This window comes from Mauremys mutica, chromosome 11, assembly GCF_020497125.1.
Source record: "Mauremys mutica isolate MM-2020 ecotype Southern chromosome 11, ASM2049712v1, whole genome shotgun sequence".
NCBI lineage: Eukaryota > Metazoa > Chordata > Testudines > Geoemydidae > Mauremys > Mauremys mutica.
The window spans coordinates 2,352,559-2,598,823 of NC_059082.1; the positions used below are offsets into that span (position 1 = coordinate 2,352,559).

Consider the following 246,265-nt stretch of genomic DNA (forward strand, 5'->3'; position numbering starts at 1 on the left):
ATGCTTTTGATTATATTTGAAAAAAAAAATGAAAAAACTTCAATGGAACAAAATTTTCCATAAATATTTTGTATAGCTTGAAAAGCCTTTTTTTGTTGTTGACAAAACTTTATGATGAATAAATTTCAACTAGCTCTAATTGTGAGTCATTTATTTCTGATCCATGTATTTATCTGAACATATTTACTCAAACCTCTGCATGGCAGATAATAAAATTCTGCTTTTTTTATTTGAAAAGGTGGCTTCATTTAAATTGATGCATTTCTGTCATTACCATACAAATATTATTCACTTGAAAATAAAATTAAAAGTTTGCTCCACAAGCATGAATGGCCTGGATCATATGGAGAGTTTACTGTACATTTCTGCAAAACTCTTAGTATGAATCCAGATCTTATCCCCTGTTCAGAACAGTGCATTGTTTGAATAACTTACTATCACCTCTACATACTCAGTGCTGCTGACACAGCCTACACATGACTAACTAAGAACCATGTCTTTAAGGAAAAAATTTTAAACCTTTATTTTAGAATCAAATGATTACAGAGCCCAATTATTCTCTGGAATAAATTGTATTTGTTATTAGTTCTTTATAAAAGATGCCATGGAACCATAAATATGAAGGCATTTCTCTTGTGTCTTTAATGCCGTCCTTAATTACTGGTAGTCTGGTTGTGTACATCTGCTAGGTTGGGGGTAACTGTGGGAAAGGGTCTTGGAATGCATATTGGCATTGTGAAATATGCATTGTGTGCGGCTCTTACACCAAGCTTCTTTTGCCTACAAGGAAACTTGTTGCATTCTGAAGGTAACAAAGAGAATATAAACTGCCCAATCTGATCCATTCCAACTCTGAGTCTAAAGCTACCTCCTGGAGGGATTTCTCAATAGATCAGTACATAGATAACAATAGTTCCACGCAAAAAAACCCACTGTACCATGACAACTTTTCCTTGTCCAAAAAAGCCTGTCTTTAGTTTATAATGTGTTACTCCAAAAATGGCATGTTAAGCTTCTGTGTAAATCTTTCCACGTTTGGTAATTAGCTGCCATAAGCCACTGCCAAAACACAGTAGCACAATGGATTTTAGGAAACTTTGCTGACACACAGTTAAAAAACCATTTTGTTTGCTTTGTTTCCTCTGTGGGAAATATAGGAAAAGCCCACTTATGAATATTTCAAAACTTAATGCTCAGCCTATGTAAATAGCCTTAAGGTCAGAGAGTTATCATATGGGATAGTGCACTGAAGAAGTTTAAAAAAAAAAGATTGTTTAAATATGCTCATGTTTTTATGTTTATCAAGGAGGACTACAGTGCACAGATTTTTGGCTCTGATCTTTGAAGAAGCTGGGATGTGGATACAAGCTCTCACAGTGTTTGGAGGGGAGTCCAAGGAGATATTAGGTGCCAGAGTTTTATGGCAGGCAAAATTACAATATTTTGGGGTGCTGGGTTGTTTTGATGGTGGGGTACAATGGGAGGTGAGATGAGTAATGTAATTCTCTAAAATGGAGAATGTAAGTGTACTTTTGGCTGACATTTTACAAGGAATGTGAAGGTTGGAATGTCAGCATCTTGCAGTTTCTTGTTGAATGAACTAAGATTCTTCCTCATTTTTGGATATTTTTGGTTGATTTTGATTTTTTACTCTTTTATCTAGATGTGCAATCACTCTCCTGTTTGAAAGGAACTTCCCCAAAACCAGCCATTTGAAACATTTCCTATTGTTTTTAACAATTAAAAATGTGAGAAGGCAAATTTTGGAAATCATAGCAGTACAGTGTTGAGTATTAAATCTTTTCCCCACAGACCGGAACTGCCATAGTGTTATTTAGGATTATATGATGCATCTACATAATCATGAGTAAATTTCAAATGTACATGGAAACAAAGAAGAGGCCTATGAAATCCTTAATTAACATTTTGCTGTTTTCAATTCAACTGAATCGATTTGTGAACCTTGAAAAGATTTGCCATTAAGTTCCAGCTAGATGCATGCAGACGCCTTGCTGTTTCTATTTGCATTTGATTCATGGACTAGGAAAAAAGAACCTTCTGTTTGCAAGTGTTCAGTTCTTTCAGCCACGGATGTTGTTTGTGGGCTAAATCTGATGCAGTAATTTTTTAGGTAACATTTTTTGAGCAGAAATCAGAGCAGTTATATAATCAGAGCCCACTACTTCATTATATCAAGTGATGCCCAGAAAGATCAGACCGGCTACTTCACAATAAAAACTTGAAGTTTTACTTTCCAAACCATGTTGTTTAAAGCACCTGCACCCCTCCCCCAAACAAAACAACCTCTCCTCCCCACAAATAACAGGAGAAGCTCACTCTACATGGAGTGCTGTCCAATACACAAACTAAAGTAACTGGCAAAACAAACAAATGGGGCTAGATCTCCATTTTCTCTAGCAAGCTCCTGAGCACATGACAACCTGGCTGCTCAAGTTGTGTGCTGGGATTTTGGGTTAACAATCAAAATAGCCAACGTACAACTACAAGGAGTTTTAATGAGTTCAAGAATCACTGAATTTTATTACAAAGCTATTCCAACTCATTTGTCAATGAAACAATGTATCCACTATAAAACACAGTGCATGAGAATGTTGCAGCGTTCAGTAGCTTGAGGATTTACTTATTTTGATTTCCTGAGTCTCCGGCGCCCACTTTGCAGTTTAAAAGATGGTGTGTTCTTTTCTGATCTCTAGTTCGGTGCAGTGGGGTTGTTTTGGGATCACTACCCAGTCTGGAGCCCATCGGTCCGGACAGAACTGTATTCATGAGAACAATGATTTGTTTATTACAGGACTGACCCCTGGAAAGGCCAATGAGTTTCAAATCAGGGCCCAATCACAGCTGCTGAGGGTTGGGCTGCATTGATCTCCTCATTCCAGCTCTGATCAGTGCAGTGATAACTACTGCCTTAAAGTGAAAACTCCCGAGCTTTTGGACAAAAAAGGTGTGACTTGCTCAGTCAGAGGCTATGTTTGCGGCTGGAATTGAATTTCTAGGGCTCGCTGCAGTGGCATCATCAAACTCAATGAAAACTGAGCACAGTTGAAATTCCCTGATAGGAAAAGTTGGGTCTGCATTTACCTCTCGATCACCCACACGTCTGATCTCAGAGATTTTCTAACAGGCAGCTCTTGAGATGACTGTCCAGGGAAATACTGAGCCCAGCTTTGCCTCGTGAGCACTTACCAATGTATCAGTACAATATTTGCATTCACATTTAGTGAGGCTAATCTGAGGGCACATTTAAAAGATTTGCTCTGTGCTTTTGTCTCTGTATTTACCATACGTTCTGTTTCCTGAACCAGCCATGTGTGTTTTGAACTTCTTCAAAGCCTCTTCCAGCTCTTAGTTTCCATTTCATTTACAGTTTCCTTCATGGCAACCTGCCCAATTATTTGTCCTTCCGTGGTTCATAGGCACAGCAGCAAAAGGAGATGGGGAAATACCCACAGGACCTGATCCAAGGCCCTCTGAAGCCAGTGGTGGTCTTTCCATTTGGCTTTGGCTCAGGCCCTGTGTGAGTAATGAGTTGTTTTTTGCTACCTAGGGACATTCTGGCACATTGCTAATAATATAACAATGCAGCACCACAACTGGGCTGTGAACAATAGTAACAGTTTACAGAGAGCAGAGGAGGGAAGAGCTGGTCCCTTAAGACATAATAGGAAGCCTAAATTTAAACCTAAAAAGAACTCAGAATGTCTCAATGGCCCTGGACATTTGCTGTTGGATTTCCTCTGGTCTATGGGAAACTGAAGGGTGGTGCTTGTACAATTAGGTTACGAATGCTATGTGAACATACTAGCTACATAATTACTTGTTTTTTCATCCCCACCCACTACGGTACGTTCTTTTATTACTATGTCTCTGTTTGCCAGGCAGGTTTTGTTTTCCTCCAGTGGTCTAGTCTAACTCCTTTGTAATGTCAGTGGAGACATACCCATTGCTTTCAGTGGAGAGTGGCTCAGGTGCTAAACATTTTGGGTGAAATGCCCTTGACTTCAATGGGGCCGGGATTTCACTCTTTAATGCTCTGTACAGTGTTAAGCATCCAAGGTGCACCAAACTGGTGGTTGAAAAGACCCCAGAGAATCAGTTTACCTTGGTTATTGGTTTGACAATACAGAAATATGAGCGCCGAAGCAGGAGAGACATACTGAGTGCCCATGCAGAGGGGGTATGCTGAAATAACTAATCTGGAATAATTATTCTGGAATGGCTATTTTAGTAAATTTCCAAGTGTAGACAAGCCCCTTAATATCCTAAACATTGTTTGTGACTCTCCTAAGAGAAAGCTGAGAGTTTGACAGTGTGTCTTCTTTTAGTCAAGTCTTTTGGAGATATTTGTATCCTTTTTTCATATATTTTTTCACCAGACTCTGAAACGAGACATTACAACAGGTCCTCCAGCAACTTGGTCTACCAAGAACATTTTGTTGAGGACATGTTCTTCCAGTTGTAAGAAATAATGTCTAGAAACTCCATCCACTGGGGTGAAATGCCCTTGATTATTCTGTAAAACAGGCATGGAATCAAATGGAGGCTAGGGTGACCAGACAGCCAAATCAGGATGGGGGTGGGGGGTAATAGGAGCCTATATAAGAAAAAACCCAAAAACCATGACTTTCCCTATAAAAGCGGGACATCTGGTCACCCTAATGGAGGCAAAGTGACAAAACTATATAGGAAAAACATGAATTCCCACCTATGTCTCTAGCAAGACTAGAATCTGTGCAGCATCATGCAGTAAGCATCCCTTTAACTACACCCATCTTCTTCTCAGAGCAAGCGTTCTTGTGCAGTAATTCAGGGTTCTTATTGTCACTAAACCACAACAGAGCAGAACCAATGGGCTTGGCTATATCAAAGCGTTGGCGTATGGAAGAGATTTAAAGAGCTGTCTTACAGCGAAGCAATGAGCTGGATAACATGTTCCCAAGAGAGGCTGGAGTCAGATAGTATTAGGATATTTCATCAAAAGGTGGATGACCTGGGGTTTAAAATTAAAAGGGAAATATTGTGCTTGGAGCCTAGGCTAGCTGGCCAGCATGACTGCCTTTACAGGAGGCTGGGAGGGGATTTTACAATGATATTGATATTGCTGGCTATAAGATTTTATTTGTGCAGGAGTTGTCTTCTGACACCACTTTTTTTTGTAGGTTTTATAACAAGAGGCTGGAGACAGCAGAGCTGTCATCATACTATTCCGGACAGGATGGGTCCCTGGGCTGCCTCTGTTCCTGCCCTATTATGTAAGGGTCACACGATCCATTTCCAATCAGGAAGCAAAAATGTGTCCCATCCCTTCCCTGTCCAAGCCCTTTATATAATAGCCACTGGCTCCCAGTACACTGCAAAATTCCTGCCTTAGACGAGAGAGAGAGGTTACTTTCCATTCATGTACAGTGGAAAATGTCAGTGAAACGTAACCCCAGCTAGAATACCCCAAAGATGTTCACAGTATTTTCAAGTGACACTTGTGTAGGTACTAAGACAGATCCTCCACCCTCATCCCATATTACAGCCTAAACTCAGCTGCTGCAAATGAAATATTGCACTTCAGGAGAGGAAGGTTGGAAGGAAAAGCAAAGAACTGGGAACTTCTTAGTGCCAGTTAGACTATTGATTCAGATGGAGGCAGGATCAAGCCCATTATTGCAGCCGGGATTATGCAACCAAATATTTTCACGATTGCTAACTAAAACGGAGTGGCCAGAAGACCTGCAGAATGGGCTTCTTAGATTCTTGCTGAGGTGAATTAGCTGACTCTCAATTGTGGGATTCATCCCCCACTCTGTTATAAATGATGCGTACATGGTTTGCAGAGTTGGCCTTCAAAAGAACCTTTCTGAAGTAATCAACCAAAAGCATCTTTTAGTGACAAATTGGTTGTGTCTTGTAGCCCATGAAAGCTTATGCTCAAATAAATTTGTTAGTCTCTAAGGTTCCACAAGTCCTCCTGTTCTTATTGCATATCTAGCCTGAATCTTTGTTTTATTAAAGTGCTACCTTGGTCTTTATTCTTTATATGCTATTAATAGCACATGTCCTTTCGGAAGCGCTGAGTAAGAACAGTTGCTATCAAGGTGAGAGACCAGGAAGAGCTTTGCTCAAAAATAACAACCCCAAGAGAACCCCAAGAGATCCTGGTGTTGGACCAGGATCTAATAGCAGTGGGCAGATGAACCATTTAAGAAACCCTGGGGAAGAATGAAAAATTCAGATATTGTTGAAATAATTTCTGCTCTGTTCTAACTACTTTGAAAATGTCTCACACTTCCTGTTCGTCCCTCATTCATTCATCATCCTGGGAAGCGGGGCCTCCTGTCACCCATGAAGGGGAGTGCTGGGAGGCACCAGTGTTCGTGGCTGAGGGCGTTATCCAACAGCTCCCAGTCAGACTGTAGGTGAGATGTATTTTCACTCTACACTCATGAAGACATCCATCCATCACTAGTAACAGAAACTGTCTCTTTGTGCAGAACATAGTAAAGAACTGCACATTGTGTGAACGTGCACAGCTTGTAAACCATTGTCTATGTCGTGTGCATGTATGTAACCACTGATATGGGGATACCAATACCATGCTAAAATACCCTTTTTACAGTATGTTTGGAATAGTCAGTTTCCACCTTGTTTGCAGTTATGGCCTTGGCTACGTTGAGTAGGGACCATGTATCCATATTCTGGTAATCTGTGAGCCATTGTAATTTTCACAGAAACTAAGCAGAGCTGCAATTTCACCTTTCCCCATCGTACAAACAACATGAATATGGCCAAGGAAGTGAGATGAGACTGCTAAGAATTGTGGCAAAATAATTAGTAATTAGTTGTTCGCCAAATCATTGAGAAGAAACTCTATATTCAGTGCAGTCGTACTCAAGGATCATGACCTATAAACATCCTAGCAGCACAGGACTGTAGGATGAAGACAAAAATAGTAATGCAAACAATTTCATTTTAACATTCATCTCAGTGAACAAAATTAATTTTACAATTAATTACAATTAATTAATTAAAACTTTTGTTTTTCTGTCCCTGTTTTTCTATTGTAATTCTTTTTTTTAATAAATAAAGGTAAATTGGCTTTTTTTAAAGTTGCCCTTAAACACTTTTTGAGAGACCATCTTTGTTATTACTGAGACGTTTTCAGTGTATAATTATTTTCATGCATTTTCAGACTCCCGTTGGCAATTCTCATTCTAGTAATGCCCTTGCAGTGCCTGTATACTGATAAAAGAAGGTCAGAAAATAAGAGAAATTTAATACAGTTGTTTGGCTACAAGGGTCTAGACCGAATGTTGCTATTTAACTGAGCAAAGCAAGTTAATCCATTTATAAAGTTTGCTCCCAGTAAACACTTGGCTTCTCTTCAACAGGAAATGATGAACTCTGAACTCATAATGCATGGAAATATTTACATTTCAATTTATTTTTTATTCTTGTTTAGCTAGAAAAGCCCCCTTCATTGCAATAGAAACTTAAGACCTGATTTCAGCAAAACACTTAACATTTACTGGAGAAAATCTCTTCCTTAAAATCTTCATTAGAATTAAATTACCAAAAAATCCATGGTGCACCTGCTGGGGCTCGGGGCTTCATAGGAGTGGGGCTGAAACCCCAAGTCCCAGCTGGCGCCTCCTGCAGGGCTGAAGCCCCGACCCAGCAAGTGTGACCCGGCTCTCGAGCTTCTGAAGATTGTCATATGCAGCTTGCAGGGTCAGTAAGCTTGGCCACCTCTGGTGTATAACATCAGCCCTGAGAATGGTGCTTACTAGAATAGTATCAGGAGTAGCCATGTTAGTCTGTATCCATTAAAACAATGAGGAGCCTGGTGCCACCTTAAAGACTAACAGATTTGTTTGGGCATAAGCTTTCGTGGTTAAAAAAAACCTGGTTCATCAGATGTATGCATCTGAAGACGTGGCTGAAGAAGTGGGGTTTTTACCCATGAGAGCTTATGCCCAAATAAATCTGTTAGTCTTTAAGGTGCCACTGGCCTCCTCGTTACTTACTAGAATGACTGACTTGAGCTGTGAGGTCATTCTAAGGAATCCCACCAGCCCCTTGAATATGTCGTGAAAAAAGCTCCCTTTCATTTTGACATCACTCAGTTGGCTGTCAAAGCTCACAGAGGGAAAGAATCTGTCCTGCAAGCTTCACTGAGCCACATACTGAGTGTCTGAATTTGTTTCAATTTAATGACAAATTAAAGTGGCATGATCTACTGGCTTTTTAAAAAACTAAAACAATGATTGCGTAATTGAGCGTCTACAGGAATCCTTGGGGGAATATATTGAAGCGAGGCTAGAATTTCACTAAACAAGCTAATAATAATAATAATGATAAAAATTCCTGCTATTGATCCTCAATGTACAGTGCTAATTTTTTTCATGTGTGCCAGTTGAGATTTTATTTGACAATTGTATTTAGTAAAAGACATTAATGTACAGTTCTGCTCTGAAAAATTGACTCTATAAGCAGGATCATGGAGCTGTGTGTCAGTGACACGAGTTCTGATATGGTAGGTTTACAATAAAGAAGATGGCTTTTCTATCTATCATCTCTGTAAACTCATCCTGAGCTCCTGTCTTGATAACCTGGGAAAAAAAAAAAGGTTCTGGGGGCAAAAAATGTACTTTTATTCTCCCTTGTGCAGCCACATTCCCCAGTGACACCTGTGCACTGAAAAGCTTTGCACAGATGTTATTGATTTGCCCTGCAGTCTAACTCAGTAAACAATTCTGTTGCTGTTGCACAAAAGCAGCTTATTCTTTCAGCTGTGTTTGTTCTGCAGAGCTCACACGGGTAAAAAGTAGTAGAAAACAGTTGATCTCACACTGCACACAGGGAACAGGTCTGTCAACTATAAAGGTGCCATTTTCAGTCACTTTTCAGAGTAGGGATGATAACTCTTGTCATGGTAGATTGGAGAAAAAACTTTTCATGTTAGGCTCTGGACCATCATGTGGAATGGGGCTGCTGGTGATGGCAGACCTAGGCTTAAAAGGGTAGAGCTGTTTCAGTAAATTACAGTCCTCTTATGTTATACAAAGACTGCAAGGTACACATTTATTAAGGATTGTCAGTCTCATGCAGGTTATTTCCACGTGCAGACTAAAATGAAATTTCTGCATGTGGAAATGTCTGCATCTATGGTGTATTGTAAGCCAATGACGTCTCATGATCACAATGGAGATAGAACATTGCAAACCCCTCCCTTGTAATAGATTTTTATGAATGGCCATGCAGCTTTGACATCATGTGGGGAAAGAAGGGTATAGTAGCAAAGATTCAGAAATGTAATGGCTAGCAGTCTCTGCTAAAGACTTATGAATGGAAATGTATTGGTAGTTGGAACTCAGAACCAAGTATTTATTTATAACCAATCTATTGTAATTTTGGTATCATAAAAAATCAAAAGGAATAATTAGGAAAGTGGATTCTTTGATTGTTTTGTTACATTAAAGATAACGCTTGTTAATTAGGAGGCAAACAATTTTGTGATACGCTGATTAGCTTTCAAAGCAAAATATGCCACCAAAGAGAGACACTTCTTTTGATCTTCTTGGACATTTGAATAACTTTTGCTGTTTTCCAGAGAGTCTTTAATATGCTCCCGAGAATGCATGAGTTAGGCTCCAATCCAGCTCTCACTGAAGGTAACTGAAAGACTCCTGTCTACTTCAATGGAATGTGAATCAGACCCATATAGTAATTAGGGCCTTGCTTCAGCAAAGCACTCAAGCATGTGAGTAAGCAGGGAACCTCAGAGGTGCTGGAACAATTTGTATAGTTGAGGTGCTGAGCATTTGAACCAAACTATAAACCCTGAATATGATGGAAACCACTTCAAGCCAGCACCTTTCATTCCAGCACCTATGGGAAGGTGTCATTCTTCAGTTAGTATCACCCGTTTCTAAAATTGGATACTGATATTAGACATTGCCAGAGTTCGGGAGGACAGGCTTTTAAGAGACAGGTTCTGAATAAATTACGTATTGTGTTTTCCCTTCCTGAGTTGCAGTTATCTCAGTTTACCAGCTATTTCAGATCACTACAAAATATCTTAAATTATTACTTGTGTTACCATACATTTTTATTTGAATCCTCCTGGGATGTCTACCTTGTCATGTATTTGGAAATCAAATGGAAAGCCTGCATATTATGGATCCCCGTAGAGTAGTTTAAAGCAGATAAACTCTCTTGCAGCATTTTAAGTAACCACTAAGAATGTCTACTGGGTTTCTGGCATGGATTTGATCTGTGAAGCTTTGCTTTTGGTTTAAATTAGTTCCAACTGCTCACAATTTGAGTGCTTGGAATTTGCTTTCACCAGTTTTTTTTTCCCCAAAGCCATGCGGTGTTCTCCAAGTGGAGTATTGTGACAGCTGGAACTAGTTGTATTTCTAAGGAGCACAGCTCCGATCCGGATATACTGATCCTCTAAGACATTTTGTGGTTTACAGTTCTTGAAATATTCAATTAAATTAACTTGGACCAGGTCCCCACAGGAGGGCACTGGCTCTACTCTTTTGCGCTAGGCAGGAGTAAGGTTTGATTTACATGGTTGGTGCTTCTGGGAGGGTTTGTATGGAGCAGAGGCCAGAGGCTAACAGCCTTGTAGAGAGAGAAGGTGGGTGAGGTAATTTCGTTTATTGGACAACTTCTTTTTACATTCATTTCTCCTCTCATGCCTGTTGAATGTAGAAACTGGACCTGTGGCGGGAAGGATTAACCCCCCGCAGTACCAGCGTGGGGCCCGTCACAGTACCCCTCTAAGGGGAGGCTGTTGCTGGTTGCTTTAGGCTGACTGCTTGGCTCTCTCAATCGTTAGCGAGACCCCAACATCACTGAGGCCTGGTCTACACTGGGGGGCGGAGGTGTCGATGTAAGATATGCAACTTCAGCTACGGGAATACCATAGCTGAAGTCGAAGTATCTTATTTCAACTTACCGCCTGTCCTCACCGCATGGGAACGACGTCCGCGGCTCCCCCGCCGACTCTGCTACCGCTGCTCGCTCCGGTGGAGTTCCGGAGTCGACGGGAGCACGTTCGGGGATTGATATATCGCGTCTAGATGAGACACGATATATCGATCCCCAATAAATCGATTGCTACCCGCCGATCCGGCGGGTAGTCTGGACGTAGCCTAAGTATTGCCATGATGCCATGTCTGTAAGGCTGCAGTGCAGGGTCAGGTTTGTGAGAGGGAAGGCTCTAAGTGAGTGGGAGGTCATATTTATTCAGTGGTGCTCTGATTCCAGTCTCGCCTCACTCCCACTGGCCGCTGGGAAGGAGCAGCATGTTTCTTCTCCTGGCCCCTACTTCGGACTGCTCAGGAGGGAGTGTTTCCCCTCCTGCTCACCTCCTCCACTTCCTGGATGTTTGGAATCCCCATGATCCTTCCCCCTCCTTCCAGTCTGTTTTCCCACTCTCGTCTCGTGTGCAGCTTGGCTGCCTGAGTTCCCAAGTGTCTGCACTGGGTCACTGCCAGCAGTAGCGGCCGTGCATGTCTGAGTGAGGCAGGGCTGCGGCCCTGCCCCCCTTAACTCCTGATGGCACCTGAAGAGCTGTGTAGGGCCGGCGCTGGAGTTCCCATTAGGCACAGTAGGCACGTGCCTCCAGGCACAGCATTCTAAGGGCGTCTGAAAGTGAAAAGGGGGTTAAAAGTTCCCTTTTTTAGGGCAAACACAAAGGTGAGCTGCAGGCAGGGGAGGGGCGCTGAAGGTGCTGTGCCTATGGGCGCGTAAGGTGTAAATCTGGCCTTGGCTAGGGCGGGGTGCATGGTGCAGCATTTTCTAAACTGAAGTATCACAAGGGCCACTGTTCACCTTCTCCACCTTGCCTGGTGGCATCCTACCAGCCCATTGCTTTCACAGGCATGGTGCCTCCTGCCAGCATCGCGTGGGCAGTGCGCCAGGATTGCTCCAGCCCACCTCACGCCACCAGCCTGAAGAGGCGTAATTTGGACCATAGTATGCAACTGGAAATCTAAAACAATATTGCTTCCAGGTGCACATTCATACCTCCTCCCTCACGTCCCCAGGCAGCTTTAGCTGGTGAAGGGGCTGAAAAGGGAGTGTTCACCCTTACAGCTAGTAAGCAGCATCCCAGGGGCGGTGCTAGCCCATTCGAGGCCCTACGGAGGATTATTTCGGGGCCCTTCCCCCACAATATGGAATATAAAGTGACTATAGGGCCCCCTGGAGCTGCTCAGAGCCCTAAGCAATTGCTTACTTTGCTTATACTTAGCACTGGCTCTGCGGCACCCCTGTTTTCTAGCTGCCCTCACTGAGGTAACACTAGTCTAATTGTTTGGCGGGTTCTCTCTGGAAAGGCAAACTGAGGCTTGTGTCGGATAACCAAGGGACACCTGATTTCCCCCCACATTGACCGGGAGAGCAGGGCTAGTTAGAGGTTTGCTACATTAACAGCTTTGGGAAATTCTGCCAGGATGTTATCGCACTGGTGCACAAAGCTCTCACGTGTAACCTGTGGCTTCTGCTGTTGGGGGTATATTTCATCACTGTAGCCCTCACAGGCTTAAACTCCCCAAGAACGAAGCATTTGTATGACTTTACATCAACACCTCGCATGTTTCTCTAGTGCCTGCTATATCACCGTCCAGCCAGTTCCCAGGTCTGCCTGGTTTCCATGAACAAAAAATTCATCCATATCTGTATAGCAAACGTGCCTGGCAATGCAGAGTGTTAATGACAGCAAAGTCTTTAGAGAGGCTTTTGAGTCTTTTCCACTGTTCTTTGCTTTTACAGGACCGGGTGAAAGAGGCATTGGTTTCACGAGAGCTGGATCTGTGGTTGCCTTTGTGCACAGCACAAATGTTTCCAGTATAAAGGAACTATGATCTTTGTAATGCTTGGGCCATAGGAACATCCATTATGTTCTTTGTAGCCAGGACAATAACAGGGTTTAAAAGAGAACTAGATAAATTCATGGTGGTGAAGTCCATAAAAAGGTAATAACTGGAGATATACCAATCTCCTAGAACTGGAAGGGACCTTGAAAGGTCATTAAGTCCAGCCCCCTGCCTTCACTAGCAGGACCAATTTTTGTCCCAGATCCCTAAGCGGCCTCCTCAAGGATTGAACTCATAACCTTGGGTTTAGCAGATCAATGCTCAAACCACTGAGCTAGCCCTCCATAAATGGCTATTAGCTAGGATGGGTAAGAATGGTGTCCCCAGCCTCTGTCTGTCAGAGGGTGGAGATGGATGGCAGGAGAGAGATCACTTGATCATTACCTGTTAGGTTCACTCCCTCTGGGGCACCTGGCATTGGCCACTGTTGGCAGATAGGATACTGGGCTGGATGGACCTTTGGTCTGACCCAGTCTGGCTGTTCTTATGTTCTTATGACAACCAGCTCCCACTATCTCACTAAAGGGGTTCCCAGTGGCAGTGCTGTAACAAGGGCGAGGCGAGCGAGGCACTTGCCTCAGGCGCACAAAGTCGAGGGGCGCAGAAGTAATGGACATGTTTGGCACATGTAGTTAGTACACTAAGCATCGTTTTGTGGTGAAAAGGTTATTCTTGGCACAGGCTATTCTCAGGCATTTGAATCCTTCTGGATAGCTACAGGATAGCCCCTGAGTTCTTGGGCTAAGTTAAGCACACAGATACTGCTGTCTCTTTTGACAGAGGTGTTGAATGGTTGAGGCTATGTAAGGAAAGGTATATACAGCTGTGCATGCTACAGAGGCGCCACCTGTATGGACTAAGAGACACCAAATTGCTCTAGAATTCTGCTCTGCTTTGTCATGAATGCAAACTGACCTCCAAAAGGCAACAAAGAAGGGCAAATAATTAAGGCATATGTACACCATGCCAGTGAGTCTATGATTCGCCAGAGAGCTCCAAACTGTCCTCACACAAACAGAATACCTACAGCAGAATACATCACCCAGAGTTGGAAACATTCTTTATTCTGTTGGTTTCACTCTGAATTAGAGGATGTAGCAAAACCCAGTGGTGTTTTTCCTACCCTGATGTTGAATTGGAAAGTGCTGTAGGAATATTTTTGTAGCAGGTATACAGTTGCTTGGTGTGCAGCTGTTGATTGGTTTGATACTATGCTTGAATGAAATGTACTTGAATGAATACTTCTGTTGCAATATTTGCTTGTACAATGTCCATCCTTGTCAATTCAGTAGCTCAGAGTTTCAGTAGCTCAGAAGGCTGCCATGTTTTCTTGATGAAATGTGACTAGTGCCACTAGATCTGGTCCAATGCTCATTTAACGGAGGGTCACATGTTGAAAGGCAAGTTTTATAACTTGCATGTTAGGGAAGATCACTGCAGCTATATGAGAATTCTCCATGATAAGTAAAAACAAAATGACTGGGAAGAAGCCATTATGACTAGTTCCTTCTAGAGGCATGGGATGTATGCACCATTGAAAACAATTCTTTTTTTACTTTAGATTTCTCTTCCTCATCAGCAACTTATAAATATCAGTTTCACAGCATCTTGATTACCTGAACCAGTCATATCAGTTATCAAAACTTCCTTTCCTCATAAAATATATGGAAATACATATATTTTAAAGGAGAATTGCAATAATTCTGTTGGAGCGTGACCATCTACATTTCCAAGTAAGATACCTATGTTCATCAAAGTGTCAAAATTAGCAAATTGGCCAAACACAAGTCACCTGTGTTTTGGACATCCTGGGTCACTTGAAAATGTGGACTATCATTGAAAATAACCTGTCTGGCACAGGGGTAAAATTTGCAAAAGCACCTAAGTGACTTTGAAGTAAAAAAGAGTCCTAAGCCACCTAGGCACTTTCACATTTTTACCCCAAATCTGCATATATCTACATGCTTTATATTTTAATCACAAAATTAATAATAATTTCCATCAGCAGCCTCAAAGGATTTTCAGAAGCATCCTGATTGTTGGTTTCTGCTATAGATAAGAGGAAAGTTGTCAGGCAGCCAGTGCTATCATGGTGCATAAATTTTCTCTATGGGATTTTAATGAAAAATTATTTGAACAGCGAGAGAACAGAGAAACCTGCAGACATTAAATTTCCTTTTGTAACAGTTTAATTTAACACACTTGTGAGCTACAGGCATTTAAAAAACAACAAACTTAGAAACTATTTCTCAGTTAAGTCTTAGAGCCCTGATGAATGCAACCAAATGATGCATAGGACGGCACCATTGCTGGGAAATACAACAGGAACGTACACAATCTCTTTAAATATAAAAAATTTACATCAGCTTGGAAAGAAACAGTGATGGGCTGCAGTTTACATACAAATTAGACACAGGAATTTCCCTTGTCATCTTGGCGCTTGTACTGAAAATGGCTTGATACAGTACAAATCAGGGTGGCACTAAAAAAGATTCACTTATTCTGAACTGTACAATTGTATTGCACAAGATCATTTAACTGATACTGGGCTCGCTCCTACTTCAATTAAAATCAGTGGCAAAATCCCATTTACTTCAGTGCAAGTAGGAATTTATTCACTGTCTACAATTATTTGGTCTTTTTTTTTTGTATCCTGAAGAGTAACATACAAATGAAGTTTTATCAAAATGTTTTGGACCTTCTTCCAGGGACCAATATAATACGTCCTTGGTAATACACTGCGGGAGTAACATACAGTCACTGTTGGACCCCGGACAGATAAGAACAATGCCTGCCTTGATAATTATGTACCCTTTCCTTGTACAATATTGGACAGTCTAATTAAAAGAATCAACTAACTTTAACAAAAGTAAAGCTATAAGCAGAAAGAAGCTTTTTAAATTTGTAGAAACAAAGACAAAACCTTAATTAACCACCAAACTTATACAAAGTGTTGTAATCACATGCGGAAATCCAGTTATGCCATTAACAATCCAATTTGTCATTCGTGCCTTCCAGAGGAATAATGTGAAGAAGGTAAAATAGCAGTAGATGCAGTTTTAATACATTGTTCATGAATTAGACTAGGATAGCACTCTGGACTCTTTACAAATATATGCCAGGGACAATGTAATTTTTCCTCCAACCTAAATTTGTCTCTTCAGTCATGGTTTGATGTCCTCACCCCTTTACCTTCCATCAAAACACACTCATGTACACTCACTTTTACACAGAAAACCAGCAGCAGCATTAAAAGGGTAAGGAATACTCAGACATACTGGATGATCTGCAAGCCTAATACTCTTGGTGAAAATGACAAGTGCAGGTATTTTTCTTCCTTGCTCACTCTGATCTGTCTCTGTTTCTTAAATTATGGTGAGCTAACTTCAATTTGTAAACATTCTTAAGTACATTACAAAAGTGAGTTGCCAGCTTTGAGTCCCTCGAGGAAAAAAAGGAAAAGGGAAAAAAAAGGCCAAAACTACACTGTTTGGAATGATAGATGCTCACTTATATATAATAATAATTAATAATAATAAAGAGTCACTTGGTCAGAGTTTTGTGCTGGCCTGCCAACACCAACCAAAAGCTGAAAATGTCAGATGATAGCACCATACATCTTTTAGAGAGAGCTCCCCAAAATGTTTGCTATTCTGTTTTAAGTTTGTTTCCTAAAATGTTCTCTTGTAGATTGTCTAACATTAGGCATGACATGAAATATGGAAAATTGTATCTGTTTTCAGCTACTTGCTAGGAAACAGTACATTTCTCCATGGTAACTAGCAGTGCTTTGAGTGCTGTCTAGTGAGAGCTAGGCTCTGTTTTTCAGACTGATCATTTGAGCACCATGTACTGTAGTTAAAAAAAAAAAATCTTCCCTGTGTTTTTAAAGAGCACCATACAAAATCCTCAGTGAGGAACTTGTAGCAACATTCTGCATTGCTGTATGAACAGACCATGTGGCAAAACCTAGTTTTAAGGAGTTCCTTTTGTTCACTGCATAATGTATGTTCTCTTGAAGCTTCTACAGCTCTGTTTTTCCCCTCCCCATAAAGGGTCCTTCTACCTAAATGGTTTCACCTCCTGGAGACACGTTCATTCCCACGATCCCGAGCACTGTGACCATGCTGGCGGCAGGTTCGGCAGCACTGCACATTGACAGTTGGAAGATGGCATCTTCCCAGAATCCTTAGGGTTTGACAAAAACTGAAGGTGAGGCGGTCCCGCTCACAGATGAAGGCTGAAGGAGAGAGAATGAAGAGACAGAAATAACATTACCATGAATACAAGGTTTGATGCAAAAGTCTGTATTTGGCTGACAGTATAGTAAATATAGGAACAAAGACCAGTGCAGCCCTGGAAAGCAGAGTCCTCTTTTCCCCTAGGGCTGAATGTTCATATTTGTTCCCATCTAATCTAAGTGCCAATGGAAACTCACCCATCGCAGATAAGACCTGTGACATCACCTTTAGCAAAATCAAGCAATTAGAATTATTGTATTTATTCATTATTTATCAGTCATGGGACCACAAAGCTTGAGTAGCAGGATTTGCATAGATGGGAACAGGGCTCTGTGCTGACATCAAAGGGACAGAATCCTCCCCCACAGCGACTTCATGGGATAACGCTGCCTGTCTTTGGGATGCTGAAAGGCACTGGGGTGGCTAAGTTTTGTCACGTGTCAATTTCACAGCAGGCTCTTTAATCAGACATGTACTGCTGCGATTCCCACTGAAGTCACTTGGAGTGGATGTCATTCAGCTCCTTGAAGAGATTAATTAGTTAATGTCTGGAAATGGATTTGAAGTCTTAAGTGCTGTATAAATGCAAAGTATTATTATTAGTGGGACTCATGGCAGGTCTGTACCAATGATTTTATCTGCCTGGATCTGTCCCTTAACTGTTCTCCTATTTTTATTTCCAAATCAGTGAATTATACGACAAAGGTCGATCATATCGTAAGTATGTGGCACAGTGCAGCACTGTGGATGCCAATCATTCACCTTACTATTGGAATTCAGAGGAATGCTTCCAGGTGACTTCTGGGTATGAATGCTCCATCCCCAGAGTCTTTATGGCACATAATTTTCACAGGAGTGCTGAGTTCTTTTACATTCTTACAAGAGCACCATGAACTAACTGGATGGCTTTTAATCAGAACAACATCAGCTTTTTGGCTATGGTTTAAGATACTGTCCATTATGGATTACCGCATCACAACAGCATTCCTTGACAATATAGTCACAAAACCCCGCTGGTCTAACTATGAACTGCCTCTAATCCTCCCATCTTCAAACCCTGATTTAAAACCATCAGTGTTCCCCAAATCTTGTTTGAGTCACCGGTCAGCTGTTAATAAATGCAAACAATGTCCCCTCTTGAGTTTGTATCCTAATACTCTTTCTGCCTCAGTGGGAACATTAGATTTATGCTGCACAGGAATCAATCAGCTCAGTGAGCAAGGTAATCTGTGAGTTCACGTCAGACTCACCAGATTAATGCTCCTCTCGGTGGAACTGAAATATTCCGAGCTGCCATGAAACTTTAACTAGCAATGGGCAAACCTCAACTGGCTCAGCGCTCTGGTGTTTCACTCCCGCTCACGCTTTTCCCTCATGGCCCTACCCACGCTCCCCCCTGAGGCCCCCCTGCTCTTCCTGCAAGGATCCCCCACACCTCTCTGCCCCCTCCCCTGAGGCGCTCCCAACCCGCCGAGGAGTGGCAGGTGGAGGGGGCCTCCAGGGAGGGGGCCGAGCAGCGCGAGCAGCAGGGGACCTGGGGGAGTGGAATGGGGATAGAGTGTGGGCAGGGCCGCAGGGGAGGAGGCCGAGCAGGGGGCAATGCCACAGTCTGGGCGCCAGTGGGCTGCCCCACTTCTAGGGAGCTTCTGGCACTCACACCCAACCTCCCCATGTACACGGCTACGTTAAACACCATTAAATCACATCACCTCTGTCGAGTTCGACTCCCCCCTGTAATCGATAGGAATGATTACAGTAAAGTGTGACCCCTTCCCAAAGTCTAACTCTGACGAGTGGTGGTGGTAATCTGCTAATTCGCTCTGTATTGTCTACTCCTGGGCAACACCCTCTCATAGACTCATAGACTTGGAGGTCAGAAGGGACCATCATGATCATCTAGCCTGACCTCCTGCACATCACAGGCCACAGAACTTCACCCACCCACTCCAACGGAGACTAGAATTGTACACACTATTCCAGGTGAGGTCTCACCAGTTCCTTGTATACTGGTACTAATACTTCCCTGTCGCTACTGGAACTACCTCGACTGATGCATCCTAGGATTGCATTAGCCTTTTTCACAGACACATCACATTGGCAGCTCATGTGATCAACCAATACACCCAGGTCTTTCTTCTCCTCTGTCACTTCCAACTGATACATCCCCAGCTTATAGCAAAATTCTTGTTGTTAGTCCCTAAATGCACAACTTTTCACTTTTCACTAGTAAATATCCCATTTTTATTACTCAAGTTTACAAGGTCTGCCAGATCTTCTTGTAGGATATTCCGGTCCTCCTCCATATTGGCAATACCACCCAACTTTGTATCATCGACCAATTTTATTAGCACACTCCTACTTTTTGAGCCAAGGCCAGTAATAAAAATGTTAAATGAGATTGTTCCCGAGACCGATTCCCTGAGGAACTCCACTAGTAACTGCCCTCCATCCTGCAGAATTAAACACTTGGCCAAGTCTCAGAGACTCAGAAGAGGTATGATTACTAAACACAAATCTACGGTTGTTTACATTGTTCGCGATAGTAAATGTAGGCTATTTGGTACTGAGCTGGAGGGACACTGGTCATTGACCATCACTTCATGTTGCCTCAGCTCAAGGGACAAAAGGTTTTGTTTAGGGAAAGGCCAATGCCTTGCTCCCAGGAGACAGAATTTGATCATCAGTTGTTAACGGAACAAATGTTGTGCAATGTGGAATGCAGAGATTGTCGCGTCCATTTCAGATTCCACACTTGGCCTCGCAGCTGCTCACTAACAAAGCCAATCTGCTTTTTAAACGAATTTCCTATTTCAGTGGAGATCCTTCCTCTCTCTCTCTCGCTCTCCCTCAGCTATTCCTGCTTGGCAATCACTCTTTGGGGCTTGAAAAACTTGTTTACAATAGACTAAGCCCCTAAATGCCAGCCATTATCCACTAATTCATTTTGCTGGCTCACTGGTGAAAAGCTGTTTAAACACCCTACCTCTCCTATCCTTCCCCTTAGGGCATCTACTTAAAGGGAGCCCCCACTAGCTAGAAGCTGGCTGCTTTGCATGGTTACAATTTCCAGCCCAGTCAGCAGAGTTGCGGAATCCATTCAAACTCCTTGAAAGCTGAGCTGTACTCAAATCACTGGCTGCTGGGGGGGGGGGGGGGGTTGAAAGCCCAGGCTGGGGTTTTCAGGAACTCTGCATCAATGTGTGAACTGGCTCAAGATCTTAATGAGAAATCTGCTCCCTAGCTCGTTTCTATACGCAAAGGGCCAGGTTGTGAGTGGCTCTTGCCTAGGTTTACAGGATACCCAGAGCTGTCCACTGCCCCCGTTCCAATCCCCACGCAAAGGCTAGCACTATAATCCTGGTGGACCTGAGGGGCTGCTTTCCGCCTGTCCCCTGAAGTTGCCTGCACCTCGCTACAGGACCAGATGTCCGAGTGCGATGGCATTCGGCACCTGCCCATGCGCCCAGAGATTCTGTATCCCCTGTCTGGCCCCTGAGCCATGGAGTGCCGTATCTGGCCTCTCCCCCCTCAGTTTTATGGGTATAAAGCAGATCCTTAGCATTGCTTTAATGGGTTTGTTCAGTACGTAACTTAAAATCGCCGCAGACATTGTAAGTGCAGCAGAATTGGTACTTCAGGAGCCACCACAGGACACTTTCATACTGGCTCAATAGTCAGTAAGTGGTTTTATAGTAGACATCAGGTATTTTCATAGAGAACTACAGACATTTAAGAAAGTGGAGTAACTTCATTGTGCTTCTTCCGTGTTTATAGCTTCACAGATTTTATGGCCAGAAAGGACCATTATGACCATCTAGTCTGACCCCCAGCCCAGCACAGGCCGGAGAATTCCATCCTGTAAATTATGCATCAAGGCCTAACCTCCACTTGAGCTACAGCAAATCCTTTAGAAAGCTATCTAGTCCGGATTTAAAGGCTTCAAGTCACGGAGTCTTCACCATGTCCCTCAGTAAGTTGTTCCAATGGCTAATTACCCTCACTTAAACATAATAATAATAATAATTAATAATAAAATTCCACCTTATTTCCCTTCTGAATTTGTCTAGCTTCAAATCCCAGGCATTAGAGCTTGGCTTCCCATTCCTAAACATGTCCATGTCACTAGGCGTTGAATTCTGAAAGCTCCGCTTGCAAAATGAGCTCCCTGGGAATTAGGGTCTCAGTCTATCTCCTCACCTCACAGCACTTATCCCTGTGCAGCAGCAGCCCAGCTTTGGCGTAAAGGCCCCATGGGGAGGTGGTTCCTTTAGCACATTTGCTGCTCTCTGCCAATGTCAGGCCATAAGTCATACACCTCTGCCCTGATATACACCACTACCCCAATAGAACGCTGTCCTCGGGAGCCAAAAAATCTTACTGTGTTATAGGTGAAACCACATTATATCGAACTTGCTTTGATTCACCGGAGTGTCCCCTCGCCCCCCGGAGCGCTGCTTTACCGCGTTATATCCGAATTGGTGTTATATCGGGACGCATTATATCGAGTTAGAGGTGTACTTGTGCCTGGAGCGGTTTGTGCCCTACTCCTGGACGCTGCAGGGCATGGGTCTATTGTGAGGTAACCCGAATATCTCCAAAGCCTCTGAGGAAAAACAAAAGCTTTGCAAAAACACTAAAAATCATGGACTGAAGAGAGACGCTGGATTGAAGGCTCATTACAACAATCTGTGACCCACTAACCCGCCCCCCACAGCTGCTTCCCCCCTCCCTTTTCCTCCCTATGACTGGAGGGAGGTTAACTGGCCACTTCACCTTGAATGGTCTCTCGAAATAGGTATTAACTACTTGCAGGGCCGCCCAGAGGATTCCGGGGGCCCAGGGTCTTCGGCGGCGGGGGTCCCTTCCGTTCCTGGACCCGCCGCCGAAGTGCCCCGAAGACCCGCGGCGGGGGCCCCCCCCGCCGCCGAATTACCACCGAAGACCGGGCTGAACTCGGCGGCGGGTCCCGCTCCGTCTTCGGCGGTAATTCGCCAGCGGGGGGTCCTTCCGCTCCGGGGTGGAAGGACCCCCCGCTGGCGAAGACCGGGAGCGGCAGAAGCTCCTGCGCCCGGCCCCGCAAGAGTTTGCCGGGCACCCCGGAGCGAGTGAAGGACCCCGCTCCAGGGGCCCCGAAAAACTCTGGTGGGGGCCCCCATGGGGCTCGGGGCCTGGGGCAAATTGCCCCTCTTGCCCCCCCCTCTGGGCGGCCCTGACTACTTGTGCTAAACAATCTGCTCCAGCTTGTATTTAGCAGTGACCCGAGTTAGGGCTTGTCTTCACCTACAGTGCTGCACCGGCGTGGCCGCTCTGCTGTAGCGCTTTAGTGAAGATGCTACTAAATCAACAGGAGGCGCTCTCCTGTCTGCGTATTTAATCCACATGCCCGAGAGGTGATAGCTAAGGCGAGAAGTGTTTTTCACACCCCCGAGTGACGTAATTATACCAATATGTTTGTAATGTAGACCTGGCCTTCATCTCCCAGACCTGAGGAAGAGCTCTGTGAAAGCTTGAAAGCTTGTCTCTCTCACCAACAGAAACTGGTCCAATAAAAGATATTACCTCACCCACTTTGTCCCGCTAAAAATGTTGCCACATTTCAGCCTGGAGCAACCCCCTTGAAAGTAAAGGTGTGTGAAGGAAATGTTAACAGATCATTGACCGGCAGGGTTATAAAACTGGTTAAAACTGAATGCAGAAACTTACAATCACAATCTTATGCCATTATCTCAATCACTTAGGCAAGTGAAACCATTTCACCTCTACAGGATTCAGTAATCATTTACTCTTCAACAAGAGGAATGACCTCAGGTTAACCCAAACCTGCTGAATTTCAGGTTCCTGTGGAATTTCTCAGCTTTGCCTCTAAAATCTCTGCACTTACAGAGCTTCCGCTTTGAAAGTAACATTGAATAGAAGAGAGAAGGAGCAGAAGATGTGTCCTCTGAAGGGATGCTGCAAAGATGACAGTTCTTGAGCTCTCCATAATTTTCATTAAGCATTGAAGTTAAATAGGTGGAAATGAAAAGACAAAAATATCCCAAAGAGGTTTAAACAGCTTGCCTAAAAAATACCCTGTGCTGTAGCCAAGCAGCGCTCTAGCTAGCCAGAATTCCCGTAAGGTTTGTATTGCAGCCCTGGGTAACTGGCACTAAAGCACCGAGGGGACATACTGAGACTGACGTCCATTGGGCACTGTGTATTTTTTCCAATGTTTCAATTATTTATAGATTCATAGAATTTCAAGGCCAGAAAGAACCATCATGATCATAGTCTGACTTCCTGTATAATACAGGCCAGATAATTTCACCAACTGATTCCTGTATCACGTCCTTAACTTCTAACTGTGCTAGGCTACAGCTTTTAGACAGCCTTCCAGTCTTGCTTATAAGACTTCAAATGAAGGCGATGCTACCACATCCCTTGACAAGCTGTTCCAGTGATTAATTACCGTTACTGTTAGAATGTTGGATCTTGTTTCTAGTCTGAATTTCTCTTGCTTCCAGCCACTGGATCTCATTATGCCTATGTCTGTTTTTAAAGAGCCATCTGCTATTGGAAATCTTCTCCCCATGTAGGTACTTGTAGGTTACAGTCCAGTCACTTCTAATCTTCTTTACTAAGCAAAATAGCTTGAGCTTCTTTAGTCTTCCACTATGCGATCGCTAATCATTCTTCCAGCTCTTTTTTTAACCCTTTCCAATTTGTCAGTATCCTTTTTAAACTGCAGACTCCAGAACTGGACACAATATTCCAGTAATGGTCTCCCTAATGCCATGTTCAAGGTAACACCAGATTCTTATTCATATTTGATATTCCACTGTTTATACATTGATAAAAACCACACCTTTGTGGCTAACACAACAACAACAAAAAAGATTTATTCCAGATGGTTTACCTGAAGGTGGTGTTTGGCCACGTGTTACACACACTGTCACAATAACTCTTCTGCCTACCTTACTTTTCACTTGGCTTTAATTTTTGTGTGTGAGCCAAGCAGTGAGCCCTCTATTGCATTTATTGTCCCTGTACACTGATGGGATAACTCGCAAGGGCTCTGTCTACTCCTCTTGTCCTCAAGAAGATTAGATGTCATCACAGAGACCAGCTATTGTTTATATTAAATTAAATCATCAGAGATTGAGAGGTGAAAAGACTGTTGCATAGCACACTGATGGTAGGAGACTCCATCCCACCTGGTGGACGATGACCTGGCCTTGGTTATGCACACCTTTGTCACCTCCTGGCTGGACTACAGCAAAGCGATAGATCTGGGCAGGAAATCACCTGCCCTATGGAAACTCCAACTAGTACAAGAACATGGCAGTGCATCTTCTCAGCAATGGCTACCATGAGCACATCAAACCTGCTCTCTGCACCGGCTTCCGATAGAATTGAGAGTCAGACATGTTCTTGGTTCTTATCCTCATGGCTCTCAGTGGCCTGGGCCCAGGATATTTAAAAGAGCCTAAAGTGCCGTGATGAAGATTGTGGTTGGCAACTCTGTTCCTCAGGCAAAATGGAGCTTTCTACCATCGGGCTAAACCTGGTATGTGCAGCAGATTGAGCATTCTCAAGGGCTGGCCTCAGGCCGTGGAACAACCAACCACAGGAATTAAGGACCATTACAAACCTACCCCTATTTGTTATCCTTACTTAATAGTCATGGAAAGAGAGATGCGTGTTCTTGTGCTGGGAAAAAAAAATCTGCTTTTCCAGATCTCTAGACTAGAGGAATTGCTTTTAAAAAAAAAAAAAAGGCTGGCTAAAGCCAGGGCTCTGCTGACACATTAGGAACTGAAAACTTGTTTTGTTTTTTCAAGTTGGCATGAAAGTCACTTTAAATTTCATTTAAACTGCTGCCATTCAGACATAGGCATTTACTTTTATGCTGGAGGGGGCAAAAAACTTCCTGGTACAGGTTTTGTAATAACAAGGAAAAGTTTAGCTTGGAGCTGAGTTGACATAACCAGAGAATTAAGCTTCTGACCTCTGGCCTTTGTGATTTTCTGAGTACCCGTTCTGACTTGAAAAGGCATTCTCCCAGTCTACTGCCTCTTCTAGGGCTGCCCAACTATCTTCATATTGAAATAAATTGTGCGAACATTATCACAGAAAATTGTATATACACCTCTATCCCGCTATAACGCCACCCGATATAACACGAATTCGGCTATAACGGGGTAAAGCAGCGTTCTGGGGGGGGCAGGGTTGCGCATGAAAGCAAGTTCGATATAAAGCGGTTTCACCTATAACGCGGTAAGATTTTTTGGCTCCCGAGGACAGCATTATATCAGGGTAGAGGTGTATGTATGAACCTGTGTGTGTGTGTTTATGTGTACACAAATAAATTTTATCTCTCTCTATATGGAGATATATATATATCCCTCTCATGTAACACATTTTCTCACCTATGTGATGGTAAAGTTGTGACTGGATTTTTCTAATGCTGAAACAATCCCATCTCAGAATGTCAGTCTAGCAGCACTGGGCCTTCTAGCCAGTGACCAGAAGGCATTTTTTTGTTTTTAAAAACTAACTTCCCATCTCTTTTCAGGCATGTATCCAGTGTGCGATGCATTGGCATTAGCACAACACATCCAGCCTTGGGGTTCCCTCTTGTGGCACTGAAAAGCTTGTCTATGCTACAGTGATTAGCCCATTAATCAGGTTTTAGGTATGGATCCTGTGCTTAATTTGTGCCCAGGCCTGGCAGTTCAGAGCCCCGGCCCCTCTGGGCCTGGCGGTTCAGAGCCCCGGCCCCTCTGGGCCTGGCGGTTCAGAGCCCTGCTGCATCAGTTATGAATGAAAAAAATTGCTTGAGCCCCGGCACCTTGTTCATTACAAATTAAGCACTGGCTAGATTTTACCCCCACTGAGCTTAATGTCGAAACTCCTGTTGACTTCAGTGGGAGCAGGATCATTCCCTTGTTAGAGCTTGACTAGTTGAGCATTTACAAGCCTTGTTTTCACTCTGTTGGCTAAAGTGCTCGTACCAGTAATTAGAAGCAGGCATCTATGAGTGACCCTGGGAATTCAGAGTCTTGTAGATTACAAAGCTTTAAAATAGCTCATAGCAATGAATTTCGATTTTCACTATGGGGTCCAATCCTGCAAAGGATGAGCATCCGATGAGAGGTACTGAGTGCTCTCAACACCCATAGACTCCACCTTGTAAAAGCAAACCGCAGTTGGACGGGGTTTCCAGTCTACTTGAATGTGCATGAGGATTGGGGGGGGGGGGGACCTTTGTGATTCAGAGAGAGGCCGGCTCACCCGAACAGAGTTCAATGGGATGATCTTTGTGCCCTAACCATGTGATGTGCGTGGCTACTGTGGCTGTCATCTTTGGTTACCAAGGTGGTGAATTTAGGATAGCCAGTGTAACAGTGAGATGTCAAATGGACCAACTTTCCTCTGTAATTAGGCTAACCTGTTGACGTAGGTTGTCGCAGGGAAGTCCATTTGTGATTGTTATGTCACAGAGACATAACACAGATGCAGCTTTTTCCCCAGGGCTCCTTGCTTGGTGACTTCCTGGTCTCTTAACTCCCTTAGTCCAGGATTGTCATGTTACAGAGGAACTTTTTTCCCAGCATGCCTTTCTGGGGACTGGCCCTTTACATTTGGCAGATGCCTAATGTGGCCATTTTCTCTCTTTTACAATACTCTGAACCCTTTCACATTTCCTCCAGTTTTCCCTTTCTTCTTCCGGAGGAGGGAACGCATTCTCAGCATGGTCCTTTGACCTACTGAATTGTACAAAACTCAGAGCACTGGGTGAGCAATTCCTAAACGTAAATAAACTAACAATCCTAACCTACCCTGTTTATTATGGGGCACATTCTTCTGGGTGCAGCACTCCCACAGAAATCTATTGTATTTTCCATAGGAAGATGGCAAGATATGGCCCCATGTTTGTAATATTTCTTATAAAGGCACAGGCTAATCCATGACTGTATTGCTCCCTCTGATGGACCACTGAGATTAGAAACCAATGACTATTTCTTAAAGAGAGTTGTTAAAAGATATTTAAGGTACATCAGCTAATGTTTTATTTTTTTCAAGGAGAATTCAACAGTTTAAATTTGATTACTCTAAAGAAAATAATTCAAAGATGAATAGATATGATTAAGAAGCAGTAGAGGTGGTATATTTTGACTTTAGTATGGCTTTGGATACTGTCTTGCATGACCTACTCATAAACAAACTAGGAAAATACGACCTAGATGGAGCTACAGTAAGGTGGGTGTATAACTGGTTAGAAAACCGTTCACAGAGAGTAGTTATCAGTGGTTGACAGTCAAGCTGGAAGGAATTATTGAGTGGGGTCCCGCAGCAATCAGTTCTGGGTCAATATCTTCATCAATGACTTAGATAATGACATAGAGTACACTTTAAAAGTTTCTGGATGATACCAAGCTGGGAAGGGTTGCAAGTGCTTTGGAGGATAGGATTAAAATTCAAAATGATCTGGACAAACTGGAGAAATGATCTGAAGTAAATAGGATGAAATTCAATAAGGACCAATGCAAAGTACTCCACTTAGGAAGGAACAATCAGTTGCACACATACAAAATGGGAAATGACTGCCTAAGAAGGAGTACTGCGGAAAGGGATCTGGGGGTCATAGTGTATCACAGGCTAAATATGAGTGAACAGTGTAACACTGTTGCAAAAAAGAGCAAACATCATTCTGGGATGTATTATCAGGAGTGTTGTAAGCAAGACACGAGAAATAATTCTGCTCTGCTCTGCACTGATTAGGCCTCAACTGGAGTATAATGTCCAGTTTTGGGTGCCAAATTTCAGGAAAGACAGAAGTCCAGAATTGACAGAAGTCCAGAGAAGAGCAATAAAAATGATTAAAAGTCTAGAAAACATGAGCTATGAGGGAAGATTGAAAAAGTTGGGTTTGCTTAGTTTGGAGAAGAGAAGAGAAGACTGAGAGGGCACATGATAACTGTTTGCAAGTACATAAAAGGTTGTTACAAGGAGTAGGGGAAAAAATTGTTCACCTTAACCTTTGAGGACAGGACAAGAAGCAATGGGCTTAAATTGCAGCAAGGGGAGTTTAGGTTGGACGTTAGGAAAACTTCCTCGCTGTCAGGGTGGTTAAGTACTGGAATAAATTGCCTAGGGAGGTTATGGAATCTCCATCATGGAGATTTTTTAGGAGCAGGTTGGACAAACACCTGTCAGGGATGGTCTAGATAATAATTAGTCCTGCCATGAGTGCAGGGGACTGGACTAGATGACCTCTCAATATCCTTTCCAGTCCTACAATTCTAATTCTATTGGAATGATAACTAGAGAGTATAGGACAGATTCATTACTGAGAGGACTTGTGGATATTTTCCCTCTAGGTTTGAGCTTGTACAGAATAAAGTCCTGATCCTGCAATTTTCTCTGGATGGGCAGAGCTCCATGGAGCTCCGTTGACTTCAGAGCTGCCACGTATGGGATCAGCTGCAGAATTGGGGCCTACTGTTTCCAGTCATAGCTCCACTCCACTCAAGCATTAGTGAAATGCTCCAGCTGTAACAGCTGTTGTTTTAAAAATACATTTATTAGAGAGCAAGTAAGCATGTAGCAATATGTTGGCTTAATTGTGCTGAAGTCCATGTAGGCTCTTTATAGCTGATAGGCTGTAGATCACACAGATTGGCAGAACTCCACTGAAAATTCCACCCCCCCTCCAAAATATCATCCCATTATGTCCTTCTTTAATCTAGCCTTTGATAGCCTTTTTAGCTGAATATATACCTATTGTTCAGCTTGGCAAATGTATATTTGTGTGTGAGACTGAGAAAGAGAGAAAATATGCCCTTCTATTTATAGTTTTCTGGCCTTTTAAAATAAGCTCTGTCCTTGGTCACCGTATTAAGAGAGAGAAGATAACATAACTTGGAGCATGCACAGCCACCAAAAGAACGGTATAAATTAAGTGATATAAGCTTCCTGCACTGTTACCCCCCTTTTAGATTTTTGTCCTTGTTCTATAGTGGCTAAGTCCAATGAACTACTACATTCCAAAGTCTGATAAGGACCCCCCCCCCCGAGTAAATACAGGGTTTAGTGCAGAGGTCAGGGTGCACATTGTATGCATGCAACCAGGAAACTAGACTCTCTTGTGGGCTGTCATTAAAGAAAATGGTTTAACACTTTTGTTGTTGATTACTTTCCATCACAACTGATATCACAGTCCCCCATGTCTGCATTTCTAAAGGGACTATCCCCATAGCATTAGGCAGGATCTCATGCATGGACTGTGGCAGGCTGAGACGATGGAGAATAAATACAATTCATGTCTATGTGCTAGTCACATCAGAGCCCTGGAAGTGATAGGGAGAAAAATAAAGACACAACTTCCATTTCTTTAGATTCTGTTCCTTGTTTTGGAGCCTGTTGCTATTCTCCTTGGGGGGGAGGGGGGATTCTTTCTAGATGAGGGAATTTCAGGTGGTAGGGACTGAAAAGAGTTTACATCTGTCCCTTATGGTGTCTGTACAGCACCCAGCACACTGGAGCTCAGGTGTTGGTTGGAACCTCTAGCTCAGTGGGTCTCAAGCTTTTGTACTGGTGACCCCTTTCACATTGCAAGCTTCTGAGTGCAACCCCCCCCAAATAAATTAAACGCCCTTTTTAATATATTTAACACCACTATAAATGCTGGAGGCAAGCGGGCTTCGGGGTGGAGGCTGACAACTCATGACCCCCCATGTAATGACCTTGCGACCCCCTGAGTGGTCCTGACCCCCAGTTTGAGAACCCCTGCTCTAGCTGCTAACTGGAATACAAATAATAATATCAGATTTATTTTCAGTGGCCTAAATCCAACACTGAGGAGAGATGTGTGGGGAAACTTGCATTACTGTTGACTCTTTCAGTCATTCATCAGCACTAAATTACCTTTAAAAAAAGCTGCTTACCACAGATTATCTTGCAATGTGTTTAACGTTTTTGCAGGAACAGGAATAGCCACAATGCTACTATAATAATTCCTTTTCTTATTTTGGTGGCTGTCCTCATGCAAGGGTTTGTTGGCCAGACTTATAAACTGGAAAGCCCATTAATCTAAGCCATAAAGAGACCTGTCTTCCCTCATGCTTTTTACAAGCACCTTGGGCTGCACGCTGCATATAGGCAGAGGTGTTGGGACAATTTGTATAGTGGCGGTGCTGAGAGCCATTGAACCAAACTGTAAACCCTGGATATGATGAAAACAACTTCAAACAAGGGGGTGCAGCAACACCCCCAGCACTCCTAGTTCCAGCACCTATGCAGACAGGAATCCAAAACCTGACACATTCATAGGAGCTACAGCCCAGTGAATATACTAGGATTCCAATTTTTTGCCTCTTTAAGATGTGCACCATTTCCTGCATGGGAAGCACATGCAATACTTTGCTTGTAAATGCAAAAAGGGTGGTTTGCAACTAACCGTGGGGATCTGTGCATTTCTTGCAAGGAACTGTAAAATGTGAATTGTTTAAAGCGCTGCCGCGGCAGCGCTTTGAAGCGCTAAGTGTAGTCAAAGCGCCAGCGCTGGGAGAAAGCTCTCCCAGCGTTGTCCGTACTCCACCTCCCTGTGGGGAATAACGTACAGCGCTGGGAGCCGCGCTCCCAGCGCTGGCGCTTTGACCACACTGGCGCTTTGCAGCGCCGCAATTTGCAGCGCTAGAGAGGGTGTGTTTTCACACCCTGCTGCAGCGCTGCAAATTTGTAAGTGTAGCCAAGCCCAGAGAGACAGCAGAATCTCATGAAGACTTTGTGGATTAAATATATTTCTGATAATAACCAGGAGAGTTTTACTCATGGAAACATGGGCCAAGATTTTCAATACAGGGTGTCTACTAGAGTTAGATTCCAGAGGCACCCAAACTAGTGGGCTGATTTTCATAACAGTCAACTCAACGGTGCTCAGCACTTTTGAAAATCAGGCCAGTTATTCTAAATATGGAATTCGGAGCCTAGGGTTAGTGGTTTTCTTCTGGAAATCTTGGCATGATGTTCTTATGTTCTTATGTTCTACAGCTCTGTAGAAGATCTGGCTTTTGTTAGTCCATGCTGCATTCTTGCTCCTCGCAACTTACCATGTAACATTTTTATTTTATTTTGTAATATAGCCATTTACACAGCTTTACCTTTCCTTTCTGGAGATGATTATTTTGGAGGAGAAATGATGGCTGTAAAATTGCAGACAGCTCATAGCTGTGAGAGGCTACTCCATCAAATGGTTAAAGAAAAACATATTCTAGAGGTGCCATTGTTAACAGAGATCACTAAAACTGCTTTTAAACTGGGTTACACATTAAAAGAAACAGCCCCTTTAAACCATGGCTTCTTCACTGGCAGCAGCAGCATTGTTGTTTTCTCCCTTCAGCCTAGAAATAACAGAGTGATGGGCGGGGAAGATGTCACACATTCGGACCCCAAGGAGAATAGTGTTTTCATTCTGAATGCAAGTGCTCTGTTCCCATCCAGAGCAAGTAATGACATCACCGGGTCAGAGGTGACACCAGTCCCATTCTACAGCTAGCCCTGAACTAAAGCACAGTCCAATTACGTAGCCTACATCTAACACTTCCTAAGTGTCTGACTTAGAGAATTGTAGACAAAGGGAAAAAATGCCTGTGCCTTTTGAGAGGTTAAGAGGGATTATCCATTTTTCAGTCTGTGGATCTAATGACAGAGAGAAATTCTCCTTTCCCAAGAGCTGAGGCAGAGCCAGAACTGAAGGACTTTTCTTAAACTCATGAAAAATGAATGCGCTTTCTTTCATTTCATTCTCTATGAACAATACGGGGAGAAAGAGCCAACTGTGTCTAAATGGGTCACTTAACGCGACCCTGTGACTTCCTAGCCAAAATATGAAACCAATTTCAATACATGTGCTAAAGGAGTCTCAAAACTCCTGCAAGTTGCATTAGCTCCAAAATGAGAAAATAATCAAATTCTTATTGCAGCAAATAAATCTTCATGGGCAGCTATTTTGCATAAGCAACATTTTTTACAAGACAAAGGTAAAAGGGATAGTGATGCAGTCTTTAGGCCTTCCTTACTGGTGGCATGTACTGATCTCTCCCAGGAGTTGCACACACAGCCGGACTGCAGGAAGCAGGGTTGCTTTAGAGGAGGGGGAAGTGTTAGTTAAAGTTGGCTGAGTTAAAACATGGGTAAAACATGATTTCTTAAAATGGGGGGAGGGGAGAAGTGCTTTAAGGAGCATGCCGATGTATCCCAGTTAAATGAAATGTTCAGTGATCGGGAGATTTGTTCTATGTCACATTACTGGCCAATCTTTTGTTTTTTTTCCTTTTATCTTTTGAAGGCTACTTTAACAGATAATTACCCACCAGAGTAGCTCTGAACACAGATTTGATAAGTGGCACTTTGGGGGTGCAATACATATTTTTATTCTCTGCTACAGACCTGAGCTTGGGCTCCTTCATCACAAAAAACCCTCTACTGTTCCCCAAATTTTCTAGAATCAAGTTGCGTACAGAAAATCTGGGCAGTGGATTAGCCAGAAGCTGTAGCAACCCCTGTCCCTATAGCATCAGCTCTTCTCTTCTCTCCTGTACGTCTCCTAAAAAGGCCACAAAATGGAGCAAGAAAAATGCCTTTGATATGTTTTGGAATGTTTTCAAAATAGTTAAGTAAGGGTTAATATTTTGCTGCTCAGATTAGGTCTCACTTCCTCATTGAAAGGCCTCCTTATCAAAGGCTTTCAAGAGAGGCTCCTTTACAGAGCTATTTAAATAGCCAGCAAAGGAGCTCTATCATTGTGAGATTCTTTTTAGGATGAGACTCCAGAACACTAAAGCTGCTTATGCATTCATACTGATGTAAGACAAAGCATACGATAAACAGAGAGATTCTTTCAGCCTTCTAATTGGTTGCACTAGGCAGTAATGCCTACTGGGATTTAGTTTTTAAAAAGTTATCTGGACAGAGATTGTTTGTGGGGAGGGTGGGGCAGGAATCTTCTGGATGAGTTGATCAAAAAGCATGATCACTTCAATAAAAACTGCACAAGACATTAACCCTGTGATATGAAAAATCTACTGTTTTAATTAGGGAATGAAATACCTCTTTGTAGTTGCATCTGAATGATCATTATTAGATTTATTATTATTTATCCAGTTGTGCTATTTGATGTTAGAGTTGGCAATTTCCTGGGAAAAACGAATTTAGGACAGGACACTGGTAAATATCAGCTTAAACCTGGTTAAACCAGGAAACTGGGAAAAATAATTGCATCAGTGTCCAGCAAGTTCAGCAAGCACAGAACTAATCTATTCAAACTTTGGATACAGCCATTCAAAACTGAGGAATAGGCTCGGTCTAGCCACTATATCAAAGTTGGTCTTCTGCTACAGAATGCTGCATGGCTAAATGACCTGGACTGGTATCTGCAACTCTGCTTCCTTCTGATTGCTTAATGCTGCAAGCCAACCACAATGCATTATTGGTGTTTTCATATAATCGACTGTTTTTGACTTTTGTTTATATAATATTGAAAACGGAAATATGAGTCATGACACGTATAATGTGCTGTGTATTGATTAAACTGTTCTTAAAATAGAAAAATGTCTTGAACTGGGCCTGCCTATTGTTTCCTGGGCAGTAAAAACCAAGTTTTTACCAGCTGAAAACCACCTCTGGTAAACACCCTGCCATCCCTGCTCACTGCACAAATACAGAAGACAACAAAGTCACAGCCTTGAGGATGTGCTGTGGTTGAAAGGACGTGTGTGTATTTTAAACAAAAAATGTAGAAGCAGTAGGTGTCCATGAAAGATGCTGGATTGATTGCCATGCTGAGTGAAGTCCACCCACCTACAGCCATTCTCCTATGCCCCTCCCTCAATACACCTCACCTCAGCAGAAACAACCAGTATTCCCAGCGTCAGAGCATGCTAGTTCAGCTACCATGCTCCTCATGTTGCTGAGTGCATTGAGAAATAATTCTAAAATGTCCAAGGAGCACTCCTACATTAAATCAGTGACCAAGTATCATTTGAGAATATCAATTCTTGACTGCATATTATTGGTATTTCGCAAGAAATAAAGGAAACTCAATGGCACATTTATTGCTGTTTCCCCATCCATGGAATAGGACACAGACTTATATGCACAAATTATTCTGAAAATCAGAATGTGATGCAGTGATTTCTAATACGCCTTTTTTGAGGCCAGCTCAAACACTATATTAATTCTCACCTTACTTGCTAACTAGTACCAAGTTCGACAAGGCATTGCATAGTGTAAACAGCCTTATGGAGAGGAAGGAACTAAAATCAGAAAACAATGCAGCTGTTGTGATTTCATCAGCCCTGTTTTTAGAGTAACAACAGAAGTACCAGGAGTGCATATACTGTGTTACACGCTTCGGCAGAAGATAGACCCAAACCAACCAACACTCCCACCCCACAATCCAAACACACACAAACTCTGGAGAAATTCAGAGTTGAATCCCAACCCCCCCAGACTATGGGCAAATCTAGATCTAAAAGCCACCAAACTAAAGCAGTAAATTGCACAACTATTGTGCATTTGCTTTGCACCAAGATACATAGCTACACAAGGTACAGGCCAGTGGAGAATCAAGCCCTTTAAAACATCTGTAAAGTGTGGATAATAATACTTGCTTTCTATTTACACTGTACAGGGCCGGCTCCAGCTTTTTTGCTGCCTCAAGCGGCGAAGAAAAAAGAAAAGAAAAGAAAGAAAAACAAGAAAAACCCGACTGAGCTGCCACTGAAGTGCCGCCGAAGAGGAAGAGACGGAGTGAAGGACCCACCACCGAATTGCCGCCGAAGACTAAAGCAGCGCGCTTGAGCTGCCGCCGAAGTGCTGCCCCTTTCTATTGGCCGCCCCAGGCACCTGCTTCCTTCGCTGGTGCCTGGAGCCAGCCCTGCCACTATAAATTCTTCAGGGTGGGGACTATCTCCGTGTGTTTGTCCAGCACCTAGCAGAGCGGGGTGGGGCCTTTTGGCCCTGCTGCAGTCAATAACAGTCATCTTTGGCTGTTCTAAAGGCATGTCAGAGATACTATCGGAAACAAACATCATGGGGAAAAATGAAACAAAAACGGCGTGAAAATAATAACAGAGTAAAAACACTGCGCCGAAGGCTGTTTCCCATGTGTGACCCGTTTCTGGGGGCAGAACTGACCCACTGCACTCACAAACACCAGCAAGGGTTTCCAAGAATTCTACCCCTCAAAGAGACGACAAGGGACAGAAAACATTCCCTTTGCAACTGGAACTCCAGTACTGGCTGCCTGGGAGAGCCATAGGAATCCCCGAGCTTGAGCAAGGGTTGGCGAAAGTGCAGCACAAGCAGAGGGAGGAACATTTGAGAGACTATAATAAAACACATACAGACTGCCGGCCACGGGCGTCCCCACTGTAAGCATACGTTTCCCTTTAAAGAACATTCCAGGACCAGGCTTTATGGTGAGAGATGGGGCCAAAACTAAACGGTGACGGTTGGATTTGAATTCCTTGATCTGATTCTGCCCACGTGTTTTTCAGAGGAGGGCTGTTCCAAAAGCACAAGGTGTCTATTTCCGGTTCCAAACTCTCCTGCTAAAAAGCTGGTTTCACAAGATGTATTCTTTAGAAAGCCCTTGAAATGTGCCAGACAAAACGGAAGAGAAGATTCCTGTCCCAATTTCTGCCATTTGGGGCTGAAATCCTTGCTCTGATTGGAGCTAGAATCCCAGCTCTGATTCAGTCTTAAACCCCAAATGAGATCCGAGCATGCTTCCCTAGCTCCTTTCTAATTCGGAAAGCTATTCTCAGTGCTCAGCACGCTCTAAAGAAAACCTTTCCTTGCCATTTCATTTGAGTGCAGTATCTCAGGAATAGGCATGGCTGATCATCCCCATCAGCTCCAGGGGGGCTGATGCATAGGTCTTCAACACACCTGAATTAAATTAACTCCAGCAAGTGACATTTATTAGCTAAGAAAAGGCAAGTGGCGGTGGTGGGGAGAATCAGGGGAAGGAACACAAGTTGATGACAACCTATAAGGAATGAAGTGTTTGGTTTTAATGACACAACAATCGACAAAGTATTTTAATGGCACTCTGTATGTATACACTGCTCATTATCCAACATGTTTAGACTGCTGAACAGGGTAATAATGCTGACAGATCCCAGCTGCCTTGCTTAACCCTGGGGCAACAGCAGATCTTTCCCTCCTGATGCTATTTGTTAATACATTTTTCACTAGATCCAAATTAGCCTTCTGGCTCCAAAGGAGAAATGGTTTCACTAATAGGTCCCCTGAGCAGAAAATCCACCACAGAGTTACATGTAATATGTAGCTGTACTTTGAACCAGACATTTAAAAAGTGTGTTCTTAGGCCCAGTGTGCTGGCTAAAATGGGGAAATCAGCGTCTCAACAAGGTAAGACGGACTTTTCATTATTAATCATGGGAGATGATGGAATTGTTGTTCTGTTAGGAAGGAACTCTGCCTAGTGATTTTGTTTCTTTTCATACTTCTGAAAGAGTTTTGATAGTCTTTGCTGAGTGGCCCGTGTAATGCATTAGCTTCTTTTTAGGGCTACTCCTTAAGTTTAAGAACTTTTGGGATCTGCGTAGAAATAATATAACTCCCACAAAGTGAAAATTTAGCTAAAAACACATTAAAGCCACTTACAGGGGACACCTATCCACACAAACCCTTAAAGCAAGGAAGTGCCTAGGTGCAGGATCCTTCTTTAACACGCCTCAAAACCCCACAAAGCACATGTACTCACTCTGTCCCTCTATAAATAAATCTCACGTACAATGACACTCCCCACTCCTCAGGATTCCACTATAATGCAGTCCTTAACTCAGCCCACAGCACATCAATGTATTTGTCAGTCTGGCATCCAGGAACTGGGAAACTAAATGGTAGGCTCTTTTTCAGTGGGGATATATGAAAGCCGAGTTATGGGATTAGAGACAGCCAAACACAATTTAGAGCAGCCCTGAGGCTGCCCTAAATTGTGGCATGGCCAAAATGGCCCCAGGTCAGCTGCAGGATGGGGGTGGGAATAACACAAACATGGTATAAAGCCACCTTTGTACTCACTTCCCCATTGGGTTCTGTGTGAATGGGACCCCTCCTTTTTAAAAATTGGGTTAATGCTGCACAGGTCTTGGCTGGGGCACATTTCCATACAGTTCAGGATCAAACACAGGTTCACACTGAAGTTTCACAGTGGTATTAAAAAAAAATTAGGACCCCTGCAGCTCAGGCTCATCATTGAATGACCTATAATAATTTCAGGTCATGTGCTAAACTAAAGCATTCTTGGCAGAGAACAGAATGCAGACGGTACAGTAAATCCTAGCTAAGCGGGATTGTCCTCTCAATATTTCTGGTCTGCAGATTTAATCAGCAAAGAATTATTTTGTTATTCTCTCTTTTAAAAAAAAACCCTCAAGACCTTGTTTCTGCAGCAGCACGTTAACGACTCAGATAAGTTCTTAAGTTATGGTGGATTGTGTCATTTTCCTTTGTGTGATATGAGCACATGTACATACGTGCCAAGCATCATAGCTCAGCGTAGTTATTTAAACATGGTGAATTAATTGAGGTCAGTAGAGTTACTCTGGATTTACATCACTGTATCTGAGCAGACTACTGACCTCAGCTGCAGTCGTAACTATAACAGACAGGACCTGCTCCAACTCTCCATGAAGTCAATGGGAATCTTTCCGTAGAAGTTAATGGGAGTTGGATCAGTTCCTGACTGCAGAAAAAATCATTTTAGCTCTCAGCTTTCAGACTAAAGAGAAGGCAATGAACCCAATGGTGTCACCAGTTGGGATAGACTTGGCTGTGATATAATACCCCTGGGGTGGGGTTAGGAACAACATCACTGACTTCCCTATACTGCCCCACCAGTATGCCTCATCTCTGACTCGCAAGGTGCCCCTAGTCACCACACAGAGTCAGCGCTTGGCATCTCTGCTGGTCTCAGCGGTAGTGATGCAATCAGTACCAGTTTTGACAGTGGTTTCAGTGATATGGACACCAGCATGTTATGAACTGGACTGACACTCATAGGTGCCAACTTCGTGGGTGCTCTGGGGCTGAAGCACCCATGAAAAAAAAATAGTGAGTGCTCAGCACCTACCGGTGGCCCTGCCAATCAGCTCCCCCCGCCGAGCCTCCTGCCCACCATAATCAGCTGTTCAGCACCTCCTGGATGTGCTGGATGTGCTGGTGGGAAGGAGGCAGGAAGAGGCGAGGAAGAGGTGGGGCTTGGAGGAAGGGGTGGAGTGGGGGCAGGGTCTGGGGCAGAGCGGGGATCAAGCACCCTCCCAGGGACTTGTGAAGTTGGCACCTCTGCTGACACTTCCACCTTCCTTCATCTAAGGCCTGGCCTAGGCTACAGAGTTAGGGTGATGTAAGCTGCCTTACATCAACCTAACTCTGTCAGCGTCTACACTAAGATGTAGCTCCCTGCGACACTGCCCCCCATATGCTTCATGCTTGTATGATTACGAGATGATTATGGCATAATTATGATGCATTTTGTACAAGATGAGTCAGGTGAGGTATCATTGGAAAAGTTATGATTTGCTGAATACGATTCTCCTATTTGTATGCATGACTCATTTTTGTATCAAAAGTTATGAAAATTGACTATGGATCTGTATTTCAAATGGGTTACTCTGGAAAACACCCACAGCCAGCCATTCAGGTACAACAATGAAGAAGCCAGACGGTGCTAATGGCTCATCAGCAAAGACAATGGGCTGTGGAATAGCTCAGCCTTCCTGGGGACATTTCAGCCAGCCTGTAAGTAATGGCTGCTCTGACTCTGTGAGGGCATGTGACAGAACCACATGACTCTGGATTCCATTCTGGGTACCTGTATTTTTCCACAAATTGGGCTGGGAGCTGTTTTTGGCACAAAGGGTTCCCACCAGATGCTAATGCTATATAAGGCAGGTAGTGACCTCATCTGTGGTCCTTCACTCCCCCACATCTCAACGCCTGAAAGAAGTTCTGAAAGAAAAGGATTTGGAACAGGGGTGAGGCTCCCAAGTTACAAAGCAAGTGCAGCTTGTGCCTTGAGTATCTGCAAGCCTGTTTGTATCATCAGTCAGGGCGAGAAATTGCTAATTCATATCCAATCTTTCTAGTATTTTAGGCTTAGTTTGCAGTTTTGTTTATTTACTAGGTAATCTGCTTTGATCTGTTTGCCATCACTTATAATCACTTAAAATCTACCTTTTTGTAGTTAATAACTTTGTTTTTTGTTTTAATTTAAATCAGTGTGCCTTTGACTGAAGTGTCTGGGAAAAATCTCAGCTTTGTTTAACACGAGCGTATTGTGCATATTCCTCTCCACATTGAGGGAGAGGTGAACTTTATTAATGAGCTTACACTGTACAGTGGCTGCAGCCCATAATGTCCCTTTGTTCTCCACTTTTAACACTGAACCCTTCACTCAAATCTGTGACCATTCTGGCAGCATCACTTGTGCCACTAGAGTTCAGGGTCTGTGACTCTTTATTGGAAACCACATTTTTCCATGGTTTAGAACCTGTGTGTATAGATTCAGTTTGGAGAGGCACTGTGCGGACAGCTATGGACATGGGTGAGGAGGTTTAAAAAAAAAGCAATCCCCCAAAAGACCTAACTGAATGTAAATGCAAGTAATCTGGATCAGTTTAAAATGCTGACACATCCTGACTTCTCAGTGGCAAAACCCACTGAGTGAACCTCTGAGTGACACCATCTGCAATACTGATCTCAGCCACAAATTCTGCCCTCTCTTCTTTGAGTGTCCCTGAGAAATCATAGCATGGCAGTTCGGGTAGCTGAGGGTCAGGAGTGACCAGTACGACACCTCTGCCCAGCTGTCTGTACTGAGCAAGCCTAGGCCCCGGTCCTGCACCCAGGGAGGCCAATGGGACTCTGCACTAGCCCAGAGGGCTGTGCTAGCACACCTGTTTGCACGATCAGGGTCACAGCAATGTACCATATGCATTGAGTTGATACTGAACTGAAACCTGTGTCCAGAACAGATGTTCACTGGTAGGAGTGAATGAGTTAATCAACAATGTCACTATTATCTGTGCAATATTCTTACTGCTCTGAAAAATCATAGCAAAGGGTCATTTTATCCTGGACAGATGAGGTATGAACAAAAGGAATCACACACACAATGACTATGCATCTCCTGGCATTCACTGTGGCATGAGGACACGCTCCTCTGTTTATCCCTGGTCATTTTGCTTGAATATAAAGTAGCTGTTGCCTTTGTGTTTCAATCAGCTTTGCCTTCTAGATAAAAGGGCTCCTCTTACTTGGGATTCCTGCCATGGGATCTGTTTCCTAGTTTGCTTCCAAGGCTGTAATAAAACTAGATGCACTGCATAGCTCTTTTCCAATTTTCTGCCTAAGTGTTTGGAGAAATTCTTATCTGATGATAGAGTGGTTAATGTGGCTGAGCTGACCCTCTGCATTGCTCCAGGGCTCAAAAGGGAAGGGCAGAGACACAGCAACCAGCTTTACCGAGGCATTTGCTGGCTCTCTTATCCTGATGGCAGCCTTGTCTATATTCCAAAATCTGCTCCTGCTCTTATCTTCTAGGACCTGTGGTCAGAGAGTGGGACATCCAGATAATAGTTCTGAAAGTCAACAAGAAATTGTGGGGTTTTCATATGAAGACAATGCTCATAGCTGAATGGAAGTTCCCATCCAGCAAAGCAACTGGAAAAGATGAACATCTCTGCACACCCACAGACAGGAATTTTTTGGGCGAGGGGGAGGAATGGATTTTGTGACTGGAAACTGAAAATGCTTCCAGCATTTGCAAACTGAAATTTTCCATTTACCCACGGACAGCTGCACTGTGGGTGTTTTTCTACCGCCCTCTCCAAAAATTTAGCTCAATCTAGGGGTGAAAGGCGATTCATTTTTCATGCTGCTGCAGTTCCAAGCATTCTTACAGCAGACACTGCTAGTTACGAGATTACACACAACCTGTGTGTTTTGCCGAACAGTAATACAACTGTAAGTGGACAATGTGCTTAGCCACACAGCTCCTGAACTAGACTTTGACTTGAAAGCGTTTTGAAACAGGTTGGGTAATGACCCATGAACAACCTCTCATGCGTCTCTACTAGCTTTTCCATTGCTTCTTTGGAAGAGAAGCTACCCAGTGTGCACAGCACACAATACCGTAACTGAGTGGAAATCTGGGGATCCTGTCCCAGTGATGGGTGAAGCTCAGAAGGCTTTAGTGACTTGGTGCAGTTGCGGGAGGGAGCTGAACATTCAGATACTTCTTGGAAGCTTTGGACACTTTGGAGGTTTGTTTTCCCTACTTCACTTCCTATAAGTCTCCAACTGGCTCCAGTTGTGAGGTGGGTTTGTGCTGCCATGGAGCAGAACATCGGCCCAGCAATCCTGAGGTAGCATCAGTTCCCACAGAATTTGAACTTTCATTTAAAAATAAATGTAACTTCTAGCCCTTACGGTCATATGAAAACGTTCTGAGTGGATCTGATGCAGAGCTGTTAGACCAACGTAGTGCTTTATGGACGACATTTTATCACCAGAAGCATTTACACTGAGCCCACCATTGCAATATGCTGCCTCTCAACATCACCGAGGGTTGTGGGGAGAAACGAAGGGTATTCTCGTGAAGGCAATGGATTGAGACTCAAAAAATCTTGGTTGAGCTCCTAGCTCTGCCACACATTTCCTGTTTGACTTTGGACCAGTCACTTAATTTCTCTGCACCTCAGGTCCCTACCTGTAAAATGGGGTATTAAATCGTTACTGCCTTGGCGGGGTGCTGTGAGGATAACTCTGTGAAAGTGTGTGTGGTTCTCCAATATGTCAGCTCTGTGGGCCATGTAAGGACACAGATAGATACGATCATCTTTGCCCACAGCTGGATGGGGATTTAAAATTAGAAGCTGTGTTAAAAATAACTTATGCAATCATTAATTAATTTATACCATGGAGACCGAACAGGATTCTGGCTTTAATTAGTTCTGACTTTCTTTAATTAGAGATAATTAAAAGTGAGATGTTTGTTTATTTTTGATCTCTTTGCTGCCTATTTTAAAAATTAGAATTATGATGTTTTTAACCTTTAAACTCTGTTGAATTTATTTGCATTTTTATGGCCAACATAAACATAGTCACTTAAAGAGAAATAAATGATTTTGCTGATATCATGGGAGCTTATTTTACAGAAACATTCTCTATGTTCTTCTAACAGACACAGAAATGTTGCAGCCTTTATGACTCCTGTTCTGTAAAAGCTCCTTAAAGTCAAAAAGGAGAATACAAGTTTATGTTCATGCCTTCTACCTGTGGATTTACACAGCTCTCACTTCCTGCCACGTGAAGGTTTTGTTACTCATCATAGTTTGGCAGGAAATGTTTGTGTTTCCCATTGATGTTTCCTGCCCTGAGCTATATTAAACATTCATATCGTTTTTAACGAAGAACTTTAGGGTTTTTTTTTTTAAATAGACATTTGTGTGTTGAAGATGTACCCAAATGGTTATTCTGGTAAATCCATGGCTATATAGTTCAGTATTTATATGGCCCTCACCATAGTAGTCCAGCCAGTCTCACTTTCTCTTTGTTTGTTCAAATAACACAAACATTTTCTTACTACTATTACTAATTGAATGTAACTGAACATTCCTTAAGTGTTAAAGTACCTTATAGCACTACAGACTGTACAGACAGGGATCACCTGTCACTAACATGCAGCCACCTGTGAGGTGGAACGTGCCAGTGATTATAACCCTGCCAGCAACACTACATGACAATCAAGGGACAGGAAGTAAAGAATAATTCTTTGTGATTGTGTTTAATTGAAGCAACATGGGACTTTCAGAAAACAGAATGGCATTGTTATCCCTATGGAATCTGGACAGAAAACCTCTGCTATTGGTTTTAATTACAAGAAATCATCAGGCCCATTGGTTTGTTTCATATGAAAGATCTGATTCAAATCCCATTAGTCAACAGAAAGACTCCCATTAACTTCACTGGGTTTAGGATCAGGACCTCAGAGGAAGACTGCCAGCTAATTACATCACAAACACCACTTAGAATCATAGAAGATTAGGGTTGGAAGAGACCGCTGCCAACTTGCTGAGGGTGCAAACCATCCCATCATCCAGATAATTAATGTTTAACAAAACCTGCCCGAGGACCAACCTTTGGCACACTCCGCTTGATACTGGCTGCCAACTAGACATCGAGCTGTTGATCACTACCCGTTGAGCCCGATGATCTAGCCAGCTTTCTATCCACCTTATAGTCCATTCATCCAATCCATACTTTTTTAACTTGCTGGCAAAAATACTGTGGGAGACCATATCAAAAGCTTTGCTAAAATCAAGGTATATCACAAATATAGATCTCCGTATCTTCTTTTTCTTTGGACTCCTCCAATCCAATACAGTATTAATCAGGTCCAAAGGTACTTATCTAATGAGATTAAGCCTGAGGTAGCATACCGGCCCTGACTTAATGACAAAACTAACCTTAAAAGTATGACGCTACTCTAGTAGCACTTCTCTAGTCTACATTGCATCTACGATGTAAACATGAATTTGAACTTATAATTACATGCAGCAGTAGTGAAACATCATTAGAGTTTCTAAATATATAGAAGTTAATTTTCTAATACAAAAGTTATTGCATCCAACATGAAATAACTTTACTTTGGACCTCTGGAGGTTGCCTAGGGAGCAGGGATCATGACCTGATTACATTCAATATGGACAAGGAGAAGACAGTCCCAACTAGTAATATATATACTTGGTGCTTCAAAGGGGCTAATTTCCCAAAGGTGAAGAAAATTATAAGTGAAATTGACTGGGAGGTAAAATGCAGACAGAAAGATGTGAATGAACATTAGGAGCTCTTTAAGAAGAGTTTATTAGATGGCCAAAAAGCCGTGAGTAAACCATCAAGAAAAAGGGCACCTTTGGCTAAAAGCGTATCCTGATTCAGTGGTGAAGTGAAGATAGCAATTAACAATAAAAAAGCCATATATAACAATTGATAATTGAAATAAAGGGGAAGAGATAGGAATCATTATAAATTTAGAAGTTTATTAAGTCTAGAAAATTGATAAGGGAAGCAAAAGACACCAGGAAAAAATCCAAGGCTAGCAGGATTAAGGACAATAAAAAGGAGGGTTTTTTTTAAAGTATATTAGGAACAAAAGAAATTCTAGCAATGTTATAGGCCAATTACTAGATGGAGATGGTAAAATTATTAATAATGATGCAGAAAAGGCAGAATTGTTCAATAAATATTTCTGTTCTGTTACTGGAAGAAAGCAGGATTATGTGCCTGTATCACATGAAGATAATGAAGTACTTTCCAGTCCATTAGTAACTAAGGAAGATGTTAAACTGTATCTAGTAAGGATAAAGATTTTTAAATGCAACAGGCCTGTATAACTTGCACCTCAGTCCTAAAAGAGCTGGCGGAGGTGATCTCTGGCTCTCTGATGTTCATTTTTTATAAATCTTAGAATATCAGGAAATTCCAGAAAATTGGAAGAGTGCTAAAGTTGTGCCAATATTTACAAAGGGCAAGCAGGCTGGTTACCCTGACATCAATCAGTGGGAAAGATGATCAATTAATAAAGAATTAAAGGATAGGAATATAATTAATGCCAGTCAACATGGTTTTATGGAAAATAGGTCTTATCAAAAAACCTGATTTCATTCTTTGATGAGATTACAAGTTTGGTTGCTAAAGGTCACAGAGCAGAAGTAATATATTGAGACATTTGTACGGCATTTGAACAAGTACCACACAACATCCAGATTTAAAAAAATTAGCACTATACAATATCAATAAAGGACTGGCTAAGAATAAGAACTGGCTAACGGAGAGATCTTAAAGTAGAAGTCGGTGGGGATCATTGCCGCATGGGAGTCTTTCTAGTGGGGTTCCACAGGGATTGATACTAGGTCCAATGCTCTTCAATGGTTCCATCACTGCTAACATTTGCAGTGACACAAAAATTGGCAGAGAGGTAATTAAGGACGACAGGCTACTCATGCAGAATGATCTAGATCGCTTGGTCAGCAGGGCAAGTTCAAACAAAATGTGTTTTAATTGCACAGCTAATTGCAGTGTTATCCATCTAAGAAGAAGGAATGCAGGCCTGGCCTACAGAATGGGGGCGGGGGCGCTGTTTCCTGGAAAGCAGTGACTCTGACAAGGATTTAGGGGGTCATAGTGGACAAACAGCTCAACATGGGCTCCCAGTGCGATGCTGTGACAGAAAGGGATAATGCGATCCTTGGATGTCTAAGCAGGGGAGTAGTGAGTAGCAGTATAGAGGTGACTATCTCTGCATAGGGCGTTGGTGAGAGACTACAATACTGCATATGGTTCTGGTGTCCACATTTTTAAAAGGATGTTGAAAAATTGGAGGGGCTGCAGGAAAAAGCCATAAACGTGATTGGAAGGCTGGAGAAAATGGCGGACAGTGAGAGACTTAAAGAGCTCAATCTATTTAGCTTATCAAACAGAAGACTGAGAGGAAATACGATTGCAGGGTATAAGTACCTTCACAGGGAGAAACTTAATGGGTACTAAAGAGTCTTTAACGTAGTTGAGAAAGGCATAAAAAGAACTCATGGCTGGAAGCTGAAGCCAGACAATTCAATTTGGAAATAAGACACATAATTTTACCAGTGAGGGTGATAAACCACTGGAACAAACTAGGAAGGGCAGTGGTGAATTCTCCATCTCTTGATATCTTCAGATCAAGACTGGATGCCTTTCTGGAAGGATACGCTTTAGCCAAACAGCAGTTATTTGTGTCAATACAAGGGCAACAGGTGAAATTTAAAAGTCTTTGATACACAGCAGGTCAGACTAGATGATCTAATGGTCTCTTGTAGCCTTAACTCTATGAATATGAGTTAAGGTTGCAACTAACTCTGATCTCAGCAAATTAAATGAGTGGTTCACATTGCTTTGATTGCTTTTTCTGGATTGCATGATCTGGAGAAAGGGGTAAACAGTGAGGTGGCAAAGTTTGCAGATGATACTAAACTGCTCAAGATAGTTAAGACCAAAGCAGACTGTGAAGAACTTCAAAAAGATCTCACAAAACTAAGTGATTGGGCAACAAAATGTCAAATGAAATTTAATGTGGATAAATGTAAAGTAATGCACATTGGAAAAAATAACCCCAACTATACATACAATATGCTGGGGGCTAATTTAGCTACAACGAGTCAGGAAAAAGATCTTGGAGTCATCGTGGATAGTTCTCTGAAGATGTCCACGCAGTGTGCAGAGGCGGTCAAAAAAGCAAACAGGATGTTAGGAATCATTAAAAAGGGGATAGAGAATAAGACTGAGCATATATTATTGCCCTTATATAAATCGATGGTACACCCACATCTTGAATACTGCATACAGATGTGGTCTCATCTCAGAAAAGATATACTGGCACTAGAAAAGGTTCAGAAAAGGGCTACTAAAATGATTAGGGGTTTGGAGAGGGTCCCATATGAGGAAAGATTAAAGAGGCTAGAACTCTTCAGCTTGGAAAAGAGGAGACTAAGGGGGGATATGATAGAGGTATATAAAATCATGAGTGATGTGGAGAAAGTGGATAAGGAAAAGTTATTTACTTATTCCCATAATACAAGAACTAGGGGTCACCAAATGAAATTAATAGGCAGCAGGTTTAAAACAAATAAAAGGAAGTTCTTCTTTGTGCAGCGCACAGTCAGCTTGTGGAACTCCTTGCCTGAGGAGGTTGTGAAGGCTAGGACTATAACAGCATTTAAAAGGGAACTGGATAAATTCATGGTGGTTAAGTCCATAAATGGCTATTAGCCAGGATGGGTAAGGAATGGTGTCCCTAGCCTCTGCTTGTCAGAGGATGGAGATGGATGGCAGGAGAGAGATCACTTGATCATTGCCTGTTAGGTTCACTCCCTCTGGGGCATCAGGCATTGGCCACTGTCGGTAGACAGATACTGGGCTAGATGGACCTTTGGTCTGACCCGGTACGGCCGTTCTTATGTTCTTATGTTCTTATGCATGTAAGCAACTCCACCAACTACTGAAAATGTAAAAATGGGCGAGGTTACTTCTCGGGTTGTCTAGTTTCACCAGGGATTTTCTTTGCTGAAGAGACGATAAATACGGGTCTAGTGGAGGCTGAGACTCTTTGTGTCTTTTGTTTGCTATTTCTAATGTTTTTTGGTTTTTGTTTGTTTTGCAGTCCCTTCTGCATCCCCAGAGATAGCAGCAGCCTGTGAGCAGTCATTTGGACTGCAGTGTAGCCTCCCATTTACAACATAGACCGAATGCACCCTTCAGCTGAACTTCTCAACTCTAGTCACAAGTAGCAGCTATCACTACTACAGCTTGCACTGGATCTAGCTTTTAATACATTCTTTGTTAAACAAAACTCTGAAGGGTTTAATGTTTCTTTCTGGGCAGACAAAAAACTCTTTTCCAGACACATTAAAGTGATAAGAATGACTAATATTTAACATGCGATTATCAGTGACATCTAATCCTCTTGTTATGTTGCTTTTGCTTTTCAGCAACGTTAACCCTCGCAGCCCCAGAGAGATTTCCAGCAGATAGGAGATTGTCTGGTACCAAGGCACATGTATATGTTTCTCTGACAGAAGGTGAAAGGAGCAAGGAATAAACAAAATGCCTGTTACATAAAAGGGCATTATGCCTGCAGCCAAGGTAAGTAAATAAAGCCAATAAATAGTCTGCATTGTTCAGGTTAGAGACAGAAATGTCCAGGGCTAGTCCAACATCTCCAGGGATCAGTGCAGGATTGTGCTTGACAGGACATTTTCTAGTGCTTAGTCCAGGTTTGTTTTAGCCATTTCAAGTGATGGGACATCACCGCTAAATTGAGTGTCTGTTTCACCATCTAACAGATCTTCAGCAAGTTTTCTTTTGATATTCAGTTCCAACTTCCCTTCTCATCCTATGACTTCTAGTTCTATCTCTTTGTACCACACTAAACAGTTTCCCTCCATCCTTGGGGCTACTTTCAAACCAGTTTTACCCTGGTGAAACACTAGTGCCTTCAGTGGAGTTACTCCAGATTTGCATTGCTGAGAGGACAATCTGCCTGTTGCTGTTTGCACTCATCAGACATTTGTAGCTGGTTTTCACGTTCCCACTTAGTTGTTACTGTTTAGCTCTTGTGCAAAGCACTCCTTCCAGCCTCCTAATAATGTTTAATGATCTTTGAACTCCTTCCAATTTCTCTACATCTATTTACCCGGAACCGAATGCAATAGTCCATGTGCTGGCTGTCTCCCAGATTATCCTAGAAAGAACTTATCTCTATCCTGCTTTATGCCATTGATACCTGTATGCTGTAGCCACTATCCAGTTGGTCTCTCTTCTCACCATACTGCATTGTAAACCTGTAGCTAATTTACGGCCCACTATCACACTTAGATCTCTTTCTGCATTACTGCTTTTCAGATTTCTGGCTCCCACTGATTGTCTGCATTGCAGCTGATATTTCTCCAGCTATTACTAAGCCGACTATCATACTGTTATTTCCTGTCTTTCTTTCTATTCACTTTATTACATCTCTGTCCTCGCTTCTATTTGTATCACCTCCTGATTAACTTCCATGAATTTCATTAACACTCTGCTAGTCCCTAGAGCTGTAAGGTTTTCTGTTTATCATTACCTTTGTATGTGGCACATCAGCCAGTTTGAAATCCATGTGACAGTGCTCCTTTCCGAGCCAAATTGATTTAATGTTGCAAATAAGATTTCATGAGACATCGGATCAAATGTTTTCCTTGGTTTCTGTATATAACATCTAATGAATTCCCTTCATTTACTAACTTTGAATTTTTATCAGAAAAGCAATTAAATTTGTCTGGTCTGATTAGGTCTTGATAAACTCATGCTGCTCACTCCAGTGTTTCTATTATCCTCTAATAAACGCACACATCTTAATAGTTTGATGAGGAGTTAAAATGAGTTGTAGTTGACAAGATAATTTCTTTCCTTTTCCTCAACATCAAAACCACATTTGTCTTTTTCCAATCACCTCGTACATCCCAAGTGTTTACAAATAATTATTTTGTATTACTCATATTGCTGTGGTGCCCAGAAGGCTCCAATCAGTATCAAGATGCTATTGTACAACACAGATCTAAGGGGTAGAATCTGATGCTGTTGCTTAGAGCAATGGCCTTCAACCTTCCCAGACCACTGGACCCCTTTCAGGAGGCTGATTTGTCCTGCGTACCCAAGTTTCACCTCGCTTAAAAATGACTTGCGTACAAAATCAAACATAAAAATACAAAAGCATCACAGCACACTCTTACTCAAAAATTGCTGACTTTCTCATTTTTAACCATATAATTATAAAATAAATCAACTGGAATATAAATATTGTCCTTACATTTCAGTGTATAGTATATAGAGCAGTATAAACAAGTCATTGTCTGTATGAAATTTTAGTTTGTACTGACTTGGCTAGTGCTTTTTATGTAGCCTGTTGTAAATCTAGGCAAATATCTAGCTGAGTTGATGTATCCCCTGGAAGACCTCTGTGTACCCCCAGGGTATGCGTACCCCTGGTTGAGAACCACTGGTTTAGAGTGCATAGCACTTTATTCCACGAGTAATCCCACCATGGCTGGCTCCAGGGTTTTTGCCACCCCAAGCAGGGGAGAAAAAAAAAGGGCCCTATTGTGATCTGCAGCTCTACCGCTGCCGTTTCAGTCTTTGGCAGCAATTCGGCGGCTGGTCCTTCGCTCCGAGAGGGAGTGAGGGACCTGCCGCCGAAGACTCAGACATGCCGCCCCTCACCGTCGGCCACCCCAAGCAGCTGCTTGCTGGGCTGGTGCCTGGAGCTGGCCCTGAATCCCACTAAGTGAACTGTGTTGCTTCACTGGGTCTGGCCCTAAGACGACAAGTGACAGGGAAAGAAAACACTAAAATATGCGCAATGTGTATGCACAATTTTTATGTGCAAATATACTCAGTGGTATAAACCAATGCAGCTTCGTCGAAGCCACTAGAGCTACATTGATTCCCACCAGCTGAGGATCTGACCCATACATTTCTCCTGGTGTTGCCTGCAGCCTAGCCATCACTTGTTGGCTGATTTCTTGCCGCCATTGCAGCAGAACTCCTGAGAAGGTTTTAAAGGAGGAGAGAGCCCTGCTGCCCTTTGCATGGTTCCATGCACAAGGGGTGGTGTGGAAGAAGGCACAAGGCAGTTGGGACAGTGGGCAGGAGGGTGTTTGAGGCTGGGACTGTTGGCAGTGTGGAGAAAAGAGAGGTAAGGTCACAAGACAGTAGTGAGAGGGAGAGCCGCCAAGGGCCTCAATGGTGAGGAAAGAAGCCTAAACTTGAAATGGCAGCCGTGAAGGGAGGGTTCACTGACTCAGAAATGACTTCTCAGTCTATCCTGAGATTGTGCTCAGCTTTGAGAATCATCCTACTTGGTGCCAGTTACACCCACGACAGATCACGGTCGTCATTGTTGAGAGTGGGGGACATTGTGATTTACAAGGCAGTAAAGGTTATAATGTGGTCATGTGTGATCAACCACTGCAAGAACAGCATGTGAGATTCCTCCGAGCCTGTCAGGGACATAAGCAAAGAGGGCTCCCAACTCACTGTATCAGTGACGCAGCAATATTTAAACTGGCCTAAGTGGGGTCAGAGGGTTTGCAGCCACTTCTCCCCTCCTCTGCATAGTCCATTTCCTTTCACTCATGGTAACTGCATGTCCTCAATGGCAATAATATATGTGACTTAGAGCAAGCGGGCGTTTTGGACTTTGCAAAGCTGCTGCAGAGCCAGCTGTCAGATGCTACCTAAGCACAGTGAGCAAGGGGCATTGTCCCTTCACACCGTCACAGCTTCAGCAGGTTTTGAAGGGCACGAGCATCAAGGTATCTCTGACCAGAGTGCGTCACACAACACAATGCTACACTGCCTGCTGAGCTGCCCCCAGGACACTTTGCAAGCTTCTTCTGAGTCCAGTCACTTAACTCTGCCTGCAAACTCCATCAGAGTCTGTTAGGAACCTAGCCATGGCCATGAAATGCCATGGCTCTGAACCACTGCTGCATGAGGGAGTGACGGCTGTTTACGAACGGTGGATGTTCTCTTACTGAACCAAAATGAAAAGAAAATGTGCATCAAAAGAGTCTAGGGAAGAAATGACTTCTTTAGGGCTCTCTCACGTCAGCGTGTCTGTATTTGGACAGGCTGTTTTCACAAATAGGTTAGGTGACTGCCCTGTTCTCAGAATCTGCAGCATGGATTCTTGATTTTGTGTGGGAAGCACAGTCTCAATAAGTTACAGTTGTTTGCACTACTGGATTGAAATAAAGTTCGGAGTCTGTGCAATGGATCACAGAAAAATAATTGCCTACTGCCTCCTATTTAACTCGGGCAGGTGGATTAACATGGTTGGATTGCTTTCAATTTTTGACCTACTTTAAAATGATGAAAGTTTAAGGATTTTTCTTGTTTGCGTCTTGGGGAAGGATGGGCGCCCGCAGGCACGCCTGTGGGAGATCCTCCGCAGGCAAGCCGCCGGAGGCAGCCTGCCAGCTGCGCTTGGGGCAGCAAAATCCCTAGAGCTGCCCCCGCCCGTCGAAATGCCTGTATTGTAACCACGACCACTGAAACCTCATTAGCCAGCTTTGCACTCCACCCAGTTTCCTAGTTGCATCCCTAATCAGTGTGATCTGGGTCTAAATTCCAGACTGTTTATTAACCCTTTTGTGGTTTAAATTCAGTCTGGGTGAAGGGAGAATGTGAAGGGCATGAAAGAGCGATGCCACCAGCCTGGCCCAAGGACCCCATGCAGCCCATAGGCTTGGCACAGCTGTAACCCATGCCAGTTAAAGGTTCTTTTAAATGGTTTATCGTACCACTGACACTGGTTACCAGATCCACTGCTGGCTGGATGCGATGGGCTAGATTATGGCATTGACACTCCCACTGTCCTAGGAAAGGAGCATTGTGGAGATCCCCCGAAGCATGAGAAATTTCCCCACCTTGTGTGCATGAATTTGAACCATGAAAGGGTTAATAAGTCCTTCTTGTGCAGCCTTCACCCTGCAAGGATCATTGTGACCTGTCCTTTAATCAAGGAAACACGTGTAGCAGGGGGCCATTTGTTAAAGGGCCCTTACACCGCTGTGGCCCTTTGGCACACATTTCTCACTCTATGCCTCTGGCATGAGGCTTTCCTAGGCTTACAGAAATACAATCCTATTACCACGGGGAAGCTACTCATCCAAATATGTATCAGTGCAGAGATATTTTGAGCCTATTTATCACTGCTATTCATCATGAGAACAAAGGGAGGAAAAGGAAGAGAACAATCATTGTATATTGCCATATGATTTTCCATCCACAAGGACTATCAATTGCCTGAGGTTTCATATTGGCAACATGTCTCTCTCTGCTGTTTTCCTTTTTAATGACGTGAAACCTCTGAATACCCTGATTTGGACCTATGTGCATGTCAGCTGCTTGCCTTGCCTTCCCCACGGTAGATATTGCTTGGTGCCATTATAAAACAAGTCCAGTCGAGGACCCTGCAGACCTACACCCCCATCGGCTAGGCTATTCAGACGTAGAGAGCTGAAAAACACATGTTATCCACACACACTGTTTAAAAATGTGCCAAATCTATGGCCATGCAATTTCACAGCGAAAGGACTAAAACTTAGCTGAAAACTCTTTGTATTAAAAACCTGCCTTGAGTCAAGGGTGGTGAACCAGGCGAAAGGGATGTTCCAGCTGCCCCAGGCTTGCTGAGGAGGTGTGAGCGATCTGCTATCAATGCTCTGCATTGTATTATTTTAAAGGCAAGACTGTCATCTCCTATTGCGTTAGCATCCTTCAGAAAGTTATGTTAATTTCACAGATGACAGCCCCCCCACCCCTGCAAACTGGGCAAAACTCCTCCATGCACAACCTTTTCCTGGCCAGTGCAGGGATCTGAAAGGGGACTAAACATTTCCCCCTAACATGAAATGGTTCAAGTGTCACACTATGAGGAAGGGGACAGGGAAAGAGAATAAAATATCAGGGGTTAATGAAGGTCCTAAAATACATTAAAGCCATGCGTAAAACGAGTTAGAGCTGCTCCTTATCAATGTAATAAAGGAATATAGCTTGGAAAGGCCCCAGTTCTCAGCCCATCAACCTGCCAGAGTAGCTGGGCTGGCTTCTGGGTAGCACTGAAGGGCTGGGGGAAAGAAACAACCCCCTTCCCTTCCCTATCTCACTGCTGGTCTGCAGCTCTGATGCTGCAGCAGCATGCCCCCTCGGCAGGGCAGGAAGGTCTATGCAGCATCTGAGCCAATAGCACGGCCCCATGTACATTGCTACCTGGCAGCCGCTGCTCTGCGGATGTCCATGCCACAGGGATGCATACACCTCCCTCTTTATATCACTCCCATCCCAGGTAGCAGAACTGTGTTGACTCCACTTTGCCAGGCAACACTCTGCATAGCCATGGTGGAGACAGGGCAGGATTTCCCCCTAAAAGATTAGGTTTGCCCACTGTCTTTCAGCTTACCACCCATGATCTGCTCCCTCCAGTTAGTTACCTTGAGGGGTTCACGAGTGAAATGTGAGGTTGGGATAACACAAAAAATGGGAGGCTTTAAGTTCTGTTAGAAACAATATTTACATTGACTGAACCCAGAAAACGCAGCGTGTTCCGATGCGGTTTGCAGTCCTCTTCAGAGCTTAGTAAGGGGCAAAGGGACCATAAATCCAAGGACGTGCATGCCATTTAAACAGTATTTACCAACAGTGTGAAATGATGCAGCACTGTATTTCCCTGTAGTTATGATAGGAAATAGCTGTGGGATCTCAGATCCTGTGGGCAAATGTTGAGTTTTTATCTAGTTACTGGTTTGTTCAATTTAGCTGGCTGGTACAGTATGAGCTCTGGGATGTTTCCAATCTCTACGGGAGATATGGTAATTGCATTATTGCACAGATGTGCCAAGTCCCGCACTGTAAACCTGGAACTTACTTCACTCCTTCATAAACTCAGTATTGAGGGGACTTCTCCTGTATGGCAGGACAATTATGTAAATCAATACGGCAAGTTCACTGCACAGATGTTTAGGAGGCCTGAGAACCTGAAAGTTCATTCTGTCTTTTCAGACGACACCCTGCGCATTGTGCATGATTCATATCTGAAGTGGCATAATAAATCTTCGCCATGCAATGCTTGGCTCCTCACTGAGTGGGTGGAACTGCAGGCTGACAAATGTTTATAACATATGAACTAGTTGTGTTTATTTTACACACTAGCCAGCCCCAATGAGAGGATGAGGAAAGCGAATGAGACGGCTGGGTGGGGGCATGGATGTTCAGATCAAAAGCTTCAATCTGTTTTTTTCCCCCCAAGTAAATTCAAATTTCTTTGCTACATTTGCTCAGAATTAAATACTCCATCTCAGAAACAGAGAATAAGGGGCCTGATCCAAGATCCATTAAAGTCAATAAGGGGCTTTTAATTGGTGCTGTCCTAACTGCTCTTACTGACGTCCCTGGTAAATCTCATTTTGACTTCAATCAGAGCAGAGTTAGTCCAGTGCTGAGCACTGTTGAAAATCCCACCTGTACAGTATAGTACAATGTCTATCCTGCTATTTAATAAGGCTGAGATGAAAATGTGATAACCTCATGCAACATCTGCTCTGCAGCTAGCCAGACATTTTCAAGTCCAGTAAAACCATGTTTTCTTGTAAAGCTATTTCTAAATTCCGACGTGTGTTGGACATTGTGTAAAGCACAATGCTGCATCACAAGGGCAACCTTGCAAAGGCAGGGCCGCCCAGAGGATTCAGGGGGCCCGGGGCAAAGCAATTTCAGGGGCCCCTTCCATAAAAAAAAGTTGCAATACTATAGAATCCTGTATTCTCGTGGGGGCCCCTGTGGGGGGCCCGGGGCCTGGGGCAAATTGCCCCACTTGCCCCCGCCCCCATGGGCGGCCCTGTGCAAAGGGCTCATAGAAATACCATTGGCTCTAAGGCTGAACAGCGGCACTGACATTATCTATGCTTAACTGGAAAGGCCAGATCTGCAGTTGGTGTAAATCAGCATAGCTCCATTGAAGGCAAGGAAGCTACTGATTTATACAAGCTGAAGATATGGCCCAGCTTCTGTGTATTGTGGCTGCTACGATATCTTTATTTACCCCAGGTGAACCCACTGGTACAAGTCTGAGTATGGTTAAATTTAATCTACTGTCAACCTTTAGACAGGTTCTAATAATAATTCTAAGTCGTGATGACAAAATATGTTTTATTGCAACTTTCCTAAATGGGCTCCACACTGTGTGTGATTCCAATTGGTTTTAGCTGTGGCATCATTACAGGGTTTGCATTAGAATACAGAAGTGATTTAATGCAAATATTTATTCTGAATGCAATCCTCCACTTTAGAGTTTCTTAACTGAAAGCAAAGTTCAATTGTCTACAGTTCCCTTAGATCAGAACCAAACCTCAGCAGAGTTCATGAAATGCAGAATTTCTACACTGGAAAGCCTTGCACAAGCCCTTGTGCAGCTCGACTCACTCAAAGAGACAAATATGTAATGTTAATTTCACTGGAAAGACGTAGCCCTGAATTCTGTGCTAAGTTTTTGAAGCCATATGACCTTGCATTAGTTATTAAACACTTACTTGACTCGCTATTGTCACAGTCCTGGGGATTGCACTTCTGGGTGTTTTCTGGCCACTGTTCGTGGTCACACAGGCTACTGTCTTCTTCAGCTTCACCAGTTTTTGTGTTCATGCACTTCACCTGTCGCCGCTGGATGCCACCACCACAGGTAGCTGTGCACTGCAGAAAGTTAATTAGCTGGGATATAATCAACTGCATCCAGAATTAAGGTTTATTTTTTATATGTTGCTGCTAGAGTTGAGACTTCACTTAAATATCTACACTCTACATCGCTAGTCACATGTTTAAAGTGGCACCCGAGCAAAATTCCTACCCTGTCATTGTAGAACTTATTTCTCTTTTATCCTCTGCTCCAGTTAGTTCTGTTTCTATGGGATACAAAGGCATTTCTATTGTACATAACCCACAGTTTATCTGGTGCTGCTGCGCTCATTAGCTTCCGCTAAGTGAACAGACCGCTATTAATTCTGCTGACTGAGGAGGTGGGAGGCTTCTTGTTTGGCTGAACATGAGGCACGGTTAGCAACATACGTCCATTAACCTTCATTGTCTTCAGAGCTGGCCTGGCTTGTCCAGTTTTTATAATGTATCTGGTCAAAACAGGACTTCTTTAGAAACAGAGTCTCCCGCCCCGCCCCCAGCATGCCTTTTCTCAGCACAGCTAGTCAATGAGAAACTCTGTAGTGTGGTTTATTTTTGTCAATATTCTGTACAATTTATTGAAACTGAGTCACTCACAATACGTCTCCATTCACGCCTCAGATATATGGACATGGAATGGGACATTGGTCTGCACTGAAAAGTTTTACCATCATAACTATGTCAGTTAGGGGGGTGATTTTTTTTGCCGACATCGTTATATTGGGAAAAGCCCTAGTATAGACACAGTTATAGTGGTGTAAGGTGATTTATACCAGCATCATTTATTTCATTTTGCCAAACCAAAATAAGCTAGACTGGTAGAAGCACTTTTATACAGCTACACTAGGGGTTTTTGCTGCTTTAACTATGCCAGGATAGTTAAAGCGGCAAAATGTTTGTGTAGACAAGGCCTTATAAACTCTACTATCAATTGTGTGGGCTTGATTGCAGAAACCCATGTTATAGACCAGGTAGTATAGCAGGTGTAGGCTTATCTGAGTCACAGTTAAGTCCCTGGAAAACTGCTGTTCAAAAATAATACACGTGATTAATTCCCAAGAGAAATTCAGCTGCAGGAGACATTTATTTCCCTTAAACATTTGCTCACCTCTCCCCATGACCCCACTACCCATTTGGTACATGGGTGAGTGTTGCAGGGTCTCGTGTTATTTGGCCTTAGCATTTCATCACACCGTCCGAATTCTGGACACGTAACTAAACGCTCCTGCTCACCGCTGCCGCATGACTCAGAGCACTAAGGAGAAACAAACAAACCATCAAATTGGAATCAGTCTGGAGTAACAGAAAGGGAAAAACACCCCACTTACTTGTTTCTTATGGAATTACAGTGTGAAGTGGCCCTAAGAAAAATTTGCCTCCAGTGTTGAATGCCCATTTTTCTGATTATAACTATTGACTGCGGGTGGTTTCAGTTGTGGAAGTGAGGATACTAAACTGATTTGAAGTTTAACTCTTAGGCACACACAGCTTTGTAAGAATACAGCAGATTTCAGCTAATAGACATTTACTACTTCCTCGATCCAAATACTTAGAGGGTCAGATTCTGCCCACAGCAAAGGTCACACAATACTCCCACTGACTTCTCATCAACGAGAGTCGCACAAGCCGAACTGAGTGTGGAATGTGGCCTACCAGCTGTCTAGTACTACTGTGTACTTCTTAAATAATAGCCAGTATACGCTGCACTATGAGGCTAAGCAAAAGTAAAAGCCAGCGAAATGTATTTGCAGGGAAGGGAATGAAAAATAAGTGCTGATGTGAAACACCACATCACAAACCAGACAAAAAAATATATTTACTGGATATACAGATAAGAAAATGAATGGGGCGTCTAGTGATAAATGGATCCAAGTTAGGAAGATATTTGACTGGGAGAGTGTAGAGTAAACAATAGATTTCAAGGCCTTCAGATTCCTTTATTTAGCTGACAGGCTACTTTTAAAGCTGAAGGCAAAAATGAACACGGAATAAAAGATAATGGGCTAATCCCATGCTGCAGTGTAAGCATGGGGGTTACGAAAGCAGGACTGTGCCAAGCTCAGACTGGCAGGGAAGGAGAAAATCGGTGAAGAAATAACATTTAATTAACCATTTAAACACTTTTCTGTGAAATCTTCCAACTGAAGATACCCTGGGATGCATCATTTTGTGGCTTCACAAATACCAGAAGTCCCCTTGTAATCCCAGAATGCCTCTCCCCAACGATATCCCAGAATGCCTCATTCAGTGACATCTCCGGTAAACAAAGGAAAAACAGGAAAGGAAAACAGATAAGTCCCAAGCTATTTTGGGGCTGAGCGCCTTCACCAGCCTGTGCAGGGGACCCTCTGGTGGGCACCGCAGATGGCTGGCTTCAGCTGGATTCTCCTACGTCCAACAGGGGTTTGGAACACAGCACCAGCTTTATTAGTCTCCTAGTTTGTGGGGCTATTGATCTGCCTGTGGAAACTTATGGGGGCAAGTGGAAGAGAACATAGACCAGCAGTTGCCTACTGGAATTTCCATTAAAACATTCAACCCGCGTCTGAGATTAACCCAATTTTCATCACAGTTTGGCAGTTCATCATTGAATAGACACTTGATAGTGTTGGGTTATTCGCAAACAGCTGTTAAAACATATTGAAAAGAACTTGGTCCATCTGTGCCTTCATGTATTCCTTACACAGAGGCCTGCTGCATCAGGACCCTCTGAACTCTAGTGACGTTTGGGCCAGGCCCATCTCCGATGATGTACTGCGTGCACCTTCTCTCTCTAGAAATCCCCCTCACCTCTCTCCAGGACGAGATATACCAGTCCAGACAAGGCTTGGTTTGGCAGGGAGTCTGCATTGGGGGCTTGTAGAAAACAGCTTGACAATGAAAGGGCCGCAGAAGCCTCTGTTCTCTGGTGTCAACGCAGTGCACGTCCCGAACCTTCAGTCCCCCTCCGCAGTTCTTGGAGCACTGGGTAAACAATACAATGAGTCATGCCGGTGGAGCGGAGGCAGTAACAGTGTCCAGACATGAATCTCTCTGGCAAAGTGGAGTTTACCCAGATATTAAATAAATGAATTGTCAAGCTCTGTCCTTCATTAACTCTTTCAGTTTTTGCTTTTGGGTCTCTCCGTGATTGTACCTGGCCCAAGCTGGAGAGGGTCCTAAGCACGGCTACCACCACCAGGACTTTCCACTCTCAGAGGATTCTGTTTGCATTTTTAATGGTGACAGCTTTTTGAGGTCATGTCCCCACACCCACAGATCTCGAAAGTTGAGGCCTATTAAAATCATCCCTAGTAATCCTGCCGTTCCAGGAGCGGTCCCTACCATTTATTCTCAATGGGATTGTCCAGTCTAGTTTCAAAAGTCTCACGCTATGAGGGATTCTTGTGAAACTTTCTGAGAGTCTAACACGGCCAAGGTATTTCCCCAATATCCTCCCACAACTCTCCTTATTAGCTTTAGCCCAGGCCTCTTTCGACCACCCTAAGGGATTTCACTCCTACTTTTCCTCACTCCCTTCCAGTCAGAGCTATTATGTTCTCACTTAGTTACTCTTCGCACTCACTGGGTTTCCTAGTTTGGGCTTCAGCCCCAACAGGAATGTTTACACTGCTATTCTTAGCTGCGTGGCCTGAGCCCAGCGTCTCTGAGTCAATTGACCCTGGCTCTGAGACTTGATGGTGTGGATTTTTCTTTGCAGTACAGACGTGCCCAGAGACACCAGTAAAGGGCAAGGAGAAGGGAAGTATATTTATGTTTACCTTACTCCAGTTTCCAATACGCCACGAGGAACATGGTCTCAGGTAACACCTTCGAGCAGGGACAGGTTTATTTGCAGCAACACAATCTTCGTCTTTGCCTGTGCTACAATGCACTGTCCTCCAGCTAGCTCCTAAGCCACAGGTTGTGGAGCACTGGAACACAGTCAGTAACAGAGCAAAAATTAACCCCTGCCTCCACCCACCCCCAGAAACCAAACTCAGCAATCAGGGAGCTACACAGGCAGCAAAGCAAACAACTTGTCTTCATGGGAAAATCCTATGGAATTCGACAGGGGTGAAACCACAAGGATGCAATAAAAATTAAATGGGATTCTGCAGAAATGTGTCTTAAAACCTGCAGGGCCCAATTCACCACTGGATTACTGCAGGTCAGTGGCGTTGCATCACTGTCAATGGAACAGTGAATCACAACCACAGAATGTAACAGAGACTGAAAGCCTTTCTATAGAACATTTAAACCATCCTGAAGAAGGGAATAGAGAACTTTATCCCTGCTAGAGAAGTCTTTGTGCTAGTTTACAATTCCCCAGCGAGATTCTCATTCTTTAATCAATTCCTAGAGGACTTCAGGCTTCCTTGTGTTTTGGGAGGAAGAAGAGTAGGAAAGGAGATCCCCTAGAATAACTTTAGTTGTGTGTGCTCTGGCTAGGAGACTGTGTCCTTTCTTCTCCACTCCAGCTTTGCCTTTTGAAATGCTTTACAGATTTGTGCATTTGACTGTTACTTGGCATTACCCACCACGAGTTTCTAACTGATTAAGAAGTAGCTGCACCTACTGGGCCATGAAGCCACAGGGTAAGTGGGTGCAGCTCCAGGGTCTTTAGTTCACCAGGGGTGGATTTAGTCTGGTTAAGTTTAGAGCTTCATTTAATTAGCATTGCTGGCTTCGTTTGTTTAACTGCTCTCTGCAAAGAAACTCCTCCTCATTTCCTTTAAGGCCAAGCATTCCTTGTTTTGTAGTTCACGGCTCAAGTCTTTTTATGTGATACAAGTTCTGATAAACTTCTCTCTCCTATCAGTCCCCTTCCGAAGTGTAGAGCCTGCATCTTGTTCTCCTCTCTAGGCTCATCTCTAGCATCTTACTTCCCAGAGCACACATTATTCTCATGGTTAGGCAGCACTAAAGACTAATTACGAGGAGACTCTTGAGAAGTTTGCGTACAGAACTTAAGAATTTGGGGACAATCCTTAATATCAGTATAAGACAATCGAGCACACAAGATGTATAAAAAGGGCATTGAACATGAGCATTATTCGAGCCCTGCATCAGGAACTGACGAGCCAGGTTCAGAATATGTGACTAAATTGTGCTCTCAGTTAAACCAGTGTAATTCTGTTTCATTGCTGTGACGTAGCTGTCCTTGAGCAGCATACGACCCACTGCACATTGTGAACTCTGTAACAGACGTTCTCGATAGAGAAAGTGCAGTGGAGGGCAATTCGGATTATACTGGGGAAGCAGACAGGCACACTAACGTATTCTCTCTTTGTGCTTTTTTGACTCCCACTTTATTACCATGCAATGAATTGCATCAGCCATTTGTCTGTCATTGCAAAGTCTATCCAAAGAATAGTCATAGGAAGCTATCACCGTGTAATAAAGGGACACGAATAATTAGTGACAGTAGCTCAGTCAGCAGACTTGGTGCTGTATGATTTTTCTGATCAGTTGTAGTTGTGATGCGAATAGAGTCCCTGTGATTTTCCCATGTTTTAAGGCTCTCTCAGACAAAGGTGTAACTGAGCTTTCCGGGGCAGGGCCTCGTACTCCGGTGTGTCTGTACAGAGCCTCGCACAACAGGGCCCTGACCTGCCAGGCCCCCAGGCCCTCCAGCAACACAGATAGTGGAAGGGAGTTGGAAGCCAGTTTGTGGCCTGGAGCTGGCGCACTGCCAGTGCTATATATTTAGCTGCTGGGCCACCCTCCCACTAGAGAACTGGGGGGACCCTTCCCCGTGAGGCTTAGTGCACAATGGGACTGTGCAGGCTGCTCCATGCTTCACCAAGTTAGGGCTAAGTTAGGGGTAGGGCTCCAGTGGCTGCACAGCGTGTGGGAGGGACTCTGGCGCCTTCTCCCTGCTCTCCCGCTTGCGAGGCCAACGTAAGGGCTGCTCTAACCACAGGCTCTGTGCTTGGGGGGCACAGGCTGCTTCAGTGGGAGGATAAGGCCGCAAAGGGGGCGGGTATAACTGCACCCCCCCCCCCCCGTTGCACCAGCCAGCAGAGCTAGAGCGTGTGCAGGGGAGGCAGGCCGCGTCCCTTAGGAGCGTAACAGTGGGTGTGCTCACCCATGCACTGGGAAGCTCTGGCCAGCTTCCTGCTCTTGGTCTCCACCCCCAGCCAGGGCACCTCTGTGCCCCACCCCATACTGCTGACTAAATGCCCCCAGCACCACCTTGCACTTAATTCCTTCCGCTAATGCATGGAAATGGAGCTTGGCCAAGGAAAAGAACGGATCTGTGAAACAAGTACCTTTTCTGTAAGCCCTACACGACAAAGCCCTGCCAAAGGGCCGGGCCCATTTGCCAGACAATGCCAGGGCTACTCTTTTCATAGGTGTCAGATGTACTTGCCTCACTCCAGCGCCCAACTTCCCAGCTGGTCGTTACTGTGGCTGCTCTGGTAGCAGGGAGCAATAGGAAAGAATCCTCCTTTGTTTCTGCCTCCTGCTGCTGCTGCTCGGGAAGGCTGGGCGTGGGGAGAGACGTTCTGCGTTCTCCATCCCTGTTAGCAAATATCCTCTGGGTGCCCCCTGGGGAGCTTTCATCCGGGCCCTCACTTTCGGTTGGGCTTGCGTGGGTGGCCCTGGGCACGTCAGAAAACACCTCCCTTCTATAATGAGTCGTCTCTATTTCATGTGCTTCCCTCTCAGCCCACCATGCTGTGGTGAACTCGGCTGGCAAAGCAGAGAGCGTCCCTTCTGGACCAGCTGTGGGGTTTGGATCTGAGGATACTGGCACGGCTGGTGCTTGGGCACCCTGGGGGGCTAGACTGTTTGATGTAAGTGTCCTGCTTTCTTGTGTGGATGGCTCATGCACATGGGGAGGCATGGACCTCGGCAGGGGAAGAGCTGTCATGGCGGCTGCTCGTGTATCATGCGTCTGTGAAGCAGCATTGAAATCATCTAGCTGCTTCGGTACATCCTCTGCACGGGATGTATGGTCATCCGGTTCCTTGTTATCTGACTTATATGAACCCATAGTGGGGTGAGTGTCTTCACTAGTGCCTCCTGTTTCCTGCTTAGATCTGTGTTCAGTGGAGAGGAAAGGGGTGTCTTTAGCTGCAGGATGCAGTGGCTCGTTTGTCGTTGGCTGGGGAGGGAGGTTATGTGGGGGCCTGTTCATGTCTGCACTCTCTGCTGTTGCGGTTATACCGGCCTGTGCTTTTTCATCTTCGGTTTTGGAGCCAGTGTCACCATCATCGATGATGATCAAATCCATTTCATTGGTATCTTCCTGGCCTGGCTGGGTAATACCAGCCAAGCCATCATCTTCGCTGTCATTGTTAGCAGGAACCTCTGTGCTTTTACCATCTTCTTCTCTGCTTCCAGGCTCTCCTGTACTTCCCCAAATGTCATACATCTCTTCTCCACCAGCACTGCCCTTGTCAACAGGCAGTGGTGGAGTGGGGATAGCCAGATAAGGATAACTGACAGAGGGGATGGTGACTGTCGCATCCTCTTCAGAAATGGTCCTTGTCAGCAGGACTCCTCGGGTTTTATCAGTGGGCAGATTATCCTGGCTGTTTATAGAATAAAGGCTTGTTCCATTTTCAGTGGATGGATGATCTTCGGAAAGTGGCGTCTGCATTTCCTCCTCCTCATCTCCAATGTAAGAGGGGGTTATGTAGTGGGCAGTAGCTGTCCCAATATCCTCATGTTCTTCAGTTATACCGAAGAGAGTTTTATTGTCTCCAACGCCAGCTTTTTCCTTTTCTTCATTATGCACATCTGCAGAAGTATTTGTCTCACTTCTTGCTGAGTTTCCTTCATTGGGTTCTCCTTCTGGTTTTACATTATACGGAATGTTAGGAGACATTTCATTAGAAGCCTCGCCCTCAGCATCTGGTTTAAACCCCTCACTCTTGATGTCTTTCTCACCCAGGGGATCATAGGACAGATCTTCATGGAAATTGATAAAATTATAATCATAGTAAAAATCATCCACAAACACATTTCCCTTTTTGTTACTGCTGCTTGAAAAATCTTCCTCTGTTATGACATTCTCATCTTTGGATTTTGGAGTATTTGGAATTGAGGGGCTGAAGTGGGAAATGTGATGATTGGGAATGTAATTTATTTCATTAAATAGTTCTCTGCTTGAAGACCCGCTGCCAGACCAGTCAGTGTTGGCATTTTCTATTTTCTTCTGGCATTGCTTCAGGGAGCAAGTAGTTTCTGACAGTGGTCTCTGTGTAAGATCACAAGTTGTCCTAGTATTGTTACTGCAATAAACAAGGCGTCTTTGTGTTCCGTTTCCACATGTTACTGAGCACTAGAGAAGAAAAAGAAATGAAAATATCAGAAACGAGAGCATGAGAAGCAGTAGTCAGTAAACGATAGTAAGGATGTGTATTATCATACATCCATGGGAATGGCTATGCAGATGAGATGCTTTAATATTCGCATGGGAGTGACTATGGTATATCAGTGCTAGCTCTCTGAGCCTGTAAAGCCAGAAGCCAGAAAACACTTGAACTGAGCAGCCTGTTCATGCAATTAATAAAAATTCTGTACCTTCTTCAACCAACTTGACTCAGGAGTGCTTTACTAAATATTATGGCACTTCATTCTGCTGGGTAGATATACAGTACCGAGAAATCTATATATTACAAAAAAAAAGTCCGGTAGTGAGTCTGTAATAAAGGGTCATTCATATTTCTGTTACAAACCACTTTTCTGGTGTATTTATATCTTGGCCTATGTTGCTTCAGGCTGAAACTTGGCCTACATGCCGGCCAGAAAGTTTTCTTGGAGTTGAGGTTTGTGGAGAGGACTGGCTAAGATGATCTAATAGCCCCAACTGCAGTTGCCATGAATTCTGGCCCTTCTCATGACAGAGATTGTTAAATAAAGGGGTGATAACATGGGTGTGGGCCTGGGAAATGGAAAACCAAGGATTAATAAGACATTTTGTTGAGGAAAAGCACATAATGGACCCATTGACATTATTCAGTATAAAAGAGACCCACAAACTGGAAATAAGGTCAGTGAAATTATCCTACCTAATATGTGAGTCATAATTTCATTAACATCACACTTGCTCTAATGAGCCACAGATCGTTATGCTTAATTATAACTGATTTATGTAGCATTACTCATGTATTACAAAGTCCCTTACATAATCAAACTAGAAAGGCAAACCTAAGCACAGGGGCTTTCAATAGAAATACCATTTATTTGGGTTGACAATATATCAGTTTGGGCAAAAGGTTAATTTACAGTGACCAAAGCAAGGCAATCAGAATTCAAGGTGAATTGCACAGATTAAGTTCTCAGACTATTTGCAGAGTTTATGTGGGGTCTGGCCAAGCTGTGCTTGGGGGAAGACCCACGTGAACGTGTGTGTGTGTGGATGGGGGTGGGTACGTTACATATGTGCAAAGGTCATTAGGTGCCAACTTTGTGCTTCTGCAGTTCTCCATGCTGCTAGCTAGCCCTTGGCACATGTTAATGGCTCTCTGAGGGACCAATAAGGCAGCTGGGGAGTGAAGTGAGTGGAGTGGAGGTCACATCCTCTCCCGAGGGCATGCAGTGCGGGAGTTGGTTAGGAGGATGTGCTCACTGGCCGTCTATCCTGGGTGCTCGCCCACACTGGAGAAATCCTAGTTGCCCAGTGAGGGCTGTGATTTGGACCATTCATGTCATTGGCCCATATACTAAAAAGGACAAATGTATTAATATCTTCAATCAAAATATGGGGAAAGCAGGCCCGTTCTCACGAACATACTAAGGCAGAGTTCAAGACTGTGTTTCTACTGCAGTGGTTGAGAAGAGAGGAAGGTTGGCCCAATGATTAGGGCACAAGCCTTACTTAATTCCCTGCTCTGTCCCAGACTGCCAGTGTGACCCTGGGTAAGTCATTTAGTCTCTCGGTGCCTCAGTTTCCCATCTGTACAATGGGGATAACAGCACTGCCTTACCTCATAGGAGCGTTGTGAGGATAAATACATTGCAAATTGTGAGGTGCCCAGATATTGCGGTGAAGGGGGGCAGGGTGAATAACTTGGATGGATGGATGGACAAGTAGCGGTGACATTGTGGTGGGGGATCTTCATTCCGGCTTTATGTGCATATCATGCTCAATACTTTGGGGAAAACACTGGTTTCTTGAACTCTGTTCTCAGGATGTCAGTGAAGGATTTTCAAATACCTTTTTGGTTGTAAATGTAAATCAATTCACGATTTTCTAGTTTTGCTCTCCCCATTGGGGAACCGAGGGCCAGGCCTGGACTAGCGAACAGCTTATGGTCCCCACTATGATTCCAGCTGGATCCTGTGTGGGAGGACAGACCCAGGGAAGCATCTTCCCCATCCTTGGTCAGCCCCAAGGTTCCCTGCATTTATCAATTGCTGACTCAGCAGCTTACAGCCTCTGCCTGAGTATCGAAGGGCAGGACTGAGCCTTCATTTACCGTAGGTTACAGGCTCTTTGGAAATGTAAAATCTGAATGAATCTGGGGTAAGGAACGTGCTTGGCACAAGGAGCAGTTTATTTAGAACAAGTGTCCATTACCAGACATTTATACCAGTTACAAAATAGCACTGAAATAACCTGTTATGCCGTACTAACATCCCTTAGCAGGATCCAAGCCCATTTCACACCACCCTGCTGCCACCATAAAAACACAACCAGACCAAGGAGCAATGTCTACAGCCCATTCCTTATTACGTACGCCAAAGCCTGAGAAAACAGGTGGCCCCAGAAGGTCAACAAGCCCAGGCAGCTAAGGCACAAGGCAACTGAGTCCCAGAGTAGAAAACCTCCACTGAGAATGCTCTGGCCTCAGTCTCCTGATGTTTGAATCTAGGGGATCTCAGCAGGCTGATCTCAACTATCAGGACGGCACAAGGAGGGAGAGATTAGGAACTTTAGCCTTTTGACCACGGCATTGAACTGGGAGCTCATGTTCTGCTGATTATCTACCATGACCCCCAAGTCTATTTCAGAGTAAGTTCTTCCTGGGCTAGCAGTTCCTATCCTGTAACTATGGCTTGCGTTCTTTGTTTCTAGCTGCATGAGGTTGCGTTTGGCTATATTGCAATGAATATTGTTTGCTTGCATTCAGTTTACAAAGCGATCTGGATTGTTTTGGATCACTGACCTGTCTTCTTCATTATTTACCACTCCCCCAGTCTCTGTGTCATCTGCAAATGTTATCAGGAATGATTTTATGTTTTCTTCCAGATCGCTGATAAAAATGTGAAATAGCGAAGGGCCAAGAACTGTTCCCTGTGGGACCCACTGCAAACACACCCACTCAGTGATGATTCCCTGTTTACAATTACATTCTGAGACTTATCACTAGCCTGTTTTTATCCATTTAATGTATCCACAGAGATTTTGGATCATTCTAGTTTCTTAATCAAAATGTCATGTGGTAACTTGTTAAATGCCTTACAGAAGTCTACGTAATATTACAACACTATTACCATTATCAGCCAAACTTGTAATTTCATCAAAAAAAGATATCAAACATACACCCATATTTGGCATAGATAATATTACCCTCATTTAATTCTTTATTAATTGAGTGCCATATCAGCTGTTGCATTATTTTGCCCAGGATCAGTGTTAGGTTGGCAGGTCTATAAATACCCAGTTCTTCCAACTGACCCTTTTAAAATATTGGCACAACTTTGGCCCTCTTCCTGCCTTCTGGAACTTCCACAGTGTTCCAAGACTTATTGAAAATCACCATAACTGGTCCAGAAGGCTCCTCAGCCAGCCCCTTTTAAACTTTGGCCGCTCCGGGCCAATGGGGGAGGCGGGAAGCGGCGGCCAGCACATCCCTCGGCCCGTGGTGCTTCCCGCAGCCCCCATTGGCCTGGGACTGCGAACCGCGGCCAGTGGGAGCCGCGATTGGCCAAAGCTACAGATGCGGCAGGTAAACAAACCGGCCCGGCCCGCCAGGGGCTTTCCCTACACAAGCGGCGTCCCACGTTTGGGAAACACTGCCTTAGTGTGTACATACATACAAACTCTCATGACTTCCCTAAAACGCCATGTTGCAGTGGGCTGAAAACATTTGCAGGATTCTGCCAAAGTTTAGGGTGGAAACTCGTGGTGCTGCAAAATATTTAAAAGGCTTTAAAAGCTTTTATTTCTGTCAATCTAATTCTTTGCACCAAGCACTGAGTATTTACTAGTCCCTGATGGAGGAAACAGCCAAATCTGAAGAAGGAAAAAAGATTATAACAGCCTCGTGGTGATTCTTTATTTTAAGATCTGTCTGGGTCACAAACCTGCTTTTCACTTGATCTGTTTTTTATAATTGCAGCTCCTCAAAAAAAGAGAGAATTAAAATGAATGTTAATGTTTAAATTGTCAGGACTCCAACTATTTCCAGGAATGTCTGACAGGTGGAGTCTGAATGAGAGCTAGACACCTCCTGCCCCTCCCCCAACCTGAGTTTTCTGTCTGAATTCCTCTCCTTCCCCCCTCTTTAAAATGGTTTAATCTGAGCCAGCCCCTGTGTAAAGTGTTTCACTGCTGAGATTGTTCTAGGATGTAGTGATTCCCCAGAGGGCCCTGTGCTTTGCATGTGAGTGCGGTAATGAACAAGCCACCTGAATCAAGGATTAGTTCTCTAAGCCGGTGGGTCTCAACTTTTTTTCATTTTCAAATGGAGGTGCGGACCCCTTTGGAAATCTTAGACATACTCTGAGGGCCCCCAAGGGTCCATGGACCACAGGTTGAAAACCATGGTTCTATGGTAACGACCACCTTTCGCAGACCCCTTAGCCATAGTCTGCAGATCCCCAAGGGTTGAGAACCACTGGACCCCGGCTGAGAACCACTGCTCTAAAATTCACTGTAGTTCCAGCAGAGCCCAGTGTTCCCTGAGCCTGTTTATCTAAGTGACCCTTCAAGCTTCCCAAGGAAACTGAGACTAGTGTGCTCTTTACCCTCTGACTTTCTCACCTCAGACCAGTTGCCCACGGCCCATTGAGCAGGACAGAGGATATCCCTATTACAGGGCGCAGTGGCATTTGGCTTGGAGAGATTCTGACATTCTGTGTGCTGCAAAGCCCGCTGTTCGTCCAGCCACACACTTTGAATGCAAAGGACCGTCCTCTTCATGAGCCCAGCTTCACCACAAGTGGCAGAGCATTTCTGCCACTCGCCAACCCACCACCTAGGAAAATGAAAGGGGAAAAGGTGGGAGCTGAAGTGAGCATTCATATTAGCAGGTTTGTTGCTAGCCACAATGCAATATTTATCCTCCTTTGTAAGACGAAACACTCAGCGTTACAGAGACGTTCACATCTCCAAGTTCTGAGTTGATTTTCAAACACTCCAATCTGCACAGGCATTGGGAGCCTGGAGTGTGGTTTAGGTGTAAAGACAGAAGCTGTTTGCAAAGCAGAGGCTAGTTGGGACTGCTCTCCTGCCTAGAGGTCAGAGGGGTGGGGGTCGCTACGGAAACTTGGCTCCTGATCAGGGTTTTGGATTTCAACCTTCCCAAAAGTTCAGGGCATTGGGATTCAGGATCTGCAGTACTGTGTGGCATGAGTTGTCATCTACAGGGCAGCATGTGAGTTCATGGTCCTTTCCAGCAAGGTCTGAACCCAGAGGAGCTCCGACCCAGCTCCTCTTAACTTCCATTGATTTCAATAGGAATTAGGCACCTAAATACCTTGGAGGATCTGTCTACAGGCCCAAGCTGCAAATGCCTATTCACATGGGCATCAGTGAGGCTCTGCATAGGAGCAAAAGGTCTCTTGTATGGATCCAGTTGCAGGATTGGGGCCATAGTTGTTACCAGATGCCAGGGTGGAGGGAGTCAGATGCAGAATCATGGAGTCCAGTGGTCACTTTTATACAGACAGGCCAGCGCTCAGGCTGCTGTGGGTCAGCGCAGCTCTGCTGACTTCAGATGCTAATTTGCACCAGTTGAGGCTCTGCCCTCCTGCAGCCACTCTGCTAAAGTAGTGAGAGCATCCAGGGCTGGATGAGAATGAGGAGATGAAAAAGCAAAGGAAAGCAAACCTGGCTGGGCAGGGCTCTTCGCTACACGTCCTCTGCTTGTCGTCGGGTCGGGTCAATGAGTCACAGTACCGCTCCTCCACTATCCCAGCCGTCTTTTCAACACAGTGCACAATCTGCCTCTGAACACCTGGCGACAGAGAGAGGCAGCAAACACGGGTTCAGTTTGGCAAGCAGGGCCCCCACTGAAAATGGCTTTGGCGTGTCAAGAGCTGAGTGTTTGAGCTGCACACCTGCAGGTAGCTGTTACAATCAGCCCCCTTTATAAGGGGCTTGAGGCATGGAATGTTATAATTAAGTGGCCTCGGAATGAAATGATTTGGGCCTCAGGTCAGCAGATGTCAGGTTTAGATTGCAGCGCTCCGAGACACACATGCACAGCACTTATCATAAAGTATGAACAACCAGCGCCTTTGTCTGAGCTTTCCCTTTGTTAGCCCGTCTGCCGGCAGCTCCCTCCCTCCCTATTTTAAATCAACCAAAAAAGTAGCCTATAAAAATAAAAAATTAAAGATAATAATGCTGACTATGTAGGAGGAATAAAATGAACTCCCCACAATAGATCCTTTAAAATGGTAAGCTACAAAAACATCAGTCGGGCACTGGCGTAGTGTGGTTTTTATTCTCTTGTTTCATTAACCTCAAGGTGTTTGGCCATTAAAAATCCATTGCTAACATGTTACAGGAGGCCCTCATATAACCTGACTTACTAAGAAGAAAAGAAAAAATCCTTAAAAATTAAATGACTTGAAAAGTCTGTTTCTGCAGTTTGTCCGTGATGCCTGCCCAGAATCTTTTATACCGTTCATGAAACTCACAAACTATCAACTTTCTGATCAGCAGCCACTTCATTTTGCTCCCTCTCTCACTCATCTGCACTGGCCCAGCCTGTCGGTGGAACAATGCTTGCATTGTCCATGGATGTGAAACGGGCAGGAGGAAACCCAATACATGATATGTTATCATGAACAGATTTCTGGAACTGCACAGTGCTGGAAAAGAATCCTGGATACACATCTCCCACTGGTCGGTGCATCGTGGAGGTGAAGGGTTAGAAACAGTACCAATCCACCCAGGGCACCGAGTCTCTAAAATAAAAAACACAGCAGGCAATGTAAGATTTTCCCCAGGGAAGCAGGATGTGTTATCTGTTTGGCCGGAATGAGATAAATTCTTAGATTCTGACTTTAGATCCAATCTAGGGCACTCCAAGCAGAAACCTATAGATCAATGGTAGAAAGATCTTGTAAATGTCAAAAAAAGAAAAGAAAAGAAAAGAAATGAAAAGAAAAAGAAAGAAAGAAAGAAAGAAAGAAACGTGTCAGATTATATCTTGCCAACTCACTTTCAAAGCTCAGGGTGGTCGGGAAATAACACCGAATAAGCAAGGACATTTAAGTTCCCTGGTCCCTTGAATACAGTCGGTATTTAAACAAATCAAAGTTTGCTCAATAATGTAAAATGAATGTAATTTGCCTCGTTACACTTTAACCTTCACTCTGAGTGAAACTTCACATTCCAGTGCTCTGTTAATCCATTCCGGAAGAGTGACGCGTACATTTCTCAGTCTAGCTGACTTTTCATAGAAGTGTAGGAGTGGAAGGGACCCCAACAGGTCATCTAGTCCAGTCCCCTGCACTCAAGGCAGGCCAACGTATTGTATTTCAGTTTAAGGAAAACAAGGAAGAAAGAGCAAATATCAAGTCTCCAGGAGAGAATGAATACCTGTACTGTGGCTCACTCTGTTACAGTCTGTATCTGCATGCAGCCCATGTGGTAGCTGCCTCACAGGTCCCTCTGCAGCAGTCAGAGAGGCCGTTCTATGTGAAAGTTCCAGCACACAAAGAAGTGGACTGCTACTCTCTTCTTTTAACTGCACAATGTGCAGGTTTCGCTAATGGAAAAGCTCTCTGCAATATGGTTTAGCAATCAGGTAAATTACACACAGCTTCTTCTGGCTGGGGGTACATAAACTGACTCTCTCAATGCAGAGCATTTCTGAACAGAAGAGACTCAGAAACAATGTAGGTAGCATGATCTATACCTGCCACCATCTCCATTGGACCCCCCGGGGATAGGCTCCCCATGTCATGCGTCTGGTGCAGTAATAAGGGTATTTCTGTAACATAGTGTAATTATGATAATAACTCCAATGGGGGAGTGCAAGTTTCCCTACATGAAGTCCTGGCCCCACTGAAGTCAATGGGAGTTTTGCTTAATTTTTCAGACCCTCCAGCTTATTTTAACACAATTGTTTGCACGAACAAACATGTATCTATCCACTTACTCATAACCTTGACTAGCTAGAATAGGAAGCATCTGGTAAAAGGATAAGAAAGATCCCCTGCTGACTTTTCCTGCAATGGGCATGTTGTTCATTATTACCTATGACAACATTGTGTATGACAAACTTCATTTCCTTTCGATTATAAACAAGTTGAAACATTAAAAAAAACACCAGCTGTGAACCAATCTCTCTGCAGGTGGAGGGAGCTCACCATTCAAGGAGCTGGAGGGTTTCTCAACTTGCAATCATTGATAATATGTACAAAGGATCAAAACCTACTTAATTGCCAATTGTAAGCAAGGCTTGAGAAGTAATTCTTCCGCTCTACTCCACGTTGATTAGGCCTCAGCTGGAGTATTGTGTCCAGTTTTGGATGCCACATTTCAGGAAAGATGTGGACAAATTGGAGAACGAGCAGAGAAGAGCAACAAAATGATTAAAGGTCTAGAAAACATGACCTATGAGGTAAGATTGAAAAAATTGGGTTTGTTTAGTCTGGAGGAGAGAAGACTGAGAGGGGCCATGGTAACAGTTTTCAAGTACATAAAGGTTGTTATAAGGAGGAGGGAGAAAAATGGTTCTCCTTAACCTCTGAGGATAGGCCAAGAAGCAATGGGCTTAAATTGCAGCCAGGGTGGGTTAGGTTGGACATTAGGAAAAACTTCCTGTCAGGGTGGTTAAGCAGCGGAATAAATTGCCTAGGGAGGTCGTGGAATCTCCATCATTGGAGATTTTAAAGAGCAGGTTGGACACACCCCTGTCAGGGATGGTTCTGCCATGAGTGTAGGGGACTGGACTAGATGAGCTCTCGAGGTCCCTTCCAGACCTATAATTCTATGAACATCTGCCTTTGTATACACAACCCAAAACGGCACCAGCCTTTCCTCCATCCATATTCTATTTCAACCTTATCTCTGGTTTGTTGCCCACTGTCACCTCTAACTATCTCAGCATCTTGACTTTCTAGGTGTCTCCCTTCTATCAAGTATAAGAGTTTGGGGTTATTTCCCCCTAACGGTATAGTTTGGATGTTTCCTAGTTGAGTTTCAATTGATTATTTTTCTGCCCGTGCGTCTAATTCCTCTAAACTGGCTCACAATCATTTCGCTGCTTCTATTTGTTTATGCAGAACTAGCACACCCAAGAACATTGACTAGTTGGGTGGTTTTTTCCCCTGACGAAAAATCTTTGTGTTCAAAACTAGTTAAGCACCCCAGTATGTGGCAGGTGAGCAGAGAGCTCATCTTATCATGGGAGCTGTGTGCCAGCCCCCGTGTATTGACGGATTTGCTAATCTCACCAATAAGCATCTATATACGGCAGTGTGAGACCGCAAAGTGACCGGTGCTTGGCTGAGTTACACCAGTTGAGCACCCCTCCCTCAGTCACCTACACTAGATTCTTCACGCAGCCTTGATCACCTCTGAATGACAAAGGCCATGGCTCCCACCGTAAACGCTCGTTAGGCCCAGACCACAACTCCATAAACTGCAGGTTACAATAAAAATAAAAATCCCCAGTTCAACACCTGCTTGCTTTGTCCCCCTGGAGATAACAAAACCTGGCCTGACATGCAGATTTCATTTCCTCGAGGGGGTGACCTTTGCCCTACAGAGCAGGACCGGCAAATTTAATAGGATCACAAGATGGTGTCACACTGTTTGCACAAGCAGTCCCATTAACAGCCTGGCCGGCTTAGCCTCTAACCGTAACCTCTTTCCTTAGCTGGGAAAGGGAGTAATTCATTACTACATGTGAACCAAACCAGAATGTACTGCAAGGTACAAGGGTCTGAAATTACGAGCAGGGGAGGATACTATTTCAGAAAGGTGACTGTATATCAATGTATGTGTTCCTTTCAGCCCCCTTTCCCAGAAGCTACTGGAACCAGAAAGAAAGAACATGCTTTCTGACATGGAGACACTTCCTTGGTGCAAAAGAATAAATTAATCAGCAGTTCACTGTGCTCAGTAAGACCAACGGGGGGTTTGGAGTCTTCCTTAGAAAGGCCTAGAGTGCAGAACAGCCAGGTGGGCAGGACAAAACACTGGTAAAAGTTGAAATGATCAATACCCATTGCGGGGAACGTTGTCATGCCCTTGTAGTGGTTGATCGTTTTCTGCTTGGTAAGCTCAGGGTGTGGAAATGGACCCAGGACGCTCATGTTTGAATTAGTGCAGCCTGGGTTGGTGATGGAAGCAAGGGATCTGGGAAGCACAAGGAGAGATCCACCTGCACTGGGCTGATAGGAAGAGGGTTAGATGTTCTGCGGGGGTAGCTATAGGGTGGACAGTTAAGAAGATGACGGGTTTTTAGTGATCACAGGTGAGAACAACAGACCAGTAAATAACTCCTCTGTGTTTCTATAGCATTTCCATTTGAGGAGCTCAAAGCACTTTACAAACACTAATCAATGGAGTCTCCCAAGACCTTTTAGTGCATGTGCTCCATTATTAGCTCCATCCTCCAGACAGGGAACCTGAGGTTCAAGGAGGTTAAGTGATTTGTTCCAGAGCTGGGAACAGACACCAGGTCTCTTGACTCCCACTTCTGCCCTTGAACCACAGCCTCATCCTGCCTCTCTTCCTGTCTACTCTGAGAGTAGAAACGATGTCAAAAGCACTAGCTCGTCCAACCACTGAACTGCAAGGTAGAGATTAAACCACGTCATGAACCCTTGCTAGACTCCAATAAACTTTGGCAAGGCTAGGTTACCTTCATCTCAACTAACTGCAATGAACCTCGTGGGCTTTCTCTGTTCCACAATGGCTGATGATCTATCTCTGTGTTTAAACAGTTCAGAGCAACAAGCCTGGTATAAAACAGACGTGTTCTCTTTGCTAGCAAGTTGCAGCCATTGCCACATTCACTCGGTGATGCCTCTGTGCTGGTATTTCTGGCATCTGACTTGTGCCTTTCATCTCACACATACTGGCCTGTGGCATCGCTAGATGAATTAGGCAGGGAGGAGAGGCAGAGAATAGCTCCTTTGGACAGACAGATGTTTTATACTCAACAGTGACAGAAAAGAAAATTATCTCCCTCAGTGAAGAGTCCAGTGGAATTTACTAGGGACGAACCCAACAGGGATCTCTAGAAATGATGCTAAGTACATACAGGGCTAGGTCCTCAGTGTGTGTAAATAGGTGTAGCTCCACCGACCGACAATGAAGTGCTGCTGATTTACATCAGTGGGTGGGCCACAGACTTTTAATAGAGAATTATACTGTGTCCTTTCGATCAGTTTTTGAACCATCCTAAAAGAGAGTGAAATAATAATAATAACCCCCAGCTCTTAGCTAGCACTTTTCAGCAGCAGAGCTCAAAGCATTTTATAAAGTATCAGGTCAGCATCATTATCATGATCCACGTGTGACAGATGGGGAAACTGAGGCACAGAGCAGGGCCGTGACTTGGCCAAGGTCACCCAGCAGGCCAGCAGCAGAACCAAAAAGAAACCCAGGTCTTAATAAATTCTATAGGGTGGTTCAGAGAACCTACAGAAAGGCTGTTGTTTTCTGCTGCATTTTCTAGAGGTTTTCCACGCATGTGGGATGAGAGCTTAGTGGGGTGTTAGAAGATGCTGTGGGCTAGATTTTGCTCTGGAGGCCTGAAGGGTTAAAATCCATGTGCATTTTATATAACAACCTGGTATATGGATTGTGCCAGCTCTTTTCCAGACCCAAAGTCCAGAGTTTGGTCTGGAGACCAGAGGCCTAGCAAATAGTGATCAGCTAAGAGAAAGCTGGGTAAACAGATCAGCTTGTTTTGCTAAAATAGGCCTGGTCAGCAAATTTCCAGGTGTTGGAGCTAAGAACTAAATAATTGTGTCTTATTCAGAGTTGCAAATTGAACAAAGGATCCCTGTTGTTATTGTGTTAGTCTCTTCTGTAGGGAGACGTTCTTCCCACAAACCTTGAGTTTATGAAAAGTTAGCACATGTCAGTATAAAAATATGGCATCCTTCCACCTCCCTTCCCAGGGACCAATGCCTGCCTTAAGACATAAAGGAGACAATCTGTATTGTCATATACTTTCACTGTTTCTTTGCTTTAACCCCTAGGAATGTACTTGTTGGACAATCAAAGGAGTTGCTCCATTCTTATGGACCCCAAATCAGAATTCAACATATATATTTTATACTAATAACATTTTATCACAGTATTAATTAAAGGTTAACTTGCTAACTTAAGACCGTGGGCGGAGACATTATGTAACCTTTTAACCATTGGCTAATGTGCTATCTTGTCTTGCTGCAAAACCTATTCCGGGGTGTGGAACTGCCTACCCCGTCACTTTCCCCCGCCCATGGAAAATCTATATATTCTATTGTAATCAATTGATTGACAGTGTCTCTGAGCCTAATAAGCCAGGTGACACTCCGCCAGCGCTGTGTGTAACAAGCTCCTATGCTTGGCCTCTACATGGTGTGGATTTATCTCCTTCAAGGCCCATCCACCTGTAGGGGCATTTCATACACCATGCCTCCAGGAGAGCCAGGAGAAGCTGGTTTCTGGCTTGTTGTTTGAGAGGGTGCAGCTATGCTCTCCCTGGGAGGGGCCAGCTCTACGAACCTTAGCTGGGCAGAGCTAATCACCTTGCTTTAAGCTCCCTCTGTTCCTTGGGGCGGGGGGGATTTAGAGCTAGCAGTGGTATTAGACTCATGTCATTGTGCTGCCAGAATGCAAAGGCTGGCATGGCCCCTGGCCCCAGCTCATGGCAGGGGCTGGAGAAAGCAGAAGGTGCCTCTGCTATACAGGTCTGCACAGAGGTGAGGTACAAGTGAGCCCTAGCTATTCGTATGAGTTATCGTTAATCACGGTTACTACAGTAGTGCCTACAGGTTAACCAGGAACGGGGCCCTGCTGTGCGGAAATGGCAGTGATTCTCAAAGCAGCGCTTTCAAGCCTATAGCCTACCTCGGGGTCTCCGAATAAACCCTCCCAGCGTAGGACGCCTACCACACGCCTACCGTAAGCAGCGGACTTTACCACTGTCCGAGTGAGCAGTGGAAGATCTCACCCACGTGTCTGCTGTGAAACACTAACCCCTCTGGTAGTAGTACTGAGTGGAAACCGTCAGTACCCCACACTCCCTTAGTCTGGTGAGCTGCTGCAGAGCTCGCGCTTCGGTTCTGCTGGGGCTAGTGCCCGTCTACAAGCTGTCAAAAGCATCCAAGAGTCCCTGCAAATAAGGAAGGGATGTGGAGGCTCATTTAATGTTCGAATGACAACCATACTCCAGGGACCCACTGGCATGCAGCCCTGACAACTCCCAGTTGGCGGGCTGGTAGCCTGCGTCTGTGATTGGATATCGGTTTTTACAGCTGCACTTTGGCAACAGTCTCAAAAAAAAAAAGCTTGACTGGCAAGAAGCCAGCTCTTGCTTTGTTGGCACTCTCAGTGAATGGCTAAATCATCTGATCGAGCTTCCTGTGTCCACTCGGCAGCGCTGGTGGGGAGAAGCAGCTAAGGTCAGCTCACGTTCCACAAGCTGCTGAGATACCTTTTTTTTTAAATTCTTGCAGCACACACTTCTGCCGTGACTGTGGAGAGCTGTACCTAAGGATCAGACCGAGTCGCTGTGAAGTAAGGAGGCAGAGGGAATTCCTGGACTCTGCTGAAAAGAGGAAACTCCCAGACCACTTGGCTCAGCTTTGTCAGTGAGGATTTTCGGAGGGTATTTGGCGCTTGTGAAATGTGTGAGGTTGGCAGCCCCGGGGCCTGAAGTCCTGTTTATTTACAGAACCAGTAAAGCACGAGTTCTCCCTCACCACTGGCCTTCGAACCTGAGCTGCAGGGGCCTCGGCCAGGCGAGGGGAAGTTTGCACAAACCGCTGCTCTCGGCCCCCTTACTGTGTGGCATGATGCTTCCAGCCTGACAGTGGGCAGAGGAGAGCGCGGCTGCCATCAGACTGCTGTTCCCTCTCCTGTGCAGGTGGTGGAGGTGTGGTGGGCAGGGGAGCAGCTGCCGTGCACAAGCCGAGTGGGAAATAAGCTGTGCTGGGTGCACGACGGATGCAGCTTCCCCCGTGCCGCAAGGGAAAGGGAGGGAGAGAACTGTGACTCCTGCTCTGCTCCTGGACAGCACAACCAGGTGCTGCCCCTTCCTTAGGGCAGACGGTGACACTGCAGCCTAGCCCTATGGCATTACATGGTGGTAACAAATACCCTCTCAGACACCCCCGCACCTACCACGGAAATCAATGGGCCTGATGCCGAATTCACACCACTTTTACATCTCCATTGACTTCAACAGAGTGACTCCGATTGACTCTGGGGTAAATAGGATCAGGATCAACTCAGTGGGGCAGGTTGGGTAGCTGTGCCTCTATATGACAACCTTATTTCCTCTTCCATCTCTTCTGAAACATGATTCATTAAAACAAACAAGCAAATCCCAAAGTGAAACGGATTAGAAATAAAAATGCGTGAGCGAAGTTCTCTCTCTCGCATCTCGGTCCTTTATCACACAGCAGTGTGCTATGCGGGGACGAGTCCCAACCAAGTGGAGAGCCAGTGTAAAAACCTCGGCGTTTGAGACGTGCCAGGAACCCGCATGTTTCAGGGCATACGCCAACCTCTAACCGTTGGGGGCTAGGCAGAAATGTTCTCTGGGGATAAGTTAGTATGGATCTACTCAGTGCAGAGTTTCTTTGGCTGCAGCAGCTGGCACAGGCCACTAGCAGGGCCAGCTCCAGGCACGAGCGAAGGAAGCAGGTGCTTGGGGCGGCCAATTCAAAGGGTCGGCACGGCCGGGTCTACAGTGGGAATTCAGTGGCGGGTCCCTCAGTCCCTCTCTTCCTCTTTGAGCTGCCACTGAAGAGGAAGAGAGGGAGTGAAGGACCCGCCGCCGAACTGCTGCTGAAGAATGGAGCAGCGTGATTGAGCTGCTGCCGATCGGCTTTCTTTTCCCACCGCCACTTGGAGTGGCAGAAAACCTGGAGCCGGCCCTGGCCACTAGGTTACATTAAGAATTAGGAGTTGTAGGGATAAAGTTTTCTCAGACGGCAAAAGCATCTTTGGACTGTTGGAAAGGTAATCTGCTTTATGGCTGTGTGTGTGTGTGTGTGCGTGCGTGTGTGTGTGTGTGTGTGCGTGTGCGCGCGCACACATATATTATCCACCAACCCTGCTCCAGTTAAAGATAATGGCAAAAATCTCCCGGGAACTTCAGTGGGAGCAAGGATTGGGCCCCCTTATCTTTACATACTTGGGTCAGATACTTTTATTTTTGACATTTATTTAAAAAGAGAAATAACCACTTGGAAGTTCCAAAAATGTGTGCCTCGTGCCCAATGAAATTACTGTCCATACATCTCAAGGTACCAGTCTCAGGGGAGTTTTTAGAGATGGCTATGCAGACTTTTTAAACATTCTCAACTTATCACAAGAACAATTCAGTTAGAAACAGATTTCTTAGAACCCACTGCAGGACAGGAAAAAATGTTTCTTTGGAGAACGAAGGTGCCTTGGCGCGTAAAACATAAAATTCAGTTAAAAGAATGGAAATGGGTGAGCTCCCTGACAGAGCTGGTCATTAAGGTGGGTTTAAATATGTCCTTTCAAAATAAAGACCATGTGCTAGGCAGCGTTTCAGCTTCTAATGACTTTCCATGGGGATTAGTGGACACACAAATGCTTTGTGTGTGAAGGACAAAGAGGAAAATCATGCAAGATTTTCCACAAACTTTCCATGTACCCAGGTCACTGAATATCTCTCTCTCTCTCTCTCTCTCTCTCTCTCTCTCTCAGAGCAGCGGGAAATGCTGACTATAATAATAATATAATATAATCCAGAATGGCTTCTGAATAAGGCCATCAGCAGTGCAGCGGAGGCTCCTATATTTGTAAACTGTGCACTCAAGTGTGAGCCTCTTTGGTTTTGTGTAGCTGCCTTGAAAAGTTTTATGTTCAGCTGCTAGACCACAGTTCTCATAATAGCCCCATGCTATGTCACTGCTCACCCTCAAAACTAATGAGAAAAGAAGATAATATGTCATTATAAAGCCAAAACCAAAACAAGAGGCAGATTCTTCCCATTTCTGTTTATGGAGTAAAATCAAAACAAAGTGTTCTGTTGCCTCTGAGAAGCTGGCGAGGAGATAGAGGACCACACACACACATACACACCTCAAAAGCTTCAACCTCCCAAGGGAGCCATGGGATCATAGGAAAGAAATCTAAAGTTCAAAGTATCAGAGGGGTAGCCATGTTAGTCTGGATCTGTAAAAGCAGCAAAGAGTCTTGTGGCACCTGATAGACTAACAGACGTTTTGGAGCATGAGCTTTCGTGGGTGAATACCCACTTTGTCGGATGACATGCATCCGACGAAGTGGGTATTCACCCACAAAAGCTCATGCTCCAAAACGTCTGTTAGTCTATCAGGTGCCACAAATGCTGCTTCTAAAGTTCAAAGACATGTAGCAATGTATATGCCTCTCTGCTGTATCTCTGTAACAAACACTTTAAAGTTTAACCTTCCTCATTTTGGACAAGTAGTTCTGTAAAACTCACAGACAGCTGGACACCCCTTAGCCTCCCACTCTTCTAACTGTGGGATAAATTGTCTCCATTATGCTGCCAGTTTGGAAACTCACTGCGACTTGTAGTTTACACGCAGCCTGACCAAGTGTCATTAATTAACACTGCAAAATGTACATTGGCGGTGCTGGAGCGGTGTTTGTCCCAGGATATGAGAGAGACGAAGTAGGAGAGGTAATAGTTTTTACTGGACCAACTTCTGTTGGTAGAAGGGACAAATTTTAGAGCTTCAAAGAGCTCCTCTTCAGGTCTAGGGAAGGAAAACAGAGTGTCAGAGCTAAATACAAGGTGGGGCAGATTGTCAAGCTTAAGGGGTTTACACATGCTATAGGAGACCATTTACATTTAAAATGAAGCGGGCAATTAAGGGTGAGCAGACAGTGGGGTGTGTTACAGAGTTGTGATGAGCCATAAAATCAGAGTCGCTGCTGAGACCATGGTTTACAGCATGAGCCTACCAGAGTTGCGAATTTAAGTTCCCAGGCTTGTCTTTTGAACCTACAAGGGTGGTGGAGCCCAGCAGGCTGAGCAGAAGCCTGGCTGAGGAAAAGCCCCAGAAAGGGTGGAAGGATTTTTGTTTCCGTTAGAGACATTTTTAGACTTTTAGTTCAGGACGACTGGGGGCCGGAAAGGGTGCACGAAAGAGGGTGTCCCGGCTGCAGGGCTGAGTTCGTAGGCAGAGACACAGTCCCGGTGCTGGCGTGACCCCTGGCAGGGGGCGCTAGCCCAGCGAGAGAGCTGTGAGGGGGTATCTCGTGGTGAGTAGCCCATTACACACATCCTGAAACAGGCAGACTGATCACCAGAGCCAAGGAGGAGAGCATAGGAGGGAATGGAAGGCAACCTGAGGGACAAGGGCAGGGGGAAGTGACTGATGACCTGGTGTGTTGACTTTGGGGAGGGGACAGGCGAATCATGGATATAGATCAAGGAACAGCATGAGCCCTGCCTTGCACGCTTCAGGGATCTGCTGGATGAGGCATTTCCATGAATCTCTCAAGTCTGATCCTCTGCGAGTTGCTTGAAATTGTTTTTTTAAAATAGTGTTGTGCAAACTCAAATACAGGCAATTTTATGTTTATTCAACTTCTTTAAAACTCTTTTGTCTGAATCAACCAGAAGGCCCTGAAACCTCCAGGCAACCAGCATGGTAACAGGACACCAAGTTAAGAGGAAAAAGCTTATAAAGTGCAGACTCCAAGCTCCTGAGCTCCGCAGGGGGTCTGGTCTGGATATTTATGACCCCAGCAGCTGTTTCTATGTTACAAACCCACTGAAACCTAAGGCCAAAGAGTTTCTAAGACAAATGTCAGCAAACTGTTCTGATGTGTATTTCCTAGGTTGTGATGTAAAATGTGGCACAAATGAATTATTTTGTGTTGTTCCCTTTAAACATGATGTTTATAGAGATTTGGCCAGAACCGGCATGTTTCAGACCTATTTATTGGGGAGGTCACACTGTTCCCATGAGAACTGGACCTATTCTGGTACCTTAACTGTGGTGGTAACCCCCAATGATTATGCAAATATTTTAGCGTGAGACAGATCTGATCAAACTGATTTCCGATGGGATGTGCTGTACCAGAACTTGTTGGTTTCTATGTGTATGGAATACTTTACAAAAAATCACCTCTACTCCCCTTACTATAGTAAAGCAGCGTGCAAGGGCAAAGCTGCTGATTGTAATTGTAACACTGCATTAAAAGGTCGACAGACTTACCTGCCCCACAGGTGGCAGTGCACTTAGTCCAGGAGCCGTATCGCCAGGAAAACTCTGCGGGCTGAATCTCATTCTCATGCTCAGGCTCCCTTCGGATCGTGTACTGGTATCGAACCCCTGGGTTCGTCTCCTGGAACAATAGCTGTGAGGAGACAAAGTCACAGCTCATTCAGCAACGTGGCATTGATTGGGCTTTTTGGCATCTATTATAGGTCAAGACATTGCTATGCAGCAGCATAATATACACAAACACACTTGCGTGCAACACAGGGATCTGGAGAAGATTGGAGAGAGTCCTGTTCAATACACAAGGCCCTTGGGGTTGTCTACACAGCAAAGACAAACATGCGGCTCGATGTGCCGGCTGACTTGGGCTCGTGGGGGCTGCCGGGCTGTTTCCTTGCCGCGTAAACTTCTGGGCTCGGGCTGAAGCACGAGCTCTAGGCTCCTGCAACGTGGGAGGGTCTTTAAATGCTGAAAAGCTCAACCAGAACACACCAATTCTGGGCCAATTTCAGTGCCAATACTTTGAGCGGAGCTACTTCATTGACAATGCTGTACATGAACTAGAGTGACCAGATGTCCCAATATTATTGGGACCATCCTGCCATTAGGGGCTTTGTCTTATGCCTCCCTCCCCCCCAAAAAAGTGTCCCGATTTTTCCCACTTGCTATCTGGTAACCCTAAAATGAACTCAGAATCTGGCCTGTTGCCTCTTGTTCACGGGATCACTGGCAACAAATCTGCCATAACTATAGAGACGTCATTCCCTGGCTGATTCAACTGCAGCAGTAAAGGAAATGAGGAGGTGGGCCTGGATAATTCATAGGTTCGAAGGCCAGGAGGAACCATTGTGATTATCTAGTCTGGCCTCCATACAATTTACCCAGCTGGCCAAGTGTAGCAAACTTATTGTACATTGATTCACACAGAACCTATTGCAAGCAACAAAGTGCTTTCGAAAGTACAAAAATAAAGTGTTTATAAAGATCACTTCTCCTCCCCCACCACTGAGCTGCAGCCATCACAATTACCCCAGCAACGCTGCCCAGTAGCTTTAGAACAGGGGGAGAAAACTGGCAAATCCAAGTGAAGCAACAAGGAAGTTGCGGTAGGTGCAATGTAATGAATCCAGTGGAGACCTACTCACATCCAGGGGGCTCACACCTCTAGTTTGTCTTCCCTCCTCCCGCATAGAAGTGCCAGGGGACCTTTGATAACCAGACTGTCAGGACTTTGGTTTTATGTTTTATCTGACAGACCTCAGCCCTCCGAAGCACAGTGCCTCCTAGCACCACATCAGCTTAGTGAAGGTTAGTGGTGTTAAAATTAGCCATTGCAAGGGTATTATGGTTAGGAAATAGTTAAAAACTTTCCCTTCTAATTAGAGATGAGGCCAAGTGCAGGCCAGATCAGGACTTAAAATAATAATAATATATGGAGATATACCTATCTCCTAGAACTGGAAGGGAGCCTGAAGGGTCATTGAGTCCAGCCCCCTGCTTTCACTAGCAGGACCAAGTAGTGATTGTGCCCCAGATCCCTAAATGCCCCCCGGACTGAACTCACAACCCTGGGTTTAGCAGGCCAGTGCTCAAACCACTGAGCTATCCCTCCCCCTCTTTCAAAAGTGCTTTGTTGTCTGATTCAGTTACTTATATAAAGGGCAGGGCCAAGCTTTTCCAAAGGGGAGAAGGGTTTTGGCCCCAGAGTGCAGCTGAACTACATCTTTAGTTCTAAGGGGATGAAAGGAGAATGGGAACAGGCTGTGTTAACTGCAGACTCAGTAGATGACCTCTTCCTCACTCTGTGGAATATACCAAACTTTTGCGTGGACCAGAGGGGAACCATTGGATGGCTGCGTGATTACCTGGCTCTGAGCTGCCTGAAGGCTAGTTTGTGTAAATTGCTTTTCCTGAGATCTCCACTGAGGAATTTTATAAGTGATGGGAATTTCTGAGCTTCTCGCTTTTCCTGGCTCTGTAGGCGAGACTGGCTGTTGTCACCCCAGAGAAAGACAGAGAAGAAATGCTGATGCAGCAGAACATCAGGAAAAACACTGTTATGTGTGAACCATTAAAACTGACCTGTCTTAAGACAGTGTGAGAAGGAAGCAGGAAGGGAATGCAATTAAAGTTTGTATTTTAATAGGCGATGCGAGAGAGACAGAGAGTGGGAACAAAAATCTTCTGGCAGCAGCATGTTCTAGAAGTCATTGCTGTGAAGCATTTGAGCTGGTCAATCATAAAATGAGGCCTTTGGTTAAATCTTTGTTAGAGGAGGTAAAATACATTTGTTTTTAAAATAAGTCTCTGGGCTCACGTCATTTCCCTGTTGTCATAAACATCTGAATAAAGTGGGTGGCTCAGACTACTGACTTGGAGACAAAAGTGCCACTGACTAACACCATTTCCTGAAGGTTTTCCCTGGAGGTCTCCCAACCAAATACTGCCCATGCCCAACTCTGGTTAGCAAACAGAATCTGTTGAGACCATTGCCCCTGGTGATATGGCATCAAGCAAAGAATCAGCATGGTGTCACACCGACTTGCAATGGTCTAAGAATTGCTAGCACAGAGAGACGGAAAGTAGCGGAGATGAAATAAGTACCCAGAACAATCTTCAGTTAGCAAAAACACACTTGAAAAAATGTTATGCATTCCTCCCATGTGAAATGTGGGGCTCTTTCTCCGCATGACTGAAATGGATTCACTGGTTAATATAAATTCAATCCAAGCTGCCTCACATACCAATAAGCAGGGCCACAGCACTCATGAAAGCTTGTGGGCTTAGCCTTGTTTTCTTAGCCTAAGTGCTTCCATTATCGCCAAAGCTCTGTTGTTCTTGGAACTTTGGCGCAGCAGAGGGCCTCCTTCCAAGAACCTCCTGATGAATAGTGAAACCTCATTGTCAGAAGGGTTTAATTAGGTTACAAATCCCAGGAAGCTTTCCAGAGATTTTCTGGTGTACGGCATTCTGAATGGTTAACATTAACAAGGGAAAATGATACTGACAATATTAGGACAAGAAAACTTCACCATTTCTCTTACTTCTTTCTAAAAATGTATTAACATATCTGCTTACTTGATATTTATCAAACTACCCTTTGCATCAAAGCAGAGAATATGGCCAAAGTACCATAGGTTGCTGCTTACTTAACCACCACTTCTAACCCATCATGGTAGACTGGTAGCTCCAACATGCAGGAAGAGACACCTAAAGGGAGCATGAGGTGCCACCAAGGGAGTGAAAATACGGTATTAAGAGGTCTTGAACCACTTAGCCAAACTCTGTAAGGGACTGGGAGGGTCCCATAACATGGCAGCAGTATCAGGCACTTCTTATAGTTAATATTTAATTAAATATAAGCTAAATAAATAAAAGCCACTGGCTGGATTGCCAGGGTTACGCTGCCTGAGAGTTTGGCCAATTATGCAAAACTTCTTTTGTGCCATGAAGCATAGCATAGACCCTTTGGCCAGTTAGGCTTGGGAATGCATGACTTGCTCTACAATTAGCTTCTGCAAGGAAAGGCTTGGGTTCGCAAGAGCATGAGGAAGGGTGTCCCAGGTCGGGCTGAGATACTTTGCCTACAGGTGTTTGTTTACAAGTAGAGACAGAAACTAGAATTTACCTCCTGGAAAAGGACTGTCAAAAACTGGTGGTGGCATGATGGGAAATATATTCATTGTAAATAGAAGATCCCTGACATAACACACAAATAATACAGGGTCAATAAGAATATGGGGCCTGATAGTCCACTGCTTTGCACCTTCTGCTGCCATGTGCACCTGTACAAAGTGGGCATGAAACAGTATCCAATCAGAATTCCCCACTTATTTACACCAGTGGTAATTTCAAACACTCCCACGGCGCTGAGTGCATGATCCTGCACCACTGACTTCAGCAGGCAGAGGCAAGCCCTCCCCTTCCACAAGCGTAAATGACAACACAGAGTTCAAGGAAGCAGAGGATTAGGCCCCAGGATCTCCCGTCTCCCTCCCACCCCACTCGTGGACGGGAATGTCATAAGGCTGTGGATGCTGGGGGCTGGGGTTCCATTTGACATATACAGCAAAACTCTGCATCCCAGGGAAAGGATACAGGCAGGCTTCTCATGTCAGCTGTTGCTGTCATTACCTTTTACCCAGGCAGCCTGCAAAGGACGGGAATGCAAACACAAGGGGAAATAATTAAGTAGGGAAATCTGTGGTCTAAGATTCTATCTGCAAAATTACAAAGCCAAGAACTCCTAGGGAGCCCCTTCCTCCCCTTCAGGTATTTGAGAACAACTTGCCTTGCACCGAGGGAGTCTCTTATTTCCTTTTTCCTTTGCTTTTCCCCCTTGAATTAACACAGCTCACAAAGCAGATGCAATCTGTCTTTCCATGTATTAAGGGGCAGTAGAACGGAATAATGCAGTTAAATCAATAAATAAACCCAAATGCCCACGTGTGATTTCCTCTGGCTGTATTTCAAAGAGGCATCATCGTATGCTGCATTTTGTGTGAACCTTTGGGCAACTGATGGTTCAGATGTGGAACTGCAGTTGTTAGAAATGAACAGACTATGAACCACAAGGGAGTAGAGGCTGGTTCTACTGACACGAAAGTCAGTGCAAAGTGCCCATTGACTTTAATAGAAGCGACAGGCTCATAGTCCTAAAGAGAACAGTTCTCAGGTAACTCCCATTCAAAAGCTTCAAGAGGTTCCATCAACTGGGAGACTTTGTGTAAACCAACCAGGGCTGGCGTCTGCAGCAGTGAGTATGTGCATTTGCACAGCCAGATCCATAGCTGAAAACTGGGATGAGAATTGGCTTCTGTGAAATCCACATAGAAATAATTGCTTTAAAATCATTCGATTTCCTTGTTACTTTTCAGACCATCTCTTCATATAGATTGATAGCCCCCCACAACCAGTCACAGCTAACTAAAATAGAAAGCAGCTCTGAAAAATACCACTTCCAGCAATGCTTTTACACGGAGTAGGGTGACAAGTAAAATGGTAGGATCTGTTTGCAGAACAGGACAATTTTCAAATAAGCACCAGACCTTCTGTAACTGTCATTGAGCAGGGATTTAATGGGATTCAAGTCTTGCTCTTATTCAGAGTGTTCCTCGGATGCCTCAAACGTACATATTTGTGAAAAGGCTTCCTGGGGAACTGACAACAGAAGTGAGTTCAGGCTGCCCAGCCCCCTCACAGGAGAGCCCAGGAACTTTGGGGTTAGAACTCCTGAGGAACCTACCAGCTGGAGTAAACCTAATACACATTCTCATCATTTGGGAAAAGGAAATGGGGTGGGGGGGGAGGAGAGGCGAAGGAGGGGAATGTTAAAGTAAACAGCTCACCATTGGCATAAATAAACTCTGAAATTCATTAACTGCTCCCTCTGCTCCCTGGGTTGTTTGCTCTAGTCTAAGCAAAGAGAAGAGCCTGTTGAAATTAACATTTGCAATAACCAGGGCAAAGGACCTATACCCACCCCTCCCCCATCCCTGCTGCCCAGCAGACGTGTTGTGCAGTGGATTTCTTAAAATGTACACTGACTTTTTAGGAACATGCACAAATAATAATAACTTCTGCTTCCTAGGCTGAGGTCCCCCTAGCTGATCCCCAGAACTAGGGCTTCATCTTCTGTCACGTGCAGCGATGTCAAACACACAAGTACAAAATGGGGAATGATGGTAGGTGGGCCGTACTGCTCACAAGGGTCTGGGGGAGTTACAGCGGGTCACAAATCGAATATGAGCCAACAATGTGATGCAGCTGCGAAAAAGGCGAATGTCATTCTGGGGGGTATTAACAGGATTGTCGCATGTGAGACATGAGAAATAATTGCCTTGGTCTCTCAACACCGGTGAGGCCTCAGCTGGAGTATTGTGTCCAGTTCCAGGTGCCGTACTTTAAGAAAGATGTGGATAAACTGGAGAGAATCCAGAAGAGAGTAACAAAAATGATAAAAGGTTTAGAAAAGCTGAGCTGTGAGGAAAGGCTAAAAGGGCTGAGCATGTTTAAGGAGACTGAGTGGGGACCTGATAACAGTCTTCAAATGTGTTAAGGGCTGTTCTAAAGAGGACAGGGATCAATTGTTCTCCATGGCCACTGAAGGTAGAACAAGAAGTAATGGGCTTAATCTGCAGCCAGGGAAATTTAGGTCAGACAGTAGAAAACCCTTTTTAACTCTAAGGATAGATAAGCTCTGGAACAGGGAGGTCCAGGGAAGTTGTGGAATCCCTGTCACGGGAGGTTTTTAAGAACAGGTTAGACAAACACCTATCCGGGATGCTCTCAGCTGACCTGGTCCTGCCTCAGAGCGAAGCGATAGACTAGATGACCTCACAAGGTCCCTTCCACGCCTACATTTCTATGATTCAATGATTTCTGATGTTCTCCCCCCGCTCCCACCTCCCAAACTCAAGAGCTGGCAAAAGCCAACAAAAATTCATGACCGTGGTAGAGCACTGTCCTTAGCTCCTGCCACGGCGAGATCGGCCGATGACTGGACAGGATGTGGGCAAAGGGGAAGCTCAGGCTTCGTTCTGAATGTCCTGGGGTCTGACTGGTTTGCGTTGGAGCTTGAAGGCCAAATTCCACATAAGCCCGTCCCCACAGCCTGTCCCCAGGAGACCATTGCACAGTCACTCTGTGTATGGACTCCTTTTCTCTCAGGGAGCTGTCTCTAGGCAGCATTTTATGGGCCTTCTCCGCGATCGTAGCTCCACTGAAGTCAAACAGTGACGCTGGTGTAAAGTGGTGTAAAATGAGAGGAGAAGTCAGCCCCCTCTATTCTTAAATCTTAAAGACTCACTCCTGGGCTGGAAGTTAAGTTGGCAGAGATCCAGCTGGAATGAAATTTTGAGCCTGCCTAATCAGAAACCTCTGACAATTGAGTTATTTAATGTAAATAGTGACACGGGCCCGGCCTTTACTGCAAGGTAGTGCTGTTTGGAAAGGTATTTAAACATGAGGGAGAGGGGCTGGCTGGCTACTCCTAGAAGAGCTCGTGTTTTAAAAGGAAAAATGATCAAAACTTCATTAGTGAAGTGAGTCTGGCTACCTGAAAGACACAAACCTACATGCTAGTTAGTATGAGGCAGATTCACACTGAGCGGAAGTTTGGGCAGGAGACAGAAACTTTGTTCCCTTTGCTAAAAGTAAGTAATTAGATTAATAGATAAAGGGAATGGGAAGCTGTGAAGAGGACCCTCCCTCCCTACAAACAAGAGCCTGCTGAATTACACAGACAGAACTCCAAATCCTTTGGGGGGGGGGGGGGAGGGAATCTGATGACCTGTGAACCACAGGAGCAAAACCTGAATGGGTGGCAAATAATAATCTTTTCTCTAGTGCTTTTCCTTGGTAGATCTCAAAGCACTTCACGCGTTTTAATGCATTTATCCTCGCAATAGCCCTGGGAGGGGAGAAGCAGTGTTAGCCCCATTGCGCAGACAGGGAACTGAGGCACACAGAAGCTGAGTGACCTGCCTGATATCTCGCAGGAAGTCTGTGGCCGAGGAGGGAAATGAACTGGGGTCTCCAAAGTCCTGGACGAGACTTTTTTGGAATCCCCAAATGGAAATTTAGATTCATATTTCAAGCTGCAGCTGATCCCTGTGTAATGTTACATTGGAAGGTGCTGATGGCTGCCAGCAAGGGGTCTGGGATCCAAAGCCATCACAGACCTCGTTAAAGCCAATGGGGCAGGCACTCTCTTTCAGGCTCAATGGAAGGACAATCAAGCCCTGTAGTAAAACCAGCTGGGGTCTTTGGGGCTAGCACCCGTACTAGGCTGCATGGTAGGTCATAGCAAAACCATGGGCTGAGGGGTTTCCCTGGGGACAGGCGCTGGGCAGGGCCGGCTCCAGGCCCCAGCACGCCAAGCGTGTGCTTGGGGCGGCATGCCGCGGGGGGCGCTCGGCCGGTGCCGCGAGGGCGGCAGGCGGCTCCGGTGGACCTCCCGCAGGCGTGGAGCCACGGGACCAGCAGACCCTCCACAGGCACGTCTGCAGGAGGTCCACCGGAGCCGCGGGACCGGCGACCGCCAGAGCGCCCCCCGCGGCGTGCCGCCGTGCTTGGGGCGGTGAAATTGCTAGAGCCACCCCTGGCATTGAGAATATACCTGATGCACATCATCAATGTATTATTCTAACAAAAGCAACCCTGCAAGGCCCCGAACTTCGGCTTATCTCCTCGGGAACAATAACTTAAAATAAGAGTGGGGCAAAATCTTTGTCTCCGTTTGCCTCGGAAAGTTTCTTGGTGCTTCCCTATTGCTGCTATTACAGAGCTGTGTTCATGAGAAAGGCCTCTTTATAGCCTAGAAACATGACTCTTGGGGGCTGGGGGGAACAGAGGGTCTGGATTTTGCCTTGAGTAAGAGATTCTCATAGTTTGTGGTTCTGCCCTCACTCCCGTGAGCATCCGGAGCTGACACTACACCCACGAAGTAGGCTGATTTGCAGAGCCTTTAACACTGCAAACCAAATGTTATATTTGTATATATATCCATCAACCCCGCCCCACCGCCATAGTTAGTGCCCTAGTGCAGGTCATGGGCTGACCCTCATGCCAAGACTCTTGGCTACAGGACGGTTGAGGGGCTGGCGAGATGCCACCAGGTCACAATACTGCATTGTAATGGGATAATGGCATTGTCATGGCGTTGCATTGCAACCCAACCCAACACTGCTGCTGTATTCAGCAAGGGGCATCTAGGCCAAGGGGTCTTATGTCAAAGCACCTTAAGGGCTCTGTTAACCCTGTTAAAAATGTTGTCATCTCTTTCCCCTTTCCCCATGAGATAAGAAAAAGGATTCAGGAAACAGACATTTCTTTTAGTCTTCTCTCTCCTGTGTAAATGTTTTGAGGAATGCTGCTCTTTGGATTAGTTTCAGCTGGAAAGAACATGGGCTGGATCCACCCACTAATTTGGAAATATGCACGTCAGATCAAGCGAATACTTCTGGCTGCTAATTACAGTTGTTCCCAAAGAAACGTGCACGATTACTAGTTGCCGTCAAAGCACCAGTTTGCGCTGAAATTCTGACTGCCCCGTGAGCAGAGAGAGCGAGGCATACTGTGCTCTTCTACAGAGAAATCCCACTGGCAGCAGTGAGCTCTGATGGGAAAGGGAAGAGCAGAAGGGATTTCCAGAGTCTAAGGTGTGTCTGACTGCCAGCACAGTACAGCCGAGTTCCCCTACAGGGATTACAGCGTTTGAGGTTTGGCTCCGCAGACCGTGAATGCAAGTGCTCCTGTTCCTCAGCTCAAGCAGCAGTGAGATGGTGTGATAACCAGTCCAACGTTTTCCTTGCGTGAGACTTTTAACAGTCGGTTGCTCTGAGCTCCACCAAATGCACACTTCATTTCGGAAGGATCTGGCGGTAGGTTTGCCAGGTTCTGTTATGCATAGCTGTAGATGTGCTGTCTAACCAGAGCAACTGTTTAAATTGGACTCAGCAAGGAAAATCAAAATTATTCCACTGGCTGCAATTACCATGAATTGAAAATATTTTGATAGGCTCAGCTGGGCTTTGCTGATTTGAAATCATACTGGGAGAGAAATTACACCCAGTTTGGAATGATAAGGCATTTGCTCTGCTTTAAAGCTTAATGCTTCCCTAATCAAGGGGAAGGATGGTCTTATGGATAAGGCCTTGGCAGCTCTGGGATCAAATCTCAGCTCTGCCATAGAATTCCGGTGTGACCTGGAGGAAGTCACTTAATTCTCTGTGTATCTGTTCCCCCTCTGTAAAAGGAAGATAATTCCTTTGTCCATTGTGTCTATTTAGATTGTAAGCTCTCTGGAGCAAGGACTTAAGTGAATGTACAGTCCCTAGCCCAATGAGGCCTAGATTTTGGTTGCTGTCTCTAGACAATATCATACTACTACTACTGCTAATCAGAGCTATGTTATCAGCGAATGAGGACCAAGTGCCCTTCCTAGCTGCCGCTAGCATTTTTCTAAGTTTATGTTTGTGAAGAGCTTTGCTGCCTGTTGATCGGCCCCACACAGATCTCTGCACCTGTCACATGTGGCTACATGGCAAAATAAAACATCATGCAAGTACCTGGATCCAGACAGGCTCCCCCGTGGGCCCAGGGGATGTGAGGTTCTCCCAGTTTCCAGTCCTCTCGTAGGTGAAGGTTGTCCCAGCCACTTTGTAATCTCCGTTCCATTGGATGGTCCACCCGCCATTCAGAAAGTATTTCTCTGGATCTTCACTCCTCAAGGCCAAGAAATTTCCTGCTTCTGCCACTTCCTCAATTCTAATCTCCCGGGCTCCAGCTGGGATCATCCCAATGTCAACGTAACCTGGGAATTTCATTGACTGTCAATCTCAGGCAGTCGAACAAACAGAAGAACCCCAATGCCAGATAAATCAACCACTTCCAGTCAAACCGCTAGAGCAATGAGAGCCGCCAAGCTGATTAAACAGAGCATTTTGTCTTTTAGCTGCTGATTTCAGCATCAGCGAGTACCTGGGGCCTCAGATAAAATAGCTCTTTCTTTCCAGGTTTCAGGGGTAGCCGTGTTAGTCTGTATCAGCAAAAAAACCGAGGAGTCCTTGTGGCACCTTAGAGACTAACAAATTTATTTGGGCATAAGCTTTCATGGGCTAAAACCCACTTCATCGGACGTATGAAGTGAAAAATACAGGAGCAGGTATAATACATGAAAGGATGGGGGTTGCTTTACCAAGTGTGAGGTCAGTCCAACGAGATAAATCAACTAACAGCAGAATACCAAGGGAGGAAAAATAACTTTTGAAGTGGTAAGAGAGTGGCCCATTACAGACAGTTGACAAGAAGGTGTGAGTAACAATAGGGAGAAATTAGTATTGGGGAAATTAAGTTTAGCTTTTGTAATGACCCAACCGCTCCCAGTCTTTATTCAGGGTCATTACAAAACCTAAACTTAATTTCCCCAATACTAATTTCTCCCTATTGTTACTCACACCTTCTTGTCCAGTGGTTCTCAAACTGGGGCCGCCACTTCCAGCAGCTCCCATTGGCCTGGAGCAGTGAACTGCAGCCAGTGGGAGCCCCGATCAGCCGGACCTGCGGATGTGGCAGGTAAACAAACCAGCCCGGCCCGCCAGGGGCTTTCCCTACACAAGCGGCAGCCCCAGTTTGAGAACCACTGTTCTTGTCACCTGTCTGTAATGGGCCACTCTCTTACCACTTCAGAAGTTATTTTTCCTCCCTTGGTATCCTGCTGTTAGTTGATTTATCTCGTTAGACTGACCTCACACTTGGTAAAGCAACCCCCATCTTTTCATGTATTTATACCTGCTCCTGTATTTTTCACATCTTTCTTTCCAGTGAGCCACATGCAGAATCTTACATGGAGCCAGGCTGTGTTCTCTGCTGGTCCATTCCATTGCAGAACTAAAAATGTCCTCACTGAGCCTTGACCAATGCATTTAACATGCTTTTACCTTGTCCACATTGACCATCCAAACCCTCGTAAACCTTCTGTTAAGCTGAACCCAGAGGTCCAGCTAACTCAGACTTCTTTTTAGAGTGCAGACTCTAGCAGCAAAGGTATGTAAATGGATATTTTTCCTCCGAGCGGTAAACACTGGAATGATAATCAATTTAACATGTCTCTGTTCCAAAGGCTAAATCTTTGCCCCCTGAAAGTCAACTGCAAAAGTACCAGTGATTTTAAAAGGAGCAAGATTAAATAGTAAAGGATGATTTCAAGTTTTTGGTCTCTAACAAATATAAATCAGAATGAAATGAATGATATTGATGGAATCACTCCCTTAGCTTCCTACATGTCATAGCCAATGCCTTTCAGAACAATTGCACTGCCAATAATTTACCTTCTCTTTATTGCTGACCCTACTTTCCCCTGTGGAATTTCCTAACAGTTGCGTTATTGAAGAGTTCCTGTTTGCAAACCAGTCCTGCCCCTCCCCCGACACTGCTGATAAAGGGAAAAACTGGATCTACAGATTAAGGGTGTTTGTATTAAGAAAATCATTTAAAACAACAAGTCGGAATCTTTTTCTCGCTCTCTTATTCAAATAGGCGAGATCTTTGACCTAACCTCATTCTGTCCACTTGCTCAGTTTTCAGGGCCATGTTTAGTTATTAAGGGAGCTTAGTTATACTTTACAAAGTTCCAGTCATGTTTCTTTAATGAAAAGAAGTGCTGTCTCTATCTATCTGTACAAAAACCATCTTGGCATTTTAATATATAAAGCATGGAACAGAAACAGAGCTTTCCTATTTTAAAAAAAAGTTGTGAGGGAATTTGGTGCTCACAAACATAATGATAAATAGTAATAACGGTACGCTGCACTTTTACAGCACCTTCTGCCAAAGGATCTCAAAGCCCTTTATAAACTGTGATGAACTACAGTCTCCTTGTGAGGTTGGAGTTTTCCCTGTTTCACCGACAGGGAAAACTGACGCACAAAGATGCTAAGTGACTCGCTCTAGGTAACCGTGTTGTCCTGAGTCAAGCACAGTACCTTGAAGGGTACCCAAGGACCCTGAAAAACCGGGACCATCCACATGCACTGTGTCCCCTAAGCAGCATGGTGATCTGCCAAGTAGAGGCTTATCTATTCCCCAGAAAGTTACTACAAATGCTGCCACCACTGGCATGAACTGGCCAGGAGTACATGCTGCTCACGCGTGCATTCCACAGCACATCCCCTGCCTGCCAGTCCAGCAGCCTCCGGCCTTAGCTTGTAGGGTTCCTGGAGAAAAGGATCTGTGTGGTGGATTTGTCCCTTCTACCTGCAAAACCTCTGAGCACCTTTTCTTGCTATATCTTATTAGTATTTGTTTAACCTTTAATGATCCACTTCCCTTCCTAAATGAGCCCGTCATGGAACATGGCAGGTGCTGTGCATTCTCACCAATTCATGCTGCTCACAAATGTTCCCTGTCAGAACAGGAACCAGCAAAAGTTCAGGGACAGGCTGGCAGATGGTTGTGACAGACAGCCTTACCCAGCCCCTCGCTCTCCTCGAACATCTTTTTCACAGTCTGGCAGGTGGATCCATCCCCATGGCACACCCCGCACCGATCCTCGACAGCGTTGGAGTCAATTTCATAGTCACAGCCCACGTTCTGAAACACAAGAACTCCCGTAGCTCACACTCAGTAGTGAAAATCTCTTCACAAGGCTCTGGTTTTAAATGACGAGAGGAGTGCAATTTCTGTTGGCTCCAACAGCTGCATTATACACTTCCAGAGGCGCAGAAAGTGCATGGGAGCCTGCTGTAATAATGTCAATGGGTCTGTTTCTCCATCACACAGCACGCAGGTGTCTCTCAGTGCCAGCAAGCTGTGCCCGAGTCACAGAGAGTCATGATGGGATCACCAGTCCTCACAGGAAATAATGAATGTGACCAGGACCAGGCTCACTGAGCAGCCTGCCTGGCAGTGTACCATTTGTCATTGGTAGGATGTGAACTAAGGAAGACAGATACATGGGTTACCCAGGGAGATTAAGGGCCAGATTCCGGCATGGGGGAAATCTTGAATTTACATACAGCCAGTTCCTCCTGCTTCCCTGGTGCATGGGGTAGGCTGGGGCTCTGGCTAGGGGCAGGGAAAGGCCATGGACAGCACCTAGCACCGTGGTGTCCTGGTCCGTGGCTGGGGCTCCTTGGACTCTACAATACTATTAATTCCAAATGATAATAATAATGTCCGGGGCTGGAGTGTGCTGTGTTCTGCCAAGACCCGGCCAACACAATAGCCCAGAGGGGACTGCTTTTGCCAGTGTAAGTGAGAGCAGCTTTGCTGATCCGGGGGTCTAGGTCAGGCCCCTGCCTGTCCCAGGAGCATGGGGTGGGGGATGTTTAGGTGACATGAATTTGGTGATTGTGCCCTGAACTGTTTTGGCCGTGGCCATCGCTGAAGAATCATGTATTGTTATTCCATTTCTATTACTGCTTTCTATTTTGTTTCACTTCACCATCCCAGGGTGTAGCTGTAGTATCCAAGCGCTTGTTCCATCTCTTGTCTTACAAAGAGTGCGGTCTCAGCTAACGGCTTTGAAGTTCGGTTCATCTTAATCTAGGGATCAGGGCATAAGTAGCTGCAGCTCATTCAGTGAAGTTGCAAACACTTACACAGGGTTGAAGCCAGCCGGATGTTCCTTATGCTGAGGCACATGGCGTCAGATTTCTAACTGTGCACTTCCTCATGACAACTTTTCCTGCCATCTGTCCTGCTCAGAAGGGGTGAAGGAGTCAGGTCTGGCAGTTCACTAAAGAGTCACCAAAGCCAGCTTGTGTTGGTAAGTTATTAAATTGCTGCATATACAGCACCTGGGTTTCTTTTTGAAGTCAGGCACTCAAATACCTTGACAAGAATGCAGTGCAGTCCATATACCTGTTTCCATCTTCTCCTGGGCCTGTCTGTGAGCAGCTAGCATTTGTTTGCACCCTTTCAATTTTACACAGATTGTGATGTAAAGTTGGATGCAATACTATTTGTAAACGCCCAACCTTTTACCTTTCTGCTCATTTCTTTCATAGAACCTAAGAGTAGGCAGTCCGTCAGGTCGGAGAAGAGAATTGTTGGACTTTGTTAGTGCTAAATCCTGTGCTTTAGTTGGGAGACGGCAGCCTCCTGATTGGTAGATCTGCCAGTGCAGTTTCTCTGCAGTGCCAGGGAGATTTTTTATATTCTGCTAACGTACTGTGCGCACTCACATGCAGGTGGCAGTGCCCAGTGTCTCGCCTCGTCAGTACCAGAGGTATCCATTTGATTTTAGTTCAGTAAAAGCCCCGGAGTGAATGCCTAAAGGGTCCTTTTAGTATGTGTGTGTGACAGGGTGTACCAGGCCTTCGTGTCCCCTGCTGGAGGCCCCGCTGCTCTGCTACACTCCGTCCCAAGAAACCGCAAGGTGGGCGGGAAAAAAGCCGCAAAGCTGCATCCTCTAGGCTTGCTTAGAGAGGCCTCACTGGAGCGGCCATCTTGGAAGGAAGAGAGACCTGGTCCTTCAAAGGCTAGAAGGGCTAGCGATGACCCATCAGAGCTCAGCAGGCTCAAATAAAAGAGCCCGAGGGGCCTTAGCAGGTCAGTTCCCAGCGGGGAGCAGAGGGGTGAAGGAGGGTGCTCCTCTTTAGCCAAAGGCCGACAAGTAGACAGCACCATGGCTGGCTGAACTTACACTGCGACTGCAGAGGGAGAAGGACCTGGGGACACCGGCCCGCAGTTAGGGCTGGAGATCAAAGGGCCCAGTAGCAAGGGGCCCAGGGAAGCAGCAGCGACAGATTGAATAAACAGTACCTGGCTGCTGTGTATAGGGTCCCTGGATTGAAACCCGGAGTAGAGGTTGGGCCAGCCCTATCAGCCACAGGTAAAGTGCCGTGACGCCCAAGAAGGGGACATTTGGGCCTCATTTGGGAGCCTGGACAAAAAGGCCAAATCTAAAGGGCCCAGAGCCAGGGATGAAGGCCCCAGCAGGGGCAAAGAGACTGTTAGTTACTGGACTCTTTAATACTCCGGGTTCATCTGGACTTTGTGATATGGCCAGAGGGCCATGCCACTGAAGACCCGCTAAGGTTGGCTGGCAGCCTGTACCGGGCGCCAGGGGTGAGAAAAAGTCGGCAGTACCGCACCCAGACACTTGAAGGCACTCAAGAGGTAAGTGCCCCTTCTCACTGTGTCCCATTTGGGTGCAGTAGTGTCCAGGAAAAGAGTTTTATTTGTGTGATGGGGAAAGAACATTGTTACTTTTTCCTACCGTAAGAGCCTGTTCTGAGCCAAGGAGTTAGTTTTAATTTTGGTGTCGGAGACTAAGACAGCGCCAGCTTTTGTGTGTGCAGCAAGCTCTGGCTGACTAACCTGTCGTTTGCACAAAGCTGCTAAATCTCATTTTTCACTTGTACGTGCCACATGAAGATTGCGACCCTTTGGGCTTAGACTAAAAGTGGACCCAGCTCTGTGAGTACTGCTCAGCAGAGCAACTGCCACTGGGCTTTGGACTCTGGCTCTGTTGGCAACAAAATCTGAGTAGCTGTTTCTAAGGAAGAGTGAGATTTTTCCATGAATGGTTTTGACATAAGCAGCTGCAAAGAAAATTGCTTATTGATTATTTCCCCATCTCCTCTCTGTGCCATATGGAGTGCAAAGGCCCAGCAGCCCACACAGATCTGGGAAAGTCTTGTAGTGCTGGTGTTGTTCTGCAATACCAACAAAGGGGAACAGGCAGCACTGTGTTTCCTCTTTTGAGTCCGGTAATTTCTCTCTCCGATTGGCAGCAGCCAAGACTTGAGTATGTTCAAACATGTTGCTGCTCAGCTTTTAGCTGCCTTTCTGCTCTGAGTGATGTTGGTGAGCACATAGCAACCCACATGAGCAGGAAGATAAGGACTTATCTTTTCCCTTTGTCCAGTGACTGTTTCTTTTTTATCCATTCACTCTATGTCAAGCTCACTGCTGGCACGCATGGGTGGCTTCCCAGCCTCCTCCCCGTGCAGTCAACACATGATGTACAGAGCCAGAAATCACCCTCCTCCTTCAGGCTTGTTTGTATTAACAGGCTAATACCAAATAAACACTATCAACCCCAGCCCAAGCCTTTTCCCAGGCTCCTAGGAACAGGTCAGTGCCAGACGCTGCGTTCCTGTCTGCAGATCCACTTCCCCTACAGCCAGAGCGGGGTAAATGACCCACCTGGAACACTGCATGAGCAGGCTCAACAGGGCAGGTGCACAGAAGGAGTGTCCTGATAGGGCATAACTCCCTCCAAGCACAAGGAAGCTGTTGGTGAATTTAGCCTGTGTTGTGCTTGTAGTCGGCGGGTTTGTTTTCATTAATTATGTTGGGGAATATCTGGCGGCGAAAGCCGTCTGGGAATGAGAGAGCTCTTGGCAAGTCACTGAAGGAGCACGCTGCTGACACAGAAGCCTGAGCATTGCACTAGGCCAGCTACTGTTTCTCTATGCACGCCACTATTCCACCCAGCTAACCCAGGCGGTGAAACTCCCAGCCATGGAGCACAAGTGCAATGGTTGTAATCCCTGTATGGTTCATTGTACTCGATGGAATGGAAAATCTGCTCCTGTGTGGTCTGCAGGCTGATACAGCTGGCTGCAAATGAAACCATGTGCTGCAACTGTGAGAGGGGCTGGACAATGGACCCATAAAAAAACAGCATCTCTGGCCAAGGACTTAGGGAGCAAATCTCCTCTGTGCAGAGCAGAGGGTGATTTAAGTGGAGGCGAGGACTTGTGCTGGTCATCTGCACGGGGGGGAATTTCACCCTTACATTGTACACATTCCCATCTTCATGGCAGTCCTTCAAAGTACATTTTTACCTAAGAGCTGCTGCAGGTACCATGCACCTGCCACGGATGGAACTCTGACCGAACAGCTGAATCCCAATCATGTGCTGTCCGGGTCACTCTTCCTCTGCTTGCTCTGGGCAGTATTGGTGATGTCAATTGCAAGAGGAGGGAAGTGACTCACATGTAATTGCCTGGAAACCACCATCACTCTTCAGAGAGTGGGCAGCCCTGTCAATGCAAGTCCATGTTGTTGCAGCTGCTTAAGATAGCAATACATTTGGTCCATGGACTGCAAAACTGAGATGCCTCCAATTGCCTTCTACGTGTCTGATCCAGTGAGCACTGAAGACTTCGGGGCGCTCTCCGTTAACGTCATTGGGCAATGGATAAGACCCTATTTTAATAAGTAAAAATGGAGCTTAGCTATAAAATATAAAATAGAGGGTTTTCTTTGTGAAAACATTTTCTGATAAAACCTGAGGCATATTCGTTATATCCCAAATCTTGGGACTACTCACCTGAGTAAGGGCTATGAATGTGAGTAAGATTTTGCAAGACTGCATCCCTCTGTCCCCTGGAAAAGTCTTCACAGAAATCTAAAGAAGACTCCTACGGGATTCCAAGGCAGGCATGATTCGACAGTCCTGAGGTGGGTTTTAGTAGCAAGACAGCCTGCAAAACTTGTACACTCTGCTCTTCATCAGCGACACCTTGTAGATGGTATTGCCGAAGGGTGTTTCTGCCAAAGGAATTGCTTCCTGAGGCTGGCTGTCATGCCTCCTTATCTGCCTCCCAGTTGGCTTTGGCAGCACTTTGTTCTAGGTATCGTGAGTTTGGGAAATGTCCTTCCCAGGTGTCGGTCAACAGAGCTCGGCCTGACGCCAGCGTTAGTTTTTATAGCGTTTCAAAGAAAGAAAATAAAAATTTTAAAAATCAGAAACCCACAGGGTCTGGGTTCTATATTAAGATTAAAATGTTCTTTTGTTCAGATGTGTCCATTGTTTAACTTCCATTCCTGAAGGCCAAATCCCATCCACAACATGGGTCCAAATATAGCCATGTCTTATCTTCATGCAACCCCATCCACATGAGTCAGGAAGAGACACCATCATTACCACACATGAAAATAACATCAAAGTTTGTCAATAAAACATTTGTTTTGGTGCGAGCAGGCAAAGCCCTAATACCATTCCTTCACATGCTCAACACACACAATAGGGCAAACAGTAACACCAGTCCTGGGTTTGCCTTTATTTAACAAATCTCTAAGATCAGCCTTGTGCTTACAAACATAACTGGGCTTTTCTCAGCTAGATTCCTGTCTCTCCCTCTAAGTCTCTCTTCCTGAGAGAGCCACTTGGAGTTGAAACTAAGGGGATTCATCTGGCCTGGATTCTAGGGTGAGTCAGCAAAATAGCTCTGCACCTCTGCACAGGTTCTCAAAGATATGTTTCACAAAGAGAGACTACACCCAAAGCATACCTTACAGATCCCATTGATACAGAGATCCCGGCTTGCGTTCCCCTCGTAACATGGAGTCCCATCAATGACAGCATCCCGGAGCTTTTCGGAAAAGTATCCATCTTCTGGGCGGCAGTGCAACTCACACGGATTGACTGAGGGTTCCAAACAGACTGTAAACAAACCTTCAAGGCCAAGAGTATCTGCGCACTTCTACCCATGTCCTGTCTTCTCCCACTAGAGCCATCCCTGCTACAGAACCATGACTTGCACTGTCAGGACTTTCCTCTGCTCTAAATAATCATCTTCTGACCCATAAACTAAACCTGCACATGCACCTATGACCCCTTAGTATGTCAGCTCTTTGGGGCAGAGACTGCCTGTTTTCGTTCCCTGTTTGTCCCTAGTACAATCGGGCCCTAGTCTATTTCTTGAGCTCCTAGATGCTACAGAAACGCAAATAATAAATTAATAATAAATATGCCTTAATTATGACAGCACTGAAAGATAAAACTTCTTGGCCTTGTGCATGGATTCTAACCATTAATACAGATCATTAGTAAAATCAATTTAAAATAATGGTCTAGCTTTGCAAATAGAGGCTCAGGAGGTTGGACTTACTGTTGGTCGGTACTGGCATCCACTTATAGAGTTTCCCTTTATATAGCATCGCATCAAACTGGCTGCACTGGATGTGGCGGAAGGATGGTTTGTCTGTGGGGCACGGCTTCATGTTACAAACCCGGAATCGCTTCCGTTCCCCAAGGCAGTATTTACCACCATACTTTGGTCTGTTATCAAAAGCAGGAGAACAGAAAACACAAGCAGGTGCAACATATTAGGATGAAATTCACTAACTTATCATAGAATATAAGGAGCACATTACTCAGTGTTATCCCTATTGGCTGCTAATCTTTTAATTTACCACATTGGGTCAGATTCCCTAGTCAAGCAAAACCCTGTCTAAAGTCAATGGAGATTTGCTCAATTAAAGTCCACATAATTTGACACCCTATGACAGGATGCACCAATATAAATCCAGAATAACTCCACTGTATTCAGTGGCTTTACCCCAGCAGAGCAGAGAGCAGAACATAGTCATGTGGACTCTACAATCACATGGAATGGAAAGCATTACCTGTGCTAACAAGAGATGGCTCAGAGTTTCAGCCTTCCATCCCAGATCTGAACATACCCATATTTCAGGGTGTCTGAGTGTGTAAGTTTGAAGTCAGCTGTTTGATTAGGACTATTCTAGAGAGAGGAGACAGATCTGGATTTGAACTGTGAAGCTCTGGTACGTTTGGATCTGTGGTATTGGTTTAGGTCTGTCGCTAGTTTTAATAAGTACGATTCTCCTTCCTCAGACAGACCTACAACTGTAACGCAAATAAGGAGCTCACTTTTTTGCAGCTAACATACCCAAATGGAAAGTGCCACAAAAGGAAGTTATTTGTGTCACATCAGACCAATGGCTGGTGTCTCTGTATCTGATAATCATATCCCTTCATTCGTTCCCCTGCTGATAGATTGTCAGTTATTAGGACATTTCTTTATTTGGGGGCAGATCCTCACTGAGGCTGATCAGAGCTTTACCACTGACGTCAGTGAATGATGTATCAGGCTCTTTGCTAGTAAATCTTTGAGAAACTCCATAAAAGCAGCAAACATTCCAGGTTTGAACCTAAATCCATCATAAAGCCAGTTTTCCACAGTGAAATTTAAAAAGCCCTGAATCCCTGCTATACAACTTGTTTCTGGATTAATAACCTTGTTGATGATGTAATTGGCAGACGTGTCTACTGGACCCATTGGGATTAGAACTTGACCTGCTGATGGTTTATTAACACGGCAGCTCAAAGATGGCTTTTACTATGTTGTCAAACTGAATTTCTTTACTGAAAGACCTAGCTCTCTTGTTGGCAGGTTACGTCATCTCCCCCCACCCCTCCCCAAAACAGAGAGAGGCAACACTGTTTGCCATCTTGGGGAAGGGAGCTTTGATCCCTGGGACAAAGTCTTTTGCTCATCTTTCAACAGATTTCGTTAACAAATAAGCCCATACAATTCTGACTTTCAAACAGAAATGAGCTGAACACCAATTAAAAAATAATGAAGCTGCAATTTAGTGCAGGGTTCCTGCCTTCTCTCCCCCTCTTTTCCCCCTGGCCTGAAACAATGGCTGCATTCAGAAGCAACTTTCCCAAAGAGTCAATCTGACCTGGCTGTGAGAGGAAGATCTGAGGCCCTGCCAGTGTCTGTGTTACATCAAAAGGTGTGAGTCCTGAGGCCCACGGCTGTCGCGGTGGCCTCCAGTTCGGCTGAACCTCTCCACCGACTCTATGGAATATCCCAGTCAGACAGCTGTGGGCAAACAGCTAGCTTCCCGAGCTGTAACACACCATTGTACAGCACAGCAGACCTCTGGGCTGTGGCATCAAAGGAAAATTTGTGGGATCTGAGCTCTTTTCAATAACTATTTCAGTTAGCGAAAGTGACAGAATTTAAGTATAATTGACTTTTATCAGGGGTGCTGCTTGTTTACATTTTGCGTTTCACTCCACTAGAACAATGAAACCTGCCTAATTCCTTTTGGGTTTGTTTCTAGACAACTGCACTTTTGAGTTTTTCTGCCTTAGCAGAATGTTGCACTGTCTGGGCTACAACACTGCAGGGGAATATTTAAAGCCAAACATGGAGGAAAACCCCTATTTTCTTTTTAAAAATTAGACTAGAATACAATAAAGCACAAGTTAAATAATTTCTATGACTTCTTTATAAGATTTTTTTGTAAAACTTTTAAAAAGCAAATTTACATTGTGGATCTACCTCCACAGTGTGACTTTACTGTTACCAATATGGCCAATTTTACGGCCTCACTTTATGATGGTATAAAAATGGTTATTAAAGTTAAGCGTCAATGGTAATGTTTGAAGTTTGCAATTGCAGTCAAGAATCATTATCTACGTAGGAACCTACAGTCTCAGCCATCTCCTCAGCGTTTTCAGTAACTGACAAATGATTGCCATTTCTCAAGATAAAACTGGCTGCTTACGTTCCACAGAAAATAAAGCCATCTGTTTTACCATCTTTGCAAGCATGCCCTGATGAGATTGCTTTGGCTAACAGCATGGATTACTGGAACCATAATCTTCCTGAATTGGCCACACCATTGTCAAAAATGGCCCAGCTACTGGAAACGTTTCAACAGAGATCCTCTTTTGTCATTAAGTCTATTTCTGTATTAATAAATAGAAGGCACAGGTCCTGTCCTCTTGTCACGTGGGTATAAACATGGAATCATTCTCTCCTTGAAATGAAGCCTCACTGGAGTTATTCCAGGTTTGCACCAGTGTAACAGAGATCAGAGTGTGGCCCATTCTGGGTTTGTGTTGGAGAGTGCTACTCTTCAGCTTTCCCAAGGACAGGCCTCCAACCCTGGGTCTGCTCCTGTTCCAGTTGGAATCAATGGCAAAACTGCCATTGCCTTCTGTGGGTGCAAGACTGATCCCTTGTGTTCCAAGGGCTGTGAAAATAACGTCCACTGCTTACCTTCCTTGAGTCTAACGTTCTGTGACAGGTGGCTGGAGCACATGGTACAACACAGTTATTAAAGCTATAAAATTACGATCAGTGATTGTTTAGTTAACCATACATCTATTGTTCTCCTTTGAAACAATGTCCCTCTCATGAGTGCTTTAGAAGAATGAAAATCTCAAATGTGCTAAACAAAAGGTTTGACCATCACACTTGATTTTGCATGTGATTATTATGTGTAAATGTTTGCACTAATATAGCACTGGAGAGACTTTTTGCCAGCTGGAATACTCTGTTTTCTCTCCAATAGTCAGGTGTAAGTGAGTTCTCATTTGTCTCCATATTGTTCACGTCACTATAGAAGCCTCTGTATTGCCCATACCTCTACAGTTTGCCCTTGATACATTTTTTTTAAAGATGCTTGGCCAACAAATACTAGTAGAACAATTGCCATGACTATTTATTTACACTTCCGGGACAGAGGAAAAGGTCCAACGATCATACACACATACAGCACCATGAAGAGGTGGCAAGGAGCAATACCACATTTTACTAATTGAAACATATATAAAGCTGCATAACCTAACTTGAATTCACATCAGCTCATTGGGTCTGGTTCTGATCTCACTTACACTAGTTTTATACCGGTGTGGAGTTACTCGTCATTTTTATCAGTGTAACTGATATTACTGGGGAAGTGGTCTGATGTGTAATAATATATCCCATCAAATCCTACACCGAGTTTAGCGATAACAGCCACACACACTAGCTAGAACTACTTCCCAGGCCCTTCCCTTTTATAAAATAAGGAAAAGAAACCATCACCTGAACTGACTGTAAACTCTTTGGGAGCAGGAACTGTGTTTTATTTTCTGTTCAGTGTCCAGCACAAAAGGACTGACCCTAACTGGCGTTTGTTTATAGGTGCTATTTTAATTAGAGCTGGGTGAAATTTTTCAGCTGAAACTTTCTCTTAGTCCTCTTAATCTTCATCTTAAATAATTTTAAGCAAAAAAGGCCGTTGGGGGACACCAAGTGTTTTCCAAATGTGTGTCCATTTTGTCAAATTGTTCATTTGAGACAAAAATCTGAAATGTTTTGATTTTTTTTTTGGCTTCAAACAACTTTTTGTTTCTAAATTTCCTTTAATTTTATTTTTTAAATATTTAAAATTTTAAATATTCAAAAATGTTAAGTGGCCAAAATCAAAACAAAACATTCTGTTTGACCTGAAATTAATTTTTTTTAAACTTTTCAGTTTGCTAAAAATAAAAATAAAAAAGTTTTTGATCCAACCTAAAGCTATATTTTTTTTTACTTTTCAAAATTTCCAGTGAAGTGAAAAAACTGTTATTTGCCAAACTCTATCTGTAATATAATAAATGCCAAAGTGCCTGATAGCAGCAGCATAAGTGATTTCATAACAATCTATTCACATACAGAACACTGGAATTCATATGATGCAGAGAGAGTTCCCAAAAGTTGCAACAGAAGAGCTGGTTTGAATTTTTTGGCACAGTGTTTTTGGGATGTATGGAACAGACTTGGCCAGTCACAAGAAAAGGAATCGGTATGCTCTCCACCATGGAAATGAAGATGCCGAGATGATCAAAAGGTTGGACACTCCATGACAGGAAATGAAATGAGGTTGTGAGGATCCTTATGTGGATTGCCCCAATTGAAGACAAGTTGAGGGAGGCTACGCTACGTTGATATAGATGTATCCAATGGAGACCTGAGAGTGTTATTGATAGGAATGCCCTTGCAATCATCATGGATGGAAGATGACCAAAGGTAGAAGATATGGACCCGATATCAGTGGACATTAGAGAGACCAATTGCATGACAGCCTAGTTTACAATCAAGAGTTTTGGAAGAAGACTATAAAAGTCACTGATCTCAAACAGAGATGTGTTGAAGAAGAAGAAGAAGATGATGATGATGATGATGATTTTGGGGGGAAATTGTCAGCATTTGCAACCAGCTGTCCCCACCATCTTTCCCACACTGCTCCCAATTGGCCTCAGATCTACTCTGAAGGAACAACTGGCACTACTTGGCAGTTCTGTAGGGAGTCCGAGTAGCGAGGCCAAAGACTGGAGGATCTATGGGTACTGAACTCCTTTCCCATGAATGAAAGGTGACTAGTCAAAAGTGGACTACAGCAGAACCAGGATGAACTCAAAATTATATTAATGCAAAGAAGTCTGGAGGGCTATTAAAGAAATGGGTAATGGCTTCAGTTAGGCAACTCATGTGAGCAAGGACTGCACGACTGGATCACAGCCCAGACATGAACATGTGTCTGCAGTTGAAAGCACCTCCTCCCCCATCCCCACACCATTTATATAGTGGAAGGGCAGTTCATTAAGGGTATTGTAGTGGGGTGGCCTGCCCCTTTAAGGACCAGAGGCCTGCAGCTCGCCAGCCCGTACAATTAAGCTGCCTGCCGGGGATGAGATGTGGGGTTTAATTAGAATCAAAGGGCAGCAAGAACTTGCTAGAGAGAGGGAGAAGCTCAGGATACAGTAGAGAATGAGAGACTCCTGCAGACCAGATCCTGAGGCCAGGCTAGGAGGAGTTGGGAAAAGCCTGCTCAAGAAAGAAATCCCTGAGACCAGGGGAGTTTGGGGCAGTGCCCAGCTTAAGGCTGGAGGGAAATTTTTTTGTGTTTAATTTTGAACTTTGTTAAAAAAAACTAATTCCTAAGGAGGGTTGTTATTGGACTTGTAAAAGCCTCTTCTGGAGTTGATTGTGGAACTAAGAAGGGACACTGAGGCGAGGGGCTGTTTGCAGGGCTGTCCTGAGGCCACCAGGGCCGCTGGGAGGTGGAAGGGCCACTCGATGCCCGATAGGATTCAAAACTCAATGGAATAAATGGGAAACTTTCAATTTCAATTGATTTCAATGGGTTTGAGAACAGGTCCTCAATGCTCCATGCTAGTAATTTCTAAATGATGGAAAGAGTTTTTTCACTGTGCGTGTAGGAGGCCCAAGCTCTGCTTTGTTCTCAAGGGTAGAATGGGAAGGTTGTTCCAAAAGAAAAAAAAACCAACAAAAACCCTCCTCCCTGTCTTTTTAAATGAGTAGAACTCTTTTTCTGTAAATAGAGTTATTCTCTGTCTGGAAGCTACCAGCACATCTGGGCACTATTTGTAGCTGTTTCCTGCTTCTTAACCCTTTGCCAACTTGAGCTTGTTGTGACATTTCCCATGGCACATTTCCAAATGACCATAAGGAAGTTACATTTTCCCTGAACAGTTTCTTCAGGGGAAACTTGAATTAAAGATAATAAAATGAATTTATGTTTTATGGTTATGGAAACACCTAAAGAAGAAAAACCACCGTATTCATACACGTTTGCTCCATCTGAAAGGCAAGGCCAAAGAGATTTACCTACAGCAGCCAAAACAAATAATTTCCTTGGGCGAGCTTTGCCAGCTTTGCAGTGTTTGCTCTCCCACATGTCTGTGGTTGTGTTTAAAACACTCTGTAAACGACAACTGCACTCCTCCAGCAAAACTCATGTCAAACATAAACTTTGCTCTTGACCTAGAAACAAGATTACATAAAGTTTTTTTTTAAACCAAGTTCAATTGCACATGCTAAAATGATGTACTTGTGAAAGTGGTTAACCAGGGAACCTATTCTGGACTCATTAGAGACCTTTCTTTATCTGATTCTGAAACTCCTAAAGCCATGAAAGGCTGAATGCCACCTGAAAAATAAATAAAGACCATAAAATTGCTCTTGTGGTTGTGATTGATTGTGTACTCAAAAGACCTCAAGAAAACCAGGGGCGTGCGTTAAAACACTTAGGGTGGGAGTGCTGTTAATCATGCACCTACATTGTGAGGTCTGTGTTGTTAGTTCTGCAAACCTGGAATGTCATTTCAAAGCTCATTTGGAAGGACAGACCATTGTGAAAATATTCCTCTGCAAGGAGCTTGGAGGCAGTCCCCACTTTACAGATTATCCTGCTTTATCCCCCCTCTTTTTTACCACCAGCCCTGGCACTTTTTCTGGGGGCTCATTTTAAAAAACCTTATCTTTTGCCCCGATGGTGCCATTGCCTTTTAAGTAGAACTCATCATAGAGTCAATGGGAAGTTCTGCTTACGAACTGACGGCATGACATAGCCCCATATCCTTTAAACCCACTGTGTCGCTATGGTTCATTATAACTCCTGCTCCTCACCTGGGGTCACAGGCTCTGACACTGTAACCTTTGGGAAAGCTTTGTTTCTAATACCGTCCAACAGTTATCTGGTGGGGGAAGGAAGAGACATCTGGAGACCAGCTGTGTCAGCCCAGAAATCATGGAATTGACAATGCTACACCATAGTCTGTTATCAGATGCTTTGATTATAGGGCCACCTTAGAAAGTTATGCCATATTTGGCCACTGCCACATTAACGTCTGACAGAAAGCAATCCTCTTGTTGTGGCTCATACACCTTGTTATAACCTGTATGCAAACTGCTCATTGAGAACAAAGGGCAGTAAATGGTGCTGGAATTTTCCCCAGTGATTCTGAATCTGCTTAAAGGAACATTTTTTCTTTTTGGCATTAAAAAAGGCATTGCATATGTGTTACATTCACAAGTGCTTCGTCTTTACCTTTGCTTTGAATTGGATTTCAGGCGCTTTCTGCCTGGATAATCACGAGTGATTTGTATGTAAAGGTAGACAAAGAAAACGCTAAACCTCGATCCCCAGACCTTCCACTGCACAGATTCCTAGCTAGCCCCATGAGCTGAACCACGTGGGTTGTTTCAAAGGTATGCTGTTTTAAACCATATAATTAATGGCATTTGAAAATACCCTCTCTGGGGTCACCGCTCTGTTACTGTTTCACTGTGCGATACATCATTAGGTCAGAGCCCAAGTGGCCTGAGCTTGGGGCAGGGTCATACCTTGCTAGATGATAAGAAGATATTCAGATATGTGCTGTAAATGGGGTTTTCCTAACGAAGTCACCTAGTTAATTAATCTAATCACACCCGGACAAAGCAAGAGCCTTAACTTACGTGGGGTTGTTGCACTGCCTTTCTGCATTCTGCACACCAGCACCACATGTCCGAGAGCAAGCAGACCAAGAACTCCAGGTTCCCCAGCCTCCATCAGTAGCGTCCGGGCGGTAGCCCACCTGCACACACTCTCCATTGAAGCACCACTGCAGAGTAACCCAGACAAGAGTGAGGGCAGCTGACGTTTTACAATACTCTTACAAGGCACTAACCAGCACTCGTTTACAAATCCCAGTCTGGTGAACGTGCAGCACAGGGAAGAGAACTCCGAACGAGAGCGGTGTGCATCACAGCCCAATGAGAAATGCTGGGACACTTGGTTAGTGGGAGGTGTGCACACGGGAGTAAAACTGGTTTCACACACACCTATTTCACCACAACTCACGCTCCAGCTTCCTGGCAGGGCCTAGGCAGAGCACATGTCCCGCCTGAGATTAATGCTTTGGTTCTGGTATCATAACAAAGGCTCTACCAGCTGGCTACCCAGTTAACACAGAGAACGGGTAAGATGGCAGGTTCTACAGGGAAAGCCTCAGGAGTTCTTCATGATCTGTAGAATTGAACTAAACTCTTCGGGCCAGATTATTGGCACCAGCCATTCTGCATTTAGCTCTACCCAGGATGAGGGGGATGTGCAAATGTTTTTACGTTACAGTTATTCTGTTTTATGCTACTTGAACCCGAAGCCACTGTCCTGGTTTCAAGGTGCAATTTAGAAGCGTCTCGGGGTTGCTCTGTGACGTGCTCACTGGGATTAGCCCATAAAGGGTCATTAGAGCAGCCAGGGATTGGCTGGCGGTGGCTGCTCTCTGGCCATGCCCTCTACACCAGGAGAGGGGGCATAGGAGCCACTACCCTAGCCCTAGGCCACAGAAGGATTTCTCTGCCTGTTGTGTGCTGCTACTACAAAAAAGCAGGTGGAGCAGCGGCCTCGATCTCATTAATTCTCCTCTTTAGTTCTAGCTGCACTCTGCTGGGCTGGAAGAAACTTGAGTGTGAATGAGGCTACAGTTGCATAGGCAATGCTTGGAAAGTCAGGCCCATAAAGCCAACAGCTGCCATGTGAACGCGTCACGGAGCAAAACACGACTCTGCCTCTTATGCTGCTTCAATGGATTTAGGGCCCAGTCCCGTCATTCTTACTGGCGCAGATCTCTCCCTGCAAGCCACTGGAGTTGTGCCAGAGTAAGGACTGCATGACTTAGTCTATATTAAGCATTCTGATGCAAGGGTGTATTTTTGCCTGCAAAATTTTGGATTTTACCCATTACCTTTAAAGTTAAGCAGAAGAGATCAAATCCCCCATTTCCCCCGCACTGCACAGGTGTGCTGATCCTTGTGCAAGTTCACCCAATGTACCAGAAAAAATATACATAGCTAGGTCCTTCTAGATCTCACCTTAGCAAATCTGTGCCGATAGCCGTGACATGGCAAACATTAGCACCTGGCTGCCTCGGTGATTTGAAGCATACACTGATTGAATCCTTGACCGTACTGAACGTTTAAGTAACTACCAGAACACACAAATCCAATGGAGCCGAATGTATCCATTTCTAGGTATGTTCCGATGCTGCGGAATTACATTCTGCAACTTGTCCTATTTCTTGACTTATATAATAAACCAGTGTGGTGAACATTGTCCCTTACATACAGGAGAAGGAATCGACTGTGGCTGCGAATACAATTTACTCTAATTACCTTGTTCTCGCCACACTTCGTGCCGTCGACGGCAGCATCCAGCTTGGAGTGGCACGTGTTCCCCACTGAGCACCAGAGCGTATTGCAGACGTTCTGCGGAGAACAAGTATGGACACAGCCTGGGGGTTACTGAGCATTCCCAAGGGCCAGCCCAAATCTGACCTATTCAAAATGTGTTCACACACTGAATTATCCCACTGATCTAATCAGTCAGCAAGGAAAGCCACAGTGAGCTTTTTGTCTATAGAACTCCCCTTCTGGCCACCCTTTTCTCTGGCAGTTTGGACGTTCACTTTCCCATATATAGCCCCCTTACTTTCCTCTCCTTGACCGTGACCCTTCCTTAAACCAGTGTGTTTGCTGTCAGTCTGGCTCCTTGGATCTATTGGAAGGGGAGCTTTGGGGGCAGAGGGCTCCACAAACAAACTAACCTCTCTCCTAATTCAGCCAAGATGACAATGGTCTTTTTTCCACTAACAATTCATAATGCAGGATTTATTTATCCCTTCATCAGCAGAGAGTGAGTTTCTATGCAAAGAGTCTCACTGTTCAGACTGTCACTCAGCAGTCACAAATTCTATCATTACGTAAAGGAAACCTGCAGGAACACCCAACCCCGACTTACATCCATGTCATCGCAGAAGACGGAGTATGCTCCATACTGCAGCCGGCACTGATGGCTGACGTCGTAGAGGACTCCTGGTGGAACCAAGGGGTAGTCTACCACTTCTTTGGCAGGTGGGTCATCCAGACACAACCCCCAGCCTCGACTGCAAACATGAAACGGACAAGTCAGAATCAAGCAGACGGGGATCAATGTAGGGCAAGAAGAGATCCAGCAAAACAGGCTCTTGTAGAACATTAGAATTGTTGTTAAAAACAAAGGAACAGTCGTAACTCTGGTGCATAAATGGCAGCGATGAGTCATGTGCAGCTGGTGAGCACCAGTAGCTCTTTGCTCTGATACCCTGCTGGAGCCGAGATTTCATGGGAGAGCCTGTTCTCACGGGCTTTCCGGACTACAGTTGCTGACTCAGCACAGCTGGTGAAAGTGGGTGCAACTCCATAGAAGTCAATGGAATTACATCCACTTAGCCCAAGAGGTTTCAGTGAGCTCAATGTTAGGTACTCAGCTGAGCCAATGAGGCTGTGAGGATTTCCAGCGCTTACCGCTTACCCTGGTGCATGTACATACAATGTTCTTTGCTGGCTGCATGAGAACAGCTATTCCCAAGCATTACCTGTTTGCTCTATTTCTGCCTGTAAAGTATTTCAGAATTTCACTTTACTCCTGATTAAGTTAGTGGTGAAACTCCCAGGATATGGCCCACTTTGTGTGCAAGACCCCATTGAAAACTTCACCAGAGACCCCCACATTTAACATTAAAGCAAGAGAAGAAAAAGCTTCCACTCATCGGTCTGAATACAAACAACTCCAGCCTAAAACCTCATTGTCAAAGATGGGAAGGAGGCCTGGTTTTTACTGTGGTACCCTGAAAGCACTCAAGTAAGTTATTACTGTGCTTAAATGAGCTATCACAAAGCGGAGAGCAAAATACTGCTCGGACACATTCTTAACCTGCCAAGATGTGAAATGTTTGCTATAAAATTACACCTCCCGGAGAGCAGCTGTCAGGGTTTTTCTTGCACCAGGTTAATTTGAGAGGGAAGTCTGAGTCTGCAGCCTCTTCCTTAAGCCTAGAAGGAACAGCACTGGTTTCCTCTGCTCTGTTTATTAGTTTTGCTCCTTTAGAGTTTGATGAGGTGGCAGGCTTGATGCAGACGGCCTGCACTTTAAATTCTCTCCTTGCAAGAGCGTACTGAAGGGTTGAACTCTTGGCCTTGTTCCTATTATGGGAGACAATTTTCCCTGTTCCCAGCATCTGGCTTTGTGCCTGGTGCTTTTGAAGCCCTGTCTATAAATCCCTTACTCAAGGAACCTGCACTCAGTCCCACCCCGCACCCCAGCCATGGAACAATAGCTCCCGTTACCTGTTTCATTTAAAGGTCTCTGAGAGCTCATTGCAGTGCAATGGTTGTTATCAGGTGGAAAAGACAGCACCAATTCTGCAGGTCATTTAAAATATAATAGCACAGGCTCTTTGTCAGAGCTACCCTGAAAGGAGCATAGCTTAAGGTCAAGAGCTGCAAAATTAAGTCAGCTAGAGAGATGCTGTTAGTGCTGACATGGAAATAAACAGCCAGGATATCTTACTAGCAAGTCAAGGAGGGACTCATAGAATATCAAGGTGGAAGGGACCTCAGGAGGTCATCTAGTCCAACCCCCTGCTCAAAGCAGGACCAATCCCCAGATTTTTTACCCCAGATCTCTAAACAGCCCCCTCAGGGACTGAACTCGCAACCCTGTGTTTAACAGGCCAATACTCAAACTGCTGAGCAGACCCAATCTATTAGCAGACCTAATCTATTCCCAGTTAAAATTAGCACAGTAAATTGTGGGTGCTTCTATGTGGTGTAGGACAAGTAAGGGCATCGCAAATGTGAGTGTGTGGAAAAGACTTTGCACTGCTGCATTTATTTCAGTCGTGAGGCATCAGCGTGTTTATGTTCTTGCTCAATGTTATTTAAGAAAGGCCAGCTGCTGAGCTCAAGAGGATGCCAGTATATGTAGGAGACCAAGCATAACAGTTGCACATCAAGTTGTGACAATGTTTATGTCCACAGAACCACAAGATGTAGACATAACTAGCAGCCGTTTTATGAGATTCAGGAACAAAGTCCAAATGGTGTTTCAAAGCACCACAGCAGGAGGGGACAGGCAAAATATTTTTAAACTAATGTTTACCAGCATTGGAAAGAAATCTTTAAGGATGTTTATGTTACGATGGATTTTTAACCCCATAGAGGAGATAAAGTCAGAGATGAAAAAGACAAATAAAATAGTTTCCGCCTCCATCCCAGTTTTTTTCCTCCTGCCTTGTGCTTCATGGATATCCAGAAAGTTATGTATTCAGCCATGCCACTGTGCTTGCATTGCAAAATGAGTGGTGATACAGTTTAACCGGTAGAGTGCATAATTCTAGGGCAGAGATGGTGCGTTTAGAGGAGATGGAAGATCTTTTTCAACAGCTATATAGGCAAACTTTAATCTTCTTTTAAGTCCTGTATTTTGGAGAAGTGGACATTTTAAGGCATAACAGCAATAGCATCCTCCATTTAGACAGCGCTTTCAATACATAAGGATCCCAGTGCAGTTCACATTTATAGTCAGCTCTGCTAAAATGCAGCTGCTTCCAAAGTAAAGAGCAGCCATCAACCACCATGCACCACAGTGAGCGAGGGGAAATGTGAGACAAACAGGTAGTTTTTCAAGAGAAGCCAATGCCATAAGAGTTCAAAAACCATGCAAAGCTGACGGGATCTCGGCAGGAAGGCCTTGTCCAAGGGACCCACACATAGTAAAGTGCACGCAAGTCAATTTGTCTCCTCTGTGGGGAAGCAGACCTTGATCCAGGATTTAACTCTGTCATTCTAAGGAGCCAAGCTTACACCAAAACACTGGTCTGTTTAAAAACACGTTGGCTAGTATCTATTTATTTATTTAGATAAAGCAAGTCAGAAGCATCCTGACTCTTCCAGAATAAAACAAATTGGAGCACAGGCCTGGGGTTCAAACACAGAGATCTCCTTCCAGTCCTTTTAACAACAGCTTCTGAAAAAATGCCCCCCTTAGCCTGTACTGGAGGTGTGTTTACTCCGGGAAAGGCTTGGGGAGGGAGAATTTAGTGATTAGCTTTCCCCACGCAAACCAAGGCTCTCATACCCACAGCACAGGAGGAAGGCAAAGCCCCTTGGCAAGCACATGTGTTACATGCACTTGCTGGAAATGGTTATAATTTGTTATAATTGCAATAATTTGCAAAATATGCTAATTTACTAAATATATGAATGGGGCACCTACATACCACGGGGGTGGGGAGATAAGGAAAGGATAGGGTTAAACGTCTGTCATTTGAAATGGGCAGATGAGGGTAGGACGCAAGGGGATCTGACAGTTCTCTAATGTGTAACAAAACAAGGTAATAGCAAAGAAAACGTCTTCCAATGAGTCTCAAATCTTGACATCCGTCCAAATCCTGCTGGTCTTAGGAAACTGAAAGGGCTTCACCAGAAAGGGAATATGGACCAGAAGATTCTGTCTGAGCTGTGAGAGACCATTTGGCTACTTAAACCTAGTGGTGCTTCTCTGGGTAACTCCTAGTTTACTGGTAAGAGGGTGGAGCCTGCAATATTGCTGCTGGAATGGGTTTGGTTGCACAATCCTCTCTAGCCTTATGACCTGGAATCAGCTATTAAAGTGTAATAGTAAAACAGATGCGTGTAGCAACAGCCTGATGAGGCTTTAAACTCCCGACTCCTTGGAACCGCCTTACCCAAGTCACAGTCTGAGCAAAGAGCACTCCTGGGGGAGTTGTTATAAAATTGCAACCACTTATTGCTTCAGCATTAGGGTCTTAATTCAGGTCAGTTTACAACGCCCTTGACTTCCACCATGATTAGCATTCACAGACAGGACAAGCACTATTTGCTTGATTTAGTACCATGCATTTGTCTCAAGATGAGCTACAAGAGAATCCCACTACCAATCGCAAAGCATCTCAGTGACTCCCTGGAGGAGTACAACCAATGCTACATTCACTAGGAACAAGCGGCAGATTTTTAGCTGTATAATGAGGTCACAGAAAAGTTCCTCACTCTGAGGAAGTCATGGCCTCAGTTTCATCAAAGGGTCTTATTGGAGCAAACAGGGCTGATGGCAGATGTCCTGGTGCTTCATACATCATACAGTTAATGTCAATGACCTACTAATACAGATGGTCAGCACCAAAGCTCACTGACCCTCAGAGCTGCATCTCCAAGCTACAACCCTCAAAAATGAAGCTGGTAGGTACTGAGGAGAGCACCTTTAAAGGAGGCTGCATTTCCGTGGCTACTACCGTACGCATACGAGCGAATGTTCCTCACTGCCACTTTCCCCAGTCTCATCGCTCGAGTTCTTTACCTCTTGAAACATCCAGGTCTTTCTATGGTTACTAAGAAGCAAAGATGACCAGGTTTGTTGATAGTGGTATTTCAGATGCTAAAGTCTTCAGAGATTAGTAAAAGTCAGTGAGGCATGAGGATATGTTTAGAGGATGCCCTGTGGGCACTTAATTCTGGAATGTTCCTGATCTGCTTTCATTGCCATCAAATGCTTTTGCTGTATTACCCAAGGGCTTGTCTATATGAACAAGTGTCACCGATTTAACTTTAAGGAGTTTATTTAAACCGACTTCATTCACCTGATGCAAACCCCTGCCTGGATACTCTGATACACGTGGATTATAGCAGTTTAGTTTAAGGCGATTGGGAAGAGGTTTAAATTAACCCAAAATAAGACAGTCTTAAACCAAAATCGGAGTATCTGCACAGAAGTTTAACTAGATTGATTTAGAAACTGATTTAAGTGAAACTGGCCTGCCGGTCTCACGTAAACAAGGCCTCCCACTACATGGGGTTACAGCCAATCACACAGTCAGATACACTTCCCCACAACACTCAGTGAGTAGCGTGTTCCCCCAGGACAGACACCCTATACGTTTCCAAAGGGGGTAGCCAGTCCGCTCCCCCTTTGGCCTAACGCACAATGTCTCTACCCAGTAAGGCTGCCCATCTCCTCACCCTTCCTATCACAGAGCGCTGACTTTGCAGCCCCATGCAGCCCATTGAAAACGCAATGATTTAAAATTACATGGATCTTTTTCCACAAGCAGCTTCCCAGCGACTCTCCTTTCGGGACAGGTGCCCAAGAATTTTAAACAGACCGTTGCTTTGAAATTAGTTGTGTCTTTCCAGCCACATGTATCTAAGTTTAATTCTAGCTAGGACACACTGTCGTCTAGACCGTGCTTGAGAGGTCTAGATTTCTGTGAGTACTATAACACTGAACTGGCATGAAATATTATATTCCTGCTGCAAGCTTTACATTCATTTCTGAGTTGAGCAAAGTCACTGCCTGGCAGCTCCAAAGCTATTTTCTTTACTTGCTCATGGAAAAACATCAAAAGGGTGTTTTATAGAAAGGGAAACAATGCATTCAGTGCCGTGTCAAGTCAAGTTGTAAGAGTTGGACTCTAAGCGTCACCTACACCCATGCCATTGCATTGCTGTTCCTTAAGACTGGCTTGTTCACTGTCTGATGTGAAACTTCAGTCAAAAGAACAAGGGTGAAAAAACCTGCTCCTTGATCTCTCCATGGCATTTGGTATGGCCATTCAGTCTCTAGATAACAGACAAAGAATAATTACTCCAGATATTTTGGTTTTGATGCCATGAGCTCCCCCTCTGCCTATGGCGCATACTAGTCTAGTCTCCTGTGGGCTGGAATACTTTGGTCTCATTTCGGTTGTTGGGGTTGGAGTGCGGTTGGGGTTGGTGGGCTGTGATACACAAGAGGTCAGACTAGTTGATGGCCACCGAGCCAGAGAGTGCCGTCACAACATGGAACCCTTTGGATGCCCCCTTTTTTTCAGATCACACAGAGGGAGTGGCACTAGGATAGCAAGCACTTCGTTTTCCCATTCTTGGCATCTGCCTTTGAAACCCTTTTCCTGTGTTCATGCATCATCTTTGGAAGCCAAAATCCTCCCTCATTTTGTGGGTCATTGAGCTGCAGCTCCTATCAGACCGGCAGCCAGCCCCTTACCTCCAAGAGTACTTCTGTCGCTCTGTCCAAAGTATTCTCCCTCCCTTGGCCTAGACAGCGAGAGGGCTGGGAGAAATCTGGCACTGATGGGACATGAAACAGGCACAGTTCATTCCCTCCATAGTAAAGTCAATCTTCTACTTTCACTATGGAACATCTTCTTTTCGTGGTGACACCGAAGAGCCTTAATACTCTCTTCTGCTAAGGCTAGAGGGAGAAAACTACTTAGGTGCCCTACTTTAACAATTGATTGCGAGTGCACAATTGCTATTGCTTCCTAAGTCTGTTATTTAAGCTGCCAGACCCCATACCAGACTCGCCTTGCAGGGTCCATTCCACAGGGTGGTTTGAACTACTCATGGCAATAGCCAGCTTTGCTGGCACTTGCACCAGCGACCCTTGGATCCATGAGCAGCAGAGCTATTTCTTGAGCCAAAGGAGGGTCTCCATTAGCTGTTGGGGGCAATAAGATACATAGCCTCCTCCAGACTAACGGTGGATTTCTTAGATTTAAATGATGCTGGTCACTTTAAAAAAAATCTAGTCACAATGAGGGAGGAGGAAGAGATGACTTGCTAGGGCGAGGCCATCTCTGGTCTTTGGGACCTCACCCAGCTGAGTGCTGCTGATCTTCATGTGAATCATTCAGCCCCTCACATGTTCAGGCCCAGAGGCTTCCGAGCAAGACAGGCAGGTTCACATGGATGCATGCCCAGGGAAGCTCTCCATTTCACATACGAATTGTTTTCACATGTTCAAATCTTGTATTGATTTCTTTCTCTCTTTTATACAAAACTGGACAGTGCAATTTTCAATGTAAAGACTGTTACATGCACATCTAGCAAGCCTGGGTCATGAGGGTCTAATTCCTTGGCTTATACCTCCCTACTTTCCTGCTAACGTTATTCTAACAACACAGACATTTCTGTGCTCACACCATCCCCTTTCGCTGGCCTGAGGGATGTCACAGACAATGAAATACTTTTGCTGAAGTGTTCTCTCTCCTTCAAGGAAGAGCTGCCCTTCTTGAGGGAGCAGAGAGACAGAAATTAACTGGAAATGCATCCAGATGAATCTTTTCTTTCTTGGGAAGTGCAGCTCAAGGTTATGGTGATCAGGAAATTCCTATTCTAAAAGTGAAGTTAAAAGTAGAGGGCCAGATCATTAGCTGGTGAAAGTCAGCATAGCTCCACTGAATTCATAGATCTACACCAGCTTACACTACCTGAGGGCCAAGGCTGTGTATTTAAGCTGTTGGCTGTCATTTAGAGCCGAGTACCTGAGATGGGGGATCAGTGACACAGCCAACCCTCACTCCGTGCCCAGATAGGCCTTCTGCCTGGCTGCTCAGTTCCTTGCAGATGAGCACGCAGCTACAATTTCCCCTAGCATTGCTTCGTGAAGGCCCCCTCATTCTTTTCCCTGCAATAATGAAGAGAAATGTCCCAGCAATGCAAGGCACTTATTGATGGATGTAAATCTCTAGGCACCAGGCTTAAGAACCCAATAACAAACCGAAGAGTCAGCTATGTGGTGCTAAAAATAAACAGCTGTACGAAAGAATGTGGCTCGGCCTAGCTACTGCCTGGAATACCTCCTGCCCAGAGACAAACGCCTTGGAAAGTCACTCAGTGCAGAGCAGAGGGTAAAGCAAGGTGAAGCTTTGCTATGAGAACACCAGGTCTCGAGAGCATGAAAAAGGCAACTGGCACAAGCCAGTGCCTGTGTTTTCTCATGTCACGTTTGCAGTGGTGCTGGGAATGCCTGAGAAGCAGAAAAGAAGAGATCACAAGCACTCTGTTACTTGCAGTGCTTGTCTGGCCCCAGATTGCTGTCCATCCTGTGTGCCAGTGCGAGGCAGTAGGGGGGTGGAACGTTTCAGACTGAGCTGTCCCCTTTTTTCCTTGCACTCCGCTACTGGTTCTATTGCAGGGGTGGGGAGCAGGGTCTATAGAGTGGCAGGGCCGGTGCAAGGATATTTCGTGCCCTAGGCAAAACTTCCACCCCAGTCCCTGAGCCCCCGGCCTGAGGCCCACCCCCCGCGGCAGTTCCCCCCCTCTGCCCTGAGGCGCCCCCCCACCCCAGCTCACCCCTGCTCCGCCTCCTCCCCGAGCACGCCGTGGCTGCTTCACTTCTCCCGCCTCCCAGGCTTTTGGCACCAATCAGCTTAGGCGTCACAAGCCTGGGAGGCGGGAGAAGTGAAGCAGCCACGGCATGCTCAGGGAGGTGGCGGGGCAGGGGTGAGCTGGGGCAGGGAGTTCCCCTGCGTGCTGCCCCCTCCCTTACTTGCTGCAGGCAGCCCTCCCCATGCTCCCCTGCCCAAGCTCCCTCCGCCTAAATGCCGGCGGTGACCAAGGCGGCCAAAGATCCAGCCGCCCCGGTCGCTGCCGAAGAAAATGCCGCCCCCCCAAATCCTAGCGCCCTAGGCGACCACCTAAGTCGCCTAAATGGTTGCACCGGCCCCGTAGAGTGGCTACATTCCTACTCTTCCAATTGTGAAGTTCAGTGTGATGAGAAAATGACATGAACTAAAGCACATAGGGTCCTGCAATGTCTCCCTATGGCTGGGATCTCAGCCAGGTTCTCCTCTCGCTTGCACTGGTGTAAAGGAGGAGTAACTCCAGTGAAACCACCGGAGTGACACTTGTGTGAGTGAGAGCAGAACCAGTATTTCTGGGCATGCACGTGTGACAGCTGCACATGTGCTGCACTTGTGAGTATCCCGACTAGTAATTAAACAGAGACAATTGGATGGATCTTAAGGATCTACACTGAGAGCAACAATCTAACACACACATTCAAAAGAACATCTATTATTTTATAGTGCTTCGGGTTCTTTTCTGTAGGATACAGCATAACACCACACGTTTATGTGACATGACATAAGGACATGTAATCCAGAAAGTTTTGTGTGATTTAAATGTGCATTGGCAATCGGGATTAACAGCCAATGGCACGAGGTAATGAAATGTAGAAAAGAATGTAACTGAAGTTTTACACAGCTCCGGAGCCTGAGAGTGAGTTGACACCGGTTGGCTGGATGGCAGTCATAGATCATGTGTTGCAGTGGGAAAGAAAATAGGAGGCTGTTTAGAAAGGAGATTGGTGGTGTTGCTACAATGCTCTCTTTTCAGTAAGAGAGAGGAATAATCCTAAAGTGAAATCCTGGTCCCAGTGAAGTCAGTGGCAAAATTCCTATTGATTAGGGATTTGGGGTAAAAATCTGTCTGGGGATTGGTCCTACTTTAAGCAGGGGGTTGGACTAGATACCTCCTGAGGTCCCTTCCAACCCTGAGATTCTATGAATGGGACCAGGATTTCACTGCTAGCATCCAATCCAGCAAGCCCACTCCCACTCTCCACAAAGGGCTCTAATGCTCAGTCCTATGAATGGACTGTCATTCACGTAGGGCCTGATTCAGCAAGATGCTGAGATCCAATGGGAATGAAGGGCAGCTGTCTGCATCTTAAGGTGGGGACCAGCAATTCAGAGAACTGGGCCCCATGTTTGCTCCACAGTGCCCAAGTCCCGTCATCTAACTCCCTATTTGGGAAAGCCCCTTGGGAATACATTGACTATGAAAGGTGCTGTCCGAAAGCAAATTCCTTTCTACTCCCCAAACGGTTCTCGGTCAGCTGTCAAAATTAGATACCAGTGATCTGGAGTCTGGACACACGAGGGCTCATGAACGATAAATGGGGGAAGAATGAGGTTGCACATTTCCACTCACCCCCAGTTCCTGCACTCAGATCTCATTATACAGACAGCACGTCGGGCACCAACATTTGTTGAAGACAATAGAAGGTTTCAAGTGATGCATGTTCTAGAACAGTGTTTCCCAAACTTGGGCCACTGCTTGTGTAGGGAAAGCCCCCGGTGGGCCATGCTGTACCGTGCTGGTTTGTTTACCTGCCGCGTCCGCAGGTCCGGCCGATTGTGGCTCCCAATGGCCATGGTTCGCTGCTCCAGGCCAATGGGAGTTGTGGGAAGCGGCGTGGGCTGAGGGACGAACTGTCTGCCACTTCCAGCAGCTCCCATTGGCCTGGAGCAGCGAACCATGGCCAGTGGGAGCCGCAATCGGCTGAACCTGTGGCTCTGGCAGGTAAACAAACCGGCCCAGCCCGACAGGAGCTTTCCCTACACAAGCGGCGTCCCAAGTTTGGGAAACACTGTTCTAGAATATCAGAAACATCAGTTGCTAATTACAAAAGGCCCCAACCCTCTGTCCCATTCTCTGCCTTGATATGCCAATATCAAGAACATCTGCAGCTCATTGTTGAATGGCCCTTTCTGCATGACCCACACCCAAGACTGAAAGCCTTTTCGAGCTGCGTTTCAGTAAGAAGTGCTGCTTCAAGAAGTCAAAATCCCATTTACAGTAGAGACTGAGGAATTATTTCCAGAAGTGCTAGTGAAAAAGAACGAGCCTTTCCTCCATTAACAAAGGGCTTGCAGCTCTCTTTTTAAGGCACTGAAAATAGAGCACAATGAAGATTAAAAATGCATCCCGGGAATGTTAACCATGAGAGATCAGTAGATGAGATAAGCCACCTCTGAAGGCCCTGTGTCCTTACCAAGGCTTGATGTAGTATTGGCCTTGGTGTGGATGGATCAAGGCTACACAGGCCCCAAGTCCATCCACACTTCAGCCCTCTTCTTCTTCCAGAAAATTCTTTCTCAGGGGCACCTCCACCCCCACTCCCTTCTCACCCCTACATAAGGCTTGTCCTCCTTCCACTCTTAAGTCCTTGAATTGCCCAATAATGACTAGGCAGCCCAGCCACTCCAAGCCCATGCTGAAGGCGGCCAGCCAGTAGCAATCAGATGTGTTCTGTATCTGCTCTCCATTTCATCCAGGCCCCCTCTGACTATGGCACCTGACTCCTGACTGACTGATGAGCCCTGACGCTAGCACAGATATCGAAGGAAGGTAAGGAGAGAGGGTGGGGAACTTACTCGAGGAATCGTGTGATGTACTCTCTGCTGCAGCGGGACCAGGTGAGTGGAGAGGTGTCATACAGGAGCTGTGGAGACATGATGAAAGGTCTTTTCCCAACTGGCTCACAGTCATTGCCGCTTCCATCATGCTGAATCCCAAAACTGTGTAAGAGCACAGTCCCACAAAGGAGAGGTGAGCCGCATGCTTGGATACAACCACACAGGTGCTTTGCTTTCTAGCACATTCACATCAAGCCTTACATTACAAAGCCTCCCGACGGTTTCTCCCAGTTACTCTGTTCTTAACACACCACTGCTCTGTACAGAGATTTAACCTCGTCAGCAACTTTAATTAATCCAGATCCTATGCAATAAAAGTGACATCACTGTCAATGTGAACCCAACTGGTTCAATGGACTGGACCCTGGACTGGGAACCAGGAGACCTGTGATCTATTTCTGGCTCTGTCACTGATCCACTGTGTGACCTGGGGCAAGCTACTCCCCGTCTCTGCCTTGTCTATTTAGACTGTGAGCTCTGTGGGGTAGGGTCTCCTGGGTGTATAGACAGTGCCCAGCGCAATGGGGCTCCGGTCGCAGGGAGGGCCTTAATGCACTACTGTACTACCCATAACTAATCCACGTGTAGAGGGTAGCTGGGTGATGTGGGGAATCCCCACAGTTACTGCACTTTATGCAGGGCCTGCAGCAGGGCACGGAGACAGAATTATAGAACTGGAAGGGACCTTGAAAGGTCATCTAGTCCAGTCCCCTGCACTCTTGGCAGGACTAAGTATTATCTAGAGTCTAGAGTGGTTCTTAACCTGGGGTGTGCGCACCCCCTGGAGGTGCGAGATGCCCTTTCTGGGGGTGTGAGACAGGCCAGATTTTTTTAGACGGTAAATCATCGAACACACAAATTAAGCACAGGCACATAAGTACAACTACTTTGTTTCATCAAACCTAAGCATAAGATAACGGTTGGTGTGTGGGGATCAATTTGCACCGATGGTGCCCCTGCCATTCTAGGAAAAATTCAGGATTTGTTGCCTTTGTAAAGAAATAATAATAAATATATAATTCTAAAAAAAGTGTGTAATTTTTCATGTATTCTTAATTTTACTGTGAAATTAAAATAAATATATAATTCTATCTCCTTCATTCTATAGTTATGATATATCTAGGTTTAACCAACTGACCTACTTCAATGATTTTTGATAAGGGGGGCGAGAACATATTTTGAGAACCAAAGGGGTGCAGGCTGGAGTAAAGGTTAAGACCACTGAATACCATCCCTGACAGGGGTTTGTCTAATCTGCTCTTAAAAATCTCCAATGGTGAAGATTCCACAACCTCCCTAGGCAATTTTGAGTTTCAGTGCTGGAAGTGGAGATGTGAACATGGGGTGGGTTTGCTGCCTGCTGATTGAGGGCAGGGTGGAGACCAGGACAGCACATACCATAAGCAGAGCTGAGTGGATAATACACAACAGATGATGTAGCATTCAGTTAGCCTCCTTTTCTGACTGCACAATACCTGTGAGCAGTTCACAATTTCCTCAGATTTAGTTGTTTGAAATTTGATGCACTTTCATGTGATTATGAAAATTAGCTTGTTTCCAATTTGTTCTCTATGAACAAATATTTGTCTCATCTAATCACTGCAGACACCGGCGTACAGGAACATGCTGTTCCCAGTCTGAACCTTGGGGAGTCACTGCCTAGCTCCTGGTTCCCACAAATGGTTCATTTTGTGCTTTTGCAAATGCACAACCGCCAAGCTTAATAATTCCTTTCTTGTTGCTTTCCCACTGGCTGAAATGCATGGACTTAGAAATGTATTTATTACACACTGTCAGCAGCAACTACAGCGAATATGGAAAGCTCCCAGGGGCAACTGATATAAAAGACAATGAATCAGGTGCTGACAGGGACAACAAAGCAGGCAGTAAATGGTGTTACTTAATGTAAAGGCTGCGGTTTACTACAGCTGTAGCTGTCTGTAAGTTGCCAATTTGACACATTATTCACTTTTGTATATTTCTGAGGCATTTGCTAAAAATCTAATTGAAATAATGTGGAAGAAATACTGTCTGCAAAGGAGAGGATCTATGTGGCATAGCTGATATCAAACCCAATGGGGACGTAGAAGGGGAAAATGGAAAGCAAACATTTAATTAATGGATCAATGAATCCCAAGTGTAATGCACGTCAGTGCATTAAGTCAGTATCAATACATGGTACTTTCCTTAAAGTATATATTTTTATGTAAATATTAAAGAATTTTGAAGTAGTCTTTCTTATTGCAAACCCAAACAAGGAAAAGATGAGACTATTGAACCACACTGATTTAATTAAACTTCAGATAATACATACTTACTCACAGAAATGTGATATACGCAATATGAGATGAAATTAACATTTAAAATATATAATGGTTTCCTGGAGCTGTATTAATCTTATATTTAAAAGACCTTTCCAAAGGTTAATTGCATTAAACAAGTTGGGAGAACAAACTAAACATTTGCCGCCAATTCTATAAATAAACTAAATTTGAAGAATTCCTAATTAAAAAGCTTTGTTCAAAACATTTCATGAATTCTAGTTTGCTCTTGGGCCAGTCCATTTACAGAACACCACTCAGCTTGCCTCGAAGTGAGAGACCCTGAGTTCAGTCAGACTGGATTTGACATATGAATGTAACTGAGCTGGGACTCCTGGGAGTGTGCAGAGACAGGTTAAACTCAGAAAATAACAAAGTTCTAAAAATGAAACTCTCTGAGCAAAACCCGCAGGGTAAACTCAGAACTTCCACTGACTTCAGAGGGAGTTTTGCCGGCGTAAGGCAAGGTTGAGTACAGATGGATATTTTCCCACTTTCTGTATCACATGCACTCTTTAAAGAGCTGAATAATGTCTCTTTCCAGGAGAGGGGTCATGAAAGAGATTAAACAAATCCCTAAGTACCTGTGTCCGAGTTCATGTGCCACGGTGAAAGCCAGGGGAAGTCCTGTATCCTCATTTATATTACAACTTCTGTGAGGCTGACACATTCCTGACACATGAGAGAGACCCAGAGTCTCACAAGGCCTGTTCATTGCAGCACAGATGTCTTTCCTTTTACATTCAGGGGAAAAAACAAAACACACACATGGGACAAATCGGTTGTTTAAATCATAGCACCTTCCAAAGTGTCAAAATAAAACTGAGCAAAACTATTGTCTGAAAACTCTGGAGTGGGCTCAGCGATTACATTGAAAGGGGAACTCTGAATGTTGCAAGCAATGCAAGGTTTGTATTCAGTGGGGCAGGGGTAGGCAACCTATGGCACGTGTGCCAAAGGCAGCACGCACGCCGATTTTCAGTGGGACTCACACTGCCCGGGTCCTGGCCACTGGTCCGGGGGGCTCTGAATTTTAATTTAATTTTAAATGAAGCTTCTTAAACATTTTAAAAACCTTATTTACTTTACATACAACAGTTTAGTTATATATTATAGACTTATAGAAAGAGACCTTCTAAAAATGTTAAAATTTATTACCAGCACGCGAAACCTTAAATCAGAGTGAATAACTGAAGACTCGGCACAGCACTGCTGAAAGGTTGCCGACCCCTGGAGTAGGGGATTGTAAACATCTCCCTGAATAGAAGGGACTCTGGTCTCACTTCTATATAATAGGCTCTCTCTGCTGTGTTCCTGATGGATACAATTTGCACAGTGCCATTATATCTGCATCCTATGGCTAATTGGGTGCTGGCGTTCCATCCTGGGACATGACATAGTAGCTAACTAACCCAGCTGTAACATATATAGTGTGTATATAAAAGGTGACAACATATTAAGTGGCTAAACAGAAACAAAGAGTGGATGCATCTGAACGTAATAGATTTATGACCCTCTTTTCCCATTTGCTCTCCCAGGAGCCCAGCTCACTAAGGAGCCTGATTAATTTAAAATCAAAAGCAGCTTGGTTACATTAATTCTACTTTAAAAGTACAGCCGGGGCTGGGAATAATTAAGCAATGGGACACAATTCTTGGGGGATCATGGCAACCCCAGGTAGCTGTGGCTGTGACTACAGCCACCCAAGAAGAACAATAACAATAACCCCACAGGCATGTACTGCCCTGCAGTGTCTTATTTCTGCTGCAAAGTAGAGCTCGTGGAGAACATGGGGGTGTTGTGGGAGAGGCCGTGCTTGTGAATGCTTTGGGAATTACTGAAACAACTTGATATCGCCACAGACCAGACTGCAGTGGCTTAAAGCCAGCAGGCTGTACCCCTTACCCATAAGGAAAACACACTTGGGCTGGGATGCTCACAGAAGCCTGAAGAATCCAGGCGCCTAAATCCCACAGGATTTCACTGGGAATTAGGCACCCTCCCTGATGCTCTTTTGCAAATCCCTGCCTTGATCCATAAGACAAAATGGCAAGTTTATACAAGTGAACATCCCCGATGGAGGTCAGGAAACTGGAGATAGGTCAAACCAAAACCTTGCATTTTAACAGCCCCAGATGCTGGTAAATTTGAATCCATATTCCAGATTTGGATCTGAACTCTGAGGCTAGCGCCAATTTTGGGAATAGGCTAATCTCAAAACAGCAGGTTGCATCTCTAGTTACGTGTGTAAGTGTCAAAAAAGTGCCCACATAAGGAAAATGGAATTTAAATAGCCTCCTCTTTCTCTCTCTCTCTCACATTAGATCCGAGCGTCTCTCTCTATCTCCCAGCTTTGTAGGTATTTCTAACTACTTGGTAAATAGCTGAAACCAGAGAGCTAGCACAAGCAGAAAGCACAAAGCAGGATACCTGGTGAGCAAGACAGCTACATCGTGATGCAGTGGGTGGGCATCTCCTTTCACATTGATGCTTTTCTGCCATTTGCAAAAACTTTTCAAGGTGTTGTCCGCATGGTGGGTGATTTTCAAATCCTCCTGCCAACATAAGGAAGTAAAAGTCTGCTATCATGGTGTTGTTCTTTTTGTCACTTAGAGACACTGGGGACAGATTCTGACCTGAGTTACACCAAATTCAGATCGGAAGTAACTACACTGACTTAGATGGAATTACTCCAGATTTACACCACATAGCTGAGCTCAGAATCCACCTCTTTTTTACTATCATTTGACTATGATCAAGTGGAAATGTTAGACAGTCTAGTGAAGGGAGTTAAAAAAACCTGCAGGAAAATATTCCCATTAGGCTGCCGAATCTTTTACAAGGCCACAGCTGGGGGAAACAAATCAAACAGCTGAGCAACTTCAGGCTTAGTTGAGAATGATAACTGCAGCTGGGAAGCACAAACAACCAGCATTTCACATTCATCATACAGTGCTGCTAGCTGGGGTGCTCCTATGGGACTAAGCCAATTCTGGAAACTAGAAAGAAGACTACAACATCTGCTGGGAAACACCCTAACTCACAGTCACATCTCTGCCAGAGTGGAGCCACCCCGCCTCTAATGTTAATGGAAATGCTGCCAAGAGCAAAACAGCATGTCCAGTAGGCAGTAGGGTTAGTTCCCAGAGGTTGCTGGATGGGGAGGATGATACTTGTATTTTGTTGGGAATCCTTTAAGAACTACTGAATAAGTGGCTACTTCTCAATATAAGGGCCAGATTCTACAGTGTCTCTGCCTGTGGAACTCCCGCTGGCTTCCAAGAGAATCCCACCCATGCAGCAATCACAGCATCAAATCTCTAGTGCCTGTGTTTAGTCTGTGCAAGATCTTTCTGGCCATGCACATGAGATAAAAGTGAGAGTTTATGGGCTTTCATGGCCAGTTCTCAACTGACCATACAGAAGCATACTGAGCTGCCAAGATGGAAATGGACCAAAAATATGAGTCACATTGTTTTCTTTTTACCTCATCATCTTCTAACAGGATAAGACGAACTATTGCAATGTTGATAGGGTTTCCAATGCTGGCATCATGGAATATACCTGCCACCTGCAGAAATAGAAACAGCCGAGAAAATAATGGGCGGGAGAAAGCAATCACTCTGCTTGCACTACTCATGGCAAACACGTCGGATAGAGAAGCATGGTCTTAAAAGACACTGTTGGGTAGTGTAGTCCCAAATCAGAAGTTCCTTAGAATCAGGGATGGGTCCAACGCTAAGGAAGTTCAGACCCAGAGCTGGACCTAAACATGAATGACATGCCTATAGCGCTACCGGAAATCATTAGAGCTGTGAATTTCAACCAAAAACGTGTGTGGGCATGTGCTTACACTGTGTAATGACTGTATATGGTTTCTCAAGGGGAACTGTTCCAACTTGGTCACTAATGATGGCGCAAATGATGTTGCACCCAAGTCTTCTGCCCCCACCATCTTCTGCTGGAACCACTAGCCCCATCCAGAACTGTGTTAAGAGAGGAGCAGGCTAATTGTGCCGAATTATGCTAAACTGCCTGGTGATTTTATGATATGAGCAAATAGCACCAGGTGACTAGACTGAGATCACAAAGTTCATTTCACTTGTGACCTCAGACAAACCTGAATGTGGGTCTCTGGAGGTGAAGGGCTAGCTCATTAACCCAAGCTGCCACCTAGCTTCCAATTACATGCGTCTCTGAGCGCCGAACGATTAAGCAGCAATGTTTGCTGCTGAGGCATTTGAATGCAATTACTGTCATTAACTTTTTGAGCCTGCGTTTGACTTTTATTACAGCCCTTACGGCACATACCATACACTCTCCTAGTTCTGTGCCAGGGTTTGTCATCACCTATTACTGGCTGCTTTCCTTGCCTCCTTCCCTTTACCTGTTCACAGTGACACATTCCTAGGAAAGCCAGTCATGTACCCAGTGCTAGCCAGGCTAGAATTCCACTCGGTCCCGGGTCGGCGGGCCCCAGCTCAGAGCATTATTTGGTGAGCTGCAGGAAGCTGTTTCTAGATGAGGTTGCTAAACACGACTGCATCTTCTCCGCAGCTCCTGTCTGACGTGTGGCACTAACACTGGAATCTTCAGGAGTCGTGGGCACGAAGGGCTTGATCCAAAGCTCCCTCAAGTCAATGGGAATCTTTGCATTGACTCCAATTGCTTAGGATCAGGCCCAAAATGAAGGCAGGCTATTACCCTGCATTTGTTTCTCAAGCAGAGAACTGTCAGCTGCCTTACGTTAGTGCATGGGGAGCGTTAGCCACAGCCTTCCTCCCCTGCACAAGCAACTGGCATCAATGGAAAGGGCTGAACCCTGGAAATTCAAATGACCTGTATCTACGCCACTGACCTGTATGGGTTACATTTGGGCCTCCAAGGACACCAATGGATTTCACGGTCATGGAACCCAGAACTCACCATGTTCATTACGGTCAGCACGTACTTTTCTATATTTTCACTTCCATGATACTCCACCATCTTGGCGTCCGCTACCACCAAGGTCTCAACCCACTTCTCCTTGCTGATGGAGCGCTGCTTTATTCTTCGCTTCCTCTGCTGTTTCTGTTCCCATCTCTCTCTCCGTTTCTCAGACGTCTCCAGGCTTTGCGGAGATGCTGAAGAATGGAGAAGGGAATGGGCTTTTGATAACGGCTGAAAGCTTGGTGGAATATAAAAGGATTTTTTTTTAAAAAAAAGGAATTAATCCCATCCAAGCCTCTAGAGCCCTCAAGACACAGACCATTGACTCACAGACCATTAACTCACTCTTACCTACTCTGTTGAGCCACATGTTCAAAAGACCACTTAGAAGAAAGGCCTCTGAACTCTTTCCGTTGCTTGGTGGCATTAGCGTATTGGAGAGAAATCCAAATGTGGGTTTGGATCAAGTTCTTTTACTGGAACTCTGCCCTGGAATATTGCACGCGGGTCATGGAGAAACTCAAACAGCAACGGGAAACCTACATTGCAGAGTTATTAATATTTTTATTTATATACCAATTTATTAGGCAACCATCAAGGAGTGTCTGGGCACATATGTGATAGATCAATAAAACTAGTGGCTGAACAATATGGGTTGTTTTCACCCATGCAGCACCAGAGGTTCTGCCAAGGGGACACAATTCCCTAATACAATAAATTCACTACCCCATAAACTGGATTGATGGCTCACACCAAATCCTACAGGTCTCCAAGGGTCCTGACCAAGCTAGAAAAGTCACCAAGACCTAACTTCAGGCTTTGTGGGGCTGCACAGGCGATGGAATCCCTTGGGCCTGCCACCAGGAGTTCCACCCTGGAGAGAGACAACAAGAGCGTTCATGCAAAAAAAAAAAAAAAAACTTGGGAAAAAAGATGGCATGATGCTGAAGGGAAGCTTGAATGGGCCTAATTACACATAGCAACTGGGCAGTCTCATGTGAAGAGTTCTCCTGTGATGCTGCCCCCGTGTCAGGGTCAATCACAGGCTGAATAAGAGCTTCACTCACCGCATCATAAATAGCTGGAGTTGCCTTTCTGTCCAGGCTTGAAAGGTTCAGGATTACTTCACTAACAATAAACGTGTCCGTGTTTACTGTCTGCATTGTGCTTTAAATAATGAGAGAAAGTTTGCCCTCTAGTCCTAAAGAATCCCAAATATCCAGAGAATTTGAGAAGTCTCCAGTGCTAAGAGATCATCATGGACGTTTAATGAAAATAACTTACTCAGAACTCATTTTTATTGCAAACTTCACTGTACAGCTTTGACTTATGTGGGTCTGATGATGTGGGGCAATTGGGAACACATGGCGTTCTGGACCCCCAAGGGAGTGCGGATATGATTTTAACTGCAAACACCATCCTAAATACTCACCCTGCTGTACGTGTATGTTCACTGCATGCAGCAGGACGCATTGGCAGAAAACAATATATGTGGTGAATGTACCATTACCTCGCTGGGTATTGTTTTATACATAAAATCAGCCCCTTTAATAATCCAAAGTGGTAGGACCAGAGTAATGGAAATCCTGCAGCTTTTCTACATGTTCTTTTCCAAAGTGTGATTTGGACTAAATTACTAGTCCATACTCTAGTAGAAATTTACATGCATCATCATCTGGGCAAATGAGGCCCCGGGGGAATCACTCATTCATTCAGTATCATAAATTAATAGATTTTTAAGGCCAAAAGGGATCATTTGCTTGTAATGATAGACTAAAGATGCTCAATGTATTTAGCTTAACAAAGAGAAGGCTAAGAGATGACTTGATCACAGTGTATAAATACCTACATGGGGAAAGATTTCTGATCTAGAGACCTCTCCAATCTATCAGACAAGGGCTGCACAATGTTCAATGGCTGGAAGCTGAAGCTAGGCCAATTCAGTCCTAGGTGTAAATTTTTAAGAGTGAGGGTAGCTAAGCACTGGAACAACTTTCCCTAGGTACGTGGTGGAGTAGGGCCACGGCTCTTGGAGGGGGGTTGCAGACAGGGTGTAAGGGGGCCGAGGCTAGGACAGAGCTGGGGGCAGGAGCAGAGCCTCATTCCAAGGGCCGGGCATGGGGCCAGCAGCCACGGCCAGGAGCAGAGCCTTGAGAGCGGGGCCAGCAGCCGGAGCCGGGGCCGGGGCCAGGAGCAGAGCTGGGTGGCACTTGCTCCCCACCCCTCCCCCATGGGTGCTGGCCAGGCTCCAGCCGTGCCCCCCTCAACATTCCTCCATGCCCCCCTAGGGGGCACGCCCCACAGATCGGGGGCCTCTGGACTAGATTATCATAGTGGACTCTTTTGACCTTTAAATCTATGAATCATCTAGTCTCATCCTCCACATGGTACAGACTATAGAATCTCAGCCAGTGATTCCTGCATCAAGCCCCCAATACGTTCAGAGTATGTTCATAGTGTCTTAGAGTTACCCATCACATACAGATTTACTGCTCCTCTGCTATCTACTGTACCTTGCACAGGGAACAAAATGCAGCTCCTGTCCAGTGCTGCTCTGTACCATGCACCCTACTTCACCTGGGAAGGAATTCTACTATGCTCCACAGCCGCAGAGAAGCCACGGTAAGGATGTGAAGAATATTAGCTAATATTATTAACCAACCCTTGTCCGTCTCCTTCAGTGTCAGAAGGACACGTGATTGTGCTGCTGATACTTTCTGTGGCAGCAAGTGCTGAGAAGATTTGGGTTCTTGGATCAGCTTTGGAGGGTCTCACTTGTTCTGCAGTGGATCCAATCTACAAATTTTCCAAATGAGCTAGTAACCAATGAACTGTGCATTTAATTGGCGCACAAGGCAGATAATGTACCGTTTGCTTCCTGCCCTGGCAATTGAGATGTCTGTTAAGATACTTACACAGCGCCCCATTATCACAAAAACTGAGCATTTCACAGTCTTTAATGTATTTATCCTCAAAACACCTGTTAGATAGGAAAATAGTATTTCATAGATAGGGAGCTGAGACACAGAGAAATAAATGACTTTCCCAAGGCCACTCAAGAGGTCTGTGGCAGAGCAGGGAACTGACTATGGGTCTCTCAGTCCCCAGGCTGCTGCTCTTATTATTGGGCTATCCTTCGCCTCTGAAGAGAGCGGTAGCATCGTTGTGAAAAGACTCAGGATTTCATAAGAGACTAGATGCAGGTCTCCTCCTCTGAGGCTGGCACAGGTTCACTCCCAAGCCTGCAAAATGGAATCTCCTCTAGTTACTGTCCAACAAGACAGTCAATGTTTGAGGTACAAAATGTAATTTGGAAACACTTGGGTGATGCTGCAGTGATCATGGTGTGTTAGTACCTACTGTGACGTTGCACTCGATATGATTTTATGAAAATATGCTAATGAGTGTGACTATAATGTAACTGGAATATGCTTCACGCAAAAGGTCTCTTGTAAGGGATCATTACAAAGCTTATAATCTACTGAGTGTGTTCATCCTATTTGTTTATTTGTATCACTTTTGTATCTGAAACTAGAAATATGAAATATAACTCTGAGGGCCTATTGTAGTTATGCAAAGTGTGGGCCATTAATGGTGCTTTGGAATCTTGATGGCTCCCATCAACCAGGACGATTGTCTGTAGATGGCTCTGTTTTACTGGTAAGTCTTCCTGTAGACGTGTGTGCTGGCAAGTGGGCAATGAAGTCTTGCAGTGACATGTGATCATGTCACCTGAACTGGAATCCATCTTTAACCTGGTGCTTTTCCATTTAGAAGGGGTAGGGTGGGGACCCAGAGAGACAAAAGATTCCTGCCTTGTGCCAAAGCTATAGGAGGGGGTGGAACAGAACAACGGGGGCGGCAGTCATGAGAAATCCCCTAGCTACCACCTGAGCTGGAACAAGGGCTATACCAGGGGAAAGGATTGTGCCCAGACTAGGAAGGTGTCCAGTCTGTGATAGAAGCTTATTGAAACAGCTGAGGGTGAGGTTTTATCTGTAATCAGTTTTCTTACTGTACTAGACACAGACTTGTGGGTTTTATTTTATTTTACTTGGTAATTCACTTTGTTCTGTCTGTTACTACTTGGAACCACTTCAATCCTACTGTCTGTATTTAATAAAATCACTTTTTATTTATTAATTAACCCAGAGTATGTATTAATACCTGGGGAGGGGGTGGGGGCAGACAGCTGTACATCTCTCTCTATCAGTGTTATAGAAGGTGAACAATTTATGAGTTTACCCTGCAAAAGCTTTATACATGGTAAAACGGATTTATTTGGGGTTTAGACCCCGTTGGGAGTTGGGCATCTGAGTGTTAAAGACTGGAACACTTCTTAAGTTGCTTTCAGTTAAGTCTGCAGCTTTGGGGCATGTGGTTCAGCCCCTGGGTCTGTGCTGGTTCAGACGGGCCTGTCTGGCTCAGCAAGACAGGGTGCTGGAGTCCCAAGCTGGCAGGGAAAGCAGGGGCAGAAGTAGTCTTGGTACATCAGTTGGCAGCCCCCAAAGGGGTTCTGTGATCCAACCCGCCACACCTACGTGGGGAGAATGCCTGACAGGAGAGGGCTGTTTAATCAAGCAGACAAAGGCATAACACGCTTCAGTGGCTGGAGATGAACTAGATAAATTCAGGCTATGGTGAAGGAGCAACATTTGAACAGTGCGGATAATGGACTGTTGGGACAGTTTACCGAGATGTGGTGGATTCGCCATCACTTAAAGTCTTTAAATCTAGACTGGATGCCTTTCTAAAAGATATTTGCTAGCTCGACCACAAGGTGTGGGCTTGATACTGGAATAGCTGGGTGGAAGTGGGTGGCCTGTGCTATTCAGGAAGCCAGACTAGGTGACCATAATGGCCCCTGCTGGCCTTAAAAGCTGAAATGTATGGAGGGGCCCACTGGTCTTTCCAGGCACGCTCTCTTCTTGGAAAGGAATGCTGCTGACTTGAGTCTTCCCCTCTCTCCTCTTCTGGATCAGCTATTCTAGATCAAATAATCCCCACCTACATTCCAAAAGAATGTGGGAAGCCCACTGCTCTGGAAGAATTTGACTTCAGTGGGGCCAATATTCCACTCTGAAAGTCCAACCAGCGGCTAAGTCACAACAAACTGATATTTGCAAGAAAATAAACAGTCACCACAAAGCAGAAAGTTCACACTGGAATAAGAAGAAAAACATGGCAATCAGTGGCTTGTGGTTTAGGGCTGCAGTGCCTGAGCACATGCACACCAGAAATGACAGCCATGTGACAATAAAATGCTGCACTCTAGCATAACCCTTGTTACTTGTGGGACTCAAGTTATGAATACCACAAAATGATTGCCTGGTGCTCCACAAATTCCTTAGCAGCTGTCACTCACTCATGACCAGAAATTTGAAAAGCGGTCAGCCCTTCCATAATACAAATGTCTGTGGAAATAATGTTTGTCTACAGTTCTGGAAACTTGGCACTCTCTTCGCTATTGATACACCTATCTATCCTAGAGTTTCATTGTGCTACCCTCATTGTAGTACCGGAGCATCGTCCACGTCAAAACTTGTCTTGCGTTAGTAGACTTCGTGAAGGCTCTGGCTCTGTCCCTTTTGGGGCATAAATGCACTTGCAGTTGGGGTATGTCTTTGCTGGAAATATTCTGGGTGGCCTAAGAGCTTTCTTTTTAGCCAGCCTATTGCTAGTTGGTACACTTGACCTGCAGTACAATACATTCCAGGAATAAAACCCCAAACTTCAGTGTGATTTAGCATCAAATTAATGTTCAATTTCTATCCCTCTTGCAGGTAGAGTTGTGTGTGAGGATGCTGAATGCTTTAGCACAGCAGGTAGATGCTGAGCTTTGATAGGCACTCAGCACCTAGCAGGATGGGGCCCAAGTGTTTATCTTTCATTGTCCTATTATTAAAACCAGTTATCCTCTAGCTACTTTTGACTCACTATGAAACTGCAATAAAGTAGATAAAATACCTTGGACTCCACATGTTCCCAAGATATCGGGCTGTTTCCTGTCTCGCTTTCTGCTGGATTCCACTATCAACTCTTCTTCCTCGTATTTTGGAGCATGACGTTTATAGATCCTATGGGGACGGGCTATACCGTCCTCATGCTTATTTGTAGCCAGAGGTTCAATGAAATAGTCTTCGTTTGCGAGCCGAAATACACCTCTCTAGGAGGGGGAGAGAAAGTTGGTGTCATTTGTATGATTCATTGACTCACGGTGAAAACAATTACAGTGGGATGGGTTTGCAGAATTTGTCATGCAGAAATAGATGCTTTGTAAAGACGTTGCTTTTGCCTCTTTATCCATGCTGGGAACTGTAAGCTCCCACACACAGAAGAACAAACCAGCATGGACTGAACATAGTCCAGATTTGAGATTCAGAAAGCAAAATTCATGCATGCACTGCAAAGTTTAACTGCCTCCAGTTAGAAACAAACGGAAAGGCTGTTTGATGCTGAGGTGCTCAATAACAGTAAGGATTTAGACGGAGACAGACAGAGGCTCCTGAAGACAAACAGACACAGAAAACACCAAGAGAGAACAGTAAGGTTACGTGTGCGAGTAAGTTGCAAGCTTCTTTTTCTCTCCTGTGTTAAAATCGCTCTTTGTTTCTGCCCTTATTTAAAAAGTTCTGTTATTCTTCTGTAACAGACCAAAGTGCTACATCTTATCACAGGGCTACTCCAGTATTCTGAGTAGTTCTTGCAGAACACCGCAGTGTTTTTATTAGGGTGTCCCTCTAAATTCAAGCTAGTTGCTGCTGCCCATTTACACTGTCTACGCACCCATGGTTTTTAACTACCCTTAACCCATAGTTCCAGGCCCTGGCTTCTCATGCTCATGCATCAGAACATCTTTAGGGAAGCAGAGGAACAGGGGTCCAAGTTCACTGCAGGAACCCAAAGCCGGGAAACTCAGAGTTACTCATGGAACCAAACGATTGCATGGACAGTACAACGAGCAGGTGCTATTGGCATCTTTCCTTTGGCAGGAAATGAAATCCTAATGCTTTCATTTGTTTAATAAACTCCCCCACTGCTGATCCCTATGGGGTTCTGTGTTTGAGTCTCAAATCTGGGATATCGAACGAGATCTGTAGTAACTACTATTAGGCAACGCTCCCATTCTCCTGACTTCAACCTCTCTGAATTTGCTCTGTGTATCTGTTTCATTCCTAGGAATGGGGAGTTTTGGGGCAGGAGTTTGTAGGTTTCTTAGTAGCGGATGATCCCTGAGCTGCGGGAGGGCAGTGCTGCTAGCAATGTGGCTTGACTGTATCTTCATGTTGTAACAGCACTCTGTGGGTTCTTAGCTGAGTTAATTGCTGTGGAGTGGCCTTACTCTCTGTCTGGCTTGTCTGAAGTGGATTTTTGTGTAGGATGCTTACATAATAACCCATTCGTTTTCAGCTTTGTTTATTATGCTTTTGATCTGACATTTTCATTACTTTTGCATGCCACAAGCAGAAAAAAACCAAGGGAAGATGAAAATGTGGCACAATAAAGCCTTGTTATTAGACGCTCCCATTTATTCCAGGAGACGTTTGTAAGTATGATCATCAGTTCACCAGGCTTCACGTGGCCTGACTCCGAGCAATTAGCTTCTCCTTCCCCAGAGGGCTAGTTCCACACCGTGGAAATCTTCCAGCCACGCGGCCTACGCAGACCCGACGGAATTTGCTTTCCCGGGGGCTGTCAGAGCTATTGCTAAGCTGTTTGTTTGCTGTTGTTACAAAGATCCTGAAAAAGGGCATTTCCTGGCACTTATGGCTCATTGTTACAGGGTGACTGCCCCTTAAGGGCCGGAGGCCTGGGGCCAACCCTGGTTACGGAAGAGGCACATCAGGGTATGGATCAGGTGATTTCCCTATAAAGCGCAGAAGGCGAGTGCAGTGAAGGGGTACTCGCTACGGCGGGAGAGCAGGGACTGCTAGGAGTGGGCTGGCTCCAGTAGAAAGTCCTGGGACTTGGCACTGAGACGCCAGCCAGGTAGGGCCTGGCAAAGCAGGAAGGCAAGCCCCAGGCAGGAAGGCCTGGAAGGAGGGTGATTAGAGACCACTAGGAGTGTGGAGAGGAGATCCCTGGGATGGGGGACTGAGACTACAGGCAGGAAAGGACTGGGAGTGACCTAAATGGATGGACTTTGGTTTGGACTTAAAGTTTCATCCATCCAGACTCCAAGAGGGGGTGTTGTGACTGGACAAAAAGGGTGTGTGGAGTCTCCTTAAGGAGCCCCTTGAGGGGGAAACTGAGGCAGGCTGCCTGAAGCATGACCCCAGGCCATGCAAAGGTGCTCTGGTGTAGGCTACTTCCTCACACTCCTTTTTTTCTCCTGCTTTTTCAACCCACAGTGAAGCCAAAATGCTACTCACATGCCCCAACCTCCCATGCACAGGCTGGGTCTGGCAGAGTCCAGCAGGAGCTGCACATCACCGAAGAGCAGGATTTACCCCCCAAAATTAGGCCCTGATCCTGCAACTGGATTCACAAAGACAGGCCCTTATGCACTTGCAAGACCTCAGTGTCTTTAATGGGCTTTGTGCAAGGGTCTAGCCGTACAGATCCAATTGCATGGTTGTGGCCTTAATTAGTGGTGGTAACTCAGAGGTTTCCATGGAAAAGATTATGGGTCTGTGATTTTCCAGATGCTGAGCATTTACAGCTCCCACTGATTTCAGCTGGAGCTTTGAAAATCAGGCTCATGGGGCTGAAATTAATTTCTTATGGTGTCACTTCTCTTCTCTCTGCTGCTAACACCAGCCCCACCAACCCACCTAGTGACTTCTCCTGTCTATTGCTATCCTCCATGATGTCTCCTGCAAACAGAAGGGCTTCTCAACCCTGGTGTGCCTGATGCGTTCTGCCCTTGGAGCCCACAAACACTAATAAAAAAAAATCAATTATCCAAACTTTGGAGATGTTTGTATTTGGACCAGAGCTTCCCAGTTGGGCACATCTCTATCAGGCAAATGTAGGAGTTAATATTGTGTTCTAGCCTATGGAGGAGACAGTGGTTCCACTGCAAATCCCAAGGCTGGGACACCAAGGACAGCGTGGGTCTCCGGCTCTTGTCCACATGAGCCATATTCTTTAATGATGGTTCATGTGATCTTCCAGTTGGTGTTTGGTTGATTTCTCTCGTCTGTGTGCTGGGGTGTCCACCCACACTTGCCCTAAAGGGGTTAATGGAGGCAAGATGGGCCAATTAGTCTATTAGGCAGCAAGCTGAGAGAAGTATGGCTGAGAGGAAGACCCTAATTAGGGGAAGCTCACCTGTGCAAGAACAGGTGGGGCATCTATAAAGGCAGGGAGCTGATGGCAGCGAGAGGCTGCAGGGAGTAGGTTGCAGTCACTCCCTGGGGGGAGGGAGTTGTGAGGCTGGCAAACCCAGAGCCAGAAGGTATGGAAGAAGCTTAGGGAAGGGTAGTAAGGTCCAGGAGGGAACAGATCTTGGCTGCGGAAGAAAAGGCCACGGAGATGGAACCCAGAGCAGGGGGCGGGCCTGGGTTCCCCTCCCGCCACTGAGGAAGCGGCACCGGCTTGGCAGTGAATGGGAAGACTTCCCGAGCCCATTTGACAGGAGAGACTTTGGTACCAGGGAAAGGAGAAACACAGACAGTGACCTGGCCAGAGGGCCCCGTCACGAAGAGGAGGCTGCAGGGCCCAGAGCAAGAAAGTGGCCACAGAGAGAGAGCAGCAGCAGGGCATGCAGCGAGCAGCAGAAGGGGACCTTGGGCCTGGAAAGATTCCCCAGAGCTGCCAGGAGGAGGCGCCACCTACAGTGAGTGGACCCCATGACAATTTGCAGCTACATTAAGGAACGGAGGCCCAGAGGGTTAGCTGTTAGCACTGCCAGTGTGACCTCACTTGTTTTCTCGTTTAAGAATGAAACCATTAATTTTTCAGGTTACATTGTTTCCAAGATGTATCTTATGGCGGAATGATGCCTTCATCTGTACTTGTGATGTGTGGAGGGAAAACACACACACGCGTGTGCAGTAAAGCACAGCTAGCTGTCGGGTGTGCATGGGAGGGTTACGGCAGCCCCTGGAATGTGCTGGGAGGATTTCAGCTCTGGACCTGGGATGGTTCTCTGAACTGTTCCTGTAATTCCATAGGCATGGTGCTGATGCTTCTGTAGTGCAGTGTTCAGAGGGGAACAGGAATGCCCCAAGTACATTCTTTGCAGTGTGGAGTACCAAGGAGACTTTCAGAAACACGAGCTATTAATGCTGTCTCTGGGAAGATTACAATATACCAGTGGCATAGCCACAGCGGTGCTGAGATGGGAGCTCCAGGAGACATTGTCCCTTACACAGCTCTATTCCTTAGGGAGATTTCAGTGAGTTTCTTAATGTTTTATTCTGTCTCCCTCCATAATGGAAGGTGGATGTGTATCATGGCCTCTGTCTGATAACTGCCCAGAATATCCTTCAAAAGGGACATGTTTCATCACAAGGAGATTTTCTCCTGGTAAAATATTTGAAATTAAAAATTACTAATGGATGAGATTTGCTCACATCAATATTTACAATTTTATTAATGCTTTTCCATATTGCATGTGATAATTCCTTATTTCATCTCCATAATTCCTGTACAATACACAGGACAGATTCTATTCTCACTTACACTGGTGTAGATCAGAAGTAACTCCACTGAAGTTGATGAAATTACACAGGCAGAAAACCAGCGTAAGAGAGAGCAGAATAAAACCCTTAACAGGCAAAGGAATAAAGCTTGCTTTACTTTCATTTTCTGGACAGCAAGGATCTAAATGTGATGGTCTTTTTTAAAAACACTGTTAGAGATGAAATGTGGTCATAAAAACACAAAGCTAGAAAAGCAGGGGAAGGATACTACTAAACATGTAATTACTATAACTTACACAGAATAATGAATGCTAGACCAGATGTTGATCAAAAAGATAACAGAGGTATTTGGCCTTGAGGAATGCTAATTACACTTGATCTTGTCACAGGCAGAAATTTCAAGTCAGGTCACTTGTATATTACAAGTTGGATGGAAGCCACATTAAAGTTTAGAATGTAAAGTATTACCATCATATATAAAAGTAAGCGACTGTGTCCTACCCCTGTAGCTTCCAGCTTCTGCAGAACTGTATTGTCTTCCTTGTTTACATACTGTAATTCTTAGCATAATTCCAAATGATGTGATCATTCCTTTATAATGAAGCTACAGCTCATGCTGCATTACTTTCAACAACTGTTATATATGACATTATAGTATGGCATTAGGTGTTAACATCTGTCTGCTGAAAAATTCAGGTTTAGCTTTAAAAAAAATATAAAGCCACATTGAAAAGCTCACTGATTTGGGAGCATTAAACTGTTTATTCTCTTGTGATTCTAAATAGGTTGATGATATGATAAATAGCCGCTCACCAGCTCTGCTAAACTACATATTGCGAAGTTCTTCTAGTCTAACAAATTTTTCCCATCAATCATTACTTTAGTAAGTCTGCTTTTAAATAAATAATAATAATCCTTAGCATTTATACTGCACTTTTCTTCATCACTATTCTTTACAAACTAGCTATTTAGTCCTCTCAACACCCCTGTGAAAGGGACTGAGCTGGCTGAGCTATCCCTAGCAGACAATGCATTTGTTGATATTAGTCCCTTGTTTGTGGATTATCCGCAAATAGACTTCAATTTTCACTAATCTGTTTCTTATTTGATGAATGGCTCATGTGACCATACTTCAGCCTATGAACTATTTACAGGTATTGCTCTGAGTATTTGTTTATGCCTAACTCCTGCTATGGGGCTGGTCAGCTGAGGGTCACACGGTATTGTTTCTGTTTCCTGACTAGATAAGTCCCCATCAATAAATTGCTTTCAAGATGGCCCTGTGAACACTTCCAGTCTTCCTATATATTTGCATAGGGTATCTACGTGCAGATACATTCACATGAGCATTCATGACACTTCCCCTTTCCATGAACAATCTGGCAATCACTATTTCACTCAGACACTTGCAAACATGTGACTCAAAGGGCTATGGGCTCCTCCTAAAGGAATTCACCTCTTATCTGAATGAATGAATGCTCGGGAACATTTTTTTCCTGCATTTGTCCAGCTCAAGAAGTGAGTAGTTTTTACTATCCCATCCCAACTTCACAGATTTGGAAATCAGCCGAGGCCAGAAAGGCATTCAGTATAAGAGGCAGCATTAGAACTCCATGGTTCCGACTGGGTTGCCCAGGCAACTAGACTGCATCTCCGCCCTACTCTCTTTACTCAGCAGGCTTACATCGAAATCCAGAAACTCTTCAAGAGTTGTAGAACTTAGGGGGAAAATTCAAACTAAAGGGCCTGATCCTTCAGTGTAATGAGAGGCGCTGAGCACTGATAGCTCCTGTTCCCTTCAGTAGGATGTGCTCAGCACCTTACAGTATTCTCTCCACGATGTACGCCCTGCACACAGCGATCACACCTTTCCTGATCTCTGCAGTGATTAGCTGATACCTTAAGCATCTCCCACATTTTATTCTTAAATTCCAAATACATTATGCTGAATGTGAATAGTTACAAATATTTGATCTTAGCTGTTACTAGCTTCATCTTCTCCAACAGATGAACTGATGCTATGTGCAGAGTTCGATCTGCTGCCCACTGCTTTGTAATCTGCAACAGGGCTTTCGGGGCCAGATGCAATGGAGCTACACTGACTTGCACCAGCTGAGCATCTGACCTACAACATCAATGATTTTGTCACAGAATCAGTGGCAAATGCCTAAATTTCAAGTTAAAAAAACAAAAACAAATCTGACCTGTCCACGTTATTGATTCTAAAAAAGCATCACATTCCAGAAGACTAATGCAATGCACAGATGCATATTGCTTTTGTTTAAATACATTAAGATTAAAACATGCTGCAGGGCAACAGACACAATTACTAGATGAATCTCACACACTCACCCACCCACCCCCACTGGGGAACCACATCTAGATCCCTTCTTATCTCCAAACCCTCAGGCCTCTATCACTTGAGCTAAAAAGGATTTCCCCAATATGTAGCAGCAGCTGGTCCCTTTATTCTGTCTGTGGGCCAGGCACTAGAAGACAAATCTCATACGTTCCACTGCCTGCTGTAAGACAATCAGAATATTTGTTGCCCCCAGACATCTGCATGGAAACAGCGATGTCTGGATTTAATGATATTGATCAAGATAGAGGATAATATTTTCAAAAGTGCCTAAGTGATGTAAGACTCAATCCTATTTTCAAAAATGACCTGGGCACTCAATGAAACTTCCACGTCAACTCCTAAGTTCCTTGGTCATTTTTGAAAATAGGATTTAGAGTCCTAAGTCACTTAAGAATTTTTGAAAATGTTACCTTTGACTTGTTTAATTCTCAGCAAGGCAGGCAGTTGTGACCCCTAGTCCAGGGATCGGCAACCTTTGGCACGCGGTCTGTCAGGGAAAGCCCCTGGTGGACGGGGCCAGTTTGTTTACCTGCTGGGTCCACAGGTTCAGCCGATCGTGGCTCCCACTGGCCGCGGTTTGCCGCTCCAGGCCAACGGGGGCTGTGGGAAGCAGCGCAGGCCGAGGGATCTGCTGGCCTGGAGCAGCGAACTGTGGCCAGTGGGAGCTGCAATCGGCCGAACCTGTGGACGCTGCAGGTAAACAAACCATCCTGGCCCGCCAGCAACTTTCCCTGACGGGCCGCGTGCCACAGGCTGCCAATCCCTGCTCTAGTCTAATAACAAATGGAAACAGACTGGATTTATTGTACCTTTTATCTTTCCTTCACTGGAAAGGTCATTTTGTTTCAGACCCAAATTTAGCTGCTTCCTACGCAAACCTGGTGTTTTCACTGATTTAAAGGAGTTATAGCGAAGTGTGACTTTGGCACCAATGTCCAAAAAAACATTATTAGTTTCACCATAAATCTCTTTAAGCTTTCTGCACTGGCTGTTTTTAATGGAGTCCTTTGTGATCCCACATTTGGACTATAGCAGACGAAGGAGGTACGAGATATGACAGTCTTCAGTGGTTCGCACCTGAAATCTACTTTCCACAGGAGTATTGAAAGAGGACAAGAAAGCATAGTCCAAATAGGTAAGCTGACAGGACGTGAACCTGCACCACTGGAGTCAATTGGATCTTTGATGTTAACTTCAGCATCAAATTTGAAGGGTAAAGCCCTTATCCTATTGAAGTCAATGGGAGTTTTGCCATTGTCTGCAATGGAGCCAGGATTTTACCCACCGTTTCTAATATTTTGATATCCTTGTGATTAAAGCGTCATTTTTCAGGATTCAACTGGAACACTTACCAGCCCATCACACGTGCTAAGAGCTGCTAAACCACCTTTCAGCGCCCAGTTCTGGACCTCTCCAAGCATGTGACAAAAGTTGTGATTATAAGACTGGATCTTGGCATTGGTGATTCCTCCATATCGTCTCTCACTAACAAACCCAGGAGCAAGGAGATTGTTATTAACGCTTAAATTGAATTTTAGATGCTGTCCTTTGTAATGCAGCTCATAAAAGGAGAGCAAATTGTTCCTTGAGGAAAGGGCCCTTTTGTGAATTGCGCGATGAGCCAGATCATAGGACAGAAAAGATCCGCTCTCATCAACTCGGACTGGATGAACAACGTCATTGCCGGAATATTGCTGGAGAACCGTCTCTGTGAAGAAAACATTTGCAATGATCAGATATAAAGACGATGATGATCTTTCATCCCAAAGGATCCCACTGCACATTATGTTTATTGGTTCTACAAATTCCCAGTAGGGAGGGATCATTCTTCCCACCTCTGAACTGGAGACACATATGGGATGATAAGTGTCAGCTGTTTAAAAGAACAAAGGAATACACCACAGTAATTCAGAACAGGAAGTGAAGATTATCTGAGAGGGAGAGGGAGAATTTAGGCAAGCTAAAATACACGAGCAGATAAAATTATTCAAATTGGAATGATGTCAGGACACCTGAGTTAACCCCCTTATTCTTACAAAAAGTGCCAGAGGAAACAATCCCAAATAAATATGGAAGTTTCATTAGACAAGTAGTGTTTAGAAGAGCAGACAGTCTCCCTCTGAAACAAGAAAAAGTGTTTTCTGGGTGAGTAGTTATTTAACTTAAATAAATTTTTAAATTCTCATAATGGAACTTCATAAGCAATAGTAGCTCAAATGTAAATATTTAATCCTCAATAAATAGAGTTTAATTTGATTGTTTTAATTACAGTTGTTTCAAAACTGCCACCCCAAAAAATTAATAAAAATTTTCATGAACATACTGCGTCAGACCAAAGGTCCATCTAGCCCAGTATCTGTCTACTGACAGTGGCCAATGCCAGGTGCCCCAGAAGGAGTGAACCTAACAGGCAATGATCAAGTGATCACTCTCCTGCCATCCATCTCCATCCTCTGACAGACAGAGGCTAGGGACACCATTCCTTACCCATCCTGGCTAATAGCCATTTATGGACTGAACCACCATGAATTTATCCAGTTCTCTTTTAAATGCTGTTATAGTCCTAGCCTTCACAGCCTCCTCAGACAAGGAGTTCCATAAGTTGACTGCGCTGCGTGAAGAAGAACTTCCTTTTATTTGTTTTAAACCTGCTGCCTATTAATTTCATTTAGTGACCCCTAGTTCTTGTATTATGGGAATAAGTAAATAACTTTTCCTTATCCACTTTCTCCACATCACTCATGATTTTATATACCTCTATCATATCTCCCCTTAGTCTCCTCTTTTCCAAGCTGAAGAGTCCTAGCCTCTTTAATCTTTCCTCATATGGGACCCTCTCCAAACCCCTAATCATTTTAGTTGCCCTTTTCTGAACCTTTTCTAGTGCCAGTATATCTTTTTTGAGGTGAGGAGACCACATCTGTACACAGTATTCGAGATGTGGGCGTACCATGGATTTATATAAGGGCAATAATGTATCTCAGTCTTATTCTCTATCCCCCTTTTTAATGATTCCTAACATCCTGTTTGCTTTTTTCATCACCTCTGCACACTGCGTGGACATCTTCAGAGAACTATCCACAATGACTCCAAGATCTTTTTCCTGACTCGTAGCTAAATTAGCCCCTATCATATTGTATGTATAGTTGGGGTTATTTTTTCCAATGTGCATTACTTTACATTTATCCACATTAAATTTCATTTGCCATTTTGTTGCCCAATCACTTAGTTTTGTGAGATTTTTTGAAGTTCTTCACAGTCTGCTTTGGTCTTAACTATCTTGAGTAGTTTAGTATCATCTGCAAACTTTGCCACCTCACTGTTTACCCCTTTTTCCAGATCATTTATGAATAAATTGAATAGGATTGGTCCTAGGACTGACCCTTGTGGAACACCACTAGTTACCCCTCTCCCTTCTGAGAATTTACCATTAATTCCTACCCTTTGTTCCCTGTCTTTTAACCAGTTCTCAATCCATGAAAGGACCTTCCCTTTTATCCCATGATAGCTTAATTTACATAACAGCCTTTGGTGAGGGACCTTGTCAAAGGCTTTCTGGAAATCTAAGTACACTATGTCCACTAGATCCCCCTTGTCCACATGTTTGTTGACCCCTTCAAAGAACTTTAATAGATTAGTAAGACATGATTTCCCTTTATAGAAACCATGTTGACTATTGCTCAACAGTTTGTTTTTCTATGTGTCTGACAATTTTATTCTTAACTATTGTTTCGACTAATTTGCCCGGTACCGAGGTTAGACTTACCGGTCTGTAATTGCTGGGATCACCCCTAGAGCCCTTTTTAAATATTGGCGTTACATTATAAAATTACTCAAGATAGTGAAGTCAAAAGCTGACTGAGAAGTGTTACAGAGGGGGGTCTCACAAAACTGGGTGACTGGGCAACAAAACGGCAGATGAAATGTTGATAAATGCAAAGTAATGCACATTGGAAAAAATAATCCCACTATGCACACAAAATGATAGGGTCTAAATTAGCTGTTACCACTCAAAGAGATCTTAGAGTCTCCAGGGATAGTTCTCTGAAAACATTTGCTCAATGTACAGTGTCAGTCAAAAAAGCTAACAATGTTAGGAACCATTAGGAAAGGGATAGATAATAAAATGGAAAATATCATACTGCCTCTCTATAAATCCATGGTACACGGACACCTTGAATACCGCATGCAGTTCTGGCTGCCCCATCTCAAAAAAGATATATTAAAATTGGAAAAGTTACAAAGAAGGGCAACAAAAATGATTATGAGTATGGAACAGCTTTCATGTGAGGAGAGATTTAAAAGATTGTGATTGCTCAATGTAGAAAAGAGACGACTAAGGAGGGGATATGACAGAGGTCTATAAAATCATGACTGGTGTGGAGAAAGTGAATAAGGAAGTGTTATTTACCCCTTCACTTAACACAAGAACCAGGGGTTACCTAATGAAATTAATAGGTAGCAGGATTTAAACAAACAGAAGGAAGTAATTCTTCACACAATGCACAGTCAACCTGTGGAACTCATAGCCAGAGGATGTTGTGAAGACCAAAATTATCACAGGTTTCAAAAAAGAATTAGATAACTTCATGTGGTCCATCAATGACTATTAGCTAAGATGGTCAAGGACACAGCTTCTGGATGTCCCTAAGCTTCTGATTGCCCATAGCTCAGACTGGACAACAAGGGATGGATCACTTGATGGTTACCTGTTCTAGTCATTCCCTCTGAAGCACCTGGCACCGGACACTGTCTGAAGACAGGATACTGAGCTAGATGAACCATTGGTCTGGGCCAGAATGGTCATTCTTATGTTCTCCCCCATTTGGAGAACCACCTGACAGAGGAAAACACGAATAATACAGCCCAGTGCTCTAGGAACGTGAACTCTGGTTCCCCCAGAGTTGAGTTCCAGAGAAGCCACAAACTGTCACCTAACCACAGAATTTTTAAAGTTAGTTAAGAATGAATAGAAATGAACAATCCCAGAAGAGAATCCCAAACCCCATTTACTCCCGGGGGCATTCTGCACCAAAGCATTAAAAATTCTGCATACAAATTTTAAAATTCTGCAGCCAATACACCTGAACCCCCTATCCCCCCCCAGAGCCCAATCACAGGGCACTCCCCTTGCCCAGATACCCACACCTCATCCCCCCAGAGCCCCGCCATGGCCCCCCAGCCCAGACACCTGCTCCCCTCCCGCGAACCCAGGGATGTGGAGGGAGGAACAGTCTGATGTTCGGTCCCAGGCTTGCCCTGCGCGCTGCCCTCTCCTTCCCTCAGGGCACGCTGGGCACTACAGCTGCCAGGAGCCGCTAGCGCCCTCTCCCTCCCCCAGCAGTGTCTTCTATGTGCGAGCTGGGCAGTGCCGGGTTTACAATGGAGCCGGGCCCATGTTCAGAAGGGACCCCAGCCTGCTCCGCACTGCACCCTGAGACCCCGCTGGCTCCCCCCGCCCACCACTTGCTCCTCTCGGTCTGCCTGCCGGCTGGCCAAGGGCTTCTCTCCGCCCCCTGCCCCCCCCCGCTCCTCTCCGCCCCCTGGCTGGACCCAGTGCACCTCCGGCTCCGGGCAGTCTCTGCTTCCCATCACCTGTGGGGCCCCACCTGTCTCCCCGGAGCTGAGCCGCCTGGGACTGGTGCAGAAGCCTGGCCAGTCTCAGCCAGGTGGGGAGGGGACGGGGGGGGTGTGGCTTGGCTGGACCTCTCCAGGCAAGTGGGGCCTGAGGGAGCCCAGCAGGGGCAGGCTCTGGCCTGGCTGATCGCACCACTCCTGAGGGGCTAGAGTGATTCCCGGCCCCAGGACCAGCCCTGGTTGTGCTGCCGGCTCAGCCCAGCAGACAGTCACCTCCCAGCAGAGCCGGTGAGTGTGGCTGGGAGGCAGGGCATGGGGGAGTGGGTCTGTGGTGAGCCTGGCAGGGGGCTGCTGGGCTGTGAGGGGGTGGGGACTGTGTGTGTGTTGGGGCACTAGGGAGTGGGGGTTCTGTGGGAAGGTGCTGGGCAGTTGTGGTGGGGTTATGGGCAGGGGGGAGCTGGGTAGGGGTGGTGTGCAGGGCGCTGGGCATTTGTGTGGGGAGGGTCGGGGGGGGGGGAGATGGGCATAGTGGGTCCGGGGGAGAGGGGCTCTGGCCATAGGGAGTCAGGGGTGTGTGTGTTGGGCTGGGGGCTGTGTGGCACAGCATGGGGCCACCCCTGAGGGGAAGGGGTAACTGCCGGTTTGTAAATAGTGCCCTTGCACTGGGCGGAGCGGGGCCGCCCCTGCCATGCCATGCCCCATTGCCCCTGGCTGGCCCCTCGCTCTGGGGACTGACCTCCCTGTGCCATGCTCCAATGCTTCCATGGTGGCCCACAAAAGGTTAATCTGGCCCTGGAGCTGGGCTCTGCTGGGGCCAGTGGGCCCTAGTGGCAGCTAGCAGCAGCAGCCTATTTCTGTGGGGGGAAAAGGAAATTCTGCAGGCAAATTAATTTCTGCAAAATTCTGCCTTGTGCAGTGGTGCAGAATTCCCCCAGGAGCGTACATTCTGTTCTGCCTGAGGGGACAGAGCCTGCCCCACTCCTACCGCCTCAGAAACACGCCACAGCCCTGCCCCTCCACGCCGAGCATGCCGCAATAGTGAGCAAAAGGCCCAAGCGTCACTCTCACACGCATGACTGCCCATCACCCCAGCCTCGGTGGTGATTTATGTTACTACCAGCTGCTCCAGGCACCCAAACCGACCTGCCTGCACTGCCAGGGAGGGGCATGTGACCGCTCTTGTGGCTTCCCTTTGCTTCCCCATCAGAAGTCATTTTTCCGCAGGGAAGCAAAGAAATCTGCGGGGGACATGTATTCTGTGCATGCGCAGTGACACAGAATCCCCCCAGGAGCACCCATTATAAACGGGACAGGACACACAATTCAGCACACCGGCCTCAAAGACATATGGATCCTTTGGTCTGTCAATACTGCAAGCACCAAATAGTCCTTGTAAATATATATTAGATAAAAAAAATGCCTGTCACACCAAAGGGGACAAAGTAAAAAGTGTGCAGAGATTGCCTGGGAAAATCACTGGGCAGCGGATGTGATTTCTGAGACAAAAGTCTACTTAGGTAAACAGTTGCCCCCTAGTGATCAATGTGGTGACTAGTTAACGCTTGTACCGTAGTTCCACTCGTATGACCCAGTCAAGGCACCTGCACCAGGGGAAGGTACCAAAGCACCCTGTAGACCAGTGGATCTCCCCAAACCTCTGGACTTCTTTGGCATCTGCACTAGTTTCTCCTCTGTCTCTACTCATCTCTAATCTGAGTGATGGAGGGTCCTGGCTCTGGGGGACTCCCTGGGAGTTGGTCTGGCCAAGTAATACTTAGTCCTGCCTTGAGTGCAGGGGGCCTCTCGAGGTCCCGTCCCGTCCTCCCAGTCCATGGCTCTGAGGAGGAAAGGGTCCCAGCCTTCCCGAGCCTTCCCAGCTCTTGGTACCTGCAGCAAGCCAGGAGTTTATTGCTGCGGGTCCATACAGGGCTTCTAATGCTGGAGCAAGGGGAGCGCCTAGACAAATGCCCCTTCCTCTCCGGGTCAGCGGGCACCACCGCTTCCCGGGGCCCTTCCAGCTGCCCCGCAGCTGGGACCTTGCCAAGCGCCCGGGCAGACGGATCCCGGGGTCCCGCTCGGCCTCTGCTCCCGGTTTCGCCGCCGCTGAGCCCAGCCCCGGCGGCTGGCGGCGGGTTACTCGTCGCACTGGGCGGCCCGGCCAGGATGAGCTCTGCCGGGACGCGCGGGCAGGAGCAGAGCAAAGCCGGCAGCGCCCGCCCCGAGGGAGCCGCTTGCAGCCTCCGGAGAACAGCCGGCCCGGGCAGGCAGCTCGCCCCCCGCCGCCCGCCCTGCTGCTGCGGAACCGGCAGCGGCTTCCCCCGCAGCCGCCCGCTGGGTACAGACCTTCCTCGGCGGCGGCCAGGGCCAGGGCTCCGGCGAGGAGCAGGAGGCGCCGGAGCGGGGCTGGCATGCTGGGCACGGCGCGGCCGGGGCTCACGGCTCCGGGGGGCGGCGGCGGCGGCATGTCCCGGGGCCGGCCCGCTCCGCCCGCCGCTGGCTGCCCGACTCCGTCCCGCGGCGGGGGCCGGTCCTCGCCCCGGGGCCCCGGCTGGCGCTTGGCGGCGCTGTCAGCGTGTGCGCGGGGCTGTCAGCGTGTGCGAACAACCCCCCGCGCCCCCAACTCCCCGCGGCTCCGCTCCGGGGGAAACGAGCGTCTCCCGGCCCGCGCCGCCGCCGCCGCCCCCCGCGCCCACGGGGCAGGACAAGCGCCGGGAGTGACTCAGACCCGGCCCGGCGCGGCGCTTGGCGCTGGTGCGAGGGCGCCCCCTGGTGGCGTTGCGGAGCACCCGCCGCCGGCGCTGCCCGGGCGGCCCCCGCTCGCGGCGTCCTCGGCCGGGCCCAGGGGCAGCCGGGCGCTGGACTGAGACTTCCAGAGGGGCCTGGTGAGCGGGGAAGCACTCAGCTACAATCCTGAAGGTCGTCGATCCGAGTCTTGCTCGATCTCACACTGAAAGGCCACCTTCAGTTCATCCAGCTGCACAATGGGTACCCGAGCCATGGGCTTAGGGCCGCCAGAGGCAGTCAGAGCTGATGCTGGCCATATCACTCCCTGTGCACCGGTGGCCGTGAAACTCACATGCCTTCACTGTGTCAACCCGAGGAGCTATTGGCTCAGGTGAACTTTGACTCTGAAAGCTTGGGCAGGAAAATGCAATGAAGCTCAGTCAGCACTTGGGACAAGGTCTGTACATTCACTGAGTACGTTTTCTCCCCCATCCCCACATAATAACTCAATGCTGTACAGAAGGCACCTTGGGCTACATTCTCCTGTATACCACTGTCACATGCTCACTAGTCAGTCCCTTTCAGGGGAGCTGGGGCCAGCCACGCCTGTGCCATGAGTTCACTGCTTTCCAGGCTGAGGCAGTGGGATTAAGGAGGGCCAGCTGATACCTGAATGGACACCTGGGCCTTATGAAAGGGCTAAGTGAGCTCAGGTGGTGGTTTGAATAGTAGGTAGGTAGGTGCCTGTGAAAGGCCCTGAGTCAGGATCTGCAGGAGTCAGCTGAGTGCTCTTGGGGGTCAGGTGTTCTACAGTACAGCAGGGAAGGATGCATGGAACAAGCCCAGCAGGGGCTGACAATGGTACTCCAGGGTGCTGGACTGGGGATTCTATCCCAGCCCCAGAAATGGGTGAGAACAGGATCCAGAGGGTGTGATGAAGAGAAGCCCTTGGAGGGTGGAAGAGCCTTTTGTTTGTTGGGACTTTTTAGTTGGATTTTTGCTACCTCAAAAGGGATTTAGTTTGTTTATGTCCTGCCTGGTGAGCAGAGCCATATCTCCAGCACAGATCAGTGTGTGGAGAGCTGAGGAGACCCAGCCTGGGGAAGGAAACTGAGGCAGTACCATGTGTGGCTAGCAGGAGGTGCCCTGGGGGGGCTGTGCTGTGCAACATGCACAGCACAAACACTGTCTAGAATAAGACCATGATACAGCCACCAAAGTAAATGCTCCCAGATTAGAAATGGCTAAAGGATAAATATGATCCTAGGCCCTGCCTTGCTAAGTATTTTTTATTTTTATTTAAACCAGTGCTTCAGCACAGCACTTGGAGTGCAGGAAATGATGCATCTTTATTAAATACATTCAGTTATTTTAATTTACCAGGATTATCCTATTTCATTTTTGCTAACTGGATCCCTCCTTTCATTGCTGACATTCATCACCAGGCAAGCTCCGTTTAGGGAGGAAGGGGAAGAGATTTAATAAATGAGTGTTTAGTTTCAGAAAAGTACATGCTGGAGGGTTATCTGTGTTTTTTTTTTAAATGCAAGAGTTTCATGAAAACAGGATGTTAAGTTTTTGTTCTGTTGGACCCACAGACACTTTTTAATAAAGTACTTTATTGCCAGAGCTATTTGTCTTGCTAAGCGCAATTGAGCTAGTCTTTGCATTATGTATTATTAAAGTTGCCAAAAGCTGGGAATGGGCGACAGGGGATGGATCACTTGATGATTCTCTGTTCTGTTCATTCCCTCTGGGGCACCTGGCATTGGCCACTGTCAGAAGACAGGACACTGAGCTACATGGACCTTTGGTCTGACCCAGTCTGGCCATTCTTATGTTCTTAAGATATTTTGTAGAAGATGAAAGTATATTTAAACATTTTAGGCCTGATCCTTCATTCCCTGATGCAATCTCCTAATGGACAAACAAGTTAGAAAATACTCATTCTGGAAGGCTGTAATTAACACTACTTTATTGCTTGGAATTCAGAAACCTAACATAACCCCTAAAATCAGAGAGACAAAGCAGACTGCTCTCTTAGGGAGAGAGGCACAACTCACCCCATCTTGTTCCAGGCAAGTTTTTGCAGAGTGCTCAAAAAGGACCCATATCACACAGCTTCCCTCAGAGCCCCTTAGGCTGCAAGCAGAACCAGGAAATGCCTTACATTTAAAGTGTTAGCTGGTAATCTGAACAGTTTTCAATACACCACACTATTAGTTATTGCATTGGGCTGAAGGGATCTGATGAGAGCCACATTGCACTAAGCACTGTGCAGGAAAAAGGCAGTCCTCGCCCCAAGGAGCTGACCAGCTTCGTTATGACAAGCAACAGGTGGAAGGAATAAACCAACGGAGCGGTGAGGGAACAGTAGGGTGGCCAACTGTCCAATCACACAAAACCCAAACACTCTTGTCCTACCCCTTCTCTGAGGCCCTGCCCCACTCACTGCATCCCCTCCCCCCTGCCCCACTCACTTTCACCAGGCTGGGGAAGGGGCCAGGGGTGCAGGAGGGGTTTTGGGGTGCAAGCTCTGGGGGGAGTTTGGGTGCTGCAGAGGGCTCTGGGATGGGGCAGGGGGTTGGGGTGTGGACTCTGGGAGGGAGTTTGGGTGTGAGAGGGGGCTGGCACAGGGGGTTGGGGTGAGGGAGGGGATGAGGGGTGTGGGCTGCAGCCGGGAGGCCCTTACCTTGGGCAGCTCCCAGTCAGTGGTGCAGCAGGACTAAGGCAAGCGCCCTGCCTGCCCTGGCCCCACGCTGCTCCCGGAAGTGGCTGGCACTTCCTTGCAGCCCCTAGGCAGAGGCACGGCCAGGCAGTTGTGCACAGTGCATGCTGCCCATACCCACAGGTGTCGCCCCTGCAACTCCCATTGGCTGTGGTTCCTGGTCAATGGGAGCTGCAGAGGCAGCACTCGGGGTGGGGGCAGCATGCAGAGCCCCCTAACTCTCCCCAGGGCCCGCAGGGATGTGCCAGCTGCTTCTGGGAGGGCACGGAGCCTGCCTTAGCCCCTCTGTGCTGCTGGACTTTTAGCAGTCTAAAATCTCCCAGTTTGGCTTCAGGAGCCTCCAGGAGCTAGAGCCCGATTCTGGGAGACTCCTGGCAAAACCAGCAGATATGGCAACTCTAGGGAACAGTAAAGTGAACCAGTTATACAATAAGCAGAGGTCTCAGCTCACTGTTTACTCATTGTTAGGATCAGGCTCTTTACTCTCTCTGCAAACAATAAAGAGGAATAAAATTATGTTTAAAAACCTCACCACATTTAAATTAATGCGCTAAAGCCCAATCACTATTCCCGCTGTGGGGGCTGATCCTGCAAGGTGCTGAATGCCCTTTGCAATGCCCAGGGATGCTCCATGCCTTGCAGCTCCTGGCTCATTCACTGCCTAAGCTGAAATTTTCAGTGCTTTAGCCAAAGACGAATTGGAAGTCTTGTAATTTCTGCAGACCCTGCCCTTTGCTGTAACACTTACCCTAAAAGGGAAGAGCATTGCAACTTAGCATTTTATTCTGCGTAGAAAAGATCCTGTCAATCGTATCTAGATGAAAGGCTAGAAACATCTGAGAACGAGTGGGCAGGCAGCTGAGCCATCTCCAAATTTCACAGGTATTTATGCTGGTGAAGTGTACAACAGGGCTCTCTCCTGCTCCCCCCGCCCCCTCGGTCTCTGGCATGTGCACATCAGACCTGCCCCACCCCAAATCCCCTTGCCTGTGCCGGGGGTTCTACAGTGCAGAGGTGAGCAGAGAGGGCGCACATGAAAGAATTCAGTGTACGTGATCCAGATTTGCTTTCAGCCAGCAGAGTAAATCTGGAGTGACTCCTTTGAAGTCAGAACTGTAACCCAGTGGCTCTCAACCTTTCCAGACCACTGGCCCCCTTTCAGGAGTCTGATTTGTCTTGCATACCCCCGAGTTTCACCTCATTTAAAAACGACTTGCTTATAAAATCAGAGATAAAAGTACAAAAGTGTCACAGTACACTATTACTGCAAACTTGTTGACTTTCTCATTTTTACCATATAGCTATAAAATCAATTGGAATATAAATACAGTAATGTACTTACATTTCAGTGTACAGTATATAGAGCAGTATAAACAAGCCATTGTCTGGATGAAAGTTTAGTTTGTACTGACTTGGCTAGTGCTTTTTATGGAGCCTGTTGTAAAACGAGGCAAATATCAGGATGAGTTGAGGTACCCCCCGGAAGACCTCTGTGTACCCCCAAGGGCATGTGTACCCCTGGTTGAGAACCATTGGTCCTGTGCATTTGCACTAAAAGTGGTTACATGCAGGAGGGGTGGGAATGACCAAACCAAGACAGCAGATGCATGGTTGGTTATTTGGCAATGAGGCAATACACTAAAATATTTTTTAAAGAAGAAATTGAGTAAATCCCTGCTGGACTGGAGCAGGGGGCAGGGGCAAAGTCAGTGGTCAGGTGAAGCAGCAGGACTTTGAGTTCGACTGACAGATCCCGTCTGTTATGAATTAACTTATTGAATCAGACATTCTGGCCCTCTGCACATAGGTGAATTTCCCCCTAATAGCTGATGTTCCAGCAAATGGGAATTGCTGCAAAAACACAATGAATGAGATTTTTGAGCGCACTTAACTTTGGCTCAGTTCTGGCTTCAGTGAGGGCAGAATTAGATCTGTGCTGGGCAATTCTGAAAATGCAGCCACTCTTTCATGTTTACTTAAAGAAAAAGATTTATGATCATTTTGAAACACCTTCAAAATGTTTGCCACACTTTGGCCAAATTTTGTTCTCAGCTACCCCAGGCTAAATGCAGAGTCACACTGCTCACTTTAAAGGACCTATTTTCAGTTACACTGGGGTTGGGTATGTATCTGAAAGCAGAATTAGGCCCCTTTTGCCTTTCTGATTTTTAGGAATATTGTTTTGAAAATAACACTGATCACATTTTAAGGTACATTTTACAGTGAGCATGACACCTGGTGGGGGAACCAAACAATCACAGTCTGTGTAAGCCTGATCAACAGATGCTTAGGTATAAGGTAAAATACAATATATACATCTCTATCAAGTAAAGCTGCTTTAGTATCATGGATATTTTACAAACCAATTGTGCTAAAAATGTGGAACTAATTACACCCTTAGAAATTCAAACTATGTATTTGGATATCTCTTGAAAAAAACATATGGCATTTCTGAAACCTGGGTCACATATTTCTAAACTATATTACATGTCCAGTAGCTTTCCCATAAACTTCTCTTTCCGCTACTCTTTTTTATTTGTGCCTGTTTGTGTCTTTTATTTGACTGATGACTGAAATGTGTGAAAAGGTCCAGAGAAAAAAAAGGAACCACAAGGAGAGATTTTACAACAAGACTGATAAATGTTTAGCCATAAACAGTTGGATAATTAGACATTTGTTTAAATGTGCCTGATTTGACTAATGTGTCAATTTACAGTCATTTTAACCTTATAATATGAATCACTTGTGTCCAAAAAGCTACCCGAGTGATGGGCACCCTAGAAATTGCCAGATAGACATTGGTACGCTCAATCTATGTCACATGTAAGAGCTCTTTCAGTGCTTCTGTAATATTTTAAAGAATAGCAGGCTTGTGTTTTGGTAAAGAGCCCAGTCTGAGGCTGCTCCACTCATGGTTACAGGTTCAGACTAGATAGTCTTTTATCAGGTAGGGCTTTTACCTTTTACACACTATGAGTGAATCAGGCAATGGGAGCTGGATCAGTGGAAGTTGAGGGTGCTTTGCACTTCACAGGTGATACTTAGCACTGGAAAGGATTGAACTCTATGGCCCAGATTTTCAAGAGCTTAGATCCCATTTAGGCATCTAAATAAGGACCAACTTTTCCAGAATAACCCCCACCACCACCACGCATTGTGGCCAGTTGTTCAAAAGAGTTCAACCCACCTAGTATGCTGAACTCTTTAAAAAAAATCTGGCCACAATTGTGTGTGCTGAGTTCTTTTGAAAATTTGCCATAAATCGCTGCTACTGAAATGCGCTGTTTTTGGACTAGAGGAAGACAGCTACCCATTCCCAGAGAGACTACACAGCTGTTTTTGGGGGTGTACAAGTGCAGAGTAACTTCTTCAGTGAACTGCAGAAGGAATCTAAGTTAAGCAGAATATATTTACTTCTGTTGAAATGTGCTGGGTACACACCCCTACTTTGCAGAAAGTGAGATGGGTGATTTAATGGCCTGGCACTTGCTTTTATCATTCATCCATAATGCAGCATCTCCAGCAGGACAGCCCCTCCTGTGTCCTCCAACAACATCAGGTTGGGATATTGAGTCAGAGACGACACAGTAGGAAGCATGCCAACCAATGAATCACCAACACCACTGTCTGTAGCACCTGGGTTCTAGTCAGATGTCACTCATCCCAGTATTGAGGAGGCCTAGCCTTGCCAAGGCTGGGAACACTGCTCACAGTGGAGTGGTTGAAGGTTAATTAAAATTGCCTTTAACAGATATTCTTTGTCATAGATTTGACAACAATTTTTATGAACTATTATTTATTTTTACCAGGAAATCTCCCTCCCCACCTCATTCACAATACAGAAAATGCATATTTACAATTACTTCTGGGGGAATTCTGCACCACTGAGCACACACACAGAATCCATGTCCCCCATAGATATTTTTTTCTCTGCAGAATATAGATTCTGCTGGAGAGGCACTGCAGTTACACCTTTTGCCCCCCAGCAGCTGCTGTGGCACTAGAAGAGAGGGCAGCCAGCCCCGTATTCCCCACAGCGGGGTCAGGTGAGGAGGCACCCGAAGGACAGTGCGGGGCACACTTGGCTGCTGGGGAGTCAGACTGGGGTTCAGAAAGGCTAGTGGGGGGGACAGAGTGGGGCATGGGCTCAGGAGTTAGTGGGGTGACAACATTGATCCAGGGGATGAATGGGTTGGGGCTGCAGGGCCACTTGGGGATGGGGTGGGGGCTGCAGGGCCACATGGAGACAGGGTGTAGAGGGGTACAGGGACACAGGGGGATGGGGATGCAGGAACACATGGGGACAGGGGTTGCAAGGACACATGGGGACAGGGCAGCTGTGCCTGACTGAATGGGAGAGGCTATGGGTCAGCCAAGGTCTGCATGGTGGAGTCTCCCCAACTCCCAGTTGCATCCCAGCCTAGGGGCGTAGGACAGAGATATGTAGTCCTTGGGAGGGACCAGAATGCTAGCCACTGATGAAGATGAGGAAGGTGACAGTGATGAGGAAGATATTGGCTAGCATTGCAGGTTGTTCTGCAAGGGAAGGTGTGAACATGGATGTTCAGATGTCCTTTCTGTATTATCTCTATCCACCTTCCGGAGACAGAGTGAGCGTGACAGTGCTAAATGGAAATAGAGAAGAGTTCCCATAGTGTGAGTGCGCCCACCTGTGCCCATCGGGTTCCCAGCTACACAGTCATTTCAATAATACTGGGCCTGCTCTTGGGACAAGAACCCGTCAACCCTCCCTGTGATAACTGGAATGCTTAAGTGCTTAATCAATATAATTAATACATAGATCAGGCTACAGAGCTTGTGTTGTGGGGAGTGTGTGTGTAGGTGGGTGTGTCCTTCTCTGTGTGTGAGTGTAACAGTGTGTTGGGGCAGTGTGTGTGTGTGTGTGTGTGTGTGTGTGTGTGAGTCCTTCTCTGTGTGTGAGAGTGTGACAGTGTGTTGGGGCAGTGTGTGTGTGTGTGTGTGAGTCCTTCTCTGTGTGTGAGAGTGTGACAGTGTGTTGGGGCAGTGTGTGTGTGTATGTGTGTGTGTGTGTGAGTCCTTCTCTGTGTGTGAGAGTGTGACAGTGTGTTGGGGCAGTGTGTGTGTATAACGGGCCCAGGTCTGACCCTTGTCCCTGTGACCCAGCCGCCCACGCGTGGGGGGCTGGGCAGCACCACCAGGCTGCTCCTGCGCTTCACTGGCGGTAATAGGAGGCTCGGGCCCTTTCGGAAAGTGCCCGGTGGGTTTGTTTGCCTCTGGCGGGGGCGCTGAGTGGCCCCTGGTTGCGCTGGGAAGGGGAGAAGCGGACCCATGGCAGCGGGTTTTAATCCCTCTCTGATGGTCTCCAGCGGGTGCCCCCGGACCAGCCAGCGAGCAGCGGGAACCGCCTCACACGCTCCAGCCCCGCAACGCGCAGCGCCCTGACAAGATCCCGCAGGAAACAGCCCTGCCCCGGGAGGCGGCGGGTCTCCTGCATCGCCCGTGCAGGGCAGCGCCCCACACACACCCTAGTCCCTGCTCCGGCCGGCGCTGCAGACTCACCCGCTTCCCCCTGGAGGAGCCGAGCCACCAGCCAAGCGCCGCAGCTGTCCCGGGCGCCCCGGAGCCGGGCGCGAGCCGCTTCCCTGGAGAGCCGCCCGCAGGGGCCAGGCTCAGCACCGCGGACAGCTCCGTGCGGCCCGGGGGCGGCCGAGGCGGCGAGGGACGGGCCAGCCCCGCTCCTTGCCCGCAGCCTGGCACCTGCGGCCAATCGCCGGGGCCAGGGGAGGCGCCTCCGTGGCGGCTTCCCCGATAAAAGCGCCTCGCAGCCGGCCACCAGCCAGCCGGGGTCCTCTGTCCCGGCGCCCAGCCTTGCGCTCGGACCGGCCCCTCCCCGGCAGCTGCCGGACTCACCCCGGGCCCTGCGGGGGACCCCGGCTGCAGCCCGCCCGCGCTGCGCCCCCACCCGCCCGCCCGCCCGCGCTCCCTCCCAGAGCCCCGGCAGGGCCACGGTCCCAGCTCGCCGCGGGGCGCCCCCCAAGGGCGGCGGGGCGGCCTGGCTGGAAGGGGGCCCCGGCCGCGCGTCTGGGGGGCTCCCGAGCGCCTCGGCCTGGCAGCGGCCGAGCTTCCGCGCCCTGCAGGAGGTGGCGGTGCCGGTGCCGGTGCCGGCCCGCGCCGCCCTGGCGCTGCGGATCCTGATCGCCGCCGTCTACCTGGGCCTGGGCGCCCTGGGCGCGGTGGGGAACCTGCTGGTGCTGCGGCTGCTGGGCGAGCGGCCGCGGCGCCCCCGCTCCAGCCTTCGTGCGCAACCTGGCGGCCACCGGCCTGCAGTTCGCGCTGACCCTGCCCTTCTGGGGCGCCGAGGCGGCGCTGGGCTTCAGCTGGCCCTTGGGGGCCCCGCTCTGCGCCCCGGTGCTCTGCGCCACCGCGCTCCACATGTGCGCCAGCGCCTTCTTCCTCACCGCGCTCAGCGGGGCCCGCTACCGCTCCTGGCCTCGGCCCTGCGGCGCCCCGGCTCCGTGCGCCGCCTCTGCGCGCTCCTCTGGGCCGCCGCCTGCCTGGCCACCCTGCCCGCCGCCCGCTTCTCCCCCTGCGCCGCGTGGCCGGCGAGCCGCTCTGCCTGCTGCGCTTCCCCGACGGCCGGGACTGGCTGGATCTGCAGCAGATCCTGCTGGCCTTCGTGCTGCCGCTGGCCACCCTGGGCCTCTGCTACCTGCTGCTGCTGCGCCGGCTGGGCAGCGCCCGGCCCCGGGTCACCCGCGCCGTCACCGTCGCTGTGCTGGCCTTCTTCCTCTGCTGGCTGCCCAGCCAGGCGCTCACCCTCTGGGGCGTGCTGGTGAGGCTGGGCGCCCTGCCCTGGGACAGAGCCTACTGCCTGGGGCCCGCCTACCTCTTCCCCGTCGCCGTGTGCCTGGCGCACGCCAACAGCGGCCTCGACCCCCTGCTGAACTGCCTGCGGCTCCCCGAGTTCCGCCAGCGGCTCCGGCCGGGAGCTGTGCCGGGGCCGCGGGAGGATGGGAGCCAGGGCGCGGAGCCTTGGCACCGGGCGACCCTCCCCTTCATCCCCCAGCACCCCCGGGGGAGCGGCTGCGGTAGCCCCCGGGAAGGCGCATTGGACCCACCTTGGAAGCCAGGCTTCCGGGGCAGCTCCAGGAGACGCCGTGCTGACCTGACAACTCTTGGTATGGCCCCAGCCACGCGGCGCAGCCCCCGTGCGCTCCCGGGCCCGAGCCCTTCGGCTGAAGGCCACAGGAGAGCCAAAAGTTCCTGCAAACTCCGCCGGCTCGGTGCATTTCCCGCGGGCACCGGCGCCGAGTAAAGAAAGGAAGGCGGCTGATGTGGTTCGTTCGCTGAGGGCAGAGGGGGATTCACAGTTACTGCTTGCAGGGGCCTCGGGCAGGCACCGACCATGGCACTGTCAGTGCTCAGGCGCGCAGCAGGCAGGTGCTGTCGGTTAGCAATAGGAGTGGCGGTGCATTTCCAGGCAACTGCGGTTTGCTTCTGGGAGCGCCAGCCGCCCAGGGTGGCTGCAAAGGCTCAGGAAGGACAAAGATCCCCTAGAAATGAACTCCCGGGGAGCGTTTGGACGCACCATTTCTAGCGGAGAACGTGGAAAAGGTGCGCGTGAACTGGGCTTTGATAACGTGGGGTGACACAATCATCAGTCACCTATAAAACTGTATTTGTCTCCTCAGCTCCAAAGCCAGGCTGACCAGAGTTCCTTGGAGGTGTGAGCAGGGTGAGATCACTCCTTGGCAAAGAGACGCCAGTAGGGGATCTCCCCCTTAATCTGGAGGGGTGGCTGGATTTGCTTCAGCGCAGCATGGCACCTTTTCTCTGCTATGGGCACAATGCAGCACTGTGGGTACAAAGGTCCATTGGCAACCCAAATACAAAATGGGGTGTCTTAAATGTGAGTCTTCACATGAATCAGTGTAAAGTGCATATTTCTTTGTATGCCTTATTTTGCTCTCTATGGCAAGCTGAAGTCAGCAACATGACAGCTCAACATCAGAGCGAGTTGTTTACACTGGATTATTCATATGATTTGTTTGTGTTTTATTGGCATTACTGCAGTGCTTAGGAGCCCTAGCCATGGAACAGGCACCGTATTGACACAGAACAAGGACAGTCCCTGCCCCCAAGAGCTTCCCGGCTTGGTAAACTGCCACCAGCTCCACCAGAATCTTTACTTTTTAGAAGAGTTTTACTTTAAAATATGATTTATAAACTGGCCTAAGAAAATGGAGATAATTTTATCACAGAAGGGCAGCAAAGTATGAACTATTTTAAAGTGATTCTTTATGCTTGATTTGTACAAAAACATGAATGACCTGTAAATAGCCAGACCCTTGTGCCACTCTTATAACAAGCTGCTTCTCGTGCTATTTAATGAAGGCTCAATACTAAACTGCCAATAAAAAGCTGCTTTTTAAAATTATCTGCTCCCCAAATTGTTTGGTTTAGATCAACTTGAATGTTTATTTTGTATTTGTGGAATCACAGAGCTGAATCCTGCCCTGGCCTGCACAGTGCATCCTGCATCGCTCAGAGCCTGGATTCATAGAATTCAAGGCCAGAAGGGACTACAAGGTCTGATCTCCTGTATTTCGCAGGCATCACCACCACCCAGCACCCACATGCTAAGCCCAACTACTGAAGGGAGACCAAAGTCTTACCAGCACTGGAGACTAGACTATTTTCTGCCAGAGGCTGAGAACTACGAGGCCCTGAGTGCCTGAGGCCCCTGCAGTGATGGAAATAATTCAGTGAGATACACCCAGTTAATCCTGGCAAGTGACCCACACCCACACATGGTAGAGCAAGGCAAAAAATCCTCAAGGTCACTGCCAGTCTGACCTGGAGGAAAATCCCTTCCGGCCCCAACATGTGGCAATCAGTTAGACCTGAGCATGTGAGCAAGAACCGGCCAGCCAAGCACCTGAGAGAGAGAAGGCTCCATGCCAGCTCAGAGCCCTGGCCCTCTCCACCCCCATCCAATGTCCCATCTCCAGCTGTGGCCATCCCGGATAGTCCAGAGGAAGAAGATAAAAACCCCTGACAGAAAACATTGGGGGGAAACACACTGGGGCTGAAAGCCTGAAGCATGAGCTTTAGGAACATACGACATAAACTGGAAGAGAGCCCCAGGGTAGCTGAGCCCTGCCCCCGACTACTGGGGGCTATCCAATCATAAATTACAATAAGACAAGATTCAGTCCTCTGCAAAGGGCCAGAACAAGGGCTAGGCACCACTTATACCTTCTCTTGGCTCTCTTCAGGGGATGGATTTCTCCCAATGCGTGGAGGTGCGCTGCATGGTGAAGGGGTACGGGTAGAGCCCTACCAAATTTACCATCCATTTTGGTCAATTTCACGGTCAGAGCATTAAAAAAATCTAAATTTCATTATTTCAGCTATTTAAATCTGAAATTTCAGAGTGTTATAATTGTAGCGATACTGACTCAAAAAGGAGTTGTTGGAGGGTCGCAAGGTTATTGTAGGGGGATTGTGGTACTGCTACCTGTACTTCTGCACTGCTGCTGGCGGTGGCACTGCCTTCAGAGCTGGGCAGTTGGAGAGCAGCAGCTGCTGGCCAGGAGCCCAGCTCTGAAGGTTGAGCTGCCTCCAGCAGCAGTGCAGAAGTAAGGATGGCAGGGTATGATATTGCCACCTTTACTTCTGTGCTGCTGCTGGCAGGGCACTGCCTTCAGAGCTGGGTGCCCGGCCAACAGCCGCTGCTCTCCGGCCACCCAGCTCTGAAGGCAGCTCACAAGTAAGGATGGCAATACCACAACCCCCTTAAAATAACCTTGCAATCCCCCACAACCCCTTTTTGGACCAGGGCCCCTGTTTGAGAAATGCTGGTGTCCCCCATGAAATCTGTACACAAAGACCAGATTTCATGGTCCATGCTGCATTTTTCATGGCTGTGAATTTGGTAGGGCCCTAGGTATGGGATTAGTTGGGATGGGGAATGGCTGTACGACAAGCTGACCAACATATGCTGCTATAAACAAAAGCTCTGCCTGCCAGCCATTCAGTACATGCGGGTTCTGCTGGGAATGTCTGAATGAATTCAAATACAAATTCTTATATTTCTTAGACCTAAAATATAAATAAAAAACAAATGCTCTGCTATGCCTCTTTAGCTTTTACATGCATAAGCTATTTTTATTATTACTAATGTAGTTATAAAGCACCATTTATTTGGAAGGATCCAAAAGCACTTTACAAATTGATGTACAAGCTGTATATTCATAGCAATCATTTCATCCACCACTGAAAAGCAATCACTTCTGGTGTGAAGCACCGATGGTGTCTGTCTGAGGTACAGCAATATCACACATTTTACCACAATGATTAAAAGGACCCTCTTTGAACCCATAATAGATTATTGCCAAATTCTAGAAATCAGCTAAGTAAGCAGCTTGTGCAATCAGGCAAATAAGCACAAAAGCCATGGCACAATGCACACTGGGTTGGATTAGATCCCAAAGTGAAAGGTTAAGAGGAATGCTCAACTCCAGCATGCATGTATGCTAGGGAAGGGGGTGAGGTGGAGGGAAACTCAGCATGTTTTCACAGGGTTTTGGACTTGTGAATCCTCCATAAGCAGACCCCTTGCCAACCTCCCTAACCTGCCCTCTGGCTTGCTGGGTTCCAGTTCCTTAGCCAAGGCTTTTGTAGCAATGGGAGAGGAGCTCTGCAGGGAGGCTCAGCCTGGAGACCAGCATTGCACAGTGCAGATATAGAAAAAAATGGATCCCTTTCCTCTAGACCTGCTATCTTGGATTCACTGCTGGAACTGATTTTTTTACTAGGTTCATTAGTCTTTGGATATTTTGACATCACCGGGCTCTCTGGGCAGCAGGAGCAGGTTAGCACTGTATGAGATACCAAGTATCAGGGGGTAGCCGTGTTAGTCTGTATCCACAGAAACAACAAGGAGTCCGGTGGCACCTTAAAGACTAACAGGTTTATTTGGGCATAAGCTTTGCATGCATCTGAAGAAGTGGGGTTTTTACCCACGAAAGCTTATGCCCAAATAAATCTGTTAGTTCTTAAGGTGCCACCGGACTCCTTGTTGTTACTGTATAAGATGGTCCCTGAAAATGGGCTGAGTAGCTGACTAAGGGCAGGGGGGAGAGGAAGTTTTCCCAGTGAGATGTTATCTGGCAAACCTGTACGGTATGTACCCAGTGTGCAACCTGCACACTGCTGCCACTGCTCTGGCCCACACCGCCAGCAGCACCTCAATCGTTCATCTCTTAAGGTATTTACATTTTGGCTTCACTTTTTAAATGTTTATTGGAAATATTGAAAACATCAACATACACCTGTGTAGAAGAGGCTTAATGTTAGAGAGCACTGGCACACATTAAAGTCTCCCCAGGACTGCAAGTCTGGCAACCTTTACAAACCAGTGTTTAGGTGAGGGACGGGCACATACACTCTATACTCACTAACCCATTGGTGTGAACTTTACAGTCACAGAATGTTGTGCCTGTGCTTGTGAATGGTCAAACCAGTCCCCTGCCCCCTACGTCTTATTGTCTAACTGATCTCAAACTGGTGCTGGTTAATACATGAACAATCTGATCCTAGCTCGCCCCAGGTTAGAAATCCGAACACTCCTTTTAATCCAATGAATGTAAAAATAACAACAAAATCAGAAGCCCAGATGTATTTTGGGAGAAAAGGGTGAACACAAAATTTGGACCTAATTTGCAATTTCTCATGATTGATTATGAACGAAAGTCTTCAGTTTCTGAGGCACCAGAGGGATTTTTGTGTCTGAAACCGGGAACTCTTCAGCACCTGAAGCCTAGCACTCCTCTGATGGTGCACTAGGTCAGTGCAGACAGACGGAGACTCTGAATCACTCAGAGATGGATCAATTGAAGCTTAGCTTCGTGCAGCCTGCTGTTCGGAAGGAGTGTTTGCAGCGTGGACTGTTTTTAAGAGGCGGGTAGGAGGAAACCCTTGTCTGTCGTGCTGTGTGCAGCAGGCTGGCGATTATGCTGTCAAGGCCATGTAACAAACCAGCGGTATTTTGGCCCCGGTGCCCGGGCATTTTCAATGAGTGATTGTTGCCAGGAGACCTGAGGACGGGCAGCTCCGGAGCAGCGCAAAGTGTTGGCACCAGCCTCTGATAGCGCCGAGTAGGGTGACCAGATAGAAAGCGTGAAAAATCGGCAATGGGGTGGGGGGTAATAGGAGCCTATATAAGACAAATGCCCAAATATCAGGACTGTCCCTATAAAATCAGGACATCTGGTCACGCTAGCACTGCGAGATGAACAGGGCCGTTCTCTGGCACTCACCGCCGTGGGAACAGTGCTCTCCAGGCAGGGCAGTGTCCCGCAGCTCCCGGGCCGGTCACTGTGCCGCATGGCAGCTTGCAGCCAGCCACGGGAGGGCGCCGGCATTGCAGCCATTGCAGTTGGAGATGCAGGGCAGCAAAAGGCAGCATGTTCCCAATGTATAAATGTGCAGACATGGCTTTATGCAACAGCCTAGAGATCCTGCCTGACCCTCCCTAAATCCACCTGGGGCAGGATGGGGTACAAAGGACACAGCCAGCTCAGACAGACCCACAGTGTGAACTAGAAAAAAGAGCAGCCCCACTCCCTACTGCCCGGCTAGCTCAGTCGGTAGAGCATGGGACTCTTAATCCCAGGGTCGTGGGTTCGAGCCCCACGTTGGGCGAGAGCTTTTCTTTTCCTCTCTCACCCCCTAACCCGTTACAATGCAGCCGGCGCGGGTCCGAGCCCCGGCTCGCTTTGTTAGTTCGGAACACGCCCAGCGCCGGGGCTCGCTGCAGGGCAGGCGCTGGGGCGAACGCCGGTGCAGCCGGGGGAAGCGTCCCCCCGCGCCCAGGGCGAGGCTCGCCCCGGGGGCTCTGCAGGGGCCTGCAAGCCAGCAGCCGGGGCAGTGCCAGCCCCAAGCAGGGCTGGAGAGACAGCCCCGGGCGGCGGCTGGCCCCTGGGGACCGCCGACGATGGGCTCCCCTGCCCGGGGGGGGTCGCTGGCTGCGCAATGCCAGCGATGCGGGGCCGCAGCCCAGAGCCCGGGGCTCAGCCCGCCCAGGACTACAAGTCCCAGCATGCCTAGCGCGGCGGCGCGCATGCGCGGGGCTGGCCGTTATAATGCGGCGGAGCTGGCGAGGCCCCGCTGGGAGGGGCGGGGTGGGAGGAGGGAGAGTCACTTATAAATGGCGCCCAAGCAGGACCCCAAGCCCAAATTCCAGGAGGGTGAGTGCGGGCCGGGGCCGCGGCTCCCCGGGGCGGGGCGGGGCGGGGTGGGGTGCAGGCCTGGGGGCGGGGGCTGAGGCGCGGCCAGGCCCGGGGAGGCCTGGAGACCCGTGTGCAGCGCGAGGCCGGCCGGGCTGTGGGGGGATCTGAGGGGCGGGTATCGGTGATGACGGGCTGGGAAGGCACCTGGGGCGCAGGCGGTGATGGGGGGTGCAGGGGGAGGCTGGCTGGGTTGGGGGGGCTGGCTGGGTTGGGGGGGCGGGGGGTGTGGGGGGAGGATGGCTGGGCTGGGGGTGATGGGGGGGCTGGGGAGTGTGGGGGGAGGCTGGGGGGCTGGGGGTGCTGGGGGGTGTGGGGGGAGGCTGGCTGGGCTGGGGGTGATGGGGGGTGTGGGGGGAGGTTGGCTGGGCGGGGGGTGTGGGGGGAGGTTGGCTGGGTTGGGGGTGCTGGGGTGTGTGGGGGGAGGCTGGCTGGGTTGGGGGTGTGGGGGGAGGCTGGCTGGGTTGGGGGTGTGGGGGAGGCTGGCTGGGTTGGGGGGATGGGGGGCGGCTGGGGGGGTTGGGGGGGATGGGGGGAGCTGGGGGTGATGGGGGGAGGTTGGCTGGGCGGGGGTGATGGGGGGCTGGGGAGTGTGGGGGGAGGCTGGCTGGGTTGGGGGTGTGGGGGGGGCTGGGGGTGTGGGGGGAGGCTGGCTGGGTTGGGGGTGATGGGGGGGAGCTGGGGGTGTGGGGGGAGGCTGGCTGGGTTGGGGGTGATGGGGGGAGCTGGGGGTGATGGGGGGAGGCTGGCTGGGTTGGGGGTGATGGGGGAGGCTGGCTGGGTTGGGGGGGTGCGGGGGGAGGCTGGCTGGGTTGGGGGTGATGGGGGAGGCTGGCTGGGTTGGGGGGGTGCGGGGGGAGGCTGGCTGGGTTGGGGGGCTGGGGGGTGCAGGGGGAGGCTAGCTGGGCTGTGGGTGCAGAGGTGTGTGGCTGGTGGGGATCCTGTGGCCAGTCCATGCTGTAGTATTGCACGGAGCTCTGCGTGTGTCTGAACTGGAGAAGGCCCTGTCTAATCTTCCGGCTGCAGTTTATTTTTCTAACGTGGGGGGGGCTAAAGGGAAATGATGGTTTTCTTAAAAAAACAAAACAAACCCCATCAACCTACTGCTGCAGTTGTAGGGGAGGCCACTCCAGCTCTCTGTGCTTTGTATTGCTTGCATGCACTTCGTATCTGAGACTAGTGATTTGTGGACTGGGGGGCTGAAAAACAGCATCCAAGGGCCAGTTATGACCCACGGAGATGGCACATCCTGGCAGGTGATGATGAATCTGAGTGGCCTTGCAGCATGGATCAAGGTGGATGGTTTCCTGCTGGAAGCAGTCTCCTCCAGAAGGGTAGTTGCAGTCTGTGTACTCCATTTTACAGAGCGCTTGCAGCTCCTTGGCAATCCTTCAGTGAGGCCTTTAGCTGTGCAGTAAATGGGCTCCATGATGTTATGGTACCTGAGGGCACAGAGGACCTTTAGGATGTTAAAGCTCACTGGATCAGAGAAAGGGTTAGGAAATGGCTGTTTTGTTTTTTCATACTTCTCAACGCTCTCAGCTGGACTTTTTCCTTTACTCAAAATATGCTTGATTTTTGTTTTTCTCATAGGTGTGTATCAAAGCACTCCCATGGACATCGGTGGGCATTTAAGCCAATGAAAGATTTTTGTTTTTTGTAGGACTGTCAAGATTTTCTCTTCTTGAGGTTGAGAAGTATGTTTACTTTGTTACTTAAAATATCATTATAAGATAGCCCAATTAGGGATCTTGAATCTTGCATTATGACATAGTCTTTATAAGTGTGGCTTAAGGATATTGTAAAATATCATATGCTGATTATTGTGGTGACTTGCAACACTGCTATAGCTATGGTGGTCTCTGTTCATAACAGAACCCCTGTTTTTTGAGGCATTTAATGTTTTAGGCCATGTCTACACTACAAAATTAAGTTGACCTAACTTATGTTGGTTTACAGTTGCTGCAGTAATTGCATCGCTTGTGCGTATCTACACTTTGCTCTTTCTGTCAGTGGTGCGCGTCCTCACCAGGAGCTCTTGTACTGATTGTACTGTCAGTGTGGGGGATTGTATGATGGCTTCTGAAAGCCAGTAATAGTCAGTATAAGCAACACAGTGTCTACACTGACACTACATTGACTTAACTACATCAACATTGGCTCTATGCCTCTCATGGAGGTGGAGTTAAGTTGGTGTAGCAGGGCAGTTATGTTGTTGGGAGTGAAATTTTAGTGTACGCTTATATAGTTAGGTCAACATAGGTCAGCTTATCTTGGTAGCATAGACCAGGCCTTAATTTGCATCAGGCTGAAACATGACATACATGTTTCCATGACAGGTTTCAGAGTAGCAGCCGTGTTAGTCTGTATCCGCAAAAAGAACAGGAGTACTTGTGGCACCTTAAAGACTAACACATTTATTTTAAGGTGCCACAAGTACTCCTGTCATGTTTCCATGAAAGATTCAACTTATTCCATAAAATCTGTTTTAAAAATAAGTGGTTTTAGAATGGACAAATGACAACTGTTGGGGTATATTAAGCTTTGTTGGCTTGGGAGATGAATTTTGCATGACACTGAAGTCTATCCTTAGAGCTATTGCAAAAGAAACATAACCTGGCCAGTTAATAACAGTAACATTGGAAAAAAACCATAATTATACAGGCTCTGTAGTAATTTCTCTAGAATGGGTGGCCAAGCTTACTGGCCCTCCGAGCCGCATACAACAATCTTCAGAAGTTTGAGAGCCAGGGCACGCCTGCTGGGAGCCAGGGTTTGGGGCTTCAGCCCCACTCTTACTGAAGCCCCAAGCTCTGGCAGGTGTGCCCCACAGGACTGAAGCCCCAAGACCCCCTACCCCACTGCAAGACAGCCCTGGGCAGCAAGACTCAGGTTACAGGACTCCTGCCCAGCGCTGTAATCCTTGGGGTTGGGGTTTGGCTTTGGCCCCCTGTGGGGCTTGGGTGGGCTCAGGCTTCGGTCCTCCCTCCTGGGGTCGTGTAGTAATTTTTGTTGTCAGAAGGGGGTCATGGTACAATGAAGTTTGAGAACCTCTGCTCTAGTTTATCTGTAGAAGGAATCCTGGTGGGGATGGCTAGAGGGGAGTTCTCTTTAGCTTTTTAGAATGGACTCCCTAGGATTTAAGAAAATGAAATATTTTATTGATATTTAAATATGTAATCTGAAAGGCTGGTAGGTTTTTTAAATGCACAGGTTAAGATGTATTCCTATAGGAAAGAGAAGTATTGTAAGTGCTGATGTTGTAAATTTCTAGTGCAGTGTATAATATGCCACATTTTTATTTTAGCTTTAGAAAAGCTAACACCAAGTGATCTTTAAAAATTTCCCCTGGATTTAGCAGTATTTATTTACCTTTTAAAAAGCAGATTTATCTTGCAAAGATGTCTTTTGCATTCTATCTTGTCCATTCTGGATCTTGATCCAGCAACTGGCATTTTATTGAAACCTCATTGAAGTCAATGGAAAGACTTCACTTGGAGTTGGATCAGGTTGTTAATGTAGATAATATTAGAATCCCTGGACTACATGAGACCTTCCACCTGTGAAAATAATGCAGTGTTAAGCATTTAAGCCCCAGTCCTGCAAGGTGTGTGGCTTTTTTTGGCTTATCTGGAGCCCAATGGAAGCCAAGTTTATGCCATGTGGGCAGAAGAACTTGCAGGCTCTGGACAGCAGCATGGACTGACCAGATCTAGCTTGGAAACTAGGAGCAGCATTACTAAGCAACAAAACCACTTGGCATAGTTTGGCATCCAAGAATGTTGACAAAGCATGCCTGGTTCTCTCTTGAGAGCTATTTTGCACCCCCCCCCCCCCCCGAAAAAAGAGGCTCCATTCCAAAATGTCTTTTTTTTTTTTTGTTTGTTTGGTTTTTTTAGGAGAGCTGAATAAATAAAGGAGGTGTCTCACTGTAGTGCGCCTTATTGTGTCTATATACTGCAGAGAGATGACTTGGAATTATTTTGATCTAAGCTAGTGTTGGGGAAAGCTATGGTAAATTTCTTTCTAATGTGTTTTCTTTGAGTGTGACATGTGGTTGTGGGGGAGAAGGTCTGTCAGTCTTTCTGTAGCACTATTTCTCCAAGACACCCGGTACTGAGAAATCAGAATGTTCTTGGTCTGTATTTATGTAAAGAGCCTAACTCCTCTAAAACGTAGGCAAAATGTTCATCTTTAAGAACAAGTAAACGAGGCTTGTTTACCAGCAGTGTTAATAAACAGTGCAAAATAGAGGTGAAATACTGTAGTTATAATTTTTAAATAGCTATTCTGCATGCTGAGTAACTGGTTTTAAGATTAAATATTTATAATGGAAAACACATTTTAATAAAAATACACAAGAGACTTCAAAGTGGGTACTTCCTCTGTGCAAAATATTTTTTAAGCTGGTGTCAGACCAGTCTTGGCAAGCCACTTTCATACAGATTTTTTTCTTAACATAACTCTGTACAGAAACTGTTTTATTTTGAATTTGCTTTCTTGTAAGTGTATCTTTTTTTTCTCACCCACTGTGGGCATGAAATCCCGCTGATTAGTATTTACAGTGAACTCTCCAAATCTATTTTATCCTACCGCTATATTGAATCTGGGAATAAAGTATTAATTGGAAAAGCAGTTTAGTAAATTGATCATTAAATATTTGGTGCAGTTAAAGGATTATTAAAACCAGCTAACCCTGGAGGCATAAAGGAATGGTAAACAAAGCTAGGAATGGCCTCCTTGCAAAAGGAAGGGAATGTAGGGTACTCCATAGTGGACTGTAACCCTGTAAATTATTGGTGCAGCTTAATTATTTTGATATGCAGAACTGGTCACCAATGTAAAGGGTGTGACCTTTATTATAAGGGAGAACTGTACAGGAGGAAACATCTGCCCTCTGAGATCTTATGTTAGATAAATTAGACTTCCACTTTGTAAACAACTGCACAACATGGATCTTATAGCAGCTGAAATCCTGATTGTAAAAACAATCTGTTCAAAAGTGAAATAGCCTCTTCCCCCTGCAATGCCCTCATTCAGCTGTACTTCCCCCCCCCCCTCCTTTGGGGAGGGGAAGAACCTGATGTCATTGTATCTGGTTTTCTTTAGTTTGTTTTTTTGCAATAGAAATGTCAGGTCCTGAGTTTCCTCCAGGAAAAGGAAAACTCTTATTTAAATATTAGGCTTCTATTGCACCATAATTTTAAAACGAGACGTAGGTTGGCTGGCTTGATAAGAGAGCATCATGTTCCCTTTCACAAAACAAAATGAAACCGATCCCTCTAAAAGAATCTAAGTCTGTTGCAACAAGACTGACCTGTTTCTGCTGTGCTATTTACTGCTTGTACATTCAGGTTGAAATTCAGTCCACTCATGTAAAGCCAGAGTATTAGCGCTCTATCCAGTTAGAATGCAGAGAGGCTAGGCAGGTAGGATCCAGCCTGAACCAGGGTATAGGGCTGCTGGGCCACTCCCTCACAGCTGTTTCCCCAGGCTGTGGGCTGGAATAGAGACAGGGCTCTGTGCCATTTGCATCCATTCTGTATCTGCATCGACAGATGTCGGGGGCAGCCCAGCCCATACAGCGTGGCCTTCAGTGCCAGCCTGCGCAGAGGTTGTGCAGAATTCCTTCTTGCAGAGCACAGGGGATAGGCAGGCACCCCTGTGTGGTTGCTCAGCAGGCAACCCCTTTGCACATCCCCAGTGGGGGACTTAAATGGTGCAGAACCCTCCACTCATCTTCTATTTTATGAGCAGCTGCTTTTTGAAGTGATTGCTTTCTAGCTTGACAGTGTGTAGGTAATATGCTGCCACTGGGCAGTCTCTTAGCACAGCACTCTTAATGGTGTTTGGTTTCCTGTGTTCTTTTGTAAAATGCATGTCTTTGTAGTATTGTTTGTCAATATGACTAATCAGATGGCTATCTGCGAACTTTTCCAGGTGAACGAGTGCTGTGTTTCCATGGACCTCTCCTTTATGAAGCAAAGGTATGTCTGGGTTCTCATTTTTGCAGATGACAGCAAAAAATAACATTTACATAATGAACACAAGAATTGAATGGATTAAAGTATCCTATTGGCTAAGTACTAGATCGGATTGAGTCAAGAATTCAAGATAAACTGAGGAGAGAACTGATGAAAAGAAAATACTATCAAATTACTTTGCTTTTTGTAAGAAACCTGCAGTTTTACAAACTGTAAAGCGCATACATTTGTTGGATATTGATATTCAGATTAAAAACTTGCAAGATAAAGGTGTAATGGAGGTAGTAAGTGGGAATTTGAAGCAGTATGACTGACACTGTCAATGGACCTAGACGTGTGTAAAAACATGAAAAGATTTCACCAAATGGGAAATGGAATATATCTCATGTAGACTCCTATTAGAATTCTGCTATTTCTAAATATGCTCTCGGATTCTAAGGAGCGTGTGTATGTATTAATATTACAAAATAACAAATTGAAAATTGGTTTGGTTTCCAGTTAATCATGAATATCATCTCTTAATACTTGAATCTATCAGTTGTTAGATACAACACTGAATTGTCTTAGGTCACTGACGCCCCCTCTGTGCACTTACCATGTTTTTAATAAGATCGATTTCTAAGAGAAATTTTCTAGGCTCTAAGGTTGCTTGTAAATCTGTGTAGGTGGGGTCAAAATGACACCTAATTGCTCCAAGGGAGAAGGAATAACAATAAAACCAAAAAAGCTCTGTCTTGTACTAGGACAAAATGAGGTGTAGAGGGAGAGGTTTAAAAGGATATTCTAAGGCAGAGCAGGACTACAACATGGATTACGCAGTGAGATTACTCACATTCCAAATGTGTTCTACCCTTTTTTATGGGTGGATGTGGGTGAGTAGCCAGTTCTCCTCAATACGTACCAGATCTGCAGAAGTAGTCAAAACCCAGTTTATACTACTGCTGTTGAATTAAATCATAGTGTGACTTATGTTCATACTACTCCTATTTTTTAAATGTTATGCGGTTGTTAGAGAACAGTGCTGATCCTGCTAAAGATGAGGCTAGAGAAAGGGAGGCTTGTCACTGTCATTCTGTCTTAGGTATTCCATTCGATAGGTTCGGGATTTGGTTTAGAGACCTCAGCCTGCTTAGTACCATGACACAAACACCATTAAAAATCCTTTGTATCTTTTATTGAAGATACAGAAAAAGAAGGAAAAATAATTAAAGCATTGGAAATATAAGGCCTTAAATAAGGCTTCCATTTGAACATCCCTTGCTCCTTTTCCCTTTAGAAAGAAAAATGCTCTTGTTTGACAGTCCTAGATGGAGCTAAAGAGGCTAATAATTGTCCTTTTGGGGGGAAAAGAGAAGACATTAGTTGAGATGGGCTGGAGCTGAGGTGGTGGTTGTTTAAAGTCTGATCCTGCTTCCTAGAAAACAAGAAGAACACACGAGAGAAGAGCTAGAAAATGCAGTTTCTGTTTCTGGTGCCTGATGTCACTTGCAACCTCACTGTTGGCAAAACAGGCAGAATACATGGTTTTATCAGCCACTCTTGAGACCTGACAGATTTTTACCATCATGGGCTGGTTAGGGCTGCATTTACTGTGTCTTCGGTCACAGGCTCACAGTAATGTTGTGAAAGATGCTGTCTTTGCTGGCTATCCAGACTCTTATTGAACAGAAGTTAAAAGAAGAGGGATAAGGTAATAGGTAATAATAGGAGATATACCAGTCTCCTAGAACTGGAAGGGACCTAGAAAGGTCATCAAGTCCAGCCCCCTGCCTTCACTAGCAGGACCAATTTTTGCCTCAGATCCCTAAGTGGCCTCCTCAAGGATTAAACCCTGGGTTTAGCAGGCCAATGCTCAAACCACTGAGCTATCCCTCCCCCCCTAGAAAGAAAAGGAATAAGGTGGGGAAAGAAGAACACGGGGGTGGAGGAAGAGACGAAGTCTGACACATTAGATGGTGGTTGAGATTCACCTGGAGCCAGTGGAGGTGGCAATGTCAGGCTGGTCAGGATGCCATCAGGATGCTAAATGCCCAACAATGTCAGAGTGGATTCCAGGGTCCCAGGAGCCTGTGGGAGTAGCAGCCATGATGGTGATGCTTGCTCCTTCCCTTCTTTCAGTCAGCAGTTGTTGCACTCGTCCTCAAATTATCCCCAAAACTCTGGGGGGTTTTAAGGGCCCCAAAAGATAGTGATGGGTGGAATAACTCATCCCTTTGTTGTTTTGTCCCCCAACAGGCCTAATTTCAGACACCAATTTTAGGTCCCATGCTTTTCTTGTTTACCAGTCATGAGCTTAACACAGTCCTGGGGTTAGATCAGGAGGCTGCATTGATTGGACTAATTCAGTCTGTCTTCAGCATCAGCATTTATCGTTCTATGTGGCTGGAACACTTTGTAAACATTTATCCACTTTCCCACAGTTGAGCTCACAATTTGGGTGAATTTCTAAGCCCAGTTACTACAGCAGGTTCAGCTATTTGCAATGCCATGGTAGCTTAGCACTAGTGTGGCATGGCTTTACAGACTGTGATCCTAAAGACCTATGCTGGTATACTCACTAAAGGCCCACTCTTTCTATTGACCTTAATGAGAGTTGAGGCGCCTATCACTCTGTGGGAGGCATTAGCACATCATGAGATTGTGTCCTAATGCTGATGCATGACTATTATGCTAATTTGAGCTTCATTAGGAATGCAGAGGCTGAGTAAAATCAATGTTCATCAGACAAGACAAAATTGGAACTGAGACCAATTTTATTTCTCAACAGTCTGAGAGGTGGCTATAGATGCTAGATTAAATTTAAAACAAACTTGATTGACAGCATCCTCATAAAAATTGGAATGAGAATGTGTTAATCTCAGGAACTAAGCATTAGGCTTTGTTACTATGCAAGTCTGAGTTTGCTACATTTTATTTTTTTTTAAACCATTTGGTTTGTGTCTTCACCTGATACGCCTGATTGGGCCAAAAGAAACCTGAGGTTCAACGAGGGCAAGTGCAGAGTCCTGCACTTAGGGCAGAAGAATCCCATTTGCTGTTACAGACTAGGGACTGAATGGCTAGGAAGCAGTTCTGCAGAAAAGGACCTAGGGGTTACAGTGGACGAGAAGCTGGATATGAGTCAACAGTGCGCCCTTGTTGCCAAGAAGGCTAACGGCATTTTGGGCTGTATAAGTAGGGGCATTGCCAGCAGATTGAGGGACATGATCATTCCCCTCTGTTTGGCATTGGTGAGGCCTCATCTGGGTCCCACACTACAAGAAGGATGTGGAGAAATTGGAAAGAGTCCAGCAGAGGGCAACAAAAATGATTAGGGGGCTGGAGCACATGACTTATGAGGAGCAGCTGAGGGAACTGGGATTGTTTAGTCTGCAGAAGAGAAGAGTGAGGGGGGAATTTGATAGCTGCTTTCAACTACCTGAAAAAGGATTCCAAAGAGGATGGATCTAAACTGTTCTCAGTGGTACCAGCTGACAGAACAAGGAGTAATGGTCTCAAGTTGCAGTGGAGGAGGTTTAGGTTGGATATAAGGAAAAACTTTTTCACTAGGAGGGTGGTGAAGCACTGGAATGGGTTATCTAGGGAGTGGTGGAATCTCCTTCCTTAGAAGTTTTTAAGGTCAGGCTTGACAAAGCCCTGGCTGGGATGATTTAGTTGGGAATTGGTCCTGCTTTGAGCAGGGGGTTGGACTAGATACCTCCTGAGGTCCCTTCCAACCCTGATAGTCTATGATTCTAGAAGTGATTGTTGTAATGTAGTAAACATTTTCAAAAGTACCTCTATCAGTGAGGCTTTAGTTTGTTGTTTAGAGTGTATCTCGTACAGCTAAGACACTAAATGTTTATTTCTTTAAATATTGGGCTGAATGGATGCAAAATTTAAAGCAGTAAGTTTATTATAATAATCTGTTGCATTTTATTTAGTGTTTCTTCCCTTCTCCTGGCACTTGAAGATGGGCTCATTTTGAATGTGTGCACTTAGGTCCAGATTGCCTCCTGTGGCTGATCTCTTCCTGACACAGCAGAGGGGAGGTGATGGCAGGGAAAATCATTATGGCTTCCTAATTATGAGGGCCAGTCTCTGCTGCCACCAGTCCAGGCTCCTCTGTCAGTTGGAGCAGCTTGTAGGCTGCTCCATCTTATGCCACTGTTGTGTGATCTCTTGTGCATCACACGTGCACAGAGTGTGATCAGTGTAGCTCTTCTCTCCCATGCTGCACAATACATCCCCTATGCAGGGGTGAGATGGATGGTGCAAGGACTGTCAGAGTAATTCCTGCTGCCCACTTACAGCCAGTATCTGACCCCTTTGTGCTGCCTGAGTGGCACAAAAGTTGATCTTAACTGAGAATTTAGTCTGTAGCCAATGGTATGTAGTATCCTTGATTTCCTCTCGTCTCCTTCCCCCCCCCCCAGTTTCTTTAGTCTACTATTTTATCCTTCTGTGCTCTTCCATCTCCCTATATAAGACAGCTGGGTGTGTAGAAGGAATGATTTTTCTCCATAATTGAGACTAATGCAGCCTGTTTCCATAAAAGGAGTAGTTGGTAAGGAGAAGACTGCAGTCCACAAAATTTGCCCTTCTGAATCTCACTTGCCTTTTTCATTCTAATCTGTGTTCTTCACTTAAATGGTTTGTAAACTTCTCTTTGACATGAATGATTGTTTTTAAATCAGCAGCCCTGGATAACTTGCACTCAAGAGTCCTAAAAGATCTCTGGCCCACTGATTATAATTTTTAATAAATCTTTGAATACTAGGGAAATTCTAGAAGAGTGTTAATGTTGTGTCAATATTAAAAAAAAAAAAAAAAAAAGAGAGAGCAAGCTGGCAGGCCTGACATCAATCCTGGATGAAATGGGGTTCAGTTAATACAGCATTGAAGGCTAGGAATATAATGCCAGTCAACGAGGTTTCATGGAAAACAGTCTTGTTAAACAAACCTGATTTCATTCTTTGAGAAGATCACAGGTTTGGTTGATAAAGATAACTGTGCCGATTGTAATATACATTGCATTTGTAAGGCAGTTGGCTTAGTACCACACAACACTTTGATTAAAAAAAAAAGAACTATAAAATACCAATAGAGCACATGTAAAAGGGATTAACGACTGGTTAAATGACGTCTCTCAAAGTAGTTGTCAATGGGGAATCATCAAATGGAGGTGTTTTAAAGGGGTTCTGCAGGGACTGATACTAGGTCCAATGCTGTTTAATAATCTTTTTCATCAGTGATCTGGAAGTAAATATAAAATCACTGCTGATAAAATCTGTCGATGACACAAAATCTACTGTGAGGTAGGGGTGTGATTCTCCTGGTTGTGCGCGCACACTCTCGCTAGCCCTTCTTGAGCTAGCAGGAGTATAAATGGCAGTGTAGCCACAGTAGCCTGGGCAGCAGCAGAGGCATGACTTAGCTATGCCAAGTACAAACCTGCCTGAAACTCTAGGGTACGTACTCAGCACAGCTACACGGTGTCACCACTGCCAATGGCACTGCAGTTACACTGCTAGTAATACTCTCACTAAGTCCATCCGAGCTCGGGTGAGTATGTGTGTGGGACCAGGAGAATCGCTCTGTGTGGATGTAGCTAAAGATTGGTGGTGTGGTAAATGATGAAGACAGGGCAGTCATACAGTGTTCAGGATTTCTTGGTAACCTGGACCAATTCAAACAAAATGTGTTTTTAACATAGCCAAATGCAGGGTCATGTTTAGGAGCAAGGATTGCAGGTCATACCAACCAAATGGGGGAACTTGGTCCTGCTAGTGAAGGCAGGGGGCTGGACTCAATGACCTTTCGGGGTCCCTTCCAGTTCTATGAGATAGGTATATCTCCATATATATTTATATATAACTATATCCTGGAAGCAGTGTCCTTTGAAATCAACTTAGGGATCATAGTGGCCAAGCAATTCAACACATTAACCTAGTGTGATACTGTGACACAGGGATAATGAGGTACTTGGAGTGTGGAGTAGGGAGGTGATTTTTTTTTACCTCTGTATACTCTATATTGTTGAGACCGATATTAGAATAGGTCTAATGTCAACATTATTAAAGGATGTTGAAAAATTGGAGAGAGGGAGTAGAAAAGAACCACCAAAGTGATTCGAGAATATGCCTTGCAGTGAGAGACTTAAAGAGCTCAATCTGTTTTTAGCTTATCAAAAAGAAGATTGAGAATACTTGATTAGTGCATCAGTACCTTCATGGGGAGGAAACACTGTACTCTAACTTAGCTAAAGTGTGTAACAATAACAGCTTATCTTCACCTTGATCAGATATTCAGGGCTTTGGATGTTTCTCTTAGGTTTCCTTAGTCTAGTATAAGGATAACAAAGCTTAGCTTATTCTCACTTCAGAAATTCTTCATCCTAAAAAGCACCTACTGCAAATAATTACTGCAGAATGTAGAGCTTGCTATGTGGATGCAGAAATCCAAAATAATATTTCCTTAACTTTTGAGAAGTCCTGTCCTGTAACTAACTGAGATAGGGGTATGCATGCAAACAATGATAACTGAGGACTTGTCTTCACTACTGGGATAAGTTGACCTAAATTATGCTACTCCAGCTCCATGAATAATATAGCTGGAATCGATGTCACTTAGGTCGACTTACCACGGTGTTTTCACTGCGCTGCGTCGACGGGAGATGCTCTCCCGTCGACTTCCCTTACTCTTCTTGGGGAACTGGAGTATCGGAGTCGACCTGAGAGCACTCTGCCATTGATTTAGCGGGTCTTCTCTAGACCTGCTTAATAGACACACGCTGCATCGATTGCAGCAATGTGGTAGTGAAGACAAGCCTTGAGTCATTCACTATGTAAACCTGGCTTCTGGTTAGCTTTCCAGAGACTACCGGAGAGATTAAAGTGACCTGCTCCTTGTGTCTTCTGGTCAGCAGCATGTTGTCTCTTGCCCTCCTCCTAATGGAAGTTATTAAGCCCTTAAAAACCCTCTGGGTAGCTGAGTATCCGTTAATTGTTCTGCTTATATAGCCCTTCTGATACTCAGAGTATTTAACTGAAATACAAAGCCACTAATAATGTATCTTTTGCTGGGCGGTTTCTATTCTGTAGTGACATTTCTGCCAAATACTTCAGTGGCTTGCACAGAAATCTTTGTATTTAGACTGAAAACTTTTAGCCAGACTTCCAGAGATTATTTTTTTCAAATCCTATTGCTAACCCAACTTTCTTCTTTATTTCAGTGTGTAAAGGTTGCCATAAAGGACAAACAAGTGAAATACTTTATACATTACAGTGGTTGGAATAAAAAGTAAGTAGTAAGTCTCTGAAAACAAGACCTAATTTTCCTTTATTGATTGCCTAAGCTGGTGTTAGCTTAATGGACTGACAGTCCCAAGCATAAGTCAATTGAAGATGTTTCATTAGCTCAGAAATTAACTTGAATTTAAGTCAATTTACTGCAGCAAAGCCTAACCATTTAAAGCCTGGCATAACACAGCTAATGTTGCTCAAATAATTGTTTAGCTTTAAAGGCACATTTCCTTTGGTGCATCAGTTGGATAGTCAAACTAGCTCAAAGTGGCAGTAGATTAACTAGATTGCCTTATCGCAGCAGTCCAGTGCACAGCCTACCCATTTTAAGAACTGTTTCCGTGATTTCTAGGCTTGAAGATATAGGATACAACAAACTTTTTGTTGTGTACTGGGATATGGGACAACCTCTGCTTGTTGAACAGTGGAGCAATACTTTCTCCAGTCAAAGACGCCATCTGTTCTAATTATGTAACCGAATACTACAAGTGGTGGAAAAGGGAGTAGGATTAGTGCGGGGGGGGGGGGGGGAGGCTGCTCTCAGAGTAGATGAGATGGTGTGTGCCCTAAGTTAGGATAGGTGAGGCTTTCAGTCTCTTCTGTACCATGTTGGGTAGCAACATGCTTGAGGTCGGGGGGTAAAGGAAGGTTGTATTAAAGCTGTACAAGGTTTTCCTTTCTGTAAAAATTAAAACTTCTCTTTCATGTCTCCAAAGATTAAAAAGTCTGTGTGAGCATTTTGCTTTTGGAATTGCAAGTATATTTCTTGAGGGTTTTTTTGGGTGATCAACAAGGATTGAGAACAGCATCATTGATAAAAAGTTTTGACTACAACTTATTCCTATTCTTGGTCACCAACTTTCTGTAAACAATCCTGATGCAGCATCCACATGGTGCTTGCGGGTTGCGACGTGTTTTTTATTTTCAAAAGGGGATACTACTAGACTACCCTCAGTTTTATTGCTCAGTTCAACTATTTTCTACAGCCTAACACTGAGTGTAGGAGCCGTAAATACTTGTTTTTCCTTAGCAGCTGACAGAATACGAAAAGCTGCAAATTCGAAGTCTCCTTCAGAGACGGCAGTTTTCAAAGTCATTTTGGTTCATGTGAACATTGCTGCCATATACTCTGAAAAAGGCACGGGTCGGGGACACAAGGCTTAATTGTTTGTTTTTTGTCGGCATGTGGTGAGGTCCAAGTTAAACTTCATGTTTTGGTATCTGGTATCTTCAAAAAAAAAAAAATATATGCTCCCCCCCAAAGCAGTGAACAACCACAGGAGTGTCTTCATGTAAACGCCTGTGTAACAAGTTGGAACTTGAACGCTTATGCCTGCTGCTAAATTCATGCTGACTCTTAGGGATCAGTTAAAATCCATTCTTTTCTATTTAATAGGTAGTGGTGGGTGTCATTGGCTGTGTCAAATGACTTTTTCTTGTCTTTCTCCACTTGCACTAACTGTTTGCCTTTGATTATTTTCTTGCTTTTCCAAGCTTCCAATTATCTACATTAAAAGTGGCATTGCTGCAACATCTAGACAACTGGGACTGTATGGCTTTTTAATTTGACTTTATAATTAAACTATGGTTCTCTGTAATTCATGAGTTTTAAACTGCTTGGCTTCCAGTGTTTTTTACAAGCCTCAGTAGTAAGTCGTTTTCACAGTTGTACAGTTTTCTTCTATTGAGGGTTTCTGGCAACAACATAAGCTCTGGGAGCAAAGATCAAGTTGCTTACATACTTCACCAAGGCCTCATCCTAAATATATAGCCTCTGATAGATGTACATGTGGATGTGTTTTATTTTGGTTTTCTGTAATACTTGTACACTAAACTTACCTTTTAAGAATCTTGAAGACTTATGGTGAACTTGTTTTTACCATATTGGCATTCTAAGCTTGACAACTTTTGCAATGAGATCATTACTTCACCATGAAATGCAAGGTGGAGAAACTCTAATTTACAAAGCTCTGTATATTACATACACGTTTATATAAATAAACATACAACTGGATATATTTTGGAAAATGTGTACATAATTTCATATGGCCATTTTTAATGTGCTTTCAATTTAAAATCATTCGTCAAATTGTTGAAAGATTATCTGCTCTTTGTCAAAGTGGAATTTGCTTGCTTACAATGGCAATTTCTCCAACATACGTTTATATTAAATCATTTGCTTCAGATTTTTCAAATGTTCATGCCATCTTGGTTTCCTTTACAGAGAGAAATCAGAGCTCTTCTTTTTACAGTAAGATCTTATTGCTGAATTTGTTCACCTATAAAATATGTTGGAAAAAATACAGTAAATTTATCTTGCTGCGTAAGTTAGTTATGGCTGCAGATTTCCCATGTTACAGTAAGCATAGCCCTTTTTTTAAAAAATTGGACTTTTAAAAAAAAAAAGAAATTTTAAGATTTGGAGTCTGTTTCACAATTGGCAATCTCTGCAGGAAAGACTGAACATTTCACTTTGTCTTAGAGAAATGGTTAGAGCTTCAATCAGTGGGAATGCATTTTATCTGGTAACTTACACTTTCAATTGTGCCAGTTCATGACTTACCACAGAAGCAAAAATTCAGTCTCAAATGCTGTGAAGTCTTTGATTATTGGGAACAGAATCTAACTATGTAGTGTTTTTGAATGGTGATTTAATTTTTCAGCTGGGATGAATGGGTTCCAGAAAGCAGAGTGCTCAAATACGTGGACACGAATCTGCAGAAACAGAAAGAACTTCAAAAGGCCAATCAGTAAGTATTTTGTGATTTATCATGATTTCCTTTTTACAGAGCTTCAGCCCAAGAAATAAATCTCCAGGGGAGTAGGTGGGTTTTTTAGATTTCAAGGAACATGCTAGTCATATTGTCCTCTTTCCCTATTTGTTTTGTGCCTTTCTTCTTCAGACTTCTAACATGGACCTGTCCTTATCTTTATAGTCTTGCAGCCAAATGGATTGCTACTCCTTGACTTCCTGATACTTCAGATTTTGATTAAAAGCTATGTGAATTTTAAGTGGCAAGGAAAAGGGTAAAATAGGTTTAAATGAAAGAGATTGCTTGTGGTATCTCATAAGTACATTCTGAAAATAAAACAGATATATATGTAATTGAGTTGATGGCATATGTTGTGTGATAGTCACCTAAAATATCTTGTAAAATGGTTAATGCCATCTTACCAAAGACTAATTTTTTTATAAGATGGGTCTAAATGTATTGATCCTTATGAATGCTTTTTTGTATTGGTCTGGAAAAAAGTGACATCTTGGAATACAAATATTTCTAGTAGGCATCTTTCTGAAGCAGCTCCTGTGTATTTCTTTCTCACAATTCTGAATATTGGGAGGAGGAGGGGAAGAGTTGGGTGTTCATGTGTAGGTAAAAATGGTCGCTCAGCACTATAATATTCAATCTTGTCAGTAGTTGGATTTTTCCCCCCCCTCTGTCATGAAGGATCTTCCTTAGTGTCTGTTTTCTTTAAACTCATTCACTACAAATTCTCTAAGTTTTTGTATGGACTGTTACCTTTTAGAAAAGATAATAGCTTCTCTTACATTAAAATCTTATTGCTAAATTTGTTTTTAAAGGGAACAATATGCAGAGGGCAAGATGAGAGGTGCTGCTCCAGGGAAGAAGACATCTGGTCTGCAACAGAAAAATGTTGAAGTGTAAGAAGCTTTTTTTAAAATTTCTTTGCTCGTCAGTCACTACACTTAAATCTTAAGCAGCACTCTTTTGTGCAGTTCCAGAGGTTAAATTTAAAGTGCAAAATCTTCATTTAAAATTCAAAGAAACGTTAGTTAATAAACATGGAGTGTTTCTGTTGTGACAAAAAATACTTATCTATCCAGCAAAACGTTCTCTCAGTGCACTGTTCGCTAATGCAGGATCCACATGTTGCTGAAAGTAAATGACTGGATGCACTTACGTTTTTAAATTCTCCTCCAGTCTTTACATACCATTCCTCTTAAATTACTGAACAGAAGTTGAGGGCACATCATATCTCATATGGTAGATCTTAGTGAAACTGATAATTCCCCATGGAATGGCAGAATCAACCCTGGTCACACAAACAGTAATAAAGAATCTTTGAAGACAGGGATGTAGCTCAAAAGAATAAATTGCATAGTGCCTTCATGGTGTGTGTTTATTAAAGCACGGTTTAGGAAATGAAGTTTTGTGATATTCTGCCATTCACGAAACACTAGCTTATTTACCACAGGTTGCATTTTGTTCTTTTTTTAACTATTCTGTTTCTTTGGACAAAAATAATGCGAAGAACATGTGTGGGTCTAAAACAAAAATGGCTTTGCATGTTAAAATTGTAAGCTTAAGAGACCCAGACCCAAGTTCAAGTGTTCGTTAGAAAACAAATGTATTTTCACTAGTAATCAACAGATCTTCAGTTCCATCCATAGGGTTTTAGTGACTAGTATTGTGGCCTTATCTAGACTCAGTTACATCCAGTCACTTAATGTTAGAGTGAATCAGCAACATTCGCTCCAGACTCATATCCACAATGTACCATTTAATATTTTATTTCAGAAGCTAGTGGATTTGATTAATTTTTGAAGGTATTAATTGCTAAGGTGGTACTTTGAGCTCCTAGCTTGATTTGCTTTTTGGTCTTTGTCAAGAGAGAGCTGGCTAAGTTTTGACACCATTTTCTAAAAATAAAGGCATTTGATGGCAGTTTCAAATCTTTTTTAGGTCCTGTATCATTCTTCTGATGATTATGGATATTTTTTAGCATTATGAAATACGTATCTCTGTTTTGGATCTTCTATTTTGACATCAAAAGCGTTAGACACTTTTAGTGTAACACCGTTAAAAGTTAGCATAATAGATTTAAATTGACAGGAGCTAGTGTTTCTGTTGAAAGGCCTAGTGCACTTGATTCTATGGACAGTAAAGTTGGTAAGAATACAATTGCGCTTCTGTGTTGCTCTGTGACCATAACAGGGTTATGACTACTAATCATGAATATATTTATCAATGCTTTTGAGATTAGAGTTCTGACTCCCCCCCTAATTTGCATGGTATCGAATTCTCCCTAATGGTAATGTTAGGGACCAGATCCTGCTAGTCTTACTCAGGTGAGCAGTCCCAGTTGAATTCGCTGGGATGGCTTGTGAGTGAGGTGAGCAGGAGTTACCCCTAAAGATTTAACTCTTCTCAGCAAAGCAATGAAATTCAAAGTTGCTATCATAATCCTCTCAATCACTCTTAATTGTAAAGGCACATCAGAAACACCACTCTGGTGTGGGTTTTTTAAGAGCCTCAATCTTACTGTGTAATTTAGAAACCATATTTTCAAGCCCTGGCTTTGCTTCCCAGTTGAAACAGAGTCTGAGAGGAGGATCTCTTCTTCTGTTGCCACTAGAACAGAAACTGGGGTTGATAATGTCCCATGGTAGCTGGGACACTATCATAGGTAGGTTAACTGTCCTCCTAAACCTTCTTGATAAGAGGGTCTCATTTTTGGGGTGAGGAACAGTTCATCAATGATGGCTCTTCAGATTGTTAAGAGGAATCCATGAAAAAGGAAGATGTCATTGGAATAGTGAGCTGGCTTTTGATGCTATCATTCATCTCATGTAGGGCCCTACCAAATTCACAGTCCATTTTGGTAAATTTCATGGACATAGGATTTTAAAAATTGTAAATTTCATGATTTCAGCTGTTAAAATCTGAAATGTCACATAGTTGTAATTGTAAGGATCCTGACCCAAAAAGGAGTTGTGGGTTGGTCACAAAGTTATTGTAGGGGGTTGCGGTACTGCTACCCTTCTGCACTGCTGTTGGCGACAGCCCTGCCTTCAGAGCTGGGCAGCTGGAGAGCAGTAGCTGTTAGTCAGGAGCCCTGCTCTGAAGGCAGAGCTGCTGCCAGCAGCAGCGCAGAAATAAGGATGGTATTGCTACCCTCACTTCTGTGCTGCTTCTGCTGGCAGGGCACTGCATTCAGGGCAGGGCACCTGGCCAACAGCTGCTGCTCTCTGGCTGCCAAGAAGTAAGGGTGGCAATACTGCAAACCACCCTTAAATAACCTTGCGACCTCCCTGCAACTCCCTATTGGGTCAGCACCCCCAATTTCAGAAACACTGGTTTCCTCATGAAATCTGCATAGTATAGGATAAAAGTACACAAGACCAGATTTCATTTGCGGGGGGTGGGGGGGGGAGAGAAGAGACCAGATTTCACAGTACATTATGTATTTTTTTCAAGACCATGAACTTGGTAGGGCCCTAATCTCATGGTATTAAAGGAACCTTTCAGCATAAGGTCCATGTGCCTCTTGCACTGAACTTGCTCTTCCAACACTTTCATTTATGTCAGCACCATTGGTGCGTCCTCTTAAATTAGCAGCTTGGATGTACCACTGCTTCCTTCAACAGCAGAAACTCTGTCCCCTTCTGATGGGGACTGAGGAAGAGAAGTCACTTACCTATGATAGGTTTCAGAGTGGTAGTTCTGTTGGTCTGTATCAGCAAAAAGAACGAGGAGTCCTTGTGGCACCCTAGAGACTAATAAATGTATTTGGGCATAAGCTTTGGTGGGCTAAAACCCACTTCCTACTGTATTTTCCACAGCGTGCATCCAATGAAGAGAGATGTATGTATGTATAAATAATGAAAAAATGGGTGTTGCCATACCAACTCTAAGACTGGGTTCCTGGGTTAGTGTTTTTGTTGTGTGGTGTGTGGTTGCTGGTGAGTATGGTCATTGCATAAAGTAAAAACTATTTCCCCATGCTAACTTTTCCCCTACTGTTACTCACACCTGTTTGTCAACTGTTTGAAATGGGCCATCCTTATTATCACTACAAGTTGTTTTTCTCCTGCTAATAGCCCACCTTAATTGATTAGTCTCGTTAGAGTTGGTATGGCAACACGCATTTTTTCATGTACTGTGTGTGTGTATGCATGCATGCATCTGATGAAGTGGGTTTTAGCCCATGAAAGCTTATGCCCCAATAAATCTGTTTAGTCTCTAGGATGCCACAAGTACTCCTCGTTCTTTTTACCTATGATAGTATCCCAACACTGTGCCTGGGACTGTAGGGCAGATATTTGCAGAACAGTGAGCCTCAGACCACTTAAGCCAGAAAGTGAAGATGGGATCTGAGAACTGCAACTATATCCTCTCAAATTGCACTACTAAAACAAGGGTTTTTTCTTTTAAAGAAACCATAACTGGCATTTTAAAAAATAAAGGGGCATTGCAGGTGCATAGTGTGGTTAGTGGGGAGGGAGAGTAATTGATCTAACCACATTTTTAAAGGGATAACACTGTCAATCTGTTTAGGCCTCAGAATTTACCTTCTGTAGCATCCTTGGAGGATGCCTGTAATGTAAAAAGACAAATTTTAATTAAAACAAACAACAAATTTGACTCCTCAATGACCCAAACAATACTAGAAAGGAAATAACAGTGTAAATATGTGTATCATGCTCCAAGGATGTGGAATGTGTTTTTAACATTTTCTAAAAGGTAAATTTTTGAAGCTTAAATAGATTCTCTTAAAGGCTAAATATCAGGTCTGACACTCTGTCCTTAACTCAACCCCCATTGTGCCTAGATTTTTCAGACGAGATGGAGCGCATACTGTTTGCTGTTTGGAGACGCCTACAATATCGACACGGTGAGTTAAGGATGGATTGTCACACCAGGATTTTCATCCTGAAATCCAAATTTCCTTGCTTTTATAGATTTCTTTTATAGGCTTTTAAAGTCTTAAGTCGCAATAATGTAAGGTGCTGGTGATAACACAGGTAACAACTGAGGAAGTAACTCTTACTTTGACAACATCTCCATAAAGTGCAGCTCCTACTTAAAATTATTTTTAAAAGTCTGTATGGGCTAGTAGCTCTTACCTATTTCTAAACGAGTGCACTGTGCCAATTGAAAGTATACAAACCTATGTGATATACACTCTTCAGTGAGAATTCCGTGCATCCATTGAAAAAAGAACTGCAGACATTTAATTTTAAGACTTCCATTTATTTATTTTTGTGTTAGAAACTGGTGGTTTTAGAAGACTAGTCTTGGTCTGCTACCTGTTTACCAAAGGGTGAAGTCCTGGTGTCACTGAGATCAATGACAAAACTCTTACTGACTGGCCTTTGCTCATAGATGGGTGTTGTGAATGTAAGGATTGAGTCTCATGTAACTATGGGTTTGGCAACTTCTAAAACACTTATTCTGTGGCCTCCTATAGTTTGTATATGGGAAAAGTATGCTGAGGGCATTAAGTAATTTTTAACCAAATACAATGATTTGTAATGTGCAAGTTGTATTAATAGTACAAATGTCTTATGATGCTGGTTCTTACTGATGGGAAGAATGCCATACAAGGACAGCTGGCTATCAAAAAAAAAAAAAGGCTTGATGTTTTCTAGAGAGAAACTTCCCTGTACTTTTCTCTACAAAATTTCAGGCATCTGGCTGCTGGCACTGGACTCCTCAGGGGTTATACCCTTCTGACATGGCTGACCTAGTTACAGAAGTTTTCACGTAGAACAGCTAGCAGGCAGTCAGAAGGCAGCCAGTGCTTTGGAATATGTGAAGAAAGACACGCTGTACTTTTAGGGAATCAGAACACATGATCCAGTGTCAAACCTGTCCGAGAAGTCAGGAAAGGGAAGTCTTGTGGTTCTTTTTAGCATGATTTGCTAGGGTTCTGGCCAGAAGTGCTACCAAGGCAACTGCGTTGACAACTTTAGTAACCTGGGAATTGGAATTTGTTTACATTTTTCTCCCTTTGATAGAACATGCAGACATCAGGCTCCACCTATCCTTTGAAACACGTGTGTATGTTTCAGGTGTCCACCTTTGGCAAAATGAGATAAAGCTGCATGAATAATGGAACTCAAGTCCCTAAGATGTGAAGTTAATTTCCAGCTTTAACTTTCATATTGCCTAATGCTACAGCAAGAACTTGTATGCTGAATTTAAAAAGGCTGATGAGTTAAACTCTGACTTCCTTTTAACAAAGAGCTGTGGTCATGTATCAGTTCTTTGTTCTGAAAGCTCACATGGTCAGAAGCAATTCTCAGCAGGCACACTTCAAGTTGTTTGAAAGTTGGCATTTCTGAGCTGACTCACTGGCAAGTCATCTTGTTGCCAAGTGGCATAATTTGTTCCATTGGCAGAATGGGAGCACAGCACTATATTGTGAAGTGAAACTATTTTAATGTTGAGTGTTTGAAAATGAAATCTTGCTTTGATTTTTCTGTTTATCAGATGTGGTTGAGTTCTGGAAGACGAGCCATTCAAACTCACTTGCCCACTGCTAGATTAGAACATTCCATTAAAATTCTGCATCTTAAAACATTGACTTCAGTTGAAAACCAGACATCACTAAAAGGCTCTAGAACCCTGTTACTTTCTGGACAGTTGCTAAAATGGCATTTACCTTTCAGTCTTTTTGGTTGCAGTGAGATCACTTCCTGTACTGAATTGTAATGCTGTTAAATTACTGCCATGTTCAGGCTCAGAGGTTTGCATTTCAGTGGTAGGTGAAGTTTGTTCTATCTACGTAGCTTGTAAAATACTTTGGGATCCTTCAGGATGAAAGATACTGAGTAAATGTCACTGCTGTTCAGTGCTGCTTCATCAGTGGGATTGAGCCTATTCCTCCACCGCTGTGGTCACAACTTTGAGTTACTTCTGTTCATAATAAATAAACCTTTTACTAAGGCGTCTTGGTTCAGTTACTATATATAACAATATTTACTGTCGCCTTATAATATCTGACTATATCAGAAGATTGGCTGTCACAGAAAACTGAAATAACAGCTATTTTTTTAAAATCTACCCATTACTAATGAACTATTTTTAACCTATTTCAAGAGGAGATCTTGGCATAGTGCGTTTTCCGTCGTAGTTCCCTGATGCACTGCCACTGTCAAACTTTGCAAAATGAAAGTCACTTTGACCTTATACAGTTGAAATAGCTTTGAAATTTAGGGCTCTGAGAGATGGGAGAGCACAAGGCACCTGCATTGTACTGTACATATCAATAGTGCAAAAAACAGAACCGCTCCAGACCTAGAAGGGTTATTTGTTCTGACAAATTGCAGTGGTTCTTAAAGTACTTTAATTTATATTCCTGAATATCACAATTGCTCCAGTTCTCTTATGGATTATAAAGACCCCCTAGGCCTCTACTTCTAGTTGGTGTGTTTAAGAGTAACGTTTTTGCTTTTATGTTCTGGTCAGAATTCCAGTTGTGTGACATTCAACCTATCTGCTTCTGTTTAACTTGTAGTCTTGGGTAGGCTTCTCTTCTCTTCTCTCCACACAAACTGAGTACTATCACTGATACGGCATGACAGCTATTCCACCCTGTTTGTGGCTGCATTTCAGTGGGAAGTGAAGCGATCCATTGCCTTTACCCTCCTCATTGACCTCTGCAATACACTGATACATTTTATGCACCCCATGTAGGGGAAAAAAGTAACTTATAATGTCTCTTCTTCCCTAACCCCCACCACTTCTGTGGTGCCTCCACTTGTCCTCTTTGTTACTCAGCTAGTGCCTAGTCACATACAGGGTAAGAGTTCGGAAGCTGGTTGGAAAACCCAATGCACATGCTGTTTCACTAGTGGCCTGATTCATTGCCAGCTGGACTTTAGTGCATGTTGGATTGGGCCCTAAAACAGTGTAACTGGAGGCTCCTTTGTGAAAAAAGGTTCTGTATGTGTACATTGACTTACTGGTGTTTAAAATATGAATAGAATGAAACCTGACCTGACACTATAGTGAATTTCTGAAGGTTCACTCTTACAGTATGGAACAATCAAAACATGGTTTAGTGTATGGGAGCCTATTTGTTAGTCATAACATTATAAAGAACATGACCCAAACGCCTATGACAAACTAGATTTGGGTGACAGAACAAAAATTATCTGGACTAAGTCATGGTATTACTATTAGAAATCTGCCCTTGAAGATGATAGGCAAATATGAATGTGACAGAATTATGGATAAGGTTTTATTTAAGACTATATCCAGACAACTTGAACCAGTGACCTGGCCTAGCAGATGCATATGTAACACAGGCAGTTGTCTATATCCTAGAAAACAATTGTGCTTGTATGTGATTGATTTTGGATTTTAGGCATAATTTACATGATTTTTAGGCTCATTCTGCATTTGTGAATGTTAAGGAAAGTAGTTGAAGGGGGTTTCCATGTTTTTATTTAAAGTAATCAACTTAAGTTCTCTAGGTGTTCATGGAAATGATTTCTCTATACAGTTCAGAACAGCTTTTTGTATTTTTATGCTGAATACAGAAGTGTAGTGGGTTTAGAGAACAATCTAAAGAACTGCCTTAGATTAGAAACATGAAAAGGTACATGGAGTAGAGCAGGTGCTGAACAGTATCTGTGGTGGTGTGAGGATGCTAGTGAATTGTTCTTGCTAGTCATGATGCAGATATGAAGGACAATCCATACTAGCTTCATACGTCTTTATCATTCTGACATTGCCATTTACTGAAATTTCTTCTCGTCCTGCATCTGTGGTGATAGTACTAAAACATGCCAATTTTACCTAAGATTAGAGTGAGATTTAGCTAATTTATAAACCTCCCTATCAAGCTGGATTCCTTTCACAGCACTGAGCTTATGATAGTATTTCAGGTATTGCCTGAAACTGGCTAACTACAAATCTTATTTAGTTACCCAAGATAACTTTGAAGTATCACCTCTGCACAGCACACTAGATATTGATATAAATGTCAATATCTGTTTTGAATACGAATAGTTCTTGGCCTCTAGCTTGTGTCAGAGAATTCCATAAGTTAGTCATGCATTGTGGTTTTTTAAAAAATATCCCCACCTGTATAATCTACTTTTATACTACCATTCCAGTCAAAACAGTCTTGTAAATGTTCTATTAAATGGAAAAAGCTGTCATAGGATTAACTATGGTGCTAAGAGCATGCCACCAATAGCTTTGATCAGTTTAGAATTTGTTGCCATTAACCTCATTGGTTGTACCTTTTATATTTATATTGGAGAAAGTAAATGACAGTGCCTTAGTGACAACCTCTACCTTCCTTTATGCTGTTAGTTTCTTCTTGCTATATAGTCAAGTGAATTGGTGGGCTTTTGTTCATTGTCCTGGGTTTACTGGGTCAAGTTGCCGCTTGACTGACTTTTTTTTTAAATACTTTTTAGAGATCTTTGTGTATAGGTGTCCCCAAAACTTCAGACTTATTTCTAATGGTACCTTAAGGCTTGAAATAATGTTTTTCCATTTTTGCAGGAAAACAAAAAAGAACAAACAGAAAAGTAAGCATATTTTTATTCATAAATTATAGTTTATTCAGTACATAATGGAAGATCTACTGGGACAGAGATTCCTCTGATGTAAATTGCTATTCTAATTAAAGTGGGGCTATGATCATTTACTTGGTTGACGATCTGCCCAACTAAGTTTATGAAGTAACGTTCATCTCAGATTTTAGGCTGTTAACCAGGTGGAAGCATTAAAAACATGCAAATGAAAATGTCTGTCAGGGTCAGGACTGCTTACAAATTAAAAACACCACCAAATGTTTGCATGTAACAGTTCTGCAGTCAAATCATTCTTTCTTGGATTACACAGGTGTTGGGTACTCTTTCAGAATGGAATATTGTGCAGGCTCAGATGCTGTAATATAGTGGGGATGCGAAGGCGTAAGAGTGGGTCTGCAATAGGACATATATTGTGTTGTAACCTGTAATCTTTGTGTCCACATTATTAATGTAGGAGATGTTTCAGGAGGGGAAATGATTTTTTTAATTTAAAAAAAATGAATTCATCTGCAGTTTGAGACCTGCGTATAGTCAAACAAGTCCTTTAGTGAAAATGTCGATAGAAAAAGTATTGTTAGTGCAGATATAAAATGCATCTGCAAACAAAATAATAGCTGTTTTTCGTATGTGTAGCTCCTGGAATTGGGGAAGGCAGCAGTACCAGCGAGACTCCCCAGCCTCCTAGGAAGAAAAGGGCTCGAGTAGATCCCACAGTTGAAAGTGTATGTATTTTAACTCTGTAGTAACTCTCCATTTAGCTGCAACAGATTGAATGGTTTATCTTGATAGTTATATTTCAATCTTTGGTTACTGTTTTTTAAAAAGTTGCTGTTTGAAATCTGCAGCTTTGATCTGCTTTATCTTTTTGGTCACAATGCAAGACAAGTATGTCAGTAATTTAAGCAGGGGGAAAATATTCCGAGTAATGTATTTACCTGAGTTAGCTTCCTGTCCCTGTTTAATACAGAATTTTCAGACCTAGCATTCCAAGCTATCATTGTACTTTTGGTAAAAAAGATAAGTATATATGGAGGAAAATGCCACGAGTTAACATGCTAGAGTTGTGAGCAGCTTTCAGACTGAAATGTGAGAGCTTCGAGTTTTAGTTATTTCCATCTCAAAGTACTGCTTTAGTTGATGCATCATCTTAAGTATTTCAGAGATAATGGAATAGTTCTTAAGTGCCACAGCTGCAAACATCAACAGTTTTATTTAAAAAAAAAATCTATTTTCATAAGTTCTGATATTTAAGTAGTCTTAAATGAAAAACTTGTTTTGGTTGGAGGAAAACACTTAATGTGTCAATAGATCTATTGAATAGCATTTAAAGACCATCAGACATGTGGGTCTAGAGTCAGAGGTGCCACTGAGCCATCAGCATGGCGTGAAGGCATTTGTAAGTAGAAGTGAAGTTGCATAGTAATATAACTTCTTAAACTGGCTTATGATTATTTGTTAGTATTGACTGTTTTCCCTGTTCAACAAAGTGGTGGTGTTAGCATGAATTAACGAATACGTAATGTAACAGAAAAGAGAAGTAATGCTCCCAAGTGCAAAAGCTCACCTGGTTTTGTAAGGTTCATATCTTAGTGCTGCCATAAGGATATCTTTGTCTAACAGCTGAAATACAGTAAAATTCTAGCAAGAGTTGAACTGTTTGTCACTTTGTAAGATTCTGAGGTAACAATAGCAGCTGCAGTCTTGAATCTTTTGATAGACTTATGTAATGGCTACATTTTGGAAAATTGAGACTGTCTGGGTATGACCACCAAAGTAGGATGACTATTTATTTTTCCTTGATTCTTCAGGAAGAAACATTTATGAACAGAGTTGAAGTAAAGGTAAAAATTCCAGAAGAGCTGAAACCATGGCTTGTTGATGACTGGGATTTGATCACCAGGCAAAAACAGGTAACCCTCACATTGTGAAAATTATCCTTTATCTATAAGCATGTATACTGACTTCAACCGACAGTTTGGAACTTCTGCTCTTTCCAGCTGGGGGAATGTGTTGGTCTGTTTTTCAAGGTATACTTGGTATTATGTCTCCTCGAGGCTTAGTTGACTGGGTTGTAGGTACTAGCTGGTTTCTTCCCACAGGTCACCTGTGATGTTCAGTAGAGTTGCATGTTGGCAGGAGCACACCCTGGAGCTTCCTTAAGTCCAGGCAGGCATAAACTAAAATGTCATCTTGCCCTTTTAAACTCATGATGTTGCCTGTGGCTCTTTGTTGGCCTTTTGATACATACTCATTTTAGCTGGTAGAAAAAGCTGGTCCATAGCAACATTTTATATAGACATTGACATGTTCCATATCCTCGTCAATGATTTAGATAATGGCATAGAGAGTACACTTAAAGTTTCTGGATTATACCAAGTTGGGAGGGGTTGCAAGTGCTTTCGAGGATAGGATTAAAATTCAAAACTGGACAAACTGGAGAAATGGTCTGAAGTAAATAGGATGAAATTCAATAAGTACAAATGCAAAGTACTCCACTCAGTAAGGAACAATCAGTTGCACACATACGAAATGGGAAATGACTGCCTAGGAAGGAGCACTGCGGAAAGGGATCTGGGGGTCATAGTGGACCACAAGCTAAATTAGAGTCAACAGTGTAACACTGTTTTAAAAAAGTGAACATCATTCTGGAATGTATTAGCAGGAGTGTTGTAAGCAAGACACAAAGTAATTTCTTCTGCTCTACTCCACTGATTAGGCCTCAACTGGAGTATTGTGTCCAGTTCTGGGCACCACATTTCAGGAAGGACGTGGACAAATTGGAGAAAGTTCAGAGAAGAGCAACAAAAATGATTAAAGGTCCAGAAAACATGACCTGTGAGGGAAGATTGAAAAAATTGGGTTTGTTTAGTCTGGAAAAGAGAAGACCGAGAGGGGACTAAACAGTCGTTACAAGGAGGAGGGAGAAGAATTGTTCTCCTTAACCTCCGAGGACAGGACAAGAAGCAATGGGCTTATATTGCGGCAAGGGAGGTTTAGGTTGGACATTAGGAAAAACTTCCTAATTGTCAGGCTAGTTAAGCACTGGAATAGTTAAGCCTAAGGAGGTTGTGGAATCTCCATCATTGGAGGTTTTTAAGAACAGGTTAGACAAAGACCTGTCAGGAATGGGCTAGTAGTTACTTAGTTCTTACATGGGTGCTGGGGGCTGTTTCCAGTCCTATGCTTCTATGATTAACCTTCAGGATAGGAAAGGCGTTGAGAGAATGCCAAAGCCTAGAGTGGATCTCGAACTTGGGTCTGCAGGGCTTCTGGTGGGTGACTCATACTCCAGCCCTCCACCTGACAGCTTACCAGCATCAGCTAGAACTGGGACTCCTTGAAGCCCCACTCAGATAGGGTGCTCCAGCCTGGGCCCGGTTGGTGGAACACAGGAGCTCCTCCGTTGGATTGCCTCCCCCTATTTGAGCCAAAAGGAAGAACAGCAAGTCTTCTGTATAACTGAGCTCCGCCCTGCTTTGGACTGCTCACCCAGCAATACCTGCTTGTCTCCTGGTTTCCTGACTCTGCTTGATTCCTGGTATCTGACTCTAGGTTCCTGATCTTCTGGTTCTGAGCCCTGGCTGGCATGGGGACCCAGCACTCTGCCCATGGCTAACCACTAGGCTGCCTACAACTAGGTCCTGACATAGTCAGTTTTTGTGCAAGCATGATGTAGTTTCAAAACAAAGAACTTTCCAAGTTGCACTGAGGCTCTGTGAAAATTGTTTTCTTGTGTAGTTGTATATGTTCCTATCTCCTCTTGCTTTCCAGGATGATTTGAATTCAAAACAAGGCTTCTTGCTAGATTAATTTAGCTAAATTAAACTCTGCTTGTCCTGCTTCTGTAATAAACTAAAATGCAATTCTCTTTTCAATTAAAAACCTTAATGAATTGTTGTAGATCATAATTTTTTTTTCCTGGAATCTTCACGCAAGCAATCTTCCCCATCCCCCATTTGAAGCCCGTAAGAGTCTACCACAACTACTTCCTTTAAAAATGTGATCATCTTTTAAAAGCAAGAGATCGGTAGCCATGACTTGAATCTGACATAAGGCTGTGGACGCTTCCCCATGCAACTCTGCAAATGTACTTCAGTAATGGTATTCAGTACAGTACCTATTCCAGTTCTCGGAACATCAGTTTCTGAATCCCCTCATACTGGAATGCTCTTGTGAAAGGAATTGGATCATTGAATACAGATGTGACAAAAATCTGTATTTGAGCTCATGTTTCAGAAATTAAAAGCAAGTACATTAATATACAGTTTAATTATGGCTTGTATATATAATGGCTTCTATATACAGTGTTAAACATAGAAACTAAAATCCTTAATGGCACATGCATTTGAATAATATTAATCAACTCCTCTGCTTCTCTGTGCTCTGGTACAGTTGTGTGATGCCCTCTTTAGATAGACATTTCACCTGCAGGCATTACAACTTACAGACATACAAGGTATAGTCAATGGTGTCTGAAATACGTCTGCTGTCAGCAAGCAGATCTTGGCAGAGGGTGATCAAGAAATGATGAGCTCTTGATATCTGTAGGGAGCTAAGAGAAGAATCTGGACTGTGCTATTGGCTATTAGATTTAGAGCAGAATATTTAAGATAAAATTTAAAATAGTGGGCTAGGTTTGATGCATAAAGATATTGTGGTGCTCCATCTTGTCCCTGGATGGGAGGAGTTCTGTAATTCCTACCTATATCAGCTAGATCACATAGGGATTTGTTTGCTGACATTCTAAAATTCATTTCTGCATATTATAGATTCTGAGGAGCTCTGCTTAGTCAAACAGTAAAATACTACTTTTGAAAAGCATACAACATGCAAAAAGAGAAGGGGCAAACATGATGGAATGGTTAGCTGTGATTTAAGACCTTCATGGTGAAGTAAAATCCTAGTTACAAATTCTCTTACCAGCTGAACGTTGTAGAAAAATTCTTTTCTACAAAGGTCCTCACTGTAGTTGTCAGTACTTTAAAACCAGTATGCAGACACACACATTCTGCAAGTGAGACTATTTGCATTAGTTAATCTATTTATTCTTTGATTTTCATAGCTCTTTTATCTTCCTGCCAAGAAGAACGTTGACTCAATTTTAGAGGATTACGCAAGCTACAAGAAATCACGAGGAAACACTGATAATAAGTAAGTAATGGCATTTTAAAAGGCATGTCTTAGCCATTAAAATGGCTTTCTGCTGTTGACTGTTACAGCCTGTCCCAGTCCTCCTTCCTTGATGGGCACCACTTCCTTGTAAATGGACCACAATCCTGGGCCCAGTTTAGCACAGGAATTTCTTAACCACAGACATTTACTGTGGAACAGCACTAGAATGTGTTAGATCTTTGGAAAACTGCAAACCTCTGAACGCAATCCACCTGATTTGATCTCCCTGCTCTTGTCAGCCTTGGGTTTGTTCAGCATCCTTAAGCAAGGTAGACAACCCTTGCTGCCTTCCTCTTTCTATCTCAGTCTTCTGGTATCTGGTGGTGGATGGCTTCCCCCTCCCAGACCCATCCTTAGTCTCTCATCTGTGGTCAGGTGGTCAAACTGCAGCTCTCCAGCTATGGGCTTAGACCAAGGAGTTCCAGCCCCGTCCTTTTAGATTTGGGTAGAGTCAAGTCAGTTGCGCCTGATGGTTCTGACTCTCATTTATAATCATTCACCTATGTGACCAGTCCCTAGCCCCAAAGGAACATTCTAATCCCCAAACGAAGGCGACTGACGGTTACAGTTAAAATGAAAGCTGAAATGCAACCTGGAGTTCAGTTTGATCTAAACAGCTCCCAATCTCACAGCAACCACAGAAATTGTTAAAAATACAAATGGTAGTTTAGTACTGGAAGTGCATATCAAGAACTGAACCTGAATAAAGAAAGAAATAACTTGCGTGCTACCAAAGTGTCAGGCTGGAATTTTCAAAGAAGCCTGAAGTGTAAATGTACCTGCTTGTTTCTCTCTCCTTCTATTGGTATATGTAACACAAGGTCCAGTTGCTAAAAGTGCTGTTCGTAAAGGGGACTTATCTTGTGCTCCTGTATATACCAAAATCTAGGTTGACACTTTTGAAAATTGGGCTCGCATGTCTATGTATAATCAATTGTTATAGTTGGAGTGGCTCTGAGTATAACTAAGGGGGATTAGTGTCTCCTTTGTAACACCCTGTTTAGCTTTGCCCGCTGTGTGTGTGTGCGCTCACAATACACTATTTAAGTTTCCTGCAAGACCCTAGCTTACACTTTTGGACTTCTGAGTGCTTAATTGTGCAATCTTAATCGTTTTAACTTAGTTCTTTTAGTGGATTTTTCTAGGGCCGGACACAACTGAAATGCACTTTCATGCACTTTGAGGCCCGGGGGAGGAGCCCTTCTAAGAAGCTGCACAGTATCTTACCGTCTTCATTGTGCATCTTGTAAGGGCTCCTACAGGATCCTCCCAGATCCAGGCCTGATCCAATGTCCATTGACATAAACACTCATGTGATGTCAGTGGGAATAGAAACGTGGGGATTAGAACTGGGCTCCATCTAGTCTAGTATCCTGTCTCTCACAACGGCCAGTACCGGATGCTTTAGTTTAGAGGAAGATACAAGAAACCCTGCAGCATGCAGATGAGCACTAATGTACCCTCCATGAAGTTTACTTAAACTAATCACTAATAGAGATTGGTTTAAGACCTGAAATATTTTTTATTGGTATTACCCAGCATTCTAGCAGTTATGCTTGTATTCCAAGTGAATGGTCCAATCCCTTTGCCTCCATTACATCATGAGGCAATGAATTCCAGTCTAACTAAATTGCACAAGTGTTTCCTTTTATCAGCTTTGAATTTGCCATCTTTCAGTTTAATCAAATGCCGCTTTGTTTATCTTTGGAAGTAGACATAAGAGGGAATGTGAGAGAACTATATAAAATAGGGAAAACAGAAGCTCCCAGTCGCAAACCACAAAAAACAATCAGTCCTTCAATCTCATCAATGAATCTTTCACGTTCCTAATTGTTCTCCTTATCCTTTTCTGAAAACACCTTTAATTCTACAATATCGTTTTTGAGATTGGGTGACTAGTATTCCAGGTGAGGATGAAACACTGATTTATATCATGGCATCCTGTTCCTGATATGTCCTAACATCTTGTTTAGGTATTAGATCAGACTTCTTGCAAAATGTCTGGAGAATAGCTTGGTTTAATGGATTTGATATGGTGAATGAACCCTGTGGAAATAAAAAACAATGAGTGGAAGAGAAATTTTTTCTCCAGATGGTACATCTTTTTTCCATCCTTACTCCTATGCAGAGCACAGCACTTTCCCCAGATGTTAAATGTTATCTGTTGGATGTGAAAGGCTTATGGTCTTTGCTGATATTACAGAAATCTAAAGTTAAAAGCAGTAACCCCAACATTTTGGGGAAGGAGTTGAAATAGTGGCAGGGAGGGGGTGGGGCCGGGGGAGAGGGGGGGTCAATCACCCACCAGTGGGAGCAGAAGTTGGCGCCTGTGAGGTGTGTGGCATAGAACTGACAAGTGTATCTTCCAAGACTTTAAGAAATTGCCTTTTCATCTTGCTTTGAATGTGCCGCTTTAGACATGTTTGGATAAGTATCACGTGCAGGTGGGCAGGCAGAAAGTTTGCTTTTAATCACTTTTTCTTAGAACTAAATTGGCTTGAAGCATGTCTTCATGTAGAGCCAGAATACCCCATGTTTAAAAAGCAGAACCACTAGAACTGTGCATGTGTTTCTCTGGGCCATCTCTCATGAATATTGGCTCTTCAGAGTTCTAAAAGTCAAGTGTACGACTACCCCAGAAAACCACAGCCCTGGTGTTTGCTTTTGGTTTTATTTAAATTTTTAATAGTTGACATTTCCTTTCTGTGTGCCAGAGAATATGCTGTTAATGAAGTTGTTGCTGGAATAAAAGAGTACTTCAATGTCATGTTGGGGACTCAACTGCTATACAAATTTGAGAGGCCACAGTATGCTGAAATCTTAGCAGATCATCCCGATGCGCCCATGTCACAAGTCTATGGTGCACCACACCTACTACGATTATTTGGTAAGTTTGGCATCTTGATTCTACCATAAAAGGGGACAAATGGTTATATTGCTCCGGCTTCTTTGCTGTCCTGTTAATAATTGGAATAAGACACTGAATGTCTAAACAAACTACTCAATTCTATCCTTGAGTCATTTACATGAAATGTTCAAAACCACAAATCACCTACTCAGAATGGAAGTTTTTAAAATGTAGTTGTTTAGACAAGCTTGCGTAGGTAAGAATGGGAGTCTGAAGTTAGTGATCATGTCATACGGATCTTGGACTTATACTCATGTATGGTTAAGGTTGTCATGGAAAACAATGTCAAATATATGCTTTTCTTAAAACAGTACGAATTGGAGCTATGCTTGCCTACACCCCTCTTGATGAGAAGAGCCTGGCTTTGTTGTTAAACTACTTGCATGATTTCTTGAAGTAAGTTCAGCATTTCATGTTTGTGTGTTGAAGGTTTTTTAAAAACACTAAAACCCTGATCCTGCGAACACTTATTTATATGCTTAATGTTAAGCATGTGTTTGTTTATACGACTGTGCCCTAATGCTTTTTTATTCTAATTCTTTTATGACAGTATTTTGATCTTGACAGTACATGTCAGTTAATCTGCAACTCTAATCCAGAGCAAGCACTTTGGTCTCGACAGCCTTTCTTGCAGTTTTGTGGTGGTGATCAGTTCTGCATAGTTAGTATTACAACCTATTGTGCATTTTACTGAAGAGTAACTTGTTAAAGATTTCAAGTTTCAGGACCTAGATTTACCTAAAGCAGCTTAAATTTTTCTGCACTAACTAAACAAATTGAAAAAAGGTTGCTTGGTTAATATTGCAGTTAGTCATCCCTTTGTAGCAACAGAGTTGGTACGAGAGGTCTTGTACTAGAAATTGCTTTGGCACTCTGTCTTGGCATACTACAAAATTGTTCCTGATTATAGACAAGTGTGTATTTCCATTGAAGGCACATAACAGAGGTGAAATGTGTGGGGGTTTGCAGTTGAATTTTTCTGTCATTACTAACATTCAGTAAAGTTCTTTGACATCTGAAGCACAGTTGCCAACTTTCACGTGGTAAATAAGCACCCTGACTTTCACAATAAGCCAAAAATCAAGCCAATCCCTAAGAACTCCAACACTCTGACTAGATTTCTCTCCCCCGCCCCCCCCGGCCATGCAGTCTGGAACTGTGGTGGGCCTCTGTGCACCCCTGGCACATGCGCGCGCACACGTGCACCTGCCCCTGCTTTCTGGGAGCCAATCCAAAGAAAAAAGCAACAAGCTATAAGCAAAAAAACTAGTCAACAATCAACTCACAAGCCAATTAAACCAAAAACAAGCCCAATTTCAGCATTTGGGTTTTTTTTTCTTTCCCCATGGGTTTGGCATGTCTTATCTGAAGTACACTGCAGTTTAAAAGGAAAAATCAAACAAACCATTTGGGTAGGAAAAAGATCCATTTTTGTTCTTGCGTGTGTTGCTGCAAACTGCTAAATCAGAGCAATTCCATCAGGAGTTTCAAAAACTGTCCTCTATTGCCTTAATGAAAAACATCTTTCCTTTTTTTGCATCGTTATATTTTAGTCAAGTGTGTAGAAGCCCCTGTCAAGATTGGCACCCAATTCTACGTACATGCAATAAGAGCCAGTCCCTGCCCTGAAGAGCTTATCCAAGTAGACAGTCCAGACAAAGGTGGGGGGAGGAGCATTATCCCCCTTTTACAGACTGGGAGTAGAGGCCAAAATATGTTAAATGACTCCTACAAAGTCTCTGTCTGTGGCAGAGCTGGGAGCTAATCCCAGTCAAGTAGCTGAGCTGTGAGACCGTTTTTCAGCTCATCGAAAGGCCAAGCTTAAGCCATTTGTTTCTTGATACGTTTTAGAACTCGTTGATCTGCCTTTCCTGAAATATGTGCAAGGCGACAGACTGGGTTTGCAACTAGGTCCCATTTGTTCAATATCACTTTGAGTCAGCTCTTAAGTCAGGTGCTTTTTAAAGTTTTACTCTCTTACTATAGGACTTAAATGTGAAATCTAAAAGTGGAATGTTGATCTGCTGTAATGGAGCTGGAAGTTCATGCTCTGTTAGAGGAGGAATTGACTACGTTAAAGAATCAGTCCTCTACATTTTAGAAATGTATAATCGGATTTTAAGTTTTAATGTATCCTCTGCACTTCTCAAATTTAAGAGGACTTCCTCTAGTTATGGTTTATGCTTTAGAACTCTAGATACATGGTTAATTCTTCAGTTGTCATTGGTGTCACATCTATGCTTATAATCCCCAGTAAATGCACAAGGATGATTGTCATACTTTCCAGTATTGGAGGGAAATGTCAGGCAGTGTCAGTCTTGTAGGCAATTTAAATACTTAATGTTTGAAATTGCTTGGCCTTGTGCATTAATACTCCAGAGGCATACCATCACTTTCTCTGTGCTAACTACCCGCTTGTGTATGTGTGTATATAGTGTCTTTTTACTACCACATTCTGTTGCTTTCTCTTTATTCCTTCAATAAAGCAATTATTTCTTTAACACTATTGTGAAGAATGGAAAACAGACTTAATTTCATAGGTGAAAGACAGACTAATGTAAAAGCCATTGGTAGCTAATCCATAATGTTTGAAAATGTGTTAATAAATGAAGTGCAGTAGGTGATTAAATTAGTGATTCTCACAGGAGGCCTTATAGAACCCTAAGAATATCCCCATTTGAAATGTAAAAGCTTGTGGTTAGGGAGGAAACCTGATTCTGTCCTCTAAAGAAGGCCTGAGTATCACTGTGCAGCACTCGGTTTGTAGAATGTCATTTACTGGCCACTCTTCTACTAGCCCTGGTTATAAATAGGGCCCTACCAAAGTCATGGTCCATTTTGGTCAATTTCATGGTCATAAGATTTTTTTTAATTGTAAATTTCATAATTTCAGCTATTTAAATCTGAAATGTCACGGCGTTGTAATTTGTAGGGATCCTGACCCCAAAAGGAGTTGGGGGGGGGGGTGGGTTGTGGTACTGCTACCCTTCCTTCTGCACTGCTGCTAGTGGCGGCGCTGCCGTCAGAGCTGGAGAGCGGTGACAGCTGGCTGGAGCCCAGCTCTGAAGGCAGCACCGCTGCCACTAGCAGCAGTGCAGAAGGAAGGATGGGATGGTATAGTATTGCCACCCTTAGTTCTGCACTACTGCTGGTGTCTGTGCTGCCTTCAGAGCTGGGCATTTGACCAACAGCCTCTGCTCTCCGGCCGCCCGGCTCTCAAGGCAGCCCAGAAGTAAGAGTGGCAATACTACAACCCCCGCTAAAATAACCTTGCGACCTTCCCCCCCCACACAACTCCCTTTTGGGTCAGGACCCCCAATTTGAGACACTGGTCTCCCCCATGAAACCTGTATCGTATGGGGTTAAAAGCACACAAGACCCAGATTTCACAGGGGGAGACCAGATTTCACGGTCCATGTGTTTTTTCACAGCTGTGAATTTGGTAGGGCTCTGGTTATAAAGCTTCACCTAGCACCTGTTAAGAACCACGTTTGTTTGTACAAAACAGTAGGCTACTTTTTACCTGCCTGCGGAATGACTGGCAGACATCCAGAAAGGACCAACATTTGCTAGGAAGCTGAACCTCCTATTTCATATTGTATTTCAACCTGTTGGAGGTCTTGTGGCAACACTTGGCTATAGTCAAATTTGTCTGACAGTATTTCACTGCTTGGAATTCCGAGTGAGGCACTCTGTAGGATTTCATTAGTACAACGTCTGACGCCTGTTAAGAATTAAACTCAATATTTCTCTGGGCTGTTCAAAGACTAAGGTCAGATTTTCAACAGCAGATACTGGAATCCAGTTCCAAGCAGTGAAATAACAGTTTATGTACACTAAAACTTAAATCTTGAGATAATGGCCTGAGCAACAGGGTATTTTAATTTCTGCATGTGTACGTTTGTTTCTTTCACAGGTATTTAGCGAAGAATGCTTCCACGTTGTTTAGTGCCAGTGACTATGAAGTAGCCCCTCCCGAATACCATCGGAAAGCAGTATAACAGCATGCTGTTGTATAGTGAAGTAATACTTGGATCTCTGTAACAGTGCTGTCCATTTCTACATTTTGTTCTTTGTCCTTCCATTGCACATGTCTCTTGCACAGATTATGTAAATTTAAAGTGAATAAAGGGTGTTAAAACTGAACTGACATTTGTAAGTTCTAAAGTTTTCTTTTGTTTGTTCTGAAACAGAAGCCTAAATAAAAAGGCTTTGGGACCCCATCAGTGGGATGTAGCAAGAAATGCAATTAGCATATTTCGTTGTCTGAGCTCCTTAAAGTTTATAGGTTCATTGTTTTTGACACTAAGCTCTTACCTAACCTGCATTATTGCTTAGTGATGACAAGTGTGCCACAGGGGTTGTGATGTCCTAACTTACACGCTACTAATTAGTCTGACTTTCAAGCCCACTCACTTTCTTGGTGTTTGAAGTGTAGCATTTGTTAATCCATAAATTCATTCCTTGCCTAGAGAGTTGAAGGATTGTGATTTTTGTATTCTAACATAATGGAAAAATGCATTATTGTATTTTGGTGTTCTGGAAATGTTGGTCTTTCAAGGAGCTATTTTACAAGTCTTCAAATAAACTTTTTTATTTCAAAGATTACCTATTTTGGCTTTTTAACTGACCTGTGTCCTGCTTCATCTGTTGGAGCATTTTCACATGATCTAGCACTCAAAAGTCATAAATCAAATCGTGTTGTCATAGTTAAATCTGCAGTATCCTGAAAATATGAGTAAAGTGTGAATTTGTGATTTTTAATTGGAATTTGGAGGTGCTGTTTCTGAGCCGCCTTCAGCATTCCTTACTCCTAACTGAAATCAATAGGGTACAGCACTCTGCTACTTCTGACTTCTATGAATAAAGAAATCAAACTGCATGAAACAGCAACAAAGCTGTAAAAGAGCTCATTAGAAAGTGTTTTGAAACTGATTAAACACTTTGAAAACAGACCACTTCCCGGCCCCTCCCAAAGCATTCAGGCAGCAGAAATCTGACATTCACAGGACTGTGACCCTGGGCAGATAAAACGTGAAGTAAGACGAGCATATTTTTCTCAAAAAGCCCCAGTGTCTCTTGTACAATAAACCCCATTTTCCAGTGGTAAAGAAGCATCAAAAGTCTTTATTTTTTCTATTGATGGATTAGATTCCTCCCTCCAGTAGGGAATAATTCAATTCCTGTCTACTGATAAAGCATTTGCAAAATACGTGACTTGTGTATCTTTCTAAACTAAATTGGGACAGATTAATAATGCAAACCATGCATGAAGAAACTTGTATATCTACAGTGGCTTTAATCCAGAACTCTTGAATAACCTGGTAGTTCCAGACAATATGTATGAAGTCGCAGTTGTAGTTTTACATACAACAGACTAAGAGCAATATGTTCTGTGCATTTCTCTTGGATAATGTTTAAAACATTTAAAATCTGTGTTAAATATATATTGATATGATTTTTGTCTGAGCAGACGAGAAATGAAAATTTGTTAGAATAACGTATTCCCAAATTTTCCCTCTTAATTTTCTGTATCTGTATCTTTAACCACAGTATATTCATACAAGGTTGAAACCTGTTAAAACACATTGCCAAGCACTGATGTTCTAACAAATTAAAATCTGCTCAACAAGTACAGTAGATTTTAGTTACTTCTGAGTTCTAAGCATAGTGAATAGTTGAAGGATATAAATGAGGCATAACCCCTCAGTGGACATCTGCCTTAACATAATTTAATCTTTATATAATGGTAGCACCCGAAAGCCCTAATTAGGGGTGATTATCCTGAATTATTGCAAATTCATAATTCCAGTACTTAAATTCTTAATTATTTTTATAGCCACACAAATGTGCTAAGGACTTCAGTTGTGGGTCTTGACCCAAATACAAGCTTCCAGTCTGGGATCATTTGAAAGGATTTCAGACACTTGGCAAGAGAAAATATTGCTGTGGGAGAACTATATGAATATGTAAAGTCTTTCATAGGCAGTAGAATTCAGTCCCTCCAGTCTGAAATCACTGACGCACTCCTTATTTTAAAAGTTTTTTTGCCAATGAACATGGGAAAACATAGCTCCTTCTGGAAAATCTTCAGAATTAAAGCTATTTTCCTGTCTTTACACCTGACATTGTCATGGTTTCAGTTTGGTTATCCACGTGATCTTAAACTTAATCTGGAACAATAGTAACAACAAAACTTGCAATTCCATGTGTACATCTATCTCGTATACGTCTGCCTTCCCTCACCCTTCTGTAACTTTAAAAATCAGTCTGACAAGGAGACACTCACAAATGTCTAATTTTATTATTTAAAGAAAATTTGCTGTTTAAATCTTTAATTGTACAAAAAATAAATAACTGAGCAGATATAAAATGTATCTTTATAGCACAACTGTACAAGCAGCGAAGGCTAGAGAACATGTTTGCATCCTGTATTCCTTAAAACTTTTTGGTGTTCATGATTTGGATTCATCCTTCCATTGATGCTGCCTCTTGTGTTTAGATAAGGTAGGGATAAGTGTCTTAATGAGACTTTTTTCATGAGACTACCTACAGCTGAATTTTGAATGTGTAAATGATATTTGTATTTCTCAAGCTAACAAAAGAGCACATTGTCCGTACATGGTATGTGTAGCTTTCATGGTACCTGTTTGCATGGTATGTGTAGCTTTTTAGACACTTTTCAACACTGATTTGACAAATTGACTTGTTTTCACTCAGTTTACAACATTTCCTTCTGTTCTGTCACAAACTTTCTTCTGACGGTATAGGAGTGACCAAATAACCAGTCCAAATTTTTCAGCCATAAAATTATTCCTCATCCTCTGCTCATCTCAGTAAACAACTCAGTTTTGCAGTAGTCACTACTTTCCAGTGATCTTGGAGAAGTCACAAATCAATACACTTCTTGTGAGTTATCTGAAGTACATAACAGCCCTATTAAGCCAGACCAATGGTCCATCTAATTCAGTATCTGGTCTCTGGCAGTGGCCCATGCCAGATACTTCAGAGGCAATGAACAGAACCAGTCAATTTATTGAGTGGTCCATCCCCTGTTGTCCAGTCCCAATTTCTGGCAGTCAAAAATGTAGGGACACCAGGAAGATGGGGTGGCTTCTCTTGGCTAATAGCTGTTGATGGACCTATCCTTCAGGAACTTATCTAATTCTCTTCTGAACCCAGTTGTAGTTGTGGCCTTCATAACATCCCATGGCAACAAGTTCCATAGGTTGTCTGTGCAGTGTGTGAAGAACTGCTTGCTTGGTTTTCTTAATGCTGCTGACTATCAGTTTCATAAGGTGATCCCCAGTTCTTGTGTTATGTGAAGGAGTAAATAAGTCTCCATACCATTCATTATTTCGTAGACCTCTCATACCCCTTCCCCCCCCCCACCCTTAGCATAAGTGCAGACTCTGTGGGGGTGGGGCCTGGGGCATAACAGGAGGTTGAGCACTCCCTGGGCCTGGAGGAAGCTGGCACCTATGGCTCTTGTTCATCTCTTTTCTAAGCTGAACAGTCCCAGTCTTTTTAATTGCTCCTCGTATGGAAGCTGTTCCACACCCCTCATTTTTGGTGCCATTCTTTGTGCTTTTTCCAATTATCTTGTGAGATAGGATGATCAAAACTGCATGCCGTATTCAAGTTCTTCGAGTGCTTGCGCCTATCAATTCCAATTAGGTGTGCGTGCCACATGCACAATCGTCGGAAGAGTTTTACCCTAGCAACACTCGATAATATTTTGTTTTATTACTGAATTAGTTATTTAGATAAGTGTTAATAGGCACAAAGACACAAACCATCTTGTGATCAGCATTGTATACATGCTTATTTCACAAATGATGTTAAAGTGGCATAAGATTGAGTCTGTCCTAGGCCATGTCAGTGGTCACTAGCAAGTAAAGGTTGTGCACAATCTCTGCTTTAGTGAAATGATTAGGATTCTGTGTAATGGCATGTCCCCCCAGCATGCCCAAACTAGAACCCGTCCATCCCGACTCTTCTCAATGTAACTGGAATCTCGTGATGCTAAAACGTGGAAATGTGGAATTGTTTACAGCTGAGGGTGTTTCAGCACAGGAGTTCTAGAACAGGCTGCATGTGCATCTGTCAATGGAACAAACCTGGTGGAGGATAGCCACACATCTTTGTATTAACATTTGCTGTTTTGCTACTTTTTAATGTCTAAGGCTTAATCTCTCTCAAAAGATTGCATTGCGCTTGGCTTTTCAGCAGGAATCACTCGTCTGGCGTGTGTGTTTTTAATTTTCTAATTAGCTTTTAACTAGCTTTTGTTTGAAAATGTGAAAATATTTAAGGGCAAATGGGATGACCTGGGTAACTATTGGCCTGTCAGCCTAACATTGATCCTGGCCAAGACAATGGGGCAGCTGATACAGGCCCTGATTAATAGAGAATTAAAGGATAGGATAATTATTGGCAAGCAACTTGGGTTTATGGGAAATCGATCCTGTCAAACTAACTTAATATCTTTTGTTGAGCTGACAAATTTGGATAAGGGTAATAGTGTTGATATATATTTGAACTATCAAACGATGTTTGAGTTGGTACCTCATAACATTTTGATTAACAAATAGAATGATATAATTAACATGGCACACATTAATTGGATTAAATGCTGGCAAATCGATAGGTCTCAAAATATAATGGTAAATGGGGAGTCATCAAGCAGGTGTGTTCCTGGTTGGGTTCTGCAGGGCTCTGTTCTTGGCTCTTCCCTATTTAACATTTTTGCCCCTGACCTAGAAGAAAACATAAGTTTGCAGATGAGACAAAAATTAGGGGAGTAGTAAGTAATGAAGAGGCCCCGTCGCCAATAGAGCGATCTGGATCACTTGGTAAGCCGGGTGCAAGCAAACAATGTGTTTTAGCACAGTCAAATGTAAATGTGTACATCTAGGAACAAAGAACGTAGGCCATAGTTACAGGATGGGGGACTCTCGCCTGCGAAGCAGTGACTGAAAAAGATGTGGGGGTCATGGTGGTTAATCAACTAAACATGAGCTCCCAGTGTGACTCTGTAGCCAAAAGGGCTAACATGATCCTTGGATGCATAACCTCTCTGTTCCTACACCAGATTCCTGTTTGTTTCACCTCTGTATTTGCCCCTTGGGAGACCATTGCTGGAATAGTATGTCCAGTTCTGCTGCAAACAATTCAAGAAGGATGTTGATCAACTGGAGAAGAGCCTTAAGAATAATTAAAGGCTTAGAAAATCTGCCTTACAGAGAGAGACTGAGCTCCTTGAGTCTATTTAGCTTAACCTTATCTGTGTTAAGCTAAATAGACCCAAGAGATGATGTGATGACAGTCTATAAGTGCCTACAGTGGAGTTGCATCATAGGTGTATTTAACTTATGCGATTTTAACGACGCGCTCGACAAGAAAAATAACAATTTAAATACTGTACCTGTAGTGCCCGCCATTCCACTCAATGAGCATTTGACTATACACGATTTTCGCCGTATGTGCTGATTTCAGAGCCTAACCCCCACATAAGATGCGACTCCCCTGTATATAGGGAACAAATATTTGATGATGGGTTTTTCAATCTAGCACAGAAGAGTCTAACCTAATCCCTTGACTGGAAATTGAAGCTTGACAAATTCAGACCGAAAATAAGGTGTAAATGATATAATTAACATGGCACACATTAATTGGATTAAATGCTGGCAAATCGATAGGTCTCAAAATATAATGGTAAATGGGGAGTCATCAAGCAGGTGTGTTCCTGGTTGGGTTCTGCAGGGCTCTGTTCTTGGCTCTTCCCTATTTAACATTTTTGCCCCTGACCTAGAAGAAAACATAAGTTTGCAGATGAGACAAAAATTAGGGGAGTAGTAAGTAATGAAGAGGCCCCGTCGCCAATAGAGCGATCTGGATCACTTGGTAAGCCGGGTGCAAGCAAACAATGTGTTTTAGCACAGTCAAATGTAAATGTGTACATCTAGGAACAAAGAACGTAGGCCATAGTTACAGGATGGGGGACTCTCGCCTGCGAAGCAGTGACTGAAAAAGATGTGGGGGTCATGGTGGTTAATCAACTAAACATGAGCTCCCAGTGTGACTCTGTAGCCAAAAGGGCTAACATGATCCTTGGATGCATAACCTCTCTGTTCCTACACCAGATTCCTGTTTGTTTCACCTCTGTATTTGCCCCTTGGGAGACCATTGCTGGAATAGTATGTCCAGTTCTGCTGCAAACAATTCAAGAAGGATGTTGATCAACTGGAGAAGAGCCTTAAGAATAATTAAAGGCTTAGAAAATCTGCCTTACAGAGAGAGACTGAGCTCCTTGAGTCTATTTAGCTTAACCTTATCTGTGTTAAGCTAAATAGACCCAAGAGATGATGTGATGACAGTCTATAAGTGCCTACAGTGGAGTTGCATCATAGGTGTATTTAACTTATGCGATTTTAACGACGCGCTCGACAAGAAAAATAACAATTTAAATACTGTACCTGTAGTGCCCGCCATTCCACTCAATGAGCATTTGACTATACACGATTTTCGCCGTATGTGCTGATTTCAGAGCCTAACCCCCACATAAGATGCGACTCCCCTGTATATAGGGAACAAATATTTGATGATGGGTTTTTCAATCTAGCACAGAAGAGTCTAACCTAATCCCTTGACTGGAAATTGAAGCTTGACAAATTCAGACCGAAAATAAGGTGTAAATGTTTAACAATGAGAGTAATTAACCTTTTGACAATTTACCAAGGGTCATGGCGGATTCTCCATCACTGGCAATTTTTTAAATCAAAGCTCTGCTCTAGGGATTAGTGTGGGGAAGTTCTCTAGCCTGTGCTATACAGGAGGTCAGACTAGATCACAGTCACAGAATTACAAAAGTGTAGGACTGGAAGGGACCTCACTTGAGGTGAGGTTTATGGAAACCCTAAATTACATGGGCAGCAGCTTATGTTGGAAAGAGAAGCTGGGTTTGGAGGATCATAGGACCTCAATACGTCATCTTTGATCTCTTCTAGCCTTGGAAGCTATGAATCTATGGAAATACTGAACTAGGAAAGAGCAACTTGAGCTGCATTTAGTTGATATGGTCTGTATGTGATGGCTTTCTGGAAGCTATTATCTTTAGTTACCTGGGCTGCTTAACGTAGAGTTTTGACAGCCAGGTCACCACGTCCCGGTTTACATCCTTAGTTTACCCATCACTGATGTGATAGGGTTAGAACTCCCACCAGGTGAGTTGGATGGTCCATGCACTATGTGACCCTTTCAAAGTTGGAGACATTAAATAGATGCCAAATATTGCAGGGTGGTGAGATAGAACCAGGGGTTACCACGTGTCATGGTGATGAAAGGGGAAACTGATCCTTCCAGAGTCAGAGGAGTTGAAGGACTGCTTGATGGGGCTAACCACTTTAAATCTGTTCTGCTGAGTCCTCTTCAGCCTTCAGCAGGTTTGTTTTTCTTAATTTTGTGCTTTGGCTTCTTTCTAACAGGCATCAGACACCTGGATTTCCCCCCTTCCTTGGGAGGTTGCAAGGCCCCTGCCAGCTCAACAGTCTTTCCTTCTGGGAAGGGCAGAGTAATTGGAGTAGCTCTAGGATGCAGCTCACCTTTCAAGCATGCTGATTTGCACTGGTTCTCATGTTCTACTTCCTGCCCATGCTCTGTCCATGTCTCGCTCCCCATTGCTAGGATTAGCCTCCCTGCTCCTGTGAGCAAGCCCCCATCCCACTTTCCCAACATCCTCGTCCAAACGTTGTTTCTTAGTCCTCCCTCCCTAACGGCTTCTCGGCTGGGGCTGCTTCCACTTTGATGCATGCTTCACCGTTTTTTAATGTCTATTTTAGACTAAAAGCATCCTCCCAACTGGTTGCCCTGAGTGTTTATAAAGCCCTCTACACTATAGTGCTTTATGCATTTGTGGTGTTAAAAACTAAACCTGCAAAAACAGTCAGACTGCATTTAAATGTGGCAGGTTTGTTTTACTGCCAAATATTCTCATACTGTTCTTTCTGCTTGTAGCTGGGAAGGGAGTGGGGATTTCCCCCTAAACATACAAATCTTATTCAGTCTGCTCTCTAGCTTTGCATGGCTGAAATACTGATCATCAAACTGTGGAATCAATTCCTGCTTTGGCATAGGGACCAATGTATGTGCCATTGAATAATGAATGTGGCTTTCCAGTCCTCCTGAAGGCAATTACTGTAGCTTTATTCAGAGTGATTGATATTCCTAGGCCAGGTGCAAAGGCACAGAATTTAAGCTTTCACAAGATGTCCAGGACTATAGGAATACCTGGAATGCAGGATTTGTCTGGCTATTCCTGTGCCCTAAAGGTTCAGACGGGCCATTAAGGCACAGGACAGAATAATGGTCTGGGCAGAGCTTTGTTGCCCTGGGGGAATCTCCAGAAGAGATGGTTCCTGGGAGCCTCTGCTTCACACAATACATATGGAGATCAGCAGATGCACTTGAACAGGAGACATCCTGATGTGCACAAGAGACAGTGATTATCAGGGCATTTCTATGAGGGGTCCTTAGGGCAACCAGACAGCAAGTGTGAAAAATCGGGACAGGGAGTGGGGGGGTAATAGGACCCTATATAAGGACAGTCCCAATTTTTGGGTCTTTTTCCTATAAAATTGGGACATCTGGTCACCCTTGGGGTCCTTGACTTTGCATTTGCAAATCACTCCTTCTACCCTCCCATCCCCACCTTGCTCCATCAGAGGTCAAATTTGTTAACCTCCTGGGTAGGCTGCAAAGTGCAGCTACTCTCAGGCAACTGAGGGGGGTGTGAGCTGAGGACTGGTGGTGGCTGCATGCACAGGTGCTCATTTTGTGCATCTTTAATTGTGCTCTCGATGCCCAGAGCATAAGGTTTTAATACACACAGGCACATAAGAGTTGATCACTTTTGCACAAAACTGAGCAGTCCGCTGGCTGGCTCTTGAGAAGTAAAAAGACAAATAGGAAAGATCTAACAGACCAGCAGGCGTCTCTTTAAATGGAAATAAGGACACTGAGCAATTACGTTTCTGCAAGTTACTATGGAAACTCTAAATTACAAGAGGAGCAGCTTATGTTTCCAGGAGTGGCTGGCTTGGGCGGTGTAGGGGGCTCAGTCCAGAGGGGGCCCTTTGCCCTGGTGTGGAAGCTGATAGTGAGAAGCTGGCTGTGGACTCAGGCTGTGCCCAGGGTCTCCTGGGAGGGCAGTAGGAGGAGAGGCTGAGTGGGGTCTCTTCTCTAGGAGCGAGGAGACCGCATCTCTCAGGGCTTGGGCATTGTTACAGTTTGCTGTGCGCGCCTCTCAGAGTGCAGCATTTAATGAATAGCTTTGAGAGTGTAATTAGCAACTATTTCTGATTTATCCCGGCTATTACCCAGCAGGAGAGCCCAGATTACATTCTGAATTAGAGCCACGCGTTGGCGGTTTGCCAAACCGCCCCTGCGAGTGGAAGTGGGGGCTCCCTTCCAGCACACTGAATCTGGAAAATGGTGGTTTGTGTGTGTGCCCTACGGATCTGCTGCAATTCTTCGTTTGTTCCTTTGGTGGGAACTAGATCCCTGCGTGCTCTGGTCGGAAAAACGCAAGCGGTGCCGCTGTCACTGAGCTGGGCGATGCAGGATAGGACCAGGGAGCAGGAGAGTTTGGTGCCTGGAATTAAATTGGCCTAGGAATGAGACTAGCCAAATTTCAGGGTAACCAATGAAATCGCAACAACGGAGGTTTAGGTTGGACATTAGGAAAAACTTCCTAACTGTCAGGGTGGTTAAGCACTGGAATAAATGGCCTTGGGAGGTTGTGGAGTCTCCATCACTGGAGATTTTTAAGAGCAGGTTGGACAAACACCTGTCAGGGATGGTCTAGACAATACTTAATACTGTCACGAGCAGGGCTGTCCCTAGGGGGCTGCGGGGCCTGGGACAACCAGGGGCGGCTCTAGCCATTTCGCCGCCCCAAGCACGGCGGCACACCATGGGGGGCGCTCTGCCGGTCGCCGGTCCCGCGGCTCCGGTGGACCTCCTGCAGACGTGTCTGCGGATGCTCCACCGGAGCTGCGGAACCAGCGGACCCACCGCGGGACCAGCGGACCCTCTGCAGGCAGGCCTGCGGGAGGTCCACCGGAGCCGCCTGCCGCCCTCCCGGCGACCGGCAGAGCGCCCCCTGCAGCATGCCGCCCCAAGCACGCGCTTGGCGTGCTGGGGCTTGGAGTCGCCCCTGGGGACAACCCCCTGCTCTGCCCCAAGCTCCACCCCTTCCCCCAAGTCCCTGCGCCCACCCCCGCCTCTTTCTGGCTTCACCCCCTCCCCCGAGCGATGCCGGGAGCCAGCGGAGTGGGGCGGGGATGCTCACTGCTGCCCCCCCAGCTGCCCTGGAGCCTGGGTCCCGAAGTGCAAGGCCCGGGGTGGATGCCCCGGTCTGTCCTATGGACGGGGCAGCTCTGGCCACGAGTGCAGGGGACTGGACTAGAGACCTCTCGAGGTCCCTTCCGGTCTGTGACTCTGGGATTGCTCGCTTGTCTGTTCCAGGCGCCCCCATGCTCATCAAGGTGAACGTTTACAACGTTTCACGTTTGTCTCACCCTGCTCCAAATAAAGCCCGTTCGGTTCACGAGCCTCACATCCAGCTCTCACTACGTGGCGACATCTCAGGTGGGAGGCCAGGCTGGGGATGGTGACTCTCTCTAGTAATGGCTCTGAGGTGGGGTGCCCACCCCACACGAGGCTGGAGGGGTTGGCGTGGCTAGGCCAATAAACTGCCCAGGCAGCACCTGAAGAAAGAGACCGGAGCCGGACACTAATTCGAAATGGGCGCAGCCGGGCAGAGCAGGAGGGGCCTGTATAAAGCCCAGGAGCTGTGAGCAGCAGCGGGGGCTCCCTGGGAGGAGGGAGATGGGGCTGGCCAGCCCAGAAAGGGGGGAAGTCAGATAAGTAGGAAGAAGCCCAGGGGACAGCAGTGAGGAGTAGGACCGTACAGACCTGGGCTGCTTGTTATAGGGTCCCTGGGCTGGAACCGAGTGTAGAGGGCGGGCCTGGGCTCCCCTACCAGCCACTGGGAAGTGGCGCAGGAGACGCCAGCCGGACTGTGGGTCTGGAAGACTTTGATTTCGCCAGAAGGGGAGGACTTCAGTGAGCTGGTCGGAGGGCCAAGCCACGAACAGGAAGCTGCGGCCGCGGGAGTGAGAAGGGCCACAGGGTGACAGAGACGGCGGGTAGAGAGACCACCAGAGGAGGGAAGCCCAGCGCCTGGCAAGAGCTAATCCCCAGAGCCGCCAGGAGGGGGCGCCACATGCTGCGACAGACACCTTGATCCTGTGGCCCCGCAGTCGGAAAGCCAGCCTTTGGTCAGTTTCGATGTAATCTCTTCCCTGCGTTTTTCTGTTGGCAATGTTCCTTTGCAAACCCTGGTAATGAGGATGCTTCGCAGGATAATATTCAGAAGTAAGTTCACTGTACATTTTATCCTAGGAGTCCTTTAAGTGGGCAGTTGGGGGTAGGAGTTCTGCAGTGAGTTGGAGGGTTAAATGACGGTAAAAAGGACTTGTACAAAGGGGCCTCGCAAATTATTAACCTCCCCTTTCCTGGCATGAGCTGCCAAGCGGGGCACAGGCTGAAATACCCACTATGCCGGGGGGGCCGCGCGTTGGTCACAGTTCACACTTGATCTTGTTATTTCAGACTGCCCTGATCACTGGCATTTCTGACTTCTAAGTTTTACCTGAGTGAACAGATTTCTCACCAAAAACTGGCTACGTTTGGTGAAGTTAATTATAAAGCAGGAAGGAGAGAGAATTTAGCCAAAGCAATTGTGATGGGTCTTGAAACCATGAAAACGGTTGGGTATGTGGTGGAAACAGATCACAAAGAGGACATCTCTCTATTGGCCACTGGTCTGTCACCTGGACACTGATTTTTAGACACCTCAGATTGAAATGACTAATATGGGTTGTCTCCATTCATTTCAGCCTCACTTCTGATTTTCATTTTTACAGTAAGAAAATGCATAAGAATGGCCCTATTGCATCAGACCAATGGTCCATCTTGCCCAGTATCCTGTCTTCCGACAGTGGCCAATGGCAGGTGCCCCAGAGGGAATGAACAGAACAGGTAATTATCAAGTGATCCAGCCCCTGTCGCCCATTCCCAGTTTCGGGCACACCATCCCTGTCCATCCTGCCTAGTAGCCATGGACCTATCCTCAATTAATTTATCTAGTTCTTTTTTGAACCCTGTTACAGTCTTGACCTTCACAACATCCTCTGGCAAGGAGTTCCACAGGTTGACTGTGTTGTGTGAAAAAATACTTCTTTTGTTTGCTTTAAACCTACTGCCTATTAATTTTATTTGGTGACCCCTAGTTCTTGTGTTATGAGGAGTAAACAACACTTCCTTATTTACTTTCTCCACACCAGTCATGATTTTATAGACCTCTAGCACATCCCCCCCCCCTTATTCGTCTTTTTTCCAAGCTGGAAATTCCCAGTCTTATTTATCTGTCCTCATATTGCAGCCTTTCCATCACCCTAATCCTTTTTGGTGTCCTTTTCTGAAACTTTTCCAATTCCAATATATCTTTTTTGATATGGGGTGACCACATCTGCATGCAGTATTCAACATGTGGGCGTACCATGAGTTTATATAGAGACAAATATATTTTCTGTTTTATCAATCCCTTTCTGAATGATTCCCAACATTCTGTTTGGTTTTTTGACTGCTGCTGCACACTGAGTGGATGTTTTCAGAGAACTATCCACATTCGAGTTCCTTCAGAACTCTTGGGTGATACCATCTGGTCCTGGTGACTTATTATTGCTTAGTTTATCAATTTGTTCCAAAACCTCCTCTAATGACACCTCAATCTGGGACAGTTCCTCAGATTTGTCAGCTAAAAAGAATGGCTCAGGTGTAGGAATCTCCCTCACATCCTCAGCGTGAAGACCAGTGCAAAGAATTCATTTAGTTTCTCCACAATGACCTTACCGTCCTTGAGTGCTCCTTTAGCATCTCAATTGCCTAGTGGCCCTACTGGTTGTTTAGCAGGCTTCCTGCTTCTTACATACTTAATTTTTTTTTGCCTATTACCTTTTGAGTCTTTGGCTAGCTCTTCTTCAAATTCTTTTTTTTTTTTTGGCCTTCCTAATTATATTTTTACATTTCATTTGCCAGAGTTTATGCTCCCTCGTATTTTCCTCACTAGGATTTAACTTCCACTTTTTAAAAGGAGGTCTTTTTGCCTCTCACTGCTGCTTTTACTTTGTTGTTTAGCCAGGGTGGCACTTTTTTGGTTCTCTGACTGTGTTTAAGAGCCCTAGGATGCAGATTGCTAGGTGTAGGAGATTGGATATGGAGTGGAGTGTATTTAATGGTTTTTAGATGCTCCCCTGAGGTCAAGAGACAACCATGCATTGGACTTAGCACCTCTCTGTCCACCAGAGTGCAGAACTGGAGTGTGCACCAGCATGAACTGCCCTCAGGGAGAGCTGTGTGAGTGCAGTAGAGGCTAGCAGCAAAGGGTCTGCGATGGTGATTGCTGACTGGGGATGGGCAGGAAGGCCAACCCCATGAGTTCAGGAACAGGCGGACAGAACAAAATACCCCCATGGGATTATTTCCAGCCTTCTTTCAGGGTCTGCGCTCTCATCCCACATGCGCATCATGGCACCTCTGCTAGGAGATCTGAGTCCTGAAAAGATCCGGGGCTAGATCTCCGGGGGGTCTGGCAGCTCATATGCTTCCTGGTACCAGTTGGAAAATACTGCTTTGGAGTTGGCTTTGCAGCCGCTCCCCTTGCCAGCAACTGACAAGCCCAGAGAACACTCCCCCTCTGAGGGGCAGCCTTGCCTTTCTTCAAGCCTGGGGTGTGTCAATGTCTAGGCATTCTTAGCAAAACCAGTTGACTGTAGGTCACCATCCAAGTGGAAACGGTGCACTGACAACACTATAAAATGATAGTTTCTGTGCCCATAGTGTCACTTACTGGATCCTCTCCCACACAGCGCTGCCCTAGGTCAACATCTGCTCACAGGACCAGAGGCATGTGAAGTAATACTTGGCGGCGTCCCCTGGAAGGAAAGGACAGTGACCCGTGGACAGCAGAGCCATTCTCGCCTATTGCGTCAGTGTGCTTGCTGCCCTCTGCCTGCGCGATCCCAGAGCCGGAAATCAATTTACAAGCCAGTTAAAACATGAATAAGCCTTGATCACAACGTGAGAACACAATGCACATTTCCAAGCAGTGAAATATGCAGACTGGGAGCAGAATGAGCATCCCCTGTCCCGCCTCCCACTTGGGGAATTGAAATTAGAAGCATTATTTTTCTCCCCAGAGTATTGATCCATGGGGTCATTGCAACAACTGGGCATCACTGGCACTCCAGCCTCTCCTGTCTCTTCTTAATCCTTTCCCCTGTGCCAGAGCAATCCCCAGCTGGCCACTCGGACTCAACTTCACAGTTACAAAAAACAGGAATAAAACAACCTCTTAGCATAGGGAAAATTCACAAGCTAAAACAAAGGATAATCTAATGCATTTCCTTGCCTTTACTTACAATTTCTGTAATTTTATATGTATTGTTTCATATATCTTTTTAGGAGCGGGTTTACCTGCTTGGTCCCTCTCTCTCTGTCCCAGGAGGGAACCAACAAAGAGAGCACCTACAAAACCTTCCCTCCTGCCGCCCAGATTTGAAAGTATCTTCTTTCCCCATTGGTCCTTCTGGTCAGGTGCCAATTAGGTTAATTGAACTGATTAACCCCTTACGGGTAAGTGATTCTGTACCTCTGGCCAGGAGCGATTTTGTTACTGCAGACATAAAGGTTGTTACCCTTCCCTTTATATTTATGACAGCCTGCCAAGCCCGGGGCTCACAACCCCTGCTACAAGGTAGGCAAGTAGTGTGGTATCATCCCCATTTTATAGCTGGGGAAACTGACTTGCCTAAGTGCACGCAAGTTAGTGGCAAAACCTAGCATCCAATCCTGACTCTCGGTCCCAGGCTCTGACCCCCTGGACTGTGCTTGGCTGTCAGCTGTCCTTCCACAAATCAGATCCCCTTCCCCAACAGGTAGAGCGAGCGGCTGTGATATCTGTATCAGGAGAAGCCTGCTGTTATCCTGGCTGTCTTCACTCCCTCTTCTGTTGTCAGCCCCTCACTTCTGGCTCACTCCGACACAATTTGCCCTTCCTGATCAGCAAAGCCTGAGCTGGCTAGAGCACAGGGAGCGGCCGCACGGCCCTGGTATGTAGGATGAGCTCATCCTTCTGACCGGCAGTGGGGTCCATTGTGAGTGCAAATGGCTTTCAGCAGGCTTTTTACACCTGACTGGAGCCCTGAGCCAGGCACTGGTGACCGCTGAGCCGTGGTGTCGCTCCGCCATGCTAAACAATGGCCATCCTTGTGTTGTGGCTGCAGTAGGCGGAAGTAAGTGTGCTTCTTTCCACATGTTTGCTCTTGCATGCTAATCCCAGCTCCAGCATCGACTCACTATGTGGCCTGGGGGACGTCCGGGCCCCCCTCGGCCTCCGCTTCCCCCTCTGCGAGGTCTGGATAACAGTACTTGCCTCACAGGCCAGGCTGCTGGGCGGGCGTCTGTCTGCCCAGGGCAGCTGAGTGTTGTGAATTAGTTATTTAGGCCATTTGGAAACTTGATTTGAGCCCTTCCGGGTCAGTCGTGCCATTGGACTGTGTTCGTTGGGGGAAATGATTGGAGCTGGCCTATTGCTTATAAATCTGCTGAAAATACTGGGCCCGTTCCGCAGAGAGCTAGCCTAGCAGATTTGTACAGCTGGAGAGTTGGCTCCCTGAGTGCCACGGTCTTGGGGACGGCCTGGGGGATAAAGACCTCTGGAATCGGGGCCAAATTTACACACACTCCTTCTCCTGCTGTGAACAATGTTCCGGGGCCAGTTGTACCCTTTGACTGAATGATCACCTCCCCTCCAGCTAGGACCTGAGAGGCATCAGTAGGAGAGGAGTGAGAAGAAGGGCTTTGATTTCTAATGCTGCCAATCTGGCAGGAGCCATAAGCACTACATTGGCTGTCGGGGGGGAGGGGGCGGGCATTGGGGCTCACATTTCTTATGTTCACAGCCTGCAAATGGAAAAATTAGATAAAACATCAAATCCTCTGGCTGGGAGGGTGCAATGTAACACGACTTTATTTCTCAGAATTCAGAGCAACACCTCCCCATCCCCCTCAAAAAAAGAGACAAAGCAGGCTGCTCATTAAAACAGACAGGTACAGCTCATCCCACCTTACTCTGGGCTGGCTGGCTGTCAACTTCTCTGCAGAGGCCCTCGCCTGCAAGCAGGACCCAGATTACCCCCCCACCCAACATTTAAAGTGGAAGCTTACAATATTAATACAGTTTTCAGTACACCCCAGAATTGGCCAACCCCTGTGCTGGCCAAGAGGAGCCTTCAGGTGTTGAAAGATGCCAAAGCTGAGTAGGCCCAGGCTCCCCCACTGGGGCGAGTGTTTGTGTGTGGCATAAGGCAGCTGATGGGCTGAAGGTCGCTAAAGACCTTTGGTTAGTTGGTTAAAAAACCCTCTGTTTCCAGGATGACCCAAACTGTTCCTTTTCTGTGACAGACTCTGCAACCACCCTGACCCATAGGTGTGGGCCCGCATCCCAGCACAGGGTTAACACGTTCTCTCTCTGTTGGCGCAGGCAGCTGTAATATCCTGCCCCAAACATTGTTTCACCTTTTTCCTTCCTTTGCTGTAATCTGATGGTGATTTCCTGCCTTCGGTGGGGCTGGGTGCAGCCCCGCTTTATTTTTACTCCGCATTGTGTCATGCTGGTTCAGTTCCCACGCGCCATAACGAATAAGGTCTTGTATGAAATCTAATTATTCCTCTGCCCTCCCCAGTATTGTCCTATTCCACAGAGCTCTGCTTCCCTGGAGCGGGCGGGCCGGTCACTGAACTTCCATCGTTCTGTGCCCCCAGTGGGAATGCCATGGAACGGCTGCCTCGTTTGTCACCCATCGCTCACCCTCTGACGGCTGATTGGAGCTGCTGATGTTCCCAGGGGGCTGATCTGAAAGGACAGGCCGGCACCTCTGGCCTCTCTCGCCCTTCGTGTACCATGGCATCCTTGTGGGTGAGGCTGAAGTTCTTTTGTTTCCTCTCTACTGGTGCTCCGGGTGCATGGCTTGTGTGATGATTTGTAAGAGGGGTTGGGCATGTGTTTGCTTCTTTGCTTCCCTTTGTGGCTTCCCCGGCATGTTGCCTTTGCAGCTCAGCTGGGTGTTAAGGGACCCACACACTTTTGGCCATTGCCTGCCAAAAAGGAATTGTTGCTTTTCTTTTATTAATAATAATAATTAGTGCATGTCTTTGTCCAGCTATACTGTAGAATAAGTGACCTCTGTTGGCTGATAACCAGGGATCTTAGTTTTCCGTGATAACCCCCCCCCCCCCCCCAAATTTTCTGATTTAAAAAAACAACATAAAAATCCACAATTAAAATGAGACACTGAATTTTAGTTTCTCTAGCCACAACGTATATAGGTATCAGTTGATCACAATATTTTATTGATATATTTACAATTTTTAAGCAAGTTCAAAGCCTACCAGTGCCATCCATCATAATAAAATATAGTTCATAGAATGATCCAGTCACGGTCCATTGTTTCTTTGCTGTTGTCGATGGTTCTGCTCTATCAGCCTCTTGTTTTAGTTTCTTTTCATTCAGTTTGTTTAGCGCTTTCTGTGTGTTCTACAGTTGTCGGCCTCTGAATGTCATCTCCAGCCTTGCTGCATACAGTACAGAACAGCACGTTACCATCAATGTGAAATTTGTCCTTGCCAAACTCAGTGACATGGACTTTAGGGGGATTTTTAAAGTTTTCAGCAACTTTTCATAACTTTAATTACTCGTGTCTGGAGGCTGAGGTGAAATTTGAGATGCATTAAAATACAAACCCCTATACACCATTGAGTAACCTCTGTACACCGAAAGCCATATATTGGAGTATATTTAGCTTGTAAATTTACAGTGCATTGAAAACTCAGCCACAAGAGGGGCAGGTTGCACACATTGAATAAGTGACCCTGGTACTTTCAGTAAAATGTGTGTGTTTATTTTTTCACAAAATGTAAAAACTAAAGATTCTCTGTCAAAACACAACTTCTGCGTTTTTCTGTGGCAAACGGATTTCTAGACTCTCGTCTGATAATTGGCAACAAGCACAACAACGCCACTTTAGGGTACACCTGTTGTCTACAGAAACCAAAAGTCCAGCACCTTTAATTAAAGATGCAAATTGAGTTAAAAATTGCTAGGGAAGGGATGAATTGGAGGGACACAATTTTGAGCCCGCTGAGCTCAGTCACCTGGGGCTGGAGGTGGGGCTATTTCCTGCATGTGGAGAGATAAGGAGCATAACCCTGAGAATAAAGAAATAGCAGCTATACCATGGAAACCCTACTAGGGACTTGCCCAAAGTCCATCAAAATCTATGGGAGTTTTTCATTGACTTCCCAGTTAGGGAACTAGGGTAAAAATCTGTCTGGGGATTGTTCCTGCTTTGAGCAGGGGGTTGGACTAGATACCTCCTGAGGTCCCTTCCAACCCTAATCGTCTATGATTCTATGACTTCAGTGGGCTTTGGATGCGCTTTGGTGCCATATGACAATTATTCTAAACCTAGTCTTGCCTATTCATGTTAATGACTAACATGAAATGAATTGGCTAGTGAATTGTATATGAGAAGTGCAGCTAGAGTGCCTGACCCAAGAAGCCTGTTAGTGCAGTCAGAACAAGGCCACTCCTGTTCTCTGAGTGCTGATGTTGTAAGCAACAGGTGTATTTCTGCAGAGCAGGCTCCAAACCAAATCTCAGTTCTCCTCCACGTGCATGCAATAGTCCCATTGGTTTCTCTCCAGAAATGCAACTTTGAGCCCTAACTTTGAGCAGGTCCCAAGCAGGGCCGGCCCACAACATTTTGGCACCTGAGGCGGGGAGCTCAAATGATGCCCCCATGTCCCCTCGCTTGGTCCAAAACTTTGAAAGGTCTCAATTCTGCCTTTTCCCTGTTCTACTCCTCTGCTCTGGCTGCTCTGCTACCTACCCCAAAAAAGGAGAACTAACAACTTAAAATGCCGTGTTCAAAAATTGTAAGTAACACTTAACTTTCAAACGCCTGAACAGCAAATGTAACTTTTCTTGTCTGCATAGTAAACACTGGCATTTTTATCTGTTTGAATAATCAAAGTGGTGCTTTCCATGCCTTCTTGGTTGCAAAGATTTGAACTGCTTCCTGAAGGTTCACAGTCTGGGCCAGCTCATGCTCTATTGAGATGGTTGCAGGGCCGACCAGCCTCTCCTGTGTCAGTGTGGAGCGTAGATGTGTTTTTATTAACTTCAGCTTGGAGAAGCTGCGTTCCCCACTGGCAACTGTTACAGGAAGTGTTAGAAGTATGTGCAGAGCAACAAAAGCATTTGGAAAGAGGGTGGTCATCTTATTTGTGCACATATATTCCAGAACAGCCTTTGCAGTTGATCCTGCTGAATGTATCTTGAAAGGGCTTTCAGTTCATCACCTAAATCACTTGCATCAACATCACACATGTTATGTGTCAACACTGTCTCTAGTGCCCTGCATTGCTGGTGTAGGTCTTCTTCAAGAGGAATTTTGGAATATCGTACAACATCCCAAATATACTGCTGTGTTCCTTGAGCTGCATGAAACGTTCTTTAACTGACTGTATTGCACAATCTAGCACCTGGTTAAAGAATTCAACTTTGAATTGTTGTTTGAGGTCTCCTATGGGATTTATCCCGTGCCTCGTAACCAAAATGTCATCTTCTTCGGTGACTCTTGTATTCTTGAATGGGTGGGAAAATAGCTTCAGTGTGAAGTTCCTCTGCCAACTTCTGTGCACTCTTCAGAACATTTTGAAATCCCTCATCTGACCAGTTAGACTGTAGGTGTGACTTTGCTTTGTCCAGTTGTTCCATTGGTCCAGACATATCAAAGTCAACACCTTGGAGTCTCTTGCTTACAACACTTATTTCAAACAGTATGTCATGCCACAACACTATGCCACCCAGAAATCTGAAGTTATGTATGTTTCTGGTGATTCTATTTCCCTCTGCCACTGTTCTCCCATGAACAGTTCCCGTCATAGCATAATCCTCCATAGTGGCAACTATGGCATCATCTATCTTCCCAATTTGGTGTTTGATGGGCTTTATCACCTCCACTCGACTTTCCCATCATGTGGCACTCAATGATTTCAGTGTCAGAGAGGATGTTCCCAGATGTTGCTTCAAAATTTGCCATCGATGAGTTGATGCAGAGAAAAATACATAGATGCTTTGAATTACATTAAAAAAATTCAGCAGCCTCACTAGAAGCTGATGCTGCATCACTGACCACCAAGTTCAATGAATGAGAATTGCACGGGACAAAAAAAGCTCGAGGGTTTAACTCTCGGATCCATGTCTGTGCTCCTCTGTTCTTTCCTCTCATGTTGGCACCATTATCGTAGCCCTGACCTCTCATGTCAGCTATCGCAGTTCCCAAATCTTCCAGCTTTTTAAGAAGCACATTTGTCACACCAGCTCCCGTAGTATCATCAATGTCAATAAATTCTAGAAAATGCTCTCCTATAGTCACCATTGCAGGGACATGTTCACTAGGTTCTGTTGTTGTTACAAACACCATTAAAGTCATTTGTACCATATGGCTGGTGTCAGGTGTGCAGTCCAGAATAACAGAGTAATATCTTGCTGACTTCGGATCTGCCACAATCTTCTGTTTGACTTTTGTTGCCAGTAACTGTATGATCTCATTTTGAATTGTTTTTCCAAGGTAGTGGTGTGTGTATGTTTCTTGGGTGGTGACTCTTCTTAGATGCTCCTGGAGTACAGCATCAAACTCAGCCATCAGCTCCACAATTTTAAGGAAGTTTCCATTGTTTGGCACATACAGCCGATCTGAAGTGTCACGCAGTGCTAGGTTTTGGGTAGCAAGCATTCTCACATTGGCAACGAGCCTTTTCAGAACATTTTGCCAATAAAGAGACTCTGATGCAATCTTCTCTTGATGCTGATCATCTATGGTGGCCTTTAACCTTAGTCTCATCTCAAGCTCTTTCCACCTATGGAATGCTCTCTGGTGATTTGCTGCCTTCTCATGACATGCCATATTTTTCCAGTCCTTTGTTCCTGTAGAATCCAATGTGGCTGGAACATTAGACTGGATGAGTTTGCAACAAAAACAGTATGCAGCATTCTGGGGTTTTGAGTACATAAGCCATGGCCTCTCCCACTTTGTCACCATTGGGGATTTCACACCAGTAATGTGTTGGATGGAAACTTCTATTTTCACTATCTTTGGGGAACATGAAGTTTTTCACTTGCTGTGGCCCAGGCAGTACAAGGAAGTCCCGCAGGCTACTGCTCAAGTGCGTCCACAGTCCTGGATCATCTAGACTTAAGGAACTAAACTCAACAGCAGCTGTTTCTTGCGCCTCCACCACACTCCTCTCTGATCTACACTTTTCTTCAGGAATGTCTGTATGGTTACATCCATTTGAGATGGCGATATGGATGCTGCAGTAGCTGCCAGGTCACCTGCAGCTTTCTCACTTACATCAAGCTATCAGCATCTCCAGCCCCTCAGGCAGGAGGATCCTCCAATCGCAGAACCAGAGGGTGTTGGTCCCTTTGTTCCCAAAGTGATGGATAACAAAGGAGTTCCCGCTCTTTCCTTTTATGGTCCAGAAAATCTTTAACATGTATTCTTTGATAAGTAAAGCCAGACAAAGTTTTTCTCCCTGGTTGCTTGTTCTTTGGGATGCAGGTGCCAAGCCACTTCATCTTCTGGTCAATTTGCTTTCTCAATTGGCTTGATCACTTTGTTTACCTTAGAGGCAAATGGCCTTTCATTGTTCTTGGCTTGTAATCAAGCCATGCTGTTTTCTCATCCGCCTGTTGGCTTGATCCCTGGAGACTGGTAAATCCACATTCCTTTCACTAGGACAGACTTAATTATCAGCTGCTTCCACAACATATTTTAAGAACGTATTTCCGGCACACCTACATAACTGTGTGTACACCACCCATACATAGATCCCACAATGATATTCATGACCAGCGTGCCACCGGGTATATGCTAGGGTTAGGGTTAATGTGAGTTCTGCGGAGAGGTGCTTCTCCCAGCTAGTTGGTGCAGGGCAGGGAGTTGGTGTTTTGTTTACAAACAGAGGCAGGGTGACTAAGATAAGAAAGTATCAGAGGGGTAGCCGTGTTAGTCTGGATCTGTAAAAAGTGACAGAGTCCTGTGGCACCTTATAGACTAACAGAAGTATGGGAGCAAAAGCTTTTGTGGGTGAATACCCACTTCATCAGATGCATGTGGGGGAAATTTCCAGAGGGAGGTATAAATATGCAGGCAAGAATCAGTCTAGAAGATAAGATAAGAAAGGGATGGTAATTAAATTAAGGCTCTGGAAGGCCTTAGATAAACTTGTAAAACAGGAATCCCTCTGTGGGTGTGTGCATGTGTGTGTGTGTGGGGGGGGTGTTGGGGCGAGAACACAGGGGACTCAGAAGAAATACAGCTGAGCCTCTGAGCCAAGTTTACATTCAGAAAAGGGGGAGATGTGAGGGGAGGTAGGTGAAAAGAAGTGGGCAAACCCCAGGGAAGGGCTGGCAGTGGTATAAGAGAAGTCCCCACTCTACCTGTGGTACTGGCCCCATCACCATAGTATCTGAGCACCTCTCATCACAGCCCCTTGGTGAGGGCGAGCATCTGTTATACCCATTGTACAGATGGGGCACTGAGGGAGACACAAAGTAAAGGCCAGATTTTCAACCATTTTTAGGCACCTCATGGGATTTTCTAAATCACCTAGAAGGTTCAGTGCTTTGTGAACCCCACTAGATGCCCAGCTGCATCTTTGGGTGCCTAAAAACCTTTGAAACTCTGTCCCTAAAGCACTGACCTGAAGTCCTACAGGAAGTCCATGGGGATGGAGTAGAACCCAGGTCTCTCAGGGTTAGCTCCCTATCCACTGGACCAACCTTTTTCTCTGCTGCATGCTGTAAAAAAAGAGGACTCACGTGGGAGCAAAACCAAGGCGTCCGGTTCTCTGAGATTCCAGCAATTGGTCCTAGGCGACTGGGAAGGATGTCATGGCTGACAGTGTGAAAAGCAGCACAGAGATCAGGAAGGATGAAGAAAGAAAGAGTCAGATGAGAGAAGATCACGTAACCCCAGGTTCTGCCCCAGGCTGGGCTGTACAGCAATGCCTGCTGTGCAATTTTACATTCTAACTGAAAGCCATTTTGTTTTGTCATTTTTTGTTCTGAGTTTGAGAAAAGGAAGGAATGAGAGAGTGCCATGTGAGTATCAGATTGATTATACATCACATTCTTAGGGTTTCAGCTGTATTCAGGCCAATTCCAGAACAAAGAACAGAAATTGCATCCACAGAGTCTATAAAGTCGACGATTATTGTCATGATTTGTATTATTCACTGGGCACCATCTGTGCGCTCAGCACTGTTCAGAATCTGCCAGACAATCCAGTCCCTGAGCCAATGCAGATAAGCTGTGTGACTCTGGGGAAGATGGTGCAGATATTTAAGGATGAAGTGTATAGTTACTGACCACACATGTGATGTTAATATCTATGAGTGGAGGTGCTGATGGCAATAGAAGTTGTACTTGATTAAGGACTAGAAGATTTGACCCTCCAACTTTCTTTCAAGAGGAAGAGCTGCCCAGAGCTCCTGTGCCTGTTTGTTTTCCTTTTCTGCCTGCAGTGGACCTGAGATACCTCAGAAATCTCAGTTTTTTTTCTCGTCTTTAAAATGTGGAATTTTGTTGGTGTTTGGTTTAAAATATTTGCCTGTGAAAAGTTCTCATATTAATCCCTATCTTCCCCAGTTGAACTAATAATTTCTCATTTGGAGCTGTCTCAGAGGCTTTACTGACATCCAGGTAGTTTAGATCTGCTGCATTTCTTTGTCTAAAAAACCAGTTATCTCCTCAAAAAAAGATATTAGTAACTTTGTTACTCCTCTTGAATAAAACAATTGAAATAACTGTGGAAAAATCTTCTATTACTTTCTGTCATTTAGGCTGCTTACTTTTTTGCAGTTCACCAAGCTTGGAACAGATCATTTAACTTTAGGAAACATCCTAACAGCCCTTCCTTATCTTAATCACCCGTTAATCCCTCTAAAAAAACAAAGAGGAGTCTGGTGGCACCTTAAAGACTAATCCCTCTGTTTATAAACAAAATCTCGCACTCCTTGTGTCAGGGCCAGGGCCGGCTCCAGGCACCAGCGGAGGAAGCACGTGCCTGGGGCTGCACATGCTAAGGGGCGGCATTCCGGCCATTCTTGGGGCAGCAGCAGTCCTGGGGTTGGTTTTGGTTTTTTTTTGCTTGGGGTGGCAAAAATGGTAGAGCCGGCCCTGGTCAGGGGCCCAAGCTGGTAGCAGTGTTTCCTGTCTCCTCCGCAGAACTCACTACACTGTACACTCAGGCTCCCCGCCTGAGGCTTGTGGTTTGGGTTGGGGGGGAGGGTAATGCACACTGCTATTTTTAGTGTGCTAGGCCCAGCGGAGCTAATATGATCTATCTACCTGTGCTGGGGGGTCACACTGGAATTAATGGAGCATGGCCCAGGCATGGGGCGGGAGGTGGGATCTAGCCCCGTGGATCTAATTGCAGGATGGAGGCCATAGAGCCAGATGTCGTCCTTTGCCCAGAATGTTCCATGGAAAGCGAGTTGGTCCCGTGGTGCAGTCGAAAGGGATGTTATTAACTCAATTTCTCTGGAATAAAACCAGCCAGCCTTTCCCCAACAAAACACTGAGATTGCTCACAATGGGGTTGCCTCGGTGAAGCTGTGTATCTTTGCAGATTCCCATAGCAACCACTGCCTTGGGCTCAGTGAATTTTATATTCCATTACTGGTGGGGAAAATATTGCTTAATGCATCGTTTGCTTCTGAATTATGTTGTTTTTAGAATCTTGGTAGGTAAATGGACAAGCAACTATGTTAAACTCACAGTTATTTAAATGTAAAATTAGAGGGTTTAAAAACCCTTACTTTTAAAGGAGAGACTTTGAAAAACATACCATTAAATGCCCAAAATAGTGTCTGCTTCTTGGCGGTCATGCCAGCTTGTTCTAAGTTGTTTCAGTCCCAACAGTAGTATTCATTCCTGGAAGATTTCTGCCCAGTATTGCTGGCTAGTAGCTGCTGGATAAGGTGTAATATTCCTCATTCCAACAAACACTGGGTGTAACAAATGCGAGGGTGATTTCTGGTGCCTGTTAATACGGTGTTTGGATCTGCCACTGCTGTGGTGTGTCTCTCCTAAGGGGCAGAGCTGGGGTGGATATTTCATTCTCGGGGGATGTGTGTCTGGGTAGCCTCCAGGGAAGAGAGGAGAGACCCTTTCTGATAGTTGCCTATAGTAACAGCACACACTTACGGGTCCTTAGGAGACAATGCAGCAGGACAGAGCTAAGCAGCCTTAATATTTCCAGCCGGCTCATATGGGGAACATGCGAACCAGTTTGGACAAGGCCGGTTAGACTTGATGAAGGAGAATGAGAGTCCTTCAGTCCAGAGCCACTTTTGTGTCTGGTTAGGAGAATGTAAAATGGTTCTGTTCCTATATCTGAAGAGAGAAGCCAATCTAATTGAGCTTGGCCGGCTGAGGGCAGGTGGAGGATCTGCAATTCCGTGCCGGCTCCTCACAGCTGTTTGCCCGTTCTTACAGAGAGGCAAAGTGACATGACCGCGGTCACACAGGAAGCTGGTGGCAGAGCAGGGAACCTTGAACCACTGAGCCATCCTTCCTCTCGTCTCCCCTTCCCGAGCCGTGTCAGCAGGATGTTGGACATGGCTATGCAGTGAACAGGAAGAATTACACATAACATGTTATGCCAGACAGATAGGTGTGTCAGGCTCCTGCCAGATCTGTGTAGAGTGAAGTGCAGCATGACACACTATGCTGGCCGCTCAGTCTCTGGCGCCTCTCTCCACGCTCCACAAACTACTTTCTTGAACACTAAGGGCCGTGTTGAGCATAATGTGCAAACTGCTTCTTGACCTGCATCCTTTGTCTCTGGCTCCTATCTTAGCTCTGGCCTTCAGCAGGCTTCATTTTTGTTCTTGTCTGGTCTTTGGTGTATGACTCTAAGTTTCCGTTTTGCACAATCTTTACTGCTTCCTCTGGCTTGGCTCGTGCTGCATTTGATGCATGAGATCCCACTGCTGGTACAGAATAATTTCACATGCCCCTTGTGCGCAGAAGATCCATGTACAGATTTCACTAGTATTTTTGCTTAGCCATCTCACGGGGTGTTTCTAGGGCTTTGCTAGTCGGATGGCAGCGTGCGGTGTTATTAACTGCTCATGGTCCCAGGGGCCAGTGGTGGTTTCCTGTCACCCGAGAAGGAGTGGGGACTGAGCCTATCCAAATACGGAGCACGAGCCGGCTCATTGAGATGCCCTCCGACCTGACCTCCATCACAAAGAACATGGTCGCCAGCACCTGCTCTCTAACTTCTGGGATTGCCTGGTAGCTAGAGCTAGCCAGAGGCAAATGGCTTAGAAAGGCTCAATAGTTAACCTCACCCGTCCCGCCTCCCTGTGTGCAGAGAGGAGCAAGCGATGGAGGGCTTCCTGTCGGATTAAGAAGTGACAGAGATGGCTGCTAGATGTGTGAGAACGGCTCCCTCTCCCAACAGGGAAGCTGCTTCTGACATCATGCAGCTCAGTTCATAGAATATCAGGGTTGGAAGGGACCTCAAGAGATCATCTAGTCCAACCCCCTGCTCAAAGCAGGACCAATCCACAAATGGCCCCCTCAAGGATTGAACTCACAACCCTGGGTTTAGCAGACCAATGCTCAAACCACTGAGCTATCCTCCTGGTTATTTGGTGTGGGAATAGGAGAGACGGGCTGGAAATTCTATTCCACATTTCCTTAGAAACAAGAGGGTTTTATTGGCCATGCTTTCTCGCTTAATCGGGGTAATTAGGTTTCGGATCCACTGTCTCCTCTTTATCACCAAGTACTCCATGGAAACAGAGCCCAGCATTGTAACCAGCTTTATCTACAAAACAACACCTATCACTATCAGCTGGGCTTGGGGAATTTACATTATGGGGGTGTTTTGGAGGAATCTTTAGGTTCCCTGCAGCTTCTGGCTGCAGTAGGGTGACCAGACAGCAAGTGTGAAAAATCGGGACGGGGTGGGGGGTAATAGGAGCCTATAGAAGAAAAAGACCGAAAAATCGGGACTGTCTCTATAAAATTGGGACATCTGGACACCCTAGGCTGCAGAAATGGAGCCCATCGTCTTATTCGGTACAACCTTAGCAATTAGTTTGCTCCCATTTATATTTACAAGGTTAAATCACAAGGAAAAGTCTAGAAACGTCCCCTTTTTATTAAAAAATGTCAGCAGAGATTCTTCTTTGTAGCCCTGCAAGCCCTGTGAACAAGGGACTTCCCCAAATCCCCCCCCAGTTCATTGCTGGTTCCTGAGTCATGCGATGTGGCTCCAAGTGCAATGTCATTCATCAAAGCTAGAGTAAGGGACAGATGTTTACGATCTTGTCTCCCACGTAGGCACTAAAATAAAGGTCCAGATTTTCAAAACAACTCAGTGTGTTGGGTTCTGAGCTTCTGAAAATCTTCCCATGGGGGAGCTGCTGGGTGCTGAGCACTTTTGAAAATCTGAGTCTTAGTTAGGTGCCTATCTACCTGGAAACTAATTGAAAACCTGAGCCCAAGTGAACTGCCTACCTGCATTCAGTATGTACCTGCACCTGTGCCAGCTCCGCCTCCCTCCCACAAACATCACACGTGCTGCACGGTTCCTCATCTGATTAAATTAGGTGAGCTAAGAAAGCAGAGAGCCATTGCTCCTGGGCTGGGTGCATCCGAGTAATGACTTTATTAGTTCACTAGCATGTTACATGCACACCAGCATGTCGTTGGCTTAGTAGCCACCAGATGGCAGGAAAAATATGGAAAGTTCTGTCCTGCCGGGTTCTTGTTGCAGCCTGCTCCCGTTTACTGTTCTGTGGCAAAGCATTGCAAGGCTAGCACAAGGGAAAGCTGCTCCCTGGAGCAAGATGCAGAGTCCTGGGCCTGGTCTCTCCACAGTGGCAGAGACCACCTCTGATGGACAGAGCTTTGTGGCATGAAGCTAGCTCGGGACAGTGAACAGAATTTGGCCTTTAAAGGTCTACACAGTGACTTTTCTTTCTGTAACTCCTCTGTGATTTCAGCAGTGAGTTGCTGGGGGCTGGGCCTGCAAGCTCTAGGGCCAAATTCTGGCCTCCTGTGTGGCTGCTGAAGGCCTGGTATACCATAGATCCCATGCAGTTCTGCTGGGCAAGAGGGGCCTGCCAGGATTTGCATCGCACCTGCAGAGGGTGCTTTGAAGAGCCTAGCTCCCTGCGCAGCAGAGACAGCTCCTGCATGCACTGGACGGAGAGGGGGAGATCTGCCTCTCTCCAGATCCACAGAACATTGTGCCCACAGAAGCAGGAATGGCGTGGGCCGTCAGAGGGACAGATCAGCCATGGAGTGACTTCACTGGCATCCCGAGGCCTGGGGGGAGGGTTCCCAACTCCTCTAGGCTAGTACCAAGGCTGATTACGTGGGACTTGGTGTGTGTCGGAGGATTTGGGCCTCGGCGAATTGTGAAATGAATATTGTGGACACTGACTCCCAAAGGGAGACGTTGCCTTAGTGACAGGCCATGAGAGACTGCTCTTCCCCTGCAAGCTGCAGCCGCGTTAGGGAGTTGCATGCGTTATGGCTCATGCCAGAGATGGATGGACACCCTGCCCAACCCCTGCATTTCAGAGTTGTGCAGGGCTCCAGGAGCAAAGCGGCTCTTGTTAATTTTAACTTTTTGTTGATAGTGCTGTGGTAGCCGGGGATGCCGGGACACAGGCAAGCTGGGCCAGGTGATAGCTTGTAATGGACCCACTTCTGCAGGTGAAAGAGAGACAGACCACCCTCCCACCCCAGGAAACAGCTAGGGAAAAACCCATCTTTAATCATCTACATTTACAGAAAAGAAAAGTAACTGTTAAAAAATATCACTTCAGGACTAAGAGGTGTGCATGTGTGAATGGCTTTGCAGAGAATTCGATGTGCTGTAATTCTCAATGAGGCTTTAAAATGAAACATTAAAATTATTATTAATAATTGTTTATCAAATATTATTATATGAACCTGTTTGAATCTAGACTTTCCTAAATTATGAATAAACAGCAATTGATAGCTGAGGATCTTTTTTCCCTTTCCTGATGGTGCAGAAGTTATTAAAACAAAAAATTATTTGGGTGCATATCTCATTATTATTATTATTATATTTATCATTAAATATTTGCACCATGAAGCCTGAGACAGGAGCGACCCCCCATTATGTTAGGCCTTGTACATACATGAACGCATGGTCCCTGCCCTGCAAAGTTTATGTGGGAATTCATCAAAAACAGAAATGAAGAGGGAGATTTCCAAAGGCACACGTGACAATAAGACAACTGGCTGGCATTTGCGCTTTTGAAATTCCCTCCCTAAATCCAGAAAAGCTCCTCCATTCCCCCCCCCCCCCCCCCCCGCACACACACAGTGCAGAGGAGACGAACGTTTACTTCTTCTCTGGACAGAGAGCAGCTTTGTTTGGATTTGCTCCTCATTCCCCCCCCATTTAACTTCATTAAATCGCAGGGGAAGGATGGTCTCGTTAGAGCACTTGGCTGGGATTCAGGGGACCTGGCTTACCTTCCCAGCTCTACTGCAGACCTTCCTGGGTGACCTTGGGCTAGTCACTTTGCCTCAGTTTCCCCATTTGCAAAATGGAAGCGGATGATAATACGTACCTGTTTTCCCAGCCACATTCCCTAGTGGTCCCAGAGCACTTTGCGATCCTTCAGTATCAGGTACTATAAAAGTGCAGAACATTTTGTATTCCTCTTATTTGTACTGTTGTATCATTGGGGGCCCACCAACATTGTGAGGAAACTATGGACAACTTTACAAAAAGTCAAGGGAAACTGTACAGAAAATACCAGGCACAGCTGCTGAGTTTTAGGGGATTCAAACCCGCTATGTTTTATTTCTTAAACAAAATCAAGCGTTTGTAGCCGTCCGTGACCCTTTGCATGACCCTCAAGCCATCCAAGGAGAACTGGGACCCTCACGGAGGATTTTCTGCAAGTCTCCTGCCTTTCCCACTGCTCTGCTGCTGCAGCTGCTCTGAGCAGGATGAGATGTCAGGGTGGTGGGAAAGGCCTCAGTGCGGGAGCTCCAGAAACTCCGCAGTGTACACCAGACCCAGGCCTCATTCAGAGTGTGAGTGAAGGGCAGAGTCCTACTATGTTCACCCTAGATACCCAAGTCAATCAAGCCATTCCATAGACTGTCTCACCTTCAGGGCCTCACCTGAAACATGCCTCAGTCCCAACCCTGTCTGTCTCTGTGTCCTACTTTGCCACCACCCTGGCTCAGGGCTGGCCACTCAACCCCCGCCCCAAACACGCTGAGACATCTGGGCCATCACTCAGGAGTCTCTGTCCCACACACAGCTTCAGCCTTGGGGAGAAACTTGGGAGGACATGCCGGGGCTCCTCCCTCTTCCACCCAACTCCACCACAGACTGCTGGGTGCCTACGCAGTGCTCACTGTTGCTTACTCTCAGGCCTTGTCTTCCCTGCTAAATAAGGTGTGTTTTTTACATCAGGGTCACTCCCACGCATAAGTTATCCCAAAGTTAAAAACACGGTGAGGAATAGGCACTGGAGTTTTTCCAAACAGCCCTAGGTCAAGCCAAGGGTAGATAGACCACGGTGAGTTCACCTCACTGTGAAACTGAAGGGCCTGGGAGCAGTGACTGTGAGTGTCCCAAACATGTTAGAAAGTGTGTGAGCTGCCGCTTTGTTCACGGGGGCACCCGAGGAAGGTGGTACTGCCAGCTCTCACCCGCCATCTTACTACAAGTCTCATGATATTTGGGTGGTTTTCCAGAAAGCTCCTGGAGGCAGGTGATATATCAGACTCTCCCCGTTCATTTTTTGTTAAAACGAAAGTCTAGCCCTCCAGAGAACAGCCGTTAAAAACGTGTCCTGGAAGCAGCATAAAGAAAAGCTGAAAACTCCAGAAGGCAAACATTAAGCAGCTGACATTTATTAGGTTTTAAACTCTCATCATTTTTTTAAACCCATCTCATGGTGTGTGTGGGGGGGCTGACTTCGGCTGGCGATGCGGTGATGGTGAAGGGCCTGCCTGTGGGCGTGAATGGGGCACAGGAAGAAATATGCTAAGTGGCCATGTAATAATACCTTGCAATGTAAAGATGCTCACTCTGCGTCATGGAAACACCCTGAGAACTAGCGAGAGCCAATGATTATAGTACTGTGGAATGTTCCTCTAGAAGGAAAACTCACTGGTGTAATGATCATTGTATTGTCACTGATATTTACATGGCTAGGATTTGTAAACCTGTTAACACTCGCTAAATAAAGACAGTTTTTAAAAACAGTAATAACTGACTCTTTTCGTTGCTTTCAAAGCACTTTACAAAGAGGTCAGTATTATTATCCCCATTTTACAGACAAGGAAACTGAGGCACAGGATGGGGCGGTGACTTGCCTAAGGTCACCCTGTAGGTCAGTGTCAGAGCCAGGGGTCCCGAGTCCCAGCTCCGTGCTCTATCTAGAAGGTCATATCCCTTTTCCCTCTCCAGACTGTGTTTTGCAGTAGCCTAGCTTGCCTTTACTAAGTTTGGCAGCTCCCAACCACCCACAACATGCACTTTGCACAGTTTGCCCCGCTGGAGAAGCTGAAGAGTGAACGGGCAGTAGTAAACACTTCAGAGCTGGGCTGGGGGCACAGTATGCCTGTCTCCGGCCCCTACCAATAGTCCCTTGCTTTTAGACGTATGGGAAAAAATCAAATAAACATGAGTCAGAGTCTAGCTGACCAGACTTTTTCAGATTCTTTCCTCTAGATTTTGGCCTCCTTCCTCCAGTCTCTTTCAGCTGCCACCTGCTTTCTAAACTTGAGCAGCAGCCCGCACTGGGGTTCCATCCAGCTGACACTTATACTCTAGGTAGTGTGGGTATTTTGATCCCTAAGCTGCCCCAAAGCTCTTTAAGAAGCAGTCCTCAAATTTCTGATGCAGTGTGTTACAGAGTGCACCAGCTCAGGTTACAAAGCCCTGTGCGATGTCTTATTTGTATTATACTTCATCAGTAATGTAACAAAATACTGTATAATGGAAAAAAAAAAAGTAGATGTACTGTAGCTGTGTCTGGTATGTTACCGCTAACCCCATGTAGAAATAGGCCAGGGAAAAGGGATGGGGACATTGCATCCATTGGCATATTTCTACTTTTAACATGATAAATATCATGTCTGCAACCTGCTATAATTTTAGGTCACCATATATCTGACCTGAATTCCTAGCATGGAAGAATTAGAGCAGGTATAAAATTAGCAATGGTATTTATGGATTGGCGGTTACCAGCGCTCCATCATCACGTAGTTCAGCGCCTACTCATGCTTGCGTTACTACCCAGTAAACTTGGGACAAGAGATAAAAAACTAATTCCCCTGCATCTGATGTATGAAGTCAAAATCATGGTCTCCAAGCAAAGGTTTATAGTAAGAGGAAGCAATTGCTATGCGTAGTTGAATCAGGCTTAGATATAGTCCAAATTGCATTATCCAGAACACTAAACATTTATAAAGACGAGGATCAAACTGGGCCAGTTTGTGGAGGGTTGGCAAATCGATTCTCTTCCTTGGTGCCCATTATCTTGCACTCCAGATTCTAAGCTTCTCTTTAAAATCTTCGGAATGGGTGTGACGAAAACTATCAAAATGTGAACTAGCTGGAGGCCAGTACAATGCTCTTTACAAAGAGCCTGAGACAATGACTGTGAGAGTTGTTAATTCTGGAGCCTATTGATGCTAGTATAAACATCACTGTTAACTTCTGCTCAGAGCATGCAAGAAAGAAGGAGGATCATGTTATGCAGATGCACACAGTCCAATGTGCTGGGCATCTCAGGCTGGTGTTACGTGTGGGTGGAGCTTGAGTGGAGTGCATCAATGTTTTTCTTGCCTGAGAACAACTGTGTCACAAACAGCTTCCAGTGTGGCAGCCAGTCAGAAAACGTTCCCATGTTACAGGGCTCTCAGTGTCTGATAGAAGCTGGTCTGTGTTATTGCTGGTAGCAGAGGACTCCGCCTTTGTCTGCGCTGGGAGCCAGAAACTGATTAGTTGTGTTGATTTTCTAATAGATATGTCAATTTGTGAGGGCGGCGCGCTCGCACCCATTTCTAGGTCTGGCTCTGCCATGTCCCACAATGCATTCTTGGTTCTGATCCAGGAGTTGAGTGTGAATTAAGACACATTTTTCTGTGAAGAAGGCTGCAGGCTGTATGCAGATAATCAGCTGCAATTTTGTACAAAGACAAACTGTCAATTTCTTTTAACAGATTGCTGATGGTCAGCACTTTTTGCAAACCAGCAGCCAATGTGTGTGTGTGTGTGTGGGGGGGGGAATCTTGTTCTCTGAAGAACGGGGTTTACCTGTCGGTAGTTTTCCTCTTATTTAGCATGAACAGTATCACACCATGACGCACTGGCCCAGGAACCAGGAGAGCTGGGTTCTATTCTCAGTTCTGACCTACCATGGACAAGTCAGTTGCCATCTCTGTGCCTCTTTCCCCTTCCCCGCTTTGTCTGTGGGGCTCCGGAGGCTCTTTGAGGCAGGGACTGTCTCCTGCTCTGGCTAGGTACAGTGCCTGCCACACGACGGCCCCATTCTTGGTTGTGTCTTCTAGACGCTACGGTGATATGAATGGAATGATAATAATAAGAAACCATAGCCCCTGCTTTTGCCAGATTAAGTTTTGTGGAAACTGGCTCATAGCTTGCCTTTCCACAGGTCAACACTGAGCAAAGCTGGTCCTGGAGAAGGGCCTGTGAGCACAATCCATGTGGTGATGTTCATCAAAACATGTTCCCACCCATCTGAGAACACAGAGCTGAACGTGGGTGAGGTGCAAAATGGAAGGGTAGGTAACAATCAGCTGTGAAAGGTGTGGGGAGCACACACATTAGGGACCAGCAGGTTTAAAACAAACAAAAAGAAAGAATTTCTTCATACAACACACAGTCAACCTGTGGAACTCCTTGCCAGAGGATGTTGTGAAGGCCAAGACTATAACAGGGTTCAAAAAAGAAGGATATGTCCATCAGTGGCTATTAGCCAGGATGGACAGGGATGGTGTCCCTAGCATCTGTTTGTCAGAAGCTGGGAACAGATCACTTGATGATTACTTGTTCTGTTCATTCCCTCTGGGGCACCTGGCACTGGCCACTGTCGGTAGACAGAATACTGGGCTAGATGGACTTTTGGTCTGACCCAGTACGGCTGTTCTTTTGTATCATTTCCATCACCTTCTTTGTGTTTCTTTGTGCTTCTTTCTGCATGCCCAGCGGCTGGAAGGTGGGTTTATGTGGACAATGAAATGGGGAGAGGTAACCTCAGAGTGGAAGCCCCCTCCTCCTCCTCCTCCTCTCCTCCCCCCAAGGTCAGTCACTATAGCAGATAGACACACTAACATCCTTCCCCTCTCCCAGCCTCCTGGTTCAGTGGGTGAGCGTAGTGCCCCCCAACTCCCTGGTTTGCTTGGTCATTATTTCCTTGTGTGCCTCCCTCAAGAGCAAACCCCATGGTTGGTTGAGGCATGCCTCAACATGGCCCCTAAATGGGTGTCTAAGAACATCACAGGCACGGTAGTATTGAAAATGGCTGTAAATCTGGGGGCACACATTGGGGTCCCCCACATTCCGGGAGCCCAGGAGGACCAGGGGTGCCACCCGCTTTTTAACATGGGCGTAGTAGCCTTGGGCAGGTGTGGAGTGTCAGCGACAGGGTCTGCGGAGCTGATAAGCTCATCTGCCATGAAGCACAGTCCCTGCTAGTGGTGTCAGCCTCTTTGTGGAGGGGGGGTGAAGTAGGCCTTAGCCCTGCCTTGCCACGGGGCCCCGCCCCTGCTCCGCCTCTTCCCCTGAGGCCCGGCCCCCTGGCCAGGCCATGGTAAAAGCCACATGGTAAATGGGCCCAGGGCTGGTGCAAGCATTTAGGCGACATAGGCGGTTGCGTAGGGCGCTGGGATTTGGGGGGCGGCATTTTCTTCGGCAGCGACTGCGGCGGCTGGATCTTGGCCGCCCCGGTCACCGCCGGTATTTAGGTGGAGGGAGCTGGGGCAGTGGAGCACGGGGAGGGCCGCCTGCAGCAAGTAAGGGGGGGCGGCATGCAGGGGAACTCCCTGTCCCAGCTCACCCCTGCCCCGCCTCCTCCCCGAGCACGCCGTGGCCGCTTCACTTCTCCCGCCTCCCAGGCTTGCGGTGCCTACGCTGATTGGTGCCGCAAGCCTGGGAGGCGGGAGAAGGGAAGCAGCCATGGCGTGCTCGGGGTGCTCGTGCTCATGCGTGGAGCAGGGGTGAGCTGGGGCGGGGGGGTGCCTCAGGGCAGAGGGTGGGGAGCTGCCGCAAGGGGGGCGCCTCAGGGCGGAGGCGCGGGGGGGGGCGCAAGGTGGAAGTTTCGCTTAGGGTGCAAAACATCCTTGCACTGGCCCTGAATGGGCCACTGTGTGGGAGCCCCAGACCCTCCGCCTGCTCCGGGCAGTGTGCCCTGGGGAGCGGGTACACAGGCCAGGGCTGATCTCGGGCCCCTTAGCCTCCTGCCCAGGACACATGGAGGGTCAGGGGACTGCGGCTCCCCACAGCAGCCTGGACAACTCTTACCATGGCACGGCTCTGGCTTCTGGCCTAGACTGAGGGCAGGGCCTCAGGGAAGAGGAGGAGCAGGGGGGGCAGGGCCTCAGTTCTGGCACCGGTGGCCCCCTCTTTCTACACAGGTTCTGGAGCACCTGGGGCCCCCTCAAATTGGCTGGGGCCTCTAGGGGGCATGGGCCTTGTGGGCCCATGCATTATCCACCACTGCACAGCAGCATGCTCTTGTTCAGCTGGAGTGATATAATGCTAATTTGTTAGCAATGCTCTTCTTCCAGATCTGATGAGGGACTCTCTGTAGGTTGAAAGCTTGTCTCTCTCATCAACAGACCCAGAAGATATCATCTCACGCACATTGTCTGTCTATTGTTGTGAGCTAAGCATTGCTGGCTCAGCCGGGGAGGGTTACCATTACAGAGCTTCCTGCAGAAACTAACGAACTAACTTGGTGAGGGGTTAATTAATGCAAGAAATCCCTGGCAGGGTGTACAGAAGTACCACCCCCTGGTGGAATTGTGTAGACTAGTTTTGGCCGGGTTCAAGAGACAGCAGACCACGAAGGAATGGTATACAGTCAGCCTGAACGGTCTCAAAAGCGGCCCTCCCTTGGTCCATGAACTGAGAGGAGACTTTAATCAAGAGGGCAAAATCCTGCTGGAAGGGTTTGAAGGTCTTTTGAAACCTTCTAGGGTCTCCATGTGGCAGATGGGTGACAGCCACTAAGCTTAGCATGTGTGCTGACAATTAATTGTTTTACGATGTGTTTTCTCTGTAATGCTTTTGTCTTAAATAAACGTCCGGTGCTTTGTGAAGGCTAATAGTCACTGGTCCCCTTCTCCTAGCTTCTGGGAGAGAGCAGAGCTGCAGGTGCTGGGCTAAAGTTAGACCTGCTGGGACAGTCACAGTGAATTAAAAAAGGACTTGCAGACTAAATTCCTGCTCTGGAGGGAGAGGGACATGAGTTTTCACCCTGAGAAAGAGGCCTGAGACCTGAGTCGGGGGACCACAAAGGGGTTAGAAGTGCAGTTACCCCAAAACTGTGACCCAATATTCAGTACCAGCTCAGCAATTCCCATGGCTGGCAACTGTTGTCAGCAGCGGGTAGGTTTGCTAGTGTAGACAAGGCATAAGTTACACAAGATTATTTATCATTTATATCGCAGTAAAGGCCTCACCGTGTTAGCTGCTGAACAACCATATAGGAAATGTCCCAAAGAACTTACAGTGTGAAAGACCAGAGGTCACAGGTGGAGGAAAAAAACAAGGAGGATGGAGTGAAGAGGACTGGATAACAAATATAATAAAATGTGCAATCTTCAATTGGTCTCCGCCCGTTGGTGGTGATCACAGCTCTCCATTTGCCCAGCTATTAGCAGGTTGTACTCTACGGTCTGCATTCCAGCAGAAGTGAGTTCTGAGGAGGGACTGGGTGGAGGACAGGGTGGTGGCTTTCTGTGTTCTGGATGGGAGCTTGTAAGGGGTGGCTGAGGAGAGCGTGTGAAATAAAAGGAAGTATTTCTTCACACCATGCACAGTCAACCTGTGGAACTCCTTGCCAGAGGATGTTGTGAATGCCAAGACCTTAACCGGATTCAAAAAAGAACTAGATAAATTCATGGAGGATAGGTCCATCAATGGCTATTAGCCAGGATGGGCAGGAATGGTGTCCCTAGCCTCTGTTTGCCAGAAGTTGGGAATGAGCAACAGAGGATGGATCACTTGATGATTACCTGTTCTGTTCATTCACTCTGGGGCACCAGGCACTGGCCACTGTCTGAAGACAGGATACTGGGCTAGATGGACCCTTGGTCTGACCCAGTAGGGCCATTCTTAAGTTCTTATGTTCTTAAAGTGCTTCTCAAAGCAGCGGGGTGTCAGGTGCTAGAGAGGGACCTGCTGGTAGAGTGAAAGCAAGAGTTCACGTCGCGATAAGTCAATAGGTTGCAGAAATAGGAAGCATGAAGGGGCATACAAATGTTTAGCATACCGGGCACGTAAATACCTTGCAGTGCCAGCTACAAAAGTGCCATGTGAATGTCTGTTCTCACTTTCAGGTGACACTGTAAATAAGAAGTGGGCAGCATTAACTCCAGTAAATGTAAACAAACTTGTTTATCTTAGCGATTGGCTGAACAAGAAATAGGACTGAGTGGACTTGTAGGCTCTGAAGTTTTACATTGTTTTGTTTTTGAGTGCAGTTATGTAACAAAAAAATCTACATTTGTAAATTGCACTTTCACAACAAAGAGATTGCACTTCAGTACTTTTACGAGGTGGACTGAAAAATACTGTTTCTTTTGTTTATCATTTTTAGAATTTAAATATTTGTAATAAAAGATAATATGCACTTTGATTTCGGTTACAATACAGAATACAATATATATGAAAATGTAGAAAAACATCCAAAATATTTAATAATTTCAGTTGGTATTCTATTGTCTAACAGTGCAGTTAAAACTGTGATTAATTGTGATTATTTTTTTTTAGTTAATATGTGTGAGTTAACTATGATTAATCGACAGCCCTAGTACTTATATACACCTCTACCCCAATATAACCCAACCCGATATAACACGAATTCGGTAAAGCAGTGCTCCAGGGGGGCAGGGCTGCGCACTCTGGTGGATCAAAGCAAGTTCGATATAACACGGTTTCACCTATAACGCGGTAAGATTTTTTGGCTCCTGAGGACAGCGTTATATCGGGGCAGGGCCGCCCAGGGGGGGGGCAAAGGGGGCAATTTGCCCCGAGCCCCGGGCTCCGCAGGGGCCCCCAAGAGAAGAGCGGAGGCTCCCGCCTCCGCCTCTCTCCTGGAGCCTCAGCGCATCAAGCGCCGAGTCTCCGGCCGAGCCCCTGAGCCCCGCCCCGATCCGAGCCGTGTGGTGAGGGGGCGGGGCTGGGAGCTCCAACGGGGCCTGAGCCCCGCCCCGCTCAGAGCAGCGTGGGGAGGGGGCGGGGCAGCTGCCTCTGCTTGGCGTGGAGCTCACAGCCCCTCCCCCTCAGCATGCGGCTCTGAGCGGGACGGAGCTCAGGCCCCGCCGGAGACGCGCTCGGGTAAGGAGGGGGGGGGGAAGCGGGAGCGGGACCCGCCGCCGAACAGCCCGGTCTTCGGCGGCGGGGGGCCCCTTCTGTTCCGGGACCCGCCGCCGAAGTGCCCCGAAGACCCGCGGCGGGGACCCCCCCCCGTCACCGAATTACCGCCGAAGACCGGGCTGCGCTTCGGCGGCGGGTCCCGCTTCAGCGGTAATTCGGCGGCGGGGGGCCCGCCGCGGGTCTTCGGGGCACTTTGGCGGCGGGTCCCGGAACGGAAGGGCCCCCCACCGCCGAAGACCCCGGGCCCCCGGAATCCTCTGGGCGGCCCTGTATCGGGGTAGTGGTGTATTTGTTTTAACATGGTCTCCTGTAGACCACTGTGAGTTTGGGACTGAGAATCCACCTGTTTCTCAGAGCAGCCTCTTGGAAGTGGTCTATACAACAACTCAAAAGCTGCTTGATTTATTCTGACGCATTTTAGCATGGGGCAGAAATTTTGCTAGTTTGAGACTACGCCGCACGCTGTGGAAGATTGGATTCAAGAGTGGCCATGAGGGGCTCTTTTTCACTGTCTGTTTATGTAGGTACTTATGTGGCCTTCATCACCATAACATTATTCTATTTTTGTTGATTTCTTTTCATCTCCACTGACGTAGCAACACTGGGAGCTCTAGTTTAGAAGGGCTGTCAGTTGCTGCTGGCATTTTTACCATCGCATCAAATGTAGACGTGTTGTGAGCAGGGTGAGATGAGGTGCTTAAAACTGGCAGCAGCCAGTAACTTGCAACAGCGGGACTCCCATGACTGGTGGTAGCAGCCATGGGAAATGTCTGTGCAGACAAGAGTACAAAGGAAAGCTATGGCTCTTTTATTGCACAAGTGCCTCTGGCTGGCTGACTCACAGAGTGGCAATGAAGAAAAGCAGGGTCTTTGTGTTTGTGACAACTTCATGGAGCACGGGACTAGAGGTGTCCATAAAAGACAGAATGGTGGTTTCTAAAAGAAAGGGACAGGGACAGGGGTGAGGAGAAACTGTGAGTGCCTAGGAAGAAAGGCAAAGACTGAAAATCTGCCATTTGGCCTGAAGTGCTCATGTTCCAAGAGGAGTTTAAACTTTGTACAAAGTCTGGAGTGGATTCCTGTAAGATAGGGCCAGATCTGGACATTAGAATTGCCTTTCAATAATGTGGCCAAAAAAGTGGCAAAGCTTTATTTCATTGAATAGGATGCTGCTACATATGTCGGGTGTGTCTCCTGAAGGTTCTGTTCCTCTAACCCAGGGGTAGGCAACCTATGGCACGCATGCCAAAGGCGGCACACAAGCTGATTTGCAGTGGCACTCACACTGCCGGGGTCCTGGGGGGCTCTGTATTTTAATGTAATTTTAAATGAAGCTTCTTAAACATTTTAAAAACCTTATTTACTTTACATACAACAATAGTTTAGTTATATATTATAGACTTATGGAAAAAGACCTTCTAAAAACGTTAAAATGTATTACTGGCACGCAAAACCTTAAATTGGAGGGAATAATGACTTGGCACACCACTTCTGAAAGGTTGCCGACCCCTGCTCTAACCTAAAACAGCATACAATCAATACACGTCCAATGTGTGGGCGTCACTGTTCCAAAATTCTCTGTGTTCTTTAACCCAGTTGAGTAAAACATTAATTCATTTGTGTATAGGTATCTCCAAAGACAATCACCTACTCTTTCAGCCAAGCAAATGCTTGTTTGGCACAAACAGATTGATTATCTGCGAAGATATCTGAGTAATAGAATAAAAGGAGTATTCAAATGGATTAAGGAACTGTTTGGGAGATTTTGGGAGCAGTGAGAGTTGTCACACACTGTGCTGTCTATCTACCTAACAGGGCACTGTCAGGCTGAGCCAGACCCCACGTTTCTATTTGGTATGACCAAGGTTTTACAAAAGTGAACATCAATCACAATTGTTATAGGTGGCACAGTCCTATCGGGTATGATGGGGTGAGA

At 45.3% G+C, this 246,265-nt stretch overlaps 2 protein-coding genes, 1 non-coding gene and 1 pseudogene across 5 annotated transcripts; 3 read left to right on the forward strand and 1 right to left on the reverse strand.

Moving 5' to 3' along the window:
- Positions 1-15,073: 15,073 nt before the first annotated feature.
- ADAMTS7 (ADAM metallopeptidase with thrombospondin type 1 motif 7) lies at positions 15,074-151,488 on the reverse strand. Its single transcript, XM_044979660.1, has 24 exons — positions 151,388-151,488; positions 144,820-145,175; positions 136,484-136,682; positions 130,514-130,710; positions 129,075-129,158; positions 128,018-128,142; positions 126,172-126,321; positions 123,225-123,368; positions 112,187-112,331; positions 111,562-111,654; positions 109,864-110,009; positions 101,920-102,089; positions 101,320-101,453; positions 95,539-95,659; positions 92,638-92,882; positions 82,562-82,703; positions 70,014-70,140; positions 68,946-69,159; positions 62,376-64,295; positions 59,782-59,934; positions 58,811-58,984; positions 57,129-57,275; positions 55,879-56,038; positions 15,074-17,142 (listed from the first exon to the last, which is right to left on the reverse strand). Exons 1-24 carry the CDS (start codon positions 151,452-151,454, stop codon positions 16,979-16,981), a joined length of 5,577 nt encoding a protein of 1,858 aa, XP_044835595.1. The 5' UTR covers positions 151,455-151,488; the 3' UTR covers positions 15,074-16,978.
- Positions 151,489-159,052: 7,564 nt separating this feature from the next.
- Positions 159,053-161,647, forward strand: LOC123344041 (annotated as a pseudogene).
- Positions 161,648-167,113: 5,466 nt separating this feature from the next.
- On the forward strand, positions 167,114-167,186 carry TRNAK-CUU. The gene has a single exon. It is a non-coding gene; the product is annotated as a tRNA-Lys (tRNA).
- Positions 167,187-167,616: 430 nt separating this feature from the next.
- On the forward strand, positions 167,617-206,026 carry MORF4L1 (mortality factor 4 like 1). Of its 3 annotated transcripts, none has more exons than XM_044980167.1 (14): positions 167,617-167,731; positions 173,711-173,757; positions 180,968-181,035; positions 183,262-183,288; positions 183,701-183,787; positions 184,621-184,701; positions 188,613-188,675; positions 193,307-193,332; positions 193,972-194,060; positions 195,147-195,248; positions 198,401-198,489; positions 201,225-201,397; positions 201,730-201,814; positions 205,335-206,026. In XM_044980167.1, exons 1-14 carry the CDS (start codon positions 167,692-167,694, stop codon positions 205,417-205,419), a joined length of 1,062 nt encoding a protein of 353 aa, XP_044836102.1. In that variant the 5' UTR covers positions 167,617-167,691; the 3' UTR covers positions 205,420-206,026. The 3 variants fall into 3 exon arrangements, with proteins under 3 accessions (XP_044836102.1, XP_044836103.1, XP_044836104.1); XM_044980169.1 differs by lacking the exon at positions 183,262-183,288 and adding an exon at positions 169,364-169,467 and having other exon boundaries at positions 167,689-167,731; XM_044980168.1 differs by lacking the exon at positions 183,262-183,288.
- Positions 206,027-246,265: the final 40,239 nt, after the last annotated feature.

Bases quoted from the DNA above. Each gene is read 5' to 3' on its own strand.
- ADAMTS7 (XM_044979660.1), bottom strand. From the start codon at position 151,454: ATGCCAGCCCCGCTCCGGCGCCTCCTGCTCCTCGCCGGAGCCCTGGCC. The intron at 130,711-136,483 runs GTATTTTATCTA...TCCATTCTTCAG, and splicing joins GGGAACATGTGGAGTCCAAG to CATCTCCGCAAAGCCTGGAG. The intron at 128,143-129,074 runs GTAAAAAGAAAA...TTATGTTGGCAG, and splicing joins TCCTGTTAGAAGATGATGAG to GAGGATTTGAAAATCACCCA.
- MORF4L1 (XM_044980167.1), top strand. From the start codon at position 167,692: ATGGCGCCCAAGCAGGACCCCAAGCCCAAATTCCAGGAGG. The intron at 173,758-180,967 runs GTATGTCTGGGT...TCTTTATTTCAG, and splicing joins CTCTCCTTTATGAAGCAAAG to TGTGTAAAGGTTGCCATAAA. The intron at 183,289-183,700 runs GTAAGATCTTAT...TTAATTTTTCAG, and splicing joins TCAGAGCTCTTCTTTTTACA to CTGGGATGAATGGGTTCCAG.